The 265,693-nt window shown below is 35.8% G+C and overlaps 1 protein-coding gene and 1 long non-coding RNA gene across 4 annotated transcripts; one reads left to right on the top strand and one right to left on the bottom strand.

The window, feature by feature from the left end:
* Positions 1-29,468: 29,468 nt before the first annotated feature.
* On the bottom strand, positions 29,469-37,568 carry Slitrk5 (SLIT and NTRK like family member 5). Of its 3 annotated transcripts, none has more exons than XM_075949001.1 (2): positions 36,786-37,568; positions 29,469-33,702 (listed from the first exon to the last, which is right to left on the bottom strand). In XM_075949001.1, the coding sequence occupies exon 2, from the start codon at positions 33,692-33,694 to the stop codon at positions 30,821-30,823; it is 2,874 nt and encodes a 957-aa protein (XP_075805116.1). In that variant the 5' UTR covers positions 33,695-33,702; positions 36,786-37,568; the 3' UTR covers positions 29,469-30,820. The 3 variants fall into 3 exon arrangements, with proteins under 3 accessions (XP_075805116.1, XP_075805118.1, XP_075805117.1); XM_075949003.1 differs by having other exon boundaries at positions 36,977-37,503; XM_075949002.1 differs by lacking the exon at positions 36,786-37,568 and adding an exon at positions 36,243-36,766.
* Positions 37,569-37,744: 176 nt separating this feature from the next.
* LOC142835506 (uncharacterized) lies at positions 37,745-169,127 on the top strand. Its single transcript, XR_012907898.1, has 3 exons — positions 37,745-38,092; positions 166,839-166,988; positions 168,833-169,127. It is a non-coding gene; the product is annotated as an uncharacterized LOC142835506 (long non-coding RNA).
* Positions 169,128-265,693: the final 96,566 nt, after the last annotated feature.

The following is a 265,693-nucleotide window of genomic DNA, read 5'->3' as shown; positions in this document are numbered from 1 at the left end:
ATGACGGCAAATATCTTTGTTCCATGTAACTGAGTATTATACTTTTTGATGGTTTCTTCCTGCTCTTTTCTAAATGACATTCTCTGATAAACTGCTTTTTAAAGAAATTTCTAAGTGTTCCACTAATGAAGCTCCCATATGTGTTAGAATTTGCAGAAAGCCTGCTTTTTTTTCTTTTTAAGAAACACTGGAACAGTCTGAATAAGTTCTAGAAAGGCACAAACTATTGAATATTATGATACTTAAAAGAGTCAAAATGACCAGAGAAGCAGTTTAAATCCACAAACCAAACTGAACTGAATTGAAGATCCAGTAAGTCTGATTAGAGTAGGCTACATACAAAACAAAGGGTCCAGCATAACAGGAGTTTGGTCAAGAGTCCAAACAGTTATTGTTCAAGAGTCTAAGGTAATATTTGCTTATGGTGTTACTAATAAAAATTAACTTATATTTCTACTTAGTATTTGCATTAGTTTATTTTCTATTGTTATGATAAAAATCATGACCAAGACAACTCACAGAAGAAACAGCTTCTTTGGTTTCTAGTGGATTAGAGTCCCTGATGGTGGAATGGACTGATCATGCTGCTAGAAGAGTGACTGGAACAAGAAGCTGAAATCTCACATCTTGAACCACCCCCCACAAGATAGCGTGAGCAAACTGTGACGGATTTCAGTCTTTAAACAACTGTCATAACCCATCCCAAAGTAAGAGGGACCCTGGCATCATGGGCAAACACAGCAAATAGCTTGGGCTCTTGGAAGCTCAAGGAGACTGGATAACCAACCACAGAACTCACATGTGACTGTCATTGCCACTTGGAGGCACAAGTGTGGTAGTTGTGTGCTTGGTCTTCTTATGTGATTCTTGGCAGAGAAAGTGGGGGTTATCTCCGACGCTGTTGCCTACTCTTTGGACAGTTTCCCTCTGCTGGGTTGCCTTGTCCAGCTTTAATCCGAGAGGAGGTGCTTAGTCTTTCGTCAACTTAGTATGCCAACCTTTGATATGGGATTCTCCTCTTTATGCTGTGAATATCATTGGTTAATAAAGGAACTGCTTTGGGCCTATAGCATAGCTATAGGGGAAAAGAGGTAGGCTGGGAAACTAAACTGAATGCTGGGAGAAAGGAGGCAGAGTCAGGGCAAAACCATGGAGCCTGCTGGAGACAGGTGTTGAAACTTTGCTGATAGGCCACGACCTTGTGGTGATGCACAGGATTAATGGAGATGGGTTAAATTAAGATGTAAGGATTAGTAAGGAGCCAGAGCTAATGGGCCAAGCAGTGTTTTAAATAATAGAGTTTCTGTGTGGTTATTTCTGTTCTGAGCAGCCAGAATGAACAAACAGCCCACTCCAACAAACCCTGACTGAGAGACACGGAAGGTCTGCACTTTTCTGAGGAAACAGGAGAGAGTGTGGATTGAAAGGGGGTTGTGGGTAGGGACTGGAAGATGAGGAAGGAAGGAGGGGAAACTGCGATTTGCCTGGAAAATTTAATTAATTGATTAATTAATAAAAATAGTCAAATAAAATACTACTGCAAATATATTTTTTCTAGTAAAACCACAAACAATAATATCAGCTCCCACACATAACTATCAGCTGGAGACTAAGTGCTCAAATGTCCAAAAATGGGTGCAGTGGTGGTGGGTGACACATTTAAAATCCAACACAATGCTTATTTCATTAAAGACATTGTTAGCTATATAAAGATGAATAAAAACATAGTCTGACCTTTGAGTTAGTCACAAATATCTAGAAAAATATTTTACATTGGTGCTGCCATAGATTTTATGATCTTCCTTCAACATCTGTGCCAATCATAATTGATATAGAAAATTGGCCTCTATATAAATAAAATTTAGTTCACCTGAAATCACATGCTATATCTTTAAGAAAAAAGACATAGAAGACTTGATATAAAAAAAATATTTCTCTAATAGATTCTGGGCAGCAAAACCCAAAAAGTTTTGTTGCTGTTCTTGAAAAGAATGCTGTATTATCTAGTTTTATGTTATCTGAACACATGCTAGAATCATTCAGGGAAAAAAGAACCTTAATCAAGAAAAACGCCCCCATGAGATTGGTCTGTAGGCAAACATGTGTTGAATATTCTTAGTTAATGATTGGTGTGGCAAAACCCAGCTTTCAGCAGGAGAGACATAAACACCATGGGCAGAACACTTTGAGCTGTGTAGAAAAGCAGGCTGAACAAGCTAATAAGGAGCAAGCCAGTAAGCTGCATTCCTATGTCACCTCAGCTTCAGTTCCTGCCTCCATTCTTCTGCCTTGAGTTTCTGCACTGACTTTCTTTGATTGTGGTGTGTAGACAAAACAAAGCCTTTCTTCCCCAGTTTCCCCTTGGTCATGGTGTTTAATCACAGTCATATAAATCTTAATTAAGACAGACTAAAATAATATGGATTAATTATATCATTTAGAATCCTTTTGACAAGAAGATGGAATTGGTACAGTTTTAAGTCACATGTTCCTAAATCTAGTACACTTATATTTTTCAGGCTTGAGTTCAATAATTTTATATAACTGAAACTAAAGAACAAAGCCTAGGTGGGAACTATTTATAAGGTTATGCATTTTAATCATTTCCCTTAAAATATTTAAAGATAGATTTATATTTCTCTGATAACACAATCTAAATATAACCAGATCATTAGTTGTTAGCTTTGATTTTCTCTGAAATGTATAAAGTAATTTTTTTGTTTGATTTCGAGGACAATTTAAATAACATTATTCATAAAAACTTATAGTATTTCTATGGTGATTGTATCAAAGTCCTTAAGGAGGACTACCTTTACAAAAAAAAATACACTTCATACAGACAACATGAAACTGGAAAAGGATGGTTAAAGGAAAAATTGGGGGCAAACAGCAGAGAGTGGAGAAGTAGGTGATTCGAGTTGACACAAATGCCTGGATCATTCTAGGAGTGTAAGATGGTATTCTCAAAAGCAACTGTGAAGTCAACTTCACGCTTCACCTGAATCAGTCTGACACAAGTGTGGGAAGAGATAGGCATGTCATGACAGAATACCACAGTACTTCATGCACATTCTCGAAACCCCCAAATCTCAGAGAAAGTAGCATTGTGTGAGGAATTGTATTGCAATAAAGACTCTTTAATGCTTCAAAGTACTAAAAATGCCACCTAACAATCAGGCAGTAAATTAATAACTTGGTTATCTTTCGGCTTGATTCCAGTACAAATTTTAAGAAACAATTTGAATTTACAAAAATTCAAAATTTTGTGTCTTTAAAAGACCAAGGAAACCTTTAGTGTTCTCGTTTGCACTGCCTTGACTGTTTCATGGTCCAGCAGATCCTTGCGCAATTGTGACGTTTCCTTGTTCACAGGATCAGGGTGTTCTTCTGTTGTTTCCCACCAACTGTGTTGTCTGCTGCAGAGGAATGTTGGGAAGCACAATTCTGTGAATAATTAATTTTAAATCAAAAATTGTAAATGTAAAATGCTTTTATATACAAATAATGTTTAGTCTTAAGAGAAATGCTTAAAATGTCTTTCAAAGTGGTGCAGTATCTTTTCCAGTCCAGGTGATAGTGAGTTAGTGCTCCTGTGTCCTGACACGTGAAGCTGTCAATGTTTCCTGTTTGTTTTTGTTTTTAATTTAGCTTAATATATTTTTGAAAATTTCATACTTTTACACAGTATTTGCATCATTTCCAACACTTTCTTTCCCACTTCTAACTCCTCAAATGTCCTTCTCAATACCTCTCAAATTCATTACTTTTTCTCTAAATTTTGTTGTTATATAATAAGAATACATTCTCCAAAATGACTGCTGCAGAACTAATAAAATGTTTAAAAATTTCATCTGGCGATGGATGGAGATAGAGACAGAGACCCACACTGGAGCATTGGACTGAGCTCCCAAAGTCCCAATGAGGAACAGAAGGAGGGAGAAGATGAGCAAGGAAGTCAGGACCAAGAGGGGTGCACCCACCCACGGAGACAGTGGGGCTGATCTATTGGGAGCTCACCAAGGCCAGCTGGACTGTGACTGAAAAAGCATGGGATAAAACCGGACTCTCTGAATATGGCAGACAATGAGGGCTGATGAGAAGCCAAGGACAATGGCACTGGGTTTTGATCCTACTTTATGTTCTGGCTTTGTGGGAGCCTAGCCAGTTCGGATGTTCACCTTCCTAGACCAAGATGGAGGGGGGAGGACTTTGGACTTTCCACAGGGCAGGGAACCCTGACTGCTCTTCAGACTTGAGAGGGAGGGGGAGAGGAGTAGGGGGAGGAGGAGAGGAGTGGGAGGACGGGGAGAGGAGTGGGGGGAGGGGGGAAGGAGTGGGAGGCTGGGAGGAGGCGGAATTTTTTTTTCTCAATAAAAAAAAGAAAAAAATTATTAAATTATTTCAAGATAGTATTAATAAAAATCATTTTTTCTGGCTTGGATATCTCATGAGAACTAAAAGAACAAGAGAGAATCATATGTATGTGTGTGTGTGTATGTGTGTAAATATAAACAATTGAGTCTATTTAATGTTCCTCTGTGTATATGTGTTTAGGGATGATCATTTGGAATTGGATAACCCAACTGTTAAGGTTGTCGTTGGAAAAGCAGATATTTCTCTTTCTCAGGAGTCAATAATTATCTGTAACTTTAATACATACTAATATGAGTACAGAAATATGTGCATCTATAAAATGCATTAGTATGGGAGCTCCATATTGAGAGACCCATGTAAAATGTGAGACATTAACAGCACATGGCTGTAAATCTAAGGGTGAGGTGGTAGAAATAGAAAGAACCCTGGTGCTAGCTGGATGACGAACTGGCCGACCTGGGAAACTTCAGAACAATGAGCAAACCTGTTTCAAATGATACACGGAATGGTGCAGGAGAAATGACATCTAAGGCTTTCCTCTGAATGTTACATTGACATGCAAATATGAGTCTGCACTTGCGTGAGCGGGCACACACACAAACATACATTCAGGTACTGGGTTGTTCATCTAGAAATTTAACATAGAAGCAGTGTATACAAACAAAATGTTACTCTTTCATCATAATATCACCAAGGTGTTTGGAGATAATATCAGGAAGATGTATGTGTGTCTGAACATTTAATTTTGATTGACAGAATAGATGGATATTTTTGAGTATTCTAAAACATAAGCGTTATATTTGTATTTTAATTCAAGGGAATAATATATCTGAAGGTTTCTCTCCCAACTGCCAGTTTCCAAATAAACTCTGAGGCTTATATCAATTATTAAAGTATGGTCAATATCCTAGGATTATTACTAACTAGCTTTTACATCTTAAATTAACCCATATCTATTAATTTATGTATTGTCAAGTGGCTGTATCATTACCTTACAACTTGCTTCTCTGGTGGCTGTTGTTATCTCTCAGACTCTGCTTTCTTTTTTCCTTTAGCTTTGCTTGGATTCCTAGCCTGGCTCTATTCTGCCTGGCTATTGACCAAATTAACATCTTTAATAACCAATGGAAATAAAATATATTCACAGCACACAGAGGGGCATCCCACATCAGAATTATAATATAATCAAAATAATTCAAGTGGAAACAGACAAGGATTGTTTGAAAAAATAAAAACTACATCTTCAATGATGGTGAAAGTTTGTATAAAACTCTTATACAAATGAACCTAATGTTAATACAATTAAAGTCTTGAGTTTTATCTCCCATTGCTTTTATATTTTTAATATCAATAGAAAGAACTACTAATCAATAATTGGAGAAGATAGGCTGTTACTCGTCATACCTGTGGCATAAGTTTCCTGATTGATGATACAAGTAACAACATACATTTATACCGAATTGGATAGAAAATAGATTTTGGCACAATCATTTTGCCGGTTTATCAGTTCTAGCACCTTTGTTGACAGAAAGTGAAAGTTTTGTTTCAGAAAGGTATTAAAGTCAAAATAAATGTGTGTGCAGGCAAGACAGCGAGAACACAAAGTAATCAACAGCAGTGAGAGCTGAGCATTTGGGGAGGACACATGTAGGCTCCTTAGCTTTGCTACAGAGGTTCTTTGGGAACTGGAAGACATTCTTTAGTCTCTAAGATGTTTAATAATAAAATGATGATAATGATAGCTCTCTTTATCCCTGAGTGATTTCTTACTAATAGCTTCAAATTTATAGTACATTTAAAATGCTTTGAATGGTATTTGGCATTTGGCAAACACTCAACCATTAACTAAATTAGTATTTATACTCAGAAATGCAATAAATGTTTTCAAAGTTGGATGCATTCTTTAAAGAAAAACACAATGCTGTTTAAAAATCTGGAGTCAGTGATTTTAATAACTCAATTATTATTATAATATCACTTTTGTTGTTTAGTCTCTTTTTTAGATATAATCTTGCCATATAGATGAAGCTGGATTTGAGGTCACTGTGTAGCCTCAGATGTCTTGGGACTTGTACATCTCCTCTTGGCACTCTGAATGTTGAACTACAGATATAACCACCATGTTTGGTTCAGATCCCAATTATAGCCAGCTTTTATTCATTCATAAATTACTACAGTGTCATTAGAGAAGAAATTGTGAGTTGAATTATCATGGGTTTAGCATAAATGATACATAAGATCATATTGAGTGAAAACTTTAACCATTGTAAGATATTTATACCATGTAAAAATAAAGAAAATTAAATTTTATTCATAAATAAATTTATATCCACATGTTTTAGACCTCTGAGAAGGAAAGATAATATTGCTAATTTATTTTAAATATATTTTATAGGAAAGAATTATAAATAAAACTTCAAATTAGAAATTAAAAAAATATGCAGTTGCTAAGTGAAAGGTAGTTACTTTAAAAAATAATATGATATTTGGTTCTAAAATACTTATTTAATCCTCCTCATAATATTCACTAAAATTTTGCATTTGCAAATGAAAACCATATTATTTTAAAAAAATATTGAATATAAGACCAGGCAGTGGTGGTTCCTGCCTTTAATCACATTAATGGGGAGGCAGAAGCAGGAGATTCTGTGAGTTCAAGACCAGCCTGATCCTTTGAGAAAGTTCCAGGACAGTCAAAACTGCACAAAGAAATCCTGTCGCAAGAAACCAAATATTTATATAATATAAATCACCACCCTAAGCTGCAAAAGTTATTTTTTTATGCTTTCTCAAGGAAATGAAGGAAGCTTGAATGGCTTTTCTAGATCCATCTCTTCCACCACCTTTCCTAAGTGTTCTCTTTTTTTTAAGTTTGAGTTATTCTCTCATTTTCTGTGGGAATTCACAACAGTTTATATATATATATATATATATATATATATATATATATATATATGTAATATTATTAATTTAATACAAAGCATTCTTACATTTTACCATTTGGTTTAGTTATAGATCTCTGCGTAGAACTAGTCTAGAACTGTTGAACTTAAGTAGACTTCTAAATACTTAGATAAAAATTGTGGAACATTTATTAACAAAACAACTATATATTTATAATATATATTCATTTTAAATGCAGATATGAAGGTTCATCACAAACTTACTGGCTTAAAATTATACACATTTATTTTGATACAGTTTGAGTTGTCAAGAGTTCTGTTTGTTTCCTTTTTTTTTTTTTTTTTTTTTTTTTGGTTTTTCGAGACAGGGTTTCTCTGTGGCTTTGGAGCCTGTCCTGGAACTAGCTCTTGTAGACCAGGCTGGTCTCGAACTCACAGAGATCCACCTGCCTCTGCCTCCCGAGTGCTGGGATTAAAGGCGTGCGCCACCACCGCCCGGCTTTGTCAAGAGTTCTGAAAGAGTTTATAGGATAAAGTCAAAGCATTGCTGAGGTCACTTAATGCTGAAGTCTTCAAATCAGATACATATCTTACCTCCTTAGGCTTTTACTAAAACTCAGCATTCTTTTGCTAAGGTTCTCATTTCCGTTTCTCTCATCCAATTCCTTATTAGTCTTTGGTCTTCTTGTCTTCCTTTTATGAGGACCTTTGCTTTATATTTTATCTTCAGTCACCTAGATATAAGATAATTCTCTGTCAAACATTCTGACTTCTTTTTTTTTTTTACTATGTGAAATTGTCAATTAACCCAGGGATAAAAATCTTTTTTTTTTCAGAAATAATATATGATAAAATAAAAACAAAGTACAGTGTTAATTTTCAATTTAGAAAAAGGGCACAAACAAAAGCAACACTATCTGAAACACAGAAGGAGAAGCAAGAAGAAGGGAATTACAGAAAGAAGTGTCAGGAGGGAATGGAAAGGGAAAGAAGGAAAAGAACAGAAGGGAAGGGAGAAGGGAATGGAGGGAAGGAAAGGAAGCTGGATACTAGTCCAATTGAAGGAGAGGAAAGAAACTGAAAGGAAAGTGGAGAAAGGAAAAACTGGAATCACCAACAAGCAGAAAAGGGCTTAAAAACATATCAACTATTCTTTTCAAAATAAAATACAAACAGAAATTATTATTTATCAGAAAACGGATCAGAATGTTAGCTTTTAGAGAATGACAATCTAACAGGAATCTCTTCTAACAGCTTTTTTCCTTTCTCTTTGCTCTCAGTAAATCTGATTGTCATAGAAATGATAACAATGGAAATTGCTCACATTTACCATACTTTTTAGAAAAGCTTCCTGGGGTCTGGAAGAGCTATGTATTCCATCGCCCTAACCCTTTTTATGTTTCCTGATGCAGGAGATGTGCTAGATTATACTCACAGGCCTGAATGTAGAAGCCATCATTAAATGCACCAAATGTCTTCAACTTTTAGTAACTGAAAATATTTTCATTAAGTCAATATTATATATTGAAAATATTGACATGAGTAAGGAAATAAAATGCTAAAAAATAATACAATAATTAATGCTAGAAATAGATTTGTCCATAATTTTATACATTCACTATATTAGATAAACCTGATTTTGACAAGATATCACAAGCTGGAGTCCAAACACAAAGTTGTATAACAGTACTCCTTGACATTGCATAGGAAGTGAAAAGATGATTCATTTGCAATAACATTGCTTTGTGTGATTTTATCTTACTTATTTTACTAAACTTCTTTACCATAGAGGCTATAGCATTAATTTTTAATTTATCAGTACTTTTAAAAATGGAACCATATTTAGTGTTTAATTGAAACTTTAGCTATCCATAGTTCTTTTGCCTATGTATTAAAACTAAAAAAAGAATTGTATGAACTTAAATCAATATAGAAGTTAATATTAATATATAAATTAACAAACTCAAAACCTAAATAAATAAAAAACTAGTGTGCATTAGATTATATCTTAAAATGGGTTATTTCATATCTTACCATAAATAAAGCAACACAAAGTTTCTGTCATTATAATTATTCAGATAGAAGTAAAATTTTATAACTACCTCTAATGTATATCATTAGAATTTTGGGCTCATAGGTTATAGAGTACAAAGATCTGTGCACTACGTGTCCAACCTACATTCATAACTTGTTTATAGATCCTTGAAAGCCGAAACCTTATATTGCTGGTCTCCATTTCTTCCACTTGCTTCCATTGTTTATATACAGCAAGAAGTAAGCATTGATTAAAATAGATAAGAGAAAAGGAAGCTTGATGTGCATCTTCTTTCAGATTCTAGCAAAGGCTGAGCAGAGACATACGTCATTCTCTTCTCTTATAGGAAACATTTCCACGTGTATAGCTTGCCTGCTGCAGCTACTGATCAACTACTGCTGACAGTGCCTTTTGCTTCTTAATAAGGAGGTAGCTATGCTTCTTGAGCAAATTTTCTTCTTGGCATTTGGCCCAGAATGAAACACTATTTTGCTAGATGCTTTTGACCTATAAAGTCAGGTGACCTTCCTCAGAACTCTGATTCAGCTCCATGTATACATTTGCTTGCTTCATCAAGTTTGTTCATTCACAAGAATTCAATGATACTAAAAAGTTGTCTCCGCAATTATTCTAGGACCTTTTAAGGAGATCCAAGCATTTTTCTCAGTGACTGAATTGTACTTTCTCTCCTTTAAACTTCACGTAGTACTCTCATCTCTAAATGTATATGGTCTTCAAATTTCCGAAGAATTAAGCCACTAATTCAATACAAATTTTATATTGTGGGGGTATAATGTGAATAAAACATTTCCTTGTGCAGGGAGGGAATAATTTAGGATGGGAAAGTGGCAGGCATGTCTAATTATAAAACAATCTATCAGTCTGTCTCTAGAGCTAAGAATCAGATTTAATGATGAACAAAAAATGACCTGTTTGAGTACAGTGCTTAGAAAATGATGACTTTAAGAAGGACTTCCTGTCCAAGGTGTGGTCTAGACAAGAGAGATAGTGTTCCAAAGGAAATGACAAAATCTACAAACACATAGGGCCCAGAGTAGTTTTAATATGTAAATATTAGGAAATAGTGGGTAGTAAATTGGACAAGGATTCTAACAATTAAAGTATCTTATGTTATACTAAAGATCTTCCCTTATTTACTTGAGAAAAAAATATATGTGTTGGGTTCTGGGGGCTACCAGGAAGTTTATATACAAGGAAATGGCAAGGTCATATTCACACAAACTTATTTGACAAAACTATAAAGTAACGATGAAACTGTACAAAATTGTAACAATAAAAATATGCATAAGGATTGATATATCTCAAGGAAACACAAATTAATGAATGTAATAGCATAAAATGGAGAAACCAGTATGACACTGGATTAGGCAATGGTTCCTTTGATGTTTCACCAAAGCACAGAGAATAGAAGAAAAGGGTTCCAAGATGACTATGTAATCATTAAAAGCCTCTGCACAAAAGAATGATGTTAAGAAGTCACCTTTTTATTTAAGAAAACTAAGCAAAGTATGCTGTGGTGATATTTCATTTGTATTTTAATAAATACAGCTTGCCTGAAGATCAGAGAGTAAAACAGTCGCACTGATCAACCTTACAGACCAGGCAGTGGTGACACACACCTTTAATCCTAGGAGCCACACGAGTTTGCCGTAGAAACCAGGTGGTAGTGGTGCACACCCTTAATTCTAGCACTAAAAAGGATTATAAATTGGGAGAAGACAGGATTCAGGATGAGGCTCTTTCTGAGGATTACTGGAGGTAGGATCACCATTTTTGAACTGAAGTAGAGGTAAGAGCTAGTTGCTTTGCTTTTCTGGTCTTCAGGTTCAACTCCAATATCTGTCTTTCGGTTTTTATTCATTGTGCTACACTATGCTTATATATGTGCATATACTAAAAGGGATTTATATATAAATAAATAAAGAAATCCTGGTACTAAGGCGTAAAACCTTACACTCCAATTAAAAGTGGGGGAAGGAACAGACATTTATCTAAAGAAGAAAAACACCTGCTCAATACATGCATAACAATATGTTCAAATCATTAATAAAATAAAAACTATCACTTAAGTATCACTTCTCTTTCATTGAAATGTTTATTTAAGAACACAATGACTTTAACTATTACAGCATATTTTGACTTTAATTTTAAGTCCTAGGTAAGGAATTCGGAATTTAATCATTTCAAATATCATCATAGTTTATTGCCTTTTCTTCATTTGAGAGTCAAGAAGAAACTGGAAGATTTATGTCCAGCTTATAGTTTTACTTTCTCTTCTGGGCTAAGGACTGAGGCTCTATGGACATTCTTAGAAAGGAGGTCTTCCACATGTTGCTTTGCTCCAGGTAAAGAGAGAAAACGGGAGGTCTGGCCAGGTCGTAACTGTGAACTAAGAGTTTCTTGTAGATAATCTTTCATTATTACCAGCTCCTTTACAAACCAAGTGTTTGGTTCGTAACACACAAGTTGCAAGAGAGAGTAAGAAACCCTTCCTCCACAGTGGACACAGAGAGGAGTAACTAGCACTAGCAATTGTGAAGAAATATAGCAGCTGTGCATCAATTTCCTCTTAAGTGGGGAAGCATCTGAAGCATGGTGCCTCCATCTTAAGTTGAAGAGCATGTGGAATGAAGCATGTCTTTGTAGGTCTCATATAGAATGTCTCTTACATTGCTAGGAAAATATATGCTATTTTTAAGAATGTTCTATGTGGCAATGTCATTAAATCCTCTGTGCCAAAGAACATAAAGGGATCTTGATAACTAGTGGTTTATGTTACTGTCTTAAACACTTATGGAGATGTTCACAAGTAGGTAGTGTGAAAACTGAGAAATCGCTTCAGAATAATAAAGCTAGAGTCAGGAGATTTAAGTAATCAAATGAATTATTCTGTGTAATAAAATAGAATACATTCTCTGTAAGGATATGTATAAATGCATGCACATACAAAAGCAAGCAATGTATTCACATGCCACTATAAAAATGTGTTTTCGTGCCATTAAATGGAAAACAGTCACTCTTTAATCTATTACTTTTCATGTATAGGAAAAGGAATGCAGACTGCAACTACTTGTCTATCAGCTTGTAACACTGACAACATACCCAACAGGTATTTTAAAATTCCATTGTCATCCCAGCAAGATGGCTCAGTGGCTCATGCCATACACTGCCCTACTCTGCAATCTGAGTTTCTCCCCTAATCCCACAAGTCCAAGAGTTGACATCTACACATTAGAAGACCCTCATATCTCTCTATCATCTCTGAAACATTTTAAACACAGAGTATGTATTCTATTATTTATACTTTCAGAAGTTCTCTTCTTATTGTAATGTTATATGTTATCTCTGTCTTTCCTTATGTATAATTTTGAATACATTCTTAGGTTTGGAGATAGACAAATAAGTTGTTTATGTGTTCAGACATATTTTATGGGACAAATCTAAATACTTGTATTTTCCTTGATTCATTTTTTCACAACTAAGTAGGAATATATTATTTTTAGAAATAGGATAAATCATTCATACTGAAATCAATAAGGATTCTAGTTCAACATGCAGTCTACTACTTAAAAAAGATAACTGCAAATTTTAAGAGAATAGATAATGCTATATTATTTCATGGCTTTGGGTACAATGACTGGGTTACATTAAATATATGATACATATTTGTGGAATCTACTGTATTAGAACAAAATGCACATTTTTTAATGTATATCATGATTCCTGAACACTAGCCCTTGAAATAAAACCTGATCATTTCAGAAAAAAAGGTAATCTCACGTAAAGAATTTCTGTACTTATGAACTGAAAGTTTTGTTTTGGTTACATTTTCTTACTATAAATTCATTACATGTGGGTGCATATGTACACTAACACATTATAATACATTAGCCACGTCTTATTGTGTCACATACGGACCATACCTCTGTCCTCACCCCATGATCCTCATTGCTGGCATTCAGAATTGGTTTTAAGGAAGACGTGCAGAACTTAGTGCTATTTGTAAGTTTCTCACTAAGGGGGGGGGGGGTAATTTGTTAAGTCACTTTCTATTTGGTGTGAAACTAACCATTCTGAAGCACTTTCATTTGTCTCTAACATGCACAAAAGAAAAGGGAAGAAATATGCAGCTTGTTGAAATAACATCCGTTGACATTCACAGCCAACAAGTCAAATTATGATTTTCAAAAAGACTGTTTTCTGGAGGAGTTGTGAAAAGGAGCATATTTTTGGCAAATATCTGTACTCTGTTTACACCTACAAGGATATTGACATGTGCACAATTGCAACAAACATACTTAATTTTGAATATAAAGTACAAAATGAGCCACAGTTTAGCATGGTTTCTAGTGACTTGGAAGCTCAAAATAATAAAAATTTACTACAAATTCTGTTTTTAAAACATTAGTTTGTCACTAATACATCAAACACAATAGGGCAGGAAATTTCTATAAAAATGTTTTTAGTATATTTTGAATGATTCACCTCTCTATAAGGTCACCAATATTGTTGTATTTGTTGTGAATATGAGTTACGATTTTACATAAGGTTTATAGAACTGAGATCTGAACTATTTTTCAGATTTGAAAGCACCTGACAAATTTCTTCAATCTTCAATCTTGATAAACTTAACCAGTTATATATTTGGTTAATCAGTTTTCTTGATAAGTGTAATGTAAAATTCTTGACTCTACAATAATCATAAAGCTTATGTCAGAAATACATATCAAAATTACAGTCTGAGCAGTCCACAAAAATCTACAATACCCTTCATGTGAATAGTCTTACTGGTGTCAACTGGTAGCACCTACTTTTATTAAAGCTGATCCAGGAATCATTTAAATGGCATTCCCCCCCCCCTTTGGCAAGTAGTTGTAACTGAACTCAGCCAATTATTCAAAGTGCTTAGTTGATGAATAAAATGACAGCATAAAATAGAAGACAAGTCTTGGAATCTCACTGTTTTCTTTCACCTGTGATGAGGCTTCTTCCTGGTAAAAGTAAAAACTACGAGAGATCTAAGATGTTGCTTCTTATTTCTCCTTTCAAGATCCCTTTTGAATATCTGTCCCCTCCCATTCTTGCCGCTCTGTCAGAATATCAGGCAGAGGGCAATTTGGTTTTGGAAAATGTATTGGTTGTATTTGTAGAGGAAGGAAAGTCCAATTGCATTGTTCTGGTATCTGCTGAAGGTTTTCATGCTGTGCCATAATTTGACAGAAGAACAAGAAATTACATGTGAGACATGAGAGAAATTTGTCTGAAAGTATCTTCCATGATTAACTCCCGAAATAACGGTATTCTTTCATTTGCTCGCACAGAACCTTCATGTCCCGATTATACGTTGATATTTCACCTCTAGATCACACTATAGCAACAATTGAAATTCCTCCTAAAACTTTTTTTTTTTGGTTTTTCTTTTTTTTTTTTTTTTGGTTTTTTTCGAGACAGGGTTTCTCTGTGGCTTTGGAGCCTGTCCTGGAACTAGCTCTGTAGACCAGGCTGGTCTCGAACTCACAGAGATCCGCCTACCTCTGCCTCCCGAGTGCTGGGATTAAAGGCGTGTGCCACCATCGCCCGGCTTCCTAAAACTTTCAATGAAACCTTCAAACCCTAACAGGATTCAACTCAATACACAACTTTCCAAAATAAACTGAACTGATTTTGTCTAAAAGGAAGAAAATTAAAATGCACACAGGAGCCATAATTTCTATGAAAAGGAAAAGCTTCAGGCAAATAAATTGAAAATGTTTTCTTTAGAGATTATAAAAAAATCTATTCAGAACTAACAAACTTATAGCATGGATGAATTTTAAAGAGAAAGTATGAAAAAGTATCCAATTCTTGGAAACTCTGTAGTTTTTTTTTTGACAGAATGAGTTCAAGAAAAGATACTGTTGTTACCTGGGCTTGATGGCACATGCCCTTAATCCTACACTCAGGAGACCTAAACCAGGAGGATTTCTATGATCAAGTTCCAGGACAGCCAGAACCCCACAAAGAAACCTTATCTCAGAAAAGACAAAATAACAAACAACAAACAAAACACACACACACACACACAAATGCACATAGACAAAATCCAATATAACCCAAACCAAACCAACCAACCAAACAAAAAACTGATGTCAATGGAAAGAACCATAAAAAGTATTTAATCATTTGAAAGACATTGAGTAAAAAAGTGGGATGGGAACAGGATGATCAGACAGAGGTGGGAGGTACTGAGGGAGAGAATGATGGGAAAGAAGACTATAATGAGGGCACATTTGGAAAGTGATGTATAACCCTAGTGCAGTGGAAAGTCCCTGAAATCTCCAAGAGTGAAACTAGAGAAGAGTCCTATTCATGGTAGATAAAAAGTTTGAACTGCCGATCTTCTTTCTATAACCTGGCAAGTGGGATTAGAACATCAACCCAGCTACAAATCTTTCAACCTACTCTCTATGTGCTAGGTTAATGGAGACTCAGAACTTGTAGGTATGGCCAACCAATGACTGGTTCAACTTGAAGCTCACACCACCAGAGGGAGCCCATGCTTGACAACTGTAGGCATTGTCAGGAACGAAAGGGTAGAACAATCCAGAGACCCAGGATAGAACCAAAAGGAATAGCAAAATTTAAAAGGGGGGGGAGTAAAATGATTCTTAATGATATTCTTCTATAGCTATACTCATAGATATACTCATATATTGGTTTCTAGACCAGTTTGTTATAGAGGGGTATTATCCAGTAGTAGATATAAAGACCCATACCCAAATATTAGGCAGAGGTCAGGGAACCCTGTAATAGAGGAGGAGGAAGGAATGTAGGAACCAGAGACATGTACACCAGGAGAACACAATCCACAGAATCAACTTACTTGGACTCATAGGGACTCAGAGACTGAGGCAGCAACACAGGCCCTTTATTGCACTGAGCTAGGTTCTCTGCATATATTTTATGGCTATGTAGCTTGGTATTCTTGTGAGACTCCTAACAGTGGGTGTGGAGGTTGTCTCTGACTCTTTTCCTGTGCTTGGGACTTTTTTATTCCTACTGGGTTACCTCAGTCAGCTTTCATATGAGAATTTATACCAAGTTTCATTGAAATTCCTCAGACTGCTTTTGGTGGCTATTCCTGGGAGGCCTGCATGAAATCATGTGAAGGGAAATGGAAGAGGACTAGATCTGGAGGAGAATGGAAGTGGAGTGAGAAGAAAGTGAGATTGGGACGTATTGTATGAGAGAAAAACAAATAAATAAAAAGGGAGTATTTAGCTAAATTTCCAAATCACAGTGATAGAAAGTCTTATATCAATTATATATCAATTTGTGTGTGTGTATATATATATATGTATATATATATATATCGTCGTGAGCAAAATCTCTCTGATGCTGCTTCAAAGGTGCATCTTGCTTCAAATTACACTGAAAAATTTTCACACGTATTTCTCACTTCATGACAGAAATCATGTCATAAAATTTTTAGATATTTAATTCTAATTCACAATCAAGTTTACTTTATAAGGAGGACACCTTGCAAATTAACCAAAACAAACATATAAGAAGGCCATTTCCAAGAAAGTTAATAATTCCCTAACTACAGCAGCACAGGCCATGTGCATTTCTTTAAAACTACTGGAACAGAGGCCTAATAAATACTTTTAAAATCATAATTAAAAATATGGCATTCTTCAGTTTTATATATCTTAGTATTAACAAACATAAAAAATGACAAAACTCATTTAATGTGCAATTTCATCAAGATAAAGATGTTTGCCTGCTGAGTCAAAACTGTTCTACAGGAACAGTTGGTGCATGCAGCAGCCGGGTATGTGAGCCCTCCTCTGACAGCAGAATATTGATAGTCCTTACTTAGACCATGCACTTTTGTTCAGTCATAAATTATATTAAAAATAATCACAGACACCAGACCAGCAACAAACCCTTTGATCTCCAAAAGTGTCTTGCCTGTAAAATATGCAACGGTGACATAAAGCTTAGAGGAGTAATTAACCTATTTCTGATGAGATTTAAGGCCCACTCCAAGAGACAGAACCCATACACAATGCTGCTCAGGTGACCAAGAACCTGAGATTATATAACCCAGAAGTATATAGGGTAAGATCAAATACTAGTGTTCTAAAAACAAACAAGCAAAACTGATAAAGAAACACAACATAGCTATAAAATGACTCCTAATGATATTATATTCTACTGTGATCACAGTTAGCCTTGGTCAGCCATCAGTAGACCAACTTCCTCCTGGAGCAGATGAGAGGGAACACAAACACATAGCCTTACCTTACACAGAGAACCAGAATCCTTAAACTGTGTATTACATCATGCTCTCTCTTTGGGGATCCCTGATCCTTGATCACCGAGGAAGTGAATTTGGAATTACTACAAGAGCCAGAGAAGATGCAGGACCAAGGAAACAAGGCAGTCTAAATTACTAGGCTTGGTACACACGTGAACCCAGAATGAGACAGCATGCCCAGGATCTGGATTAATCAGTACCAGACGGTGTTCTAGAGCTAAAAGCAGCAGGCACATGCCCCCACTCTTAACACAGAAGCTATCTCCATGGACAACTATTTACAAATAAATACTTAGTTTTCTCCGAGGGAGATTCTCTGGAAAAGCAAACTACTGTTAAGAATGGGCCACACGTCCGACAGTAGATGAACACAGGAAATGAACTCAAAAGCATATCTTTATATCAGAATGTCATTTTGGCGCTTTTTTCCTTCCTTCTCTTTTCTAAATTCTATTTGTATATTTATTTTAATTTTAACAGCTTTTTTTTCCCCCTCCTCTATACCCTGCAGGTTCTTTGCTTCTCCATTCTGGCTCTAGTGTAGTGTTAGTTCCTTAGTGTGGGAATCAGTGGTCTGGACACCTTACTTGCCTCTTGTGCCTTTTCTTTGGTTAGCTCTTTCCTTCTGTTTATTATTTTTAAACAATTCCAGTGTGTCTCTCTTTATTTTTACTATATTAATTATATTATGTTATATTATATACTTGTAGATAATTGCTTTCTAAAAAACTATCCCAAACTGGGCGGTGGTGGCACACGCTTTTAATCCCAGCACTCGGGAGGCAGAGGCAGGCGGATCTCTGTGAGTTTGAGGCCAGCCTGGTCTACCATAGCTAGTTCTAGGACAGGAACCAAAAGCTATGGAGAAACCCTATCTCAAAAAATAAAAAAAAAAAACCCAAAAAAACAAAAAACTATCCCAACTGAACGGGTGGGGAGGGAAAAACTGAGGGAAATAAATTGTGTGTGGGGGGAGAAATTGTAATCAGTATATGTTTTATGAATCTAAATAAATGGTTTATTTTAAATAAGTTTATAAGTAAAATAGTTTTAATTAAAATAAAGAAGATGCGCTTATCTGTTTTGCCATCTCTCAGGTTATATAACACACACACACACACACACACACACACACACACACACACACACACACACTGGGCCAAACATTGCCTCATCCTGTAACATTAGCAAGCTGCATGCTTTTTCAAGAATGTGAGCAATGAATATTATAGCTTCCAAATCATAACATCATTTTCTGTTGATAGCTGGTGGTTATGTTTCCTCTTCTTTCAAACAATCTGCATGTTACAGCATGTGAAGCTCATACTAAGTATTCACACTAGATTACTAACTATATATTTTAAGAGATGCAATGGCTGAAAGATGAAACAATTCTTTTATATTTCATTATTTTAAGGACTCAAAATTCATTACCTAGGATCATGTGGACAAAAGGGAACAAGGATTAATTTTATATTTCTTTCATACATGAGAACAGGAAAAGTAAAATTTTCACATCAGCTTGCAATTGCAAAAATTTAAGTTCTCCTCCCATGGAAAACATTTCACATGTCTAAATATGCATAAAAATACTCATAAGATGAAGTCTTGAGAATACAAAGAATCAAAACACTTTTGTTATCTTATAACAAAAGGATTTTATACCTGTTTAAGCTGCCTTTTTTAAATTTCTATTTATATTACTAAAAGCACTTCTAATGTACATTACCATTTAAATGAAATAAATAAGCACAAAATCTATTTTATTAAAAATAATCTTAAAATATTATTACACAAGAGTTATATATTTGGTTGTATCTTATTTAAGACAGTACTAAAAGTCATATTTTAATGGAGATAATTGCTTGCTCATTTGAATATAGGTTTCAACAAACAAAATTATACCCAAAATGTGGAAATAAAACTTATGTAATAGAACATGACTTTAGGTGGATAGTATATAATCCCTAAGTATAGGTTTCCCAAGCTTAGACCAGGTAAGTTATGTGTGTGTGTGTGTGTGTGTGTGTGTGTGTGTGTGTGTGTGTGTGTGCATGTTCTGCCCACAGTGGGCAGCACTATCCTTCAGCAAACATCCTGGGTTGAACAAGAAAGCAGGCTGAGTAAGCCATGGAGCAATCCAAAAAGTAGGCTTCTTCCATGACATTCAATACAGTTCTTGCCTGATATTTCTTCATGATGAATTGGCTGTAAGCTGTGAGCAAAAATAAATCATTTCCTACATAGTTACTTTTTATCTACTTTATCACAGAAATAAAAAATAAGCAAAGACTATTTTAAGTTTACTGGTACCTAGAATAATCTAATTTAAAAATAAATTTAGCTTTATGTGAACAATGATAAATCATAAATCTAGTCTGTTCTCTATTAATCTGTGAAACAAATGAGGCAAATGCAGTTAAATTATTCCATATACTGGGCCATAATTTATACCACCTAAAATATTTGGATTTGGTTACAACATCATTTCAATTATTGTTTTTGCATAAATCCTATGTCTTTCCCATCAGTCACTTTTTTTGTTTTATTACCAAAGTTGCTAATATAATCAATGCATACTGTACACAGAGAAAAGCAATAGCAGCCTGTGTCACTGTCTTCATATTTGTGTTTATAATTCATGTTTTAAGGGGATGACAGAAGTTTCTAAACATCAAAAACATAGTTAAAAAAACCTTTTAAGTAGTTTTCAAGTATCCTTTCTTCTTTTCAAAGAAATTGAATAAATTTTGAAATATAGCAACATTAGTGTCATGCTGCAGAATGAGAAGCTGCAGCAAAGCCTGTAGTTCCAAACTCAACTCACGAATCCCCTAAGCACTTTAAACAGTGATAATAAGCAAGTATTCATTATGAAAATGCTCCTGAATCTTGAAGTTAAGAAAATTTGCATGGAGAAAATTATAAAACAATATAAAGTATTTCTTAGCATAGCTCAATGGCATCTGAAATCATACTGCTTAGAATTCATAATGAAATTTATAAAATAGTGTTCAATAAAGTGTCTTGCTTTTTATAAAGTTTATCCAAACATATAAGTTATCTGTAAATAATTCCATTTTTTACAAATAGGAAGAAGGCTGAAATGCCCACCAAAGTTATCTGAATCATGACTGATTTTTGTAAAGTACTTAGAAAAATATATCCATGTATATTGTCCAAAGTATTCTGTATTGTACAACATGGTGAGTTGTAACAAAATGCAAGTTTAAAATATTAACATCCTCCGCTGAAATATGCATGCAGTCAACCCAAGAGAAAAATGAGTCCTTGTAAAGCAACTGCCCTGAGGAATGTATTATTCCTCCTGGATTGCTTTTTCTCTGGAGGTAACATTCTCATTAAAAAGATGAACTGATTCGCTCATAGCTAGGGGTAGTGCATACTGTCCAGAAAGGATTTCTAAATAAATAGATAAATTCCTCACCGAAACACCAGGAGCATAATGTGCTGACAGTGCCAACCATGTCCGTTGTTCCACCAGCTTCTCCGCTACAGCATGTTCCTAACGTTAAGATAAAGTGATGGCAGAACGGAAATCACAGTAACGGACAAAAGGGAACAAGTGCAATTTAAGAATGGAAGAAGAATTTTATGCCTGTATGTCTTACTTTATTTCCATTTCACTTAACTGCTGGGTAGAAATGGGACAGATATAAAATATTATTCACATTACGAACTATTTTAAATTCAATATTATTATCCCCACTATTTTCTTTACAATTTTATGTCCGTTTACTGTGTGTGTGCATGTGTGCATCTGTGTGTGCTTGTGCGTGTGCGTGTGTGTGTCTGTGTGTGTGTGTGTACTGCACAGCCTATAGGGTCAATCACAGGGCTTCAGTCATGCTAGAATAGAACAAGGCTTCTATTACTCTGCTATAAACAACCTTAGTTCTCACTTAATACTATTAGTAGTTTAACCATCTCTGAAATCGGTTTTGAGATGGGTAACTCAGGAAGCATACGGTATCCACTAAATCCAACTTGATGCAGACATCTGTCAATAAACATTTGCTTATTTGTTGAATTCCAGGTAAGCATTAGGCACATGACTATGATTCTGTGATAGACGGAGCCAAAGTAAAACTCTTTCCTCCACTACTTAGTATAATATATATTAAATACTGTTCTAAGTGTAGAATTCCTATATAGTTAGATGATTCTGGATAATTTAAGCAGAATGAAAAATTATGTTCTACCTAAGAATCAATAGATTCTTATGTGAAATAAAGCCACATATTTGTATCAGATATTGCAAGGTATCCACTAATAACTTTAAATTATTTTACTGTGCTTGATTCTATTTATTAATAAACTAAATAATGGTTTAATTATTATAGCTGTAATAGATCTGTCATGGTTACTATTCAAAATTCTAATTTAATTCTGTAGAATTCTTTAGGGTTCTTGGTGTCGATTGAGAACAATCTGAAAGTGTCATAAACACTAGTAAATAACACTAGCTACAGTATTTGAAATAGTGAGAAACATTTTCTTCTCAGTAAAAACCTGGAATACAGCAATACTCATTAATAGGCATTATGTAAGAGCAATTATGAACCTTTGCATGTTAAAACAGGAAATATTGTATAACATATTTATTGTATATTTTCCACTTAGTTCTACAAAAAGCAAAAAGTTTTTATTTCTTGTATGTGCATTAGTATTTGGACTGAAATCACAATGATGGAAATCACCTGAAATACATTCTCTAAATGATGTAAATGCAAGCAAAATAAAATTATATATGAAAAACAATCACCATCTACTTTAAATGCACTCATTTTTAAAAGGAATAATGAAAATGTATCTTTAAATGATGCTTAAAGTTCAAAATGGCAGTTTAATGGGCAAGTTTTATATCCCAAACTTAAAACATTACACTGAAAAGTTTTATTTAAGTTATCATTTTAAATCATCTACAAATGACCATTTAATTGGAAATGCATTTTGAAGTAACTTTTTTGCAAACATAATACATACACACTATAGAAAATGAAAGATGACTTCATCCAAAAATATGACCATATTACATGTAGTGTTTAATTTCAAAAACAAAGATAATGAATTATTATGTCATTTAACTAGGATCACAGATGACATATACCCAGTAGAAAAAGAAACTTAAAATCTACATTTATTTTAGTTTTGAAAACTGATTTGATAATTTTCTTCTTTCAAAAAATCAAATTAAATTGTGATGTTTTTACCAAAGTTGCAAAGGACACACCATGGGGGAAAATTCCTGAATTTATCTTTTAGCCATCCATCACATTGTTTTTAAAATGACAGTCGATAATTGTAAATGTAATATTATTATTTTTGGCACAACATACATCACATTCAAGAAAGGAGATGTTATGTTATATCATCCAAGTTAATAGAAAAAAGAAATATCACATCCACAGTACATTTACATAATAAATATATTTTGCTAGAAAAATATTAAAGGTAAATATTTAAAATACTTTACTTAGTATGCTAATTTTATATTCTCAGAAAAAAACATGGATACATTAAAAGTTTGTGAGTTCTATCATGCTATTGTTATTTTGGTAGATATACAATCAATTCACAGAAAAATTAGCTACTACTGATTAAAATATGCATTTCCTATTACATTATTTTGTTCAAATGAATTAGTATAATTCTTGGCAACTCTGAATCTTATTGTGTTAATACAAATCAATTACAAAGAATCAAATTTGCCAAGTTAACTTTTACCCTCAAAGAGATTTGGGTTTTTTGCTTCTTTTTGCTGTTTATTATTGAGCTGGCTTTTAGTACACTTTTTAAGAAATCAGAACTTGAACATTTTGCAAGAAGAATACAGTATAGGATCTAACAATCATTTTCTATACAAATTAAAATAAATTCCATGTTGCTGCTGGAGCTTTTCTTAAGATAATGGGAGCATGTAATAGAGTAACAGTGCAACAAACTAACCTAAGCAGTTTACTGTTTCACCTTTGAGAGAGTCCAGAACATTCTGCATAGGTAACCTTGACACTTAAGCATGTGTTCCTAGCATAACATTAACATTTTAGCATGAAAATATCCTGATTTTTCTCATGTTTAATTTAGATATTTTCATGTTGTATATCAAATAAATCTGCCACTTCATATATTTAGTCAATTCAGTCTGGGCAAAGCATAACACAAGCCCTCAAAATCGTGACTTGGCCACACACATTTTATTATCACAGGGACTGTGGTCATATTTTGTTTGTGATCTAACAAATAAAGCTTACCTTTAGAAGAGAGTGCATAACTAAGACACTAATTAACCCTATAGGCCAGGCAGTTGTGGCACACACCTTTTCTTTGAGTTCAAACCAACCTAGGCTACACTAGATTCATCAAGTCTGAAAGATAAACAGAACCAGGCAGTGGTGGCACACACCTTTAATCCCAACACTAGGGAGGAGGAGACAGAAAGTGATATGGTTGGGTGAAAAGAAGACTATAAGATGAGAGGAGAAAGGAGCTCAAGGCGTTCAGTCTGAGAACTTGTAGAGACAGGATACTTCATTAGGTCTGAGGATTTTTGTAAAGGCAAGAACTAGTCACTGACTTCTTTGCTTCTCTGATCTTTCAGGTTTAACCATCTAAGATCTGACTCTGGGGTTTTTATTATTAAGACCAATTAGACTTGTGCTATGGGGACAGATTTTATTTAAACATGTTTAAAATGGAAACACCTTTATAGCCTAACAGATAATATAATATTATACTAACTTGATAGGTTAAAACTATAAGGAAGCTACTCCACTAGTCCAAAAGATGACCAATTCCAATTCCAATTTGTCTTGAAAGATAAATTAATTTGTTCTGACAAAATAAATCCCATATTTTTCTTGACTTAACTTGTAGTTCTCCCACTGCATTAATTGAGACTTATTAAAAGTATAATGAATATTTGTTAAGTTTCAGTGAAGGCTATACATTTAGTCTAGTGTGTCAAATCATTTAAATGTACTAAAAATTTTTTACTTGTTAAATATTCTGTGCATACAGGGTGATCATTAGTTAATGACAATTTAAAATCCACATCTCTTCTCTCACATTGTCTTGCTTACTTAGTGTTTTACCAGCATGACGGAGTATCCTTTGTTTTATTATTTAGCATGAGGAGGTTGTATTAGTATGGTTGAAATTAATTAGTCAGTTAGAGAACTACACTAACTTCAAAAATGGGGGGCAGCAGAAGATGAATCTCATTGCAAGAATTAAAAACAACTATGACATGGCCTTCGTAAGACTATCTTACAGAACAGACACTGTCTCAGTAAGACTGTCCTCCAGAGTTACACTGTCTCAGTATGACTGTCCTACAGAGCTGATACTATCTCAGTAAGACTGCCCTCTGGAGCTTAACTGTCTCAGTATGACTGTCCTACAGAGCTATACTGTCTCAGTAAGACTGTCCTCCAGAGATTAACCTGTCTCAATATGACTATGTTCCAGAGTTGATCCTGTCTCAATAAGACCGTCCTCCAGACCTACACTATCTCAGTATGACTGTCCTTCAAAGCTGACCCTGTCTCAGTAAGACAGTCCTCCAGAGCTACACTGTCTCAGTAAGATTGTCCTTCAGTGCTACAGTGTCTAAGTATGAGGGTCCTCCAGAGATGACATGGTTTCAGTTAGACTGTCTTCCAGAGATGACACTGTCTCAGTATGCCTGTCTTCCAGAGATGACATATCTTAGTATGAATGTCTTCCAGAGCTGATACTGTCTCAACATGACAGTCTTACAGAGTTTACACTGTCTCAGTATGACTATCTAATCTTGGTTGCAGAGGATGAAGAAGACAAACAGGTCAAGGGTACAATGAAACAGGATGACTGCTCATAGCTAAGAAGTTTGCTGATCAAAGCAATATGGTATCTGACAAACAACCGTGCTAAGCAATTATGTTAAGATTAATATTATCTATTACATTTATTTAAATATACAGGTAACACACTGCAAAAATACAGCAAGTGTGGTGTCAATGTCCAATATTAAGCTTTCAATGAACTATTCAAAATAGTCTTTAAAAGTATATAAGATGGGAAATTTAGAAATTGCCATCAATAGTGAAAATGATTTATAAGAAAAAGTTAAAAATATTCATTTTCTAAACCACTAATATTTATAAAGCAATGTATGGTCATAAAAGTGATATTTAATATTGAATTATTACAGTAAGATCTAAGTTGAACTGAAAAAAGTTGATATGTTAAAATTACTTCTTACAATGAAAAAATGCAAACTCCTTTTTTTCAAAGCATACTAAGTTTAGTGAGCTCTCAGCATGACATAGTTTCATCTAAGAACATTTTAAATTAAAAATATCTATCACATACTGGCTCCAAACTTTCTTATTTATAAACACACCTAAATTTTAAATAGGTACATTTTATAGTTTACACTAGAAATATACTATATTTCTTTACGTTTACTAACTATTACCCACCTAAAATCATTACATAACTTTTGATTTAACATATATTTCCATGATAATGCATCATCTAGTAAGTGGCATTCTGATACTTAATAAAACTATACCTGACATACTTTGCAATATGCAAATTATTGTTATGCTTTAATGTTGCCAACTGCAAAATTGGAGAAACTCAATTTGCTTAACATTTGTACCACATCAATTCTTTGTTAAACATCTCTATTTTGATCTTCAACAGCTTTTCATAAAAATTACTTAAATCACTCCAGATTCATAAGTTAAATGTTGCTCTTCATAGGAATGTGTATAAAAGTACTCTTTATAATTATTTTAATATAGTTACCATTAGATATATTTGATCTGTGACTTTTGAGCCAAATGGTCTGATAAAAACAAGAGAAGAAAAAAAAATAGTTAGTTGTTTCATACATACATACTACATCAAATTCTTTTCTTTCCAATCTAACATTTTAAAAACACAAAACATCAAAGTTTAATTTGAAATTCCAAAGAAACAGCTTATGAAAATTGAATTGACCCATATCCCACATGCTGTTTCATGATATACCTGATGACATACACTCATGGACATACATATGGATAATGCTATCAGGAAAGTCTTAGAAATGATTTAAAGTAATGGTAAAGTGAATGTATTAAAATTGAACATATTGGATATGCATACTAAATTATTTTAGGCACATAACTATCTACCCAGCCACTTTAGTGTTACTCTCACGTATTTGCACTTACACAATGCTGGAGACCTCTTAGACTTTCTCTAACTAAAGTTAAACAGTTAATAGGATTAACAGTGTAGTTAACACATTTATAGTATTTTTCACTTTCGAAGTCAAGTCATTAAATATGCCAGTACGTAAAGGTGTTCTTTCACTATGCCCACCTGATTTCACTATTTAGAATTCATTTTTCAAAAAATAGTTTCATCAAACAGTTTCTTTTTCACATCAGCCTTAACTTGAACTTAACTTGGACTTTCCTAAAAAGTACAAGAACGTGCTTCAAGCTGAATTCAAAGCCTACTTCTGTTCCATTTTGTTTTCAGTAATTTGCAGTCTTGTGATTTGGGGGAAAAGACACTGAATTCTGGAGACTGAATGGCTTGCTTTTCACTCTTGAAACCAAACTATTTTCATGCATTCCTGTTCTCTACTGAAAAATAAAGCAAAAAGAGGAGAATGAAGAAGAAGGAAATGTAAGGAGAATTAAATCATAACAGATTGAGGAAAAAATAATATTAATAATTTCAGTTACTTAGCAAATATACACTCATTAGTGCAATTTTAGTGAAAATAATTGAACAGTGTTTCCACATATGTGCACATTTCTGCTATATCCTCATTTATCTTCTTCTGTGTGAGGTCAAGGGAAAGTAGAGGGGGACAGGAATGGCAACCCATGTAGGAGAGCCAAAATGGTCCACTGTACATGTGTGAAATTTTGTTCCATCTATGAGATTGATGCTAATATTTAAATGAAAATATTTATAAATAATGCAATGTGTGACTTTTCTATCAGTATGTAAACTGTGGAGTAGACTTATCTGAAATAATAGTTTTTACATCATAATCAGAGAGAAATAAAAATAACATTTATATCTACCAGCAAGTATATTTACACTAGATTATGTAGCATATTTATAAAAATAATCACAAAGAGTAACCCTAGCTTGCATCCAAACTTTCCTTAGTGACAGAAACATAACACACTGGTCTCCAAAAATTCCATGGGTAGAATCTGTTGAGCTCCACAACAAATCACATCCCACTGCATACCTGGTCTGATAGCTTACTAAGACGAAGATAGTACATCAAAAACAAACTAAGAAAATGTACATCTAATCTTGTATTGTGCATAAAAATGCACTCTTAGGAAATATGTATAAAGAGAAAGATAATTTATTAGGCATTCTATGCAAAATGATTTTGAGACAATATGTTTTCAAATGTATCTAAATCAAGATTAATTTACTTTAATGTCTTTATTAGGAGATTGTAAAATATTTTAAAGTAGCTTTGCTAATAATCTATATAATTGTCAATTTTCCTGATTAAAAAATTGTATTCTTAAAAACCTCAGGTTGTATTATAGAAAGAGTACAACAAAGGGGATGTTCAGATGAGATCACACAAATTAGTGTCGATTTGGAAAAATATTAATTAAAATAAGCCATGAATTTTCTTTGGAAATTGCTAATATTGTTCAGCAATGTGCCTTGAAGTTGAGTAATTATTACTTTAAGGTATAAAGCTTCATTGTACGGAAGTATTTTTATGTCATCAGTGTCTTATAGATTATAAAACACTATCATATTTGAATGCAAAAGTACTGTGAAAAAGGAGTACTCTCAAATAAACAAACAAGAAACACAGTCTGTAAAGAAATATTAACAACAACACCAATGGGAAATAATGTTGCTTTTTGCTGACTTCCAATCCTTGGATCTGAGAAAGAGGAGGTAGACAATAATCTGGGATAGGTTTTATTTTGGTGTTAAGATGTGGCACTACTAAGCTTATTCTTTTTCTTCTTTGGGGAAAAACATACTTGGCAGAGCAAACATGAAGCGTGGATGGCTTTCTGCTCTTGGCCAAAGCGGCATTCTATCTCACTTCCTAACTCCTTTAGGAAGACTGGGTCTACCATTTCAATCTGAGTTCACGTAGTCTCTGTCAGTTTACTCACGGGTGACTGCTGCCTCTTTGTGGCAGAATGCCATGGCAATTGTTCCTTAAACAGGAAGTTTTCAAACAGTCCTTGATTTTGCCCACATTCTAGATGAGACAGAACAGAGGAACAGTAATAGCAACGAAGTGCTTGGTTTTTTAAGTTTCAAATAGAGTCAAATATTTTCTCCCATTAAATGCTCTTCTAAATTCACTGGCAAACCTTAATTAGAGGTGGAGAGCGAATATCCACAAACATCAACATCTCAAACATTTATGAAATCTGCCAACTTTAGATAAGGTTTATGTCAGAACTGATGAACAATTTCATACAAATTAAAATATGGAAGAACTCAGACTGTATAAAATAGCATGAATATGACAAAATATAAAACTGTACAAGATAAATGAAAATATAACTTATTACTTACCATGATCTGTGTACTAGAATTACATGCCAGTGAGGAAATATACAATTAAAATACCATTAGTAAACATAACTGACACATTCAGAAAAAAACATACTTTTCTGAATCAACGAAGGAAAATAAATTTATGTAAGTGTACGCATTAATGGACATACATTGAAATTTTATAATCAGGGAAACTTAGTGTTCCTAGGAAGAAAAGTGTTACTAGTTCCTAAATTCTTAATAAGGAGGTCCCACCATCTCCCGGAATCATTACTTTAATCCCTCAAAGTTGACATAGTTATCAAGTGTTTATTCAGAAACTATTTAAAAAATTACATGTGCTGGGATACATATGAGACTGTAACAATAGTAGTTCCATCTTACAGAGATCCTGTTTGTCCTCAGCATCTGCCCAGAGGGATAAAGACATTGGACAGACTTGTACAGCCCATCATTTGGTCTTCTGAGGTGCACGGGCACGCGGAACTGTACAAATGCAATTGGGTTTGGTTACACAATCGAAAATCGGCTACAATAGTAGTCAAATCAATACATCATTTTGGTTCACTAATAAAAATAATTTTCAACCTTCTCTGATACATCCAAAAACTTCCACACTTTTCTCAATCGAACTACCCAATTAATTGCTCCATCTTTCCCCTTTTCTACAGCAGGTTACAAACAGCTTCATTTTTTAGTTTACTATTTTTTGAATGGCGAGTCGCATTGGGTGGGTTTCATAGATTTTTAAAGACTTTTGCCATTTAGTGCTCCACGTCTTTAAATATTTAATAGGCCTTTCTGATATTACTCTGGTTTTGGAAATGCAGCTCGTAGTACAGTGCAACAACACCTCTGAGAAAATCATAGGCTAAATAGTGAAGGAAAGAGGAATGCTAAATGTGCATATAAAAATAGGTGCTACAATAAAATATTTGTATATTTCATCAATAAGTTATTTTGACTAATCAATTATGGATCATATAGCTCTGTAATTTTAATGATTTGTCCACATCTATAGTGAGCCTTTCTGGATCACAAGACCTTTTTTTTAAAATTCAAATGTCCAGAATGCATACAAACACATTCTTTAAAAACAAAGGAAAAGATTAGGAAGGAAGGTTGGAGGGGGAAGGAAGGGAGGGAAGTGAGAGAGAAGAAACTTCCTATTAAAGTTGGGGTGTGCTAATCTCTCAACCAATGCCAAGGCTCTAAGGACAAGAAGGACGTGAGAAGAGGAGCAAAAAGGATGAGAAGAATCTAAGCTGCTTCCACCCCCAACCCTTCTTAGCACTTCAGAGCACTGCAAAAAGGGACTGCAACCTGTTGAAGGTCACCCTGGATGCAAATCGCCCTCCCCAAAGCCCTTCTCTCTTCCCCCACAGACAAGAAGAGAAAGTGATGTGCCTAGTTTACATAAATGTTTCCCGCGTGTAAAATTAAAAGTAAATTGCACACCCTTTCAGTTAGCTTCCACCGAAGCTGAGAATCCCGTGCCAAGGCACTTCACCCTAAATGTTGAAACGACACAATTAATCAAATGTGTTCACCAAGTGTGTCTGCTAGCTTGTTTGTTTCAAACGCAAAAGCTCCAACGGAGTTTCTTTGTTTTTAGAACTGACTGAATGTGGTCTGTTTTTCCAGCACTTCGAGGTAGTCCGGCTCAACATTTAGTTTTGCTTTTAACTCCAGATACTCATTCCGGTTCGGTTCTACAAAGACAGCACCGGGAGGGCTGTAGAGCACCGGTTCCCGCAGCCTGCTGTCCCCTGCCCCCGGGTGCAAATACTGATGGGGGCGTCGCAGGTCATAGTTTGGGGAGAAAGTGTAAGCAGCCGAGCTGCATGGGAATTTGGGGTATTCCGGGAGGCTGCTGCCGGCAGGGCTAGTGGAGCAGTGTTTGTCTGGCTCTAAAATGCCCCTGTAAAAGCGATCAGCGTCCTGCACCGGCGACAGTAGGTCCTCTCGGGGCTCGATGGTGCTGACGCTGTAGGCGGGGCTCCGCAAGTGGTGGCTTTCCCGCCTCTCCTCCTCCCCAGGCTGCAGCTGCAGCTGCGGAGGGGCCTGCTGCTGGGGCTGCTGCGGCGGCGGTGGCTGCTGCTGCTGCAGGTGGTGGTTGCTGCTGTAGGTGACCTTGAGCTCGTGCAGGTCTTTGTAATCCTCCACGGAGTTGCCTTCTCGAGACCTGTAGATGGGATTTTTGCACATGTGGCCCAGTGGGTGAGGGATGTATTCATACACGTGGCCCGCGGGAGTCTTCACCTTGGGCAAAGCTGGTCCGCGGTGGTGCACGTGCGCATGAGGGTGGCTACCCCCGCTGCCGCCTCCACCCCCATACACGCTGTACTGCATGTTAAAGGAGCTCACGTCGGAGTTGTTAGTGCTGGTGTGGTCGTTCTGGTTCTTCTTCCTGCGTTTCATGACCAGCACGAAGAGGCCTGCTGCCACGAAGACTGACATGATGAAAACAAGCAGCAGGCTGAGGATCAGCACCGACAAGGGCACTGACGAAGCCCCAGCTCCAGCACCTAAGCCCGCAGGGGCCCCAGTGCTGTTCAGCCTCACAGCTGGTGTCGCTGCATTGGTCCGGGATGGTACCTGGATGGAAGAGGGCGTGGGCGTGGAAACCACCACATCAGAATAGTCTGGACACAGCAGTTCCGACTTGATGGAACGCATGTAGGTCTCTGCAAATTTCTTGGGCGCCTTACAGATCACTTCGTCCACCAGCACTCCCACTTTGAGTTGCTCAATCCACAGCTTCATGCTCACCACATCGCAGGTGCAATCCCAAGGGTTGTCATGGAGATCAATTTGGATGAGGGATGTCAGCTGATCCAAAACTCCACTAACTGGCAAGGAGGTGAAGCTGTTGCTCCTCAGGTTAAGCCTGAGAAGAGTCAGGCCAGAGAAGACACCTGAAGGCATGGTCTGCAGTTGGTTGTTATTCAAGAATAGTAACTGGAGGTTTGGGACTGGGTCAAAAGTCCCGGACTGGATTTCGCGAATGAGATTGTACTGGAGAAAGAGATACTGCAAGCTCTGCAGGCCATAGAATAACTCCGGGCTCAGCCTCTCGATCCTGTTGCCATTCAGATAGAGACGTCTCAGGTTGCTGAGATCCCCAAAGGCCCGGTCCTGGATCATGGAGATGCGGTTGTTACCCAGGTGCAGGAGGTCCAGTCCTGTGGCTTCCAGGAAGTCTGTCCTGCGCACAACAGTGATGTAGTTCTCTGTTAGGTACATTTTCTTGGGATTGTAGGGCTTGGGCTGTAGCTCCGCGATGCTCTCGATCTTGCGCTCTTGGCAGTTGACATTGAGGCCCAGATCAGAGATCTGAAGGTTGCAAGTGCAGGCGGTGGGACACTCCAAAGGCACCGGGGATTTGGTCTGGTAGGCTATGCTGGGGCCATAGTTACTGTAACCCAAGTCTTTAGAGGGCTGCCTAGAAGTGGGGCGCACTCTGGGCTTGTTGGGCTGGCGGGTCCCCTTAGGAGGCTTCAAGGGGGGCTTGTAAACAGCAGAGGAAGAAGTGGCCACAGAATTTACAGAGGCTGGGGTAGTATGCAAATACCCCGTGGTGCTTAAAGGAGTCTGTGGCCTCATCTCATAGTCAGAAATAAGTTTCCTTGGACAAAGTTCCTGCTTGGATACCTCATCCAAGTCCCTGCCGTGTAAACGGAAGGGGGTCTCACAGACCACATCACCCACAAGGGCTGAGTAGGAGATGCTGTCCAACCAATCCTTGAGAGAAATTAGCTCACAGGAGCAATTCCAGGGGTTTTCCTCCAGCTGCAATTCCACAACTTTATCCATGTGTTGCAACAGCCCCACATAGGGCAGAAGTTTCAGCCTGTTTCCCCGCAGGTCCAAGTGCGTTAAGGGCACAAAACGGAAGAGATTGTTAGGTAAACCTGACAAGAGATTGTCATTGAGGATAAGCACCTGCAACATATGCAGTTTTCCAAAAGCATTGGGTTCAATGACACTGATGTAATTGTAATCGACTTGCAGGTATTCTAAGTTCTCCAAGCCAAGGAAGGTGTCATCTCGAAGAAGTTCCAGTTTATTATTGTTTAGGTGTAGTCGCCTCAAACCCCGCAGCCCATGGAAAGCCCCTGTCTCGATGTCTTGGATAACATTGCTTCCCAGATGTAAAATTGAAGCCCCAGTGTAATTGACAAACTCATTGGGATAGAGACGGTTCAGAAGGTTCCCAGACAACAGGAGGTGATAAATTGGGAAACGGGGAGGGCTAATTTCAGAGAGACTGATGATCCCCCGGTTTTCACAGCTCACAGTTAAAATGCCGTCCTTTTCCTCACAAGGACATGCATTGTCACAGATTTCCCCATAATAATCGATGGTTTCTGCACAGGAAAGGACGAGAGATGTTACAGCAAACGCTAGAGTCTGCAGCATCCAGCTATGCATTTTTCTGTGAAGGTCCTGTTCCAAAGTTACTGGGGGGCAGCAAACGTGCATTTTACCTCCTGCAAGGGAGAGAGGAAACAAGGAAATAACAGTATCACACACACAAAAGTTAAGGGGGTTAATTAGAAAGTCCCCCTTTCTTGATAGCTTTTCTCTGAAATCCAGGAGGGGATATACACACATATAAAGCACCTCCTCCCTTGCCCGGGGGGGGGGGATCATTATATCTTTCAGACTTTACCAAAATTGGCTGTTCATTTTGATTTGAAGTCTCGTGGTATTTCCCAATGAGCATGCCACCAATTTTCTGCTCTTTAGAAGATGAAGGCAAATAAATTCTTGTGTTAGTGTTCTCTGCCCTCCTTCATCAAACTAATCCATAAATATACATAAAATGGCTGTCAGTACAGTTTCATCACTCTAATTTAAGAAAAAGAAATATAAGTTTTTCAATGGTGTTCTCCACTTCACCTATACCAGCCCCCTCCTTGCTTCCTTGCAGAATCTTCTCTGATAACACTTTACTGTTAAGGTCTCGCATTTTTACAGATATGCGTGGGGTCACAATACTTTGAGCTATTTTAAATCACCACAAGTAACGTCAGGGTGGAAACGTAAAGAATACAGAGGCAGAAAGGATGCAAGATCATGCATCAAGAGCAGCCAACAGAAGCTTTGAAGTCACCAATTGTCCTCCTGAGCACTGAGAATGTAGAGGTGTGTGTGTGTGTGTGTGTGTGTGTGTGTGTGCGCGCGCGCGTGCGTGTGTGTGTGTGTGTGTGTGTGTGTGTTGAGGGGGGGAGCGAGTTCGCTTTCATGGGGGACTTCGCCACAGCTATTAAGCATATCAGAACCCTGATTGTATGCACCAGGCCACTTAGCAGCGCTTCCTCTGGAGCACCCTGAGACCACTTCTCCTCATTGATCATGCCAGCGAGGCTACAAAACCGCATCTTTAACCACTGTAATAGTTCCGCACGATGGCTTATAGAGAACTCAGCAAAGGCATCCGCAATCTCGGAGCACTTCTGAATGCTGTGAGTCTAAAGCGGGCATTTCTACAGCTTACCCCGAAGCGGCTGAAAGTATACCACCGATCACAGGCAAATGCTCTATTACACTGGGCTCCAAGTCAGTTTGCCACGGTATGCAAAAGTAGCCTTTCTGAATTCATAAGATTTGGACCGAACTACAGCCTTGCTACCATCTCCATCTTTGAAGTTGCTTTTACGTTTAAATGTCAATGGTCTTCTCCTTTATTTCCCTTCCTGATATAAAGGGACGCTGTGATGGTTAAAAGACAAAATAGAGGCAAATGTCACAGGCCAGTGTCTTAACATCTGAATTTAATCTCCCTGTGAAACTACTTTGATCCCCCTCCCCCGTCTGTTCTCCCTTTTTGTCACTGGAAAGCTTTTGACTTACTACTTTGGGTTGGCAGCAACACTCAGAATGGACACAAGTGGTCTTAATGTAGAGTGCAGGGTTGTTTAGGGGGAATGTTGATAAAACTGTGGGGTTCTGGGGACCTATGCCTTTTCTCTGATCAACCTTGTTCCTTCCTCCATCAGAAAAAAAAATAAAACTGATGAAAATCTCAAACCAGAACTAAAGTCAGGACGTTTCTAAAGCACAACAGATTCACAGCTTGCACATGATCACCAAGTCGCACCAACCCTCCTGGTTCAGAGTGTCTGCATTCTCACGCACATGTGCAAGTGTGTCTACGAATCTTTGACATTTGGCCACCCAGACGTATCGAGAAAGATCGGAACCACAGTATAGAAGCCTCAATAGTGTATCAGACCTCCCCTCAGCACAGTAGACGGCTTGGGTTTTAAACATCCTGAGACGAAATCAAAACGTTTACCTTGAAATTTGGGTTCTCCGTTGGATCAAATGTGCACATCCATTCAGCTGGGTTGGATCCCCTCCCCCTCCCTCGCGGTGCTTCCCCGCCCCCATTCACCTCCTTCCACATCTCAGAGTCCATTGCAAATTGTGTCCAAGCAGTATTAAATTCGAACGTTTACAACTTTAATTCAGTTCTGGCTAGTCGGAGTCGAACAGCCTTTTCCAAGGCTCTTCTCCATTCACCCCCTCCCCCGCCGTCCCCAGCCATCAAAGGAGACTGAAGATTTGAGAAAATAAAGTTGAATGAGCTGGAAATGCTGACATTCAGAGAGGGAAAAGCACCACCGATGTAAACTCGCGGGTGCACCACACGTTTGTGGTTTATTAAAGCAAAAAGAAGAAAAGGATAGAGGGCGGGGACGGGGGACTGTATTTGTTCGCTCGCAAAGAATTTAGAGCCTGGATCACCGCCTGCCACATCCCTGCATTAAGCAGCATGGAGCCGCTCCGGTTGAAGCCCAAACCCAGGCCGGACCCTTGGCTCCCGGCACAGCTGCTAGAACCGGCGCTCAGGCAGAGGCAACCGGAGTTCCAGGACCCGAGACTCCCCCTCCCCCACCCCGCCCCAAAGCAAAGGAAGGGTAAAGGGAGGAAGAAGGGGAGGGGGAGAAGCAAAGAAAGCCACTTCGCCATACCACACAGACACACACAGGAACCTCTTTTGCAAAGTAAACCACAGACTTACCCCGTCTCCCATCTCAGGGGCCCACTCATCATAGCTACCATTTAGAAAAACACCTCTTCGGGGTGTGCACTGATTTTTGAAGCCTAGGCAGACACAGAAGCTGCTAGCAGTGCAGGCTGAGCTTCTGGAGGAAAGCGGCACCAGGACGCTGCTAGCACCGGGCCGCCACCCCGGTGGCGACCGCGGGTTCCCGGGCTCCCCAAAGGGCTCTCCCTGGCGCTCACCGCGGTAGCAGGAGCGGGCAGTGGGGTGGGGGAGTGGGGGAGGGGACGGCCAGGGACTCGCTGGAAAGGCAGCTCGCGGCAGGGGCTGGGAGCCTGAGCAGGCTGGGCGGGGAGGGCTCAGTGGGGAGGGGAAGTGGGGAGACCAAGGCGGGGGACGCGGAGCAGGATGCCTGGCTCGGCCGCCTAGCTAACGTACTGGTCAGCCTGGGCGAGCGCTCGCACCCGATCGCACTCACGCTCCCTCGCACCATCGCTCCCACGCGCGAAACCCAGGTCTCAGGGCTCCTTCTCCTTACCCCAGGAACCGGCGGGTACTTACTGTTCCCATCTGCACAGGGGGCAACTTTCTCCGACCCAGTGAGGGCAGCCGCCCCCTCCAGCCGCCTCGGGCTCCTGGCTCCCTCCGGCCTGGGATCGCGCGGGCTCGCCCTCCCCTCCCCCCTAGTCTCTCCGGGTCGGCGTCTTCACCACATTACCCCCCTGGTCAGTGGCGCACGCCCCGGGACGAGCCGGAGGGAGAGGGGCTCGAGGGTGTGCGTGCATCGTCCGCCTTCTTCTTGCAGCGCACACTGTACATGGTAGTGAGGGGGCGAGAGAAGGTGGTACTGGCCCCTCGGCTGCTCCGTCGGCGGTTCCTTCGCTGTGCTCCTCTCCCCCAAGCGGCACGACCACTGCAGCCGGGATGCCGTTGTCCCCAAGGCTAACCTGCAGTCGCGGCCCCTAATTAGTATTTGAAAGGCTCCCACATCCTCTTGGCCGCTGCACTGTTCCTAGTGTTTGCAGCGGATTTTCGCTATCCCTCCCCAGATGCGGCGCACCATCCTCATTATTCGCAACTCTTTATCTCCGACATCCTTTGAGGGGTCCGAGGAGGCAGGAGCAGCGTTTTTCTACGCCTGTGCCATGTCCTGGCAGCCTGGCAGTTCTTTAAAAAAAGAAAGAAAGAAAAACTCAGAAAAAGTCGTGTCTTCTCTCCCGGGAGCGGAGGAGGCGGCTACATCTGCTGGGTAGCGGGGTGCAGGGCCCCGTCCGCCGCACTTGTTTATTGTCGCGCCGCTGGTGCGAGCCAAGCTGCAGCAGACATGATGGGCCCGGGGCGAAGCGGGCACCCAGTGGCCGGTAGATGGCAGCCGAGGGCGAAGGCGTCCCTGGGCTCTGGAGGCGCAGTCAGAGCCCCCTTCGATGTCACATTCGTGGAGACAGAGGAGTCTTGGACCATGTGCGCAATTTGAGCGTAGGAGTGTGCAATCGTCTTCTTGGAAAGGGAGGACTGGAAAGAACCCTGACTGTGCTAGACTTGGTGGCGAGCAGGAATCAGATGATTCCTACCGGTTGCCGTTTGCCCAGATGCCTCTGCCCTTAGAGGAGTATCCATACTGCTGCTTCCAGTGGCTCCAGTAAAGGACCCTGGAGGGAGTGGCTCGTCCATAGCTATAGAAAGTGCGTTATTTTTATCTTTATCTTTTTAAAGACTCACTTTTTATAAGTATGTCGGAGTGGTTCTCCAGGGAGAAAGCGAATACACTAAACCAACTAGAGAGCTGGAAACAACTGAAATAGAGGCAGTGTCTGTTGAAAGCGAGTTTCTGGAAGCGTCACCTGCTGAACTCTTCTGATCACCTCTATGTAAGTATGAGCCGCTTCTTCCAGGAAACCAGACCACTTTCTCCCCTGAAAGGGGTCTGGGTGTTCATAAGATGTGTTTTACGTTTTGGAAATGTTAGGCCCTCAGTCTTCACAAGAAGCAAAGGGGAGTTGTTTAGAGTTAGTGACCCAGGGCAGGCTGCTTGCAAGCTTCACGCTGTCATAGATGGGTAGGTACTTTTGCCATGCAAATGTATTTTCCTCTCCCTATTCTGAAATTATGCTTTAAACATAAATAGATTTCTCTAAGTTTAACTTAGGGGATAGTATGTGCGGTCATCCTCTGATTAGACATGTGATTGATAGTAATAGGTTCCAGAGGCGGGTTATATGTGGATATGTCTCAACAGCTCTTCACAGCCTCCATATGTGTGGAATTTCAGGGGTTTATAGAGAAGCAGTAAATTATTTAAACCTCTTGAAATGCGCAATGCTTTCAAGTTTTCATCTAAATAAACATGCTGACTTTTAACTAAGCCATACACACTTTGAGATAGTTTTGTGTATTTCATGTAAATTGGAAACTCTACAAGGGAGAAAGAACTGACATGGTCTGTGATGTCAGACAATGAAAATATGAGAACTGTAAAATTTGCATACTTTTCATAGCTACTGGCTTCAGGTACACAGCAAAATTTACTTTTAAAACAATAGTTGGTATATTATTATTAAGTTTTTTTATCCTACAATCTGAGGTAACAATGTATGAAACTTCTTTTAAGGTGAAAAAATCAACTTTATATTTTTAAATTTTGGATATTTAAGTTTACAAGTGTATTCACCTACAGAATGAAAATACTGAGCCCCCTCAGCAACCTAATATTTAATGATTACTAACTCAGCAGAAGTTCTGATAAGTTGCAGAATGCCTTAATTATTAGACTTCTCAGGATATTGGTTTTATAGTATTAGTGTGCGATACCTCCACATTTTCACTCAGTATAAACAAGTGTTTATATGTTCTATATTGTACTATTTTATTTTTAATAGTGCCCTATTTAAAACACATTTTGTTAAGTATCAAGCACATTTTGAACCTGCTCAAACAGTGTCACATGAAACATTTATACCCACATTACAGATTTCCTTGTAGGGTTCAAATAAAAAAAAAAGCTGTCTAGCCTAATTCATGTCACAGCATTGCCATGGGAGCCCCTGCCACTTTCACCACTAGGTGTCCCTATAAACTGCTCTACTGGGAAGTGAATTTTGAGAAATTCTGGGACACAGAAACTAGAATACACTGCAGTAGGAACACCACCACAGAAATATAGCGGTGCTTCATCTTTAATGCATAGGCATCCTTTGCTTTGCCTCTTCACTATTCCCTAGGAAATAGAGAAACGGACCACATACAGAAGAAATAAGAACCAAGACTTCTATGCACATGAGCATATTTGTTTGATCTGTACTAATCAACAGACAGTCCCATGATATTTCTGCATGCTTTCACACAATACTTACATGAACACAAAGGACCATTTAGAAACGTCTGGATACTGAAAACTTACACTAGTGATCATAAAGCTATTCTCAGAATTAAGGATTAAAATTCTAAGTTCAACATTATTTATCTCAGTTGGGTGTAAAAAACTAAGGACACTTGACCAAATGTTTGTGAACATAAGAATACCGTGATAGGCTATGAAATAGCACCTGTCAGAAGGACATGCCACGTTCAGATATATGAATTGGTTAACAACACATTAAAAGTTAAATTCACATTAAAATACCAACTTGTGCTTTGAAGTGGAACACATACTTTCCTGGACTTTAAATTTATTATTCTATATTATTACATTCACTTTTTAGTGATCTATGAATGCTCTGCAATAATTTTACAGTAAATTAACTTATTTAAACATTTTATTTGTGTTACCACTGGGTTGTTTCTTCAGCATGTCAAAAGACTTAGTTAAGAATTATAGATCATTTTGAAGCAACCTAACAGGAATCATAAATGAGGAAATTCCTCAGTAATAACAGTGACATGTTATGACCATTGATCAACATCACTGAACTCTAAAGCTATTACGACTTCCCTTTATTTTGGTTAGATTAGATGATGAATCGTGAGTAGGCAGGCTAATGCTACATTTCAGACATCCCCAAAACTAGATTTACTGTTACGTTTGTGACAGTAATGAATAAGAATTCTCTACCATTCCTTCATTTAATTATTCTAAATTAAAATATATCTTTCCTAAGGCTTTGATGTCAAAGCTAAGTAAATTAAAGACTTCTAAAAAGAGTTTAAAAATAAACACTTCCTTGTATTGAGAAAACTGAGTCATCATTTTTGGTTTTTTTTTTTTTTTGCTATTACTGGTGGAATAACAACAAAGTAATTTTTTTTCTAGTCTGCTACAGTTGAAACAAAGAGGGTATCCCACATATTTGTAAAACCGCAATGGAAAGACAGTGGATTAATAGCAATGAGATTATGTATTCACCTATGGACAGTAATTTGCAATCTAAGAAAATACTTACCAAAGAATAGAAGAGATATATATCTGAAATATCAGATTTTCATTACTTCACATATACCATTGTAAGTATACTAGGCAATTTTATTTGTTTGGGGTAATTTTTTGCGTCTTTATCATATGCATCTTCTCTGAACGAACCATTCATTGTCTATCAAACTTTAAGATGTATTTAATGTTTAATCAATTACCTTTCAAAAAGTATTCTCTAAAAGTAGAAATGTACAAATGTGGAAGCAATGCAAAAATGTAAAATTTTGATAGCAAAGGGTAAACTGTGTAACAGGTGGTTTCATTGCTAAGAACAAGCTAAATACAAAGATGGTAAGCATTCATTTATGCTTTGAAATACTGTGCAACCTTAAATACTAGTGTGTACAGGAATACTGCTCTGTCATTATTTGTGTTGGATGCCAATATAGCATCACACGTTTTTCCATAAAGAAAAGAAGGGAGTAGGGAAAGGCAGAAGGAGATTTGGAGGGAGGCAGGGAAAGAGGAGAAAGATGTTTTTCTTTTCTTGAAAGAAAAACATGTACAAATATAGTAATAATTATTACCCCTCAGAAGAAGACTGGAACTCTTGAAAATAAGAAACATTACTGGTTTTGTATTTAACCTATACTCTATATAATAAAATACTAAGTTTTATTACAGAAAATTTCAATCTATATCCACTCTTATAAAATGAAATTTAGAACATCAATATAGATTTGAAAAATAGCAATATTTAGAATAAGTCTGAGACTTCTGATGAAGAGTTATGAATCAATTCTCAAAATTAGTCTTTAGCCACAAGTTCTGAAATAAATTTTATGTTGCTCATAAATTATAATATTAACACACTCTGGATAGTTTTCAAAATGAGTGACAATTAATTGGCTAAAACATTTCTCCTAGCAACTCTTATTTGTGGGTTTCATTTTTGGCTACCAATATCAACTAACAGAATGTCACATAACAGAACCTGGTTTTCCTCACAGTGAGTGTTCAGAACCATACTGTTCAGCAGAACATTGGTTTCATTTTATTGTCTTGGGTATGAAGGAAAAGATCAAAATGAGTCTGGAGAGCAGATAGGTGAACAGACTTTTCAGTGTGAGCATTCACTCTTCCCTGTTATCTTCATGAAGATGAGAACTATGCATTGGTCACATATATAACTATACAAACTCTCAGCATACACAGTTAACACAAAGGTCACTGCTATCTGGCTTCTTCTGGCTTGGAAACCTGTGCATAGCATTGGAGAGGGCTGCTTTAGATCATAGTTAGCTTGGGTCTTTAGGTCTATGTCTGCTAGAACAGCGACTATCCACAGTATTGTAGATAATACTGCTCAGTTTTCTCTTACTCTAGTTGTGTTTAGAAAACAAGTCCAATCAGACAGGTATCAGGTTTTGTCTGTTTTTTCCATGCTCCTTTTTTTCAATGAAACACAACAATTTTTTCTAAAACCCAACTGTATCATAAAAATTTCAGATTTAATTCCTATATGAGAATATATATTTGATATACTATAATCAAATGTTAATTAAGACCCTTCATTCACTAAAATATTCCCAAAGTTTTTCTTTTTTTCTTTTTTGCCTCAAAGTAAGCCGGTATTTCCAAGTGATGATACATTGACTTGTACTTCTTCTTCATCTAACAACCTATCCACTAGGCCTTTACATATAATTACAGAAAATTCACTGCAAGTAATTTTTTTCTGTGTAGAAAGTTTTACTTGTCTATGAATTTCATCACTCAACAAATGTTGAGCTCATTCACAGAATGTGAAGCCTCTCTCTTACATTTAAGATGAAAACTACTTGATTCATTTAATGAAATTCCAATGATCATAGAGATACTTCCCCTTCTGTTGAAATATATTTTATCATAAAAACATGGTATATGGTATATGATGGTAACATTGTATGAGATTATATTTTAATAATAGTTGACAAGATCACCATGGACACATTATAGCTTTGGAGCAATTAAGTTGTGGGAACACATTGTTACTTGGATTTAGCCCATTTAAATTTAAACAGCCATGTGCAGCTAATAGCTCCATATTAGACACTGCAAGGTTAGAATATAAATTCCTAAAACACCTAAACTCTGTTTCTTGTGCAATTTCTGTGGTACCTTGAAAATTCAATCAAATTTGAACATCTGTACTCATAAGTAATGTTGATGATTATGATTCCTACAATAAATAAGGACAATTACAACCCATATTTGGCAAGGGACCTGATCTGTATCCTATTGAGGGTCTTCTCAATTCATCCAAATCACCATTGCTCAAGGCTCTTAAAGAGCTCAGGGAATTTTTCTGGCATCTCAAAATTCCTCATTATAACCCCCATTTTGCTCCTGTAAGCAAGAAAAGGAAGATTGGTTTAAATCAATAAATTATCATTAGACAATAGCTTTCTTTTCATGCATGATAAAGTTCTTTACAAAGTTCTTACGTTCTTGCTGTAGGCTGGGGTATTAACAGGTTTAAAGAAATGAAAGGTTCTCAGGGGTATTATGGTTTAGTCAGTATCTAGAATTATTTCTGTGTATAAAAATATAATTATAATAGTCAGTAAGAACAGTTCTTGAACATTTCCATTTCATCTAATTTATTTCATTCCCTTTTTGAAGGACCTCATTTTCCAACTGTAGTCCTGTATGTGTGTTTGTGTGTGTGCATCTGTATGTGGTTGTGTGTTTAAATGCAATGGCTGTGGAGGATGAAGAGGATTAATAGATCCTTGGAACTGAAGTTACAGATGACAATGAGGCCTCTTCTAATTGTTGGATACCCTGTAACTACTGTGTCACCTCTGAAGTTCCTTGCTTTAATTTTGTTTGTACGTCTTTGGGTGTATGTTTATGTTTCTGTGCCTGTATGTATGAACTAGCACAACTTTTATGCCTGTGTCTGTTTTGGATGCTGTCTCCAACTGCTATCTACCTTATTTTTTTGAGACATGATAGTTCTTTTGACCTGGAAGTCATCAACTTGTATGAGGCTCCTCCAGGCCGCTGCAGAACTGCATTGCCACCTGCAGCATGGCTTTAACACAATTGGACTAATGTCCTCATGCTTGCACTGCACTCTCTTTACCTGTCAACTCCTAATACCTAGAAACAAGTTCTATTTCAGATTACAATGAGCACAGCTGCAGAGACTCAGGAGCACCCACTGCCAAGGAATCTAGTACATGTGCATGCACATGCATGTGTGCACACACATACAAGCACACACATGTAAAATATTATAACAATATCTATATTAAGATATTTTTTCCTGTGTTTGAGTTGAACAAATATTAATATATTTTGAATTCATTAAGAATCATAGCCTTATATATATATATATATTATATATATACCCCTCAAATAATAATATTCGAAAAATCAAATCTATTCTTTTATATATAACATGAAAATCTAAAGTATAATAAAACTATTACATGCATATTTTAGAACATGAAGGCATGAACCCAAAAATTTTTGTATGGGCGTGAAAGAATCACAACTTATTTCTCTGCATTTATGTCAATATTCCTCTCTGTAAATATTTTTGAATTGTGAAAATGGACATATTGTTAATCACTGAGAGCTTATAAAACATCATTACCTTATAACATTAATTTTCCTGAAGTGGCTTTGTAGCAAATTTCCATGGCCAAAAAAAGTACTTTTTCTTGCAATAAACTGACAATAACTTCTCTGGACAAATACCTGCAGATACCTGGTAGTGCTTGGATAAACTTTAGGTTTAAACTTTTATGGCGTAAACCAGAATCTGAAAAGAAATGAGAGGTCTGAGCATGCCTATGATACAGTCAAAACCTGAGGACTGCACCCATATCACATATTTTGTATCTCTATAAAGAGGAGAATAAACTGTATTCTGAAAGGTACAATACAGCTTAGGAAAGTCACATAAAATGAAGTTACATTGACAAGAAAGATTTTGAGTTTTTAATAATGTGCCACAATTTATTTGCAAATGTTTCAGGTGAAATGATTAATTTCCTGACTATGTTTACTCATATACTTTATGTTCCCACAGAGATCAAAAGATTAAAGTCATATCAGACTTTTAATTAGGTTTTGTGAAATAGCTTTGCATGCTGTTTTAATATCTGAATATTTTAAATGAGATTTTTAAAAATCTTCTTTCTGTAAGAGTTTATCCTGTTTATTCCAAAATGGGGTAATTAATTTATCCCATGGTTCAATATCTATTAAATTTTTTTGTTGTAAGTAGAGCAATGCATTAGAAATGTATGGATTGTTAATTGTTAATTTACTGAGTAGATCAATATGCTCTGAATGTTGAAATCTGATTTATAATATTTGGTGAATTACTCAGATTTATTTTATTGAGATTTTATTTTTGTGAGAGCCTAATATAAAATATATAGAGCATCTATATATTAATTTTAGTTTAAGAAAAGATAACAAAAATATAGTCACTTTAAACGGCTTTCTAAAGAAGAAGATAGAATGTCATATATTTATTTTAAAGAGATACTCATTTAATGGTATGTGTTTGCATGTTTTGCCTGCATGTAGATCTGTATACCATGTGTGTGCACTGCCCAAGAAGGCTAGAGAAATCATTTTGATCTCTGGAATTGTAGTTAGTTGATGGTTACTGGCTGATAGCTGGGTGCTGGGAACTAACTCTGGGTCTTCTGGAAGAATAGACAGTGATCCTCACGCTAACCCATCTTTTCAGCACTTAAACATTAATTTAAAGAAGCAGAAAATATAGTTGGGAAACAGAGGTTAGTGCCTGATTCCTGGAAAACTGTACCAGCCTCCCACTTTTTTGACTTCAAAATCAGTATATGAGGTTCTGAACCAATGCTTAAGTGAACTAGTAATTTACTCTGAAGATCTCAATATGGAAATGACACACTATTCTCCACAGCTCCTATGCTTTTATTGGTCAGCATTACCACAATTTTCATATGAATATCAGATACTTAATGTATTATCTTTGCAAGTTAAGCTTGAATAACTGAAGAGTTTTTTTTTTTACATAAGATGAACAACAAGTTCATAAAGAAAGCAATAAAATCTATGACCATAAACACATGTTCTCTCTGGTACAAACAATATCAATCCAAGGTTAGTTTACCATGAACAATATTTCTCTGTGATGAATGTGTCCTATATTTTGTTAATGTAAACGATAATTCTTTTATGGCATGTGTTCTTCCTGCTATTGAACTAATCTGTACTTGTCTAATGTCTATTAATACAATGCAATAAGTCTATATTTTGAATTATATTAGTAAATTTTATGCTTATTGTTTTAATGGATTTTATTACTCAGCAAGTTCACATGTATATACACAATATTATGGTTCCTCTCTGTTCCCGCCTTTTCTTTACTTGCCATCTCTATCAGCCACGCCTGCATCTCAACCAGTCGTTTTCCTGTTTCATGATTTGTGAACCATTTGGTTCAGCTAGGGTCATCTGTTTGGCCATAAAATTAGAACTATCCACTGGAGACTGATGTAGTTATCAGTTGGTGTACAATTGAAGGGTATGATTCCCCACTGTCCCGGAGTCTTCCAGTAGGCACTAGTACAGCAGTGAGAAATAGAACTATGACCCCCACGACTTCCTTCCTTCATGACTGTTGACAGATCTGTTCTTCTGCAAACCCATTGCAGCTTCCTCAGCTGCAAAGAATTCCTGATTGCAACAATTTTCCTAGCTTCCAGCTCCTCTATTCTCTTTGTCTGTTCTTCTAAATTGAACTTGGGACGATTGAGAAGTAGACCCTTGTCCAAGTGTCATTCAAGAAAATTTGTAGGAAGATCAAACAAACTTTCTAGTTAATATATATTGCCTTTTTAAAAAACCAAATCATTGTTTATGGATATTTGGTGTGTTATACTAAACAAACAAATCTTTAATTTACACTCCATAATTGTTTTCAAAATACTTAATACTATAAAACAGAAGTATAAGCCTTTTTATTGTTTTGTTATTTTTTATAATGCAGGACAACTTTTCATAATGTAATGATTAAGTAGACACATTTTTAATGAACATTTCTTTGTTTTCCAATGCTATTTTTAATCTTTTATAAATATTTAAAATGTTTATTTTAGTTAAGTAAATGGCTCTGTTTCCTAATAATATTTGCATTTTTGTTGAGAAAACTTGGAGACATTCCACATAAAGTGTTTAAAACCATCTCTAGCATAGTGCGAGAAATAAATACGTGTTAATGGTTACTATAGATAGGTTTATCGTGATATTGGTAATTGTTTTAGACATCAGCATTGTTTGATTCAATGTGATAAATAAAACCTTAGAGAAAGCAGCATAAGATCCGTAAGAATTTTTTCAAGAATAAGACAGTTTAAAGAAAAAATTTTCACTATTGATTGATCTTAATTAGTTGTGGATTTGTAACACCCAGTAATCCATCAGAAGCTAAATTAATGTTGGCTTTTATATTTTATAAACTGTTTTTGTTACTGGAATTAAAAATTGGCAGTGTTTGAAAGAAAATACTTCCAGTGATTTCCACTATAGATCCATGTATGAGGAAGCATCATCAAAATCTCTGTGAGACAGAACACACGGCAAGCTCTGCTTTGTTATTTTCTATTGATAATGTTAAATATCATGAGTAATGGTGAAATTATATGAGCTATTAAAGTGAAGTTGGAGTATAAAACATATTTTGATATGCTAAAATAAAATTGTAAAGAAGCTGTTAAAGCTGTCTGTGGGATAAGTATGTAGTTTGACTATATTAATGTGTCTGCAACATCAAAGTCAATATTTGGATAGTAAAATGATGGATAATTTTATAGAAAATGAATGAGTCATTTTAAGCTTTCAAGGATTCAAAGTTAAAACTTATTAATTTACCACAGATATTAAGCAGTATATGTGAGTGTCTCAATTCTGAATATTGCCTTGATGTATTGATTATTAATTTAGATAGGATATATGCATTAGCGTTATGTGATGGACAATGAAATAATGTGACTTGGTATGCTGCTTTAACAAGAGATATACATATATTTATAATGATTTAATTTTAGTTTTGCATTTTCTATGATTTACATAGTTTCAGAAGTTATATTTTAAGTGTACAAACTTTTTACATATTTAAAGAACTATTGAATTTATTCATTGCAATTTCAAAGATGTCAAAATTCATTCTGATTCTTATAGTCTTCCATTTTGCTCTTCCTCATTACATCTCTCCTCCTTGTTTTCTGAATTTCCCCTTTCCTTTATTTCATCATGAGGATTCCATTTTGAATTCCATCACACATTTTGAAGTTACCATAATGACTACTAATTGATTTCCAATTGCATATATAGAACATGTAAATATTTTATAACCACAGTAAAGATATATCTAAAATTTAAAGAGAAATTTTGAGAGGAAGAATATAACCTCTGTGGTAAAATACAGAAAGATAATATTTCTTTTTAAAGACAATATTTTAGCACTTGATATTTTACTTCATTATCCAGTTTTATTTTATAGGAATTTGTGGTGGAATACTTTGTATGTAAAAGATAGCTAGAGGAGAACTTATGTTCAAGCATGTGGATATGGCTTAGATTTTATCAACAGAAGCAGAAAGTGAGCAAATGGGTGTGAAAGGTCTCCGTAGCAGGGTGCCATACAGAGTGTTGAATGACCAGAGCATGGTTCAACGTACTCACTACAGATTCCATTCTGAAAACAAGAATGCTTGGACATCAGTTTCCAACCGTGATTTCATTAGCCTGTAGCTCCATTGATTTTAACAGCTGCATTCTAGTAGTAATGCTTCCCAGTAGCTAACAACTTAGTGCCTAGAACTGATATGAGAATTATGATTTTGCAGTATTTGTCCATATTTGTGGAACTTTTTTTTTACAATAAAAACTTTAATTACAGATCCTTCTTATATGCTAGTGTTTCTGACTTTGTTTTTAAGGGTTTTCTCTGTGTGTGAATGTGTGTGTCTCAGCATCTCTATGGTCTTCTCTCTCTCTCTCTCTCTCTCTCTCTCTCTCTCTCTCTCTCTCTCTCTCTCTCATTCTTTTTCCCTTCCATTTTTTGGTTTATTTTCATCTTCTGGATTGTTGGATGGTCCAGCCCATTGTGGGTGTTACTATCTTTGGACTGGTTTCTCTCCTCTTCCCCCTCTTCCCACTCCTCTCCCCCTCCCCCCACTCCATTCTCCCTCCCTCTCTAGTCTGAAGAGCAGTCCAGATTCCCTGCCCTGTGGGAAGTCCAAGGTCCTCCCCGCTCCATCCAGGAAGGTGAGCATTCAAACAGGCTAAGCTCCCACAAAGCTAGTTCATGCAGTAGGACCAAAACCCAGTGCCATTGTTCTTGACTTCTCAGCAGCCCTCATTGTCCGCCATGTTCAGAGAGTCCGGTTTTATCCCATGCTTATTCAGTCCCAGTCCAGCTGGCCCACCCACTTTGACAGTGGGGCTGATCTATTGGAAGTCTTGAGATTTTTGACTGGTTAAGAAAACAATAAAGTAGGAAAAAGTGAAGAATTTTGTTTTCATGTTTATATACATTATTAACAACCTCAATCACAATTCTTCCTTAAGACTGTCAGGAAAAATCCATGAGATTTTGCTATATTAGTCTGTTATGTCTTTCATAAATAAACATTCATTGCTTAAGAATATATTTCACAACATAGTTCCCATTAAGAAGACTCCTAAGTAAACTGGGAGCATGGGGACCTTGAAAAAGGGGTGAAGGAGAGGGGAGAGGCAGCAAGGGGAGCAGAGAAAAAATGTAGAGCTCAATAAAAAATAAAAAAGACTTGCATTAAATCATGTTATATCAATACAACAATTCTGTAATGATATTAAATAACTATTCTGAAAACTGATATATTCAAATAACTTTTATAACTTATCAGCTTTTTATCTATGGTTGTTTTTTTATTCAAAGCACTTTTATACAAGATGTGATACTGATTTTATTGCATCTAAAGTCACCAGAATAAATAATAGATTCAAGTGGCAACTTTGCTTACTTCATTATGTATTTATTGATTCAGAACAGTTTGTTTTGTTGCTTTAGATCTAAAAGTAATATAAAAGTGAAATCTGAAAAAGCCATTAAATAATGAAATTGGAGAAAATAACATTTTAGGGTAACTTTAATAAGAGTTCTGTTTTAACATGATTGGTACACAAAATGTTTTCACATTCCCATATTAAATATCATGAGTTCTGCTAGAATTTAAGTAATAAAAATGAAAACAAGTTTGCATTTCTATATACCTACATAGCTAGACCTCTTTAGTATTCTTGGACTACAAGAATGAATGTGAGTAAAAATAAGACAGACCTTTCTCATAACTAATCTTGATCTTATACTTTATATTGTAGAGTAGTTTGTGATAAAAGTTCTACAGTTACATTCTGTCATAAAACAGTCTTTGTTCTTGTTAGGAGAAGGGGAAATTAACAGTAAACATTTTAACAATGGAAAAATTATTAGGACATGTAAAAATGAATTATTGACATTTGATCAGTGAAAACAAACTGTTTGAAATTGTGATTGATTTCTAAGAGATGTAGAATAAGCCTCTACTAGAGATGATTCCCCTAATTGATTATTTGTATCAAAATGGTTATCCCTGAAATCATAAACACACATGCAACAAAATTGGAGTCACAAGATTTTATGTATATTTATGTGCATGGATGCATACGTAACAATAATATCAAAAAACATGCTGTCAGTTTGAGAGAGAGTGGGAGCAGAAGCATGGGAGGGGCAAAGAGGATATGATAGAAGTTGGAAGGAGTAGAACAAGAAAGTGATATAATTATATTTTAATTAACATTTTAAAACTAATGCTGTGGAAGCCAGTACCAGTGAATCCATCCTGCACTTAAGGCTCCAGGAAGAATGAAAGGAGCCAAAAGATCAAGGAATTTTTATGAGATTGTGTCTCCTAGTAACACCAGAAGCTATACCCATGCATTCTGACCAATGTGACTGTGTAAAGTTAGCTGAACAGGAATTCCACTAGCAAAAAGTCCACAAGATCTCACCCTCAACTCTATACAGCTAAGTAAATTTGGAGTGGGAAGTTGGAAAACACCAATTGTCCAGTGCCAAATGTTCCTCTGAAAACATACATATAAGTGATTTTATATGGAATCAACAGGTTATATTGATTCATACAGGTAAATACAATATAGAATATGTATTTACATATGAATACATACATGCATGAAATAATAGTCAATGAGAAAAGAGGTCTTGAATTTGAAGACGATCAAGGATAATTATGTATTCTTTAAAAAATGGCTTTGTGTGCATTCTCTTGACATGAGTTACTGAACAAAAAAAATCTTAACTACATTCTAAAACATAGTCTTTTCTTTATTTTTACAAATCAAATATAATTGAGTGCCAACAGTTCACACATGGCATGAAATTTTCCAGTCTGAATTTTCTCTAAATTATAACAAACTTTCAGCAACTTGGTATTTGCCCAGTTTAACATCTGTGGTAATGGATGTGTCCTACCACAGGCACACCCTGAGCTAACTGGCAGTGCACCTTCACATCAGAAGCTAAAACTCACACCATAAATTTTAGGGATTTTTATATATCTTCAAATATTTTTTCCTTTTATTGAAAATACGTTCTTTTCTCACATAATAGATGCCAATTACAGTGTCCCCTTTCTCTACTTCTCCCAGTTACTCTCTCCCTCTCTCCCATCCAGATCTACTCTGTTTCAGTCTCTCGTTAGTAAACATGATTCTAAGGAATAATAAGAAAATAAAATAAATATAACAAGATAAAATAAAGACTAACACACCAAAATTAGAGAAAACAAGCAAGCAAGAGGGAAAAAAAGCCCAAGGCCAAAGGATCAGAGTCACTCATTTACATACTCAGGAATCTCATTAAAATATGAAACTGGAAGCCATAATACATGAAGAGGACCTGGTGTAGACCAGCGCGTGCTTTGTGCATGCTGCTTAGTCTCTGTGAGTTCATGATGATTTAGATAGCTTTATTTCCTTGGTGTCCTCCAAACTCTCTGTCTATTATACTCTTCCTGTCTCCTCTTCATTAGGGTTCACTGAGTCCAAAGGATAGGAATTTGAAGGAGACATCCCATTTTGGTCTAAAAGCTAAACATATTCTACTAGAGAATAATGTAAACCTCAACCTTCATTAAAGAAGCTTTTCCTTATTGCAAATGGAGACCATTTCAGAAAACCATAATGGACACAGTACAGATATCAAGGGTCACAGTGAAATCATGATTACCTTTAACAAAAATATTATCTTTAACACAACTGCCTCACTTCATAATTAAGGAACATCTTGGAACAGGGGACAGAAATGTTATAATAACCAGAGAACCAAGAAGTCTGTTAGGTTATAAATGTCTCCCATAAATGGCTGCCTATCTAAAGACTAAACAATCACATCAAATTGACATGCTAACGAGAAAGGGGTAATCCCACGGAGTTGAAGCCTGACTTTTTTTTTTAATACTACATTTTATTAAGATTTTTAAGTTAAAATTTTTAACATCTATAAATTATGTCCTTTAATAACGTTCAAACCATTCTAACTTATGCTTTGATCATCTAAACATTTAATTGGCAATTACTTTGAAATCAATAATAAGCATGATTTTATTTATTGAGAAATAGTTCAGTCTAGACTCCAAGATACTCATTTAGTAAAATATGATTTTGTTATAAAAACTCAGTAGTAATTCTTTAATGTTACCTACTGACCAAAGGTCAAACATTGGTGATTATTTTACAGTCTTCATTGTTGTGCTATTAGCAAAGAGCTAAACAACATCTGCATGCTTCACTCCATGTGCAAATTGATGTGTTTTGAAAAATATCCTTTGCTGTGATTCCTGTCATAGATCTCTCTATAGTTACCTTTTTTTTTTTTTTTTTTTTTTTTTTTGCTTTTCCTTTCTTTCTCTCTTTTACTTGCGAAGCATCTAAGAAAACCTTTACATTGCTCTCTGCTCTTGGTTTTCTCTGGTTAACAGGTGGTCTGGTTTAGGTTACTTGGTTCCTTGCATTGTTTCTAAACTGCTAGTGAAACTGAAAGACAACTAGAGGCATTTGAAAAAGTCTCTTCTGACTGTGTTCATTATGTGACAAATAGACAAGTTCTTACTTCGCTAAACCACTATAATATATCAGAATAGTTATAGCGTTTCCCCTACATTAAGAGCAAGTTTGTAAATATGTAGTCAATAATTCCTTGTGATAATAAGTTTCTCTGGAGTGTTGGTTTAGATGGAATCCGACTGGTGCTATTCAGAACTGCCACAGCAATTAGAGTCTCCTTAAACCAGTACTTAAATCCCACATTCAAGTTTCTTTTTGTCATTACTTTTAGTAAATGTTCCTGTAATGGAGTAATGATTTGTGATGCATTATCTCACTCGTTTGATATTATCAGATTTCCTCTTTTAGATTTCCTGTGGTGAAATTATTCATTAGTTGAATAGTCATCCTAAAATTTGATTCTCCTAAATCTTCTTAATTGCATGACATTCTCATGTAGCCTTGGTAACCTGGGTTATCAGAAAGATAGAATACATATTGAATGTACTTATGACCTTTGCTTTCCCATCAAGTGAAAAAAAGTTATTAGTTAAAAATTTACTCCATCTCCTTTGCAATCATCTCTCATACTAATTTTTCAAAAACTGTATGGGGAGTGTTCTACAACATAGATTTGGCCTCTGAGGAGCTATAAAGCTAAAAGGGACTGAAGCAGAAGATAATTTACAACACAGATTCTTGCTATCTCAGAGAGACAGAAGGAGAAAAAAGACAAAGGGAGACATGTGATATGATGGCAGTGGCCTTGGTGCATGAGATTCTACAGAGTAATAACAAGTCATGTGATCCGATAGCAGTGGGTTTGGGTACATTAGAGGCTGTAGAGTGATCAAAAGTTATGTAATTTAATGGCAGTAGGTTTGGGAGAAGTGATAGATTGATTCTAAAGAGTGGTCAGTAGTCATATGGTCTTATGGCAGTGGGCGTGGTTACCTTAGCATCTGTAGAGTAGTCAAAAACAGTCAAATGATATGATGACAGTGGGCTTGGAGACATTACATTCTAAAGAGCAGTCAAAAGAGTTATATAATCTGATGGAAGAGGGCTTGTGTATATTAGATTCTATAGAGTGGTCAACAGAGTTATGTAATCTGATGTCAGTGGTCTTGGCTGCATTAGATTCTATGGAGTGGTAAACAGCTGGTCAAAAGTTCATGAAAGTGATAAAAAGGAGTGATCTTAAAGATCATTTTTTATTTTCCACAATATATTTGTCTGAATCCCAGTTTTGTCTTTCTACGTTCCTTCCAGCTAATCAGAACTGACTTCATTGACAGCTTACTATGGTTAATTACAACAGTGTTTACCTGAATGCCCCAAGATATTGATGTAGCCAACAGCCACATCATGCCTCAGAACACTAGAAATCTTGGACAAACTTGGGAGACAGCTTGTCAATATCTAAGGTATTTATTATTTCTAAGGAATACACAAAGTCTATAGACATAATGTCACAGCAGTATTTAAATAACATAATTGACTGAAGGTTTCTTCCAAAATAAAATCAGTTCCTTAAGTCAAGTACTTTAGAGATTAATATGTAGTATTTATGAGCTAATTAGAAAGTGATTTGATCTAGAATTTCTTAGAATTTTAGTATAAAATTCATTTTAATTTCAACAACTATTTGGGTATCTAAATTGTTAACTAAAACAAAGTATTCTTAGTATAGTTTGTTCATCCTTGACCCTGGCATAAGGAAAAACACAAAGTTTTAGTTCCCAGTTCTCTACCTATAAACAGTGCTATCCTGCCCTTGTTGTGTATGCTACTAAGCAAGTCTTTATTACTGGTTGTGTGCTTTTAGTTTTGTTATTTTTGTTTTATATATGTATTTCTAAACATCCTAGGAGGACTTGAACTTCTGCTTTTCTTGCCTCAACCTCCCCAAGGGCTGAGTTTACAGGTTTCTTCCATCAGTTCTGGTGAGGAGTCTTGTTTTCTTTTTCCAATTCCTAGGTACAAAAGTAGATTGTTCATCACCAGATGAGATGAAGGTTCTATGGTGATATGCAAGATATTCGTCAGTATTGCTATAGGATAGGGTCATTTCAGGTTCGCTATCCTCAGCTGCCCAAGGAACTAAGTGGGGACATCGCCTTGGGCTCCTGGGAGCCACTCTAGGTTCAAGTCTCTTGCCAACCCTAAGGTGGCTCCCTTAACTAAGAATTGTGCTTCCGTGCTCCCCTATCCAAGACTGGAGCATTGGACTGAGTTCCCAAGGTCCCAATGAGGAGCAGAAGGAGGGAGAACATGAGCAAAGAAGTCGGGACCACGAGGGGTGCACCCACCCAGTGAGACAGTGGGGCTGATCTATTGGGAGCTCACCAAGGCCAGCTGGACTGTGACTGAAAAAGCATGGGATAAAACCGGACTCTCTGAACATGGCGAACAATAGGGCTGATGAGAAGCCAAGGACAATGGCACTGGGTTTTGATTCTACATAATGTGCTGGCTTTGTGGGAGCCTAGCCAGTTTGGATGTTCACCTTCCTAGATATGGACGGAGTGGGGAGGACCTTGGACTTTCCACAGGGCAGGGAACCCTGACTGCTCTTTGGACTGGAGAGGGAGGGGGAGAGGAGTAGGGGGAGGGGGAGAAGGGTGGGAGGAGGGGAAGAAGGGTGGGAGGAGGGGGAGGGAAATGGGAGGCTCGGAGGAGGCAGAAACTTGCTTTTTTTTTTTCCTTTTCTCAATAAAAAAACAAACAAAAAAATAGTAGATTGTCCCCATATACACATTCAAACCCAACAAAGACTTCCTAGGGAGTGATACTCCTAGTGGTCTAGCAGTGGTAGGCAAATCTTGCCAGGAACTACAGCTCTCTAACTGGAATTAATTGGCTATCAAGAAGGAAACTATGGGTGATACCTGAAACATTACCAACTGTTTGGTCCTAGTGACATAATGAATCTTAGAGAAGAGCCACCACAGCCAACATGTTACCAAACTTTTATAATCTCATGTACATTCTAAATGTTTGTCTTTATACCTAGACATATTTGCAGTCCTCAGTGCTCATCAAGGACATTTCTATTTGAAATAGACATCGACCATTACATGTCAACTAAGACTATGCCTTGGTTTCCCAGCCACCCAGACCCAAATAATATTGTTACTAATCTCAATATTGTTTGGCTAATACCTTAGGTTTCTTTTTTTTAAAACTAGATCTTACATCTTAAATTAATCCATTTCTGTTAATCTTTGTATCATGAAGAGGCAGTGACTTACCAGTAAGGTTTAGGCATCTGTCTCCTTCAGCAGCTACATGGTGTCTACCTGACTCTGCCTTCTTTCTTCCTATATTCAGCTTCACAAACACAATACCTTAATCAAGAACAGAAATATACATATAACAACATTGACCTAAAATTTGTATCAATAAAGCAAGATCCATAACAATGCAAATCTCTCTAGCATATCTCCCTTAAATGTAAAGAAACATTTATAAACAATATATGATAATATGGGCGTAGTTCTGCAAACTGCTTTCTGCTGCTTATTGGGTGAAGTATTCTTTTTTTGAGCGGTTTTAGGGCACCATTTCAGGGGGTGTTGGTTCATCAAACCACATTATGCTGAAAGAAGGCCACAGGTTCTCTTCTTCTGTGGAACAAAATTAGAACCTCTTTTCCAAAGCAACAAACCCACATTTTGGAATCAAGATACCTTTAAAATATATATGCTGGTTTAGTTTAGCAACCCGTACAATGAAATGTCTCTCTGTACTTAGCTCCCTCACAGTCAAGAAATTCAAAGAAAATATAATAATATACATAATCCAGACTCTGTGTGTATATTCCATCCTTAAGTGGCTTATTTTTCTTTATTTTTATTACTTTTTCTACAAGTTTAGTATTAATTTTATTATCTTTACTCCTTTTTGTATTCTATTATATTACATTTACTATTTCTTTTCTCTTTTTTCCTCTCTCCAAAGCCTACATACATTTTTTGGACACTGTATCTTATTTAGAGGTCTTTTATTTCTGAATCTGTCCTATTGCTTATCTGTAATATTTTTCTGTCCTGGAGAGCTTTTCAAACTGTAAGTAGCAAATGGTCATAGCAGTCCTGGGTGCTGGCTCCATTTCTCTCTGCCTTTCAAAATAGCCGAGGCACCATTGCCATCAGCTCTGGGACGACTAGGTAGGAGCCACAGTCACCACTCTAACTCTGAGAAGGAGTTAAAACACAGCACAAAAATCCTTCTTATCTGAGTAATAGCTAAATATGGCATGCAGAGCACTTGAGGCCTGGAAATATCTCTGTGTATGGCAGCAGGAGTCTGCCATGCTCTTCTGCTTGTGCACTCTTAACAGACATGATCCTTCTGCCTGCTCAGGTGGGGCACGCTGAACTTCAGACATAAACTAAACTACTTTCTCCCCACCCCAAGGGGGCACAAAAAAATCCAGACCCAAAATGGGTGCCAATTTCTAGTAGGAGGCCACTTGTTCATTCCTGGCTGCCCAGACCCCCCAAAAATCACTCTGAAACTATATTATTTAAAAGACTGGTTGTACAATCACTTAAGCATATTGCTAACTAGCTTTTACATCTAGTATTAACCCTTTTCCATTATTTTACATTTTACAATGAGTCTCATGGCCTACTGGCAAGGTTCTGGCTGGCAGCTCACATCTTTCCCTTCTGGTGGCTACATGGCATCTCCTGATTCTGCCTTCTTTTTCCTAGTGTTCTGCTTATTTGTTCCTGCCTATCTCTATTCTGCCCTATCAGAGACCCCAAACTGTTTCTTTATTAACCAATGGTATTCACAGCATACAGAGAGGAATCCCACATCAGTAGGCAGACATCCATAAAGAGCCAGATTAGTTTGTGCTGCCAACATAAACCAGGAACTGTCTCTTAAAGATAGTGTACAGTTTTTGCTGCTAATTCTGAGTCAAGAAACCTTCTCCTGAAGGAGCTGTACCTCCGCTTGCCTCTAATAAACAGAGCCCAACCAAGAAAATGTTGCTATTAAGCAGCTGTGCTTAAATCTGTTCTTTTGTGCTTAGAATTTCTTCCCAGGCTCTCTCAGGTTTTATGTGGATGTAGTTGCCCCACGTTGGCACCATTTTGTAGTTGTATCAAAGAATTCCACAATAGCCCAGAATGGAGTGTAACTAAGATTTATTTATTTTGGGATGAGCTCACAGGAGGGGTAGAGAGCTGCAGTCCTATACTTACACTGGGAACTGGAACCAAATCCAGCAGAAAAAGTGGCAGCACACACTTTTTGTCTGCACTTACAGTACATGAGATCATGCCCAAAGTGGGCTGGTATCTTAAAAGCTATTGGCTGAAGGAGCTCCCACAACAATCACAGGAAGCCCAAAAAATCAAATGGAGAGCTGAAGAGTCCAGTCCCATTGAATCCATTTGCAAAACAAGTCTGTACCCAAGGCTCAGGGAACATTGGACAAGAGCAGGTGATACATTAGTCAATACCAGAGCATCAAAATACCATACTTTGAAGAATTGGGGATCAGGAAGGTTACTCTGAGCATGTGTTGGCATTTAAATGGTTGAATTTATTTTATTTATAATTTGCAAATTGTTCAAAGATTTAAAGATTGTAGTAACAAAGATCATTTAGATAAATATAACTAGATATCAGGGCTAAGAAGTTTTCCAGACCACTGAAGTATGGGATCTTAAAAAGGCAATCTTTCATGGCACCAGAAGAAATTTAAAGTGCATCCTCAAAAGCATGGAATATGAATGGATCATTTCTAGTACTATGAAAGCAGTTAAAAAGCAGGCTATATTCCTGAGGATATTTTCATTTCAAGAACTCTTTGAACACAAATGGGAACAATTTCCATTACTGACTTGAAAAAATATGACTTTGATAGTCACAGTCTGCCACAAGCCAATCAATCAATTATATAATTATGGACCCTCACTGAACAAACAAGGTAAATCCCCTTGGATGAAATGATTCTTTTACTTTCCTTCTTCACCTACCCCTTGATGGTTCCCTTCTCACACTGAAAACATGGAAACTCTCTGAACCTTTACACTGCTTCCTGATTTGTGCTATCATTCTCTGTCAAATGAACTTTTGTTAAATTTACTTTGTCTTAACATTTATTTTATCCAGCTTCTTAGAAATGCATAGATTGATTGCTTTGGAAAATCTAGCTATGAATTGCTCTACCTAAAGTTATTAGTTTATACCTAAATGCCATTTACATTTAAGGCATTTGACATCCAATAACCTCCCATTTATCATCAGGTTCCATTTGTTTACCATGGTGCTAATAATTCAATGATTAACAGAAGTAATTGAGATATTCAATGGATTATTCTAAAAGTAAATTATTTATGCTTCAGATTGCATTCAATTCAGAGGAGAATGACATACTCTCACACTGTGCTGCCTCTGAGTTATTGAGGAAATATACTACCTCTTCATCTGATGTATCTTAGCTGCATAATACCCATTTTCCAATGATTTGATGATTATCCTGGTTATCAGATTGAGTGCTTCATGTTTCAGTGCTTGTGTTCAATGAACCTTATATGGCAGCCTAACCATGTGTCACCATACCTATATCACTTTCCTTGTCATATTTCTCCATAAAAACTTGCCATATTATGTTATCATAGGAAAAGAGAAAGGTTAGTAGATATAAAAGCAAATATCTGAATGATAAATTGTTTTCTATGTTTCTATTTTAAACTTCCTTTTTACATAAGAGAAAAATATTGACATTTTTGACATGATTTTTACAGAAACAAAGTCTTGCAGAGAATTAAACAAGAAATCATGTTTTATTTATAATGTAATTTTTCTCTAAACATATAATGAAGTTCCATTCTGTATTATACATAAAATCTGTCCCATCTAAAACAGTATTTAAAAATCCCTAAAGTAACCTTTGGCACTATATTGTCAAAGACAGAAATACTGATAGATTTACTTGTACTAATAGACTTATATACTGATTATACATAAACTTTAATGTAGTGAATGATTCTAAGTAAAAGCTAAATGTTCTGGAATTTGTTTGTGGTTAGAATTTGTTTAACAGTATAAATGCATAAAATTGCCCAATATTTTAACACATGCATATACTTAAATATGCTAGAATGGGCTAGTTGGATCCGAGATGAAATTTGTCATTAGTTTTTATTCAATTTATGTAGAAAACTATAGGTTAGTATATTCTAGGTTTAAAAGGCACATTTATGCATGACTTTTCTTAGTGAGACATTTAACTTGATTTGATTGCATGAAAGTTGCACAACAAAGAATTTGTGGATCATATTATACTTTTTCCTATTTACAATTTTTATTTTCCTCCTCTTTTAGCTGTTTTCGGTTCAAATCAGTACTTTCTTTGAAAGCTGGGCTCATGTCTTATTGCATTCTTTCTATATTTTATTCTACAGAAATTCAGAACTCTTCTTGACTATACCACACCAAATGTATGAAAACATCTCAGAGCTGTAAGATGGAAGGAAGTGCATGTATGCACTGGGAAGCACCATTTCCCACTTTGTTTTCCATGTTCCTCTATAGAAATTCTTACTAACATCCTCCTGTTCCTTTAAATAATGCTGTTTTCTTTACTCTAATTTTCTTTGTCAATATTAGCTACTTGAAAACCTTTTCTGGACTGTATACATTTCCTCCTTAGTTATAGCAGTGTTCATCAATATGGCAAAGGATAAAGCCTTTGAAACTTATTGACTTAAATTCTGAAGTAAATATATTTTTTAAGGCATGAGGCTTCTTGCAAAGATTTTTTTCTATGAAATCTCTGAAATACATGATCATGCATTCATTAAAATACTAGTATAGAGTTATTATTTACAAGGTTGTATTTTAATTCAAATGAAAAACAATATTTCATTGCTCTTTTTTTCTGTCATATCTATTATTCCTTTTTAATTTCCAAGCAAATCCAGACATTATAGTAGACACTACCACAGAATTCAAAGCAACATACTGAGTTAAAAATCTCATTGTCTTCTACCATTTTTTATAAATTCCCAACACCTGAACTTAATTTGTAAGTTTTTCTGAAGGCATTCTTTACTGACGTCATTTTGAGAGCTCACTCATTGTACATATATACAAGGAGCATCCTTTGAACAATGATATGATGTGTATTCCCATTCATTTTTCTTAATGATACAGTGTTTGACTTTAATTGACATCTCCTCTAGGGACCATGTTATTTCATACTCATTTTCTTTGTCTTTATAGTTATCTGACTGATATCCCTCCAAATTGTTTTAATCTATTCCTTTATCACTTCTGACAGATTTTTATGCCTTCAAGTTTTATTCCTGAATTTAAGCCTTTCATTAATCTCTTAGTAACCCATCATCTTATTGTTTCATTACTTCCTGTGTGCTGATACTTCTAAATCTTTCAATCTCACACCATATGTGTGTATAAAATCAAGTCTATATTTCACTCTACCAAAGCTTTTTGAATTATAATTTCCCTATTATTATTAACCTGATCTCTCAATTATTCAACATAGTATTAACATACGGGAAGTATTGCAGTGGGGGCTGAATGTCATCTGAAGGAAGAGCACAAAGAGAAACATTTTCCTGTTTTCCATAGCAACCATTTGCACACTATTTATAAACCAAAAATGATAATACAAAATCACAAGCATTTTTTCATACTTTTTATATAATCTGAGAACTGAGAATTAGCAGAAAACACATTTCTATAGTATTTAGGCTGCTCATAGATAACTGATGGATAACATGAAGATCTCACATTTGCTGCCAACCCTCACCTCCGCACACCCCAGAGTATTGTCATGGATACATCTAGCTATTCTTTCTATTTCTATTTCCAATTGTTCAGGAAGCTCACTCAATTTATTTCACACAATGGCTCAAATCTGTCCTCTCCTTTCTATTACACTGCCACAAAACAGTCTCAAGGGTCCTATGACCTTCCATCCAGAGAATTAAGGAAACGTTCATGTGATTTATTTGCCTCTAAAACTTTTCTTACATTATATATCTAATGCATTGCTTTCTGATGTTTTCTCTAAACCAGAATTTTGATTATGCATGTTTTGAAGGAAGAATTCCCATTACTTTGAATTTCCCAATGGATAAAATGTAAATTATTTTCTGAAATTGAATATTGTTTATAATAATGTGGTATTATTTGCAATGATGTTCGAATATCTATGTACCCCAAAGCAGTTTAAATTTGTCTGTTTTGTATATTATTGCTTTCTCACCTCTCCTGGTGACTGTTGACCATCTCTGCTTCCTATTAACTTAATATTTTTAATTTTCCTGATGTCAGTCAGAAATTCTTCCCTGCCTCTGTATTAGCATGAGGGGAGCCTTACAGTTTGGACTTTGCATACTTGCTTTGCTTACACAAACAACTTATCTAAGTACACTTCAGACGACCTCCTAGTGGTAGGTACAGGCTCATTAAATGGTGTCAGCATTGCCTCTGCTGTCCAGATTCTGTAGTTATTGAAGCACATCTTGGGTGGGAATTTTTACATTTCTAAATAATAATTTTCCATTGTTCTCCAAAGTATTGCAAAAGGAAAGACTCATAATAAATTAAACTGTGATAATCTTTATGAAAAAACTAAGGAAAATTAATATATAGTAAGGAGTTTCAAATATCTTTTCTTTGTTAAAAACAGATACACTATAATATGTAGCTCCACTTGGATAATGCTTAGAAAATGTTAAATATATCAAAACCAAAACCTAGACTTGTGATTTCAATTTCTCCATTGGTTATATGAAAAGTCTGGATTCATGCTTACTCTGAATTTTAAAGAATTCTTTACTAGTATAAAGGGCTGACATAAAATGGTAACCCCAGGGCCTGAATGGGTCTTTACCAAGTCCTCTGCTTATATGTTATGTACATAAGCTGTTTGCTGGGTGTTGTTTAACTACTAATAGTCGCACCGGGTATATCTCTGACGTTTTGTCTGCTCTTGGGACTCTTTTACTACTATTGGGTTGATGTGTCCAGCTTTGGTATGAGGGTTTTTGCCATGTCTACTTGTATCTTCATTTTCATCTTTGGCTGTTGGTTCTTGCAGCCCTGCTCTATTCTGAGGAAGAAATGAAGGGGAGTGCCTCTGTGAAGGGGAAAGGTGGGGGCTACTGGGAGGTAGAGGGAGGAGAAACAGTGTTTGGAATATATTGTATTAGAGAAGAAACTATTTTCAATTAAGAAAAACCTAATATCTACCTTTAGAAAGCTAATATGTGCAACAAAATTAAGTTCTGTATGCTTTGAAAGAGCAGTGAAAAATTATAACTAGTTGATTAAAACAGATTTGATATTACAGAGAATATTGTGGCATATTAGGAATAGATCAAATACCAAGGAGATACAAAATGAAATTATCTCATGGTATGTAAAAATGATTCCTACAAATAACAACAGGGGCCTCACCAAGTATGGTTGGGAAATTCTTTGAATTGAATTAGAATGCTATCATTAAGGTTTAAAAAAATCTCCCCATTCTCCACTTAGGTCTCATAAAGAGGATCTACCAGATTACTGCTACTAAAAAGTTAACTCATTTCTTATTAATTACAAGGAAATGGTAATATTGACATGTATTGATTGAAATAAGCTCATTTTTGCATATTTTAATTTATGGTGGTTATATGTTATAGTGCATGCAAATGGAGATATCCTGAAACAAAAAACACTTAAATAAAAATGATGTTTAGGATTCAAACATATCTTGAATGTATAAAGATAAAGCTTAGTCACTCTGAATCAGTCACATTTAAATTTTTATCTTGTTAGTTTTACATTAGTTAATGTTAGCCTATTTTTTTAGAGGAAGGTAATTTCATTGATATAATTTAAGATATATGTAATATTTGGACTGTACATTGTCAATGGATGTTAACTAAAGTAAACAATAAAATGTGATATCTCCACTAACATATCATCTGGGGTGAAATTTTGTTCTAAATAAATTGTTCTGGAACCATATGGCCTTAAGAATTGTGCAGCAGCTTGTAAGGAGGAGATAGAAAAATTATCATAAATTGAGCTGCCTGGCAGAAGGACAAAGTTCCAAGATTGTCTGATGGAGTCAGAAGATGAGAGATAGCAATAAAGAAGAAGGGGATGAATATCCACAGTGTATCCAAAGTCATGCACCATGGATTTTACCCACATTTTTAACAAATATAATGAGCTGTAAATATACCTGTCATGCACCCATGAGTCATGGAATCAGCAGAGTCATTGAAAACTAAAGAATTCTTCTCTCAATTATGTTTTCTTGACTTATATATCCATCTATGTTGATACCCAGGTATGTTGATTAGTTATCTTTTAGTGATTCTTGTTTTAATTTATTTTTTAAAATATTTAATAAACTTGATTGTTAAATTGATACTGCATTGAGCCACATAGTAAGTAAAAAGTTAAAATTCTCCAGTTTTTCTATTGTCCTGTTAAGTAAGAGTAATAAATCAATTTCACCACATGATCAGAAAAGATATCAAATAAAAGTTATGTCTACCATTCAATCAGGATTAATTTTATATATTTTTTAATAAATAATGTGTATTATTCCTTGGATATACATGCAAATAATTTCTCTGACATTGAAATCTAGTAGTATAGTGCTATAGTAGTCACAGATAAATGTAGTCAACTTCAGAGATAATTTCACTGTAAATGAATGGAATTGTGTACTATAAAAATGTATGTGTGCAAGGGAAGCAGAGTTAGGATGACGATTGAATTCTAGACATCAATGTCAGAAATGTTCTGCTTGGGAGAAAATTGTATTCATTTGGAAGGTAAAGGAACCTCATCAATCTTCAGAATAGTTTAAAATAATAGTTGAGAAAGGCAATGAATTGGGGAATATGATCAGAGGTTAAGTAAAGAGGGTTGGATTCAGTTCTGCTAATAAATGTAGGTCTGTGTTTGTTTCCTAAATCACGGAGAATTCTGTGAAGGATTTTAAGCAAGGAAAGAATGTATAAGTAAAGTTCTAGTTATCTGACAGACTACTTCAAGATTTCTGCCATAAAACAGCAATAGTTGCTTTTGAATTCTCAGAGGCAATCTTTGTCTAAGAAGCCTTGTCTTTGCTATATAACTTTCTGGACTCAGACCTGGCAATGGGAAGACCCTTCTTATAAGGAAACACAAATAGCAGAAGTGATTGGATATTAATCAGAACTTAGGAGCCCCTTTATTCCTGTATGTGCTAATTCACTAAAAGACTACATCACCAGCTCACGTATGTATTTCACTGTATGGTAGCTGACTGTAAAGCAAGGACCCCCAATAATCAAATGGGGAAACAAAAAATGCCTTTAGATTAGTTGTGAATACTGATACATCGCTCCTATCTCATTCTATCGACTTTAGAGCTTATCTTCACTCTCAAATTGAAGAGTATCAGAAATTAAATATTTTGGTTCCATGATTTTTCCCCTGTTTTCTGATTACTTCCCTTGCACTCTACAGTTGCCTGCACTATGAATTCTCATAACTTTTATCCCTTCATGCTATCAGGAACCAATATCTCATCATCTTGATTACATAATATGTATAATGCCCCTTAGGTGTTGTTTTAATTATTTCTGATTAAGTATAGCTCCTGAAATAATGCCTAAGGAATGGAGGAGGCACGTTATTGCCCCCAATCCACCCAGAATTTATTGGTTGAATGGGGAGGGGATAATTACAATAACCACTGAAGGGGTGGATGGCTCAGAATCACAATGCAGTTACTCGTCCAGAGCAGTTTTAATTCTGCTAGAATTTTTTTTGCTAGCTTATTGGATTCTTCTAAGTAGTGCTACCTGAAACCCAGAATGAATCTTTACTGCCCCTTGCTTTTCCCTTTATGCTCTTTATCTTCCGAAGTATCCATTACTTTCCATGAAGTATAGCTCATGTTTGCTTGGATTACTTTTTTCAGTCATATTTCTTAATATTCCAGACAATCTTAAATTTTTTACTGTCTTTGTTCCCATTGATCTAATATGGTGGGGTACTACAAAAATAATTTATGGTCATTTTGTGAAATTTATAATTTGTTATTCTGTGGGGTAGAAGACTATGATAAATATCACGGAGAGCTTTTTCTATAACTTGAAATCTTTTGTTAGTTGTTAAGGAGAAGTTACAGCTGGTTCAGTTTGAGTTTGCTGTACGTGGGAACACAGATGTGCCTGAAGCTTGTTAATCCTGTAGGCTGCTGCCAACTTTATCTCTCTGTCATTACATTCTCGATGGCTCCAAAATATGATCTTTCCACTTGGGTTAATTTAATCTTTGTTGCATGAATTATGATAGCTAGATTCTGAGGACTAGTAGCATAATACAACCCAACGAAGTGTGATAGCCCAGTGCTAGGAATCTGTATTATTGTTTGCTTTAGAGATGATAGGCTTAAGAATCAAAGAAAAGATAGCAGAGCATTACACCTCTTTTTAAAAATGCCACATTGTAGAAAAGAAGAGTGTGGAATAGGACATTGTAGTGAAATTTCATTTGTATTTTAATAAATAAAATCAACCTGAAGGTCGGAAAAGCAAAACAGCCAGCCACTGGCTCTTCTACCTCAGTCTGAAATGACGATCCTGCCTCCAGAAATCTCAGGATGAGACTGTTATGAGAGCTGTCTTCTCCTGTCTTATATTCCTCTCTAGTGCTGGGATTAAAGGCATGCACCACTACCGCCCGGTTTCTATGGCAAACTAGTGTGGCTAACTGGGATTAAAGGTGTGTGTCACCACTGCCTGTCTATAAGGCTGATCAGTGCAGCTGTTTCGCTCTCTGAACTTCAGACAAGCTTTATTTATTAAAAAACAAATAAAATATTACTACAGGACATAGAATTGGAGTCTGCAGAATTTAAGTAAAATCACTAAGAATTCAAACATGCAATGGCCTTAATTTCTCATATTTTTGTGGATTTTAATTATAACAGCCCAGGATGAATTGCTTGGTCTAATATAAGTAAAGATGAATTCTAATCTGGTAGCTTGTGACTCTGGGCTATTTTAAAGTCATTAAACACCTGTATGGGAGTGACAGACAAGCAGCTATATGTATACCAAATTCTTTCTAAGTGACACATACATCTTCAATTATCCTTCAATTGGATAACATTTACATGTCATACAAATATGCAAGGATAGATGAGAAAACTTGTCTCTTCCTAAACATCTTGATTCTGTTATCAGTGAAAGTACACATGCATAGTGTTAGAAAACATCCTGTTTGGCAGCAGGCAGCATAATCTGATTATTATTATTTTTCAAATTTCAAGGTTTTATACTGCACAAAGAATAGATGGGAAAAATATAAGTAAGTAGAAATAGTAAGTAACTTAACATAGATGCTAGGAAGCAATCATCTCAGCTTGCAAAGCATGCTATATTGATTCTGCCGAGTTGGTAATGAGAGTGCATGGACATGGAATTTTGGATTGAGCAGCTAGCTTTATAATGGTATTATTGCTAAAAATTCCATTGATTGATTGTGTGTGTGATTGAAATGACGTCTAGATTTCTCCCTTTACCAAGTGATAGTATTCTATTGATTATTTGAGGAGAAGCAAAGTTGACAGAATTGATACAATTCTGCCAGAGTTATAATTTAAAGTCAGAAAAATATTTTCAAGTGAAATACATATGACTATAAGATTGCATTGAGGAAGTTAGAAAATCAGGAAAGCTCTCTGAGGAAGGATGTGAGGAAAGGAATGAGGCAGGAGGTGTGCAGTCTGGGCAAAGCCATTCTCAGAGGCAGGATGCTAAAACCACCTGAACTTAAAGACACCAAGGAAGTCTAATGACTTGAACCCTTTTCCTTATTTTCCTAGGGATTTGGTTGTTCTCTTTAGCATCGGTATTCAAGGATAGTGTTTAAGATAGAGAAGTGTTCTGGACTAAATTGTTCTTATTTTGCTTCCAAATTTTTTGCTTTGTGATATTTAAATACTCTTCTTTGGGGAAATATTAAATCTTTCATCATTCTCTGAGAATAAAACGACCATCTTATCCTACAAAAATCTATTTTCTTTTACTGCAATTTCTGTCATTTGAATAATTAATGGAAAGTTTCTTCTCATCAAAAAATGTTATTCTAGACTAGAAGCCTTTTGTAATTAGTATAAAATTGACATAGACTGGAATTCTGGTTAATTGTCACTTCATATAGTTGTCAGAGTTTCTTCTTGTGCACTTCTCTGTGGGCACACCCTTGGCTATAAATGGAGAGCAAGAAAGGCACACTGACACAGGAAAGTGAGGGCACGTGAATCAATCTGAGACTCTTGTGTTCCACTGAAATATTGATTTTTCCTGTAGTCATTTTGAGCTTTTGTGGAGCCAGCTATCTTTGTTATGCCTTCAACGTGAGATTTGTAGTATTGGAAGAATTGTGGATACTGCAAAGGACAGTGGGAAGGGTTCCAAGAGTTCAATTAGTGCAGCTCTTAGAGATGTTAAGCTTGCCAATGTTGCAGACAGAGGAAGTTCTTAAAGCTTTATATAGACTAACCACACTCAAGAATCTATTGGGACTCGGATGACAAGACATATATTTATAAAATTTGTTCATTACTTATTAGGAACTGAGATTTCATTGCATGACTCGAAAATGCAGGATTTATGATTTGGGCACTTTATGTAGAAACAAAGCAGAGATCCACTGCTGGAGATAACATCAAAATGTAAGGGTTGTAATAAACATAAAATAAGGATTCCTATCCACAACTTTTATATTCCTTGACAAATTTTTACAGAATTCAAATGAAATGTGAGAGAACAAACTATTAAGTTTAATAGAAGGACTCTGGATTCCAGATCTATTGGACCTCAAACTGTTTCTGTTAGATGATGATATTACTTAAGAGAGCGTCTTACTCTCTTTAACTTAAAGTTTTCAGCTGTGCTCAGTTTGCAAACAAGAAGTGTGCTCTGACAAACTGGAGCCTTGGAAAACACATAGTTGCAATAGATGGAGCTTTGATACGAGTAGGAGAGAAAGATGGATGATCAGAGTGCTGGAGGTCTCAGAGGGCAAATTCATACTTACAGGATCAAGTGAGTTACAGTTTATAACTCTGCGACACCGCAGACAAATAATATACTAAAACAGAGTAAGCAATGCCATCAATTGTTCTATCATTCTCTGTCTTTCATGTTTTCATTTGTTTGATTATATTCATGCAAAACCTTTGCATTTTAAACTATTGTTAAATAAAATGGAATACAATAGTTTCACTCACTTAAGTTAGTTAAAATAAAACCCATTTTCTGTGTAGAACGCAATCAGTGCCTCCAACCAATGTTCTGTTAAAGCTTTTGGGGAAAATTCCTGAATCTCTTTCTCACAAATAAAGGGACATGCATATAGATCATTGTGAAAATAAAGTGATTATATCTCTTAGGCACAAGTTTTTTGTTGTTGTTTGCCATTTTTTATCATTTTCTGACTTTCTCAGGATTTATGAGTTTCTCTCCTGAAGTGAACTCTATATCTCTCTTCACAAATCAAGTGTATGAAGAACAGAATTCACTGCAAGTTATCTAAAGTGCAATAAAACCAACCAGAAGGAAACCAAAGTTCACTTTTGCAAATATGAATAATGTAACGAAAGAGAATAGCATCCATCTTAGCTCTCCTCCTGCAAATGCCCGTTTAGAATTTATGCTTCCAGTGAATGGCTAGTCTAGTGGGATGTGGTTTTCTAGGCTACAGTGTAAATATCCTAAAATATGTTTGTTACTGCTTGACTGAACTTCGAATATTTTCAAATTATGGGACAACAAATCAGAGATACTGTGTTGCAAAAAATGGCATAGAAATAATATTAAACTAAGTGAATGATGATATTTTTATCTGATAGATTTCATGCCATCTTAGAATATATGAGAGTGTGTTAACTAAATATATATTCATACCACCATTGACATTAAAATGAGAATAATATTTCTTTGTGCTAGTCCACATTTAGCCAAGTTTTCAGGAAAAGATTTTATTGCTGTACAGAAGAGAGTTATCTATTTTTGTCACAGAGATAAAACCCAATAAAAGAGTGAGATATGACAGCTAAATATATTCCCAAAAGTGTTTAGAAATAAATACTTAAAATGTATACAAACAGATGCATTAATCACTTACGAAACAAGTTATGGTTAAAAGATCAGTTAATTTAGACTGAGTTATCTCTGTCCTCACCAAGTAATCTTTTCTTCATATTTCATTTTGACAAGAACCTCATACATTAATTTTCTTATTATTCCTATTTAAATATTTATTAGGTGACCAAATGGTATTATACTGGACCCTTGATTGAATATTCTATTTTCTTCCACTTAGAAATATAGTAGAGACATTATCAAAGCAATCTTATTAGTTTTCAGCATAAAGCCTTGTTGAAATATATAGTATTATTTTAATTTAAGAAGAAATTGTATTGTTAATTTTTAGTCTACAATGGGATTAGGCATTTTTAGCCCAATAGTCAAACAGGTAATTAGTAATATCAATTATACAAATACCATGAGTTCATAACAACCAAGCACATGTCCAATAGGAAGATGTTTAAGACAGGAAATACTTATGAAAGAAAAAATATTAAGTAGCTGATAAAATCAACAGCTTTCACAACAATGGAATATGATGTTACACAATCACAGTAACCTTTAAATAATTATTGTTAGACATGTACATTCTTGTAAGGTATCATAGCTATGTTGATGAAAAGAACAGGATAAAGAATTTGTATAATCCCGAATTTCCTGAGAAACCAAAACACTGATTTTCAAAGTGGTTGCACAAGATTGCATTCCCACCAGGAATGGATGAGGGTACCCCTTCCTCCACAGCCTCTCCAGCAAAGGCTATCATTGGAGTTTTTTATTTTAGCCATTCTGACAGGTGTAAGATGATATCTCAAAGTTGTTTTGATTTGCATTTCCCTGATTGCTAAGGAGGTTGAGCATGACCTTAAGTGTCTTTTGGCCATTTGAACTTCCTCTGCTGAGAATTCTCTGTTCAGTTCCATGCCCCATTTTTTAATTGGGTTAATTAGCATTTTAAAGTCTAGTTTCCTGAGTTCTCTATATATTTTGCAGATCAGACCTTTGTCTGTTGCGGGGTTGGTGAAGATCTTCTCCCAGTCAGTAGGTTGCCTTTTTGTCTTGGTGACAGTGTCCTTTGCTTTACAGAAGATTCTCAGTTTTAGGAGGTCCCATTTATTAAATGTTGCCCTTAATGTCTGTGCTGTTGGGGTTACACATACGAAGTGATCTCCTGTGCCCATCTGATGTAGGGTACTTCCCACTTTCTCTTCTATCAGGTTCAATGTGTTAGCAATACCACTCCTGGGAATATACCCAAGAGATGCCCTATCATATGACAAGAGCATTTGTTTAACTATGTTCATAGCAGTATTATTTGTAATAGCCAGAACCTGGAAACAACCTAGATGCCCTTCAATGGAAGAATGGATGAAGAAAGTGTGCAATATCTACACATTAGAGTACTACGCTGCGGTAAAAAACAATGACTTCTCGAATTTTGCATGCAAATGGATGGAAATAGAAAACACTATCCTGAGTGAGGTAACCCAGACCCAAAAAGATGAATATGGGATGTACTCACTCATAATTGGTTTCTAGCCATAAATAAGGGACACGGAGTCTACAATTGGTGATCCTGAAGAAGCTAAATAAGAAGGTGAACCAAAGGAAAAACATATAGTTATCCTCTTGGCTATGGGAAGTAGACAAAATTGCCGGGGAGAAAATTGGGATCTTGGGGGTGGGGTGGGATGGGGGTAAGGGGAGATGGGGAGAGAAAAGGGAGAAGGGGAGGATGGGGGGAACTTGGGGAAACAGGATTATTGGGATAAAGGAAGGTTGGATGGGGAGCAGGGAAGCACAATTCTTAGTTAAGGGAGCCACCTTAGGGTTGGCAAGAGACTTGAACCTAGGGTGGCTCCCAGGAGCCCAAGGCGATGTCCCCAGTTAGTTCCTTGGACAGCTGAGGATAGGGAACCTGAAATGACCCTAGCCTATAGCAATACTGACAAATATCTTGCATATAATCACAGAACCTTCATCTGGTGATGGATGGAGATAGAGACAGAGACCCACACTGGAGCACTGAACTGAGCTCCCAAGGTCCCAATGAGGAGCAGGAGGGAGAACATGAGCAAAGAAGTCGGGACCACGAGGGGTGCACCCACCCACTGAGACAGTGGAGCTGATCTATTGGGAGCTCACCAAGGCCAGCTGGACTGTGACTGAAAAAGCATGGGATAAAACTGGACTCTCTGAACATGTCGAACAATGAGGGCTGATGAGACGCCAAGGACAATGGCACGGGGTTTTGATCCTATGTAATGTGCTGGCTTTGTGGAAGCCTAGCCAGTTTGGATGTTCACCTTCCTAGATATGGACGGAGGGGGGAAGACCTAGGACTTACCACAGGGCAGGGAACCCTGACTGCTCTTTGGACTGGAGAGGGAGGGGGAAAGGAGTGGGGGAAGGAGGAGAAAGGTGGGAGGAGGGGGAGAAGGGTGGGAGAAGGGGGAGGGAAATGGAGGCTGGGAGGAGGTGGAAACTTGCTTTTTTTTCTCCTTTTCTCAATAAAAAGAACGAATTTGCATAATATCCTTTACTCTACAATGAAACAGGTTGCTACAACCATTTAAGCTTCATTTTCATAAGCAAATTAGAATAATAACTAGTTAATGAAAGTACTGTTTTGAATGAAAAAGTCTTGCATGTAATATTGTTTAATATCCATATATTTCAAGTTACATAAGAAGTAGCCACTGTGTTTATGATAGCTTATGATGCTTTTATAATTGTGTCTATATTTTCAAGAAAGAACTTTGGTAATCTCAGTTATTGACATTTAGAACATATATTCCTTATTATAACAATATTATTGGTTTGGATTTATATTTTGGTACAAATAAAATTTAAACTTTATCATTATTAGCTTATATATCTTGTCTGTACCAATGGATTGTAATATGAAATTTTCATAATGCACATAACAATTCAGTCATATTTGTCCTTCTTGCAAACTCTTGATTGCTTTCTTCTTACTATCACCCCTTTGTTTCATGCTGACTTTGCTTAGACTATTTCACCTAGCTTCCACATATATAACCCGAGTCCAGCTAACTTTTGATGTGCGACGTTCTTCTGTATATGTGTTTCTTTTACTGGTTAGTGAATAAGGCTGTTTTGGCCAATCGCTTAGCAGAGTAAAACAATCACAGTACCCTTTAAATAATTATTGTTAGAGATGTACATTCTTGTAAGGTACCATAGCTATATATATATATATATATATATATATATATATATATATATAGAGAGAGAGAGAGAGAGAGAGAGAGAGAGAGAGAGTAGATGGAATTAAGGAGATCCAATGTAGCTGCTGCTGAAGAAGAAAGACACCAGCCAGAACCTTACCTGATAAGCCACAGCCTCATGGTGATACACAGATTAATAGAAATGGATTAAGTTAAGATATAAGAGCTAGCTAGGAAAATGTCTGAACTATTACACAAACAGTGTTGTCATTAATATAGTTTCTATGTGACTATTTGAGTCAGTGCAGATAGGACATGATTGAGCAGTCTCTGCCTACAAACTTTACATAATATAACGATCTCCAGTTGCACTCATTCTCATAAGGCTTAATCCTAGGAAAAGAAAATGTCTTTCTGTAACATCAAGTTGCATTTAAAAAAGTGAATTTATTAAAATGTTGACTGAATACAAACAGAAAATAATAATAGAAGGCCTAGTGAGTAGTCAGTAAAACTAAATTTGCTATTTTTTCCATGGCTTGAAAATACCTTAGTATAAATTTTAGAAAAAAAAAATAGAGTGGTTTTCCTTGGAGCAGTGGTCTTGGTTCCTAACTGCCTGAGCATCCTAAAGCACTTTTATTTCATTAAAATTTGCCTATCTCACCCCAAAATTATCATGCATGTATCTCTCTAAGATGATTTAAATCCTTAAGAAGAATTTGAGAATTTCTTTTTCTTTCATAAAAGTCTTAAATACATAGTAACTTTTCAATTTTTCTCTTATTTTTTTCTTTACTCTTTCTTTTTTAAGTAGTAATTTAAGCATTATTAAACTTTCAAAAAAGTATCAAATAACACAATAAACATATGTATGTGTAAAATCCGCATTTGAAAGTTATCATTTTTCTATAGTTGCTTCTTGGCCAATATGTTTTCATACTTTTTAATATAAACAGATACAGCCATACTTCTTTGCTAAACATACCAAATATGTATTTCCAAAAATAAAACTAAAATACCCCAATATTTTCATATTTCCTTTATCATAACTAGAAAATTTTATTAAATTACAGTCTATTTTAAATATCAGTATCATTTCAGCTTTTCTAACAGCAATATTTATATTCACCATTGGCTTAAGACCTGAAGTCTATCAGGGGTCATATATTATATTTCACTGATTTCATACATTTTTAACATATGTGACATGTATGTATATATGTGTGTGTGTATGTTACAAATATAGATAAATATTTAGTAACAGAGAAACCCTATCACCCAGAGTTTTCATTTTAAATGTATAACCTAGGAACTAATTCTTACCTCTCTGAAGCATGTTATATCTTACTAGAATCTTCCTCAGTTTATCCACTATAAGAATCAGCATCAACATTCAGGTTTTAAAATCTCTAAATATTTTTTTCAGTTAAAAATGCTAAGATATATATATATATATATATATATATATATATATATATATATATATCCACCTGGAAACTGGAAACAGACAAGATCACCTGACAAAATTGGGAGCAGGGGGGCGGGAGGTAGAAGGAAGAGGAGAAGAGGAAGGTTGAAGGGAACTTGAGGGAATGGTATAGTTGAGATAATTTCTACCTCTACTTCCCCACTTTACAACTATTTCATACTATTGTCTAATCTTGTTGTTTTGTGACCCAGTTAACTAGTGCCTTGTGTGTCATCGTGGATTTGCATCTCCTTTAGTATCTAGTGGGCTGTGCAGTAGATGCAAAGTTATTTTCCTTTTCTAAATGATAATTTGCAAATGGGAATTAAACATAGAATTCTAAAACAAACACACAGTTACTGTTTCTTAATTTTATAAGGCATTGAAGGTGAATTTAGAAAGCCTGTGTCTCCATCTTGTCATGGTTAAACAAAGGAGGTATCTGCTACTCATGTCTAAACTGTAAGAAGAAAAATGTTTTTTTCTAGTGAGTAATTTTCTGGGTCACAAATCTGAAAAAATCCTTAACCTTTACATTTTTTTTTATAAACAAAAGTCAGTAAAATCCAACTTTGTCATCAATGACTGCGAGAAGAAAAATTTTATATGCCTCAGTTAGAGTAGCATTGTCTGGAATTCTCAAGGCTGCGCTCTGGGTTTGATTCACTACATTGGAAAATAATTAGAATACATACATATATTCATATATGTATAACTACTAGACAGAATTTATTACATATGATTTTATAGATAAAATACTTATATAAGAACATATATTATCAGCATATATAATTATATATTGTTAGTTTTGGTAAGATTTCAATCTTATTGAAAGTAATAAATGTTTTTAGAAGCATCAGTGACATTTTTATAGGATTATAATTTTGTCTGTAAAGTGCAATTCTTTGCAAAAAAAAGCAAACAGGGATCAGAAGCTACAAGACTAATAAAAAGAGAAGTGGATAATGGTATTTTCTTGAATTTATATATATGCTCATGAGAAAGTTTTACCAGTTAAGAGCAAAATCAAATATAAGTTTGTGAATTTACAGATGTTTTTATAAAGCTACAAAATAAAGAGCCAGTAAAATTGATTATGGAGCCTGTAAGAGGGCACAGTGGATAATGGCACCTGCTACCAGGCCTGATGACTTGAATCTGGACCTATATAAGAGAAGGAAAGGATGACTGCTCCAGTTTCATGGATTTACAAAAATGAACTTTAAACCTTTTCACCACCTACTTTCCTCTCTCATCACTATTTTCTCCAATTGCCTGAAATCCATCATCTTGTCATTAGAAGTGCCTCTCCTTCCTTTATTTCTCTTCTGTTCTCTTTCTCTCCTCCTTTCCTCCCTCTCACCTCCATCCCTCTCTGTCTTCTCTCTGTTCTCTCTGTTCTCTCTCTCTCTCTCTCTCTCTCTCTCTCTCTCTCTCTCTCTCTCTCTCTCTCTCTCTCACACACACACACACACACACACACACACACACACACACACACACCTCTTCATCCTTAAGATGAATATAAGGAATGTAAAGCAAACTTCTGAGTATGGCATAACCAAATACATTCTGAAATGAGGCTATAGCAATTATAATGAATGAAGCTATAAACACGTGTAAGACTTCACAGTCACTTAACCCAAAGTATTTCTAAGATACTCTCGTATAAAATTGTTCAGAATATATGAGATTTGGGATTCTATGTGAACTCCAAAGGAAACCTAACAAGAACAAAACTATAAGGAAAAAGGCGCCCACTTCAACTCCTTCATTTCCTTGATTTTGCATGTAAGTTGCAGGCTATATTATTCTAAATATTCCTGTTTGGTAAGAATTCTCCATTTCTACAAGACAATCTATTCTTCCTGAGTGGAAACCATGATCATGAAATATTATTACAGTACAAGTTTTATTCTTGCAATGTAATATTTCGAAGAATGTCATTTTCAAAGTATTTTTTTTGCTATTTTCAATCCTAATATATAAATTACCAAATAATCTTCCAAGTTGAAATTTACAACTGAGTTGATGTATGAATGACCTGTCATAGCTCTATAGAGATCCTATATCCTAATGAGAGCAGTCTTCTGCATACAATAGTTTTCTCTTGACCAAGTAATGGATGCAGCAGAGGCTCAGCATCCTACTCCTTGTGTTAGAACTGGGTCTCTAATATTATTCTCAATAAGCAATTTTGTGGTGAATGCATTCTAGGAATGTGATTGTATTTACATTTATATATACACACATATACTGCATATCTGTGTTTCACAGTTTTGATCATCTAGCTAGAAACTAGTTTTAGTTGTAGATATGTTACTTCACTACACACACTTACTGAAGGTATTTTTTCCTGTCTTTATCTTTTGTAAACTTTGATTGTAATTTACTCATGCATACCTACCACATGTATACAAGATATCATTCCTAGGACATGTTATTATAAGACTCACTGAACAGCTATTATTTTCTTTCTTTTCCATATTTTTATATGTGGTCTTTCTATGTAGTGTAGGCTGACCTCACATTCATTCTTTTCCCTCTGCCTCCCATGACAGGGGATGACAGGCATCTACTACCACAGGCACAATTTCTCCTGTGACATTTAAGAAAAGTTTTCTTTAATTTAAACACATTATGTAGTTGAAACCATACACCAACACCGCCTCATTTGCAGACTTAGCACTATGTGAAATGTTAAAGCAGTTTTCTCTTTACTGTGAGATTTAAATTTCTAAAACAAAAAAAGAAACATTATTTTTAAATTTGACAGAACATGTTATTCATATCAATAAGAAGGCAAGTTTCATTTCAACATGCAAATTCAGTGCCTACTTTTGAGTTGCAATCAGTTTGCGGGGTAAATACGTAAGTGGAATTGCAATGGTGACAAACTCTTATTTGTAGGTGTCTAATTCTTCAAAACATCTAAAGATCAAAGTAAATAAAAGGGTAATATTAAAATCTTTTTAAGTTTAAAACATTTGTGGTAAAGCATTATTATTTTTATTAATATCATTATTAAAGACAGGGTTTCTTTATATAATAGCCCTGGTTGTCCTGGAACACACTTTGTAGTCCAAGCTAGCCTTAAACTCACAGAAATTTGCCTATCTCTACCTCCCAAGGGCTGGAATTAAAGCCATGTGCCTTAACCTAAATCTTGGGAATCACATTAGGGAATAGGAATTGGAATAGCTAAAACAAATAAGAAAAGAGTATATTTTTAAAAAGTAAAAAGAAGACATTGTCTAAATGTGAAACACTTGGGAAATTATGTGGTTTTCCATAAATTACACTGAGCAACCATGGTCTCTGTCAGCTAAAAGTTCCATGTGACATGGAAAGCACTATAATTATTTTTTGGTTTCTTTTTTTTCCCCCAGTTTTCCAAGACAGGGTTTCTATATAGCTTGGCAGCCTGTCTAGGAACTAGCTCCTGAAGACCAGGCTGGCTGCAAGCTTATAGAGAACTGACATAGGAGGTCCTTTTGTATTTATGTTGTTTTCATTGGTTATTAAAGAAATTGCCTTGGCTTAGTTGATAGGGTGGAACTCAGGTAGGCAGGGAAGACAGAACAGAATTTCTGGGAAGAAAGGCAGTGTGGCAGATACCATGATTCTCCTGCCTGAGACAGACGCTGGTTAGAATCTTTCCCAGTAAGCCACAACCTCGTGGTGATATACAGATTATTAGAAGTGTGTTAAATCAAGATGTGAGAGTTATCCAGTAAGAGGCTAGAACGTATGGGCCAAAGAGTAATTTAATTAATACAATTTCAGGGGTTAAGCTAGCCAGGCGGCGGGATGCAGCCCTTTCCTCCTGCTACAGAGAACCAACTGCCTCTGCCTTCTAAGTGCTGGGACTAAAGGGCTGTGCCACAACTGCCTGGCAAATACTGTAACTATTGTAAAATCCCAGACAAACTTCTAGGTTTGAATGATAAATGTTATATATAGGTTGCTATTTGCTCCTGATCACTAAAACTTAAGGAGGCATTAATTTTCATTTTCATCATTTTGAAAATGAAAATGGCATAGCTTTAATAAGTTCTAGGAAAATTCCCATCCTGCAAAAAAATAGCACATAGAAAATAACTAACATGATCAAAATCATGTAATTAGTAGTTGACTTGGATGAAAACCCAAGATTGGGAAGGTCTGTCTGTTTTTTCTGACCTGGAATTCTTTGGAAATGATTTAAACATAAAGCAATAGGAACAACTTCTTATTTTAGTGCCATTTGGATTTGAGCTAGATCTTATAGATCTCTAACTCTTGCATGTCATAACAGCAGAAACAATGTATATCTAGTCTCCTTCCCATAATATTGGGTAAATTTTTACATCCTCTTAAAAGGTTTTATATTGATTATTAATATAAGGTATTATATTGATATAATGTTGGAATTATATCACCACACCAATGGGTGTCAGAAACAATGTTTAAAGAGTCTGCCAGACATTCTGCAGGACACAGAAGAAAATGACTGAAAACTACCAATATAGGTAGAACTGTCTTTGAAATTTCCTGCTTCATAAAATATTCTGCTGGATACAATGGGCCTGTAGGCTGAAGATGGATGTCCCAACTGTACGGAAGAACTTTGGGTGACTGTCCAGGCAGGGAGATGTCTCTGTAAATTTTAGAATTTTGAAAGTTGCTTACAATATACTTTCTGTTTACTTATGTAATATTATATCCTCCTGGAGTCTTTGATAAAGCTGAAAATAGATTGAAAGTAGATATGAATATTGTAAGTGTAATTCTTGCTTGATAACTGTTTTGTTATATGTAATTTTACTATGTTAAAGATAAAGCCTTTTTTTAATTAAACAGAAAAGGGAAAATGATGTGGAATTTCCCTCTGTATGCTTGAATACCATTAATGAATAAAGAAAGTGTTTTGGACTTATAGCAGAGCAGAGCTTAGTTAGATGAAGACAGAACTAAATGCTGGGAGAAAGAAGGGCGCAGTCAGGGAGATGCCATGGAACCACAACCAGAGTCAGACATGTCAAAACTTGGCTGTTAGGCCATGACCTTGTGGTGGTGCACAAAATAAAGGATATGGGTTGAATTATGATGTAAGAGTTTAGCCAATAAGAAGCTAGAGCTAATGGGCCAAGCAGTGATTTAATTAATACAAGTTCGGTGTGGTTATTTTGGGTCTAAGATAGCTTGGTGGCCCGGATGAACAAGTAGCTTCCTCCAACATACCTACTATTCTAGAAACTCTTCTTGTGATTTCAAATACACATCTACAGATCGTTGGATCAATTTCATTCAATTTAATGAGGACAAACTTAAAAACAAAGTGAAACTCAGCAGCTCCTCATTAAGTTTCGCATTAATGGATCCCATCCAGCTTACATCCAGATCCCCCCACCCTCTGTTTCTCTCCCCCCTCCCTTCCCTGGTGGCAGAGAGCCTCCCTGCTCTGCCTGCTTGGGCGCTGGGTCCTAACCCCAAGCGTAGGGTAAAGGGGAGCTCGGGGGCTTCTTTGTCCCCATAGCCCGCCTGCAACAAGCAGGGTGGGCCCTTTGTCTGCGAGCGAACCAAGCAGCACGGAGTTTCGATCAGGGCACCTAGTGAGACATCATTGTGCCCGCCTGCAGCAAGCAGGGTAGGCCCTTTGTCTGCGAGCGAACCAAGCAGCACGGAGTTTCGATCAGGGCACCTAGTGAGACATCATTGTGGTGAGTGAGTGCTGCGGCACCCGGGAACAGCCCGCCTACACTTCCTGATCAACCTACAGGGCTACACTGCCCGGTACCTCCTCTCTCTTCCTATCCCATCCAGCTTACATCCAGATCCCCCTACCCCCTGTCTCCCACCATCCCTCCCTTCTTGGAGCAGAGTGCCTCCCTGTTCAGCCTGCCTGGGCGCTGGGACTGAACCCGAAGGTGAGTGCAAAGGGGAAGGTGGTAGCTCCTTTGTCTCCATAACCTGCCTGCAGCAAGCAGGGTGGGCCTTTGTTTGCAAGCTAACCAAGCAGCAAGGAGATCGGAACTGGACTCCAGGAGAAACATCACGGGGGAGTGACATCACTTGGAAGGTACATCAGTTGGCAAGAAGACCTGATCCTGTAAAAGAAGATCCATAGGAGAATATTGGAAGGAAGAGATGGGGAGACACCAATGCAAGAATTCACCCAACAATCTGAAGAACAACACGAAACCACCAGAAGCCAGCGACCTCACAACAGGAGGACATGAACACCTTAATCATGAAGAAGGAGAAAAAACTGACTTCATGACAGTGATTGACACCCTTAAACAGCATATAAAAAATGCCCTTATAGAAATGGATGAGAAGTATAACAGAAAGTTCGAGGAATTGAGTAAATCAGTGAATGATACCCTAGGAAAGCAAGGAAAAACAATCAAGCAGATAATGGAAACAGTTCATGATTTGAAAAATGAAATGGAGGCAAAGAAGAAAACACAAACAGAGGGCCGGCTGGAAATGGAAAATCTAGGTAAACGAATAGAGACTACAGAAACAAGCATAACCAGCAGAATACAAGAGATAGAAGAAAGAATCTCAGAGTCTGAGGATAACATAGAGAAAATAAACGCACTGATCAAAGAAAACAGCAAGTCCAACAAACTCTCATCACAAAACATTCAGGAAATATGGGACACAATAAAAAGACCAAACCTAAGAATAATTGGAGTAGAAGAAGGAGAAGAAGTGCAGCTCAACGGTCCAGAAAATATACTTAACAAAATTATAGAAGAAAACTTTCCCAACCTGAAGAAGGATGTACCTATGAAGGTTCAAGAGGCATACAGAACCCCAAATAGGCTGGATCAAAAAAAAAATCCCCTCGCCATATAATAATCAAAACACAAAATATACAGAATAAAGAAAGAATATTAAGAGCCGCAAAGGAAAAAGGCCAACTTACTTATAAAGGTAAACCTATCAGACTTACACCTGACTTCTCTATGGAAACCATGAAAGCCAGAAGGTCCTGGATAGATGTACTGCAAAAACTAAGAGACCATGGATGCAAGCCCAGACTACTATATCCAGCCAAGCTTTCGTTCACCATAAATGGAGAAAACAAAATTTTCCAGGAAGTTTCGCATTAATGGCATTCATAAAAAAATATACAGCAATACTACTCATAAATTAATTTTGCTCTGTTGATATATTTATCATAATATGATACTTCTGTTGACACTTACACTAATTGTATTAATTGGTATGATTAGAAAATCAGTAAAATTTGTAAATATTTTGATTATTAGTGTTTTACTTTCTAATGTAATATCTATAGATAAAACTAACATTATAAACAGCTTTTCAAATAATGCAATTTTTTCACTTTTCTTCTTTTTTTATGGAGCTCTATATTTTTCTCTGTTTCCACTCCCTGCCTCTCCCCTTCCCTTTAACCCTCTCCCAAAGTCTCCATGTGTAGTGGCGTAAACGAATGCAGACTGTTTGTAAAAATATATATATATAGTTTTAATGTACAAATAGACTTACAGAACCACCGTTCCCGCGGAGACCAGGAAAGTAGAAGAGAGAGCTCGGAGCACGCTCGCCAAATTTATAGGCAGACATTAGCCCGAGGCGAACACGCCCCCTAAGGGGCGGGACTTATCCCTACATCTCCCCTTTTTGTCTAAATAAGACAGAACTAAACCAAATACAACTACATACAATAACAACAAATAATAAATATAACAAACAATATTGAGAACAAAAGCTTTGCTAAACATTCTATCTCAAGAAGTCCAAATAATGTAAAGAGTAACTACAATTATATAATCTTCAACTCAGTCAAAGATCTGAGAAGGGAATAAACACTACTCAACAAACGAGATATATCCAAAATGTGCAACAATTGACAGAGACAACTGACTACCTGGGCAATCACCCAAAGTCTCGTTTGCAATGTTGAGTCAACCAATTTTGGCTAAGGCCTAACAAAACTGACATACCATTATTAAAGGCAAGGAACTTTTCAAAACTATCTTACCCTGTCTTGGCAGGATATGACAGTCCTGTTTTATCCATTGATGCACGCTCTGTATCTGTGTCAGTGGTTGAGGTATAGGCATTTCTTTGCCCAAAGGCCAGTTCTGCCAAATAGAAAGGCTCCAGGTGGAGTGTCTTTGGTGCTCAACATTCTCTCGGGAATGGAGTGGTGTTGCCAGGAGCAATTGTGTCTCACTATCACGAAACTCTGAGTTAGATTAAAGGCCATTTTCTACAGCTCTTTGAAGAGGTTGAAGATTATCTATCTATACTGAGTATAATCTCTATATATCTAAAGAACCTGATTAGTCTGATTATAAATGACAAACTTAGATGACTATCTATATAATTCTCAATATCTATCTAACTTAAAGACTAAGACAATAAACAACTGTGTAACAAATGAGGATAATGACCTCCAAATGTAAACACTGTACAAATATACATTGCAAGATGGTAAATATATATCAATGCACAAACATTATATAAGTATCTTAATCAGAGGTAGAAATGTACATTGCAATATGGTAAATGTATACAATATATATATCAATACAATATATGTCAATACATAAAATGTTTTAAACAGACATAGAAACATGCATGCATACAATAGTCAATATAATTTAACTTTGTTTCAATATACAAGAATTGATACCAATATATTTGTCTAAAAGCAGTAACTCACAATTATAAATCTATAATCCCATCATTCCCTCTTTTTTTTTTTTTTTCAAAATGATCCCTGAGCTTATAAAATTCCTCCCCCAACCTCCCAACCCCTAAATGATGTCCCTAAACCCAGGGGTAAACTTTACTGGGAGAGGGGACGTCGTCCTCTAGAATTACTTCCAGCTGTCATGGGGGCGACGTTCTTTCTGGGGGATCCTGTGAAAGTAAAATGATGGTTAAATTTCAAGATCAATGTCTTTTAAAATTGCAAATAGTCTCTGAGTATTTTGTGGAGGTCTGGCCAGAATGTTGTACAAGATGTGCACCATTTCAGCTAACCAAGTTGGGATCGTCTTGTGCAGCTGGTATCCAAAACAGGTCTTGTAGTAGCGCTATCAGTATCATGACGTCATCTCAACCAGGTAGAGTTGTTGTTGTGGGGCCCCATCTTCTTCCTGGAAACTTCAAATGTCACTTCGGGAAAAACTCATTGTTCATTGTGAAAAACTTAAACATTAATCATATAGACATATATATACATACATATATATATTCAATAAAAGGCATGATATATATATTCAATGAAAAGTATGATAGATATGAAGAAAAGCAAGGATGTTTTCTAAACTCATATTTCTTTCTGTCCCATATCATGGCTCTTGACATGAGACAGAAACTCCAGAAACTCTGGGTTTTTCTCTTACTAACAGGCTTGGAATTGGAGAAGGACTGAGCCAGAGTCCAACTTCAAAACCAGCTCTATATATTTATAAAGAAATGTTTAATAAGATATATAAATAAAAATTAATACTTACAAAATGTGTCCATCCATCAGTAATTAAATATTCAGGGTTCCTTAATTTCTTTGAAGATGAGTGTTTTCCTGTGGAGATAAGAAAAGAACCCCGCCTCCAAACCTATCTGTATTTCTTACCATCAGTATGTTCGCCATCCTTATGAAAGAATTGTTATTTATCTTTTCCAAGTGGCTTCTCTTCTTCAAACCGAACCTTTATTAATTTTGATGGTATCCACAATTTTTCCTCACCTGTGGAGATAAGAGCAAAACCCCTTCCCCAACGTAGCACATATCCTGGCTTCCATTGTGAGGTCAGCACATCCTTGAAATAAACTGGTTGATTTAGTTCAGTAGACTTTTCCATTATCCAATGTCTTTCTGCAGCCGTTGTTCCCTTCTCATTAGCGTTGAGAAAATTCAAGGTTAACAAAGCATTATGTAGCCTATTTCTGGGGGTGTTTTCCACCCCTTTCTGTTTGTTCAACATATCTTTTATAGTTCGATTTGATCTTTCTATGACTGCTTGACCTGTAGGATTGTATGGTATACCTGTAACATGCTTGATATTGTAATAATCAAAAAACCGTTTCATTTTCCTAGAAACATAAGCAGGACCATTGTCCGTTTTTATTTGTGTAGGTATACCCATGATAGCCATGACTTCTAATAAATGAGTGATTACTGAATCAGCTTTTTCTGAACTTAAAGCAGTTGCCCACTGAAAGCCTGAATAAGTGTCAATGGTGTGATGAACATATTTTAATTTGCCAAATTCTGCAAAGTGGAACACATCCATCTGCCAGATTTCATTCCTTTGGGTGCCCTTTGGATTAGCCCCTGCAGGCAGTGGCGTTTGGTTATAGAAAGAGCAAGTAGGGCATTTCTTTACAATCTCCTTAGCTTGTTGCCATGTAATTGAAAACTCTTTCTTCAAACCTTTGCTATTAACATGATGTTTTTTATGAAATTCAGAGGCTTGTAGCACACTACCAATCAGTAATTGATCAATTTCTGCATTACCTTGTGCTAGAGGACCTGGCAGACCCGTATGGGATCGGATGTGTGTTATGTACATAGGGCAAAGCCTGTTCCTGATCAAATCTTGAACCTGGAGAAACAATGAGGTTAGTTCAGTATCATCAGGTATAAATTCAGCAGTTTCAATATGTAAAATAACTCTTTCTGCGTATTGTGAATCTGTAACTATATTAATAGGTTCTTTAAAATCCCTTAGCACCATAAGAATGGCATATAATTCTGCCTTCTGGACAGAATTATACGGACTTTGTTCCACCTTATCCAAGTCTTCTGATTTGTAACCTGCCTTCCCTGATTTATTGGCATCAGTATAGAATGTACGGGCTCCAGTTATTGGAGCATCACGGACGATTCGAGGAAGAATCCAAGAAGTTCTCTTTATGAAGTTAAGCCGCTTGCTTTTTGGATAGTTGTTATTAATGTCTCCCAAAAAATTAGCACAAGCTCTTTGCCATGGTTCATTATCTTCCCATAATTTCTTTAGTTCATCAGCAGTGAAGGGCACTATAATTTCTGCTGGGTCTATGCCTGCTAGTTGACGAAGTCTCAGCTTGCCTTTTATAATTAACTCAGAGACTTTTTCCACATAAGTTTTAAGTTTCTTACTTGGTTTATGTGGTAAAAAGATCCATTCCAAAATAATATCATCTCTCTGCATTAAAATTCCTGTAGGAGAAATTTTTGATGGTAGTATGACAAGAATACAATCGAGCTCTGGATTCACCCTGTCCACATGTGCCTGTTGTAATTTTTCCTCAATCATTGTCAGTTCCTTTTCTGCTTCAGCTGTTAATTCTCTGGGACTGTTTAAATCTTTATCACCATCCAAGGTTTTGTTCAAATGAATTATTAGATCAGGTGTTATTCCAATAGCTGGTCGTAGACTGGAAATGTCTCCTAACAGTCTTTGAAAGTCATTAAGAGTCCGTAGGCGATCTCTCCTAATTTGTGCTTTTTGTGTCTTAATTTTTTGCAAACCTATTTTATAACCTAAATAATTAACAGAATCTCCCTTCTGAATCTTTTCAGGAGCGATTTGCAATCCCCATTTAGGTAAAAGTATCTTTATTTCTTCAAACAGTCTGTTCAAGGTATCCATGTTTGAATCGGATAACAAGATGTCATCCATGTAATGGTATACTATAGATTTGGGAAATTTCTTGCGTATTATTTGCAATGGTTGGTTCACAAAATATTGGCACAGGGAGGGGCTATTTAACATACCCTGGGGGAGAACGGTCCAGTGGTACCTCCTCGAAGGTTGAGAATTGTTATAAGTAGGCACTGTGAAGGCAAATTTTTCTCTATCTTCTTTTTGCAAAGGTATAGTGAAAAAACAATCCTTTAAATCAATAACTATGAGAGGCCATCCTTTTGGTAATAAAGAGGGCAAAGGAATTCCAGATTGCAGAGGGCCCATAGGTCGAATAACCTTGTTGATGGCCCTGAGATCTGTCACCATTCTCCATTTACCTGATTTTTTCTTAACCACAAATACAGGAGAATTCCAAGGGCTGGTAGATTCTTCTATATGTCCAGCATCTAATTGTTCTTGTACCAGCTGTTCTAAAGCCTGTAACTTTTCCTCAGCTAAAGGCCATTGCTTTGTCCATATTGGTTTCTCAGTCAACCATTTTAGAGGCAAGGCTGTTGGTATCTCTGAAGGGACATCAATTGCTTGTTCTTGTACAGCCCGAATGGCTGGTTTTCTCCATTTGTAATATCTTTTAATATTATTCTCAGAACTATAGGCTCTAGAAGTAGCAGGAATGTTAATTTCGGTATTCCATTGTTGTAATAGGTCACGACCCCATAAATTCATTGCGATATTGGCTACATATGGCTTTAATTTTCCTATTTGTCCCTCTGGCCCTATACATTCAACCCATCTCGTGCTCTGCCTTACTCGAGATAGGGTTCCAATTCCCAGGAGCTGAACATTTACATTCTGAAGAGGCCAATACGGATGCCAAGATTCTGGGGTAATGATACTTACATCAGCACCTGTGTCCAGCAGGCCAGTAATAAAAATGCCATTTACACACACTCTCAGTTTAGGTCTTTGATCATTTATAGAAGTTTGCCAAAACACACGTAACTTATCTTTCTGATCATTATTGCTTGTAACAGTAGGCATGGGGCTTCCTAATTGTCCTGATGAGGCACGTTCTCTGCAGAAACTGGATATGACTGAACCATGTTTGCCATGGGGGCCTGTGAGGCCCCCCCCTCTCACGTTTCCCGACTGTATCAGGTTGCCTTGTCTATCTCTTGTAGACCTGCATTCATTCGTCCAATGTCTGCCTTTTCCACATCTTCTACATAAACCCGAAGGCTGAGTCCTCCTATTTCTGTTATTTCTAGAAGATGCATTATTATTATTATTTCTGAAAGATGCATTATTATTATTATTATTTCTGAAAATTCGTTGTCTACAATTCCTTTTCATATGACCCATTTTGCCACAATTAAAACATTTGGTATTCTGGTGTCTCCTTTTACCATTGGAAATTGCTTCTTCTACCCATGCTTCAGTGCCATAATCAAATGTATCAACATTGAGTGTATGCAAGACCCATTCTTCCAAAGGCGCTGATCTGAGCTTTAAAGGCCCCAAAATCCTTTTGCATTCCACATTTGCATTTTCATAAGCCAAAGACTCAATCATTATACGTCTTGCTTCTGGGTCAGATATCCCTATTTGTACAGCCTTAGTTAATCTTTGTAAAAAGTCACTAAAGGGTTCTCTCTGACCCTGTTTAACTCTGACAAATGATTCTATTCTCTGTCCTGGGTCTTGTACCCTGTCCCAAGCCCTTAAGGCTGCTGTAGTACACATGGAGAGTGTGTTTTCATCCAAATTAGCTTGTTCCTGAGGGTCGGAAAAGAGCCCTTCACCTAGAAATTTATCTAGGGAAATGTCAATTCCCTTTGCTTTTTCCTGCTGTTCTAAGAGTCTAGCCTCTTGCCTGAATAAGCATTGCCATTTCAATTGCGGTCCACTCTCAAGTACTGCAGAGCTCAGCTGGAGCCAGTCCAAGGGGGTTGCTCTGTTTGTCGTGGCCCAAGATCTTAGCATCTCTTTAACAAAAGAGGCTTGCATCCCAAAAGTCATGACAGCCTGTTTAATTTCCTTGAGGTCATTCATACGGACAGGCTCCCATGTATCCTCCTTGATGACCCTAGGGTTTCTGGAACCAACCACCTTCTCTGTTGTTATTACTGGAAAGGCAGGTAGAGCTGTCGGTAGAGCTTTGTGGAAATTGTCCCGGAGAGATTTACCCACAGATGTAGTTAAAATTTGCCCTTCTACCCTTTGCTCTTCTTCATCAGAATTCAGAAATTCCTCAATCTTTTCAATTCTATTCACTATTGCCTTCTGCAATGTCTGAATCTCCTGTCCAGAATTATGTTCCAAAGCCTTCATTGAGGATTCTAAAGTATGAAGTTTGTCCGTTAGAGATAACATCTTATCTTTGGACATAATTTTTATGGCATAAACTGTGCCTTCTTGTATTGACACTCTTTCCATCAATTTGTCATAAGCTTTAGACAAAATCCGATTGTCACATTCAGCAGTTTTGATTCTCTCAGTTAATGTTTCATTTCCTACAGAAAGGGACTGAATCTTATTGTCCAAATCAGCTGTTCCCTCTTCCATAGTAATGAATTTCTCCTTAATATCAGCCACTAATGTTTCAGTTCCTACAGAGAGGGACTGAACCTTACGATCCAAATCAGCTGTTCCCTCTTCCATAGTAATGAATTTCTCCTTAATATCAGCCTGGAGAGCCTCAAACTGATTCTTGAGAAGATTGTTATCAGCCTGGAGAACTTCAAACCGATTCTCGAGAAGATTGTTATCAGTCTGGAGAACTCCAAACTGATTCTTGAGAAGATTGTTATCAGTCTGGAGAACTTCAAACTGATTCTTGAGAAGATTGTTATCAGTCTGGAGAACTTCAAACTGATTCTTGAGAAGATTGTTATCAGTCTGGAGAACTTCAAACTGATTCTTGAGAAGATTGTTATCATTCTCAATTGTTTTTAAGCGTTCTATCTCTGCCTTAAGAATCCTGGATTCGTCTCGTAAAGACTTTATCATATTTCTATTATCAAACCATTTGGTGCCAATGAAAACTACGAATCCCAGAAGGATCCATAGAGGTGGCGTGATAGACACCTCTTGTAAAATCTCCCACATGGTACAATTAAAAAAACTGTTAAATTCTTGAACAGTAATGTGTTCAGACATTTTATTTATAAAAGAAGAAATTTTTTACCTGCAATGATCGGTTCCTGCTAGTTGTTGGTCTCTGTGTTTTTGGAGCCTGTCCTAGAACTAGCTCTTGTAGACCAGGCTGGCCTCGAAATCACAGAGATCCGCCTGTCTCTGCCTTCCAAGTGCTGGGATTAAAGGCGTGCACTACCACGCCTGGCAGGCCTCAAACTCACAGAGATCCGTCTGCCTCTGCTTCCCAAGTGCTGGGATTAAAGGCGTGTGCTACCACTGCCTGGCAGGCCTCAAACTCACAGAGATCCGTCTGCCTCTGCTTCCCAAGTGCTGGGATTAAAGGCGTGTGCTACCACGGCCTGGCAGGCCTCAAACTCACAGAGATCCCTCTGCCTCTGCTTCCCAAGTGCTGGGATTAAAGGCGTGTGCTACCACTGCCTGGCAGGCCTCAAACTCACAGAGATCCGCCTGCCCTTGCCTCCCAAGTGCTGGTATCAAAAGCGTGCGCCACCACTGCCCTGCCAAGTCACTTTGTGTCAGACCAAATCTGCCGCTGTGGCAGCTTTTGTTGCAAAACCGCAGGTACTTGAGCTTCCGCTAATTCAGGCAGTGGGGTTCCGCTGTAAAACTTAGCCACGGCAGGCAGAATGGGCCTGTGTGGCCGAGTATGTCTCGGACTCGGCACTGGGGCCGGAGTCACGAACTGAAAAACAGCACCCAGGAGGGTGCTGTGTTAGCTAGCGGGCTACCCGCTTGAGTCGAGGGCAAAATAGCCCGACGTTGGACGCCAAAATGTAGTGGCGTAAACGAATGCAGACAGTTTGTAAAAATATATATATATAGTTTTAATGTACAAATAGACTTACAGAACCACCGTTCCCGCGGAGACCAGGAAAGTAGAAGAGAGAGCTCGGAGCAGGCTCGCCAAATTTATAGGCAGACATTAGCCCGAGGCGAACACGCCCCCTAAGGGGCGGGACTTATCCCTACATCCATGCTACCAATTCACTCAGAAGATCTTGTTTTTTCTACTACCCATGTAGATTAGATCTATGTAAGTCTTTGTTTGGGTCCTCATTGTCTTCTAGGTTCTCTTTGTGATTTGTGAACTCTTTATTTGCTTTATGTTTAAAAACCACTTATGAGTGAATACATGTGATAACTGTTTTTCTGTGTCGTGGTTACCTCACTCAAAATAAAGTTTTCTAGCTCCACTCATTTGCCTGCAAAATTCAACATATATTTATTTTTTTTCTGATGTTTAGTACTCCATTTTGTAAATGTACCACATTTTCCTTATCCATTCTCCAGTCAAGAGGCATTTAGGTTGTTTCCAGGTTCTGGCTATGACAAACAATGCTGCTATGAACATAGTTGAGCACATGTCCTTGAGGCACAATTGTGCATCCTTTGGATATATACCCAAAAGTGGTATTAGTGGGTCTTGAGTTAGGTTTTTTTTTTTTCTTAATTTTCTGAGAAATTGTCACACTGACATCCAAAATGGATATACCAGCTTGCATTCCCACCAGAAATGCAGGAGTGTTTCCTTTACTGCACATCCTCTCCAGCATAAGTTTTCACCAGTGTTTTTGATCTTGGCCATTCTACAGGTATAAGATGGAATCTCAGAGTTGTTTTGATTTGCATTTCTCTGATGGCTAAGGATATTGAGGATTTCCTTATTTGTCTTCAGCCTTTTTAGATTCCTCTGTTGAGAGTTCTCTGTTTGGGCATGTACTCCATTTTTTTTCTTTTTATTTATTTTTTTTTTTTTGTTTTTTTAAATTTATTTATTTATTAAGGATTTCTGTCTCCTCCCCGCAACCGCCTCCCATTTCCCTCCCCCTCCCCCGATCAAGTCACCCTCCCTCATCTGCTTGAAGAGCAATCAGGGTTCCCTGACCTGTGGGAAGCCCAAGGACCGCCCACCTCTATCCAGGTCTCCTAAGGTGAGCATCCAAACTGCCTAGGCTCCCCCAAAGCCAGTACGTGCAGTAGGATCAAAAACCCACTGCGATTGTTCTTGAGTTCTCAGTATTCCTCATTGTCCTCTATGTTCAGCTAGTCCGGATTTATCCCATGCTTTTCCAGACCCAGGCCAGCTGGCCTTGGTGAGTTCCCGATAGAACATCCCCATTGTCTCAGTGTGTGGGTGCACCCCTCGTGGTCCTGAGTTCCTTGCTCGTGCTCCGTTTTTTATTGGATTATTTCTTCTTTTTATGATCAATTTCTTGGTTTCTGAGTATATTTTGGAGATCAGACCTCTGTCTGATGTGGGGATAGTGAAGATCTTTTCCCATTCTCTAGGCTGGTTGTTTTGTTTTGCTGACTGTGTCCTTTGTATTACAGAAACTTCTCAGTTTAAGGAGGTCGCATTAATTATTTTTTGCTTTTAGTGTCTGTGCTACTGAGGTTATATTTAGGAAGTGGTCTTCTGTGCCAATGTGTTCAATTCTACTTCCCACTTTCTCTTCTATAAGGTTCAGTGTGGCTGGCTTTGAGGTCTTTGATCCATTTGGACTTGAGTTTTGTGCATGGTGATAGATATGGGTCTATTTTCATTTTTCTTCAGGTTGATATCCAGTTATGCCAGCACCATTTGTTAAGTATGCTTTCTTTTTTTACATTTGATATCTTTTGCTTCTTTGTCAAAAATCAAGTGCTCCCAGGTGTGTGGATTAATATCCGGGTCTTTGATTTGATTCCATTGATCCTTCTGTCTGTTCTTACACCAATACCAGACTGTTTTCAGTACTGTAGTTCTGTAATAGAGTTTAAAGTCAAGGATTGTAATGCTTCCAGAAGTTCTTTTATTGTACAGGATTGTTTTGGCTATTCTGGTTTTTTTTTTTTTGATTTTCCATATGAAGTTGAGTACTGCTCTTCCCTTTCCTTTCTTATCTTTTCTTTTCTTTTTTCTTTTCAAGACAGTATTTCTATGTATCTTTGGAGCCCGTCCTGGAACTAGCTATTGCAGACCAGGCTGGTCTCAAACTCACAGAGATCCACCTGCCTCTGCTTCCCAAGTGCTGAGATTAAAGGCGGGCACCACCACCTCCCAGCTGAATACCACTTTTTCTAAGTCTGTGAAGAATCTTTCTGAAATTTTGATGCGCATTGCATCTAATCTGTAGATGGCTTTTGGTAAGATTGCCATTTTTACTGTGTTAATTTTACTACCCAAGAGCATAGGAGATCTTTCCATTTTCTGGTGGCTTCTTCAATAGTTTTAAGAATATAAGAGATTCTATTAAAAACTTTCTGAGGTTCATAGGCATCATGAATACTTTTAGCCCTGTTCAGTTTGATAATTTCATACTTTCACATTTTGTGTTTTCTTTAAACTCACTGTACATTTCTCTCATGCATAATCTTTTCCTCTTTTCCCCAGCATTCTTCCCTCTCCACTTCCTGACTGCTTTCCAGAATCCACTGTGAACACTTAGTGCTGTGAAAACATAAATGGGTTTAGAATCATCTCCTGGAGGATGAACAAGCCCTCACATTTTGCATGCTCTGCCCTCATCAGTTGTGTCTGGAACCTCACCTGTGGTATGACTTTGTGATAAACTCCATTCTCCATGTGAGGATCTATTTTTGATGTTTATTTTATTAACCATTTTTGCATTTGTTCTTTTTGCTTATACAGTTTGTATCAGGTATAAACTGCTTGTGAAAAACACTATTTCATTCATCAGTGTATGCAATGTCATTTATAGATTGTGGATTTTATTGATATGATGATTATTTGCTGACACTGATAGCTAATTTTAAATCATTTTTTTGCAAAAAAATCCTAGCAAAACCTAGAACTATTTCTAACATTATTTTCATTTTTCAGTTATTTTTTGTTCTTACTTCCATTAAGACCACATACTTTACATGCATATACATTGCATAATGTACTTTGTTTATATTTTTCACTACTATTCTTTTTTATCTACTTCCTTCATTCACCGATCCCTTTTCTCAACAAGTTCTTTTCATAGTTTACAGCCGTTTGTTCGTTTATGGCATAGTGCATTTAGTTATTCTTGCTTGTGTAAGCATGTATAGAAGATTATTTATTTGACTATGGAAAACTATCTAATTTTCCCACTGAGGAAGTAGAGTCTTTCTAGTCCAACAAGTATTAACTTGAGCATTTTGTCCCCAAGAATACAATATTGCTGGGTTCTGCCCTGTGCATGTAGGCACAGTGGTTTTTATTTCACAGAATAACAACCACGTAGTCTTCAGAAGGTAGATTTTAGAGCACTCTTTTCCATCCTGAATCCTGAGTCTTAACTATTATTGTTCATGTAGGAGATTGTTTGTCATTGTTATGGTATTTCAGTTTCCTTCTGACTTAGAAGTGTATAACTCAGTCTCCACTTGAATCTCTTTTTTTTTCTTTGTATGAATATACTCTAATCTCTTTTCTGAACATGGTTACCTTATAGCAACTTTGAGGACCATGAAAGCCTTTTCCCTATGAGTTTCAGAAATTGTATACCTATCTAAGTTCATAGCTTAATTCTACATCTCTAACTCATTTGGCACTCACTGTCTGCATTCCAAACACCTTAGGGAGAAATCCAGTTGACACTGAAAACTCATCATCCAATCTTCATAGAAGTCTCTGAAGGAAGTTTGATGGTGTATTCATGTTGAGAAAATGAGTGCTGTTTCACAATGAATCTAAACTGTAGACTCTTTATATAGAGAATAGGAAGATCTATTCGAAATATTTGTGTATTCAGCCCTTAACATAATAGAGTCATATAAGATATATTACTCATATAAGATAAGAAAGCTCCTATTTTTTATTAAATATTAAATATCTATCCTAATATTACGTATTTTTCTTTGGATGCCTTAAGATATGTTATATTGGTATTTCTGGAACTTTGGATCAAGAATTATAAATGCTTTTTATAAACCTGTTAGTGAGTCTTATATAATACAACTGTAGCTTCTTTTCTTTGAAAAATAATGCTACTGTTATTCCACATAAACAACTTATTTGTTTAAGTTTGAGAATTTGTTAAGGTTTAAGAATGAGAAAAATGAGCCAATATTTGAATACAATATTTATACATAGAGTATCTGTATTTACTTTTTAAAATCACAATGTATTTAAAAAATAAGGTAATATAAATTTCTAATTTTATATAACATATAATAGGTAATACAAGTATAGAATTCCTAAGAAAGTTATTAATAGCCTCCTGTGATTTTTTTTAATAAAAAAGAAATTATGTGGAAAACACAAGGAGTTGGATGATACATGCCAATCTGGAAAATGTGCGTTTTGTTTTCCTTTAAGTACTGTGTTCAGCTTTTGCACAATGGCTAAGAGGAACCTAAGTGAATGCCTTAAAATAAATGATCCTAAAAAGGTTGTAATCAAAATATTTTCTAGGAAGTCATAGGTGCATCTCGCTGTAATAAAGAATCTGCTAACATAATTTTTTCAACAAATAAATGTTGCAATAAGAAGTTAGCCTTATAAATAATATAGTTTATATTATTTGTAATGTAAGGCAAAATACACATTTCTTTAATATAACTAATTCTTTAATATGAAGATGGGATTAAAATATAGCACATTGATTTTGTTCACTATCAAAGTTAAGACATGGGTAAGTGAACCTTACGGGAAAAGCAATAGAGAAACCTTGAGTGTATGGTAATTGCTGCACTTACATTGTGTGGTTCTTATTATGTATTGTTATGACAAGTATTGACTACTGTTTGGTATAAGTTTTATATTAAAAGGAAACAATGGGAATATGTAAGTGTATCTGTTTCCCTTTATGGGAAAGGCTGGGAGGCTGAGAACAATTAAGGTACTATGAATATTAAGGCTAGTCTGGAAAGTTGAGATAATCTATCATCTTCCACAATATCCTTGAATATTTAAGGTTGTATTTATCACTTGGTAGAAAAACTTAAGGAAAAGAGTAAAAACAGGTACTTCCTTTAAAAGATGAACATTTACTAATAAAAATTGATTTAATGTGTTCGAAGAAAAATAAAAATACTTTCAAAAATGTCCAAAGTATAGTTAGTAAGACATAAGAATAACAAAAATTCCAAAATCTGTGCACTGTGTGACAGAGACTAAGGGTCAAGATGAAAGAAAAGATTTTAGTTAATGGCATCCCATGCTAGTTTCTTAAATAAAGACAAGGTATGTGTGTGTGTTTTCCAAGCATTTGCGCTAAACTCTGAAAACTAGATGCTTCATTTTCCAAAAAATGGTTCAGATAAGACTGCATGCTAAAATTGCTCACTGTGGGTTTAAATCAGCTAGCGGCATTTCCTCTTGTTGGACTCTCATGTACAAAGTGAACTCTTTTCAGTATTTTCAGCTTTGAATATAACTACTTTGTTAGTGAAAATCATGGATTATGTTTTGTTACAAAGAACCAGAAAACTGCAATGGGTCTTATTTATGAAATATATCATTGATCTCTTTCCTGTTTATTTCCAGTGTCTGATGAATCACAAATGTATATGGATTACTGGCTCTTTCTAACATATTCGTTTGGGTTCCTGGACCTATTTTTTTGTCGGCTCATTGAATGTGATATTATGACCAAATTACTTACCACTTCGTATCTGGTCGCAAATGCTGTAAATGATTACCCTCCTCCAAAAACAACAACAACAACAAAAAACCAAACTGACATGATATTTATAATAAAATTTGATACATATCAGAGAACACAGTATTAATAATAAACAACTCAAATGTGAAACTTCCTTTCCTTTATACAAAATGTAAATATTTGGGCCTGGAAATGCTAGTCAGCTTTGGTGTATAAGGAGACATTACAATCTGAAAAGATATTTAGGAAAGTGGTCTCAAAATAAAAAAAAGATAAGTAATTTCCATGAACTAAAAGAAACCTATCCTCTATGGATAGGAAACACACACACACACACACACACAAAAAAAAAAAAAACCCACAAGATATTTGATGCTGAGTCAAGAAGAACAAAACAATTGTTTTTCTCTTAAAGTTATACTAATATAAAAGTGCATAGCAGAGAAAATGATGCTGAAAGAAAACCTAGAGGTAAATATAAAAATGAATGAGAAAAGTGAAGGTGATTTTTACCTACTTTTCTTTGTTATTTATTATTTTTGGCAGCGTTGCCATTTATCAACAAGATGCAGACTGCTGGTGGAGCAGGTTTTGACCCATTGTGCCTGAATAGCAGAGTGTTCACTTAAGTAGAGAATTGCACTGAGCTGTTTTGGTCTGTAGACTTGATATACAAAGTTCTGAGGCTATAAGACTGTATTAGATATAAGTTTAGAAAACTTAAAACTTACTATTTAATTATTAGCATGGCATGACACTGCTAAGGACTGACTGTAGGTAGGAGACATGTTTCAGAATGATGAGAGAAAACATGCCAAACTTGTCATGACTCATCTCTCATCAAAGAGATAATTTTTAAGATACTGACTTTTAAAAAGTCAACCTGTTTATCCCCTTATGCAAATATATGGACTATGTGCACATCTACACAAATGCATGGCCATGGAGGTCACACAAGGACATCTATCTCTTACCCTCTTCCGTCAGTGTATACTTTAATCCTTTAAGACAGTTTCTTACTGAACCTCATTCACGCTGTGCATCATGAAGCCCTAGCTGTCCCACTCTTTCCGCTCCTCCAGTGCTAAGGTTATCAGACCAGCGTGTCATGCACAAATATCTAAATGAGTTCAGGGTTGAACTCAGGTCCTCATGCTTCCATAATACCCCCTAGAACCTTCTAAGCAGCTCCAGAACCCTTTCTTTGCTTTTGATTTGAAACTTTGAAATTTGTGTTTATATACAAGGGATTATACTGCTGAATTTTGACTGAAATTTATTTCAGTTCCTGTGTGATATAATGGTAACAATATATCAGAGTCTATAATTCTGCAAGGCTATTTCTAGCTTCATATTAATAAATTAAACTTTAACCATACATTATACAGCTAATTTGGGAGGTTTAATATTTAGAAATATATGACCGGATATATATGAATAGTGTTCATGGTATTGAAGGTATCCAGCATACTATGAGAGAAGAACAGTAACCATCAACCCAGAGACATACACTGCTATATACAATGGTGACCTACTTGCATGATAAGCTAGTGCAAAAGTGGTACAATCGTAGTGGGGGAGTAATCAGATCACTATCTGATTGCATGTCAGGTGCAATCCATGAGACGGAACTCATAGTTGACACTGGTCAGGAAGACAGCCAAGAATATGAGACCATGCAGGACACGGGCTTAATGGAAAATCAAATTATTATTGTACTGAAGAAACATAGCAATAAAATGACTCATAATGACATTTTTGCTATACCCATAGGCCAGTGTCACATAGCCTGCATCAGAGAAGCTTCTTCCTGCATAGATCTGAACTAATAATCATATCAACAGCTGGAGAATGTGTAGAGACTGAGAAACTTTTGAAGACTCAGCCCTAAAAAGGGCATCTTCATCAAACTAATTCCCTCAAAGCTCAGAACTAGCTAGACGAAGAGCCAGAAAGATTTTAAAAGTCAGAGAAGAGAGAGGACACCAAGGAAATAGTGTGTTCCAGACAAAACAGGTCTGATGCATGTTTGAACTTACACAGACCGGGATGGCATGAACAAAATCTGCATAACTCCAATTCCAATGGGGTACCAGGACTGAGAGAAGGAAGGAGACACAATCTTCCATCCACAACCAAGAAGGTATCTATATTTGACAACCATTAGCAAAGGAAAAGTTAATTTTATCCAATGGAGTCTCACTGAGTACATAAATACACTAATACACTTAAGGGTAGATTCATACCCAGCTGTAGATTGTCAACACAAAACTAACTCAATGTTGTTTTGTAGAAACTGCTTCCTTTTTGTGGCTTAATTTTAATCTTACTAGTCTTTTCCTGTATTTTGGAGTTTCTATTTTGTTGTTTTGCTGGGTTTGTTTGTGTGTCTTGTATTTTTTTTTAAATTATAGTTTGTTGTTTCTTTTATTTGTTTGGTTGCTTTCTGAAGGGAGAGAGTGAAGGAAAGATTTGGATGGTTTGGAACTGAGTAGTATCTGAAAGGAGATAACGAAGGTGAAACCATAATTAGAAATTATTTTATGATGCAAATTTAAATACACACACACACACATATATATATAATATCTGTGTAAGTGCAAAGATTGTTAAATAATGAATAAATACGTAGATGTTCTATGAAGATTTCCCATGTTCTACTTACCATACATTATACTGTTGTTACAGACTGATTATCATATCTCCCTATGTCTCACTTTCTACTACTACTGTTGAAAAATGAGATGCATTCTATTGTCTAGACATGACTGTGTTTTAATAATTCAAGACTTCTAAAGAGAATGACTTCATTGGTCTCACTGACCAGTGAGATATACATACTACCTATTTCAAGCTATGGAGCAGTAATATGGTATCTTGGGAACTGAGGGATGCTATATGAGCCTTTAAGCTAAAGATTTTGTGAGATATTTCCACAGCAATGAATACATAGTTCAAATTTATTTTGTGGGATACTCTATCACAACTGTCTATGCAAAATCCCTCATTTATGAAGATAATGCCTGTCATAATAGACTTTGATGGTAAATGCTGAATCTCTTACGGTATACAAGAAACTCCGTGGGTTGTAAATTTTTAACATGGTCTTTATTCTTGAGATAACAATCTAAATACATCATATTCCCCTTCCCTAGCCTCATTTTAATTCTTTCCATGTTCTTGCCTTGAAGTCTCTCAAATGTATGTCATCTATTTATTTCAATTGTGTGTTTGTGTGTATGAGATCTATGTATGATGTACATGACATACACACAGATATATTATGTATGTATTCCTAATATATGTACTAACAATCTGGGGGTGTATTTTTAAGTAGAAATGCAGTTTTACATTATTATTAACATTAACATTATCATAAGGAAACTGGAAAACATTTACTTCTTCCATCATTTTAAAGCATTTAAAGTCCTTCATATTAATTACAAGGACATCATAAATCCTTAAATTTTCTGCCACAGTCATAACTAGTGTTTTGTTTTCTTTGCTATGCTTGATGCTGCTAGTGAATATATATTTTTGTATTATTTGTGTTTTTAATGTTCATGCTCCTTTATCTTTAATTTTTAAAGATCCTAAGCCAAATATGTGATCCTGCTCCATTTCCAATATCTAAAAATTTCCATATGCCCCTTCTTGCTCTCTTTTAAATTGATGAACCCTTTCTTTATAATGTTATCAAATACTTAAGGAAGAGCTGCGTTTGTGTGTGTGTGTGTAGTCTAATTGTGTTTCTAAGTTCATAAATACAACATACTCAGTCTGTATGATACTACTTGTATGTATGTTTTCAGGGATGATCATTTGTCATTGGAAAAACAATTAGTGTGCTCTCTCCTAAAAAATACTACTTCACCCACTCTCAGCATCTTTTAGCTTGTGTTAGCTCTTTGTGTAGGGTTCAAGACTCTAAGATTCCATCTCCATTCATGTTGGCATGTCTATTATTGATGTCTGTTTATATCCTGTTCAGTCAGTCATGTTTTAACACTTTATGACATCCTTTAGAAACACAATCTTAAAGTAAATTCCTCCCTTTGGCTTGTACAATGATTCTTCTCTCTCTACTTCAAAATAGCTGAATCTTCAGTGTATGGGATGTGTTGTCGATGTATCAGTTGGGGTTAGGCACTGCAGCTTGGCATTTGATGGGTTGTGTTTTTCTATAATGATTCCTATCTGCTGCAAAGGGTGGTTTCCTTGATGGGAGCTGAGGACTACACTTCTCTGCATGTTAAAGAATTGATATTTGGAATGGGAATGTAGTTAGGCATTATATAGGTAAAGTAGTAGACATGCTTGAGCTTCTTTGATATTTAAGTCATTTTGACTTTGGTTCTAGTGCTGTGCAGTTTCATTTTTCATAAAATCAATATTAATTATGTCTTATATGCTAAATAAATTTTGATTATGCTTATTTTATTTATGAATTAATTTGCTTATTGTGTGTACTGTAGTCAATCCCATCTATTGCTTTATTTCAATTCTGTCATGCTGAAAGCACAGATATGAGTTTGGAAGGTTCCCAGTATTCTTATGAACCCGATACCTTAAAATACATACTTATCCAGTGTTGATATGTATGTGACAGCACTGTTGACACAGTGTGCTTGGATGGGACTCACATGTCCTTGTTGCTTAGCCAACTTCATCACAGGGGCTTAACTAGGTCTTAGGTTATCATTGAGATTTGTTTTGGTTTGGCTTTCGACTTGTGCATTGTTGACAATTTGCTCAATCTTGGAGTCCTTTTCATATATTTTTTTTTTTACTTTTTTTTTAACCTCTCAATCACAAAGAAATATTGACTCCTGCAAACAAAATCTTCAATGGCTGTAAAGTACTTTCTTGTCCCCAGTGACATTTCATGATTTCTGCTTTTTACACTGAGTCTGCTTCTCACAGCTTTGAAATTAAACTGTGTGGACTTTCACTGCTTTCACCATTTCCTGTACAGATAAACAATGAGGAGATGTATGTCAAGTAAAAACAGAGTGGAAAAGAAAATTTATCATTGAGGTAAATTTTCAATTATGAGTTATAATTCTCTTATTTTTCTACTTCAGAAATTAGATAATATTGCTCCATTAACCTTATTCTTTTTTATATTATGGACATGCAGGTTTATTTGAAAAGATGGTGACATTTTCAATCTTATTAATTTATTGTGACATGAATTATGTGTACTTACAATTAAATGATAGTTCTTTAACCATAAACATGTTCAAAAATTTTCTCCTATTATTATAATTTAATTACATACATAAAAGACTAAAGTGCGAAGCTGGGCGGTGGTGGCCAACATTTTTAATCCCAGCATTTGGGAGGCTGAGGCACGTGGATCTTTGAGAGTTCAAGGCCAGCCTGGTCTACAGAGAAATCCTGTCTTGAAAAACAAAACAAAACAAAATGTATTTGCATTATTCTATATTTTTTAAATGAACCATATTCTACATACAAAGAAATGTTAGGATAGCATGTATGTGAAATGCCTTACTACAATGAACACCTACATGACTGCCACATGTCAAAATTAAACAGAGCTTTCTTGTTCCTTTTTCCGAGCTGCCACAGCCTGCAAACTTCTGCCCCAAATATTTCCTTATTTTGGTTCTAGCTTTGCTGCAAAGTTTTACTTTCAAGTTTAAATAAATAGAATTACATATTTTATTATTCTTTCTTATTTTTTACAGTCAGCATTTTGATTTACCCTAGAATTATTCAATATTAATTTTCTTTAAAGTGTGAAAACTTTCCTCTCTACAAAAATAACATCATATGTTCATATTGGAAAATAGGAGATATATAGATATTTATGTAAAATTGAGTTTTTGTTGAAATGAGTATCCTTTGAAATAAACAGATGATAAATATTCATATATCACAGATCTAAGAATACCTCAATGCAGATTTTAGTGTTCCCAGAGAAGGTTATATTTTAACATAAACTTTATTTCAATTGTTTCATCAGAAGCTGGTGGGGATGGATATAGTTTCACTATTTTCTAAGAAATACTAGACTTACTAATATCCTCATATATATGTACAAACAATGTTATTGTGTTTTCGGGATATTAATTTGTACCTACACAACTCCAGTTCTTTATGTGATTCTTACATATATGAAGATCATTTAATTTACTGGTCTTTAAACTGGAAATAATAATTATAAAAAATTATGTGATACATGTGCGTATATTTTGTTATCACCCAAATTTGCACAGTATGGAAGTCATTGGTATGTCTTGTTTCTAAAACGTCCAATGGACAAATTTGTATTACAAGGTATGAATCTATTGGATTACCACTTTTAATTTCTATAAGTATTATTAAATTTTCCTTCTAATTTTTAATAAGTTCATATGCAAGTTGTTGTGATGTGCCCATTTTGGCAACCTGCCAAGCTTCCTGAATTAGGAGCTTAACTGTGTAATTCCACTCCTGCCTCATATCTCATATCAGTCCTCAAGCCTATCTTGTCACCTGCTGTGCTCCCAGTGAACATGCTGTCTAATCTTGAGAAAAAACTGTGAGAGCCATTGACACCTCCTCCCTCCCCCAGCTTCCTCAAGTCCCACAGATAAGCTGCTGCAGGTTTAGAGACCAATGTTCTCTCTCGGATCTGCAGAAAGGTGTTTATGACTGCATGGCTGCCCAGGTTGAAGAAACTTTCTGCTAAAAAAGTGTATCATGCGAGCAGCCTCATCTTATCTTAGTAGACACAAATCACTCTTAGAAGCAATAAGTCAGGAAACCAAACATCTTTTCATTGACACTTATGGCAAAATAAATGAATGTACCCCCACTATATAATGCCTTTTGCTAAGTCCAGTTTGTACCCTTAGCCCCTAACAAATAAGCTTTCTAAGCAGACAACAAACTAAAGTGATAGCATTTTTCTTAACAAACAAACAAACAAAAATTGCTCATGTGGAGCTGTTGGAGGTTGGCCTCATATTTCAGGATTTTGACAATGTTCATAATTTTAAAAAGTAGAGCCCCAACCTTCATGAGTTCAGAGAATTACCTAATCTTCTCTGGAGAGAGTTATGGTATTTATTAGCCTTGTCTTTACTTTTCATATCATAATTAATTTGGAAAGCACTTCCATCTATATTTTCTTTCATAATTCTTACTTTCTCACAAAATTCCAATGAAAACATTACTTCTTTCTGGAAATTGTAGCTCATTTTCATAGCTTCATCCACTAACCTAATATCAGACTCATGTACAAATTTTGATGACAACAGCTCTATCAATATTTATACATTTCCTCAAGGGTCCTTTGGTTGTTATGCCTTCACTTGTAATATGGATATAGAAGCTTCATGCTCAATTTAGTAGACTTTTGATATCAATATATCATTATAACTCTAATATAGTTCCATGTTGATGTGGTATTTTATCAACTGTGTTTTATGCCTTTTACCTTAATCTATTCTCCTGAAAGTAAGATTTTTAAAAAAAATTTAGATGATTCTCTCAATAATAGATAATATAATATAACAATAAACCTTTCTATAATAAAATACACTTTATGACAATGATTGATATAGACATATTTAGAAAGATTCCAAGTTCAGACTATTATACAACTTATGAATCTTGAAATATAGACAGTTTAAAACCGATACCTTTTTTTCAAGAAAAAAATCAATTTTATTCAATTTACATTGAACTTACTTGGGTGGCTAAACACCTATCTTTCCACTGCATTCTCAAAGTCTATACCTGTAATTAATTAGTCGACAGTTACTATTCACCCTGTTGTTAAAATGCTTCAGTTAGCCACTACTATATATATACTATATATATATATATATATATATATATGTATATATATTGCTTATTACCTAGAAAAAATTCCAGTGTTAGTATTAAATGTATAAGTTAGTTATATTTTTAGTAAGTACAATTACAACTATCTATCTAACTATCTGTCCGTCTGTCACAGATACATTGTGATTAAATGTTTTATTATCCAGCAGGAGTAGGAAGTGTAAAATGATCTGAGTGTTATGTATATACAACATTTTCAAAATATGTAACCAAGGATTGCTGCATTATTTTGGAAAATTGCAACATGTTAAACTTCTCTGGTTTTAAAATTTTTGCTCATTCTTCAAATAATTTCTCTTTTTACTATAGAATAAGAATGTGTTAATTTGAAATAAATAAATAAATATTGATTTAATGATTAGTTCACAAAAATTGAATATAAAATATTTTTATTAAATTTGTTCATTTATACCAACTATAGTTCCCATACCAACTATAGTTTCCGCTGCCTCCTCTCCTCCTGTTCCCTTCGACCACCTCGCTTCTACCCCTCTTCCCTATTCACTCCCTCCCCTGTCTCCCTTGAGAAAGGGCAGATCTCCCCCCTGGAAGTCAACAGAACTTGGTATATCAAGTTGAAGTAGGACCAAGATCCTTCCTCTACATCAAGGATGGGTAAGGCAACCCAGCTTGGATATTGCGTTTCCAAAAGTCAGTTCAAGTGCCAGGAACACATCCTCATCTCACTACTAGGAGTCCTACAAACAGAACAAGCTACACAGCTGTCACAAACACATGGGACCTAGGTTGGTCCCATGCAGGATCCCTAACTGTTGGTCCAGAATCAATGAGCTCCCACAATCTCTAGTCATCTGTTTCTCCGGGTTTTCCTGTCATGAACTTGATGTCCCTGCTTCATACAATCCTTCCTCTCTTTAACAGGAGTCCCGGAGCTCTGCCCAGCACTTGGCTGTAGATCTCTGTATCTCCTTCCATCAGCTACTGGACAAAGGCTCTCTGATGAATCTTAGGATAGTCACCAATCTGATTACAGAAGAAGGCAAGTTAGAGCACTCTCTTCACTACTCCTAAGAATCTTAGCTAGGGTCAAACTTGTGGATTCCTGGGAGATTTCCTGGCAACAGGTTTTTCTCTAACCCCAAATTGCACCCCCCATCAAGATATCTCTTTCACTAATATCCCAGTCTGCCAAGTCCCCATATTGCTGAACATAATCTATCACATTCCCATACTTTCCATGTCTTAAATCGCCCTCCCCCAACCGTTCCAGCCCTCTTCAGCAACCCCAGCAGACTACAGAGGCACAGACACAACTCACACCAGCTGGAAGAACAAGTGAGTAACTGACCTCCCAACTCCACTGCCCCAAGGAGCATAAAACATTTAGGAACTTTTTATTTAATGTGTTAGAATTGCACTATTGTTATTTTTACTTTCTCCTAAATTACAATTTAAGTCTTCGCACAATAACATGTAACATAGCAATTTGGAGCATAGAATAAGAAATAAACTTAAACCATGCCAAAGCAAATTAACAACAAAAAGACAAGAATCAATACTAGCATAGTTTACAAAGTAAGCTAAAGCAATCAGTAGTACTGGTTTATACCATACAATCGCAGCTGAGTACAGGAAAATCTGCGTGTGTTATTTGGGAATACTAAAAGAGGTTTAGCAAATACCACAAATTGGCTTTACACGTTGTGTAGATGAAATTCTATACACCAGTAGGAAAATTTAAAATGATAGACAAATGAGTAGAAGAACTTTAAAACTATCTGAAATATTTTAGGAAAATTTTTGGAAATATGTTTGCTCTCAAGTCATAAAAGAAGGAAAAATGGTTACAAAACATATATTCACAGAATTAAAGTAGGGATTACTTACTTAGTAATTTTTCTTTTGTTTCCTAAGGAATGAATATTACTTACTCCAGTGATTTATTAGTGCTGTGCAGCATTACTACAAATTAGTGCCTTCGATCATAGCTATTATATTGTGTCTTTCCCTGTATTTCTTGAGCTAATTGATTTCGTTTGGGTGATTTCTACTCGATGTTTTATTGATGTTATCAGACAGTTAGTATGTGGGGATAGAATTATTTCAGAGATGTTATTTCTCGTATGTCCAAATGTTATTGGGTCATGTTCCTTGTAAGTTGTTTGAGTGGGGAGTAATAACCATTTTTAGAAAACTTACATGAGGTGTAGAACTCTGCTTGTTTGCTTACTCTTGAGATTGGATTTTAATTACAATATTTCTCCTTCCAAATACTCCCATACACCCCTCCCTGATCTTCAAATTCACCCTTTCAACATCGACTGTTATTGTGTGTATATATGTATTTGTATACACATATGTGTATTTCCAAATATAACTTGTTGAGAGCATATGTTTCTTATCTGTATGTTTCCAGGTCTGACAATTTGTCACTTGGTGCACTTCTCTCTGGGGAAAACCAAGGCTCCTACTCTCAGTTTTACTCACTTGTCAATAGTTCCTTGTGTAGGGGTGAGATCATGTGGACCTTATTGCATAGAGTTTGACATTTTTGTCGATATCTTCCTATTTTAACGGGGCCGTCATGCTGATGAGATTCATGGGTGTAGCTGAGTTGTTATTAGGAGACACAGTCTGATAAAAAAATATCAGGTCTTCGGACTTTGCACCTTCATCTGCTATGATTGAGCCTAAGGGGTGAGAACATTTTGCAGTTGTATTCATTGGGACTGCTCTTTACAAGTCTGCATATTGATCAGTTGTGTTTTTCTATAACGTTCTTGGTCTGTTACAAAGAGAAGTTTCATTAGTGATTGGTAAAGACTGTATGTACAGACTATGCTCTGGTGGAGGACATTAGATGCCTGTGTTTTTAGTGGGGTTGTGTAGAGTAAGGGTTGTAGCTGAGTACGACCCTTTCTATCTCTTCCTATTTTGATGTCTTCCCACTGATTGCCTCACCTAAACCTAATTTCCTCCCAAATTTCCATCCTCAAATGAAATTACACTTACATTTAGGGTTTCCAAAAATATGTAAATTTGTGGAGAGGATTCAATGGAATTCCTTGAAAATAGGTATACTATTCTCATAATGAGTTCTCAGCTCATGTATCACTTGTACATGGCATTTCTTAGCACATGATCCTTTTTATATTTGGATTATTCTTCATCAAATTATATTATTTCTTTTGTTGCTTGATATTATATTAAATTAAAATGTCAACAAAGGTAGTTATTGAGCTCATTTAGAGCAATTCTAGCAACAAAGACATCATCAGATAATGATCTACACATGAAATAATAAATAAGTTACCAAACTGATTCTGACAGTTTTATCTTTGGGGAATTCACCTTCTCCAGTGTTTGTGGGTCATGCAACCTGAAGTTTTTATGCTGCCATCTCGATTCTGTTATCTCAAAGCACACAGAAAATAAGGTCTTCCATATGACAGGTGGTACTTCAAATATTTGAAAGTAGCTATCTTGTCTCATTTATACTTTAAAAGCTGCAAATTATGCTTGCAAACACAATTAATATGATAGATTTCTAATCCTCTTGTTATAATTGACCTTTATTTGAAAGTTTTCTATTTTCAAATGGCCCTTTGAACACGTAGAGTCCAGGTAGATTCTACATGATTCTCTGTAGAACATAATTCTCTGGATAATGTCTCAGTAAACGGGGTGTTATAACATACCACTTCTTTAGCAAGTCTGCATTCTCATTTGTAAAGAGTAAAACATTTTTCCTTTTCTGAAAAACTTTGTTCACAAATACTGGAATATGTCCTTTTATTTTTAATTGGACAGTTGTTGCCAAAATAAAAGGACAGTGTTTTGGCAAATGACAAATACCAAGGATTCAAGGTCCTTCTAAAATTGACTTTAGGAATGGAGAAAATGGAAGTTATTTTAAATAGGTTAAGATTCCAAAATAAATCCTGAAGATTGACAAAAAATGAGATCATGCTGTTTTCACATCCGAGATCAAAAGAAGCTTCCAAATAATTCATAAGACTTCTGATTTAATGCCATATGGTTGGCATATTTGCAATAACCAGCTTGAACTTCCTATTTAAAAATTTTTTAGACCATCAGAAAAAGAAGATGAAAACAACAAAAACTAAAATTAACAACTGATGGTTAGAAATGATTAAATATTCAACAGCCATTCCATTTTGTGACTTGGTTAATGTTCATTTTCTCATGCCTTATATATATATTTGGACTGTAAGTTTCAGAATCTCTGGAAGTTTATCAAAAGCATCGGCATAGAAATCAGATTTACTAAGTTCAAATCACAAGTTTGGCATCCGTATTAGTCCTGGTTCTGAGGAAAGACGCTTGTGCCATTTGTGCCTTTGTTTCTTCGCAAATCAAGAACGATGTCAGAAGCAATTTAAACACGAATGTGAACTCTGAAAAATGTTTTGTGTTTAAAAATGGATTACTGTTAGGTTTTTGTGAAAATAAAACTGAAATTTCTGTGTGCATAAATATATTGTAAGAGGACTTTCATGTTTCTGAGAATAATCTGCTGTCTGGCTGCTGTGGAGAATTTGAGTCTTAGAAGCATCTGAAGGATCGTCTTTACCATCAGCAACACCACTATTCTTGTATCTCAACCTCCTGAGCTCCTCAATATAACCTGAAGGTTCATCTGGTTTCTGCAGACTGTCAGCCTCAGTTTCACTGGAACAAGTCATAAATTCAAAACCTTGGGAGACATCCAAGATTACTAACTCTGATAGAAATTTCAGCAAGTTTCAGTTTATTGAAATACATTTGGTTATAAAGGAAATACACCTTCATGTGTGCCCAGAAGTGGGATCTCTCTGCTTAGAATAACCCAAATAATTCCATTTGAAAGTTACGAATACTACACTTTCTATTTAAATTGTACAGTCTTCTAACAAATTCGAATATCCAGCTATATTAAGAGTATAAGCAGTGCATCCTCAGCAGAAGGTGTGTAAAATGCTTAGAATATTGTAGTCAAATACCAGACTGAAACCACTGTGCCAGAGACAGGGAACAATGAATACATTTTGACAAGTGTGACTCATAGATTTTTAATTTGTAGATGATCTAAGAGTTACACTTTCATAATAACATATTGCATTGCTTTTCTCAAAGAGTCAAGGAAACCCACGCCAGCATTTTCTCTTATACCCAATGGGTACTGTCCCTTAGTATATCCATGAATTTTGTTATAGTATGGCCTAGAACACCTGAGGTCATTCAGTGTTACCAGAAAAGGGGATGACTTTTTCCTTGTACTGCAAATTGCACTTCTGCCATATAAAGTAGCAGTAAAAGGCACAAAGAAACTTATAGTTATGTATAATAATCCTTAACTGCAGAGATTCTGAAAAATGAAACAACTGTAGATCAGAGTTTTTCATACAATAAGATTTGCTGGTCTTTTTTTATTTGTTTGTTTTATATTTTCCTCTTGTGATGGAGAAAATCTCTTTTTCATTTTAAAATTTTTATTTTAATAACATTTTTATGTGTTTTAAATACCAACCACAGATTCCCCTCCCTCTTCACCTCTCAGCCATCCCCCACTCCCCAATCTCCCCTAAGTATTAACTGTTAAAGATACAAAAAAATAAAATGATTCCTATTGACATATTGGCATACTCATAGATTAGTACATCATAGATTAGTCTCCATCAAAAACGTTTTCCTTGGAGTAAATGGTGAGTAATACAGAGACTAACAATTGAAACATGTGCAGACACTGAGAACTTTGGAGTACTCAGTTCTAAACACGTTATAGAGGAGACACTTCAAGTCTCAGGTGTCTATGAATAAGAGGAGGCAGAAAGGTAGAACCAGAGAGCATGGCTGCAAGGAAACAGTGTCTTCTAGGCACATTAGAACTGATAAGCATATTATCTCACAGAGACTGTGACAACACAACAAGTCATGAACAAATTAAAGGCACACAAAAATCCAAAGTGTAAGCCAGGAAAGTATACAAAAAAATTCTACCAATAATCCTGAAGCTATCTGCGGTTGATACTTATTGAGAAATGGAAAGTATTCGATGGAGTTTCACTGGATTTACCATTTACACTCTATGGTAGGCTTAGTGCCCATGAGTAGTAAACCAACACACACAATGGGCTCTATGATTAGGGGGAAATTCTTTGACTTATTAATTTTTCTCTATTGATTTTGAACTTTGTTCTTTGTTTTATAAGATAACAGAGAAAAATTAATAAGTCAAAGTTTCCACAAAATCATGAAGCCCATTGTGTTTGTTGGGAGGAGTTTGAGAAGAGGAAATAATATAATCAAAATATATTTCATTTTTAAAACACTAAGTAAAAAGTACAAAGGGTTTTATATATGTATATTTTATATATCTTTGCATATGTACCTACATATATATAATTGTGAATAATTTTAATAAGCCAAACACAAATATATTAAGGACTACAATCATTCCTATTTCAGACACAAGAAAGAAAAAGAATAGGGATATTAATTTTCACAAATCTGTGTATAAATTAGGAACCTATTATGTGGTAAGTCAAAATTGGTATGTTTTCAACCACACAAAAAAGTGCAATAACACATTAAACCTTAAACTGTGAGCTTATTTTTATCACAATAATTTGGACCACTCTTAGTACTACACATCAATGAAGAGATATTATCAATAGAAATGAGGTTTTTAATAACTTTTAATTTCAGGTAAGTTTAACTTTAGTTCACCAGAGGAAGAAAAAGCTTCAGTGTGATAAACGTGGTGGCCTTAAGTGATCTTGTAGATGTGTAAAGGGAGTAAAAGGATTTTATTAAGGAAACAGCCAGAAGACATAGAAAAAAAAAGTGTTGACCTGGTTCACCTTGTATTTGATTCTCACTAGAAAAGTATTGCTTGATAGCTGTGCCAATCTTAATCTCAGTCTGCCACAAATTAAATACCTCTGAAATCAACCTTGTCTCCTATGCGATGTACAAAAATTCTTTTGTGGCATGTTTCATCACTGCAATAGGATTTTACTTGTCATTGTGTTATTGCTTCCCTTACCACTATTTGATTTTCTTCTGCAGTGTTTTCCCCTATTTGAGGAATGCTGTTGACTAAAACATTCACTTTGGAGAAGGAGTTTAAGAGTATCATTAAAATCACAATCCATTTTATCAAGTATTTCTACCCAACTTTCCTTTTGTGAAATGTTTCCATTGGAAATACTTTCTTTTTTTTTATTTTTTTTTAATTTATTTATTTATTAAGGATTTTTGCCTCCTCCCCACAACCGCCTCCCATTTCCCTCCACCTCCCCCGATCAAGTCACCCTCCCTCATCTGCTCGAAGAGCAATCAGGGTTCCCTGACCTGTGGGAAGCCCAAGGACCGCCCACCTCTATCCAGGTCTCCTAAGGTGAGCATCCAAACTGCCTAGGCTCCCCCAAAGCCAGTACGTGCAGTAGGATCAAAAACCCTCTGCGATTGTTCTTGAGTTCTCAGTATTCCTCATTGTCCTCTATGTTCAGAGAGTCCGGATTTATCCCATGCTTTTTCAGACCCAGGCCAGCTGGCCTTGGTGAGTACTTTCATTGTAATATTTTATGGACTGCTTTAGTGCTTTACTGTTCCACCAGTGTAATAGAAAAACTGAAACGATTTGTAACAAGGGATCCTCTATACATGAGATATGGGTATATGTGTGCAGGTGCATATGCTTGCGAAAGTCACCTATCTCCCTTGCTTTTGTTCTGCAGGAACTATTGACATTGCTTTCTGAGACAAGGACTTTTACTGAAACTGTTGTTCTCCTGCTGGGCTGTTATCCCCCCAAATCTGTCTGTCTATGCCTCTCCAACATGGGGATTATTGACACATGGCTTGACACTTGGTCCTCAATTTTGCACAGCAAATACTTTACCACTGAGCTGTCTTCTTAACCCCTGCATGTGGCATTACATATTTGTCAGAGAGTTACTTAAGTCATATTATTATACATGTTTCTCTTCTATTCCACAAAACTCTGCTTGTTCAAGTATACATAGCATGGCTTATGCTTATCAGTAGTGATTATCTCAGTGTATCTTTTAATTCCATGACATGAATCCAAATTTCTCCATTCTATTTCCTTTATAATCAACGTTGAGTAGCTTCACATCTTGTATGCATGATTTTAAAATCTTATCTCATGATTTAATTTTAAACTCTAAACTATGTATTCATTATTCCATTTTATTTACTATTCTGATGTTTCTATTAACATTTAGGTTTGGTATTCCTATTACCATATTTCAAATTCTCAGAACACCTTTAATTCTTGCAATATGACTCTAATAAAGTGGATATATATATATATATATATATATATATATATATATATTACTAAAAATGTTTAATCTCTGTGAAAGTTTTGTTCCAACTCTTAGTTTATTTATGTTAGTTTCTTGTTTGCTTCTTTGAAGTAATTAAATTTTTGGAGACATAGGTTCTCACTATGCATATTTGACTGCTATATACATTAAGATGTCATTGAACTATTTGTCTGTCTGAGCCTTCCTCATTCTAGGATTAAAGGCATAATGTGGGATTCTCCTCTGTATGCAGTGAATACCATTGGTTAATAAAGAAACTGTCTTGGGCCTGTGCAGGGAATAGAGGTAGGCAGGGAAACCTAAACTGAATGCTGAGAGAAAGGAGGCAGAGTCAGGAGAAGCCATGTAGCCCCACCAGAGACAGAGGCTGGGAACATTACTCGGTAAGCCACAGCCATGTGGCAATACACAGATTACTAGAAATGGGTTCAATTAAGATGTAAGTGTTAGCCAATAAGAAGCTAGAGCTGATGTGCCGAGCAGCGTTTTAAATAATATAGTTTCTGTGTGATTATTTCAGGTATGAATCACCAAATAGCCAGGAACCAAGAAGGAGTCCCATTAAAACAGAGGCATAAGCCATATGTGGCTAGTTACTTTTATTTTGCTCTTTTTATTTCAGTTTGGAGGCTTACGTATGATACTGTACACTTCTGTATTATCAATTTGCCCTGTCATAAAGGCTATACATAAATGGAGTACAATGACTTTGGAATTCAATGTAGCCTAAACTGAGTTAGACATTTAGGGGGTCAACTCTCATATTCTCATAATCAGCTCATATGGATCTTTGTTTTTGAAAAGTAATAAATGGAATAGTAGTGTTTTCTTAATTTTTTAAATGCTTAAATCTAGTGCCACGCTTAAATTTATTCTGTCACTGTAATGAAAGAATAGGAAGATAGAATGAACATGAGGTTTACCCACTCAGCACTGATTTTTTCCATTCAGATTAACATCTCATATTTAGCTATTGCATAAGTTTTTTTTTTCAGATTCAAAACTGTCTGCATAATTGTGAAAACTCACTCAATAGGCAGATATGTGGATACTTCTCACACTTTTCTTCTCCATTATTTTTGTGTTACTCATCTTCCCTATCAGATGAGATGAGGCTGCTTTGTTAATGAAACCAACCCACATCAGAATACTAAACATATTGTTACTAATATTTATGAATAGAAGACCTTTAAGCTTACACTTGATAGGATATATATATATATATATATATATATATATATATATATATATATGTGTGTGTGTGTGTGTGTGTGTGTGTGTGTGTGTGTGTGTGTGTTCAATTGATAAGTGTGCATTTAAAATAAAATTTTGATACTTGTGCTGTTTATGTGTTTCATACTTTAGAACTCTATTAAATTTGAAGATAATTATTAACATAATTACACAAAGAGCAATGTATTTTAAAATCTAAAATAATAAGCAATACTACTTTGGTGATACATTGGTTCCCTTGTGAATAAATGCATGAAAGTTGTAAAGGATACTAAGGGAAAGATCACATAAATAATATTCACCTAACTGTGAGAACAATGTATGTTTTCTGTGTCCTCAAGGTTTGAATTAGGCTCAGATTCCATGTAACCTCTGGAGTATGAAATACAGAAAGATTTAGTTAAAATATAAGTAAAATGAGAAACAAGGACGTTTTAAAACTGGGTGACTTATACCCCACGGGGAGCTTTCAGTGTTGGAGTAAACTATTAAATACGTGCACAGAGTAGAGAGTTTCAGGAAACACAACAATAAATTGCTTTATACTGTTTTAAAGGACACAGAATCTTGATCAAATAGAGGACACAAAACAGTCATTGGTGGCATCAGAAAATATCACAAATGTTTTCTGGAGCATTGATCACATGAACAAATAAATAGCACGGGAAAGAAATGAGCTTAAAGATCTGCATGTTTCCGAGTGATGGGAAATTTTAACTAAATGATGAAACGAATGTGGAGATAAAAGGTATCTGAAGTTAAGAAGAAAGCACATGTGAGAAGTATGGCAATGTGAAGCTATAAACATTTGTGTACTTTGGAAAATGAAAAGTTCAGGTCTTCCTGTTAGATTAGGATGAGCGGCGGGGCTGCGTCCCCGGCACCCGGCCGCCCACATGGCTAGCTTTACCCGAAATAATTACACGGAAACTGTATTCTTTTAAACACTGCTTGGCCCATTTCTATCTAGCTTCTTCTCGGCTAGCTCTTGCACCTGGACTAGCCCATTTCTAATAATCTGCTGTAGCCCACGAGCTGTCTTACCAGGAATGATCTTAACCTGCGTCTGCCTGGAATGGGAGAATCATGGCGACTCCTGACTCAGATTCTTTCTTCCAGCATTCTGTTCTGTTTACTCCTCCCACCTATGTTTTAACCTATGAGGACCAAGCAGTTTCTTTATTTTTTTAACCAATGACCTTCCTCCATCATCTGCCCATGCTACACCAGAGCAAACAAAACTGTGAATTTAAGTTATCCAAGTTACAAGAGAAAAACATACATTTCATAGCACAGGGAGGGATAGAGACTAATGGGCTAAAAGGTGAAATATTAGGTGACATGATCTGACTTTTCTAAGTTAAGTTTATCAGGCAAAAATTATGGATTATTGATGAAATATAAATGAATACAACAATTGGAGCTTAGCCACCAGTAGTGACACATATCTCCCAGTAGTAAAGAGGGAAAAGTGAAAAGATCTCTGAATCTTCATATATTCATATATGAGGTCAGCTTCATATATTGAGTAAGTTACAAGTCAGCCAGGACTATACAGAGAAACCCTATCTCACAGGGGTAAGGAGATAGGAATAGAAATTTCATTAGGAAAGTTTGATTTTGAAATATGTGAGTAGCTGTTAAAAATAATAAGTGATATAATGTTTGGTAATACAGAATAGAGTATCTTGTTATAATCAGTTAAGACACCTCAGCAAAATAAGTATCAGAGGCACATTAAGACTCATAGTCAGAGTCTTTAGAGAAAAACCATAGAAATGAGACAATAAAACTTTCTAGAACTCCACAGTGACTGTTGGTATTTTGAAATATTATGGAAAATCTGAATTAACTTATTATGTAAAATAATTAATTCAAAAAGTGGTCTGAACGTGGTTGAGTTTGAAAATAGCAAATTTATACCTAGATATCAAGAATACTTTGTATCTCTCTGCAGCTTCTCTTATTTGTTCCTTAACCTTCTTCTGTATTTTGTCTCCCTTTATTGTGCCAGGGTCTCTTCATATGCTGGCAGCAGACATCCCTTTTCATCAAGCTGTGTCTTTATAGATCTTGATCAAGAATGTCCAAAGGAAAAGGACAAAGGAATGTAACAAGCGCCATGATTGTTATTTTAGGAAAATTGACTCACTTATTTCTTCATATGATTCAGTTCTCTTTATAACTTCACCACTGCAGAATGGAAGAAGCAGTTGGTGGCAAAAATATCCACTATCAATTCCAGAAACACATGCGCTATTTAGTGAAATCCATCAGTGAAATAGAACTTCTGCAAGCACATGAGCAAAAATATGTCTGTTCTAATGGAGCTAAGATTTTAATTAAGAGGATAAGAATATAAATAATAAGCACCAAAATAAGTTCATCATACATCCTTTATAGGGGGATACATCTTGGTTTATAAAAAAAGACTATCAATAGAAGATAATAAAATTTCTTTGAGTAGAGGGGAGATTACTAATTTCTTTCTTTCACCTAGGAAAGAATATACAGGAACGAAAATCCTTACTTAAAGTTTTACATGGACTTGCATCAGCTATGGCATACTTAGGCTGCAGGGATTTGATATGATCGTCCTTGACATATTAGAGGTGTAGAAGGAATTCCAGTGAATTTAAAATTGGAGATTAAGAACATGAGGTTAAAAAGTGTGGATAAGTTTAGTTCAAAATTTATTTGAAGGAAATACAGGATATTTAGAGTTTTTAAATGGGAAAAAGCATAAGCCAAACTATAATTTGAAAGTAATACATAGATTACATGTTGAAGAACAACTTACAGATGAGTCAAAAAGCAGAGCAATTAGAAGGAGGTGATTCATTTAGGAGATCTGATGATCTGCTGAAAAGAGACAATCATTGAACCTTTGGTTTGTTGGTGAGATGATGAACAGGAAAAGACTACTGGTCTATGGAGAATTGAATTTTATTTCTGGGTTGGATTTTTTTGGGGGGATGGGTTTTCAAGACATGGTTTCTCTATATAGTTTTGGTGCCCGTCCTGGAATTAGCTCTTGTGGACCAGGCTGACCTCAAAATCACAGGTATCCACCTGCCTCTGCCTCCTAAGTGCGGGGATTAAGGGCATGCACCACCACCGACTGGCTCTGGGTTGTACTTTTAATGAGGAGCCCAGGATATAACTGACATCTACTGGTAGGCTAAAATTCTCGTTTTCTTTTCTTTGTCAATTCACCTGAGTCAAGTTTTCTAGTGAATATTACAAAACATCAATCTACCTCACCTTATGTGAGATTACCTCACAAGCAAACTGTACCTGACATATTACTCATAGGCTGTCATAATAAACCACTGCAAACTGGAACCTTTCAGAAGACAAGAACTTACTGCATTTCCCCTTGTCTGTATGATAAAACCTAAAATCAAGGAGTCATTAAGGTCATTAAGACCCTCGAACTCTCTAAGGAAGAATTCTAGCTTCTTCTGTCCTCTGTCTTTTTTTTTTTTCAGCCTAAAAGGCATTAATCCACTCTCTGGCTCATCTTTACATGTTATCCCTCTCTATGTGCTTCTGAATGTTTTACAAGGATCTGTGCTTTGGTATAATGCTCTTATACATCACAAATATTTGTGGCTTGTTAAAATATTAACTGGCTAGCAGCCATACAGGAAGTCTAGGTGAAGCAACCAGACTAGAAGAATTCTGGGAAGAGGAAAGGCAATGTGTCAGTCACCATCTAGACCCAGAAGATGAAAGATGAGAATGCCATAGTGAGAATATGTACCAAGTAACATGGTTAAACATAGATAAGAACTATGGGTTAATTTAAGTTGTAAGAGCTAGTTGGTAATAAGCATGAGTAATAGGCCAAACAGTTTATAATTAATATACTCTTCTCTGTGTTTATTTGGGAATGAGTGGCTGTGGGATTGGGTAGTACAGAAACCTGTGTCCACATATCTATGGACTGAAGATATATAATTTAGTAGACATGTTGCTTGTTGTACAAGCATTAATTAACATTTGGAAACTGAGATCATACATAAAAGTGAGGCAGAGCAGCAAATGTTCACTATCCTAACCCTGTAGATATGAATACAGGAGTATCCTAGAAGTTTGCTTGCCAGTCTCTCTAGTCGAATTTGGATAATATAGATTCTCTAAGAGAGCCAGCATTAAAAGGTAGGTGGAATGCATGTGAGAAAGACTTCAACAACTACTTTTGGCCTTTTTTTGCATATATACACGTGTGTACCCATACCTTCACACACTCATAAACATATATACAAACACAGACATGGAAAATGTATCTGGCTTTAGTAGCTGCTCAAATCTATGATCAATCATTTTTAGACCTTTAACTAATCATTCTTAAGATATGTGTGGGAATAACAGCAATTCATGTGGGTAGTGTGAATGTGTGGTTAGGGAAGATACTGTTTAGGTCACTGTACTAGAATAGGATAATCAAAGAACTAATGGACAACGAGTTGTCTACTGAAATATTATGGTCTACTACATCTATGATATTTCTCCAGTAATATCATAGATGTAAAACAACTTTGCAAGTCAATCAAAGGCTACTTGCTTTGAGTCATAAATTAAATTTATTAACTTACAAAAGATAAAGTATAAAGCATTGAAACAATTTGTTTTTAATTTTTCTTTAAGTTTTTATTTACTTCTGAGGGAAATTTGGATAAAAACAATCATTGAATGTGCTTTATTCAGATATAAATTTTGTTCCTTTATATTATTATCATTAAGTAGATTCAATAGTTAGCATAATTACCTATAATCCCAATCTTATATATAAATGTAATTTTTACTATGTGAATAAAACTTTTCTGTTTGCACACTGGAAATTACTAAAGCAGATTCTGGAATTAAAATTTTAGGACTCTTTGGTACTGTTACATACACTACTTATACTGGAAAGCAGTTTTTATTAACTGTTAAGAATTTTATTACATGTAGTTAGAGAGACAGTTTAGCAGTTAAGATCACTGCCTGTTTTTCAAGAGGACTCAGTTTTGATTTTCATTACACACATGGTGCCTCACAACTATCAAAAAATCTATTTTGGACACACAGATAATATGCAAACACCCAGGCATACAAAATAAAACTAAATCAATTTAATCAAATTTGACATATGATATGCTTTCTAAAGATAATATATAAAATTACAATTGGTCATACATTAAACCTTACTGTCTTGTTGGATATATTCTTGAATTTGTAATGAAATTCAGAAGCAGTATCATTTTACTGGGCATCATTCTATGTGTGTGTATGTTAAAAACACACACTGTAAGAGTTTTTGAAAAACTACATTTTTATGGTAATAGGGGCAACAAAAAATCTATCATCTCAACAATTAATTGATAAAACTAATATCAGTCTTTGTGTAAAGCTCCGACATAGAAGACTCTCACCATGAACAGAGGGAGAAATTTGGGGAACTCAGAAACCTTTCCTTTTTTCCAACTGTCGTTCCTTTTCCTCTGTAGACCCTAGGCATCTAGCATAGATCCAGTCTCATTCACAAAACAGAAGAGGCACAACATTTTGGATCAGAAAATAAACAACCCTTGTCTTAATCTCAAAGAGACAGTGCAAAGATGACTTGTTTTGCTTCGTTTAAATGTTTTATGTTAAACTTAGAGAAGGGTTTGTGGTAAATGCTGGTCTAATCACCATCTCTACCCCTACACCTCATTTCTGAATCCATCACCCAGCTTGTTTACACTGCATATATCAGTTCTGATTTGGGAGTTCTGCCAGGTGTTTGGGGGCATCTTGACCCACGAGTTAACTGTCCTTCCCAAAGGAGGAACTAAGAGTGCAGAGTTTGCCTCAACATATATTCTGTTGCATGTGGTGTTCTGAAGGCTCCCCCAGGCTCTTAATCCCTCTTGGGAGTCATGAATTGCAGCTCAGAAGATATATTTTAGGGACTAAACTACACAGATAAATTGGCATTGCATTCAGGGATCCATTTGTTCCCTCCCCAGAGAGAATTTGGGAGGAGAGAGGAGTCTTTCTGAATATATGAAGCTGTGTGTCAGGAGCGGGACAGAGTGCAGAGTGTTCCGAATCTCCCTGTAGATGATTCTGTTTCTCATTCAACTGGAGTGCGCAGGCTTCAAATTAGTTTGGAATTTTGTGAGGGAAGACTCAGGGCTTAGTGTAATACTTGTTGTTAATGTCACACTCTGTTTGGAACCACTTAAGTGTAGAAAATGCTGAGATTTCAGTATAAAATATATTATGTAGTTTTTTGCCTGAAAATTAAAGTATTTTTTCATAATATAAGTTATCATAAAAATGCTGGTAAAACAAAACAGGCACATATGTCATGTGTAATATTTTGGTAAGAACATTAATATGATTCTGATCACCATGCACATTTAATTCTCATTCCTCAGTCTCCCTATCTCTTGGATCAATGGCAAGTACCAGCTTTTCTGAAAATACACAGTGAAATAAAATGGAAATATCTTTCACACTCTATGCTATTGTGTGAATACCAATGTCTTTCCAGAATTAATTTGCTCCTATCTAATCTCCAATCTAGTGATGCTTGGATATAGGACATGGACAGATAATCGGACCAGTGCTGCTCTATAGAGGGCAAAGGCAGAACAGTTTGTCCTGAAATGATTGTTCGGGCCGACCTAACAGCAGGGCTCATGTTTCACAAGCAAACTCAAGTATCATTATATACTGGACTATAGATTTACAGCCTCCTTAATTGTGAGCTTACTTTTGCTTTCACAAATTCTCTAACATATCATATCCTGTTATATCACTCAAAAAACACATGGAGTGTGTTTCTACTGTCATTTTCACTATTAATAAGAGCAAATAGTTGATACTATAATGTATTCATAAAGAATAAATAGCAAAAATTACAAACAACTATGTATTAAATGCTTATTTTCTAATATATATATACACACTCATGCACAGAAGTGCATGACATTATAATTAAATTTCAATCATTAAAAACATTGCATTTATAAATTATACATTAAGGATTTTAGTATGTAAATTAACTGCAAAATAAAAATAGATCTGGGTCTGGAGATATAGTTCAATGGTTACGAGTGCTTTTGTTTTAGAGGACTTGATTTTATTTCCAAATACCTATTTATGTATCCACACTCAAATGGTAGACACTCACACAGACACACATGAACATAAACAATAAACCTTTTAAAAACAAAAAGTGCCATGTTAACCCAAATCAATTATATTACATTTTCTGTTTGATGTTACCCCAAGAAAAGTGGAAGAATGGATGAGTAGCAAAGCAAATGAAATGAGCTTGATCAGAATTAGATATGAATGGGAAAATTTTCCTTCTAGATTTTCAGCTTCATGCTCGCATTAACTTTATAAGCACTATTTAATTTAAATAACTAAAAGAATTCAATGTTGTCAGTACAAAAAGTTGTAACTCCATGCATGATATTGTAAACAATTCAATAAATAAGACAAAGTAACATAAACTTTGATAACTCACCCTGAAGTGTAATTATCCAAAACATGAATAGTTTAAGGATCAACCTCTGAAGAAAAGTAGTATATGATCCCTGGATAAAGGAGGCAGCTGCACCAGAGTGAGAAATAAAAACCACAAACAAGAATATATGTTGTGATAAAATTAAACATTAGAATCAAAGGGCCAAAGGTATTTTTCTTTATCAACTTCAAATCAATATGACTTCACAAATGCTGTTTAATAACACAGAAGAAACAATTACTTGAAGATGACAGTAAATTTACTGAGTCTAGTTGCTTCCTGTCTTCCTCATCTCCCTGTTTATCCAGATCTATTTTCACAATCAAGTGTCACTCTCGGCAGGATGGAAGGAGCATATTGTTGAGTTACTTGATATCTTTCACTCTATCCTACTTGTACATTGTATATCGTTCTTTGGGATTTTTAATTTGAGTTTCTTTTATTATTCTATTTATTTATTCCTAGTAAGATAATCACCTAGTTCTCTTTCTTATCACCCCTATCTTATTACTTTTTTCTAGAACTAGCTATATCCTGATAGCCTTATGAAAGAGAAAATACCTACAATCCTACTAAAGTAGTCCAGAAGGACAAACATCATGTAAGGTGACTAAATAAAGATTACAGACTATCTGGTAGTGGTTAAAAAAATTTCATAGCTGCTATACTACACATAAGTCCATTCCTATACTGATTCAGTTCTCAAAATCAAATATTATCCTCACATGGAATTGTATTTAGCCGAAGACGGTGATATCTGTAAATTCTAAAAGAAAGACATGTACAACAAACTGTAGATACATTCTATTTAAGCTGTACCATAGTAAAGTGATTTGCACCTCCTTCCATTGGAGAAAAGTCAAAACACCAAGTGAATTTGTTGGAGGAGGGGCCACTTGTTGGTTCCCAACTGCCAGGCTACTTTAGACCCGAAATAATCACAAAGAAACTCTATTAATTAAATTACTGCTTGGTCCATTAGCTCTAGCCTCTTATTAGCTAACTCTTATATTACTTTAATCCATTTTTATTAATCTGTATATTGTCACACAGTTTTTAGTGTCTGTCTCTGGCGGTGGCTCCATGGCTTTTCTCTCACTCTGCCCTTCTTTTTCCCCGGCATTCAGTTCTGTCTTTCCTGCCTACCTAAGTTCTGCCCTGCTATAGGAACAAAGCAGTTTTTGATTTTTATTCATTAATGGTGATCATTACATACAGAGGGAAATCCTACATCAAGAGTTAGTTACTTCTTGTTGTTGTGATAAAGCACCATAACCCAAAATGACTTAATAAACTCTTCATTTTGGTTTACATTTCCGGAGACCATCATCATGTGGGAGGCATGGCAGAGATAAAGAAACATGGCATATCATCAATCAAAGGTACACAAAGCAGAGAGAGAGAGAGAGAGAGAGAGAGAGAGAGAGAGAGAGAGAGAGAGAGAGAATTGGAAATGTGGGGAGACTATGATCAAAGTCTGCCCCAATGTGGAATTTTCTCCAGCAAGTTTCCATTATTTAAGATTGCCTTAACTTCCGGAAACGGCACCACCCATATGGAGCCAAGTGTTCGCACACATAAGCCTCTGGGGAAATATTTTTTCTTCAAACCATCCCACCAGACTAAGCAGAAATATTCCATCTTTGATAATTTTGGAATAGTGATGAAAAGAGAAGAGACTGAAACTCCAGAGATGGGAGAACATCAGAGCTAGGGTGTGATATTGCATGCAATCTCATGAAGGCTCTCTTTGTGAATTTGTACCATAAGCAGGTTTTTAGTAGGAGACTGGAAATAACGGTGGTGGGACCTTAACTCCAAGCATATAGGGAATAAGCTACTCTGAAGGTACATGCAGCAGCGTATGAAATTATCAGTACACTCTCATTTTCCCAAAGATATTTGAGATTCAGGGACCAGTTGAGTGAGAGGATGTATTCAATGTTTAAAACATAAATAATTGTGAAGAAAGTAAATGCAGGCTATTTTCTAAAATTTTCAAACCATACAGACCGACCGTATTTTCCACTTGGATTTATATAATCAGCCTCACCTCTCTCCATTTTAAAGGAGAGAGCATGTTGTCTTACACAGTGAGACTGTTTTGTACCCATTTTAAAATGACATCTATCATTAAAATAAAGTTACTAATTATACACAAACAATGTTGATAAAATAACGAGAAAAATATAGAGGCTGAGGAGGTAGTGGTCAGTCAGTAGAATTATTGTCCTGCAAGCCTGAGGAATATGGTTTAATCTTCAGACTACTAATGAAAAACAGTTTGTGGTAGTGGATGCTTTTAACTCTAGCAACTGGGAGGTAGGCACAGGAGTTTACAATTTATTCACGAGCCAGACTAGCCTGTATAGAGAATCTCAGAACTCACTGAATATCAGTTGCCAGAAAAGAGATATTTAGCTGGTGTTTGGGGAATGATAGTAAAAATTCCCATCAGCATTCATGTACAACTGCACAGAGGCATAGTACAGTTATACATACATACACACACACACACACACACACATAGAGACAGAGAGAGAAAGAGACAGAGAGACAGAGAGACAGACAGAGACAGAGAGAGACAGAGGGAGACAGAGAGAGAGAGACAGAGAGAGAGAGAGACAGAGACAGAGACAGAGAGAAGAATGGGGAGGAGAGAAAGAAATAAGTACTAAAGACAGATCCAGTCCACAGTTGGAATTATCTGTCAAGAATCTGAAAGGTTTTCAAAATCTGAATAGGAAGATCAAAAGAAAATACTGACACCTATGAAAAATAATTAACTATGGAGAAGCATATAAGCTAAACATAAAATAGACAAAATGGAATAGAAATATTTTCCAAGGGGGCTCTATTTTTAAATTTTCGTGTTTTCATTTTATTTTCCCTTTTTTTAAGTGTAGATTATTAATTTATTTCCCTTTTATTAAATGTAGATTTTTTTGTCATACAATATATCCTGATTATAGTTTTCCCTCCCTCCTCTCAGTTGCCTGCCACCTCCTCTCCCATCACCATTCACTCCCTTTCTGTCTATTATTAGGAAAAAATGAGTTTCTAAGCAATAACAATGAAGCATAATAAAATATAATAATATAAAACATAAACTATCACATTGAGGTTGAACAAGGCAAATCTATAGAAGAAAAAGAGCCCCAAAACAAGACTCACGACTCAGAGACCCACTCATTCAAAAACCCAGGCGTTCCATAAAACTACTAAGCTAAAATCTATAATACACACAGAGGACATGATGCGGACCGGTGTAAGTCCTGTGCTTGTTTTCTCCATCTCAGTGAGCTCAGATGAGCTCTACTTAGTTGGTTTGGAGGGCCTTGTTCTACCGATGTCCTCCATCCCAGCTGTCTCTGGCACTTGTTCTGCCTTCTCTTTCATCATCTTTCTCTGAACTCCGAGGGAAGGGACTTGATGAAGACACCACACTTAGAACTGTGTGTCCCAAGGATTTTCTTTCTGCATTCTATCTAGCTCTGAGTCTCTTTGTATTATTTCCCATCTGCTGCAGGGGGAAAATATGTCATGATAGCTGAATAAGAAACTGATCTATGAGTACAGTAGATTATCACTAGAAATTATTTTATTGTTACTTTTTTTATACCGGTAGTCTTTGGTTTTAATATAGGTCTCAGGGATACCTAGTCTTAGGTTCTTGATCACACAGGCAGTGTCAGGCATGGGTTGGGTCTTGTGGCATGGACCTTATGTCACATCAGACATTGGTTGGTAACTCTCTCAAGCTTTGTGCCACCATTGCCCTAGCTTAATTTAAAGGCAGGGGAGAATTTAGATCACAGATTTTGTGGCTGGGTTGAGTCAAACAGGGATTTTAAATTGTCAATAAACAGGAGAGAAGCTTTCAGGGTTGTTTCTCATCAAGGAAACACAATTAGATCCACACTGCTACAATACTGAAAGTAAGAAAACAGCGTGTATTTTACTTACTAAGTAGCTGTTTATGAGTCAGCACAAATGTAGTATTGAAGGCTATGTAACAGTATTTTTAAGTCCAAAATATGAACACCCACTTAGTTCTAAAAATTCCACATTTTTTGTTATATACTCAATACAAAATATTCAAAATGTCCTCCTCATCATTTTCAGCAAACCGAACCACAAAATGTTCATTCATTGTGGAATTGGTTTATTTCAAAACAATGGCTTATCAAGCTATATAAATATGCTCATAAAAACTATACAATTTGAAATGCAACAATTATCTCCCAATAACTATGAGCACAGAATGCCAGAGTCAACAATTTCATCTACATTAGGTTAAAATAAAAGCAAAGTTGCTGAATACTTTCTCAGTTCTGTATGGAAGTTTAGGAGTTGCAGATAAAACAAAGAAAATGAGGGACTATTAAAAATTGTCTATGTAAATTTTGAGTGTTATGTACTTGTGCTAACTTTTTGGAAGTTAATCAATTGTGTCCTTACAATTTACAGTCTTTTTTATATTTTAGAAAGAGTTATCTTAAATAAAAAATTATTTTCTTAACAGATAAAATAATAACTGACCAAAATAAGGTTGATATAAAATAGTCACATCTGTAGTTATACCTTATAAATTCCTTTTATTGAGACAGCATTATAAATTTATTATATGTTTTTGTAAATGACTCAAAATTAATTTGTACATGGGCAGTTTTTTTAATGTGTGTGTGTTTGTGTATCTGTGTGTTTAGTCTGTATTTTTTACAGTGAGTGCTATAGTGACACAATTTTATAAAAATAAATTTATCTCTTGCCCCTCACTAAAAAGACAGAACTTATGTTGTACCTCACAGCTAAGTTCATAATTCACTCAGATAATTTTAGAATATGTAATTTACCTGCTGTTTTATTACATACTCAGTCTACATTTGAACTGCCATGAAGGGAAGGGTATGACAATTGATGTTACCTGTGTTGGATTTTCCATACATTCAGCAGCTTATAGGTCCTAAACTAATGCATAGCTTTAATCTTAAATTATGTTCTCTTCTATGCACTATGCATAGTAATATCTATGTGCTGTAGTAAACACATGTTGAAAACAGTCAATATGTTGAAAGCAAATTTATACAAATACCCCCCACAAATGTTCAACAGACCCGTGGCTGTGGCCTGACTATGGTTTACTATTCTGAGTTAGGTGGAAGCTGTGTTATAATCACTTCCCTCATAAATTCTGTTAGATTTCCGTAACATCTCTCTCATCCCCTCTCTTGTAATGATTTTATGCTAATCAGTAAGTATGAAGCAAATTACCCTGTTTGTAAAGCCATAAAGACATAGAGACAATCAAACATAGACAGTTTTGAAGGCCTGAATACATCCATCAGATAGAACATAGTTAGGACAGTGATCCTAGATGAAAGATATTATGAGAGTGGCGGAGAGTCAAATTTGGGTTCGTTCTGGATTAAGACACTCTAAGAGGAGTTTGTGTCTGCATTTCTCAATAGAACATAGATATGCTTGATCACTCTCCAAGATTATCTTTAATGTGTTAACAGATGCTTTTGTCTGCTCATATGCACATACGCATTTGGGAACTAGAGACTGAATTCAAGTGTTATTCCTCAATTGCTTTCTGTCTTAAAATCAATCTTTCATTGAAACTCATTGACTTAACTAACTTGTTTAGCTAATGAATTTCTGGGGTCTCTTTATCTATTTCTGCCCCCCCCTCAATGGTTGGAGTAAGAGGCGTGTGTTATCACATCAACTTTTGTTTACAAGGATGAGGGAGATTAGAACTCAAGTTCATATGCTTGTCTTCTAGATGCTCTGCTGACCTATCTATCCTCTTAGGTCCTGAAGAAGTGTTTTATTTAAAGTTTCTTCATAGTAGTAGTAGTAGTAGTAGAAGTAATAATTATGTTCTTCAGGGTATCCTGCAATTCACAGAGGTTCACCTGTCTGTGCCTCCTGAGTGACTGGATGCACCATCACCCTGATCAAATAACTCAAAAGCAGGTTTTATACTATTAAATAATCTCTTTCATCAATGTCAAATATACTAAAGGAAAAATATAAAAGCTGAACAGATATCCTAGTGGGTACATGTCTTTACCATGAGTCCTCATGACCTGAACTCTATTAAGGAACTAAGGAAGAAAGAAAAAGGATAGATGATGGAAGGAGAGATCTGTTTTCCTCCCAGAGTTGTTGTCTGACCTCAATACATACCATAGAACTGCACACACACACACACACACACACACACACACACACACACACAGAGAGAGAGAGAGAGAGAGAGAGAGAGAGAGAGAGAGAGAGAGAGAGAGAGAGAGAATACAGTGTTACTTAAAAGGGCCCAAATAAGCAAAAAAAAAACAAACAAAAAACAAAACAAAAAAATCCAAAATAAAAGAAACAAACTTATGCTAAAACAATCCGCCCAGTGATAAAAGATTGTTTTCCACTTATAGAAGTGTTTAAATTACTTTGAAACAACTGGCTTGCTTTTGGATAGTGTGGAAATCTCTATAAATCTAAAACAAAAGCAACATAGATTATGTTGACATTTTCAAGGAAAATGAAGATAACATTCATGATCTCAAACTGGGGCTGTTTGTCTTGCAACCTTGTAATGGCAACACTGTTCATAAAAGGTATAATTCAGTCAGTAAGACTTTATTTACAATATCTGGCTTACACTTATATGACCAAACTGGTGTCATAAACACACTTTAAGAAGCTTTATTTTATAAAATAACTCAATCTGCCATTTAAAGCTGAGCATAGGGACACAACACACAGGGAGAAGGCCCATGTTCTATATCTTCTTATCTGTTGAAAGTTATGTCTGGAAGGGAGCACATGCCTTAAGATGTCCACAGCAGCATGTTTATATTCAGAGTGAAGGGTGGATTCCTTATACCTCTGTTAAACCTTTTGTTGCATAATATGTATGTAACAAAATTTCTATCCATTTGTTATATCATTGTTCTTGTAATGTCTATCCTGTCTGTCTGTTCTTCCTTTCACTTGCCATTTATTTGACTTGAAAACAAAAATGGATGCTTCTCATTTAATTGTTATGATTTTTGATTATCTGTCAGGTTGCTTGACCTTCAATGTTAGGTTAGTTGGAGTTGGATGGATTTCTATCATAGCCTAGTGATGAGGAGTGGGTTGTGTGTAGGTTTGTTTGTTGTTTTCTTTCCCAAAGCATTTGCTCTTTGTGGATCTGCTGACCTGGGATTACTGCCCAGTTTTAGGCTTTGGGAGGAACCTGTTTATAGTGTACTGTTTGGTATTTCTTGCCAGCCTGTCACTGCAGCAGGAATTGTGCTTCTTCCAACCTGACCAACTGGACAACTGTTGAGCCACATTAACAAGGGAGAAACTAACTTACTGACTCTATTTTTCTTTTGTTTTCAACATTCATTGTACAATTTTAATGTAGTATGGGCATTTGAACATTGGATCCACTCTGTATATCACAAAATCCTGTGCTGATTTTCTTATTATTTATGAAAGGATTACGATTTCAATTCTGTGTATGCTTGCATTTCTATGTGGTGCTTTCCACACATGATTACAGATATGCACAGAGAATGGGAGGCGTTACGTCACTGGATCCTGAGTTATCCCAGATGAGTTCTGGGTACAAAACTCACTCCACACACTTCATTGACTGGGCCATTGTCTCACCACTGATTTCCGAGACAAGTCTGTTTTGAGGACTTCCTTTTAGTTTGGTGGCCTCTGATGAAATCAGCACAGCTTGATCATGATGTGTACTTTTGTGTTTCTTTGCTGCTGATCCAGTGTTTTAGTATTTAATTATTAATTAAATTTATTCATTTATTTTACATGCAGATCTCATTTTCCTCTCTCTACTCTCCTCTCCTCTTCTCTCCTCTCATTCCCTCTGCCCCACCTCCTCCGCTGGAATTTTCCATTTATGCCCATTGTGTTTATTAACTATAGTTTTCTTTGTCTTTCCTTCATTTTGTTTTCTCACAATTTGATTTGAGGCTAGTTTCATAGAATCATTTAGAAAAGTGCTCTGAAATTGATTGACAAGAATCTGACTTAAATGTTCTTAAAAAAAAAAAACAGCCAATCCAGATACTGGTAACACACACCTTTATTCTGAGCACTTGGAAGGCAGAGGTAGGCAGATCTCCTACTTCCAGGCCAGCCTGGTGTACAAAGCAAGTTCCAGGACAGTCAGGGTCATTCAAAGAAAGCCTATCTCAACACCCCCCCCCAAAAAAAAACAAAAAACAAACAAAACAAAATCAAAAAATCAAATAAAAACAAACAAAAAGCAGTCACCCTGCCTGGTCCTTTGTCATATGGATTTTCTCTGTTGACTCAGTTCCATCACATTTGCTAATCTATGGAGATTTTATAGTATTATGCTACAACTGTGTTAGGCTATGTATATAGGAATCTACATTTTGGTTTTTCTGTGTGTGGGTCGCTATAATTGCTAACCTTCCTTTGTGCCTCTGAGAGATCAGCGCCCATCTCCCCATTCATATCCCTAATTTTATTTGTATCTTAGCTTGTCTAAAATTGTCATCCTCTATATTTGTCTTTTGAAAACTCTTCTTCCTTTCATTGGTCTCTTTTTTAAAAAATTCTTCTCTCATACATTACATCCCAGCAACAGTTTTATCTCCCTCAACTGCTCCGTACCTCATCTTCTCCCCAGATACACATCTTCATTTTCCTCAGAAAAGCAGGCCTCTCAAGGACATCAATGGACACAGCATAAAAAGTTACATTAAACTAGGCACAAACACTCATAGCATGGCTGGACTAGGCAATCCAGTATGAAGAAAAGGGTTCCAGAAATAAACAAAAAAAAAAGAGTCTAGATATACCCCCCCACGTCCACTGTTAAGTATCCCACAAGAATACTAAGCTAAAGAGCCGTAATATATATTCAGAGGACCTTGACCCATATGACTCCAGGACTGTCACTTTAATCTCAGTAAGCACCAATAAGACCTGATAAACTGATTCTGTGGATTGCACACTTATGCTATCCTTGCTCCTGCAATCATTTCTCTCATTTTTCCCCTTCTGCTGTGTTCCTGAACTTCTGCTTAGTGTTTGGCTGTGTGTCTCTGCATCTACTCACATCAATTGTGGAATGATGCCTCTCTGATGATTATTGCTCAAGGCACTGATCAATCAGTTTAACAGATGATCATCAGGAAGCATTTTATTTACTATTTATTTTTACAAGTTATGTTTGTTTCTATCTTGGTCTCTGGAATGTATAGCCTTTGGGTCCTGGCCTTTCAAGAAGTGTCAGCCATAGCCTGATTCTCTTGTCATGGGTCTCATTGATAATTATTTTCACATTTAGTTTCTTTATTCACTTATTTTCTCTGATTCCTGTTATTCCTTTAGTTCTCCCAATGTTTTTATTGGTTTATTCATGCATTTAAACTCTTTTTGTGGCAATGTGAAGCTGTTCAAATCTGGTTTTCTTTTTCTGGCTATAGGTAAATTTTGTTGCAAACTTCTTAATATTTATTTTCAATTTCCCATTGTTTTGGAGAATTTTGCTTTCTTTTCTATTGCGTCAAAGTGTTGATTTTTAATATTTCTCTTAAGATTTCTTCATTAACCCCATGACAAATCAAAAGTATTTGTATGATTTCCAATGTCCTTTTTGTTAATTAACCTTTTCAATTGTGTGTGTATGTTTGTATTTACCTATGGAACTTTGTAGTAGGAGCTGCGGTGGGCTGTGACCTGCCACCCGGCTCCCGCATGGCTAGCTTTACCCGAAATAATTACACGGAAACTGTATTCTTTTAAACATTGCTTGGCCCATTAGTTTTAGCCTCCTACTGGCTAACTCTCACATCTATAGATTTTGCAGGAAGAGTCCTTACCTGAAACATCTCACCTCTATATGTTCATTGAATTCTAGTTTTATTCCTAAAGATATTTAATTTTTACTCTTTTGAGAGTTGTATTTAACCTTACATGTGTGATGTGGGATTCCCCTTTGTATTCTGTGAAAATGATTGGTTAATAAAGAAAGCTGGCTTGAGTCTATAAATGAGCAGAACAATGGTAGATGGAGAAAATTAAACAGAATGCTAGCAGAAAGAGGACAGAGTCAGAGAGAAGCTATGTAGTCTCATCAGAGACAAATGCAGGGTGAAACTTTACTTGGTAAGCCGCAGCTATGTGTCGATACACAGATTAATAGAAAAGGGTTAAATTAATATGTAAGAGCTAGCTGATAAGAAGTTAGAACTAATAGGCCAAGCAGTGATTTAATTGATACAGTTTCTGTGTGGCTATTTTGGGGCTGAGCAGCCAGGAACAAACAAGCAGTCTCATACAACATACATGGTCTATTTCTGAGAACACTTCTTTCTGCAAATGTTGGATGAAATGTTTTATGAATGACAATGAGTTCCATGCAATCTCTACTGAATTAAATGTTAAAAATTAATATTTGTTGCTAATGTTTCTAGTCAGGAGGATCTGCCTTGTCTTAGATCACGCTGTATTATATTGCTCTGTGTGATTTAACTTTAGCAGCATGTATGTGTTCGATATTTTTTTAAGAAAGAGTTCAGTGTCCATTTTTTTTCTGTTTAATTTTAGTTCTTTTAACATTTTTTGACTTGAAGATCATTTTCTTTGAGATTAGTAAAACTTTTACCACTTGCTTTTTCCCCTTTATTTTGAATATCCTTTTCCTGCTCTTCATTGGTGACCTATATATATCTCTTTATTAGTGCAACGATTTCATACATGGAGGATAGGATTAGAGATATTCTTTTCAAACGTATTTATCCATGAGATAGAAATTGATTGAATAATTTATTCTGTTATCATTCAAAGTTATTACTAATAAGTAATATTTAATTCTCTTCAAATTGTTTTTATACATATATGTTCTTTATTATAACTTTCTCCACCTTTTTTTTGTTTTCTCCTGTGCTGTAGTTTGAATATTCTTTTATCAGTCTAAATAAACAAGTGAGTTTCATTCTTTCACATGATTTAGCTGTGATAGTTATTTCCTCCAGTTTCAAGGTTAGGACTCATGAAAATATTTCTTGTGAGGGCAATGTTACAACTGCTAATTCTCTCAGCTTTTTTTTAAAAAAATTATTAGATTTAAAAAAAAAATACCAATCCAAATTCCCACTCCCTTCCTTTCTTCCATTCCCTCTGGTATGGGAGGTCCTTCTGTCTATGTTAATTGGTTAATGAATAAAGAAACTGTCTTGGCCTGTTGATAGGGCAGAACTTAGGTGTGGAAAACTTAATGGCATGCTGGGAGAAAGGAAGCAGAGTCAGAGAGGAATGCCATGGAGCCACCAGAGACAGATGGAATTTTACCTAGTAAGCCACGTGGCAATACACAGATTATTAGAAATTGGTTAAATTAATATAAGAATTAGCCAATAAGAAGCTAAAGCTAATGGGCCAAGCAGTGTTTTAATGAATATGACCTCTTTATGATTATTTCGGGGCTATGCTAGCCAGCTGGCTGGGTCAAACAAGTGGGGCCCTCCTCCTACATCCCTCTACACACCCTCCCACCACACCCCCCTCTAATCCTAAAACAAGGTGAGGCACATTGCTTTGTGGAAGGGCCAAGGCCCTCCTCACTTTATCTAGGTTGAGCAAGGTATCCAACCAAAGACAATAGCATCCCAAAAAGCTAGTGCATGCGGTAAAGATAAATCCCAGTGCCCCTCAGTCTGCTCTAGCCATACAACTGTCAACCACGCTCAGAGGTTTGGTCCTATGCTTGTTCCTTCCCAGTCCAGCTGGAGTTGATGAACTCCCATTCGCTCAGTTTTTAACAGTATTTCATTTCTTAATTTCTGTAAGACCTATCTGTTGTGTATTTTATTTTTGGTTGTTTATATTTTCGTTAACATGTTTTCCAAATGTTAATTTGTAAGTTTGTTGTTGACAAAGGAATTGTTATTTTAATTAGGTTTTTGCGTGTTTTGAGTAAATTGAGTCATTCTACAATCTGATTTTTTTTTTTTTTTTAGAAAAAATGGTACTAAAGGTTTTACTTGGGGTATCATTTAAAAAAGCTATCTAGTGTTTGGTTCTTGAAGGCTAGAGTTGAAGTCTCTATATTTTCTTCAGTTCCAATAAATGGCTTTAATGCAGAACTGGTTCATTCAGTCTGTCTGTCTTTGAAGAGGATTAGTCTAGCATCTCAATTAGATGTGACACTCAATAAAATTTGAATAGGTGAGCCTATACTAAGTGGGTCAGTATAATATTCCTGCATCTAGAAACACTGGTTTTCCAGCAATGGAGTCTACTGAGCTCACCCTTTCTCCACTGTAATGAATGTCCTGATGTCCGGATGGAGGAGGTACAATTGTTGATGGGATTTCTTTGGCTGACTATACTGTTATTCCAGCTCGAGTAATTTACAGGTTTCAGCTCTCTCTGTCAGTCATTCATTCACAAATACCATTCACTATCCTGTTGCTTTCACTATTTATGGAGAAGAAGAAGGTAAATTATATGCCAATCTAATTCACCACTGTGGCATATTCAAGGTTATATGTTTTATTATTATTATTGCAAATATTATTGTTGCTTTTTAAAATATGAAGCTTGCAGACAAGAACTTCAAAGGAAAATTCTTAATTTTGTTGAAAGTCACATTATTCTATATTGTATACCATAACATGTTAGTCTTAAAAAGTAAAACAGTTTAAGAAGACTAAACTTTTGATTCAGTGGCTGAAATTTGAATTTAAGGACTATTCATTTATTAACCATTTACTACTATATATCAAGTAATTTTAAAGATCTGGGCCATCATATTACTGTACTATAAATGCAGAAAAGCAAAGAGATAGCTTGTTACTTTCAGTGAAGAACAAAAAGGAGCTGCAGCTACTGTACAGAGTGCCACTGACTGAGATTCATCAAAGTTTTCTTTTTCTATTGACCATCATAGTCACTAATATATCAGTTTATATATTTAATGAACTTCATACTTTTTCACATGTGTGTTTAGCTAGAACCTCAGTTTTAGGACTGGAATATACAAAAGTGGCGTAAATATGAGATCTGACCTTAAAAATTATATTATTTTTAATTTCAATCTCATATATTATACATAATATTAAACAAATAACACCTCTAAGTATTCTCAGAGCATATACAAAAACATATTACAAAAGTTTATAAAGTAATATATTCTAATAATGTTGTAATTAATATATGTTGTTTATATTGTCAGAGAAAATTGCCTCAGAATTAACACATGGCAACATTCTTCAGATTCTTGCAACAAAGATTACATTGGAATGAAAGGAGGGGATGGATGACTTGAAGATGGAGTGAGAAAATGATGAAGAAAATTGCATTAAATGCTCCCCAATTAGCTCTTTCAAAGGATGAGAGGTATAGATGCCATCAACTTTGATGGTCCAAAGAAAACCTCCTGAACCCATATGAAAAATTTGAGTGTAAAACTATCAATACACTTTGAGAAAACTTGTATCTCAAAAGAGTGGAGAAAAACTTCACAGTTAAAAAACCTAGGAAAAAGTAAATTTTTGATTGACCCATAGTCAGGAGTACTTAATAATTTTCCAAGTTTGTGGATCATTAATACTTTCTTAATCAGTCTTTTTTAAAAATGTATATTTATACTTAGTTTAGATAGTCTAGCATATTATCAGAAACAAAGACTAGGAAATTAAAAAAAAAACAAAAAGAATGAGACATTCCCAATAACTCTGTTGCCAAAGATGTTAGAAGAATATTCCAATATGTGATCGTGATGCTAATTTACCCTTGTATTTTAGTGTTTAGCAAGTCTCGCAAGTAGTGATAACGGAATTTCACAAAAGACCAGATAGTTATGCATCTACCACAGATTTGTGTCTCCTAGTTACAATTAAAACTGCACACACATCAGTTTTGAACATCTTGAACTTGAACCTATTGCTATGTTAATGGAAAACATAATGATTCAAAGGTTGCTTCTATTTGCCAGAATATATTTCATTCAATATGAACAGATGGTGTCTCATTTAGACAAATTGTACTTCCAAACAAAAGAACCAATTCCCTGTTTTATAGAAGATTCATATTATGCCAACTATGTTTTTTTTCAAGTGAACATAATATTAAATGAGTAAAAAAACCTGATTATTATCATGAAATTAACTATCAGCACAGGTGATGTCCATTGGAATACATCTTTTTGAATTCTTTGTGTCACAATATATTTTGAGGTTTATTCAATAGATAAAGCATATCATTATTGACAGTGACATTGACATAATTTTTAAATGTTGCTGAATCAAAGAGCTTGCAATTAAACTATAAAATGGAAACAGGGAACTATATAAAGACTGTTCTCATTAACTTCCTAAATAGTATTTTAAAATAAACTCTTTAATTTTCAACAACATCTGGCAATTATTTAGTGGCAAGGGAGAAAAATATGACACAACTCTCTCAAGATAAAAAAATGAGATTTGATATGAGTTATGTACTGCTTTTTAAGAATGTAAGCAAGAAAATGTACAGTCTTGACACATGAACAATTTCATAGTCTTAGATATCATTCCCCATGTCCATCACTCTCATAATCTTTATCACTATAAAGAGTTTTTAATGTCTGTTCCTTTATCCACTAGCCCTTGCTAAAATCGAGCAGAGAAACTACTGTTAAAAGGATGAAATAAATGCTTCCATACTTAAACATCCTTAATGTTCCTGACTCCATAAATGGTGTTAGGATCTAATAAGCCATTTAGTCATTCAAATAAAAAATCCTAAGTTTAGGCCTACTTCTTTATTCCCCATTACTCTATAAATACCAATAGCAGAATTATTGATGTGTCTATGCCCCTGAATTCTTGCTGCCACTTACTTTGCATTTCAGTCTGTATGATTATTTTGCACATGTCACTTTATATTAGCTTATCACCCTTATTCTCATGCCTCTTTTCATTGCATTCTCCAGAAGATAAATTATATTCCTACAGAAAACAATCTACCTCAGGACCAAGCAATGCTGCTTTTGGGTATATACCCAAAGGAATCTCATTCATACCAGAAAGACTTGTGCTCAACTATGTTCATAGCAGCATTATTTGTAATAGCCAGAACCTGGAAACGACCTAGATGCCCCTTGACTGAAGAATGGATAAAGAAAATGTAGTACATTAAGCAATGGAGTCTTACTCAGTGGTAAAAAAATAACATCTTGAAATTTGCAGGTCAATGGATGGATCTAGAAAAAAATCATATTAAGTGATGTAACCCAGACCTAGAAAGACAAATATAATATGTACTCACTCATAAATGGCTTTTAAACATAAAGCAAAGAAAAACAAGCCTAGAATTTACAAACCCAGAGGATTTAGCAAACAAAGATGACCCTAAGAGACACATACATAGATCTAACTAGGAAAAAGAACAGGACAAGATCTTCTGAGTAAATTGGGAGTATGGGAGTCATGGGAAAGGGTAGAAGGGGAGAGGAGAGGAAGGGAGAGGAGCAGAGAAAAATGTGTAGTCTAATAAAAATAAGAAATCTCTCTCAAAATATACATTAAATAAGTCCTACTAAAAGAGGGGTCTTTCCACTATATAGCAGTTTTCCAATATAATTTTATTGAAATTAAAACTCAATTAAGTGGCCCATTTTTCTATTGTTTAATCTTTAATCTACACTTATAGTGTTTTGGTCTATGTAGACGTGGCTTCCGTGGGTATCATTTGTTTTCCTAAACTTTAGTTTTATCTCCAGCTCCTGAGTCTGAATATATGAAGATGCTCATTTCTTTTAAGTTCTGGTGGTTTGAGTGAGAATCACCTCCATAGGTTCATATATTAGAATGCTTGATTCCTAGTAGGTGGAATTAATTTTTAGGAGGTATAGCCTTGTTGAAGGAGGTATGTCATTAGGTGTGAACATTCAGGTTTCAAAAGCTGGAACCACTTCCAGTTATTACTCCACTCCATTTCTTTGTATGAGCATCATGGTATAAAATCTTACCTAGGGCCCCAGCTCCATCATATCTCCCTGTCTGCCACCATATTCCCTGCCATGATGGTCTTAGACTAATGCTCCAGAACTGTAAACAAAACCCCTGTTAAATGTCTTCCTTTGTAAGTTCCATTTCTCATTGGTTCTCTTTGTATTAATCAAAAAGTAACTAAGACTTTAGTTATTTTCATATTCTTTAATACCTTAAATAGAGATATTCTAATTCTTCTCACAGTCATATTTTATCCTTGGGAAAATTACTTGCTCCTTTCAGATTTTCTCTATTGCTTTAACATAATGATTTTGCTTATATTCCATATTTCTATTTATAAAAGAATACTTGTTTGTTTACTCCATGGTTGTAAACATATATGATTTATTTAATCAACTTTTTTTGTTTCCTCTCAAATATGTGTTCTTTATAGTCAGAACTGAAAAGGAAAAGAAAAACAAACTTTCAATTAAGAGTTAAGATTTCTTTTTTTCCCTTTACTTAATAAATTTATTTATTTGTTTATTTTAGAGTGAGGTCACAATTTCCAGTTCCTCCCCCACCTCTTCTCTGCCTCTCCCATCCACTCATCCTTCATATCTATTTAGAAAAAGACAGATCTCCCATTGATATCAACAAAACATGGCATATCATATTTCAGAAAGACTAAACACCTCTCCATGTATCAAGACTGAGTAAGGCTGCCTAGTATGAAGACTAGGGTCCTGAAAACCTGTAAAAGAGTTGGAGACAGCCCCTGTTCCCATGGTTAGGAGTTCCACAAGAAGACCAAGCTACACAATTCTGACTTATGTGCAGAGTTCCTATGACAGTCCCAATGCAGTAAGAAAAAAAGAAAATAATTAAATTCTTAATTACTTCTTTGTTTCATGTTAAACTAAAGATTTACAAAAGATACTCTATGGCTAAAAAGCCTTCATCTTATGATTTTTGTGTTTTGGCAGAACAGGAAAGGACCATGTATGTTCTAATTGCTACATTATACTTAGTGTTTATATAATTTGAAAGTAATCCCTGAGTTGTATGTAAATATATCTTGAATCAGTTAATGAATAATGATGTAAGATGATGCCTTATACTTTCTTCATGAAAAATTGTGCTAATTTCCATGATGATCTTAGATTTATCAAGAAAATTATAGATTTCATTTCATTACTCTAAAGGGTGCATAATATTTTAAACATAGATTTCTGATTCATCATATCACATGTACTTTGGTAGAAATCCAAATATAGAAACCCATATAGATCTCTATTTACTATTCCCACAGCTTTGTGCTATCCCTGCACTAGCATATCTTTGCTGTGGGAAGTAGTTCTGTATATGTATTGTTTTTATTGGTTAATGAATAAAGAAATTGCCTTAGCCTGTGACTGGGTATAGTAGAGCTAGGAGGGAAAAACTTAACTGAATGCTGGGAGAAAGGAGGAGTCTTGAGATGCCATGTAGCCACCAGAGGGGAGAGACCCAAGCTGTCAGCTAAAAACTTGCTCGTGGGAAAATATAAAATAATGGAAATGGGTTAATTCTAAATGTAAGAGCTAGCTGGCAATACACTTAAGTGATTGGCCAAAGAGTATCGCAAATAATATGCTTTCTGAGTGGTTATTTTATGGTCTGAGCTGCTAGGAACAAATAAGAAGCCTTCCTACAACAGATCTTGCAAGTAGAACACTGTTTTACATGACAGGGTTTATAGGTCAATTCATGTTTATATTTCTCCTTAGGCAGCCTGTAGAGCCAACTTCTTTTTATTTATTTTTTTTTTCATTTGACTTACTAGTCCCAGTTCCCCTCTTTCCTCTCTCCCCCCTGCATCCCTCATCCCACCTTTCATCCACTCCTCAGAGCAGGTAAGGCCTCCCTTGGGGAGTCAACAAAGTCTGGCATAACAAGTTGGGCAAGTTTGAGGCCCTTCCACCTGTATCAAGGCTGAGAAATGTATCCATCAGAGGGAATGGGCTAAAAAAAAAAGCTCCTAGGATAAGTACTGGTCTCATTGCCAGTACCCCTCCAACACAGACACACACACAGACACACACACACACACACACACACACAGAGAGAGAGAGAGAGAGAGAGAGAGAGAGAGAAAGACAGAGAGAGACAGAGAGACAGAGAGAGAGATAGTGAGACAGAGAGACAGAGAGACAGAGAGAGAGAGAGAGAGAGAGAGAGAGAGAGAGAGAGAGAGAGAGAGAGAGAGAGAGATCAAGTCACATAACTGTTACCCACATTCAGAGGGCTTATCTCTGGCCCGTGCTGGTTTTCCAGCTGTCAGTACAGAGTCCATGAGTGCCCACTAGCTCAGGTCATCTATCCCTGTGGTTTTCACAATCTTAAACTTAACTCCCTTGCGCATAAGATCCCTCCTCCCTTTCTTCAACTGAACTCCAGGAGCTCAGTTTTCTGTTTGGCTGTGGATCACAGTATCTGCTTCCATCTGTTACTGGATGTAGCTCAGAGAACCTACTTTTACAAAGAACACCTGACAGTAGTTGTGAGGCTCTATGTAGATACCATCTCATCTTCTCCATGTTCGATGAAATGTGTAGGATTGCCTTCAGCAATGAGGTCTTGCTGTCAGTTGGTGGAGAGCAACCTATAGTCTTTTCAACAAACTGGATTGTTGGGGATTCCCTTAGGATCTCTTGGCCAACTACTTGATTATCCCTTCCTAAGGAAAACTGTCCCTCCCCATTAGCCCATTACTCTATACCTAACCTTTGTGGTTTATGGGTTGTAAGTAGCTTGTTTTGGGCTGAACATCTAATGTTCACATATAATCAAGTACACATCTTGTCTATTTGGGGTCTGAATTATATCCCTCAATGTGACTTTTTCCTCTAGTTCTATAAGTTTACATGTAAATATATTGATTTCATTTTTTAAACTGTAGAGTAAGATCACATGGGGCAAATGTAGCATACTTGCTTTAGTCATTAATCCATTAGCAAACATCAAGGTTGTCTCCAGTTTCTGGTTATTATTTGTAGAGCAGCAAAGATCATGGTTGAGCAAGTGTCTCTTTAGTAGTATGAGGTATCCTTTAGATATATAACCAACAGTGGCAAAAACAGATCTTGTGGTAGGTCTCTTCCCATCTTCCCAAGGAACTGTCACATTGATTTGATTTTCACAATGGCCTTAAATGTTTACACCCCCACTGGCAATGGATAAGTGTACCCCTTGTTCCACATTCTGTCAGCATAAACTATCATTTGTTTTATTGATCTTAGCCATTCTGACTGGTAAAAGATGAAGTCACAAAGTAGTTTTGATTTTCATTTCCATAATGCTTTGAGATTATTGTGTTTTATTTTCTAGATATTATTTTTTCAGTTCTTTATATTATTTGGATAATAACCATTTCTCAGATGGGTACTTGGTAAAATCTTTCTGCATTCTGTAGTCTGCCATTTTGCCATAATGATGAAGCCCTTTGCTGTGCAGAAACTTCTCAGTATTACTTTATTAAGTGCTATCTTAGTGCCTGTGTGAAAGGTTTCTTGTTCTTGGAAGTCTTTTCTGGTACCAATGAGTTCAAGGCTATTATGCAATGATTTTTATATCAGGTTCAGTGTATCTGGTATGTATTGAGACCTTTGATTCAATTAGAATTGAGTGTGGTGCAGAGTGATAAATGTGGATCTGTTTTGATTATTCTACATGCAGACATCCAGCATTAATTGGTGAAGATACTGTCGTTTTTCCAGTATATATTACTGGCTTTTTTATAAAAACAATTAGATGTTTGTATGTGTGTATGTATATATCTATGTCTGGGCCTTCAATAATATTACATAGAACAACAAGTCTGTTTTCGTGCCAATGCCATTCTGCATTCATTACTACAACTCTGTAGTACAATTTGAGTTCAGGGATGAAAATACCTGCAAGAGTTCGCTTATTATTCAGGATATTTTTATCTATTCGGATGTTTTGTGTGTCTGTGTTCTCATATAAAGTTGAAAATTGATCTCTTCAGATTTGTGGAGAATTTGGCAGAATACTGACATGATGTCATTAAATCTGTAGATTGCTAGGATAGGATGATCATTTTTACTTCATCATTCCTACCTGTTAATAAGCATGGGGTATCTTTCCATATTCTGATATCATTTTTCAATTTCTTCACTTAATGTCTTAATTTTTTAGAAGTCTCCCACTTGGTTGGTTAATTTTTCCTGGATATCTTTCTCAGACTGTTTGTAAATAGGAGGTTTGTTAATGTTTTCTGAATTAGCGTTTTACCCTGCTATTTTAATTAATGCATTTATCAGCTGTAGGAGTTTCCACATGGAATTTTTAAGGTCACTTATATATACTACCTTATCACCTGCACATAGAGATAATTTGACTTCTTCCTTTCCAAATTGCATTCCTTGACCTACTTAATTTTTTTTATTTATTTGTTTTTAGAGCTAATCCAAAGTTTCTGCTCCCTCTGCTCCTCCCAATCCCCTCTCTATCTCCTCTCTGCTTCCTCGCCATCTACTCATTCTCTTCTGTTTCTTTGCAAAAAGGATGGGCCTCAAATGAATATCACCCAGGTATGGTATATGAAGTTTCTGTGAGACCAGCTACTCCTTTTCTATTAGTACTGGATAATTCATTCAGATAGGCAACAGAGTCAGAGACGGCAACTTCTTTCACTATTAAGAGTCTTACAAGAAAATCAAGTTACACAACTGTAACGTATATGCAGAGGGCCTATGTCTGTCCCATTTAGTCTCCCTGGCTGTAAGTTCAGTCTCTGTAAGCCCGTATGAACCCAAGTTAGTTGATTCTGTAGGTTTTCTTGTGGTGCCATTGATCTCATAGCTCCTACAATCATTCCTCCCCCTCTTCTTCACAACGCCTGAGCTCTGCCTATCAGTAATGTGTGAAGCCTCTTTGATGATAGTTGGGGCTAGGCACCAACAGTAGAAAATCTTTAGAAATCATTTCATTTCAGTTGTGTTTGGTTCTATCATAAGTCTCTGTGTTATTCCATCTCTGGGTTCTGTCCCTTAGGGTTGAGAGATAGGTTCGGCAGTGAAGAGCATTGTATTAGTGGAAGAGTAATCACTCTTCCACAGGACTTGGACTCCATTCTCAAGATCCATATGGAAGCTACAACTGTCTGTAACTACAGTCACGGGGGAAATGATATCCATGGAAAAATATCAGTCGACATAAAAGGAAAATAAAGTTTTTTTTTTAAAAAAAGCTTTTCTTCATCTGACTTATTGATTTGGCTAAGATTTTTAACTACTGTATTGACTAGGTATAGAAAGAGGAGACAAGATCTGCTTATGCCTGATTTTGGTAAAATTGCTTTGAGTTTTTCTGGGATAAAATTGATGGGCTTCATGCAAACTCCCTGTATTATTTTGAAATATGAACATTTAATCACTAATCTTCTGAGGTGTTTTATGATAAAGTGTTAGATTTTGTCAAAAACTTTTCTCTTTGTATTGAGATGATCATTTTGTTTTTGTCTTTTAGTTTGATTATATAACCGAATACTGATGTGGGATTTCTCCATTGATAAATAAAGGAACTTCTTTGGGCCTATAGCAGAGCTATAGGCTAACAGAGCTAGGCAGGAAAAACTAAGCTAAATGCTGGGAGAAAGAAGGGCAGAGTTAGAGAGAAGGCATGTGGCCACACTGGAGCCGGATGGAAATTTGCCAGTAAGCCAGTTCCGCGTGGCAATACACAGATTAATGGAAATGGGTTAAACTAATATGTAAGAGTTAGCCAATAAGAAGCCAAAGCTAATGGGCCAAGCAGTGTCTTAATTAATATGGTTTCTGTGTGATTATTTTGGTTCTGGGTGGCCAGAATAAACAAGTGGCCTCCTACTACAGATTACATTTATTGATTCATCTATGTTGAACAATCCCTGCATCTCTCCCATGAAACCTGCTTGATCAGTTAGATATGTTTTTGGTTTTGGTTTATAGAATTTTTATTGAGAAATTTTGATCTAATATCATAATGAAATTGGTTTGTAATTCTATTTCATTTTTCATTGTTGTATCTTTACATGCTGGAAAACTGTGGAGTAAAATTGAATTAGGCAATATTTGCTCGATTCAATTATATGTAATAGTTTTTGGTATCTTGGCATTAAATTTTCTTTGAAAGTCTGGTAGAATTATGTACTAAAATCATCTGGTGCTGGTCTCTGGTTGTTTTTGGCAGACTTTTAATGACTGCTTCTATTTTATAGGAGTTATAGGTCTATTTATATTGTTTGCCTTATCAATATCTAACTTTGGTATGTGGCAAATATAAAGAAAATTATATATTCTATTAGACTCTCCAATTTCATGTCATACAGGTTTTAAAATATGTCTTATAATCCTTTGGATTGTATAATCCATGTTGATAATATTTCTATTTTGTCACTTCTATTTTAATTAATATTAATCTCTCTCTGATTTTTATTAATTAATTTGACTACAGGTTTGTCAAACTTACTTATTTTCTCAAAGAAACAACTATTTGACTAGCTAGAGAAGGGGACAGAGAGGAGAAGGAGGCTGCAGGATGTGGTCAGGCACAGAGCAGAGTAAAAATGGGGGATTACATTTGGAAAAATAAAAAATATACAGTATTCCTACCTGCTTTTCTGGCCTATGTGTCCTGGTTTCAGGAAATGGCATTTGGGATGAGAGGGTAAATTGGGGGAAGGAAGTTTGAAGGAGAAGATCTATGTGTTTTCCCTATAGAGTTGAGCAGAGAGCTTCACTCCCAGTTTTATGTCCCTGCTTTCTTTTTTAAATCACACCAGATTCTTATTAAAGCTACTCATATGCACTTTGGGCAGCCTACCATTGGGTCAATACTAAAGAAAAGTGAATGTACCTCAACCAGCAACTATCAATTGCCTATTGTTCCTGAGATAAGAGTGGTCCCTCTGGAGCACCCCTCCTCCCCATCTTTACTTTTTACAAGCTTTTGTATTTTGAAATTAGAATCTTATTGCAACATTTATCTCCTCCCTCTTTTTCCTCAAGCCCTTACCGTATACTTCCTGAAAGTTTCTCCCTTCCTTCTCAGGTATGTTCATTGGCATGCACCTTGTCCAGGTCTCGTGGATACAGCCTTTCTGGCATTTCTAGAGAAAGACTCTCAAAACAACCTCCTTGTTCCCTGTCTCTTTAAATCTTTCTACTACATCTTCTGCCAGGATTACTGAGCTTTAGGTACAGGAATTGTTGCCTTGTCCAGAGTTTAATATTTCACTGCAGTGCTCCCCATCTTCTGATTTTACATTCTTACTTTAAAAAGGCATCTTTATATTCTGGCATCCCTGAGTGGGTTATAATCACTAAACTCTCGACAAACCAAGAATGCCACCAGTGATGCATCAGAGTGTTGAGAGTCTAAATGTGATGCCTCTATAGAATCCCTCCCCTAAGAGCTAGAGGAATCCCAAAGAAGAGGGGGTATAAAGAGTGTAAGTGTCGAAAAGGATGAAGGACGCCAGGGGAACGAAGTGCTCTGAGTCAAGTGTGTAAGGCACATAAGAGCTCACAGAGACTGAAGGAGCAAATCGGTGTTCTACGTAGGTCTGTAATATAGTTTTCAACTTAGTCATTTTATGGGGCTCCTGACTATGAAGACAAGCAGGTCTCTGACATTTCTGCCTATTCCTGGGACTCCTGTCTTCCTGTTGGGTTGACATGTCCAAATTCCATATTACAGATTTTGCTTCATCGTATCATATTTACATTTTCATGTTTGATTTTTATCTCTTAGAAGCCTGTTCTTTTCTAGTGAGAAATCTGCAGTGGAAGTGGGGTGAAGAAGAACTGGAAAAAAAAGAGGGAGGGAAACAATAATCAAGATACCCTCATGGTGATCCACAACCACTTGTCAGCCAGTTCTTAGTGGATCTGAATCCCTTTTTATGGCTTTTGCAGGTACTACTTGCAGCAGATGCTAAACAGATATAAAATAAAATAATGTATGTTTATTATTTTTTGGGTACTTTCTGCAGTGTGTTCTGGCCATATTAGTCCATGGCCCAGGGCTTTTGAGACTCACTTTCCTTCATAACAACCCCAACTTATGTCTTTTTTTTCTTCTTTTTCTTCTTCTTCTTCTTCTTCTTCTTCTTCTTCTTCTTCTTCTTCTTCTTCTTCTTCTTCTTCTTCTTCTTCTTCTTCTCTTCTTCTTCTCTCTTCCTTTCTTCTTTTGTTCCTTCCTTTCTTTTCTTTCTATTGCTTTGTTTTGTCTTTTGTTTTATTTTGTTATTGTTTAAACACAACTAAGTTCAATTTGTGCTGCTGCCCTTGTATTTATTTTTAACTTTTTTGGTGTTTTCATTATTATTATTAATTAATTTATCAATTATGTAAATAATGTTCTGCCTGCAGATTAGGGGATTGAATTTAGTACCTCTGGAGGAACCGCCAGTGCTCTTAATCACTGAGTCATCTCTCCAGTCCCTGCAATTTTATTCTTGATTGTGTGGTCTTACATTATACTGAGTATGGTTGACTCACCAGAAGATATATTTTTAAAAATGGCATTCTTCCATTCTCAGAAACAATTATGATAAATTCTTAGTGGGACATTATACACCCTTCTTCTGTCCATATTGGAATTTATCTGGCTTGAGTGTCCACAGGTCTTTTGAGTACACTCAGAGCTAAGATGAATTCATCTGTACAGTTACAATTGTGTGTCCAGAAAATGTGTTTTCTTTCTAGACATCCACCACTTTTACACTCTTCCGCGTGAACACTGGCAGTGAGACCAGGATTTATCCTTAGTGCTTGAACTGGTGTACAGGAGCGTGCTGTCTTTGGAAGGATACTTTGTTCAACCTGTATATAGGCGCGAGGGGCTTGGTCTTGCCTGGAAATGAAGGGTCAGACTTTGTTTACTCCCCACAGAAAGCCTTACCCTTTCTGAGGAGTCAATGGGGAAAGGGTGGGAGAGGAGGAGGGGAAGGAGTGAAAATGGGGTAGCTATGAAAAATGATAAAAGATTGTATTAAAAAATTCTTAATAGAAAAAGGACAATAAAATTTTAAAAAAATGTGAATGGAAGATATCTCTCTAGTGATACATACAAATATTTTTAGAAAACAGTTTGACAAAATAATCTTTTAACAACATATCAGTAATATTTCACTTGCCCTCTATGACTTTCTAATGAACAATGTATCGGGCATGGCATTTGTGCTATGAAATAAACTTTCACTGTACTTGGAGGTGCTATTAAGGCTGCTGAGTTAGGTGGATGGCATCAATGATCGTAACAAGAACTGGAACCTGCAAGCTACATTATTAAACTACTAGGAAAGGTGTACCCGCTGTTTCAATAGTGGCAAAGCATTTTTTGTTTGTTTGTTTTATATTTTCTTAGCATAAAAATGCAATGTTAAAGTTCCAAGCTATTTCCTAGAATTCATGCATAATGAATTGTTTTGTAGATTAAAAAGAATTATTGTTGCAAATTGCTGAATATCATTGGTCAGGTGTAAAAAAATTTCTTTGAGAATTAAAATAAAAAGAGGACTCTAAAAAAGAGTTTTGCTCTGGGAGTCTTCATACACAAGAATATTGTCTCCTGCACTCTACTTGGATACAGCTGGAAGCCTTAATGAATTAGAATATTGAGTTCTCCTTCAAGCAAGGTTAATTTAGAGCCTTTCGGGCTTCAGAAGCATCCATAAATTAATTTCTACAACATATAACATTTTCATTAGCTGTTTCAGGAGAAAATTTGAATGCAATGTGCATAAACATCTTACAGTTTGCCATTGCCTACTCAAGAACAAAAGTACCACAGAGAATTGTTTCTGTTTTATCTAATATCTATCAATGACTAGTGCTACTTAAATATGTGAGCTTGTGAGTGTGTCAAATAATGATTTGTGCGCAAGCTAAAAAATTCTTTTTCTGATGTTTTCGCTTTTCAAAATATACGCCAGTGTTCCCTTTAAAGGTGTTTACTTTCTTGTAGAATTTGTTGTAATTTATTGTGATTTACTTTGTCTAAAACTTGTTTTCTGGTGAATAATTACATATTTTTATGAAGAATTGAATGCATTTTCTAAGTTAACTAGGCTTCTTAAACAATGTAGTGGTTTTATACTAAAATGAATTGCTTACTAAACATTATTTAAGAATCTTCAATTTGTTTAATTACTATTAAAATAAGAGTAGTATTTAAAAATCTGATTAACAATACACTGCTATTTAGCAAAAATGGTGTTTCTTTAATGTTACTAGTTTGCAATATACTTCAAGATCTTTAACGTTTTAAATGACTTATCATGTTGAATCCTGAATGTATATATAAGCCAGAATATGACATAAATTTTAAAAATTAATTACCACTTACATCACTCAAATTATTCTAATAGGAGCTCATGCAAATTTTTTATCTCATGGATTTATTTTAATATGCTCTGGCATTTAACATGTGTGTGAATACCTATTGTATTGTTGGGAGCAGTGAGACCCCAGATCCTGAATTTCTTGTAATCCCCTCATCTGAGTGCCTACAGGTGCTCTGAGCACGAGACCTTCAGGAATTCCTGATGGCAGGAGAGTGGTTTCTTGTGGGTTTGGCTGGGGCGTGGCTATCTCTATATAATCTGCCCCTAAACACAATAAGGGGGCATTATTTGGGAATTCAAGGATGACCCGTGTCGCTGTCTCTCTGTCTGTGTGTGTCTGTGTATTTTAACCTCCAGCCTCCTTGCCCTAAGCTCGGGACCGGGGTGCCAGCGCACAGAGTGCAGACACGGGGGCGCGGTACGCAGCATTGTATGTGCTCATATCCATTTTATTAAAATTTTTCAATATGCCTTTCTTTGTAAGTGAATAATACATGTATCAATAGCTTATCAATTTTATACCACAGATATTGAAACTTAGAACTGAATTAAAATAACATATCAAAAATATGTTTATAGCTTTCTTTTATAAAGGACCAACACTTCCCTTCCCCCTTGCAGATTCAAAGCATTTACACATCTTTATACAAAAAACTAGGACTTCCAGCATGAATGTTAAATATTCTATGAAGAAAATCAGTGTGTTAGAATGTCCGTGATTATGGGAAGTCAGACAGCTGCAGATGTAGAGCTAACTTTTCTTAGATTATCTTTAGTCCTTTATGCCATACATTATCCAGGTAAATACGTTCAGTCTAACATCCTTGTATTTGTTAGGAAAATTTTAGACAGGGTTAGCAAGTCTTCAGCTTACTTACACAAGCTGAAAATCAGAGAATGTTATCACTCTCTATAACTTTAAACTGATCCCCATATTTTAAAAGTTTTTGATTTACATATGTTTCTTATTCTACAATTATATAATCCTCAAGAGGTTTTTCTATAATTTAAATGTTGTATTTGGAACAGCGTTAAATCATACTTCTGAGTCATGGCCACTTACATTTGTCTTAAGAATAACTTGTTTCAAGTAAGAATTAATTTATTTTTTGTATTGATATTATTAAACATTCAATAGTTCTTCATTGCTACAATTCATCCTTAAGGAATATATGTTATTTTTTAATTTTTATAATTCCATACTTCATATGTATGGAATTGGACTCTGTGCATCCTTCTATATGTATCCTCTATATGTTCAATATTATAAAGCTGAGAATCATTCAACTTAAACCTAAGTCCATAAAACTCTTTCTTTATTTGATGCATAACCACAATTGCATAACTAGGAAACAATATGACCACTGTGTCATTACAAGGTGTAAATTGCAGAAAAGGTCTTGGGCACATAGTTTAGAGAAGCCAGGAAAGTTACTCAAAATGCTTAAGGCTTCAAAGATATGAAAATAGGGTATTTAAATATAGTGAATATACAAAATAAGATACATTTATTGTAGGCAAATTTCAATAAGAAAAAATTACAGTCTCTTAAGAATTTATTAATGAAAATTATAAAAATAGTATTATTGAGCCTAATAATATTAGGGTAAATGGCTAAAAGATGTTTGTTGAACATGATTTAAAAGCAACGGTATAGTATATAAAAAGTGAAAAATAACACATATTAGACTGAAATAAATGTGACTTTAAACATTGGGCAAAATATAGATATTTATACTCACAAGATGATGATAGTCCAGTATAATGGTGAAAAAATAGTGAGAGCTTAATAAATAACCATATATGAGTTCATGATTATAATGCAATTAAAAGTTCATAAATATAAGAGAACATAATCAGATTGAAATATAGTAGAATAGCTTTTCTGATTTCAGAGTCTCTAAGACATACAAAATTTAGCCACTTGGGGGGTTAAAGTATGCTATGATGTCTATCTAATGGGATTTTGGAGTTTAAAGTGAGGTTTTAGAAGTTTGAGAATAAAATTAGCGAGTAAAATCAGTGCATATACAATGCAGCCCCAGAGACTTAAGAATACATAATGGAATAAGATCATAATTGCCTTTCCTTGAATATTTTATACTTTTATGTCTCTTGCAAGTGTCCTATTAGAATCACACAATTTCATTTTCATGTTATTGGGTTAGTTCTATTCAGTAGTATGCATAAACTCAATTTTTATTAGTTTGAGCAAAACGGGTAAGTAGGCTATTTTCAATAATGTACGGATTCGTTTTCATTATGTTTGAGGAAATATATTTTATCATTTATTTTTTAAATAGTAGCAATTCTTTACCAAGTTTGAAGAGTAACATTGTGAATCTTTCATTCAGATTTCCAACCTGCATCCACCATATTTCACCTGATTTTAGGACTACAAGGCTAAAGTATATCAATATTATGTAATAAATAGCTCATTTAAAATCTTGGTCCCACTGTTGGCAAATGCCTCCCATCTGCTGCTAGCTGGGATTAAGTACTTAGCATTTAGCTTCCACACCTAGAATGAAAATGGACAGCTAAATACATTTATGGATGTAAAAGTTGCCAAAGTAAATGCAAAAGTCTAAAATGATACACATGTGGTTCTGATCAAAAGACTTATTGCCAAAACAAATTATTTCCTATTTTGTTATTCACATTAATAAGTAATGAGATATCTGAATATGTTAAATTTTATGTCTTTATGATAAATCACTAATTGATCACACAGATTATAAAAAGATACATTAAAGATACACAATAAGCATTAAAACTAACTAAAACCAAGTAAGTAAAATTATTAATAAAGCATTCCTTTATATCAATTAATAAACAGTGTTAATTGAAAGATTTTTTTTATAATATTATGTACATTTAGCTGTGTAAGCATCCAAAAATTTTGAAGCGATGTGATATGTGTCTCTAAGGACAATTACATTTGAGAGTAGATTTATTCCATTCCATAAATTCCTTGGTTATTTCAATTAATAATTCATTAATAGTATAGATGTTTTCAATTCAAAACTATTCTCTAGAAGAATTGTTTTGAGATTAAGTTTTTGTATATGCATATTATATAGTTTTTTATAAAAAGCTACATATAAGGGCCACTGAGTTGGGCCACTGATTTCAATATCCGGAGTCCACAGCTGGAAGGAAAGAAGCATCACTTGGAAGTGGTTCTTTAATAGTCTATGAAGGTCATGGCATGCATGTACACTGATATGTTCTCATCTCAACTACAAACAAAATAAATACATGATAAACACTATGAATAAATTTAAGGATAATTAAATTTACTATGAAAATTAATTTTCAAAGTGATTTGGACAAATTTTTATTAATTATAAGTCTATTCCAGTTCCTGTAACAATTTCATAATTTCTGTCAGTTATGATCACAATCAAATTATTTATTAATTCCTGTTAAATAGTTCCCTCTAACATCCATTTTCTCTTTCCTATATATCTCTTTCCCTTGAAAGTATTCTCTTTTGAAACAGAATTTGATTACAAGAGAATTGTGGTTTTTGAGTATCACATGAGGTTAGATAATTGACTTTGGCCAGAGTTATGTGTGTAGTATAATAGTTCTACCAAGGACACTTGCAGTTGCTGTAAGTACGATTAAAGTAAACAGTTAACAAATACTACCATTAATTTTTGATTTTTCAAACTTTTCCGATTTATTAACACCAAGATTAACCCATATTACCAAGAACGAAACAGACAGTATCATTTTCAGGGCCTTTGAGATGTAGTTCTTTGACTAAGAGTCCTAAAAGACGTCTGTTTATATCGTGCTTACCAGTCTAAACATCCTTGCTACAGCTTGTAACTTAAGGCCAAGAATATCTGACACCCTATTCTGGCTTCTGCATGCATGAAAATGCACGTACACAAATCACACACATACACACACACTCACACACATATACACACACACACTGAATGGTAAAGCGGGAAGCGGACCCCACACTTCAGGGGCTTCATCCAGGATACCACATTAGGCACAAAACACACCCAAACACCTATTTTCACTGAGAAATTCTTTATTAAGCTGGAAAACACAGCAAGTTTTGACTCAGGTAGAAAACGTCAGCTAATCATCTTGGAAATGTAAACTTTAAGGGGAAAAGAAAGGAAGGTCTGTGTTAGAATGGGCTAGGATACAGCAGTGGTAAATGAGATAGGGGACAAGGAACTGGGGAAATGGAGTTCCAGAGAAACAAATGATACCTTTGGATAGAGACAAACAGACTTGGCACATAAGGAAATAGGATTTGTGAAGGTAAAGGGGGAAATCCTGTGTTAGGATAAGGTGTTTAACTTTAATTGGGCTTGTTAATCAGGTGAACCAAAGGGGGCTTTTGATTGCTGGACTTCAGTGATTCTATACTTGGATGTTGGAGTCAACCTCAGGAGTAGAAAGTGGAGAAAAAAAGGAAATAGATTTTGAGGGCTAGCTTTAGGAGTGTGACCTAAAAGTTTTTGGCCAGGCAGAGGAAATGGGAGAAGAGAAAGCCTGCCAGAGCCATATGCTCAAGAGGGATACTGTCCATTCAAACACACACATGCACACACACACACAAATACAAACTCAAGGCCTGTTAAAATTCACATATTGGCAAACGTAGTGTAGATTCATTCCCTGTTATATAATTTAATGTTGACTACTTTATGGCTATGCTTCTCAACCTGTAGTTCACGATCCCTTTGTGAGCTGAAAAACCCTTTCACAGTGGTCATCTAAGGCCATCAGAAATTATGGATATCTATACTATGATTCATAACAGTAACAATATTAAATATGAAATAAAAATAAAAATGGGTTTTTTGTTTGGGGTCACTACAGCATGAGGAACTGTACTAAAGAGCCACTGCATTATGAAGGTGGAGAATCACTACTTTGTAGACTTCTTTATTCTGCTCCATTTTCTGTTTATTCTCCAGTTTTATTGTTTTACACTGCATCAAGTTGTTGTCATTTAAATAAACGTCTGGAAGAAAACCCCCAAAGTACTGATGCTGCTTTGATCAGTACAGTTTACGTCAAAGGAAATAATTACAAGACATTTCTGTCTCCAACATATTTAATAGGTGGCAGAACACAGTCATCAGGTAGTGTATTTTATTCTTTTATTTTAAAAAACGGCTTAGAAGCTTTTACTGTCATTATTTTCTAATCTCGATGTAAATCTACTTCTTGGCAAATAATTTAAAAATGACTATTGCATTAGAAATGACAACAATGCTAGTGCTTAATATAGTTCATAAAATATATCTTTAAAAAGAATTATTCGCATATGGGGTGCAGTCTAATTGTAGTATCAATTATAGAAGATAACGTAACAATTTGAAGGATACATTTATAAAGATGTTGAAATCCTCTCAGCTCACACTTTACTAGTTTAATATTTTTAAGAAATGGGTTTTTGACTCTCACAATGATATTTCTGGCATTTCCATGAAAAAACAGTAAAATAATATGTGTTTGCCATGAAGCCCTCCTTCCTACTTCTCTGCTTCTATCATGAAAGGTAATTTCATTACATCCAAACTGTATCATAAACAATGATTAGTGTCTCAAGGGAGGTGGAAGAGGCTCCTTTTTCAATGAGAATCATTTAATAAATTCAGTTGAGGTTCTGGTATCTTAAAAACATTAAAATTCTATTTTTTTTTAGACAGAGTGAGGGTCTCATGTAAGATAGGGAGGCTTCAAGCTCATCATATTTTCCTGAGGATGACCTTGAAGTGCTGATCTTCTTCTTGACTTCTGGGATTACCTGAATGCACCACACAGAGAACTGGTTTTTTTATGCAGTGCTAGAATTAAAACCCTGGGCTTTTACTGCAAAAGCCCTCTTCGAAGTGAGCTGCATTGCTAGCCTCATTTTACATTTGTTTCATGATCTTAATATTGGCATTGAAATAAACGAGGCAAGAATGTATGTTTAAATAGCTTTATTGGAGAGCTAATGGTCTCTCCAGTCACTGGTTTTTATTAGAAAAAAGATACTAATACAGTACATACTTTTAGAAAGTACAAAGATAACTTATAATATATAATTTATATATTAATATGTGTTGTGCCACACTGTTCCTGAGGATACATGAATAAGCAGCTACCCAACACAGATACAGAACCAGTGATAAACCAAAGTACAGATCCCATTGTACTTTGTACAGGAGTGCATTGCACAAAAGTCCAACTTCATGAATCAATGAGCTAAACTGGAGTTATTTAGAGAAATATGGTTGAGGGTTTACGTACAGGAACAGAGATAACTCATAGGCAATTGAATTACCAAAAGCCTACCCCAGCATGAAATCTGGAACACTGGAGCTGACTGCATGACATATGTGTAGGTCATCAGACGGGGGAGTGTAGCATTCAGGAAACTTAACTGGTCTGAGACTCAGACAGTTCAGTTAATATTTGATCCTCATAAGCTGTTACAACTTACATAAACTTTTAGAAGAAGGGACTCATGTATCTAGTAAATTTCAGGGATTTCCAGAGATAGTTTAGTTGTTTACTTCTTGGGTTTTGATAAGTCTCTTTGTTGAATTTTCCTAATCTTAAAACATCTTGCTTTAGACAGCTTCTTGAGTATCCATGAGCCTAAGAGGAAATTGCTACATAATGCTGGAATAAAAGCAAGCATATTTATAAGTTAGTTTTCTAATGAAGTGATATTTTCAGTGGAGACCCATGTAATGCAAAAAGGACATGCATAGGCCATAGTTAGGGTGAAAAGGATGTTTATATTATAAGTTTTAATTATCTTCACATTAATCAAGCAGTTTGGTGGTTTGAAAGAAAATGGTCCCCAAGTATAGTGACACTATTGAGAAGTGTGGCCTTGTTGGCATAGGTATAGCCTTGGAGGAGGAAGTATGTCACTGTGGAGGCAGGATTTTGGGTCTCTTATATGCTGAAAACACTGTCTAATGTCTTAGTTCACTTCCTGTTGCTCACAAGATATAAGACTCTCAGCTACTTTTCCAGCACCATGTCTGTCTTCATAATGCCATGTGCCACTATAATGCCACCACCTCAATTAAATGTTTTTCTTTGTAAGAATTGCCACTGTAATGGTGTCACGTCTCAATAGTAAAAGCTCTAACAAAGACAGTTTGTACCTGTAACTGGGTGTTGTTACAATCGGCCTGGCCATGCTTTTTGTTGGAAGAATTTGGGCTTTGGGAGCTTAGGTTTGGAAAGCAGTAACAGAAATCACATTGAAAAGTGAACAAATACAAAATTAGAAAGCAAAACAAAACTCAACAATTTTCCTATTTCAATCATGAACACATTGAAAAAGAAATAAGGAAAAACAATTCTTCAAAAATTGCCTCAAAGGCTGACTGAGAAGCCAAGGACAATGGCACTGAGTTTTGATTCTACTGCATGTACTGGCTTTTTGGGAGCCTAGCCTGTTTGGATGCTCACCTTCCTAGACCTGGATGGAGGGGAGAGGACCTTGGACTTCCCACAGGGCAGGGAACCCTGACTGCTCTTTGGACTGGAGAGGGAAGGGAGGAGGAGTGAGGGGAGGGGGAGGGAAATGGGAGGAGAGGAGGAGGTGGAAATTTTTAATTAAAAAAAAAACGAAGAGTTATGTTCATCAAATATAATTTTATAAAAATAGAATATGATGAAAATGTGGCTTAGGTATCTTACATTTATGTATGATCAGTGAGGATAATAGAGGATAGCCTTTAAAAATTGCTTTATAAACCTTACCAGGTACTTAGATATATTCAAATTTTTATTTGATCAAATTAGCATCTGGTTTTAATGATACATACTAATAATATGTTAAAGACTAAAACGGAGAAAAGGAATACTCATGAAATACTCTATTCATGCTTGTTCATCTGGGGGAGCATTAAATACTTTACTTACAAACAAGTCCAGCCGGATCAACATACTGTGGTTCAGACCATCCAAGCTACATAATGAAACCTTGTCTCAAAACCCCCCAAAAAGGTAGCCTCTTAAAACCTACTCAGGTCTGTTGCCTAAAGAGTCCCGAGGTAACCTGAGAGAGATGACATGATTGTAAAATACATCCAGGGCTTGAAACTCAAAGCAAGAATGACTAGCATAGTGCTGTCTGAAAAGGGTCCTTTTAAAAGGCATTGGATGAAGAGATCAGGATCAATTATCAGTATCCTTTTAAAGGGCTTAATTCTTAGAAGAATAGTTAGCAGAGGCTGAGAAGAACACAAGCAAGGAGGAGACAGAAAAAGGCTTGATGCTGAGTAATGAATGTGCAATTAGAGAAGATGGATGTGCTTAGGCTTTGGACAGCACATTATGGTGATTGTCATTGGCAATAGGTCATTCCACATCTCCAAAACATAATTTTGAATGTTAGTAACACACATACTAAATGTTGGACATAATGAATGCACTGTTTTTCTTTGTCTGATCACCTTTTATGTATCACTTATTATGTATCCAACTGAAAAAACAGAGTGTATTATCTAAATATGTCAATGAACACTTTTGAAGCATAACATAAAAGAACATCCTTTTTTTTCTTTATTTTTTTGAGCACAATGAATTTCACTCTAGTACATTGAAAAAAAATTGCTTCAAAGGAGGAAAAAAGTAAAAAAAAGAGTATTTATGACTATTAAATATCATTAATATTGTATGATCTATAATTACTCATAACAACAGAAGCTTTTCCACATACCTGCTAGAAATTTGTTGGAGGAGGGGCTGCTTGTCCCTCCCAGCTGCCGGCTAGCTTAGACCCAAAATAATCATACAGAAACTATATTAATCAAAACACTGCTTGGTCTGTTAGCTCTAACTACTTATTGATTAACTCTTACATCTTAATTCAACCCATTTCTAGTATCTGTGCATCACCATGAGGTCGTGGCCTACTAGGAAAGTTTCGGCATGTCTATCTCTAGCAGAGGCTCCATGGTGTCTTCCTCTCTACGCTTTCCTTCTCCCAGGATTCAGTCCAGTTTTCCCCACCTACCTAAGTTCTGCCCTATCAACACACCAACGCAGCTTCTTTATTCATTAACGCATAAAAACAACACATAGACAGAAGGACCTCCCACACCAGAAATTATTTAGGATTAATTCATTTTTGACCATACTTGTGATTAACAATCTAGATTTGATAACTAGGATAAAAGGTTTCACCCAATGTGGCAGTACTTTTTATGGCCTAGAGTCCTGGATGGAATGTAAAGTAAAACATGGGCAGAAAGAGAAGGGGAACACATGTTCTCTAAGTCTTGATTTTTGATGCACTTACTTCAAGAGCTGCTACATATTGCAAGCACCATGACTTATTTACCATGAGGGCTTTAAGCTGAAACAGCAAATCTGAAAGAAATGTTTCATTTCTTCCATCCCTGAGGTAGGTAAGAAATGCATACTGAAACAAACTGAACAAATGATGTGAAAGATGACTGAAATGAAAGATTTAGAAGACTACATTAAGAAATTGGAGAAGACATTAGATGGCAGGGTCTCCCATGACCGTGGGTTGACATGGCTAATATTGTGAAAATGCCACACCACCAAAACCAAATCTACATAGGTAAAGCACACTATCATCAAAATTCTAACTTCATTTACCAAAATATTTTTTAAAATTCTTAAAGTTCATTTAGAATCATAGAACTCCACATAGTCTCAGTAATGTGGAATAGAAAGAAGTACTAGGTGAAATATTATGCCTAATTTCAACTTATGCTGCAGAGCTATAGTTATGAAAACATCATAATACTGAAAAATTAACTACATAAATTAATAGAATAGATGAAAGCCTATGAAGCTAAAGCCATCTTTAAAAAAAAAAAGAACCACTGTTTTACTTGTCCATTGAAAATCCTCCTTACCTATTGTGTCCAGGCACAAATGAATGAGTGCACACCGTGAATATGGATTACTTTATTCAACCTGCATTAAAGGTTGTACTTCCCATAGCCCTTAAGATTCAGCTCTTGATCTACTCTTTGACACCAGTCCCTTTCTTCAATGCACCTTTGCCCCTTGTTATTGGTGAGTTTACCATTCTGGTAGATGACACACACAATTACGTAGCTTCGCAGGTGAGTCTCACTAACCAACTCTCCAACAGTGAAGCTGGTCTCCATCCTGTTCCAAGCGTTTTCTTTATAATCAGGTGTCAGTCAAGGACTACTAAGCTTCCAAGCTAATTGTAGCTCGAATTCTAATTGGTCTTAATAATAAAAACCCAGTATAAGATATCAGAGTAAATGCTGAAAGATCAGAGAAATAAACCAGCCACTAGAAAGAAATTTTACCTCTACTGAATCCTCAGACAAAAGGAGCTAAGATCCTGTCTTGATGAACCCTCAAACTGAATGGGATAGGTTGTCTCTATAAGCCCTCAGACCGAATATCCTCAGCTCCTCTCTCCACCCAGCCATATCCTTTTTTTGTCTCCACTTTCCTACTGTTGTAATTAAAGGCATGTACTCCCAAGTACTGGGATTAAAGGTGTGAGCCACCAAAACTTTGCTCCGTTTGTCTTTGAGACTGGATCAACCTCAGTATCCCAGGGTGGCCTTGAACTCACAGAGATCCATCTGACTCTGCCCCCAAGTGTTGGTGTTAATGGTGTTATAATATGTGCCACTACTGCCTGACCTCTATGGATGACTAGTGGCTAGCTCCTCACTCTGATCGTCAAGCAAGCTTTATTTGTTTGATCACAAACAAAATATCACCATACCAATTTAGTCCTTTTATATTATTTTAATATTCTGTTTCCAAAATAAGTCTGAAACAGCAGGAATCTTGACTAAAATGTTGCCTCTATATTTGTTCTTGCTCTCAATTTCTGGTGAATATGCAATTGTTCTGTAGTTTATTGTGTCCCCTAATCACCCATTAATTTACATGTCTTTGCTTGATTATTCAGATTATACCTTCTTTTCCCTAGTCTCCTGACACAGGAACAGCTCAGATCTTGCCTCCTTCAGAACATTGACCGAATCACGATTAATAAAAGCTCAGGGTCAGAAATTTGGGGTGAACCTGAAGATCTGAAAAGCAAAACAGCCAGCCACTGGCTCTTACCTTGACCTCAGTCTAAAAAGGTGATCCTGCCTCTTGGAATTTCAGAGTAGACTGCAAATTTGAGAGCTGTTTCCTCCCATTCTGTAATCCTCTATAGGTACAGAATTAAAGGCATGCACCACTGTTATTAAAGGAATGCCCTGCCCAGTTTCTATGGCAATTAGTGTGGCTTCTGAGATTAAATGTGTGATTGGATTTCAGGAAAGGAAGGATGGTTTCTTGATGATAGCCATATTTGAGATGACATTGGAAAACAAAATACCCCAAGATTCATGCTTTCTTTAGATTTCCATACCTGTTGCGTATTTTATTCCCGAGAGTGCGGAACATTGTTAGCTATGGTGTAGATAGTGACTTTTGGCAGAAGCAAAAACCATACATTAGAGACAACAATACTTCCTCCTCATCAGATGGTGCTAGAAACTGAATACCTAGAGTATAAAGGGAAGAAATTAGAGCCTTACCCACTGAGTTCCAAATGGATCAAAGTCCTTAGGATAGATCCAGAATTCTGAGACTGATGGGTAAACACACACACAAAGCAAAGGTAAATAATTTCTGAATAAGATTCCATTCTGCATACTATTTCAGTACTAAACAAATGGGGTTTATAAATCAAACAGCTTCTGTGCAATAAGAGAGAAAATGGAGAAAAAAACCTAAAGAATTGTGGACAATCACCAATATAAATAAATAAATAAATAAATAAATAAATAAATAAATAAGAATATAAATTTATTTTAAACGAACTATAAAATAATTCCACAAAAGTGTAAGTCAGTAAAGGCCTTCTTCAAAAATCACCAAGATCTACCAATAATTATGGACATGACTCTGTTGTATTTACAGAAATAATTCCAATACAACATATCACAGATATTATGGCTTATCTATGTTTGCGCTGCACTATCTACAAAAACTGAGCTATGGACCCAATCAAGGTATGTAACAGCAAAGGAAGAAGTAACAAAAGTTCATGTGTACATTTTTTCTTCAGTGAAGAACTGAACTAGGCCATTTGCAGCAATTATGAGAAGCTTCATCGTAGAAAGGCATATTAGAGAGGTAAACATTGTGTTTCTTCTAATTTTCAACTTTTAGACTATACCTAGATATATCATGTTGTATATATATATACATAAAAAAGAAGAAAAGGGATAAAAAGGAAGATAGTAAACCTTATGTAAAAAGTTACACTGAAAACATAACATAAATATGAGCTTTTAAAATTATTATGTACATGTTTAAGTCTATGGAGTATTAATAATTTTATTAATTGTTTGTTCCTTTCCCTCTTTCTACTTTTTCCTAACCACTGTCACTACTTAAAAGCTTCTATCTCCAAGACTGCTTCAATTTTTTAGCGTTTATATCTGTTATGCCCTTCCTCTTTAAATCCTGAGTATGTACATGTGTTCTTATGGGCTATTTGTAGTTTTCTGGCCTTATGTGTTCTCATTCCCACATAGATACATATAGAAAAGATTAGAGGCACTGGGAAGGCATCTCAGAAGTTAAGAGATCTCTCTACTCTTTACAAGGAACTGGAATTTGTTTCCCAGAAATCATGTTAGGCAGGTCAATACTGCCTGTAACCCTTGACCCAGGGATTTGACACTATCTTATAGTCCCTGGTATTTTTGTATGTTTTTGTGTGTGCATGCACACACAGACACATACAACACCACACACAGACACACACGTCACATCACACACATACACAGATATATAACCGTATCACACCCAAGCATACACACAGACACACATCACACACATACAGAGATGTATATATACACAGACACACACACCACACTATGCACACAGACACACACACAGACACATACACAGAAGCATACACACCATACACAAACATAAACATAAATATAGAAGTAAAACTAAGAAAAATATGAGAAGTTAAGGTGAGGATAAGGCAGAGAACATTCTTTATTTGCCTTACATATAATTTTAAAAATCATCCTTATATATACAAAGTACTGTGTACAGAATATATACAAGAGATCTTTTTTGTTCTTTATAAAATATTTTTTTAAAAAATTGAGATATTGTGAAAGACCAGTAAGGATTGTTGTTTTCTTAGAATTTTTGAAAATGAAGAAGGTAATTCGAATAGAAGAGAATCAAATAGTCTCTGTTCTAGATAATAAGAAACATCCATCTAGGTAAGAATGCTAATTTGCAATTCAGTCTACAAGAAGAATTACTGAAATTTTACTAAAGTCTACAACCTGAAATAGTTGAATTTATATCAGAAATGAACTTAATAAGTAAAACAGTAAAATGTGCAATGGAAATGATATATAAGATAACATTTTATATTAGTATAGAGTACTATTCCCATCTCTCTGCTGCATCATAGTCTTCTATCTGTCTTTCTAGAACAGAAGGCATAGAGGCTCTATTCCCTAAAGAAGTCCTTGCCAATATGTGAATGGTAGTGAACCATCAACACTGATCCCATGTGCTTAATTTCAAAGCGTCAGTTACATGCACAGTGAATTTAAGCAAGTTTTATAAAATATGCTTCAGTTTCCTTCTCCTTAAATCGAGCAATAAGCATTTCTTCGTGCACTGTGTGTATTAGGGAACTTGGATTATGCTACAGCAGCTTGTTATACATTTCAATTGGCTGTCATGTTATCGTGTTTATCAAGCTTTTGCAATAGCTTGCCATTTCCGAATCAAATTTAAAGACAATCTCATTGACGTACAGCTTTATTGCAGAGGGTATAGCTTCTCAAACCAGTGACAACTGCTGTTCACAGAAGTCCCAAATAGATGAGATTGTCATTTGCTTTTCTGCCTCACAAGCACTGTACAGAGCTATGAACAATAGTCAGTAGGGATGGTGTTTTGCTCTGAACATAAGCTTGCCTTTGTCATGTTCTACAACACAAATATGTGAGCTCTTCAGAATTGTGATCTTATTATGGAGTTTTGAGTGTAACCCAAGAGTAATGACAGTAGCTTCCATTATTTTGGTGAGGTATATGGGACCCTATTGACCAACAAACAAAAATAAGTAACCCATATCCTGCACTTGGCTTTTTTACTTGATTGCCTATAGTATCTGTGGGGAGGTGATGTTCTCCCTTATTAGAAACTGGGGAAAAAAAAACTTCTGAAAATCAGAAACAACTTGTTATACATGCTTTTGTCTATTTATTGGGTGTGTTTTACAGTAGGTTTTCATGTGGCATTTTCAAATGTCTTTAGTGAGAGTCTTCAAATACTCTCTCCTATAACTCCTTAGCATCTTCCATCATACTAAATCTTTCTTTGCCCATTATTTGCCTATGTACCTGTATTTTATCAACCTTCTCTTGAAAATCCCGGAACCCCTTAGTAGCTTCTGGGTGTATGCAATTATATATTATTTATTGGACATATTCACCTGCCAATACCTCCTTCTAATTATTCTTAGTTCTCCCAAATTATCTCTCTTCCAACTTTATGTTTTATTACGTCTTCATTATTGGAGTTTTCCCTATTGATTTTCACTATGAAAACTCATGCTTTGTGTTATTAGATACTTTCCCACCTGTTTTACAATAAACAGAGATATCTCAGGATAAGCTAAAACAGTAAATATATTTTATCTTCTATATTACAAATAGATGAGAGAGATTCATTAGATAAAGTCCAAGAATTACATTCAAATTGCAGTGCCAGTGCACAAAACAACTGAAGATTATTATCAAATAAATTTTGATTAATCACAATTAAACAGTAGTAGCTTAAATAGCTTATGCTGGAGTTTATTATTGATTATTAATGGATGTTTGGTCTTCAGTAATATTGTTCACAGTTGTAAAAGGGGGTTAACTCCTTCTCTATTAGATGTCTCTATTAGGTGATGAGTTCTCATCACCACCCACCACAACAGAATGTACTCAAGAGCAGGGGGTTTGTCCCTGCTTTGCTTTCTCAGATACGCCAAGCACTTTTGAGTAATCATGATGTTCAGTACATATTTGTGAAACAGATTATTCCTGGCCTTTATGTTTTCTTTTCTATGAATTTTCTGCATTGTTGCGATTATGTTTTTAACTGTTTCTTGCTATTTTATAGATTTGTGAGTAGTTTTGTTCACTTAGGGACTCAATTCTTGTTTATATGTTCAGCAAACATTCTTAACAGTTTGTATTCTTTTTTTTTTTTTACATTTTAGTGATAGTTTTTCTAATCTGGTCGGTTTGGTGCTGTGTTTTATATAATTCTGTGATATGAAATTACAAGTTTTATGTAGTCAATTTTGTCATTGATTCTGTGTATCCTTCATGTGTTAATCTATTTTAGAAAAGACACTGCCTGTTTTGTGATAATAAAGAAAAAATATCACTTTTAAATTATCCTCTTGAATTTATTGTTCATCTACTGTTTTAATAAGCATTTGTTTTAGTTAAAATAATAAATGGGAGGTATTGGGATTAGATAATTATGTCTCTCAACCATACCTTATTCAACATACATAATTAACATTGAAATGGAAAATAATTTCAATATATAATTTCTTATATATAAGTTATAATTTTTAACTTAAGAAAACTTCTTTCAAGGAAAATATTTCATTTAGAGAAATAAAATTTGAAATCAAAATTATGAAAATTGTCTACACAAATAGAATTAAAAACATTAAAATAATTTCTGTTTGAATATTTCTACTTATGAATTAAATTATAGTAAACCTGAATACATTGTTGAAGAAAAGTTATGTAAAACAGGTTGTTTCAGGATGCACACAGCTAATTGGAGTTGTTTTTTTTCTTTTTGTCTTTTTAATAATTAAACTTATTTTATTTAACATCTAGACCACAGATTCCCCTCCCTCCTTATCCCCATCCCATCACCCTACCTGCCCTCTGCACCCTCATTTACTCCTCTTACTTTTCTTCAGAAAGGAGCAGGCCTCCAAGGATATCAACAAAACACGGCGTACCAAGTTGCATTAGGACTAAACACCTCCCCTTGTATTAATACTGGACAAAGCAACCTAGAATGTGGAAAATGTTCCCAAAAGCCAATCACAGCCTTATGGACAGTTCCTGCTCCCACTGTTAGGAGTCAGACAAGTAGACCAAGCTTCTCAACTGTCACATATATGTAGAGGGCCTTTGTTGGTCCCATGCAGACCTCCCTGGTTGTCAGTTTAGATGCTGTGAGATCCTGGGAGCTCAGGTTAAGTTGGTTTTGTGGGTTTTCTTGTGGTGTGCTTGATACTTCTGGCTCCTAGAATCCTTCCTCCCCCTATTCATCAGGATTCCAGGAGCTTAAGCGAATGTTTGACTGTGGGTCACTGCATTTCCATCAGTTACTGCATGAACCCTCTCTGATGACAATTGGGCTAGGTACCAATCTGAGTATAGCAGAATATTGTGAGGCATCACAATCATATTGATTTTTTTTCTCCTATCATATTGGGTTTTATTCTTTTGTGGTCTTTTCAAGACTGAGTTTCTCTAGATATCCCTGATTGTAATGTAGCTCACTTTGTAGTCTGGGCTGGCCCCAAAACAGAGACCCTCTACCTTTTGAGTACTAGGATTAAAGGCATGCACCATCACCACTGACCTCAACATATTATTTTTTAAGTATGTATTGCTTCATACTAAGGATGCTCTAGAAGTGCAGACCTGAGACAAATGGTCTACATTTCCTTTTATATCCACATCCCAGCTTCCTTTAGACTTTATATGTGTAGAGTCACCTCTAACTCCCAGCTCTGCCCTCTTATTTTCATCCTCCATTCTTATACTCCTAAAAAAATTCTGTTAAGCCAGTTATGTAGTTTCATTAACTTTATTTTTCTTCCTTCAGCAGCTGCTGTCACCTTCAGTTACTCCTGTAGAACATTCTTGTACACACCTATTTCGCATCCAGTTCTCATCTACAAATATATATTCTATTAGTTGAGATATATATTCCTCCAAATGAAGTCTTAAGAAATTGTTTCTTTGAAAGACGATTAATTCTTTTTCTTCATGACAACATAATCTTGACATCTTATCTACACAAGAATATTTATTCCCCCCCCCCCATAGTATGTGGCAACTATACTATTCAATTCTTCCTATACCCACTGTAAGCTTGGGTTCTACCAAAATGTAACACTATGAACTATATCTGTTTCTGTGCCTCTGAGTCTCAAATATTTGCAATAATTAGATGTTTCAGAATTGCTGTTATGTTTCCTCATATTTCTCTTTGTGAATACTAAGAAGGGAAAACTATTAGGGAATTCTGGCATTTACTTTTAATCCAAGCACTCAGGAGACAGAACAGTTTGACCTCTAATTTTGAGGTCAGGCTGGTCTCCAGAGTAAATTGCAGGCCAACCATGTCTACTTAATGAGAACTTGTCTCTAAAAATGGGTTTAGGGAGAACAAGTTCAAATTTTATGAAGTCTTTATAATATAGAAACATACTTTAATTTTGGCCATAAACCAGATCAGCAAATGACAATATTTTAGAAATATGCTATTCTCACTACATATGGCATTTAGAAATATTAGTGATTCGTATTTCCAAAACAGTGATATGGACATGAATGGTCAGAGTCAAAGTCTTCCAGAGCCTTCTATTGTGCTCATACTCCTGTACAATTAAGCTGCAGATGATTTAGTGCTTTTAAAAGTTCATTTCCTCCTAAGTTCCTCAAAGTAAGAAGTCCTAATTCTGGCTCTACTTCATTTTACACTACAAGAGAAGAATTTTTGACTATGTAAATGATGTCGTGCATAAAGGATTTGCCACACAAGTGTGGGAGGTTCTGAGTTTGCACCACACAACACATCCAAAACTAGATGTGGTAGCAGGGGTTCTTAATCCTATTGCCCCAAGAGTGAGATGGGAAGTGGAAGAGAAAAATTCTCCAAAGCTTGTGGAGCAGCTACTTAGTCATAGTCAGTAGGGAACAAAGAGATACTTTGGCAAAAACAAGGTAGAAGACAAGGACAGATTCCTGAAATTGTTTTCTGACTACTGTATGCACTCTTAAAAGCATATTATATTCAGACTTGCACATATACATACACACAAACACACACAAACACACATGAGAGAGAGAGAGAGAGAGAGAGAGAGAGAGTTTATTATTTTAAATAAGTAATATAAGTGCAGTCACTGTGAAATTTTGATAGCTTATAAGTGGAAACAGTTCCCTGATTAGATTTCTTGCATAAATTCCAGTCTTTGTTTTTAGGATAAATATAGAGAATATACCTTTTCTAGGCAACTTCAGTCCATTGGCTACCAGTACAAAATCAGTAGTACATGCTTCTTGCTTTCAAATCTAAGATTGTCATATTTCTTCTTAAGGAAAATGAGGATGCTTTCTTTTAGATGAATGTCTCAACATGTGAATTTTTATGTCTGATTTCTAAATTCCATATTTTCAAGACACTTTCTCTTTGAAAATTTTACCCCTGTATACACTGTATCAGACATGGCTTCATTTCTGTGCAATAGGTCTGAAATCCAATAAAGAGGGTGGTTATTTATTCTCGTAAACAGTACTGTCACTATTGTGTTAGTGTGCACATTGCCACTGGGTTGGTATTATGACATGCTGGGTTAGTGTTGAATGAGAATATTGATGTCCTTTCTCAATAGCCAGCATAGCACCTTCTAGCACTATGGAATATAGACAGTTGGGAGAATTAATTGGCCAGTTTAAGAGTGATTTCTTTGTGCCTTTCTACCAAAATGTGTGGCATGGTCAGCATTACTTCATTTTATCTACTTCTGGTCAGCAACAAGGAGCAGCAGTAATACCTAGCTTGACTTTGGATGCCTCTGAGGCCTTTCTGGCCAGCCACTCTTAAGAAGGTAGCTTGTGCCTGCCTATGAGATTTCTGTCTAGAAAACAAGGCATCTGAGTGCAGCATTATTCACATATGTGGGAAACCCAGCTCAAAATCCCTCTTCAAAATGTTGTCCTTTTAACTAGCTTGCAAAATATTGGAGGCTATTAAAGGTATTTCACAATCTGTACTTTGGGTATTAAAATGTCATTAACACACTTTGAGATAGTGCCCCTTCTCTTCTCCTCTCCAGTCCTTTTTCCTCTCTGTCTCTCATCGTGACTACAGATACTTTTGGTTTAAAATATTCTGATGCATCATTTGCCTACTGGAAATGCCTGAATCCTCTTTCCCAGTCTTTGATTTTACCTCTGTCCTAATGGCTTGTTTTATGACACCTTCTTGGTTTGATCTTTCTCTAGATGCTGCTTTCTACTGGTAACAACTTTCATTTGGTTGAGAACAAATTTTAACCTTATCTTTCTTCTCATTTTCCCATTTATGTTTATGAACTCCTCAGCTCCTTTTAGAGCCCATTTTGTCATCTTGTCATGACTTTCCAAATGAAGCTCTCATTACCAACATTTTGCCAGACAATTTTCTGATGAAAATAAAGCCAGCTTCTATTAGATGCATTGGCGACAGCTTCCTAGAGAAATGATAAATTTATCCAAAGTTTCATATGTATATTTTATATGCAGTTTTTCAGCTTTCTGGAAGGACTTTCTAATCACATTGAACTTTCACACCATTTTATCTGTTGCATCTTTCAGATTTTGTCAAAACATCACTATGAAACATGTCATTCAGTAAAGGGTGATTACTCACCCCAGTAATCCCCATACTCGAGATATGGAAGCAGAGCGCTAGTAGCCAATGCCAACTGTGGCTACATCCTGATCTTGTGGAAGCCTGATTTACAAGTAAGCCTGATTCAAAACAATTAATAAATATCTCACTGAACACCTTAAATAATGAATATTTATTATTCCATTCAATAATGCAATGTACCTGTTGTATTATTGAACTGTGCTAGAATTGGTTTAGCTTGTGTCAGAAGCCCTGAGTTACAATTTAGCTGAAATGGGTTAGTGTATGCTCATTCTGTTCCCACTCTCCATCCAAAGACTGAGAGTTTTCTGTCAGTGACGAAAATCAAACTTTTTTACATCCTGGCACCATTACTTGTGAAACTCATGGCTCTAAACGAGTTACACACAAAGCAATAGCGATAACTAGAGAATGTTTTCCACTTTGGATTCCTTCTCTCAATAGTGTACTGCTTCATATTTTTTGTCTTAGTAATGACATGTAATTTGAGGTACTTCAGGTTTAGAATAGTCACAAACATATCCATTTTTCCCTGAATAACTTATGAAGTAGAAATAATTGTAATATATGATTTTTAAAAATCTGGTTTTATTCATTGCTTAAAGGTATGCTTTCTTGAAAAAAACATACATTAGTTTGCTTAGGAGGACTTGTAACTAGCTAATCTTTAAGTTCCTCAGGCAATATCAATGGTACATTGGTTATTAATATTTGAATATATTTTTATTAAATTGTTTGAAATATTGCCATAAATAACAAGTACAAGTACATACCATATTTCTTAGATTTCTAATTACAAAATAATTTTTATAAACACATTTCTATTTTTAATTGAAAAATACTTTTTCTCACATATCTCAGTATCCTTATTACAATTTTGAATTCCCCTTCTTCTACTCCTCCCAGTTCCTTTACGCCTCTCCTCACATGCAGAACCACTTCCTTTCTTTTCTATTTGTTTATTTTTTTAAAAACTATCTTTTCTCTTTCTCTCATTTTACATACCAATCCCAATTCCTATTCCCACCCCTCCTCCATTCCCTCTAACTTTCCCCTCTACCCCAGGCCCAGTCCAATTCTCAGAGAAGGTAAGGCTTCCCATGGGGAGTCAACAAAGTCTAGCACATTGATTTGAGGGGGGATGGTGGAGAACGTGAAGGAATGGATTAGTCGAGATGGAGGAAGGGCAGAGATGAGAGCAAGGAAAGAGATATTTTGATTGAGGAAGCCATTATGGGGCTAACAAAAAACCTGGCACTGGAGAAATACCAAGATTCCACAAGGATGATCCCAGGTAAGACCCTAAGCAATAGTGGAGAGGTACCTGAACTGGGCTTGCCCTGCATTCAGATTGATGCCTATCTTAAATGTCATGATACAACCTTCATCCAGCAACTGATGGAAGCAGAGGCAGAGATCCACAGCTGAGCACTTGAGCTGAGCTCCCAAAGTCTATTTGAAGAGTGGGAGGAGTGAGAATAGGAGCAAAGAATCTCTTCCTTTCTGTCTCTTTAGAAGGCAGTTTACTTCCACTTCCTAGGGTGAGAGGGAGCCATGTGTTCCTCTAATCTCCTGGCCTCACCATCCCTGAGGAGGGATCTGGAGGGGGACTGAGAGAGGGGAGAATGTAAAGGTGAGCTGGAGGAAGGAAGGGAGAGGGAGCTGGAATTGGTATGTAAAATAAGGTTGTTTTAAAATGAAAAAGAAAGAAAGAAAACAGCCACACTACAGACAAAGAAGCAGGTAGTTTAGCAGCAGGTAGACCTTCACTGCTCCTGCCCTTCTAAATATAATCCCTCAGTCTCATCTCCAACTCTGCAACAGAAGACCTACTAAACTGTCCATTCCCCTTTTACCAACATCTCTGGAGGATACTGCCCTCCTGTTCCTATCTCCCCTGCTAGCATTGATTTGTCCTGGCTTCCATCTCTTGCAGGCACTCTGTGAGGACACAGAAAACTCTCCTGTCAGAGAAGCAGGTAGGCTGAGGGCAGATTCTCACTCTCTCTATTTCTCCAAGTCCACTCTTCTAGTCTCATCGGCATGAACAATAGCAAAATAAAAATATAAAGATGAAACTGTATATAATGACTAACTATGGGTCTCTGTATTTGCTTCCTTCTCCTTCAGGAGGAACCTTCTTTGATGTTAGTTGACCTAGGCACTGATTATACTTGTCTTATTTTATTAGTAATAAAAGTTTATAATTACTGTACTTTAAAATTTTAGCCCATAATCATAGGAAATGTGTTTACAAAGTATAAAATAGACATGAAGTCAAATTAAATACATGTGATACTACACAGTATATTAAAAATAATGATTAATTTTAAAGTATTTATAAATTTGAAGAAAAAATATTATACTTTACCGAGTTTTCTTTATCTCTATACAGAAAAATACTGAAATATTGCCAAAATAGCCTTGATTTATTTTTCTGAAATACTGAAATATATATTAATTGTTCAAAAAATATAAGATCTGCAAAATAAGGTTTTAATATTTATTCATGTGTGTAATGATTCCTATGGTAAAAATGCATAAATAGTCTAAATTTAGAATTATTAGAATAACATAATGTATGATAACATACTTTCCTTTATATTTTGTTTGCATTTCTTATAGTATTGACTATAAATTTAAGTTTCTGTTTTAATATCACTAATGCTATTAGGACTAATAGTAATAATAATTTTTATTAAGATTACTCTTAATTGAAACTCAAACAAATAGATCAATTATCATAAGTTACTGTGGGTTATTATCTAATTGCCTCTGGAATGTTCAAAAACGATTGACCAATTACTAATATTGATTGATATTTGTGTAGAAAGTGATTAATAATAATTATAATAGAACTGAATAATCAAACTGGATCTACCCCACTTTCTTGAATGAATGTTAGTTTATACTCTCACAACAAATCCTTGGTTCTCTCATGAAATAAAATAAATTCTCTCTTTCTCTCTCTGTCTTTTTGTCACATACACACACACATACACACACACACACACACTTATGATATCTATTCATTCTACAAATTGCAGGGAACAGACTTTTAAAGAACCCCAAAGCATGAATATATATTAAAATACTTTTTGTTAATAATGGTACATGTCATATCTTAATATATGTAAGGATTCACTTCTGTGTAATAATTTCATTGATTTTAAGGAAATCCAAGGCAAAAGCTACTCAAAATTTGAAAAATGTGTGTCACAGCCAACTCACTGAAGACATACAAATAGTCATGACCTTAGGATACTACTTCTGGTTTTGCATAATAATAGCTATTACATTCCATCTTTATACACATCATTTCTTATATGTTATAAAGCATGGAGTGATATGGGATGTCCTTCTGTATAGGTGTTGCTTTTATTGGCTAATGAATAAAGCTGATTCGGACAATGACTCAACAGAGTTAAGCCACATGGGATATCCTATCAGAAATATATATAGAGAGTAGGCAGGGTCAGAAAAATGTCATGCAGCTGTGAAAGGAGAAAGATGCCTGCCATAACCTTACTGGTAAGCCACAGTATCATGGTGATACACAGATTAATAGAAATGGGTCAATTTAAAATGCAAGAGTTAATTAATAAGAATCCTGAGCAAATAGGCCAAACAGTGCTGTAATTAATACAATTTCTTTATGATTTTTGGGTTTGGGAGGCTGGGAACAAACAAGCAGTCTCTGGTTACAATGGAGCATATCTTAATCTTGATACTTTTTGTGTTAACACCATAAGATAAATAGAAAATGAGATCTTGAGGTTTTCAGAAAAGAAAATGTCTTCAGTCATTCTTGCTAGAAGCAAAATTATTGAGTAAAAATAAGACAATCAAAAGACATTTCAGAAACTATCTTTGATGGAAAGCAAATTGTTCTAGAATCAATAAAAATATTAAGAAAGAATCTAAAACTTAATTAAGAAAGTAATGAAATCTTGAACATCCAACATTCTGATGCAGGTTGAAATTTGAAACAAATAGGCATCTGCTCAATTGTTAAATTCTCATATATCTTTTACAATAAATGGGTTGCCAAATAAATAAATAAACTCAACTATAAAGTTATACAGGGACATGGAGCAAGGAGGAACCACTTGTTCATTCCGGCCGCCAAGGCAGTTTCTTTATTCATTAACGAATGAAAACAACACACAGACAGAAGAACCTTCTATACCAAAGATATATGCCTAAATATTAATGAAGGAATTGTTATTGTTAGGCAATACTTCAAATGACTGAACCATGTTTTTTTAAATATACTTGATTTTAAATTATGTTCAAAAATTGCAAACCATAAATTGCTAAATGCTAATGAACCCTCATTCAATGTTTAAATATAAAGATACTTTGTATAATGCTTAATAAAGATCAGATGTACATAGACAACATTAATATGTCTATATATATAATGTATTGAGATATGTAAGTATTTCCTTCTGGATTTTAAAATGTGCAACCTCGTATTATTGTCCATGACCATGGTACTATATAGTAATAGGACACTTGCTATTGTTTACTTGTTTCTTTGTATTCATTCATCAAACACTTGCCCACACCACCCTGCTCTTCCTTCCTTCTCACCATTTCCAATAATCACTTGGAGAAGTCTAAAATCCCCCTTTTCATGATACAGATGAATAAGAATATCAGGAATTTGCTTTTTTGAATTTTGTTTATTTCATTTCATATGAAAATCTTCAATTTTTCTCTGACATCTTAAAATAATTTAATTCTTGTATATGGCTAAAAAGATATGTCACATTTTTTAATTCTTCCATCACTTAAGGGAAAATTAACATGCTCTTACCCTGTCCCCTTGAGTACTGTAAATTATTCATCTCTCCATTTGAATTAGAATTGCAGAAAGTGAGACAAAACTAAATATCTTAGTGTGAAACAAATAAAAGTCACTTCAGTGTATTGAAATGAATTCTTCTATGCCAAATTCATGATGAAAATATTTATTATTGACATAGTTCTTAAAGAAAGCAAGAAACTTGACAGTCAATTTGGATTTTCTCTAATTTACATATATGAAAATACAAGTGATTTTTCCATTCTATTATCTCAATGAAAAGAGAACGTTCCAATTTGCAAAGTACTTGGAAAATTTGAAACTTAGTCTGAAAATGTTCATAACAAGCTGAGTTTTATATTTTGGAAATGTCAAAAATTTCTGAAATATTTATTAGGATGTCAAACACAAAAAATAAATTATGTTGAAAAATTCAAGACATTAAATTATAACACAATACATAATTCATAAATATATAAAATACATTGGAATGGAGTGCAGTGTATTTCAGGGTAAATAGCTTTAAAATGTCAGAAACTGTTTTACAATTTTCTGCACTGTAGAACATTAGAATGTTTTGCTTTTTATTTAACTGTGGGTGGATTCCAACTGTTCAGGGTACTGCTCTCCAGTCTTCCCTATCCAAAGCTCTAATATGCATTAATATAGTTCTAATCTACCCTTAATAATGTCCACAGAAGAAAGAATTTTAATGTTTGTATTTCTGTGACCGTCATTTTTTACTCTTCAAGATATCATCTAGTTCCACCTTCTAAAAGAATAACATGGTGACATTGTTTCAAAGAGTGAATTATTATTTAGTTCCCTTGCCACATCTCTCTCACTCATATATATATATATATATATATATATATATATATATATATATGTGTGTGTGTGTGTGTGTGTGTGTGTGTGTGTGTGTGTGTGTGTATACATATGGTTACAGAATATAAAGTAGTTTGATTTGCTAACTAAGCTCTTAGTGTTGCAACAGGCATGATAATATGATAGTTCAGGAATCTCTGGTGTAAAAATATTACATGTTTAAATATAATCTCAAGATTAAGATAATTGAGACTCTTTTCAGTCTCTCAAAAAAACCACATTACTGCTCCTCAGACTGGCTGTGCTAATTTATATTACTACCCTTATGTAAGGATCCTTTCTTCACAACTTACAAGCATTTTTAAATGTTTTTTCCTAATGTTCATTTTTAACTGATGTCTGATATTATCTCCAAGTGGTTAGTAGATTAAAGAATGAAATACCTAAGAGGCTGATCACAGTTATAATTGCATTGTAATAGCAAGTTAAACTTGTGCCTACATAAAAATGCAATGTGATGTGAAAATATGTGTGACTGCTGTTTTCAGGTAGTTCTCAGCCCCCTACGGTTGTTTTCTCTGCAGTCATATATGAAAAGAACAAACTCTTACATTCAATGTTAAAAAATAGTCGGGTGTTTTGAATCATACCTTTATCCTGGGTTTGGTGAGGCCAAGAAAATAGGATTATAATTCTAAAGACTGTGTGGGCTACATAGTGAGTTCAAGACAATAGTGGGAGACATACTAACTAGAATATCTCTCGATCAAACAGAAAAGCTACTAAGATTTTCTTGAGTGTCTTGTGAGAAGGCCACAAATGCCTTTGTGGGAGCTGTCATAGTCATTTTGACATGTGGCAAATGTGTACCCTGTGCGGCAGCTCCTTTGCACTAAGAATTGATCCAAACAAATACATTCCTCTAACATTGCCAACCCTACATGTTAATTTAACCTGGACAGAAACACAAATCATTATTTGATCTGAAGGTAGGCTAAATCCCGCTTTCCCTCTTAACTTCTGACATGAATAAAAAGGCGCGCTGGTGCTTAACTCTTCGGGGGAAAACCACTTCCCAGATTTCTTGATGAGCTTCAATGTACAATTCTTTTCATTTTATGTAATTTACCACACTTCCTCTTGAGTATGCAGGAATTTCTGGCTAACAAACCAAACAAGCATAGTCTCTGGTAGGTCCCTAGCATGAAAATTTATTCTTGATACCAGTTTCCCAAATGTTATTCAATACCATGTAGCACATCATAGAATTTGCATATTTTGTATTATTTGTCTTCCCTACTCAGTTTGGAAGCTTCAAAAGAGAAAGTTCTTTTTTTTTTTTGCTTTCTTACTTTATGCATTTCTCAATCCCTAATATTTTGAATAATGTTTGGCGGATAGTCTTCATTTGTTTGAAAAGCAGTTGAACGACTAAATAGATGATGATATTGTATGTCTGCAGAGATGACAGACTGTCCATTTACCTTAGCATTGCAAATTCGACATTTATAATGAAACTGATGCTTTAACATGTACTAACCATGCTTTCAGAGACTATACACTGTGGCATAATAAACCAAGATAGCATCAGATGATCCTTGACTCTTCTTATCCATTATTACATTCTCCTTTTACATGGGATAGCAAATACTCTAAGATGATTGTGGAAATGATACTGTAAGAGGATTCACAATTCCTGATGCTGCTCCCTCTACCCTTCCTTACTCCATTCAGGATTTAGAAACACTCATAGAAGCACGTTCATTCCTTCTTCACTTAATGTGTGCTTTTTTTTTAAAAAAAAAAACTGATTTCTAGATTGGAGTACAATCTGTATTTTCATATAATGCATTTTAACAAACATCTGAGCTTGACACATGATTAATAACTCAGAGAGGGAAATTGAGGTCAAACTGAAGACCCGAAAAGCTAAACAGGCAATCATTGGCTCTTTTTCAAACTCAGTGTGAAATGGTGGTTCTGACTCCAGGAATCTCCGAAAGAAACTGTGTCTGGGAGCTGTTTTCTCCATCTTTTCTCAGTCTGGGATTAAAGGTGTGCACCACTGGGAGTAAAGGCATGCATCACCTGTTTTCTATGGCTTCTAGTGTCTACTGAGATTAAAGGTGCATGCCACCATAGCCTGATCTGTAACACTGACCAGTGGGTCTGTTTTACTCTCAGATCTTCAGGCAAACTTTATTTAGTAAAATAAAATTGAAATGCTATTACATGAGCTGACACATTCACTATTAATTTAATACAATTGAGTGCCTGTGGTAGTATAAAGGATTAACATTTTCAATACTGCTTCAGCATTTCCTGTGAATTTCTATTTACTCAGATGGTAATGTTTTTTTCTATATATGGAATTCCTTCAAGTGCTAAAATAACATATACAGTTAAGTAAGTGAAAGCTTTGAAAGCAATGCCAAGAGTAGCCTTTTCTTCTGTCCACAATAGTTGTGTGATCTATTTTATGCTCTCTTGCATAGAAGAGAAGGAATCTTAAGATTTACATCTCAGTTACCCCAATGCACTCATTATGTCAAGTGATTTGCGCTGGCCAACCTTCTCCTGATCTCTGTCTCTGTCTCTCTCTGTCTCTCTCTGTCTCTGTCTCTCTCTCCCCCTCTCTTTCTGTTTATTTAATAGTTCATTTTTCAACCACTTTACCTTGGCATCACTGACAAACATTACTCATTTTTTTTTCTCCCACATCCAGGCTGTTCATGCAACACATCTCAAAGTTCTGCTATTTCTTCCTGTTCCTGTTCTTAAAAGCTGTCACTTCCTCTCTGTTCTTGAAGCCAAAACTCTCTGCCTAATATCTTTATCTACAGCAACATGTTCTCTTCTCACATTCATTCTGTTGGTAACATACATGAATCAGCAAACTGGGTTTTCTACGCAAAACAATTGTATATTGGACATTAAATTATTTCTGACTCCACTGAAGTTGAATTCATACTGACTTCCCTAGGTAGTTCCTTGAAAATAATGCAAACTGGATTTCTTTCTATTTATTTCATATTTCGTAAATTCTTTACAATAACAAAAAGAATTTTGTTATGGTTGTTGGCATCCATATCTATGAGATAAACAGCCTCATAGTTTTTAATTTACATCAAAATACATTGGGATATACTATGTATAAAACTCCAGGGTTAAAGCATCAAATGGTAAATTTCACCTGGGTCCAATCTTAGGCTAACTTCTTAAGCAGTCTACCTATAACACAATTATAAAAAAACCAATGCTAACAGAGTAAGGTCTGCTTACCACAGTGTGATTTTATGGAAGAGGCTAAAGAAATCATGTGTCCAACTTTAAAATGATAAACCAGTTATGCTCATAAATTGTGAAGCTAAGCTGTCTGAAAAAAAACTCAGCTTTTATGAGTCTGAATTCATACTTTCTGAAGGTTCACAGAAAGGAAAAACACCAACCATTTAGACAACATGAATGCAATTTTCCACTCTCACCATGCCTAGGACTGCCACTAAAACTTCCCTAATAATTTTGATGAAGAAAACTCTAATATATCTGTAAACCTGGGAAGCAAAACTTGTCTCCATTCCTCTAAAATCATGCCATCAACTTGTTTGTTACAAGACAGTAGTGGGATGCATCTGACTATGGAGTATGACAAATTATGTCTTGGACATATGAGTCATAGAATACAAATATAAATTAGGACAGGTGGCTACTGGTTTTCTGTCCAATTTAATATATTTGAGTCTTTGTCATTTAGTTTTTATTTGAATGTAATCAGCAGTGAAGCGCTGTTTGAAAGTTTAAGTCGATGAAAAGACTCAGTAAGTTACTGCAGTAGGCAGGATGCCATGTGGAAGAAAATGTTGACTAAGTTCAGAAGCCCAAACTGAAATAAAAAGCTGAAAACTCACTTAAGATGCTTATTCTTTAAATGAATTAGAATACAACCGAAGTAAAATGCTAAGGCTGGCAAGATGGCTCAGGGGCTAAACATGAATAACACCTGAATCCAGATCCCAATGTCCTAGTTTAAAACAAAGTTTGTAAATGTACTAAGAGCAGAACAAGGGTATATAAGGAGAGATTTCTGGAGCATACTGACCAGGGTCTCTCCAAATATATTACAAACAGATTCAATACAAGTTCCTATCACAGAGACTAAGATTATGAGGCAGAGACAACAGACCTAGTCATTAACCTTTAGTATCCAAGCACACTCCACACACATTCATATACACACAGCAACACATATAAGAATACTCACCCACAGTATATTTTCATTGGTTATCTTATTTTGTGTAATTCTGTTGCTTGGGAATAAAAAAATGAGCCATTGGTGTTTTTGACCATTGGTTTGAAGACTAAGACGCTACACCTTGATCTAAAGACACTTTTGGTTTATACTGTGTATATTTATTAATATGCTACCTTTTACAATGTCAAAATAATAAAAACATGTCTATATGACTCACACTTGTAAAAAAAAAAAAAGAATCAAAACCACACAACGTGACATAACATAATACACTTTTTTTCTTTAAATGAATTTGCTGGCCTGAAAAGATAACTTTGGTAAAGACAAATTATTGCCTTGTCATGAATTCAAGGGTTTAGATATTCCCAACCAAAAAAGCCAGCCATCCCATAATGGCCTTTACCTCCAACTCTAAGGGACCTGTTGCCCTTTTCTGACTTCTGCCTACTTAAAGGCATGAGTTACATGCAAAACACACACACACACACACACTCTCTCTCTCTCTCACTCACACACGCACACACTCACACACAAACAAAATATTTTAAGAAATTATTTTCCTCATTTTAACTAAACATAATTACATGTGTGTTTATTACTCTTCTTATCTAAAATTTTCAATAAAGATAATTATTTAAATAAATCAAAAGTAGTTTTAAATTTAGAGTTTAAATAACTTCAGTTAGCTTTAATATATTCCTAAGCTGGTAAATTTTAATAATTCAGTTTCTTGGCTGATATTAAATAATATCACTTGATGAGAAAATAAATGCCATAGATGAACTTAGAAATTCCAACTAACTCAAGAAAGGTTCTCAGAGTTGAAGCTATTCAATATTTGCTTAGTCTGTCTATTTCTGCCTTTCCCTGTCTCTGTCTCTCACTCTTATGTTTGCATGTGTGTGAGAGCATGCGTAATCATGTCTGCTCACTAGTTTGCGGGCTTTTGGAGGCCATGTGTCAGCACTGGTTACGTTTAGTCTATCTCTATTTCTCCCACTAAGCCTTCAGCTCACTACAAGCCGGAAAGCTCTTGGGATCTTGTTGTCCTATATCCTAGTCCTGGATTTATTGGTAGATAAATCTGTGCCTGGTTTTAACATGGAATCTGAACTCAGATTTCCATTTTCTTACAGCAAGTATTTTACCACAGTCCTATCTTCACAGAGATGGTTTTCTACATTTCTGTTAGAAACTTTACTGCATCATTTATTAACCACCTTGATTCTAAATCTGTACTATTAGTCATCATGGTATATGACTAAGACATTGATTTTGTTATGATAAGTCTATTTTTATTTAGAAATCTCTTTATAGATGATGATATGAGTGTATCCTACTTAAACTTGAATCTTCTCAAAGTTTTTTAAACTGTGGAAAATAAAAGCAGATTTAGGTCATTGTTTACAGGCAATAACAGCAAACATGTACAGATTGTTATGTTTTTTTATTTGCCATTTCTGTTTTCAATATAATTATCCAAAATATCTGAATTATTTGCAATAGAAAATTATACATTATTTAATTATCTGACAAATTCATTGCTCTTTTGTTTATTCAATAAATTGATAATTAGCCAGGCATGGTTGTATATACCTGTCATTCCTGCATATTAGAGGCTGTGACTGGAGGATAATGAGTTTAAGGCCACCCAATTTTGTAATAGGTCAGAACTGTTTCTAAGGAAAAACTGTCATTTTATCTGTATTTTGCACTATAGGCAATCATATTAATTCTTATGTTGCCAAAATTTATAGTAAAATTAGAACATATAGTGCAAATATCCTATATATATACCTATATATTTCTATATATAATATATATGTTAATATAAAATAAAAATGACAAGATGGTCTGATCTGAAGGTAAATTTCAATGTGTTCATGATACGCAATGTCATAAGCACATTGCCTATTGTCATATTGCCATGATCAATTTAGCTTGCTAAATACAATTGCTAAATACAAGCTAAATTTTCCATGCCTGGGGAAATGGCCCATCAATAGAGCATGTGCTGTTCTTGAAGGAGACCCTTGTTACTTTCCCAGTACCCACTCCAGAAGACTTTAAATCTTTTGGAGTACCAGCTCCTGGAGGAACTGGTTTTTCTGGTCTCTGTGAGCACCTGAAATTGTGGTTTCCCACGCACAATGACACATATGTATAATTAAAATATAATAAATCATGAAATATACCTTGATTTTATATTTCCTGTCATATTTTAGTAAAATTGCCTTATTCCTCATAAGAATTATAACGAATGATTAACCAAAATGTGTTGTTTAATACCTTTTGTTGATATGTCATACTTGAAAAAAATGTATGTATGTGCTTGTTCGTGTTTTAGAGATTAATGTTAAATTCAAATCCCTATGCACTCTGGGTGAGCTACACACCCACCCCTGAGCACTGAAATTTTGTTTTCTCAAGCCCTATACTGTCCTCTTATAAATGACAATCAGAATCAACAAGGTTTCCTAACAAAGAAGGGAAATGCAAAAGACCCATGGGTGTTTTACGGTTTCATGTGTTGAGATGGAATCATTTAGATATAATTTATTTTCAATTTGAGGCTTCAGTTTGATATATTGTAAGAAGGCAATGAGGTGCTTTTGATATTGGGCTTCAGACTCTTGGAGCTGTCATTTGGATCACCAGAGACAATTTCTGTTCATCTTTGCTAACGTTCAACAATAAATAGGATTGCAATGACATTGTTTTTCATCCAGCGGAGTAGAAGCCACTTTCTCTTCTCATTCAGCTTGATAATCATAGTGTTGCCAAGTAATGCCTGAGGTAGAAAATGCACCGAACTAGATAGAACTTTACAATTTAAGGCAAAACATTGTCCTTGTTCTGTAAGATAGAGATGATGAAAACTTAAGACATGAAGAAGTAAAATAAATTGAATTCTCTAGAATAATGTTGTAAAGTGCCCAAAGAGTTAGTTTAATTTTCTTCCTCTTTCTGAGAGAGAAGATGTAGTTGTAACTTGCATTAAAAGAAAAGTCTTGAAAATATCTAACACAGAAATGAACTAGAATTTGGTCTACAGAAATTGGAGGTATAATTCAAAGAGTTACTTTGTCCTGCTTTGAGAAAAATATTAAGTACTCCTTTCAAAATAAATAAAATATATATCATTTTCATGACACTTGAAATCACATATTAAAATAATTAAATTGCATTACTATTTTATAATGGAAAAAGTGATGTTTATTTTACTAGTCAGAGAATATTACTATTTTATAATGTAAAAAGTGATGTTTATTTTAGTAGTCAAAGAATATTTTTATATGGTAAGTTTTCTGAAATCTGTAATATTATTTTAAAATTATATATATATTCAAGTCAAATTTTGATTCATTTCATGTATATAGCAGAGAAATCAAGGAAAGTGCAATCAAATGAAGAGAAGTAGTTGATCAAACAGATTGTCTGTATAAAAATTACCCCTTCATTTACACTGCCTTTCTTCTCTGGTCTTCTGGACTCCAGGAAAACACTCTCTGCTGTGGGCATCTCTGATTTTCTCAAGTAAACTGTAGTTTCAGGGTATTGTGGTCTGGGCTCCACTAAATAAGGCTGCAGTTGGCTTACAATTCAATTTAAACATACTTACAGCTTCACTTTCTTTTAAGAATCCCTTTGCTCAGAATGTTCTTGGCTTTCCTGGCCTGCCTTGAAATAGATCCTGGATTTGAAACTGACAACTGTGAACTAGCATGAAAAATGGCCCTGCAAGGGTTCTCGTGTTGGAAGAAAATTCAAACGCAATTCTGTGTGTGCAGGTTAGGGTTCATGACTTAGTCGCAAACAAACACAGATTTTTAGCATTGGAGATCTTTAGGCTACTGAGATTTAGAAATGCAATATTTATTTTAGTGCAAATAATATATAAAAATAAAATATAAAACCACACATATATATGTTATTTGCAACAACATGTATTCTGATAAACATACCACACGTTATAAGATATCTGAATAGGTTTGGAGACACTATTACATAATCAAAGATGTTCTGTACCCAAAATGTATAATGGCCGTATTAAAAGAACTTTGTAGCAATTAAAGACTTTGTTGAGGCAATTTTAGTTCTGTTTCCAAAATGAATCAAATATTTCCAATGCTTATTATATTTTGCTATTGGAGATAAGATAAGATTTTATTTGCTAAATATCTGTTATAAGACCAGTGAAAGCGTTTTCAAAAGCATTAAAAAACACAACTGAGAAAATTTTAACGTTAGGGAAACAACTCTCCTGTATTTTAATGTGTACCCATTTCCACGTGACAAAATGTCCTGAGAGAAACACAAACATTAGGAGTAAGCAGAATTGAGAATTGAGAAACTAATGTGCCAATAGATTTAATGAAAGGTGGCTTGAGAGAGGAAGGCCATTGTCACATTACAAGTAAAATACGCAGACTAGTTAATAGCTTTTCCTGAAATCGTCTTTGGCCCCCTTACTTCCATTTCTACATCTAATATGCTACAGACCAATCTGAGCTTTAAAAGCAGGTTATAAGTGTTTCTACTTTGTTGGTTTATTACTGTTGGAGAGAAAATGGAAGGGGTTTGTGCTCTGAGTTGTACTGTAGACAACACACGAGAGGTATGATAGCCATTGCGTTACTCAGACAGAGAAGGATGAAGACTTCTGCTTAGAAATTAGGTGAACTTTTATCCCTCAACACTACTTATTTCCACTTTATCTTTCATTTTTCCTTTTTTGTTATCAATTTGTAGCCACTAATTAATTTTGGCATTAGACTGCCTTTCCGTGGCTTGAAATTTCCATTTTCCTTAAGCAGGCTTTTAGACCTCAAGTGACTTGAATTTGAAATTCTCTGTGGAGCTAACTGCAATAACTTTTCATCATGAAAAATTGATAAATTTCTTTGTCTTTTTCATGGTTACTTGATTTAGAAACCTAGTACATTTATTTAAGTTTTATATTTCAGAAGTGGTAGTGAATATCTGATTTTTCATGTTCTCTGTTCTCTCTTCTACTGAGTAGCTATAAATTACAAGATCTTTATGAGATTAGAATCCAAACATCTAGCAGATGTTCACTGTAAGAGAAAGGACAGAATCAGGCAAAATATGAAGTCTGACTACTTTTAGAATTAGTGATAAGGATTACTAATTTTAGTTTATAAATGTTCAATTTATTTAAATTAAAATAAAATTTCCCTTGTAGTGGAATTATCACTGGGGGTAAAGAGGCCTGACATGTACAAAGTTTAGATTATGGAAGAATGACTTAGTCTCAGCCTAGTGAATTCTATGTAAGTAACATTATCTTAATTTCAAATGAATATGAGAATTCACAACTGTATTTCTAACCGCTTAGAAATCCTAACAGGATTGATATCCCCTTAGTTCTCCTGTCTTCTTCACTTGCTTTTTCCTCCCTGTACAAGGCATTTAAGTTAATTATAAGTCATATGATACATAAATAATACCATTCACATATTTCATAATTTTCCTTTAATAATATTATTCTCCAAAATTCAAACAAATAAATTAAAAGCTGATATGTCAAAGTAGTCTGCACAAACATAATATCTTGGTAATGGAGAAAAATTAACAGGCTGCAAATTACCTGTATTTCCAAGAGATATTTGGTGTTTAAAAGTGTGGCATAACTAGGCCATCTCAGACCTTGGAGAAGGGTCCTAAAGAAGTCTTTCACCTAGAACAGATCTTTCAAGATTGTATATTCTGTGAGAAGTTGTAGTTAGGCACAGTAAATTCTGGAAGATTAGCTGGGAGGAGAACAATGAGTCACTTGGGGTTGTGAATGTGGAAGAAATAGCTGTACTGTCTTTTGGGGCTTCATGGGAAAGATCAGAGAGAAGTTGAGGGAGCATTTTATGCCATTGGGCTAAACTAAGAAAATGGACATCACTGTCGAAATTTAACTCCACCTATGGACTCTCTCCCAATTGGTGGAGCTTCTTAACTTCCAGAGAGGAAAATATGTTCTCCAGTTCACGAAAGAAAAGTCACTGCACATACCCCAGGATTGTACATAGAAATGCTTATCAATTTGTGAGTCAGAATATATGAAACTAAATGACATTAGTTTTTCCACACTCTAGATATTAGAAAAAGAGGGATTCAGATTATATAAAATGTTAAATATGGTAAACGCTAGGATGATCCCAAGAGAAATCAAGTCAGGCAGAGCCTGGGCCATAGGCTCGTGTAATGAAAGAAATGGAACAGAATAAAAAAAAATAAAAGGGAACAACAATAATAAAAATATGGAAACATGAATTATCCTCAAAATTTATTTTATTGAATATTAAAATAAAGACAATAAGATAAAATGAAAGTTTAAATCCTACTTTTAAAATGCTGTAACAGAGAATGCTTACATGGTAAGATATTTCATAGGAAGAAGACATGAGGACTGTCAGGTTGGGCATTCAGGTGTATCAAGTTAAAATATATTTGTTTTGGCGATATTGGCTAATGGACATTGTGGTGCAGGCTGTTTTGAGGAAGTTTGTCTCTTGGGGTGGGCTTTCAGATTATATAACCTCAAAGTTCTTCCATTTTGTTCTCTTTGTTTCATGATTCTGTTAGATGGTTCCTTTCACGTGCCTGCTACGACCACCGTGCCTCCTACTAGCTACTATGTCTCCTAGCAACGATGGTCTCTTATCTTTTGGAGCTGTTAGTTCAAATAAGTTTCTGCCTTATGTTGGTTTTACATTGTATTTTTATCACATTAATAGAAAAGTAACTAATGCAGAATTTGGCAAGAGAACGTGCACAGTTACTATGAGAAACTTGGCTGTATTGGATTTTGGAGGAATGTGGACTACTTTGCTATTTTGGACTAGGAAATCAGTTGAATTCTGTAAACAGATTAAAGAGCCTACTTTAGATGAGCTTAGAAGGTCATGGTGCTAAAAATCAATGTGTACTGTAGAGGTTGTAATCATAAGAGCTAAAGGGGAAACAAGAAATTTAGAAGCAACTTGGCTAAAGGGCATTCATGAGGTCCTTTGGCAAAAAAATATAGCTTCCTATGCCCACTTCCAGAAAATTTCCTGAGGCTAAATAAAACAATAATAAAGTAATTTATTTGGATAAAAAATTTTAAGTCAGCACTATATTAACTCTGTAGCATAAGTATTACTGAATTCAATATGCAGGTCTACATTACGAAAGGGAAAGTGGGGGAGAAAGAAATATAAAATGTATAGTTGGGGAGAAAAAGGGAACCAGGAAATTTATTATTGTGGCCAAGGCTTGGGGTGAAAGAGATAAGGAGATTAGTTTTAATATGAAGTGGCATCCGGCTCTGCATCGAGACAAACATACATAATAGTAAGCTGAGTCCTAATGGCTTATTGTTACACACACAAGTTAATTCATCTCTTAGCCCTCATCAAAAGGGCTTCTGTTTATTTGTAGTATAGATCGTTAAACATAGAACCTCAACCGGTCAGGTCACATATAATAAAACACTGCAGAATGTTCATCCTTAAATGAGATATGTAAATATCTCCCAGTGTACCCGGATCATTGCAGAGGAGGGTGTGGAAAGAGTGTAAGCCAGGGATGGTGGATGACTTCAATAAAGCTATGAATTCTTGACAGAACAAGGCAGTTACCAGTTGACATGACAAAGTTTTGACAACATACACAAGTTACCATTGGAAGAAACTCAACTATGGAACATAGATATGAGTGTAAAGTCCTACCTCTAACAGAGGGATTAATGATAACTGGTTGATACTAGGAGACAGAGTTGGTTTTCTTTAAGGGTATTTTCTTTGGTAAGATGACCATGTCCAGTGCAAGACACAAGGCCAGGAATAATGGGAAGCAATATTAGACTTGATAGTTCTGGGAGTAATTAGCAAAAGTCCTAAACATGACTAAAATATAGTTCATAAAAGCTCCAAAAAGTTAATTAAAACACCAAAATATGAAGATGGTAGGTAAATTTACCCATAGAATCAAGATAATTTTTATGCATCATTCAAATTCATGCTTAATGAAGAAACAATGTAAATTATGTTTAACGTATGGTAACATAGTGCCATGACATTTGTGAAGTAATGAGAATGTTCTGGTTTCTAAGAAAAGGTATCTCAGTCAAAACAAAGATTTATTATAATCGTAGGAAAGGTCACTCTTTGTTCTATGTTATCCTCTTTTTTTTCTTTTAGAGTTTTCTGAAATTTTATTAATAAACACACAAGGATAATTATACTTCGAAGTAATGTGAGGGACACTCTATAGCAAAGTTACTGGGCAGGGCTCTCAGAGTTACCATAGCCATATGCCACATTTCAGGGACTTGGGTTATCAATTATGATTATACTTTTGAATACCATACTCTCATTTCAACAGGCTGAGCAGGGCTTTACTTCTTTGAATTTCTCTAGCTGTGAAACTGCACCTGTCTTGTCCAGTTTATCAAAATCAGCTAGGAATACTGGGACTACGGCATCATAAATTTAACTTTTGTCTTCACACGTCTCTTTTGTTTTTATATCTCTACTTCTTCATCTGACAGTTTATGATCTCTCTTAAACTTTTCTCTTTCTTTTTCAAAACAAATATGTCATTAGATTGAAGTTTGGACACTATGACTTCAGTAAGCTTTTCTCTTGAACATTTGATCAATTTAGACTTTAATTTTATTCATGGTGATAAGTATGGGACTAATTTCTTTCTTCTGTTTCAGACATTTACTTATTCCAAAAAATATGGTGGTTGATTCTGCAGCCCATATATGCAGTATGTTTGTCAAATATCGGAGGACTGTAGTTATATGTACTCATGCTTGGGTCTTGTTTGTTTGTTTGTTCTACATGTCTCTTTTTGTAGTAGTGCCTTGTTTTCTTTTATTACTGTAGTTCAGTGATAAAGGGTGAAATCTGGTATGAAATCCCGCCAGCATTGTTTTCTTGTACTCATAATTGCTGTCTAGGGTTTTAGACGGTTCCATATGGAGTTTAGCCTTCTTTTTTTCTATTTATTTGAAGAATGTTGTGTGTATTTAGCTTGCTGATACATTCGTTCCATAAATCATTTTGGTATGATGGCCAGCTTCATAATATTATTTTTAAAACTTGATGAACATGGGAGGTCTTTTATATAGTGTCTTCTACTTTTTTCCTTAGAGGTTAATTTTTTGATTATTTCTTATTTTTCTAGAGGTCATAATCAAATTGCATCATTTCTTTCTACCCTTTCCTCCCTCCAATATTTTTTATACACTCTTCCTTGTTCTTGTTCAAAGTCACAGGCTCTGTTTTCATTAATTCTAGTATTTGTGTACTTATACATACATATATAGTATAAAATATATGTATTACAATTATATATATATATACATATACATATACTTTTTATTCTCTAGAAGTATCTTGGACCAATTCTGTATGTTCTATTCTATTTTTTTTAATAATTTAAGAAATATTCGTTGTAGTTTGCCCTTGAAAATAAATTAGACTTCTGTGAATTCACCTAGGCTTGGAATTTTTAAATTAGTGGAAAATTTTCAGTCTCTTATTGGTAAAGAATATGTTTAATTTTTAGATCTCTTTTTGCTTTAACTTTTGTGGGGTCAATGAATCTAGAAAATAGTTCAATTTTCTTTTTAGATTTCTTAACTTTCTAGATAAAGTTTGTGTGGTATTTTCTCACAATACTCTGGATTTCATTAGTATCCAGTTTACCTGATTATCTCTGGTACTGGTAACTTTGGATCATCATTTTCTTCCTTTTAGTTAATATCCAAAGTCTGACAACCTGTTTATCTTCTTGTAGAGCCATGACTTAGGTTTGTTTGCTCTTTATATTGTTGTCTTTGCTTATGTTTTATTAATTTATTTTTTATTATACAGTAGTATCTACTAGATTTTGTTTTATAATTGTTTATCTAATTTCTTGACTTTCATCATTAAGTCATTTTGGTGATTCTTTTTAATCTATGGATTTTGTAATATAAATTATTTTTAATATGTCCCAGAGCTTATTTTATAATGTTTTCATTTTTATTTAATTCTAAGAATTGTATTGCTTCTTTACTTCTTCTTTTACCAATTTATCATTCAGTATGTGCCATGAACTTAGGTAATTATGGGCATTTGCTTGCTGTTGTATTTAAGTGTTATTATTGCATTGCAATCAGATAGGATACATGGCATTATTTCAATTTTTCTCCAGTTCTGAATATTTGTTTTCTGTCTCAGTATGTGGACTGTTTTAGTAAAGCTTCTGTGAGCTGCCATGAAGAAAGTATAACGTTTGGTGTTTGGGTAGAATATACAGTAGAAATCTGTTGGGTGCATTTTATTTATGGTGTTGTTTAATTGTAAAGTCTTCTGTTTATTTTTTTACAGATGACCTGTCTATTAGATCAAATTGAATACTGAAATTCCTGATACAATTGACATAATTTGTTCCACATCAGATATAGGCAATAAAAAATTACCACCCCCAGAAAAAAATACTAAACTCATATAAAATTTTACATTATGATTTATGAGTATTGCAAAAAGAGATTAAGATGACACAGATGCCTCGCATAGTGACTCTGATCCCTGACAATCACAGTTTAGAAACAAAAGTCTGTTCAAGAGCTCTGATTCTTAAGGAATATTGTAAAGACTAATTAATATAACTAATGTCATGTGTGCCAACTTTACTCACAGCAAAATTATCACTATAATTAATTATATTATACATTGAATGGAAATTGAACCCCTATAGAGAAAAGAAGTGTGGAAGTACACAAAGCCCTTTGATTTAGAATTTACTGCAAATCAGAGCAGCCCCTGCACCACCATGTGTTAGACATGAGCTTTGCGACCGCTTTCCATTTCCTTCTGCTTTTCCGTTTCTATTTTCTCATATGGATTTTCTCATACTCTGGGCTTTCTTACTCTCTCGTAGGCCTCCATGCTGTCTAAACTAAAATGAAATGGCTTTTCTCCATCTCTCTTACATTTATTTTCCTATCTCGGTAGCTGCTCTGACTTATCACTTGCTTTTCCTGGAGGTTTTTGTTTCAATGATAATAAAAGTGTCCCTGTACTTGAAAAGAAAAAAATATGTTGGAAACTATGATGTAACAGAAGCAAAATTAGAAATTCTCTAAATACAGTATCAGCTTGTTGACACCGCACATTTGGAGAAGATGTGTGTGTATGTGTGTATGTGTTTGTGCATGCATGTGTGTATATTTGTGTGTGCGTTTGTGTGTTTTCTTGTGGGTGTGTAAACTAGACAAGTCTAAAATGATTATTATCATACTTTTCTCTTTTTCCATATGGAAGTTTAAGTGTTTGATTACAAGAAGATTTATGAATAGAGAATATGTGTAATCCTTTCTCCTTAGTTCTAATTATTGCATTAGTTCAAAATCTGAATATGTGATGGCAAGATGTCACCTAAAGGAATCTCAGTTTTCTTTAGGAATTGGCCTAAATTCTTGCTTACCGCCCTATTTTTCAGGATAATTTTCTGAACCACCTGATAGTACTTGATTTTAAGTATTAAATATATATGTTTTTAAAAAGAACTATTGAACATAAAATATAATGTTGATTTAATTTATAGAATACCGATGTTCAAAATCACCAACATATTAAGGAAAAAGCTATTCTTATTATGACTTCATTTTTCCATAACTTATTCATAATTCGAAGTTTATTTTACTGTGACTTGATACAATATAGTTATGTACTATACAACATAGTGAGGTAAATTGCGACAATTCCTGAAAGATGAGTCAATGCACCATTTTACGCTACAAGTGTCCTTACTTTAAATTTGTAGAACATATAAGAAATAATGAATTCACCCATGCATCTGATGCTGTCCCTATACCTGAGATAGTAATTGATGGAGGTTTGTAATTAATATGAGCAGCTTTGGTTATTGAAAAAAACAGTCTTTTGGAACACAGCAAAATAATATAACTTTCTGTGTTAGAAAGTATCTTGAACCTATATTTTAAAAAAAATTAGAAAAGTTTGTTTTGTTTTTAATATTATTTTAACATTTTCACTCACTCTGAGCATTTGGCAGAATGTGCTCTTATTTTATAACTGTTATTGAGATAGAATTTCCAAGCACGTCATTAACTGTGTTGCTCCTTACATTTCACACTGTACCCTTCCAGGCATTTGACTTTCTAGAAAATAGCAACAACAGAACTTCCTTTTATTTTCCTCCCACATGCATATTTTTCTGGGGAACTGAGTTTCAATTATCATTCTGTGGAACGCTGGGATTTAATTATTTTCTTGAGAACTGACAATTTCAACTTCCCAAACTGTAGCTTACCATATAATGCTAGATTATGTATCATACTTTGTTGTGTGTATCTGGATGATACCCATGTGCAAGCTTATCGCTTCAAGCAGATCACTGAAGTATCATTCGGTACATTGCTGTTTTAGTACATAAAGTGCTAATTCAATATCCAAAAATACTTTTAAAAATGTCATAAATTATGTGGTTTACACTCTTGAAAAATTTTGTTAATATCAAAGTTTTATAATTAGCTAGGCAACTGCAAATTTTTTATCACTTTTCCTCATCCTAAATTATGCACACATACATGCATGTGCATGCATTTATACATACACATGCACATATCTGTAAATGCGTATTTATACATACACATGCACATATATGTAAATGCATATATTTTGTAAATGGAGCTTTTACTGATAATAAAAGGTTTCCTCTAGTAAGTATTGTTGGCTGCTAAGTAGATGGTTAATAAATATTTTATAGAACTGTGACAATAAGTCTGTCTCCCATATCATAATCTTCTCCAGTTCTGTGCATCCAACACAATCTATATCTAAGAAAAATAATGTGTGTTGATTAAAAACTTAATTAGTAGCTTTTTACATGCATCATTGTTAATGTCAAACAGAAATGTGTCAATGCTTTAGGTTCATATATTTAGATAAGCTAGAGACTTAAAGAAAATGAACCTCATTTGCTCCAGCAGGATATAAACGATACTTGTCTTTGTCTGGTACTCCTGAAGAAATCATACGGTTGGTTTTCAGGACAAGTATTTTGCTAGCACTCCAGCAGACGCTTTCTTCCTAGTGACATGCACGAGTGGGTGGTGAGTGTCTCAGATCAGAACATTGGGTTCTTGTGAACAAAGGACATATAATAGATGTAGTTTTTCCTCTTTCTTTTCTTTCAGCTTGGTCATTGCACAGGCTTTTGAAATTAAATGCTTATAACTCTTTTACAAATAATATATTAAAGCTATACTAAATAAACAGCAGATACAGATAATCTTTTTAAAGATCTTTCTTCTTCATTTTTTGTTTCTTTTAGGAGAACTCCCAAATGCTCAATGAAGCCAATATTCAATTATACTTTCTCCTTTCTGAGTCTAAAACGAAACTGCAGCTCACTTATCTCTTAACTTATTTGTCAAGATCTGAGAAGAGATTCCTTTCCTCGGATTCTATTTAGAGGGAACTGCATGAGCTGGAAAGGGAACTGTTGAAAACAATTTCAGTGGATAAAGAAAGAAATATATGTTTTATATTTTACTCTGTTTAAGACACACCCTTCAAAATACATCAGAGTTCTTGCCATATTTCAAGTTTATTGAATACTGATAATGCAAGTTTTCTGTCAGAAGCAAAAACCATTAGGTTGGATTATTGACATACTACATAAATACATGTACATACATATTTTCATGCTTTCTGTGAATAAGCTTGTCTACTGAAAGGTGAGTAAGTAAATTGCAATTTTAGAATTATCATGATAAAATTAGATGTAAATTTGGGCAACTTCAGATGATTTCAGAGAGTCCCTTAATGGAAGGGTGAAATGTAAAATGGTACGTGGGAAGACTTATTAATAAAATGGAAAAGAGCTGAGAAAATACAAATGGGAACTTTTGCTAAAAGCCATCCAAAACTAGGGATAACATGTTTACCATTTCTCATTTTTAGATTATAAGGCAAAATTTAGATATTCAAGAAATTTGAGAGAGATAGACAGAGATGTTATGGACTTGAAAACACTTGGAAGAATCCTCTGCATGTAATCACTCCTTTCTTTCTCCATGTGGTTAGGAAATATTATTTTAACGTTTGATTAGTGAACTTCAAGAGGTTTAAGGAAATGGGTTGTAGGTATATAATAAACAGGATTGACAGTTCCTCTCAAATCAGACATCTCCTTTTCTGACAAATCTTGGCAAGCTTTGTTTTGTTATTATAAATACATGTGGGAATGGATTGCATGAGCAGGTGTTCTGACACTCTGGAGAGTTCATCAAGACAAACACAGAAGATGCTAACTATTTTACTTCCTGGGGCCCTCCAATTATGTCCCCTTTAGGGTTCCTCTTTTTACATAACTTCCCTCAGATTGTAGGTTGTAGATTGGTCATCCTTTGCTTACATCTGTTATCCACATATGATTGAACATATACCTTGTTTGTTTTTCTGGGTCTGGGTTACCTCACTCAGTAAGATTTTTTTTCTAGTTCTATCTATTTGCCTGCAAATTTCAAGATGTCATTGATTTTTATCAGTGAGTAATAATCCATTGTGTGAATGTACCTCATATTCTTTATCCTTTCTTTGGTTGATGGCCGTCTACAGGTTGTGGCTATTACAAACAATGTTACTTTGAACATAATTGAGTAAATGTCCTTGTTACAAAGATTTGGCATCCTTTTAGGTATATGTCTAAGAGTGGTATTGCTGGGTCTTGAGGTACATTGATATCCGATTTTCTGAGACACTGCCATACGGATTGTGGCTGTACAAGTTTATAGCCCCACCAGCAATGGAGGTGTATTCCGCTTACTCCACATCCTATCCAGCATAAGCAGTCATCAGTATTTTGATCTTAGCCATTCTTACAGGTTTAAGATGGCATCTTAGAGTAATTTTGATTTGCATTTCCCTGATGGCTAAGGAAACTGAGCAATTCCTTAAACATCTTTCAGCCATTTGAATTCCTTCTGTTGAGAATTCTCTGTTTATATCAGTAACCCATTTTTTTTTTAATTTGGAATATTTGGTATTTTCGTGTCTAGTTTCTTGAGTTATTTATATGTATTGGAGTTTCAGCCTTTTGTCAAATGTGGAGTTGGTGAGATCTTTTCCCATTCCATAGATTGCTGTTTTGTCTTATTAACTGTGTCCTTTGCCTTACAGACAATTCTCAGCTTCAGGAGGTCCCATTTATTGATTGATGCTTTTAGTGTTTGGCTATTGATATTATATTTAGAAAGTGGCCTCTTTTGTCCATGTATTCATGGGTGCTTCTGAGGTTCTCTTCTATCGGGTTCAGTGTAACTAGATGTATGTTGAGGTCATTGATCCGCTTGGACTTGAGTTTTGTGTGTAGGGATAGATACAGACCTATTTGCATTCTTCTACATGTCGGCATCCAGTTAGCCAGTACCATTCAGTGAAGATGCTTTCTTTTTTCCATCGTACACTTTTGATTTCTTGGTAAAAAAAAAAAAAAAAACTGGTGTTCATAGGTATATGGATTAGTATCATAGTCTTCAGTTCAATTCCATTGATCCACATGCTTATATTTTTACCAACACCAAGATTTTTTTTTAAATTGTAACTCTATAGTAGAGCTTGAAGTCAGGGATGGTGATATCTCCACAAGTTCCTTTAATGTACAGGATTGTATTGCCTAGTCTGAGTTTTAGTTTTTCTGCATGAAGTTAGGAATTTTTCTTTCAAGGTCTGTGAAGAATTGCATTGGAATTTTTGAAGGGGATTGGATTGAATATGTTGATTGCTTTAGGTAAACTGCCATTTTGACTATATTAATCCTACCTACCCAAGAGCATGGGACATCCTTTCCTTTTCTGATATCTTTTTTAATCTAGTAGGAGGTAGAAGGGAAAGGATGGGGGATGCCAACATGAGGGATCATGAAGACAAATTTGGGTGAAAGATGTAGGGGAATAACAATGAAAGAGATAGAGGGAGCCATTATGGAGTTTAGGAGAAACCTGGTGTTAGAGAAATTGTCAGAAATCCACAAGGATGACCCCAGTTAAGATTCCTAGCAATAGAGAAGAGGGTATGGGAAATGGCCTTCCTTTAAAATCAGATTAGTGACTACCCTAATTTTCATCATAGATCCTACATCCAGTAACTGATGGAAGCTAAGACAGTGACCCACAGACAAGCATTGGGCTGAGCTCTAGAGTTCAGTTAAAGAGAAGCTGGAGGGATCATATGAATGAACAAGGTTAGTCAAGAACATGATGGGGGAAAACCACAGAGAAAGTTGACTCAAGCTAGTGGGAGCTCACGGACTATGTTCTGACAGTGAGGATCCTATATGAGACCAAACCTGAGATTGGCTTGATTTGTTGGGGTTGCTCCTGGCAGTGCTACTATGAACTGAATTTTTGGTACCCATTTCCTGTGATAGGATACCTTGTTCAGCTTTGATACAGGTGGGAGGGTCTTGGTCTTTTCTCAGGTTGTTATGTCATACCTTGTTTACTACCCAAGGAAGACCTTACTCTTCTAAGGAGTAGATGGGAGATGAAAAGGGGAAAATGCTAGGGCAGAAGAAGGGGAGGGAAAAAAAACTTGTGTTGGTATGTAAAATAAAAAATATTTTTTAATAATAAAAATTACAAACACAGTGACATAGCTCTTCTTTGAGTCTCGTGGTGCTACACAGGTTCAGCTGCATCCAGCATCAGTTGCTGTTGTCTTTCTGTGCCTCTGGAGAAAACAGCAAAGCTCTCTTCTGGGGGAAACATTAAAGGCATTGCTTTTGAAAGAAACAGCAATTGACGTAGACTTTGTGGCAGAAAAAGCAAGCTAATTTCCCAACCTTCAATTCATCACATGAATAAAATTAAGCATTGTCTAACTTATTTATTTGTTCTCAATTCACTAATATTAGAGCTTAAACCGCTAATCAGATGGTATTAGCAATACTGTTTCCTAATATAGTAATTTTACTATGATACAGTGGGGCAGACTAAGTACAACCTGATATGATAAAGCAGCCAGCAAGGCCTTTTTCTACTTACCTGTCAAAATTTTAACTCAGACTCAAGTCAGTCAGGAACAGATTTTAACATTCAAAATTGCTTTTAATGTATATACTTAATTAAGGTCAACTTTTGTAATATTTGATATTTTAATATGTGGAAATAAAAGTCTTGTTATTTCCAAGTATACTATTGAGTGGTGAGAAGACATGTTCTAGCAAAGATTACTTAAAGAGAAAAGTCAGAAATTATTGTTATTTATACAGTGAACATTGTTGACTTCATCTTTGAAAGACCAAACAAGAGACATACTTATCAATTGATCCTAAACCACTTACTAAAAAATTGTTTTTGATGCCAACCAATGGATATGAAATGAATTCCAAGCATTTTAAATACTTGCAACAGTTTTCTTGGTTCATTTTCCCTATCCCATTTTTTCTTATACTTTACTTATTCTTCTCAGGCAGAAAAAGTTATATTTTTGAAATACATTTAAGATCATATTTAACTCTTTTCCTTGAACATTTCAATGGTTTCTATTAAATTTGCCTTAAAATCCATGCATAACTCCTTGACCATGGTATTTTCTACTTTTCTTTTTCTCATTGACCTGATTTGTCCTTCACTGTGCCACATACTCTCCAGTCCATAACTGTATTCTTGACGCTGGTTTCTATAGACTGTTCCTCCATTTCTACCGTCATGTCCTTATCATTTTGAGTTTATTGTTATAACTTTCCTGCTGATTCTGTTTCTCTTCAATTAAGATAGACTGGACAACAGAAGACCAGAGTTCTGATTCCAGCCACATATCACTTAGTGAATTAATGAAGTTATTTGGATTATTATGGGTTACTGGGTCAGCTGCCTCAAATAGCCCACTCCCTCAAAGGGATGAATCACCATATTTCCCTCAGTATATTACTGATGCTACCTGTGTTCGCTCTTCCCTCTATGGTTTTTCACAGCTTAACTTTATCATGGAGAAGGACTGCTTGAGGCTAATGTTTTCTTAGTTTCTTAATCCTATAAGTGTTATGAGCTCCCTTAGTCTCATATACTACCTTCTGGTACAATATGCCATTCCAAAAAAAAAAATGCAATTGCCCATCAATGTGCATTCTTCAAAGACTTTATTCTCTATTTAGAGAATTTCCAATCCACTCTCAGCAGCAAATTATTTTCTGTTGAAAAGTAGTTATTTATATGACATTTCATTATTTACCAAATGATCTTTTCTTTTCGTTTGAAAGGCCATGCCTCTACATAATAAACATATGTATGTATAAATAGATAGATAGTAGATAGATAGATAGATAGATAGATAGATAGATAGATAGATAGATATGATGATCAAATATATGTGGGATTAATCTTATGTTATTAATTACCTCATCATTTTAAGGATGCTACTCAGCAGTAAAAAAACAAGGACTTTGAATTTTGCGTGCAAATGGATGGAAATAGAAAACACTATCCTGAGTGAGGTAAGCCAGACCCAAAAAGAGAAACATGGGATGTACTCACTCATATTTGGTTTCTAGCCATAAACAAAGGACATTGAGCCTATAATTAGTGATCCCAGAGAAGCTAAATAAGGAGAACCCAAAGAAAAACATATAGGCATCCTCCTGAATATTAACCTTCATCAGGCGATGAAAGGAGACAGAGACCCACATTGGAGCACTGGACAGAAATCTCAAGGTCCAAATCAGGAGCAGAAGGAGAGAGAGCACGAGCATGGAACTCAGGACCTCGAGGGGAGCACCCACACACTGAGAGAATGGGGATGTTGTATCGGGAACTCACCAAGGCCAGCTGGCCTGGGTCTGAAAAAGCCTGGGATAAAACCGGACTCGCTGAACATAGCGGACAATGAGGACTACTGAGACCTCAGGATCAATGGCAATGGGTTTTTGATCCCACTGCACATACTGGCTTTGTGGGAGCCTAGGCAGTTTGGATGCTCACCTTAGCAGACCTGGAAGGAGGTGGGTGGTCCTTGGACTTCCCACAGGGCAGGGAACCCTGATTGCTCTTTGGGCTGATGAGGGAGGGCAACTTGATCGGGGGAGGGGGAGGGAAATGGGAAGTGGTGCCAGGAAAGAGACAGAAATCTGAAAGAAAGAAAGAAAGAAAGAAAGAAAGAAAGAAAGAAAGAAAGAAAGAAAGAAAGAAAGAAAGAAAGGAAGGATGTTTTAAAGAGGGTTGTGAAAAGAAAAATATACAAGAAACTTAGTTTGGTTAATACGTTTTATCAGAATGCAGTTGGAAAGTTTTGTTCAATAAGGCCTAGTTTTGAAATTAGGATATCTATCTGCAAATGTAGACATAAGTAACCAAAATGTTGAAATTTTTGAAACTTTTAAAATAATATATTTCCCTTCATAGATAATTATTCTTTCCTCTTTCTTGTTCTAGTTTTTAATCAGTCAATGTCTCTTACTTTCTGATGGGGATTAAACACATAGCCTCAGGCATGCCCAGTAAAAGGCTCAGCTCCATAGTCTAGGTAGGCATTCACAATTTTCATTTGTTAAAATTGATTTAAAAAAATAATCTAGATAGACTTTGATATATTTAATATTATATCATAATTTAATGGCATAAGATTTTTAGGCTTTCGGATAATGTATAATATTTAACTTCTTTTTCAAATGTCCAAAAAAGTTATGAATCTAAATGTCATTGCATTACATTTAAGTATAATACAAATTTATGACTAAATGCATATCTCTGTTTTCCAGAATTAAAAAAAAAATGCTAAAGTTGGAGTATATGTGGCAAAGTCAAGGAACTTTTGACATCATCTGTAGTTTCTCTGTTGTTAAGGATTGAGGTGATAGTTAGCAGAGAGATGACACCAAAGCGTAAGTGTAGACAAAAATGAATAATTTTCACATATTCCATTTCTCAATTTGAATTTCAAATGCACATCCAAACCCATTTATAGAAGTCAAATTAAAATATGGTTATTAATAAAAATATTAAAATAAGTTCATTTTTGGTAAAAAGCAGATTAGAGCATGCATAGTTTCATGCGTACAATACCCTTAGGTAAGAAGAATCTAATCATTTAAAATATATGGAGGAAATCTGTTAAAATATGCAATCTGAATGAATAATCTCAGAATATCACTTAGAATTATTTACTTTTTACCAGTTCTCTAGTGATATTAATGGTGGTGACAGGATGTATACACTTGACATAACAAAACTTTATGAATAGACAACATTAAGACTTTATGTAAGACTACATTAAGTCATAGATTAAAAATGATATAATTAATATCATTAATTATATTATTAACTATAAGTTTAAAATTGTAAAATAATTGAAATGACGTATTTATTCTCTGAATCCAAAAGGTACTATAACTGTCACAACAGCTGAGAACCATATTGTAACAAAGGATCTTTGAGGAACTCTCCAAAATCCAACAATTATTTATTTCTCTGTCTATGCATCTATCTACCTATCTATCATTCATCTAATTGTTTCCCCATGGAGTCTAAATATATTTACTTAAATGTTATTTGGAGTTTCTCTATGAAGATGTTTCTAAGAGAGTTTAACACTGCAATTAGTATATTAAAATGAAAACCTATTTGCACAGCATGATTTAGTGAACCTCATCCAAGATTTTCCAGGTTTAGATAATATTCTTGCTCATCTGAATGTAAGAAAATTCACTTTTTCAGGGGGATTGTCTCCCATATGGGACATTATTCTTCTGTTTTCATAGTTGGAGGTATACCTAATATACATGATTTATTATTATGGTTCTTGCACTAAGAACAGTGTTGAAACAGCAATTATCAGATTTTCAAGTAAGCATTAGCACTTGCCCTGGAACTGTATCATTGGCTATTCTGCATGCCTAAATTTTGACTATTGATAATGAGTTTTCTCAGCCTCCATAGCCAAATCCAAATGACTATTAGAAAGTTGTTTAAATATTCTTCCAATAAAGAAAAAAATTAATTTTTAATGGAATAAGAAAACATTTTATACCATGCTGAGTGTGAATTGTCATCTGCCAAGAAACTGTATTCAAGCTTCTTGGAATGACATTGTCTACTGTAGAAGAGGTTGTATTATCTTTTATAGACAGATAATATGATGAAAATAAGAAATCATTTTATTTATTTTTCTGTCATTGTGACCAGATACTTGACAAAAAAAAATCAAAGAAACAAAAAAATTGAAAAATGACTTATTTTGTTCCACTGGTCAATTGAATACTGTCCATCTTGGTGGGAAGGCATACAACCAAGGGACAACCAAGAGTTGTTAGACAATAGTGCTGTAGAGAAAAGAAAGAAAGTGGTAGGTTAATGGTTTTCATTCTTTCTCCTTTACCCATTCTTATTCAATCTAAAATATCAGCACAGTGTGTACTACTTCCAATACTTCAAAGAGGTTCTACAATATTTACTAAATTTCTCAGGAACTTCTCAAATACATTCCACAAATTTTGTTTCATCCATGTAGTAGGCCATATTCCAATCAAATAGACAATACATATAAAACAAATGATGGAGGAGGGTCATCTTTCTATCTGTTGATTTCATTGGTTAAGCAATAAAGAAATTGCTTTGGCCCTCATAGGTTAAAACATAGGTGGGAGAAGTAAACAGAACAGAATGCTGGGAGAAAGAAGCTGAGTCAGGGAGTCGCCATGATTCTCCCACTCCAGAAGGACGCAGGTTAAGATCATTCCTGGTGTAGCCGGGCGGTGGTGGCGCACGCCTTTAATCCCAGCACTCGGGAGGCAGAGGCAAGCGGATCTCTGTGAGTTCGAGACCAGCCTGGTCTACAGAGCTAGTTCCAGGACAGGCTCCAAAGCCACAGAGAAACCCTGTTTCGAAAAACAAAACAAAACAAAACAAAAAAAAAAAAGATCATTCCTGGTAAGCCAGCTCGTGGGCTATAGCAGATTATTAGAAATGGGCTAGTCCAGGTATGAGAGTTAGCTGAGAAAAGGCTGGAACTAATGGGCCAAGCGGTGTTTAAAAGAATACATTTTTCGTGTAATTATTTCGGGTAAAGCTAGCCATATGGGCAGCAGGGTGCTGGGAACGTAGCCCCACCGCTCCTAACACAACATACAAAAACTGGTCAAGTTGTATTTAATGTATTTAGATTGGTACTTATGTAAGTACATGTGCATTTATATGCCCATATATGCATATAAATATACATGTTTACATGGTAATACATGTGTATGCACATAAGCATAGTTATATACATATGAATATTTATAAATTTATATATTCAGCAATTAAAAAAGAAACTATGAATTTGAAAAATAACAAGGGGAACTATGTTGTACAATTTGTAGGTAGAAAAGAAATGGAGTGAAATGATGTAATTTATCCTAGTGTCAACAAGTAAAATAAATAATTTTAAAGCCCTAGCATGAGACTCTTAATCTCAGGGTCATGGGTTCAGGCCCCACGTTGGGCGCCAAAATGTATCGGTGTAATTGAATGCAGACAGATTGTAATAATATATACAGCTTTAATGGGGAAATAGACTTACAGAACCACCTGTTCCCGCAGAGAACAGAAAAACAGAAGGGGTGGTGGGCTCATGCTCGCCAAATTTATATGTAAACATTATCCCAAGGCAAACATGCCGCCTAATGGGCTGGGCTTATCCCTACACACATTTGTTGAATGAACCTGTACACTAGAGTTAATAACAATGGATATATTTTCAGCTATTAAACTGTTTTATGGAAAAATTGTGATTGGTTCAGACATTAGTGTAAGAAATATGGACAGATTAACTGAAACAGTGCAATTGGTAGGAGGGAAAATAAAATGATTCATTCATGGTACCTACACCTAAACACACAGACTAGAAACATAGTTAACAAAGAAAATAACAAATGTGATATTTCCCTAGTAATAGTATTACAGTAAAATAGCTCAGTATGAGGTGTAAAATTTATGATTTGATGACATTATATTCTGACCATTGCTTATGATTTTAATCAAGGAGAAAAGATTCATCACTTTGGAAAACTGTAACACAATAACACATCACTTCAGTAATCTTTTATTTTATTTCTTTCTTTGATTGAAAATAATTATGGACACTCATCAATCCTATAAAATGACCATGCTAAATTCTTGGTAAGAGTAGGAGAGTTGTTAGATTCTTACATGAAATTGTTGTTGAAGAAAAACTATCTCTTAAAATAGATGTAGTTCAATTGTTTGGTACAAACGATGAGAGAATGGTTCTTTTAAGTTGCTTATGAGTTTATAATTAAATTTCTGAAAGAAAAAAATATAACTGACCACAATATAAAATAGCAAAGGTGGGTAGTCAAACATTGAGAGCAGAAAAAAAAAACAGTAAAAGGAGGAAAACAAAAATTAAAGAACCAGTTTTGAATGAATTAGAAGAAATTCAAGAGTTAGAAGCAATTGTCAATTCTGACAACCTGTTTTTCTTTTTTCCCATTTAATTATTTACACTTCCTTCCCTCCTCTCAATCCCCTACTGTTCTCACACATCCACTCCTCCCTCTCCCACCCTGCTTGAGAGAGGTCAGGGAACCCTGCCCTGTGGTAAATCTAAGGCCCTTCCCACTACATCTAGGCCTAGGGAGCTGTGCATCCATATAGTCTAGGGTCCCAAAAAGTCAAAACATGCCGTAAAAACAAGTCCCAATGCCTTTCTCAATGGCTTCTCAGTCAACCCCCATTGTCAGCCACAATCAGAGAGTCTGGTTTGATCACATGCTCATTCAGACCCTGTCCAGCTAGATTTGGTGAGCTCCCATTACAATAGGTACACTGCCTCAGTTGGTGGACCAGCCCCTCGTGGTCCCGACTTCTTGGCTCTTCTTCTCCCTCCTTCTGCCTTTCAACTGGACCTTGGGAGCTCAGTCCATTCTTCTGATGAGGGTCTCTGTCTCTATCTCCAAGCGTTGCCGGTGAGAGATTCTATGGTGATATTCGAGATAATCATCAGCGTGATAATTGGGCAAGGACAGTTCAGGCACCCTCTCCTCTGCTGTCCAAAACCTAGCTGGGGACATCCCTGTGGCCACCTGGGATCCCCTCTAGAGCCAATTCTCTTGCCAACCCTAAAATGGATCCCTTAATGTAGGTATCTTTTTCCCTACTTCTATATCCGCCCTTCCTCCATCTCCACCCTCCCACTCCCCAAAGCTGTTGCTAGTCCTTCCCTTCTCCCTTCCCTCTCCCCCTCTTCCCTTTCCCCCAACCTCACCCCCACCCCTGCCCCCATCCCCATGCTCACACCTGCAAACTTGTTTGCTTCCAATTTCCAGGAGGATCTATAAATGTTTTTCACAAGCCCAGAGAAGCCAAATAACAAACTGACAACCTGTTTTAAAGAAGAATGAGTCAGAAAATGATTTACAGCTATGTATAAAAAGAATGCTATTGAATTTTATTATTAAATGTCCATTGTTGACCTTAAATAGAACATTTTTAGAGTGATATGGCCATGAAGCCTTTTAGAATTAAATTTTCTTTCAATTACCCATGCCAAAATAAAATTCCCCAGTCTTTCTGAGCATAAAACAACACTTAGTTATCTTCTGACCAAAGCAGAAAACAGAGCACACACCCTGATGCTTTGGAAAAAAGTGCAAATCTTCAGGCTAGGAATGCTGATTGGACATCAGAAAGCCTGGGAAAGTCTTAACAATTACTTTTACAAATAATTAATAGCTCACGTCTGACAATTTGTGAAGGATAATAAAGCACTGTAGATTCTATTAGAATGATTGTTGCATTTTGCTCTCTATTGAAACTATTACTAGATTACGATATCTCTGGATTAATTTACTTTCCAAACAATATAGATGGGGAAAGACAAAAACATGAGACTTTACAGATGTGAACAACCTGCTATTTTTTCATATTTCATTTATCTAAAACAACAGAGGAAAAAAATCTAAAAACTTTGATCAAAGGTTCTACAAAGATTTCTTACCCAAGGGGGTGGAGAGTGATCAGTGACTAAGATTCTATGTTGTGCTTACTTTGAAATAGAGCTCAGCACCCCCCCCCCCCCCGCACACACACATGTACAATTAGAGACTAACAATGCCTGGGCCTCAGTCTTGAATATACCTAGTACTTTTCTGAACTTTTTGATGTTTCTTATATTTAGTTTGCAAGTACTTCACTGAAGCTTTTTGCATGTCTGATTATGAGAGATACTGGCCTACATTTATTGCATGTTTATGATTTTGGTATTAAAGTAGTATTAGATTTGTAAAAGGAGCTTAAAATGTTCTTGATTTTTAAAAAAAAAACATAGCATAAGAAGTATTGCTTATAGCTCTTTGAATGTCTTGTAGAATTCTGGTATAAATATGTCTGTAACTTAGTATTTTGTTTACTTCCTTTGTCCTTTTATCAGAATGCTTTTTATTACAGTTTCGAGTTCCTGAAATTTCATGTCTGTTTATTTTTTATTTTGTTTAACTTTGATGGTTCTGATGCATCTAGAGATTCCTCTATTTCTTCTCGTCTAACCAAATTGAGCATTGATTTTTATAGAATTTCATAACAATATTGTAAATTTCTTAGATATATGTTGCTATATTTCCCTATAATATCATCTATATTTCTGTTATTTTGGGTCACCACTTTCTTTCTTTGATTAAATTGACCATGAATTTCCCAATATTATTTATCTTCTCAAAGAACTGCCTCTTAGATTCATTAAGAAATTATGACATAAATAAAAGGCTGATTGATAAAAAAATATGTGTACTCCTGGCCCTCCTACAAGAACAGTATCAATTATGCTCTTGTAGGAAGCATTCATGAGTATGATGAAAGAGGATAAAGTTGGAAATATTTCTAGAAAAAAAGTCTGGTGTTAAGCTTCGTTACTAAGATTTTTTGGATATTTAAATTATTCACTCTGTGTCATATAAACCTAGTCTTTTATAACATATTATCATTTGTTTTCATCAGGTTACTCTTTTATTCTAATAAATTTTGGAGGGAATACGGTATAGCTTACATATTTCTTTTGGTAAAATGAGTAATTACGATAAAGGAAACCTACTTATTTCTATCTAATTAGAGATTACGAAATATAAATTATACAGAAATAATTCATTTGCCATTTTTTACATAACTCTTCACATGCTTAGGAAGATACAAACTCTGAAAGTAGGTATTCAGTATCATACATCATTCATGTATTTTCAATTGCAATATAAACAGAAAAAAATATTTTATCATATGCTATATAAACATCATGTATCATTGGTACAGAATACCACTAAGGTAATAGTTCTCACAGATTTCTCAAGTTGAGCATTACTTAAATTATTTAAAAAGTTTAATTGTTATGATTCAGATAATGAAAATTATGACTCTTTAGGTGTTCTAAAGTTAGGTAGAAAATAGTAATTTATAGGAAAATATCTAGAAACACATCATTAACTCTCTGAATGTGTAAATGAGTTTGACATTTGCTAAGAGCTAATGAGATGCTTACTTCTTGCCCAATTTGTCACGCACCCCTTTCTGGAAGGCTTAAGCACAGACAGCTTCCAAAATGTGAGTCATTAGGACAGATTGAATCAAAATATTCCACAATATACCTCTCTTCTGACAGCATTTCATGCAGAAAGACATGATGTCTAATACTGGATGGATATTATAAATCTTGATTCCAGAAGTTATTAGTTTTCAGTAAATGCACTTTGTTAAGACTGTGTTCATGGTAAAAATGTTAGAATAAAAATTGATTTAGCTAGAGACTGTAATTTTCTGCCTGCATGTGCCCTTTATTTTGTACTTCTCTCCCGTTTGTTTTATAATAACTATCTTAAACTTCAAAATTCACATTTTTAGCTGTTGGTATTTTCATAAACCAGTTAGTCTTTAATACTACAGGTTGTATCAGTAACTATTTGAGCTATAGCTATGAGGTTTGAAACTTGATTCATGACATGTCTCAATGACAATGAATTTTGCTGTCTATGAGAACTTATTAGTTTGCCTACAAACACTAACTGAACAACAGCTTTCCCGGCCTACCTAAGTTCTGCGTTGCTATAGGTCTAAAGCAGTTTCTTTATTCATTAATGGTAATCACAGCACACAGAGGGGACTCCCACATCATATTGTGATCATTTAACAGAAGAATAGTACTTAAATAGTATTGAATCGTCCCCTATGTCCCCGGCCAATCTCTCCTTAAGTTCTTGGCTACCTTGGCACTTGACATTTGGCAGTGTCAATATGGCTTCCATCTTATGTAGTGGACTTTCAATCAGAGAATGGTTAGTAACTCCCACAACTTATGTGGTATTATTGCACCAGCATATTTTACAGGCAGTTCTCCTCTGGAAATCACACAATTATAGCTGGGGTGGTCATTACCTTTCAACTCTGGAAGCATACAAAATGCCTTCCAGTTCCACGAAGACCAGTCAATAGGGGTAAGAGCACTGTTTAGGCATCTGTTCAACTTTCCCCCCGCTCAATGAGATATGTAAGTGTTATCTGTAAAAGTCGGCCCATTCCATCAGTCTTGGAAAGCAAATGATACCTTGGCAACAGTGCACGTTTCAGATTGGTGAAAGGTAAGTGTCCCCCTTTTCCCTTATCTTCTCCAACATGAACTGTTATGTGTTATATTGGTCATGGCCATTCTGACTGGCATAATAAGAAATCACAAAGAAGTATTGATTTGATTTTTCTAATTACTAGGATGTTGAAAATTTTAACAGTGTTTCTTAGACATTTGTGTTTCTTATTCTGGGAACACACAGTTTATTTCTGTTCCTCATTTATTAAATTGTATTATTTGTTTTCTTGATATATAGCTTTTTGAGTTCTTTGTATACTTTAGATAATAATTTTCAAGTATAAAATTGGTAAGGGTGTTTTCCCAATATACCCAAAGGATGATGTTTTTTCCATATAGAAACATTTCAGTGTAATAAAGTCTCATAACTGTTGGTCTTGGTGTCTCTGCTATCGCTACCCTGTTCAAAAAGATATTTCCTGTCTAAGGAGTTTAATAATATTTCCCAATTTCTCTACTACCAGACTCAGATTATCTGACACTACCTTGGTGTCTTTGATGCGTCTGGGGAAGAATTTGAGCAAAATGATTGGTACAAATCTATTTGCATTTTTCTAGAGCAGTGGTTTTCAAATTTCCTAATGCTGTGACCCTTTATTATCGATCCTCTTGCTGTGGTGGCACCAAAAATAAAATTATTTTTCTTGCTATTTCTTAACTACAGTTTAGTTACTGATAAAAATCATAATGCAAATACTTGTGTTTTCTGAAGGTCTTAGGTGTCCCCTATGAAAGGTTATTCTGTGCCCAATGGGGTCACCATCTATAGGTGGAGAACCATTGTACCACAGTTTGACCACCACCATTTGAAGATGACTCTTTTGTTACTATGTATTTCTGACTTCTTTATAAAAAATCGAATGCCCATAGGTGGGTGGACTTATGTCTGAATCATCAGTCACAACTTAATGATTAATGTGGTTGTGTTTTTGTTAATATTATGCTATTTCATTATTATAGCTCCTTAGTATATCTTGAAATCTTGGATGATGATAACTTCACAATATTTCTCTCCTATAATTCAGAATTATTTTCACTACTATGAAGTTGTCTTTGTGTTTGTATTTACATATGAAGTTGGAAATTCTTTTCATCAATTCATGTGAAGAAGTGTGTTGGAATTTTGATGAGTATTGTATTGAATCAAGAGATTGCTTTTTATAGGATGGCCATTTTCTTTATATTCATCCCAATGATCCATGAACATAGAAACACTTTCTACCTTTTGATATCTTGTCTGTTTTCATTCCTCAATGTTTTAAAATATTTGTTATACTCGATGTTTATTTGCTTGGTTGAGTTAGTCCCAGATGTTTTATAATGCTCATGTGAAAGGTATCATTTCATTGATTTCTTTCTTGATTTGTTTATAGTATGTTCCAAAGAGTCTACTCTATTTTTGTGTTCTGTTTGTATTCTGATATTTTGGTGAAAGATTTTAACCAGTTGTAGAGTTTTTAATTAACAACTCTGTTTGCCAGAGCCCACAGATGTGAGGTCTTCTGCCTTGACCAAAGGTCAGAGAATTTGAGCTTATGGTGCTCTCAAAATTGTTCACACCAGGTGTGGCTACAAACAAGAGATCCTGACCTAGGGTGTGGTTAATTAGTATTTTGAGTACAGAAGTGAATCCATTCCACTTTTACCAAAGGTCAGAAAATTGAAGCTTATTCCTTATATCATGTTAATGAAGTCTGTTGCCTCCCTCCTCCCCTTTTGGAGTGAAGTATATAAACTGTGGAACATAAACACAGGCGTTTTGAGTATTCACTGAATTTCCCTCCCAGTGCTATTCTGTGTCTCTTTCTTTTATTTCTCTCACATCTCTGTTCCTTTTGTTTAATAATTCTAATCTTCATGTTCCTACCCTGGAACGCGTGAGCACCATTGAGGCTGTACCCTGACAGATGACGCCCAGACGTGTGTCTACAACAGATGGCACCCGGACTTGGGACCCTGACAGACGTCCCTCAAATTAGGATACACAACAGATAACATACAGACATGCTGCCAGGGTACAGGAGAAACAAACGCTGAGGACACCACAGATGAAAAAGACACCACAGGAAAAAGACACCACGGGAGTAAGAAAGAAGTGCACACAAGGATAAAATATAAAGCTGAAGTGTGGTGAATATGGGGAGTAAAATTGCATATAACTGTAGTCCCGTGACAGAGAAAGAATAGACAACTGTCTGTACCTTTACTTGGTTATATTTTGATAGCCAGAGGAGCTGGGATAGAGCAGAAATAAATTTAGAGATTGCAGACAGTGTAAATATTCTGCTCCCTCCCCCACACTGAGGCCATAACCGCTGCTGCCACCTCTGGACTCTCTGGGACTCAGAGAGGTCAACTGTGGCCCTGTCCACACTCCAGTCGAGCTGACCTGTGTATGCTGTGGCCATGCAGCTCCAGCTGCCACTGCTGAGTGGATGGAAGTGTGAAGGGAACACAGGACACACGGCCTGATAAGGGCTGCAGACTGTTGCCCCCAGGACTGTGGTGGTTCATGTGCACTTGCTGCAGCTGGCTGAGTCTGACATTTGCCCTGACGTGGAGCCAGGAAAAGCTGGAGAGAGTAAAGTTTGCACGACTGGTACTCCCGTGGCCTGCACTTGGAGACGGTAGGTAGGGAATGGCTAGAGGCTGCTTGGCCTACAGGGCCCACAAGCCTCTAGAGGTACAAGGCCAAGCTGCAGAGAGCACAAATGCACCCCACCCTACTCCAATTTTCTGCTAAGTGCCTAGATACCAGCTTCCCAGCCTGACAGCCAAGCTGTGGAAAAGTAGCCTCAAGCAGTCAAGTGTCTATTGAAATGCAAATAGACCAGAAGCCTGGCGTCTGTGAAAACCTGTCAGCTAGTGTGACTTGCAGTTCCGATTAAAAGGATAGTTTACAAACTTAAAAAAAGATATCCAAAGGCTATCGTCCTATTTACTGTTGCTTCCAGGTGATCTGGACCCCCTTGGTAAGATGATTAAGGGAAATCATGATTCTAATTCCCGCATGCAGTTCACAGAGGCTGCCAAACAAATTACTGACTCTAAAAAACGCAACCTTCAAAGAAAAATAACAGACTAGTTATACCCTTAATCTATGTTGGAAAGGGGACCGACCCTGTTTTAATATGGGGTCAAGGGCATGTTTGTGGTTTTTTTCACGGGAAGAAAATAAAGTTTGAAGGCTACTTGAAAAAATAGAAGGGTACCAGCCAGCCCAGACGACATCATAGCTGCTGGTGCCCCCACAGAGGAGTCAGAGTGAGAACCTGTGTTCCTAACTTCCTTATGCCATCATGCTGCAGTCTGAGGAAGGAGGGATGATGACAGGGATGATTGGTGCTTCCTAGTTTCTCCGTGATACTACTGCACATATTTCCAGACCTTAGTGAGTCCTGTTTACTGGCAGGCAGCACGGGAAAGCTGACTGCATATTTGGCAGTTGATCCATACTATATCTTAGGACAGAGAACTCATTTTACCAGCATGGTATTCAATCTGCTGTTGAAGTAAAGGACCTGAGGACTGAGACCTCAATTTTTACTTTTGGGAAAAAGAGACTCATTATGGAGACAAAGGGTGACTGAAGCTTATCTTCAGAAGTGAGGAGCAAGCGCCTAAAAGTTTTTGCTGCTGCTCAGAGCCTGGGAGTTGAAACTTAGATGAAACAATGCAGATGGACTATAGGAGAGAAAAAAGACTCATTTCTCACCAACCACAGAAACCTTTCTTCTTGTCTTTTGATTAGAAAGGATTTAAGAGATTTGTGAGTTGTCAAATTGTGTGTTCATTGTTAATTTCTAGGCTAGAATTATGGAATTGACCTGTTAATGTTTGTAACTGATTTAGTTTATTATAAAGATGTTGTTGGTTAAAAAAGATTAGAGCTTTTCTGAGAGAATTTTGAAAGTGCCAATGAATCCTTAGATTTTTATATGCTTAAAAGGAGTATTTGGATTTTGATTGTAGCTGAAAACTTTTAAAGGCATTGTATTCCAATTGAAAAAGGCAGTCCCACCTCTAGTCATCCTCCACTCAGTTATTAGGAGATATTGTAATGAAAATATGTATCACAAAGCATGATCTGCTTGTATTTCATTATCTAGTTGTTGGTGAACTGTCTTGACAGAAATTTGACTCAGAGGTACACAGCACCCAGAGATGCACTTTCCCTTAACCTTTTATTTTCAGAGGTTAGTAGTCAATGATGGGAAAAAGATCCCCCCACCCCCATCCCAGGCAATCTAAGGAAGGGTATACATGAAAGAATGTGTGTGCTGATAACAGGTAAATCTGGAAAGGGGAGAAAGACACCCAAGTCAGGCATAGTCATCTGTCCTGTAGCAAAAGCTCAGGCTTTATTAAATAAATAAGGAGGGAATTTCCAGGGCCCACAGATGTGAATCTATTCCACCTTGTGTTTGAATTTATTCTTGCTCTCTCAAGTTGTTGACAACAGGTGTGGCTACCAATAAGAGATACTGACTTAAAGTGTGGTTAATTAGCATTTTGAGTATAGAGATGAATCTGCTCCACCTTGACCAAAGGTCAAAGAATTCAGGTCTATTCTTTATAACGTATTAATGAAGTCTGTTACCTCCCTCCTCACCCTTTTGGATGAAGTATATAAGCATGCGGAAAGTTAACACTGGTAATTTCAACATTCGGTGAATTTCCCTCCCAGCTCTCTTCTGTGTTTCTGTCTTTTATTTCTCTCATATCTCTGTTCCTTTTGCTTAGTAATTCCAATCTTCGTGTTCCTACCCTGGAACAGGTGAACACCATTGAGACTCTGCCCAGAAAACTATTTTATTCCAAAAATTGTGCTTTTGTAGATTGGATTAAGAAATATATTCCTATCCTTTTTAAGGTCATTGAAAAAAATATAATTAGCGTTTTTAAGAAACCATCTTGTCATTCAGTTATATTAGATTTATATACTATATACATCTGATTCTACACTACTAAGTTTACTGGGTTCTGATGTGAAGACCTGCTGACTTAATTTTAATGTTTTTGTCTTTTCACTGGTGTCTAGAAATCTGGAGTTGGATTGAAGTAAGTGTAATGGTTGACATCTCTTTTTCTCTTTTTTTTGAAAATTCATTTCTCGTACAATATATTCTGATTTCATTTTTCCTTTCTTATATACCTCTCAGCAATACGCCAACTTTCCTCCCATCTAAATCCACTCTTTTATTTGAAAAGAACAGGAAGTCATTACAAAATAAGGTATAATAATATAAAACAAAATCCATTTCACCAAATTTGGACAAGGCAAACCAACAGAAGGAAAAGATTCTAAGACAATGTAGAAGAATCGGAAGGTCACTTACTCACACACTTATAGTCCCATAAAAGAACTCAACTGAAAGCTAATATAATATATATATATATATATATATATATATATATATATATATATTCTGATACTGACCTCTGTAGGCCCTGTGCTTGCTGCTTCCATTTTCATGAGTTCATATGAGCTTTGCTCAGTTGACTTAAGAAAACTGGTTCTCCTTGTCCTCTCTTCCACCTGGCATTTCTCTCTCTCTCTCTGTGCTTCTTCTTCTGTGGCATCACTCGAGCTGTGAAAGATAAGGATTTGACTTAGAAATCTAACACAGAGATGCATGCTTCAAGCTATCTATCTATCTATCTATCTATCTATCTATCTATCTATCTATCTATCTATCTCCATATTGCCTCTCAGTGAGTCTCTGTATTTCTTTCCATCAGCCTCAGAGGAAAGTTTCTCTGATGATGACTAAATCAGGCACTGATCTATGAGTGTATGAGTATATCAGAAAATCATTAGAAGTCATTTTATAATTAATTTTTTTGACCAGTAGGTTTTGGTTTTGCCTAGAGGTCTCTGTGGTATCTAGTCTCTAGTTCTGAACAACTCAGGCAGTGTTGAATATGGGCTCAATTTCATGGCATGGAGTGGTCCTTAAGTCAATTCAGACATCGGTTGATTACTCTCAGAAGATTTGTTCCATCATTACCGTAGCATATTTTGCCAGAAGGAGAGCACTGAGAATCTAAGGGTTTTTGGCTATGTTGGTGTTTACATTTCTCTTTTGTTAAACTTCAGAGTACCCATACTGAACACCCAAGAATGATGTGGAATTCTACTCTGTATGCTGTGATTACCATTAATGAATAAAGAAACTACTTTGGACCTATAGCAGGACAGAACTTAGGTAGGTTGGGAAAACTAAACTGAATGTTGGGAGAAAGGAGGCAGAGTTGGAAAGAAACCAAGAAGCCACGCTGGAGACAGAGGGACGAAACTTTACCTGGTAAACCACAGCCTCATGGTGATGCACAGATTACTAGAAATGGGTTAAATTAAGATGTAGGAGTTAGCCAATAAGAAGTTAGAGCTAATGAGCCAAGCAATGATTTAAATAATATGGTTTCTGTGTGATTATTTTGGGGCTGAGCAGCCGGGAAGCAACAAGCAGCCTCCTTCAACACTAGGACATAAAGGGTAAGATTCTAAATTTGCTACATCTTGACCTCTCCATGTTTAATGAGTTATTGTCTTCAACAACACAGTTGATTTAAGTTTGTAGAGAGCATAATTGAACTAAAAAGCTTCTATAAGGAAAAGGACAGTGCCATTCAGATTAAGTGGTTGCCTACAGAGTGGGAAAATATTTTTGCTAACTACACATTTGATAGTGGACTAATCAAAAATATGCAATGAGCTCAAAAAACTAGTTATCAAAAGTCAGATAAGCCAATTTAAAATGGGCACAGAATAGAGATCCTCAAATGGATGAGAAGCACTTAAAGAAATGTTCAATATACTTTGCCATCAGAAGAATTGAAAATGCATGCTGGTGAAGATCTGGAATAAAAATAACTCTCCTCCTTTGCTGGTGGGAGTGGAAATTTGTACAGAAACTATGAAAATCAAAATGATAGTGCCTCAGAGAGATGAGAATTAATCTACTTTATCATCTAGCTATACCACTCTATGGCATATACCCGAAGGACACTTCACTCCACCTCAAGGATACTTGCTCAACTATGTGCACTTCTGCTTTGTTAATTCAAAGCCTGAAATCAGAAACAACTTTGATGTTCCTCAACATTATACTAGATAAGGAGAATGTGGTAAATTTATACAATGTAATATCCAGGTATTTCAAAAGGTGACATCATGATATTTGTAGACTAATGGACAGAGCTAGAAAAAAATGTCCTAAGTCATATAACCAGACCCAGAAAGACAAATATGTCATGTATCTACTTATAAGTGGATATCAACTATTAAGTAAATAATAACTAACATATAATTTAGATCCAGATAGGCTAGGTATAGAAGAAGAAACTGGGGTGGAACAGTACTACGTGGATTTCCTGGGAGAGGAAAAAACAGAACTTATGGGTACACACTGGGGGTGAGGAAGGCAGGAAGAGCAGAGGGGAAGATGAGTTGGGGTTGGGAGGGGAAATGTAGGGACAGATAATTACAAGTGGGTTTTAAGGTGTGAAACCTAATGCAGTAGAAACTTTCTAAAATTAGGAAGGTGTTGCTAATGAAGTATCTAAAGAATTTGGGAAACAGAGTCCCAGCTGTTCATCTCTTGCCACCAAATGAAGTTTCTACTACCAGGATTGGGTTACATCAATTTGAGGTTTTGGCCATAAAAAACACCCAATCACCCTTTCTGTTGCCAAGCCAAAAGGTTGCTCTTCACAGAATGTAGTTGTCATACTTTATCTTTTAGGGTTCTTGTACTATTCCAAGGTTTCTTATGCCTTCTCTTCCTCTTAGGAATATTTGGTACTTGGGGGTTGCCTTTTTAATGTGTGCTTCTGTAAGTCATGTCCATGTGTGGCAATTTAAAATAAGGATTTACTAGAAAAGAAGGATGATATGGGCTCCAGAAAAGAGTCAATGGGATTGTCTCCATACCAAGAGTCATAGTATCAAGGGTGTTAAAGTGAGGTGGCAAGAGGAGATTGTGGAAAGAAAGTGGAACATAGTTATGGAATAAACTTGAACAAAGATTATTTTAAAGTGTTCTCACAAAGAGAAGTCTAAGGCATCCCTTCAAACTTATGAACATTTTTTTTTCTAAACTTCAACTAGGTCCTGATTTTCCTAACTAGATAACATCGAGTTGTACTATAATATTATAGTAATATAATAATAATCACATCTTATTGACATAAAAACAGACAGGTTAATTTATCAGTGGAATGGAATTAAAGATCCTGACATAAATCTATATACCTGTGGACACCTATTTTTGCTAAATAGCCAGAAATATACATTTGGAAAAAAGAACGCATGTTCAGCAAATAGTGCTGACACAATTGGATATTGGCATGCGGAAAAATAAAAATAGGTCCATATTTATCACACTTCACAAAACTCAAGTCCAAGAGGATGAAATACTTCAACATATATCTAGAAGCACTGAACTTCATAGAAAGGAAAAGGGGGAACAGACTTGAACACATTGGCACAGGAGACAACTTCCTGAACAGAACTTCATGAAACCAAAAATCTTCTGTAAAGCAAAAGATACCATCATTAGGACAAAATGGTAAACTACAGAATGGGAAAAGGCTTTAAGTAACCCAATATCTGACAGAGGGCTAACATCCAAAATATTTCAGAAACTCAAGAAACTATTCATTAGTGAACCAAATAATGCAATTAGAAAACAGGATACAAATCTAAACAGAGACTTCTCAACTTATTACCATCAAATGGTAGAACAACACTTAAAAAATGTTTAACATGCAAATCAAAATGACTATGAGATTCCATCTTAAACCTACCGGAATAGCTAAGACCAAAAAGACAAGTGACTACTCATGCTGAAGAAGATATAGAGCAAGGGGAACATTCCTCCATTGATTGTGGGAATGCAAATTTATATAGTTGCTTTGGAAATAAAAATGGAGATTCCATAGAAAATAAGGAATCAACCTACCTCAAGACCCTGCGATACCATACCACTTCTGGACATTAATCCAAATGATCCTTCATCCTACCACAAAGACACTTGCTCTACTTTGGTCATAGAAGCTTTATTAGTATAAACCAAAAAATGGAAATGTCCTGGATGTTCCTCAACTGAAGAATGAATAAAGAAAACATTGTACTTTTACCCAATAGAGTAAATTTAAGCTGTTGAAATAAAAAAACAATCATGAAATTTGCAGGCAACTTGATAGAACTAGAACAAAATCATCCCGATTGAGGTAACCCAGATGCAAAGATACAAAGTAGTACTCACTTAAAAGTGGATACTAGCTGTCAAGTAAAGGATAACCATGCTACCATCCACAAAATCAAAAAGGCAAATTTACAAGAAAGGCCTAAATGGAAACACATGATTCTCTCTGGGAAGGGCAAATAAAAAAGATTTCATGGATATACTGGGCACAAGTGGGGTTGAAAACAGGATTGATTAGGTAAGAGGTTGGGGGAGGAGAGCACTGGGAGAGACAACTGGGATTTGGGGACTTTTCAGAGGCAAGGTACAAACCTAGTACTATAGACACTCCAAGGTCTCCACGGAGGAGTGTGATCCTGGGGAAGATTCCTAGTAATGGGGGATATGGAACCTCAACTGGTCATCTTCTGTAAACAGTCAAGACTTTCCACTGAGGGATTGGGGCAACAAGGCAGCCACAAATATTTGTCGGATAATGATTTATGCCTAGAAGTTGTGCTGGGTAAAGGTGTCACAGACCTTTTGGGAGCAGCCCATCAATAACTGGTCCAAATAAAGACCCATGCCAGGAGAGTTTGCCCAGGTCAGACACTACCTGGGGACAGGAACCAGAGTCTGGATAGTCCAGAGACAAAGGATAGAACAAAACATAATCAGAAAAAAAGTTGAATGAAATTATTCCAAATGATACTTTGATATTCTCTTATATTAGAGCATACCATAACTGTCATCAAAGAGACTTCGTTGATCAACTGATTGGAGCAGATGTAGAGATCTACAACCAAACATCAGGTGAAAGTCAGAGAATCCTGCAGAGGAGGGCAGAGAATATGGTCTTCTGCTGAGATGATCTGTGTAAGCATACTGGAAAAGCCTTGGCATTTACCTTTCTGCTTATTAATATGTCTTTGTTGCCTTAGGTATTTTGTTTTTGGTTTTGGAACAAACCTTATAAAATTTCTCTGTTCATATTGAGTCTCTTTTAAGGCCTATATGTAAGCTTTATAATTTTTATTGAAGTTTTTCTCTAAACTCTCTCAAGTTATTTCAGTCTTATTAGTCAGAATAAAAATTTGTGTTTTGAAAATTATGTTGAAGGGAATGGAAGAATTCCATCTAAGTGGTGTCCTGGTGCTAGGTCGGCATTAATGATTCCATGGGAACATTCATAGATTGTCCTAGTTAGCATTACTATTGCTGGTATGAAACAACAGGACCCAAGCAACTGGGGTAAGAAGGATTTATTTGGAAAACATTTTCATATTGTTGCTCATCATCAAAACTCAAAAGAGGAACTCAAACAGGGCCTGTAACTGGAGGCAGGATCTGATGCAGGGGCCGTGGAGGAATACTGAGCACTTGCTTATTTCTTATGCCTGATTTCTTACAGAACCCATGATGATCAGCCCAAGAATGCACTGTCTACGTTGGGCGGTATCTCCTCTATCAATTATTAATTAAGAAAACAATCTTCAAACAGATATTATGGAGACATTTTCTAAATTGTGGTTCCCTCCTTTCAGATATCTCTAGCTTGTGTCAAGTTACCATAAAACCAGAAAGCACATAGATAAACAGGAATCCTCTTATTGGAGAAAGAGAGCTTTTTCCTTCCACAATGATAATATTGGCTTCAATTAATTTTCTCAGTTCTCTTCCAAATGTCATCCCTGCTTCAATGTTTTGCAAATTATATCTTTACAACTTAATCTACCATTTCACTAAATTTTATTGATGCTAAAGATAATGATTGCTATCTTTGCACCAATGTTAGTTGCCCAGTACATGGCTTTTTGTTGAATTAATTATGAGTACATTCCAGGGGACTGAAATGTGATAACTTAAATATAAATTATTTGTTTACATTTTATTTTAACTTTGTTATTTTTCTCTCTGTCTCAATTATACAGCTATGCCTTAGTTGTACGGCATCACTCTATTGGTCAGGTTTGCCTGGGAATCTCTCAGTAGTTGATGGTGAATTATCGGCAATACTCATACCTCAGTCTGCATATTGAGTGGAGTATAGACATGTGCTGCTGTTTCCATCTGTAGTGCATTTTGAAATACACATTGGTTTACATATAGATTTAGTACAGCCAGTCCTTAGAAAGAAACGTAGATGACAGATTTCTGTTTGTGGAAGTATGTATGAGATGAATGAACAAATTCTAAAATATCAGAGTCCCAACAGTTTAGGAAAATGCAAATAATGCTGCTCTGGGGTAGCCAAGTTCAGTGCCCTCCAGAAGCTGATGTCATAAGTGGGAGAGCAGACTGGGCGGCAGAGCGGTGTGCACTGAAGGGCAACATAGGCTCAGTCACTGGGCTTTTGAAGAGGGAGAATACACATGGAAGGCTCTCCATGTGAGCAAAAACTGCAGGCAATCTCATTTTTTATAGCCTGATCACTTCTGTGGTAGCTGATTGTTATAACTGATAAGGCAGGCTCTGTACTGCTATTGTATAGTATCTCTATTTTTACTCTATTTTACTTGTTTCATGAAGTGAAAATATATTTTTGTGAAGACTATATATTTTCTACTTGATCATTGATTGTGTGATAACTTTTATGGCAAATGAAAAAAGAATTCCCAGTCTTGTTATTCTTTGATCAAGAAACTGGAAGTGTTGTATCACTGAGAGATATTTAAATCTTTCATTTTTTTTCAATTTCCTTAGGTTTGAAGAAAGTAATTAGAATAATTTTACTCTAAGGCTCCATCTCAGTATAAGGCTTAAGGTTATTGAGAAAAACAGGTTTTTGTTAGAAAATGGAAAAAAAATTCCTCTATTGAATATAAAGTGTGGCTCAATAATCAGGACAGTGAAGGTGTCTGGAGAGAGGGAGTGAGCAGGCAATGTGAAACACGGAGAAGGGAAAGGACATTAAAGGAAGAGCGGAGACCCTGGCTGGCAGTTTTCTTCAATGTGAAATTGTGCTGGTCCTTAAGTCAGTGTCCAGGGAAAGATAGAAAAACCTTCTAAAGTGTGCTGTAAGGCTCATATTCCAGGAATAGCATAGATGGAGAGACTGTAGAGACTTTATGACTCCTCTCTTGCATTACCGAAAACTGGGGACACGTGCCTTCCCTTTTCTGTTCCCACTCGTGCATCTGGCTTCTCCCCTTCTCTTAACTCTTCCTTGTTGCATTTCCTCTCATTCAACCATCAAAGCAGACTTCTGTAGAAGCTATTTTGTCCATGAATTTATTAGTAATATGTACACTTTATACATGTAAACTCTTCTAAATCATGATTTCCAATGGAATGAAGAAAATGGAGTGTGATATTTCATCTTCAGGGTTAATCTGCCAGATCTGGGAAAAAGAAACTTCCACTGATGAGGTGAACAAGAACTTGCATTCAACGGTAATTGAATACCGCATGATACCTAGACCACATTCTGACAAAATTCAATTCTTAAATACACAAAATCAAGAAACTAATCAATCACGAAAATGTCTTCAAAATATTTTTCTGGATATCTGTATCTTGAAAATGTTATACTGTTTTAGATAATTCACTAGGATTCAAATGGAAATGTTTCTAACAACAGAAAATACAACTGTTTTAATATGCTTCCATTTTTCAGTATGATAAACACAATTGTAGTCATAGAATATAAAGTTTACTTTAGAATGTTTGGCATAGAGAAAATGTTTTTCTCTATATTGAATATTATTCATACCTTGAATGCTGTTAAATACCTTCAATCGCAGTTTTGGGGAGTCTTCGACAGAAAGCTTCCTTTGAGTTCAGGGACAGGCTGGCTACACAGTGAGACACTGTCTTTTAAAAGATGTTTTAGTTATTCACTTACAACAAGAACTCCATTTTAAAGTAGATTGTAATAAAAAGAATTTCCAGATTACTAACTTATGAGCCAGCTCTGTAAGAGAAATTATTATAGACTTTCAAATAACAAATAAGATAAATGGCCGGTATTTTTCTTTTATATGCTGTTAATCTAGGGATATTATAATGTGTAATATAAAAATGAAAATGGAAGGAAAAAGGAATCAAGAATAAATTGGGTTTGGTAGAGGAAAAGTATTAAATCACTGATGTGAAAAATGGATGGAGTTGTGGCTCTCTGGATATCTGATAAAACTACTCAGAAAGTACAGTAAAACTGCATTTCTTGAGATTAGGAATCATCATCTCTTGGATTATGTTGATCAATTGTTTAGTTTCTAATTTATGGCAGCTTTAAACTTCTCATGTTGTTTCACCTGATGAAATGCAATCAACACAAATATAAATAGGTAGCAGTAAAAAAAAATTACAGGAAAAATATGTTTCTGATTATGTTTTCTTAACAATTGCTGATTTGTTATTCTACTCTGGAGGTACATAATAAAGTGAAGGTATTTTAATAGTAAAATATGAAATAGATAAATATGAAGATTTTGCACTCAAGTGAATGTAAATTAATAATGGATTCTTATATAATACATCCATTTGAAATATTTAGGAAATACTTATTTCCTAACTCATCATATTTTGAAAGATTAATAAAGTTAAGTAAATATGGGTACCCTGCATGAAACATAGGCAGTGAGGACTGGACAAAAGTCAGATGAAGAGAATTCATTTTCCCTCTAAGCTGTCTCATACTTAATCAAAAGAAATAAATGAAGGGTGTAGAGTAACATAAAGTTAAGAGCATCTATTTTGTTTGATTACAAAACGACTTTAATCAGTATGCTTATGAATATAATACTGACTTTTTAAAAACACTTTTTAAAGATTATATTATAAAAACATCATTTTCCCTTCACTTTTTACACCCTAACCCCTCCCATGAGCCTCTTGTTTTTCAAATTAATATACCCTTTCTTTAATTGTTGTTACATGTATAAAATATAAAGTATATACATATGTATGTATATAAATATATAAAGTTTCTAAACATAAATGCAATCTGCACTGTTAATATAATATTATTTGTATGGATATGTTTTTTTAGGGCTGAAAATTTGATATTAAATGAAAAACTTGTATTCTCTTCCCAGAGTAGAGCTATTCTCCTGCTCTCAGGTTTTATTATTTCTTACTTAACTCTAGTACGTTGTCCAGATTTGAGGACTAATGAGCTTTGCCTCTTCCACATTGTCATGTCTATTGTTGCTTCCTTGCTCAGGTCATATTATGAAGTCTTGTCACTTCAATGATATTTCTAAAAGACACACTGCCACAGCTAAATTCCAATTTTGGCTCTTGCCATCTTTCTGCCCCTTCTTCTGCAATAATCCCTGCCTGAGTCTTAAGTGTGGGACTTGTGTTGTAAGTGTGTCAATTGGGATTGTGTCTACACCATTGTTTTTTTTTTGTTTTTTGTTTTTTGTTTTTTTTTTTTTTGATCAGTTGTGCTTTTCTGTAATAGCTTCCATCCGTTGCAAACAAAAACTTTCTCTTGTGAGGAGAAAACTACACTTTCTGGTGGACACAAGAATAGATTCTAAAGAATGTAGATATGAATTAGGGTAATTTAACAAATTAGTAGTCGTAGATTCCCCTTCTAAGATCAATAGTTTCAGTATTGCCGAATATTTCACAAGGTTTTCAATACCAGGCATGATTTTCTTGCTCTTGAGTGGCCTGGAGGCACCCCCAGAGAGTGATGACTTCCATGATGGTATGCATCCCACTATCTTTTTCTTAGGCCTACTGTGGCACACTGGGCATTGTTGTGGTTCATTAATATCATAGCTGTGTAGAACTGTTGATGGTTGTCCACTTTTAGAAGCTTGTTTGGCACCTTCTGGCCTTCTTGTCCAGGGAAGTCACTTTCAGATTTATGTTGGCTTCTCTGTGCCCTGTGTTCAAAATTAATTGTATGCTCAGGGTTAGAAACTTACCTTCTACTTCTGGAGGTCCATTACGGGAAACAGTTGTACCTTCTATTGTTTTATGAATCTCTGGGAAACCTGACCAATAAAATTCAAAGGAGGGCTGATCTTGCCTAGTCTTGTCTTTGTTTTGTTTTTGATAACCTATCTCTCTTGGGGGAGGCATTGCTGGTCTGAGTAACCAATTTACTTTTAATACTTAGAATTTTAAAATTCTAACTGACAGATTTTGAACCTAATTTAAGAAAGCATGTATATATGTATATGTGTGTGTGTACAACACATGTATATAATTCTTTTAAAATATGTATATATATAAATTAAATAATGCAGAAATAGTGCTATATTTCTAATTTAAAAGTAGGATCACAAAATTCAAGAATGAGGCTTTGAGGAGGAAATGTGGTCCTGTTCAGGACTATGACACACACGGGCCTAGGACAGTCTGGCCTGGGATCCAAAGAGAAAACACAGGCCAGCTTGTGGTGTTAGGCAGACAGGCACTATTATACTATTATGGTGTACAGATATTTAGTGTAATATTAGAGAGAGAGAGAAAGAGAGAGAGAGAGAGAGAGAGAGAGAGAGAGAGAGAGAGAGAGAAAGAGAATGATTCATGTCTTGTAGAGGAATATCTGAAGAGGTGAGAGAAGTGAGGAGCACAGTGACATGGATGTCTTGATTGACACCCAGGGTTATGGTGATGTCTGAGTTTGAACTGCATCTGATTCCCATATGTGGGTTCATATCCCTGGTGTAGCCACAATCTGTGTTGATGTTCATGGCTTCTGACACCTCCTGAGGTCAGGAGGATAAGGCTGTACAGAATTGGCTCTGCCCCCTCACTGACTGCAACACCAGGGAGAACTGGTCCTCCTCCCTGACTGAAGCACTCATGGGAGAGACTCCTAACCACCTGGCAAGCACAATAGAGCTAACCCTGTTCCCAGGGGCATGGACAAGCTGGCTTTGTGGGCGTGAGAATGGGAAAGCAGGTCACACCCGCCTTGTGGTGAGGGAAAGATACCTCCACTCATGATCTTCAGCAGGTGGGGAACCTGACCCAACCCCTCACTAGCTGGAGCACTTGGGAGAATGGGCCCTCAGCTGACCTGGACACCACAGCAGAGTTGACCCTGCAGACAGAAGCAGAGGTGATCTAGCTCAGAGGGCGTGAGAAGGGCATAATTGGTGCGGCCTGGCAGCACAGTAGAGCGGTCCCTCATGGTGTAGGTGTGGGAGAGTTGACCCCGAGGGCTTGGAAGCAGAAGAACTGGTACAGCCACTTGCCCATGGCTGCCAGGAGTGAACTCCCCATCACAATGCTGGAAAGCTCACACCAGTGATCAGGACATGGGAGAGCTGACTGGCTGATCAACTCTTGTCGCTACCCATGTCCAGAAACAGGGTTATGAACTGGCAAACGTTAACATGCACCCTATCTATGATCTGCTGTAGCACATGAAGTGGGTGGTGCTGAAGACCCAAAGCTCCAGGATCTCCATGATGCAGGACAATAATAAAATATCCGAAAGGAGTTTCAGTGAGGGCCCAGTAACCATAGTATAACCCAAACCAGAGTTCTCAAACCAGACCAAGGACTCTTTTAAATGAACATTTGCAAGTAAAGATACATGAATAGAAGGGTTTACTGCATGACTCACTGTTTCCCACTACAGTTTCCATGATGAGATTGATTATTTTTCTCTTAAATTTTATTTTATATTGGGGGGTTGAAAGAGCAGAGAGAATATAAGAAAAGAATGGGGGAATGAATGGAATCAAGATGCATGAAATGAGGCACAAAATAATAAATAAAAAGAAAATTTAAAATGATATTGTAGGATGATGTGGTAGACAATAAATTATACTTTGTACATGGTCCAAAAATATTAGATATTACATTTTTAAATAAATTGTACTTATAGATGTTGAGATCATAAGAAGAATGATGTAAACAAAGATTAAAACACAGAGTTTCTGGGATTGTTATTTGGTTCATAGAGTGTATTCTTAGCTTTCATGCAGACCTGGATCAATCTTCAATTTAAAGTAAATTGGACCTAGTGGTGTAATTCTTTATTCTGAACACTCAGAAGGTGGAGCCAGGGAAAACACATGTTCAGAATCACACTGTCAAGATGGTTCAAGATATGCTGAATGATTTTCTGTGCAAGTGTGAAGAAAGGAACTCGTATTACCTGAGCCCACATCAAAAAGGAGAGGGACTATTCTGGTCACCTAAAATTACAAAGTTTGGAAGGCAGAAACAGGACGTCCCTGAGGCAAGTTGGCCACTGGTCCACATAGGATTGCCTGGCTTCACATTAAGGGAAAGGCTGTATCTCAATAAATAAAGTAGAGAATAACCAAAGAGATTCCTCAACTTCAACCCTACCTGTCTTTACATGCATGCTCACGTGCATATATGCTTGTTCACATGTACACCACATAAGTATATTAGAAATAATACAAATGAAAGAAAAAAGGCATTCAGTTTCATTCTCAGAAACTAAGTGAGTCAGAGACATGCCTAGGTTACATTAAATACTGTTCCTCATGCTCTACTCTTCCCCACTTTTAAAAGCTATTTAAGGATTTTGGTCATCTTCTGTGGAATCACTAAAGTGTGCATGAATGATTTTCCGCTGCTCGCAAGAGCATCAACAATGCTGAAAAAAAAAAAAAGAGAGACAAGCACAATGTCCTTATTGAACTTTGCTACAAAGCCATGATCCTGTTATAAGTGTGATTATAATTTGTGAATTTGACATCACTGATGATCACAGTTGCAGTAGGATTGTTGTGAACATCACAGATAGATTGATCAAGGCCAGTGTGATCAGCCTCAGTTTTGACATGCAGTCAAAGAACTAGAAAAATGGCAGAGAAATCTACTCTCATCCTCTCTGTTGGGTTTCTTTTTACTGTCAGCTTCAGCTGGTATGCTGGACCATGAACAAAGACTTAAGAATCAAACAACAGAAAAAATCCTGGCATTAGTTTTTAGAGATTTAAAACACAGGGATAAATAAAATGTCTCAGTGGACTCTTTGTCCTACCACACACAAAGAAACTAATTAGTAGCTACAGAACATGTTTGTCTTATACTTCATTAAAGAAAAAAACATCAAGAAGACAGATACTATCTCTGTGGAATAATATTAGATCTAAGCCCCAGGATAGTCTTAACATAGTGATATTGAATGACTTCAATACCACACTCTCACTAATAGACAAGCTATCTGGAAAACAAACAAACAAATCACTACCAAAATAAAATCCCCTACTGAACAGACACTGACATTGTGAAGTCAAATGATATAATACATGAAATGGACCTAACAGACTTAGACAGATCATCCCACCCACTGAAGAATACACATTCATCTCAGGAGCACATGGAACTTTATTGTTGACTGTATACTAGGACACAGGGCAGGTCTGAAGAGGAAATATAGAAATAACTCATTTTTTTAGCGTTTTAATACATGTGGATTCTTATAAGACAGCACTGGGGATTGAGTAATTTATATAGAACATTTTCCCCAAATGTCTGGAAACTGGGAAGAACCTGATAAATCTTCTGGAAGATTCTGAATATGAGGAGAACCAGCCTCTTCAGTGACTGTGGAATTTCTTCTCTGCAGAGGATCTCTCATGGAGAGGGTACAAGGGTTATCAGTTTTACTGGTGGGTGCACCTACTTATGAGTTAATGATAGCCACAATTTCCCATTTTCATACTATCACACTCTGGGTTTGGCATCAGTGTACATAACTGGAGGGAAAACATTCAAGTTCAGGGTTGTTTTACTCTACTGTTGTTAACAAAAATGATCCAGTACATTATCAATAATTATGATAGCATCACTTTGCAGTTTTATTAATGATAAGGTGTGTGTGTGTGTGTCACACACACACACACACACACACACACACAGAGAGAGAGAGAGAGAGAGAGAGAGAGAGAGAGAGAGAGAGAGAGAGAGAGAGATTTATAAATATTTTCCCATTAAATTTTTTACAAATATACTAAGAACTATCCTGGTCATTGAAATTCAAAGAAAATGATTCTTATTTGTAAACCACGAAATCATATATCCCATGTAAACTCAAGGCTAACAGTGAATAGAAATTATTCCAGACCATAAACTTTGTACCACACATTTTGAGAAAAGAGAGCATAAGAAACAGTTCAAGTAGTGGAGGAAATAATTCCTCAAAAGTAGTGGAAAGCAAATTTTAGTATAAGAAGCAAAAACCCTTTAAATTTCAAGTTCAGCTCTACCTGAGAATGTTGACATGAAAAAATATATACAACAACAAATTCAAAGATTTTCATAATAGTATAGAAAATAAAATCAAAATCTATGGAGCCTAAAAGTTTTACATGACATGAGTAGTAACAATTAGAGTATTCACCCTCTCTGAAATTCAGGACATCGTAAGACTAACATTTAACAACACACACTTTTGCACAATCAGTGAGATATGTTTTTATTTCATGTCCCAAAATTGTGTGCCTACTCAGTTCCTCTGAGTCAAATACATATGGCTCTAGAGAATTTTCCACCTCATTGCATATCCTCTGTCACTGCCAGAGTGACATCCATTGAAATGTTACACTCTGTTCAGAAAACTCATATCTCATATGCCAAGTTAATCTGCAGGATCCATTTTCAGTTTATTCATGATTATGGGACCACCTTCTGTTTTGACAATTCCCAGGGCTGGTACCGCAGAAGCATCACTGGAAAAGAAATGTATATCTCATTCAGATAAACTCATTTATGAATCTTTTGTTGGCATATAGGTCTCACATCCTCCAGGGACAGACACAAATCTCTATAATGCCCCCACATGTAAAATTTTGTATTTGATGTTAAAATTTAGCCAAAAAGCATATAAAATCACAAATAATTGAACAATTCCCTGCTGACTTCACAGCTGTACTGTAAGAGCTAAAAACTGTGAATTACTGCAGCAACTGTCAGCATGAACTACACAGGATCACCCACATCCCTGAGTAAGACTCTCGTTTGTAAATATGAGCTTGTGTTTATGCATGCAAAATAACTTCTATTCCTTAAAACATTCTTCTTAAGGTGTAATATGTCATTCAGGAAGCAGTCGTAAAATCTGCAGAGGCTGTGTTCTCTTATAAAATTGAACTAACGGCATCAAATTAGCATAAGTACAGTTTTCTCTTTGCTGAAGGATCATGTATTCACAACTGCTTGTGCTTCTCTCTAGGATACTAGTCTCATATTAATTCCAATATCAAAGAGTTAGATATTATTGGGAGAATTTTGATAGAAGCTAATTTTATATATGCTTTAATAGCTCCGTTTAATTGACATATAAATTTTTTTTGACATATAAATTTATTCTCCACTAATGCTAATGCTATACTACCATGGGAATTTTCAAAACAGAAGCACTTCCCATAATAATGACGGAACTGAAAATAAATCATATCAAATAATTTGGCATCTTATGTATGGAATTGGACCTAGGTAGTCAGAAGGCTGAGAAATTAAAGGCACTAACTACCAAGCCTGGTGATTTGCTTTAAATTCCTGGGACACACATAATGGCAGAGAGAACTGACTATGACATTTTGTTTCCTTTCCTTTTTCCAATCCTCACAGGATGTATAGGTGTGTGTGTGTGTGTGTGTGTGTGTGTGTGTGTGTGTGCGCGCACACACACACCTTGGCTATCCTTTCCTCTCTACGAGCACCCCTTGGCAAACATACACACGTGTGCATACACACAAATACTTGTATAGCACACACAGTTTTGTAATGAAATTATTTAATATTCAATTTATTTGATGACATTTAGACATTACTTAACTCTATGTTAATGAAGAAGGACTCTTAAGAGAAATCCAACACTAGCTCAGAATTGAGTATAATAGAGGGTTATGTATTTATGGGAAGACTCACAGATCACAATCCTCTGCTGAAACGAGGAACAGCAACCGAATCCCGCAGCCAGGAAAGAGGCCGGATGTGCTTTATATCAGCACATATAGAGTCAGAGGCCACACCCAATTGGGTGAGTAACTTAAAGTCTCCTGCCGGTAGGAACTCCTATAGCATCTTCCCCTTTTGTATAAATAAAAAAGTTCTAAGCCTAATACAAAGTTATATACAATAAGAACAAATATCAGGTATAAAAATTAGAATTGTGACTAGCATAAACAATATCAAGCAAGAAACATATAATAAATATTTCAATAATTATCCCAATGAGCTTAAGCATTGTATAATCAATAACTTGGCTAAGTCATGAGAGGAAAGTAACTGCAGCTATCTAGTATTCAACCATATCAAAGACCCAAGAAAGGAAATAATATTACTTGAGTAAGCAGGAAGTGCAATCAAGCAACTTCCAAAATGTGAAAATTGACAGAGACAACTGGCTACCTGAGCAATCAGCCTAAGTCTCATTAACAACGTTGGAGCAATAAACTTTGACTAAGGCCTAGGGTAACTGACAAACCATTCTCAGAGGCAGTAATTTTTTTCAAAACTTTCTACCCTGTCTTGGCAAAGTTTAACTGTCATTTTTCTTGTATCCTGCTTGTCCTGTCCAGACATTGTGCATTTTGTCAGTGGTCGATGCGTGGACAATTCCTTGTCCAAAGGCCAATTTTGCCAAGAAAACAAGCTCCAAGCAGAGTTTCTTTGCTTGGTAATAGATCAGTGCTGCCAGGAGCAATCATATCTCACTTCAACAAAATCCTTTTATTTAAATGCTCTTTGAAGTGGTTGAAGATTAACTATCTATGCAGAATACAATCTCTATGTATCTAAAGAACCTGATTAGTCTAACTATAAATATGACAAACATGGATTACTATTGACCTATGAATCTTAATACCTATATAACATAAAAACTAGGATTTTATATTAGAATATTAAACAATCTTTAAACAACGTTGCGACAAATAAGGAAAATGATCTCAAAATGTGTAAGTATGTTAATTAGAGGTAAAAATGTATATTGCAAATATATCCTAAAATTGTATCAATATATAAAATGTCATAAGCAGAGGTAGAAGCATGCCTGCATGCAATCTGAAAAATAATTTGCCTAGATATGCAAATATTTTAGGTGAAAATAAGAACATATTCAATATAATTTAAGCTTGTATCAATATACAAGAATCTATACCAATGTAAATTGCCTATAAATAATAGTTTGCAAGAATTTACTCTATTACTCATTATTACTGTTCCATACTAGATGGCTCTTGACATGAGACATAAAATCTGAATTTTTCATTTAACAACATGCTTGGACTTAGAGAAGGAAAGAGCCATTGTCCAACTCCAAAGCCAGCTCTATATATTTATATGTGTGTGTATATAAATGTATATGTTTTGATCACCTCTCTTTACAAGTCATATTTATTCTTCTTCAAGATCCTTATTGGATAGTTATTTTTCCTTCTGTCAGCATCCAAACATCCAGGATCTTTTGAATTTTTGAAGATGTGTATTTTCCTGTAAAGACAAGAGCAGAACCCTGCCCCAACCCTGTATGATTTTCCTTACCACCTGGAATTGTTGTCACTGTTGTTGATGAGCTGTCATTTTTTCTCAAGAGAGTTCTCTTTTTCAAAGCGAATCTTTACTAATTTAATTAATTTTTTAATGGTATCCATAGTTTTTCTTCTCCCGTGGAAATAAGAGCAAAACCCATTCCCCAATGTAGTGCATCTCCTGGCTTCCATTGTAAGGTCAACATATCCTTGAAATACAGCAGCTGATTTAATTCAGAAGACTTTTCTATTATCCAATGTCTCTCTGCTGCTCTTGTCCCTTTCTCATTAGGGTTAAGAACATTCAAGGTCAATAAAGGATTATGTATTCTATTTCTGGGGCTATTTCCCATACCTTTCTATTTGGTTAATATATCCTTCATAGTTTGATTTGAACTTTCTACAACTGCCTTACCTGTAGGATTGTGTGGTATACCTGTAATATGCTTTACATTATAATAAGCAAAAAACCTGTTTCATTTTCTTAGAGACATATGCTAGACCATTATCTGTCTTTATTTGTGCAGGTATACCCATAACTTCTAATAAATGTGTGATTACTTAATCAGACTTTTCTGAGCTTAAAGCAGTTGCCCACTGAAGACCTAAATAAGTGTCAGTGTGACATATATATATATATACATATACATATACATATGTATATGTATATATATATATTATTTCCCAAATTCTGCAAAGTGGAACACAACTATCTGCCAGGTTTCATTTCTCTTGAAGAGGTCAATTTGGACGCCAAGAATCTGGAGTAATTTTACTCACATCCTCATCTATATCTATCAAACCTGCGATTACAGTGCCATTTATATGCACTCTTATCTTTGGTCTTTGATCATTTATAGAAGTCTGTCAGAATATACATTTCCTATTGGAACTTTTTATTTATCGTACATCTAGAATAGTATGAATTTTCACAGAAGGCTCTAGATTTTTTTTTAAATTTTCCTGGTGAGATATGTCCTCCACAGTGATTGGGAGTGACTGGACCACTTTTGGCTTGGGAGTCTATGATAGCCCCCCCCAAAAAAGATTCCTGATGATATCGGGATGCTTGTCTCTCTTTTGTTGATCTCCATTCATTTTTACTACTGTCTTTTGTAAAACCTGAACCTCCTGGCCTGTATATATGTCTAGTGATTTTATTGAGGCAATTAGCCTCTGGCCCTTATTCTGTACATGTGATTCTTAGGTCTGAAGTTTTTCCTTTAAAGATAACATCTCATTCTTGGACATTATTTGGATAGCATGCAGATTGCCATCCTGGAGACTTACTCTATCTGCTGACCTATCATAACTTTCTAACAAATTTTGATTGTCAAACTCAACAATATTAATTCTTTCAGATAATTTTTCAGTATACATTGATTTAGATTTAATTTTGTCTGTCAAATTAATGTTACTCTTTTCAATAATATTAATTTTTTTCAGCTAACTTTTGATTTTCAATGGTATTAATCCTGGCAGCTAGCTGTTCATTGTTAGTCTGTGAAGACTGTATCATTTCTAAAAGTGCCTCATTCTTGGCTCTGTTATCAAACCATTTTCTTAGGGATATATTATGGAGAAAAAAAAGTAATTCCCATTATCCAGTAAATGGATATATCACCATAACCATATAAGCCTTGTAGAATACAATCCATTGTATTAGCAAAAAAAAAGTTACTAAAATTTCAATGGTTATTTTGTCTGTCATTATACAACTTCCAAATTATTGATTTTTTATTTTATTTTTTTAATTTATGTATTTATTCAAGATTTCTGTCTCTTCCCCGCCACCGCCTCCCATTTCCCTCCCCCTCCCCCAATTAAGTCCTCCCAACCCCAGCCCGAAAAGCAATCAGGGTTCCCTGTCCTGTGGGAAGTCCAAGGAACCCACACCTCCATCCAGGTCTAGTAAGTTGAGCATCCAAACTGCCTAGGTTCCCACAAAGCAAGTGCGTGCAGTAGGATCAGAAACCCATTGCCATTGTTCTTGAGTTCTCAGTAGTCCTCATTGTCCGCTATGTTCAGAGAGACCGGTTTTATCCCAGGCTTTTCCAGACCCAGGCCAGCTGGCCTTGGTGAGTTCCCAATAGAACATCCCCATTGTCTCAGTGTGTGGGTGCACCCCTCGCAGTCCTGAGTTCCTTGCTCGTGCTCTCTCTCCTTCTGCTCCTGATTTGGACCTTGAGATTTCAGTCCTGTGCTCCAATGTGGGTCTCTGTCTCTGTCTCCTTTCATCGCTTGCTGAAGGTTAATATTCAGGAGGATGCCTATATGTTTTTCTTTGGGTTCTCCTTATTTAGCTTCTCTAGGATCACTAATTATAGGCTCAATGTCCTTGGTTTATGGCTAGAAACCAAATATGAGTGAGTACATCCCATGTTCCTCTTTTTGGGTCTGGCTTACCTCATTCAGGATAGTGTTTTCTATTTCCATCCATTTGCATGCAAAATTCAAGAAGTCCTTGTTTTTTATTGCTGAGTAGTACTCTAATATGTATAAATTCCATACTTTCTTCATCCATTCTTCCATTGAAGGGCATCTAGGTTGTTTCCAGGTTCTGGCTATCACAAACAATGCTGCTATGAACATCGTAGAGCATATATTTTGTTGTATGATAAGGCCTCTCTTGGGTATATTCCCAAGAGTGCTTGAAGTTCTAGCAATAGCAATAAGACAACATAAAGGGATCAAAGGGATTCGTATCGGAAAAGAAGAAGTTAAGCTCTCGTTATTTGCAGATGATATGATAGTATACATAAGCAACCCCAAAAACTCTACCAAAGAACTCCTACAGCTGATAAACACCTTTAGTAATATGGCAGGATACAAGATCAACTCCAAAAAATCAGTGGCCTTCCTATACACTAAGGATAAGGAAACAGAGAGGGAAATTAGAGAAGCATCACCTTTCATGATAGCCACAAACAGCATAAAATATCTTGGGGTAAATCTAACCAAGGAAGTGAAAGATCTATTTGATAAGAACTTTAAGGCATTGAAGAAAGAAATTGAGGAGGATACCAAAAAATGGATGGACATCCCTTGCTCTTGGATTGGGAGGATCAACATAGTAAAAATGGCAATTCTACCAAAAGCAATCTATAGATTCAATGCAATCCCCATCAAAATCCCATCAAAATTCTTCACAGATCTGGAGAAGACAATAATCAACTTTATATGCAAAAACAAAAAACCCAGGATAGCCAAAACAATCTTATACAACAAAGGAGCGTCTGGAGGCATTACCATCCCTGACTTCAAACTCTACTATAGAGTTACAGTATTGAAAACAGCTTGGTATTGGCATAAAAACAGAGAAGTCGACCAATGGAATCGAATAGAAGACCCTGACATTAACCCACAAACCTATGAACACCTGATTTTCGATAAAGGAGCTAAAAGTATACAATGGAAAAAAGAGAGCATCTTCAACAAATTGTGCTGGCAAAACTGGATGTCAACCTGTAGAAGAATGAAAATAGATCCATATCTATCACCATGCACAAAACTCAAGTCCAAATGGATTACAGACCTCAATATCAGTCTGAACACACTGAACCTGATAGAAGAGAAAGTGGGAAGTACTCTACAACACATGGGCACAGGAGACCACTTCTTACGTATAACCCCAGCAGCACAGACATTAAGGACCTCATTGAATAAATGGGACCTCCTGAGACTGAGAAGCTTCTGTAAAGCAAAGGACACTGTCGCTAAGACAAAGGCAACCCACTAACTGAGAGAAGATCTTCACCAACCCCGCAACTGACAAAGGTCTGATCTTCAAAATATATAAAGAACTCAAGAAACTAGACCGTAAAAGGCTAATCAACCCAATTATAAAATGGGGCATTGAGCTGAACAGAGAATTCTCAACAGAAGAACTTCAAATGGCCAAAAGACACTTAAGGTCATGCTCAACTTCCTTAGCGATCAGGGAAATGCAAATCAAGACAACTTTAAGATACCATCTTACACCTGTCAGAATGGCTAAAATCAAAAACACCAATGATAGCCTTTGTTGGAGAGCTTGTGGAGAAAGGGATACACTCAACCATTGCTGGTGGGAATGCAAACTTGTGCGACCACTTTGGGAAGCAGTATGGCGGTTTCTCAGGAAATTCAGGATCAACTTACCTCTGGACCCAGCAAATTATTGATTTATTAATTATCTGTTATGAAATCTGGAAAATTGTTTTAGGTGTAATAATCTATATTGTCCAGCAGGTGTCATGGTTGCAGAGTCACGGCCAGCGGTGCAACCTAGTGCCACCAACAGTTCTGAGTGGCATTGGTTCCCCACCCCTTTTTGCTGATTAAATATTGAGAAATATGCTTTGCTTGACAAGTTGAACGAAATGAAATCAATTCCGTACACGTGGCAAGAAGCCCAGAACTCAGGAACCAGGAGTACAAACCCAAAGTTGTGCAAGTTGCCGTGTGGCCAGGTACCTGGCAGTGGATGCAGCAGTAAAGGCAGGGGGCTTGTGAGCACTTGGGAAATTTCCAAGTCGTCAAACGCAGTAAGCTCCACTGCAGTGAGGTTTAAAAAAAAAATGCTTAGTATTTAAAAAGCAAGTCAAGTTGGTGGGGGTGGGAGACTTTCTGACCTGTGGACCATTTAGGCCTTAAAGCTGATCCACCCAGTAAGTGTAAAATACAGATCCACATGGGGCGCCAGAGGAAGGACAAGTAAAAGAAATCCCACACTAGCTCAGAATTAAGTATAATAGAGGGTTATTTATTTAGGGGTAGACTCACAGATCATAATCTTCTACTGGAACAGGGAAGAACAACCGAATCTCGCAGCCAGAAAAGAGGCCTGAAGCATGCTTTACATTGGCACTTATAGTGTAAGAGGCCACGCCTAAGTGGGCGGGCAACTTAAAGGCTACTAGTGGTAGGAATTCCTACAGCATTTTAAGGGCCAAATAGCTAACTAATGGCTTAAAGACCTGGCTGCTTTTACAAAGGAAGGCTTTGGTACTCAGTGTCCCTTTTGTAACTCCAGTTCCAGGAAGTTCACCAATTTCTTCTAGCCAATAAAATCATCAAAAATGCATAGACATACATTCACAAAAAAAAAAAACCACCCATGAACATGATAAATGACCTGTGTGTCTGGGTTTGAAGCTATCCACAGATGATTTGTAGGTTGATTACAAAGTACAGAACTAAAGACTATTGACTGCTCCTTAGCCAGTATCTATCAACAGACAAATGTAGGCATACATGGCAGAAAATAATAAAAAGTAAACTATGTATCTATGTTAATATGATATCCTCTGAGGAAATGAGTATAACGAACTATTGGTTTAAAAAAAAGTAGAAAAAGTAGACAATGTTTGAAAATGTATTTAATCCCACATTTTCATGTTGATGCCCTGAACTTTCAGTGGTGGAATAACCCCATCTATTGGTATAAAGTTAAATTTCTTGGAAAAGTCAAATGTACATGGAAAAAAATAAATATCTCAAAAATGCTTAGTTGAAAAACAAATTAAAATAATTGCTAAATAGATTGAGCAAATTAGAAGACATTAAATCTTTTTCCATAAGTTTTGATCCATAATTTCTTGGTGCCCGTGTTATGGAAATTGTAACATTGGGACAGAAGAATGGAATAACATAGTTATTTCCATTATTGATGATTACTAGTGTTTGAAAGAGAATAGAAAATGTATGCTGTATATAAGAAATAGGGTGCCGGGCGGTGGTGGCGCACGCCTTTAATCCCAGCACTTGGGAAGCAGAGGCAGGCGGATCTCTGTGAGTTCGAGACCAGCCTGGTCTACAAGAGCTAGTGCCAGGACAGGCTCCAAAGCCACAGAGAAACCCTGTCTCGAAAAACCAAAAAAAAAATAGGGTGTTTTTTAATTAATCTATTTTACATCCTGGGTACAGTTCCTCTCCCTGCACTGTCCTCTTCTCCCAGACCCATTCCTTCACACCCCTCTGTTCCCACCCTCTAATACCCTCCACTTCCTTTTCGCTCAGGAAAGGGCAGTTCTCTCATGAAAATCAATAAAACATGGCATATTAATTAAACATCTCCCTTTGTATTAAAGCTTGGCAAGGTGACCAAGTACAAGGAATAGGATCCCTGACTGTTTCCTTTGACAAGATGGGTACCGGACCGAGGTATCGTCAGAAAAGCAGCATCCAGAAAATGATGGAGGTAGATGCAGAGAACCACAGGCAAACATTAGAGTTCATGAATTCTGGTGTGAAGGAAAAAGGGATGCGAAAGTCAGAGCAGACAAGGATATTATAGGAACGCTCACACAATCAGTTAACTGGGGCTCATAGGGCCTCACAGAGTCTGAACCGACAACCAGGGAGCCTGTAGGGGACCGACTTAGGCATTCTGCAAATCTGTTACAGGTATGAAGCTTGGTGTCTCTGGGAATCCTAACAGTAGGAAAAGGGGCTGTTTCCAATTCTTAAAAAAGAAATAGAATTTTATAAAATAATATTGTTTGTAGCTTTCTCTCAAAAATTAATTAGCAAAATTAATGTAAATCAAGAATATATAAATTATGTAATTAATCAGTTATTCATTGTTTGTTTTCAATACTAAAATTATAAACCATATGTATGTATGTTCCTCACTTAGAGTCTGACTCAATTGTCTAATTAATAAATAGAGGAAACAAAAAAACAAACACACACAAAAAATGTGAGCAGTAAATGTTCTGTTTCTGGATAGGAGTGGGGTGGAAAACTCAACCAATTAACAGATTTTTAATTTGATACTTTGCTTACTGTTTGGTGGTGCATAAGTGATCTCTAACATGTTCATTTCTTAAACTTTTAGTAAATACATTTTTGGCTATTTTATACATATGTGAAGTACATTCTGATTCCTGAAAATCCTAATTGTTTTAATCTTCTTCTATCCTTTTCCCCACCTACTACTACTATTACTTCTCCTTATTCAGATCAACTGATTTAAGCAGGATTGGCAGCATGTCTGTGAGCTTGGAACTATCCCCGAGAGACTGCGGGCCTTTCAGGGTTGATGCAGTTGAAAATCATTATTCCCTCCTCCCCAGGAACTCATGGTAGACAACAGTTCATCAGCGAAGGATAGGGCTCTCTGTGGGTATGTGGCTGACTCATAACTCTTCCATTTAAGGATAACCTTCATGGGTTGTTCGCAGCTAGTGACTCTGGTCATCAGTGAGCAAACTACTTAAAACCAATTATCTTGCCTTAAATACTGAAGCATAGATAAACTGGTAAATTATTTTTGTCAACTTAGTATACTCACACTGTTCCTTCCAATCCTGCCTTCATCTGTAGTCTGCTTTCTATTACTACTCAGATAATGGTAGAAGAGGAAAGGAAGGATGAATTGAGCCCACCTCTTTCATATGTTAGCATCAATCTGCCCAAATTCGTGGCTAGAAAACTTATTGTTGTATTCCATTCTAAGATGTACAAAAGATCTGAGAAAGAATTTATGTGTCACAAATTCCATCTGACATGGATTCTTCAGACCCATGGACATTATTTGGTGACGATAGAATGTGATCAGGGTGAGCAGTGTCATCAACAGCAACTTCATGTGGAATTTGAATGACATCCAGAAGCTAAGAATGAAGTCCACTTCTTCAGGCATGGAAGTCTGCATACCATTCATAGCTATATTTGTCAAGTACACTTGGATATCATAGTAAAATTTTCAAAGTAGAACAGAATTCTTATGCTTCAATGTTTTCTCCATTATCAACTATTTAGTTGCATTATATAATTGTCATAAAAATCTCATCTTGCTTAAATATTTAAAAATAAGAACCTATTATATTCATGTTTGATGTGCCTAATATTTTTCTTTATTCAAATCATGCAGAATATCAAATAACACTGCATTGCCATCATGTTACTGATGGCTATTTCTGTTTACCCCAGTTACTCAATCTCTTCTTGTTTAGCATCACTGGAAAGTTTATTTCATTTTAATATATAATTTATATTTTCTTTAAATTTATGCTACATGATTTCGGATACCTGAGTAGACCAAAATATGATGCAGCAGCCCTGGAGCTGGAGTTACAAGCAGTTGCAAGGCATTCAATTGATGTCCTGGGAAACAGACTTCAGTTCTCTGACTGATCAGCAAATGCTTTTAACCACGGAGTCATCTGCCTTCCACTGAATAGCTTACAGTAATCACAGGCAGGTATCTTCTAGCAAGGCTTCTATTTGGGTATTGGATGTTCACAACTTGGGCAAGGTGGGGCCATGCTTTTGGAAAGGATGCACACAAAGAAATGTGACAAACTAGTTACAGCTTCCACAGATTGTCTACTAACAGCATCCGAAATTAAGCTGATGCTAGCCTTAGAAAACAATCTAAGACAATACTAGTCATATTTCTTGACTTACAATTATTGTTTTTCCTCCTTTTTAGGTCACAGTAACCTTTGAAATGAAGATACTCAATAAAACTGGCAGGTAACTCTGGGAGAATCATAGGGGCATATTATCTACAAAATTATTTATGATTTTATTTTTAGTACGTAAAATTAAAACAAAAATTTGAAGATTAATACATGGAACTGAATTGAATGCATTTCTTCCTGATATAACACTTTTTGATAATGGACATAATATCAACAACTGATGTTTCCCTTTCTATACACCTTAAATATCTTAACAGTTATATTTCGGGAAATGTACATTGAAGAGCTAGCTCTTTTGAAGGGAATCTTAATTATAATTTAATGATAAATCCTCCCAATTTACTACTTTGGTTTCAACTGAGATAGCAAGAGTCACAATTCATAGAGTTCAAAATAATTTACCAAGGTCCACCTGCACTGCACCTGTGAAACCAGCTGGGGTTTGTTTGTTCTCTAGATTTATGGCCAGACTTCCAAGTTAATGCACCATTAATTTCAAATTTTATAGTGTCATTCTCTTAGGTTCTCCACCCCATTGCTTTGGACTTATGGAAAATAATAGCGTAAAATTAAAATTATAGTATCAGTACTATCCAAGGGATGTTGAAAAACAGGAAAGATCCTTCTATGTAACACATAAGCAGAAAAAAAATGAATCTAGAAATCTTGCTGAAATAGAAAGGCAGAGAAATGATTGATATTTTCTTCATAAATGAGAATGTTTGTTGACTTCTTAATAACTCATATCAGAGAAATATTTATTGAAGAAAGCATATTAACCTTGTTATCAAACCTCCAGTAAAACTAGCAAAATTCCTGTCTTACATTAGATGCTATAAAAACTCATAAATCATAATAAAATATATCATTTTAGATAAATAAATAAAAACTAGGTTATGAAATGTATCTATTCTTTGATGTGTGTATGCGTGTGTGTATGTGTGTGTGTATGTGTGCGTATGCTCATGCCAAGCTGTACATGTAGAGGTGACAGGACAACTTTTAGGCATGCTCTCTTTCCACTGTGTGGGTTGCTAATCTGGGACACGGTTCTTCAGCCCTACAATCCTTGCCTTTATCTATCACTTGAGTCTTCTTTCCAGCCTCATGTCCTTTTCTGTTGCAGGTGTAGTTGTTTATGTACGATTACTGCCAATGTTTTCTTCCTATGCAAATACCTTAAACCTCCTTAGTATTTTTTTTAATAGTAACTATTCACTATGGTCTATTTATTTGATTCATCTGGGTAGAATTTTATCTTTTCGTTCCTGTTTGCACAGAGAATACTGCCAATGCAGTGCTGAAACTTTGCGGTTGCTGGAGGTATTTTGGTACCTGTTCTTTCTTCAAAATACCTATTGGTTTCTAAATTCTGTAGCATTTAAAATCACAATTATTGCTATGAACATAGGAAAAATAGTCTTCTCATATTTTTTACTCTTAGCACAATACATTTTGTATAACAAATATCGTGTTTTTTTCTTTGTTTGTTTGATTTTCATGAACGCTTAAAGTTTTTCATTCACATTGCAACATCTTTGATAAAGGCCCACCATTTCACAACTCTTACTAGGTTCAAAAACTGATACGAATGCCTGTAGCCCTTCCTTATTCAGAGAGGCTTTATTTGTGTTTAAATAGGCAAGCACAGTTATTTTTGAAGCTAATTCTAAGTGAGGCTGGACTGAGTCCCCATTAGTTTTATGGGCTACCTTCTACAAGAGTGCTACGGAATTGAGAAGTAAATGAGTCAACAGTGAGGGAAATCTGTCTTAATACTCATCTTTTATCCATAATCAACAAGTAATGACAAAATACTAATGCATCCCCAGACTATTTTATTAATTTTTATTCTTCTCTCATACAATGTATCACAACCACAGTTTCCCCTCCTTCCTTACTCACAGTCCACAACTCCACTTCACCTCTGCCTCAAGTGTTCCTCCATTTCTCTTAAGAAAAGAGCAGGCCTCCCAGGGATATCAACCATACACCCAATAGCAAGTTACAATAAGTCCAGGCACAAACGCCCATCATGTCATGGCTTGGTGAGGCAACCCAGTAGAAGGAAATGGGTCCCAAAGCAGGCAAAAACGTCAAACAATACCCCCACTGTTAGGAGTCTCACAAAACATCAAGCTAACAGCCATAACATATGTAGCATACTCACATGAGCTCCATGTTTGTTACACAAACCTATGTAGGCTCCGTGATTATCACTTAAGTCTCTCCGAGCCACTATGAGCTCTGCTTGGTTGTCATTGTGGGTAATGTTCTCCTCCTCGTGCCTTCAACACCTCTAGGGGCTATAAATCTTTCTTCTCCTATTCTGTAGAATTTTCCAAGCTCCAATGGGAAGGACCCAGTAGAAACCTCCAGTTTGTGCTCTCTCTCTGCCTAATGTTTGGCAGTGGGTCTCTGTATCTCCTATCATCGACTGGAGGACGAGTCTCTGATGACAACTGAAGAAGTCACTGAATTCTGAGCATAGGAGAATATCATTAGGAATCATTTTATTGTTTTTTTTTTCAGTTTTATGCGATGGGTAATCTTTGTCAGCAAATTATCTTTAAGAAGTGGGACCAAGTTAGGGTGTGGCTTTCTGGGACCTGGATAAAAATGGCACACAGCCCTGGTGCACTCTCTCTGAGTGGTTCTTGAGCTACACAGCTGAGCTTAGACTTCTTGTTCCAGCATTTCATCAAAGGCTACAATGTCTACAAAGGAGGTTTATAAACCTTTCAAAAATAATGTTTGTCTGAGATAGACCAGAGTCATCAATATGCTGAACAAAATCAAGTGAAGCACATAAAATTGCTACGCAACAAAAATTCCTTCATAATTTTAAGATGAAAGAAATGTTAAATCAAATGAAGTAATTTAAAAAAAAATTAAAAAAATTACTTAAAGGTAAACATAAGGAGGCATGTCTAGGACATGAAAAAGATATTCTAAAATGAAATACAAACAAGAAAAATGAGCAAAAGAGGCAGAAAATCATGAAGGAAAGGATAGAGTATGTCACAAATGGGGGCCTAAGAAACTATCATATTTCTGTAATAAATAGTATCGCAAAATAACCTCTGAAGGAGAAACTGGAAAATAAAATGTACCAATATTTGTCATTAGGAAGAAAATTAAAACATTCATAGTTTTAGCTTAATTGTATTTTATTTAGTATTATTTTAAATTGGTAAAACTTATTATATTTTGAACTAATTTTTTATGTAGAAAACAAATTACAAAAATTGGATTTAATTGCAAAATATTAACAGATACACTAAAAATAAAGGAATATGTTTTCCAACTGACACTGACTCATAGAACTTTACAAAATTACCATAATAAATGATGAATAGATTAAAGAAGAAAACAAGGAAAATAAAAACACAACACGACAAAGTTTCTGGGATACATTAAAAACAGTCAAGCAGGGAAATTGATAGCTCTAAACACTTCCACTAGGGGAAAAAAAGAGAAGAAAGAAAGAAAGAAAAATAATTGCTCAAGTAAATTACTTACTTGTACAAATATGGTTCTATTGAATATTTCCCAATTTATTTCTGCCTCCTCGCGTTATTCTTTCTCTTTGTTTGTTCTTGTTTTTTTTCAATTCTTAATTTGATCATATAACTCTATAATTATGAGAGAACATTTCAAAATATTATTAATGGGAAAATCAATTTCAAAATTAAATCTTTAGTGTCTATGATGAATGTGATCTTCATTTATACTTAATATTTTAGAATGTTAATTTTTAAAACCACACATTGATATGGTACTTCAAAGAAATACATAATTAGTTAAATACATTCCAAAGTTTATGTTACATGGTCTGTTTGAATTTCTGGTACTTTTAACTTTCATTTTGATTTAGGAATTAATTTTTATATTGTGTATAATATTTTGATAATAATTGGATTAACTAATAAAGATGACTGGCTAATTTACTTCAAATATCCCTCATAATCCTTCATTATTACAGCGACAATGAAATGATGATGAAAACATGTGTTAAGAGAGCAGCCAGACAGCTGAAGGAAAAGAACATCTGAACATCTCATTACATTTGTGTGTTAGGATGCTTGCTTTGGGGCTCATTGGATACACACATGGCCTCTACTCTCCCTTTATTATAGCCATAAAGAGCTGCTAAAACTCATAAAAAGTAGCTGGTGGATTTGTAAAAGATATGACAGCTTGTTCAAACAGGTTTCTACAGAGCATTCTAAGAAAAATTTTCACTCTGAAGCATAGCTAGGAGGCATTTATGTTATAAATGTCTACTTTGTCACTGTAAATTGAATATTCTACCTGTCAACAGACTATCAAAAGAGCCCTGCTCCTTTTCACTTCTCACACAATATAACTTAGCACTGTCAACAGGAAGAATAAGATTTTGATACTCATAAACAACAGCATCTCTTTCTGGTGTGAAAATGTAAACACACACACAAATATATGTGCATACATGTATATATACATACACACATACACACATGCATAAATACATAAACACACAAGTAGATGCAGACAACATTGCATATTTGTTTGTTTGAAGGTTTTGAAGCTAATCAGTACTTGAACATAATGTTGACGTGGCCAACACCTTTATGAACAAAATTGAGTGGTGTATAACATTCTTGCAATAATCTAAGTAAAATGAAATATTCACACTCTATAAATGAACAGAAGGTTCACTTAGATCTTGTGATAATTTCTAGGGACTAACATACATATTTATACTATAACGTGTGGCAGAAAATTCACTAAAATTAGATTATTAGTTTTCAAGACAAAAATCCATTCTTTCTGTGGAATAGAAAGCAACAAGAATTTGGGTGCTGTTTTAAAACATTCTAGTTCAAATTCAGAACCTTGAGCAGGATACATTAAGAAAATATTTGAGGGAATGGAGATAATTTAGTTATGTGTCGATGATAGATAGTTCTGGAATGAAGAACAGAAAGCGTCAGATTCAGAGAGATGAAAGGAAAATGACAAAGACAGAAAGACTGGCATGATTTCTAAGACAGTGAAGTGAAGAAAATACAGTATATGTATTGTCATCCTACAGAAGCAAGTGATGGAGTCAATGTCTCCCTGTCTCTGCTCCATCACCTCTTTGTCTTGAATTCCAAAGGCATTCACATTTAGATGTGGCTATTAGTGTAATAATGCATTAGAGCCTTTTGGGACATGAAAAAATGTAAGAGTTGATCATCTATAGAACATAAACCAAGTTTTAATGACAAAAGAAGGGCAGAAAGTCTCATAAATATAAGGCACTTCATTCATCCCATTTAGCAAGAAGTATCTATGTAACCATGAGTACATGTGTAGAGAAGCAGAAAAAGACTTGTTCTGCATTTGTAATAAAGTTGAACTTCATTAAAGATAAGAATATTCTTTAATTATCAGTTCTTCTGGTTATTATGTTAATTAAGTTACTTCAAAATATACACTATTTATTGTATTTCAGTTTGATTCCATCTTAATAAAATCATAACTTGATATGCTTAGATGTAATTTCTGTTTAATGGACCAAATTTTCTCTTATGAAAAAAGTTCAAATGCTAAGTTAATGATTCTCTAATGTTAAATATGTTTTTTATGAACAAAAGATGTTTCATGAATAAATAAGTACCAGTTAACTCATTATTAGTACTTATATGATTAAAATCAGTTTCCAAAGGCTCACTTTTACTTCTGTTAAAAAATTTCTCACAATTGATTTAAAAAAAAACAATTAAACAATGTTTACACAAAGGTGTAAAACTAAAACTTTGAACTTCCCAAGTGAAAGGCATATTAGAAAGCAATGGCTATGTTTCATTTCAAAATGCCTTGTAATTAGCAACCCAGATTGTTATTCATATAAGTCAATTAAATCCTGATATCAACCTCAGAACAAACAAGGAAAGACTGCCCAAAATACACTGGAATTTGGTAGCCACATTAGAATTGCTCATAGGTGAATTCCATCAAAATTAGACAAGTATGCTGAGAAAGATTGCATATTCTTTGTTAGTCACTTAATAGAATTTCCATAAATTATGAATTCAATGTAAATATCTGGTCAATTTGGAATTTATACACAGGAAGATAATCAAAGTAAAGATGTAGGCGTCATTTTGAAAGTAAAGTTGGACTCTGGTAATGCATTCTGTACTGAGTTAAAATAACTAATTTCATAAATATTTTTAGAAGGCAGTATTAGGAGCTTACTATGACAAGAGTTTGTATTCAAGTCTAACCACATAATGATAAAGAACAAAGTACTCTGTATTCTTCAGAGGGTAGGGAGCGTCTTGATAGATTCTTATATAGTTTCACTATTATTACTGGTGCTCAGTAGCCTCGTTAGTTTAGAAGGTTGTGGCTGCCAAAATCAGTATTTAAAAATTTCTATTAAATACATGGAATTAGAGGTACCTTCACATTTTGTAGTGTGTGTGTCTGTGTGTATGTGTGAGAGAGATTGAAATTATTCAGTATGGTTGTTTGAAAGCCTTAGGCTGTTCCTCTCTAACCTTATAATATCATGCTGAAACTGGTTCTCCTTTAAATTCCTGTGTCTGGATTTGAATATCTTTATAATCTGTTTTCATACGATTTTCTATGGACTGTATCTTGGCACCCTTGTCAAACAAGTTCTTGAGAGATAAACCAATAATTACCAAGATGATAACTAACATTGTGTCAATACCAACTAAGTGGATTATCCATTCGTTTAATTGTTGCATTTTTAAACCATGTATTGACCAACCATGCAGAGACCTAACTCTCTACATTGTAATTTGTTTTCCATTTTTTAATGTAGGAAAAAGCCTGTCTTTTTTAATTAATTCCGCCCTTTAAGAATCCCCATTTTGATGTGGATTCCCCTCTGTATTGTATGAATATGTTTTATTGTCATTGGTTAATAAAGAAGATGTTTTTAGTCAATGGTTTAAGAATATATATATATATATATATATATATATATATATATATATATATATATATATAGAGAGAGAGAGAGAGAGAGAGAGAGAGAGAGAAAGAAAGAGAGAGAGGGAGAAAGAGAGAGAGTGTGTAGGCAGGGTCCGAAAGAAGCCATGTAGCTGCTGCAGGAGACAGACTCCTCGACCAGAGCCTGTTGTAACTTTCCCTGTAGGCCACGACCTTGTGGTTATGCACAAATTAATGGAGATGGGCTAGTTTAGGGTATAAGAATTACCTAGAAAATACGCTAAATACGCTTAAGCTATTGGTCAGATGGCATTGCAAATAATATAGTTTCCGTGTGGTTATTTCAGGCTTCCACTGACACCAATTATCTCACCAAATCTGCTGACAATGACCATGAAGATGTGAGGTTAACTGCTGGTGTGTAGAACAGCAGAAGTCTGAGCAGGTTTCAAGGCAGTTACCTCTTTTACCAGCAACTTGAGAAGGGATTCCAGCAAAGGCCCACTAGGAGAGAAAAAAGTAAAACCTAGCTCGGAGTTACACCACCTGTGTGTAGTTCCTGCCTATGATGGTGGCTACAAAGCCACAGGCAAGTTACTTTTCTGCGAATTCATAACTCAAATGTTGGGTGCCAGATGTAGTGTGGATTCTAGGTGATCTTAGTAATAAAAACCCTGGCCAGGCGCTGGTGGTTCATTGCTTTAATCCCAGCACTCAGGAGTCAGAAGCAGGCAGACCTCTGTGTTTTTGAGGCCGGCATGCTCTACAAAATCTAGTTCCAGGACTGGCTCCAAAGCTACAGAGAAGCCCTGAAGCCCTGTCTGAAAAAAATAAAATAAAAAGAAACTACTACTACTACTACTACTACTACACTCCAAGTCAGATATCAAGGTAACTCCTGAAATCAGAAAAGCAGAGAAGCCAGCCATTAGTTCTTATCTCTACAAAATCCTCAGACTGAATGGGTGATCTTGTCTCTATTAAACCCCGGACTAAATGCCCTGAGCTCCTGTCTCTACCCGCCTTATATTCCTCTCTGCCCAGACATACACTCCTGTCTCCTCCTCCTTAATGCCAGGATTAAAGGCGTGTGCTACCACTGACTGGCTTCTATGTTTAACTAGTGGCTAGCTTCACATGCTGATCTCCAACAAGCTTTATTCACTAGATCCTAGATCACAAGAAAAATACCACTATATAGAGAGAAGCTTTTGTTTTGTTTTGTTTTGATGGAAAGTCATATTATCTTTTTTATATTTTGTAGTCATTTCTTCAAAACTTAGGAAATGAAACTAGCAGTATAAGAGAATAAAGTAATACAGACATATGTAAGAAAACAAAGAAATAAAAGCTAACATAAAAACCCCGTCCTTGTTTGTCTTAAAATTAATTGCAATACATTTTTGGTACTTTATTTTTTAACTTGAGCTTCAGGTATGACTCAGCAGTTAAGAGCAATGACTGATCTACAATCAATCTACAAGGTTGATTTCCAGCATCATCATGGCAGCTCCTAACAATCTATATCCCCAATTCCAGGGTCTGATGCTCTGCTATGTCCTCCCTGGGTACTATACTCACATAACGCACAGATATACATGCAAGCAAAACATCCATACACATAAAATGAAAATACGTATTTATTTTAAAGAACAGAATTCTAAAATTTTGAAATTATTAAGTAAATATTTTATTATTATGACTTTTGTCAGTGGTTGTGTTCAGTATAAAAGATGTGTTTGTAGTAATATGAACGGCGGGGCTGTGTCCCCAAACACCCCAGCCGCCTGCCCTGCCCGGCTAGTTTTACCCGAAATAATTACACAGACACTGTATTCTTTTCATCACTGCTTGGCCCTTAGCTCTGGCCCTTACTGGCTAATTCTGATATCCCAATCAACCCATCTCTAATAATCTGTGAGCACCGGTCTTACCGGGAAAGATTCAGCATGTCTGACCTGGCGGCTTGCTTCATTGCGTGCGCCTGCCTGGGAGAGCGGAGCATGGCCTCTCTTCTGCTCCCGAGAGGAGAGCTGTCGAGTCTGACCTCACTTCCTCTTCCTCCCGGCATTCTGTTCTGTTTACTCCACCCACCTAAGGGTGGGCCTATCCAATGGGCCTAGCAGTTTCTTTATTGCTCAGCTAATGAAATCAACAGATTGATATATGACACTCCCACATCAGTGAACCACATTTCTTCAACAAATAAATTTGAAGAAATAATATAGAAATATTGAAGCAGATCCCAATTATCAGCTGTATCATTAATAAATTTTAAGTTCATAATCACCTGGATTGAGGAGAAAGTTTTCTCACTGGGGGCAGCTTTGAATATTTCAAGTAACAACAGAAAATATGTCAACATTACAAAACCATTTAACAATATTATTCCTCCTAGGTATGTAGAAAACTACTGATAAAACGAAAATATCATGGATGGAGCTTTGACAAAGTATTTGAGGCCGGTTAAGAAATATGAACCCTGTTATTCATTTTCTTTTTTTTTTTTCAGCCAAAACCAACCAGGAGTATTTAATACAACCGTGAGCAAGTTACCAAGATCTGAGCAGGCAGTCATCCCCTATAGGCGAGACCTTCTGCCTGCTGACATCCGATTTGGCTTTGAAGGCACAGTGACCCCCTGGCCCTGCGAGGAAACGTACTGTGTTATTCATTTTCTAGGTAACTCCTGATAACATGCTCCAGAAGTACAAATGCTATTCCCCAATTTCATTGACAGTTAAACATATTTTCATGAAACTTGATTATTTCAATTAAAACCAATTTTTCAAATATTAATATCTTATAACATTCTATTATTTTTGTTTTGTTAGGAAACAGAATATTTTTTATAAATAACAAATTGACCAGCTGACAATTTACAAAGTTAATGTACTTCAGGGGAGTTCTGCATTACATTTGCTAATCCTTTCCTGATTTTTTTTCCCCATGAGCTGCACAGCTCAGATCATTTGTTACCTTAAAGTAGAAAGCTCCAGAGACAACTTCTTATGAGTACTTCTGGAAAGATCTTTGAGGTCAACAAAGTGATTTAACCTCAAAGATCAGCCAAAATTCTGGAGAGTAGAAGAGAAGAAAAATATAATTTAATTTTTAGGACATGCAGCAGCTAGGGATTTTAACAGCTATAGGCCAACACATGATTTGTGTTGTAATAACCAGTCATGGCAGCCACATATTTTATAAACTACTTTTAAAGTACTTCATACAAAATCTTTAAATATGCTCTTAGATTCTTATGTTGTAATTTTTGTGTATGAACACACTTATTCCCAAGAATAGTGGCTCAAAAACTGATGAAGAACTGACACAGATATGTGTTCCTCATCATTTAATTAAGCGTTGATAGAAAATTTCGAAAAAAAGTTATGGTTACACAACTTGTTAAAGATTGCATTCCTTATATTTTATGTTATATATTTTATTATCATAAAATATATCTTATATTGTTCATTATGTGTGTGTGTTTATGTATGTGTGAAATGTTTAATTTGTATTAGTGGATGCCTAATCTCTTACCATAAAGCAGGCTGTAGACTCTCATTTGCTGAAAAATACCAACTACTTACTTATTCTAGACCCTAACGAAAAGCCAAATGAAACACTGAATTTATGGCACTATTTTCTATAGGTACCCTTTACTGGACAACAGACTTGTGGCTAGTTCTACATAGGAATATCAAATTCTTAACTGTCCATTTAAAAAAAAATCAGTGCTATAATGTTAGTTACTCTTTAGTTGAATTCTATTTCAAGTCTGAAGGAACAAAGAGTAACTATGTGATTCTGCTGCAGCTTTAAAGAGTACATATTACAGATGTCACAAAATGTACCCGAAGTTCTTCAGTGATTGCTTCATTCCTGAAGTCACTTTACATTCAGTTCTTATTTTCATTCAAAGTCAGATCCTGTTGGGACCAATTGGAGTCCTGGCCTTCAGCTGCTCTTCCTCCTAGAGCATTCTGATTGGAGTTACTAAAAGCTGTGCCTTGCCTAGAGGATCAGAGGATGAGAGTTTCACCTGTTGGCCACTGACTGCTTGGTATTTAAGCCTCCATGGTGCTATTAAATATTTATTTATTTATTTATTATGTATACAATGGTCTGCCTGCATGAATCCCTGCAGACAGAAGTTGGCACCAGATCTTATTACCGGTGGTTGTGAGCCACATATGGTTGCTGGGAATTGAACTCAGGACCTCTGGAAGAGCAGTCAATGCTCCTAACCACTGAGCCATCTCTCCAGCCCTCCATGGTGCTATTAAAGAGAGGGCTTTGTACCAGTGATTAGATGTCCTTGTGTCTGTCTGTCTCTGTGTGTGTTTGTGTGTTTCAACCTCCAGCCCCTTGCCCGAAGCTTGCGAACTGTATTGTAGCGCATAGAGCGCAGACGGGGCGCAGTGCACTGCAAGATCCAAGAAAGCATTTTTTTTTTCATTTTTTTTTTTTATTGAGAAAAGGAAAAAGAAAAACAAGTTTCCGCCTCCTCCCAGCCTCCCATTTCCCTCCCCCTCCTTCCACCCTTCTCCCCCTCCTCCCACCCTTCTCCCCTTCCCCCCACTCCTCTCCCTCTCCCTCTCCAGTCCAAAGAGCAGTCAGGGTTCCCTGCCCTGTGGTAAGTCCTAGGTCCTTCCCCCTCCGTGCATATCTAGGAAGGTGAACATCCAAACTGGCTAGGCTCCCACAAAGCCAGCACATTAAGTAGGATCAAAACCCTGTGCCATTGTCCTTGGCTTCTCATCAGCCCTCATTGTTCACCATGTTCAGAGAGTCCGGTTTTATCCCCTGCTTTTTCAGTCACAGTCCAGCTGGCCTTGGTGAGCTCCCAATAGATCAGCTCCACTGTCTCAGTGGGTGGGTGCACCCCTCGCGGTCCCGACTTCTTTGCTCATGTTCTCCCTCCTTCTGCTCCTCATTGGGACCTTGGGAGCTCAGTCCAGTGCTCCAGTGTGGGTCTCTGTCTCTATCTCCATCCATCACCAGATGAAGCTTCTATGGTGATATGCAAGATATTCGTCAGTATTGCTATAGGGTAGGGTCATTTCAGGTTCCCTATCCTCAGCTGCCCAAGGAACTACCTGGGGACATCGCCTTGGGCTCCTGGTAGCCACTCTAGATTCAAGTCTCTTGCCAGCCCTAAGGTGGCTCCCTTAACTAAGAATTGTGCTTCCATGCTCCCCTATCCAACCTTCCTTTATCCCAATCATCCTTTTCCCCCAAGTTCCCCCCCTCCTGCCCTTCTCCCTTTTCTCTCCCCATCTCCCCTTACCCCCATCCCACCCCACACCCAAGATCCCAATTTTCTCCCCGGCAATTTTGTCTACTTCCCATAGCCAAGAGGATAACTATATGTTTTTCCTTGGGTACACCTTCTTACTTAGCTTCTTTAGGATCACCAATTGTAGACTCTGTGACCCTTATTTATGGCTCTAAACCAATTATGAGTGAGTACATCCCATGTTCATCTTTTTGGGTCTGGGTTACCTCACTCAGTATAGTGTCAAGAAAGCATATTTTATATTGTTCATTGGATTTGCCAATGAACAAGAAAGCATATTTTATATTGTTCATTGGATTTGCCATTTTGAGTAACTTAACCAGTTTCATAATAAAAAAATTGAAAGGCTTACATGGCGGTTGTTTTCCATGAATGAGAACACCGCTATATAAATAAATGTATGTGTATGTCATTTTTATTTGAGACAGGGTATTACTGTGCAGGTCTTATTGATCCAGAATTCATTATATAGGCCCTGCTGGTCTAGAACTCAGAGATTGGCCTATCTCTGTCTCAAGAAGTGTTGAAGATATATGGAACTGTGGCTGTATTTCTTTGCTAAGTTACTATTTATTGGCCACATAGGATGACATGGACCTTCTAACTCCTTCCTATGAGGGTAACAGGGATATACCACCACACCCATCTATAAGTACATATTTAATGTTAGTATAGAGAATTATGAATACAAATGATGTCATCAGATTACAAGTATTTCAGTAATATTCTCAAATAAATGATCTCATTATGAACTACTTTCATGCTATCAATCTAAGAATATATTCATAGATGCGGGTATTTTTGCTCTTAAGGTTAAGGTAGTTTTATTTATAGGGATTAAAAAAGTGTCACTTTAAAATGATAAAATGTCATAAGCATTGCACAAAATCATGATTCATTATGAGATTAAATCTGCAAATTCTTAGAAATGTCAGGTATATGCCTTTGTTAGTTCATATAAGACAAAAGTTCATGGGTATAAATGATCTCTACATTTGATGGATGAAAGATGTAGAAGTCTTGACAGAGAAGAGAAAGTTAAAATGGCCTGTAATATGTGCTTCAGGAAAAGGAACATAATTAACAAATATTCTACTTCCTGGAGTTGCAAATATCTAATAAGAATTAGCTATATTCAAAAGAAATTTTCTAATCACTCAGAAGTACTTACACTTTGTGAAATGTATTTATTTTCTTTTAGTTTAAAGGTATGATTAAACTTTGCAGTTTTTCCTTTAAACCAAATTATTTATTTATTTTATACCTCTACTGCAGTTTCCTCTCTCTCCTTTTCTCTAATTCCCTTCCCCCTCTACCCAACCTCCACCAATCTACTCCTCCTCTCTTTCTGTTCAGAAAGGGGCAGGCCTCTCATGAGTATAAACAAATTATGGCATATCAAGTTACATTAAGAATAAGTACTTCCACCTGAATTAAGGCTGGGTAAGGCAATGCAATATGAGGAATTCCAGGGGCCAGTCAAAGTGTTAGGGACAACCCTTACTCCCACTGTTATAAGTCACACAATTAGACAAAGATACACAACTGTAACATACATGCAGAATACAGAGTTCAGTCCCATACAGGCTTCCTAGTTGTTGGTTTAGTCTCTGAGAGTTCCTATGAGGCAGGTTGAGGGCCTAAGGGAAATGCATGGATTTTTTTGAAAAAGAGGAATAGAAGAAGTCTCCAGAGTGGACTGGGTCACGTGGGTATGGGAAATTGAGGGATTGGGCTAGGTGGGGGTTGAATGGAGAGACAGAATACTGAAAGAGATGACAGGAATGGGGGTATTTTTTTGGATTAAGGTAGAACCCTGAGTTAAAGGAATCTCCCATTAACTACAAGGATGACCCCAGCTTAAAAACACAAACAAACAAACAAACAAACAAAAAACAACAACAACAAAAAAAAAAAACCAAACTATGAAGCTGGTCATCTCCTGTGATCAGAGTGCTGACTAAAGCAAATGTCATCAGAAAGCCTTCTTCCCATAACTGATGGAAACTGATGCAGAGAACCCCAGCCAAACATTAGGTCAAACTCAGGAAATCCTGCTGAAGGGAGGGATGATGGATTGTAAGAACCAGAGTGGTCAAGGACATCACAAGAAAACCCACAGAAACAAGTTTCTCTTCAACCAACAATCTATCTTACCTGCAAGATGTGCTGGGGCAATGGAGATGCAAAATTTGTGTAAATGGCCAGAAAAATGACTGGGGTAATTTGGGGCCCATGCCACCAGAGAGAGCAATGTTGTACACTGCCTGGATAACCAGGAATTGGAGGCTGGATAGCCCAGAGACCTAGGATAGAAAAAAAAAAGCAAAATCACTTTGTTGTACTCTTGTTCAGTCAAATCGTCCTCAGAGTGGAGGCTTCTGGCAACTGATTGGAGCAGATGCAGAGACTCACAGCCAGACATTAGGAGGAGGGAGGGTCCAAATTAAATATCTCCTTTGGGTCCTCCCTTTGAAGCTCAGGAAACCCCAAGGAAGAACTTTAGGTAGAATCGTAAGAGTAAGAGGGGTCAAGACTAAGAGGTCACAGACCACAATATCAAATAGATAAGGTTTGTAGGGACTCACAGGGACCAAAGTATCAATCCCAAAGCCTGCATAGGCCTGTGCTAGATTTTCTATATATGGTTCTATGTATGTATCTATGTATGGTTATGGAGCTTAGTGATCTTGTGGGATTTCTAACAGTAGGAATGGTCCGCGCATCTCACTCTTTCACCTATTCTTTTGGACCCCTTTCTTCCTACTGGGTAGCCTTTCTCAGCTTTGGTATGAGGGTTTGTGCCTAGTCTTATTGTAACTTGTCATCTCATGTTTGGTTGATATCTCTGATTGCCTGCTCTTTTCTGAAGAGAAACGGTAGGATGAATTGGGGGAGATGGGAGATGGGCGCACTGCGGTTGCAATGCAGTGTATGAGAGAAAAATACATTTAAAAAGTAAAATAAAACATTTAGTTTTCAAGAGATTGCACTGAAGAGTGTTAGCATTTTGACAAATGTATATTCTGAGTCAATAAGTTAGAATTAACATCTGGAAAGTATTATTCCTCTGTTTTGATTGAGCTTGAGGTCACAGCTGTTTGATCAACACTTTACACTGCCTGCATATAAAGTCACACAATCAAATTTTATTTTATATTTTAAAATAACTTTCTTTGTAATTCAGTCTGTATATACAAAAACCTTTAAAGAATCAAAGTGGCACTTGGCTGTTTTGCATCCTTTCCCTGTGGAGAAGGAGCACACATGTCTATCCACTTGAGAAAGGGAATCCATACTCACATTATATCAATGAAGTTCCAAGTTTTAAACCAATTAGCTTTGGGGGGAAGGAGGATTACTAAGAGGAGTTCTGGAGAGAGTTTACTCACAAGGAAAGGATGTATGAAAAGCAGCTCCATCACTTCAAAGCCCACTCTATCCTACTTCCCTGTTCCCACATCCACCCCTCCTCGATCCCAACCATCCCATTTCCTCAAGCTCTCCCCATCCTCCCCTTCTCCCTTCTCTCTCCCCATCTCCCCTTATCCTCACCCCATGCCAACATCCTGCTATGCTGTATTCACCCACCTTACTACTTTGTGTTTTTTTTTTCTTGGTCTCATTGATTGAAAATGATGAATACATTTTCATCCTGTCTCAAACTTTCAAATCATCCAGGTAATCCTTCACAGGCCAAAGAGTGAACAAGACTGGATAAACCATGTTAAAAGTTTCCAAAACAATACATAGACTTTATTCAGGAAATTTCTTTGGCTGGCCAAATCCCATGCAAGGCGCATGCATTCTTACTTAAGCTAATGCCTGTCACCTTCATGTTCATATATTTAAACACTGGCTGATATCCAGAAATCTGTAGACAAGCATCTTTATGAGAAATAGAACTTAGACAATGACTAGAACAAGGGGACTGGAGGCAGATATAGTCCTCTTCCTTTTTTTCATTTTATTTTTCTACAAGTTTTGCCATAGCAATGTCATCTTAAATATGACAATAGTTATCTAGACACAGGTGTTTTTGATTTTACAAAACTGTCCTTACCCTCTACTTCACATAACCTATTTAGAAGCATCATCTTATTCTGACATTTCTGGATCCTACAAAGGGCTTCAAATAGCCTTGGGTACTTTATCCTCAGGTATCTGGGTTAAAGTTCATTAGACAGTTGTTCTGTGACCTTGGGAGCCTCTGAAATGATTATACAAGGAGTTTTGGGATAAATATGCTTGTGAGTACAATTGTAAGTATTTTTTATGTTTTTTTATTGATAAAAGGAGAATAAAGAAAAGAAAGAAAAAAAAAAAACAAATTTCCACCTCCTCCCAGCCTCCCATTTCCCTCCCCCTCCTCCCATTCTTCTCCCCCTCTTCCCACCCCTCTCCTCTTCCCCCCACTTTTCTCCCCCTCCCTCTCCAGTCCAAAGAGCAGTCAGGGTTCCCTGCCCTGTGGTAAGTCCTAGGTCCTCCCCCCTCCGTCCATATCTAGGAAGGTGAACATCCAAACTGGCTAGGCTCCCACCAAGCCAGCACATTGCGTTGGATCAAAACCGCGTGCCATTGTCCTTGGCGTCTCATCAGCCCTCATTGTTCGTCATGTTCAGAGAGTCCAGTTTTATCCCATGCTTTTTTTGGTAACAGTCCAGCTGGCCTTGGTGAGCTCCCAGTAGATCAGCTCCACTGTCTCAGTGGGTGGGTGCACCCCTCGTGGTCCCGACTTCTTTGCTCATGTTCTCCCTCCTTCTGCTCCTCATTGGGATCTTGGGAGCTCTATCCAGTGTTCCAGTGTGGGTCTCTGTCTCTATCTCCATCCATCGCCAGATGAAAGTTCTAGGATGATATGCATGATATTCGTCAGTATTGCTCTAGGATAGGGTCATTTCAGGTTCCCCATCCTCAGCTGCCCAAGGAACTAACTGGGGGCCTCAGCTTGGGCACCTGGGATCCCCTCTAGGGTCAAGTCTCCTGCCCATCCTAAAGTGGGTCCTTTAACTAAGAAAGGGGGTTCCGTGTTCCCCTATCCAACCTTCCTTTATCCCGATCCTCCTGTTTCCCCAAGTCCCCCCTCCTTTCCTTCTACCTTTTCTCTCCCCATCTCCCCTTACCCCCATCCCACCCCACCCCCAACATCCCACTTTTCTCCCCGGCAATTTTGTATACTTCCCTTATCCAAGAGGATAACTATATGTTTTTCCTTGGGTTCACCTTCTTACTTAGCTTCTTTAGATTCGCCTATTGTAGACTCCGTGAACCCTATTTATGGCTAGAAACCAATTATGAGTGAGTACATCCCATGTTCATCTTTTTGGGTCTGGGATACCTCACTCAGGATAGTGTTTTCTATTTCCATCCATTTGCATGCAAAATTCGAGAAGTCATTGTTTTTTACCGCAGCGTAGTACTCTAATGTGTATATATTCCATACTTTCTTCATCCAATCTTCCATTGAAGGGCATCTAGGTTGTTTCCAGGTTCTGGCTATTACAAATAATACTGCTATGAACATAGTTGAACAAATGCTTTTGACATATGATAGAGCATCTCTTGGGTAAATTCCCAAGAGTGGTATTGCTGGGTCGAGGGGTAGGTTGATCCCGAATTTCCTGAGAAACCGAAACACTAACTTCCACAGTGGTTGCACAAGATTGCATTCCCACCAGCAATGGATGAGTGTACCCCTTCCTCCACAGCCTCTCCAGCAAAGGCTATCCTTGGTGTTTTTGACTTTAGCCATTCTGACAGGTGTAAGATGATATCTCAAAGTTGTTTTGATTTGCATTTCCCTGATCGCTAAGGAGGTTGAACATGACCTTAAGTGTCTTTTGGCCATTTGAACTTCTTCTGTTGAGAATTCTCTGTTCAGTTCAGTGCCCCATTTTTTAATTGGGTTAATTAGCCTTTTAAAGTCTAGTTTCTTGAGTTCTCTATATATTTTGGAGATCAGACCTTTGTCTGTTGTGGGGTTGGTGAAGATCTTCTCCCAGTCAGTAGGTTGCCTTTGTGTCTTAGTGACAGTGTCCTTTGCTTTACAGAAGCTTCTCAGTTTTAGTAGGTCCCATTTATTCAATGTTGCACTTAATGTCTGTGCTTCTGGGGTTATACCTAAGAAGCGATCACCTGTGCCCATCTGTTGTAGGGTATTTCCCACTTTCTCTTCTATCAGGTTCAGTGTTATCGGGCTGATATTGAGGTCTTTAATCCATTTGGACTTGAGTTTTGTGCACGGTGATAGATATGGGTCTATTTTCATTCTTCTACAGGTTGACATCCAGTTGTGCCAGCACCATTTGTTGAAGATGCTTTCTTTCTTCCATTGTATACTTTTAGCTCCTTTATCGAAAATGAGGTGTTCATAGGTTTGTGGGATTAAATCCGGGTCTTCTATACGATTCCATTGGTCGACTTCTCTGTTTTTATGCCAGTACCACCCTGTTTTCATTACTGTAGCTCTGTAATAGAGTTTGAAGTCAGGGATGGTAATGCCTCCAGACAATCCTTTATTGTATAGGATTGTTTTGGCTATCCTGGGTTTTTTGTTTTTCCATATAAAGTTGATTATTGTCCTCTCCAGATCTGTGAAGAATTTTGATGGGATCTTGATGGGGATTGCATTGAATCTATAAATTGCCTTTGGTAGAATTGCCATTTTTACTATGTTGATCCTCCCAATCCAAGAGCAAGGGATGTCCATCCATTTTTTGGTATCCTCCTCAATTTCTTTCTTCAATGCCTTAAAGTTCTTATCAAATAGATCTTTCACTTCCTTGGTTAGATTTACCCCAAGATATTTTATGCTGTTTGTGGCTATCGTGAATGGAGAAGCTTCTCTGATTTCCCTCTCTGCTTCCATATCCTTTGTGTATAAGAGGGCGACTGATTTTTTGGAGTTGATCTTGTATCCTGCCACATTACTAAAGCTGTTTATCAGCTGTAAAAGTTCTTTGGTGGAGTTTTGGGGGTCGCTTATGTACACTATCTTATCATCTGCGAATAACGAAAGTTTAACTTCTTCCTTTCCAATTCGAATCCCCTTGATCCCATTATGTTGTCTTATTGCTATTGCTAGAACTTCCAGCACTATATTGAAGAGGTATGGTGAAAGTGGACAGCCTTGTCGTGTTCCTGAGTTAAGCGGGATGGCTTTGAGTTTCTCTCCGTTTAATTTGATGTTAGCTGTCGGTTTGCTGTATATAGCTTTTATTATGTTTAGGTATGACCCTTGTATCCCTAATCTCTCCAAGACTTTTAACATAAATGGATGTTGAATTTTGTCAAATGCTTTTTCAGCATCTAATGAAATGATCATATGGTTTTTTTCTTTCAGTTTGTTTATATGCTGGATTACATTGATAGATTTTCGTATGTTGAACCAGCCCTGCATCTCAGGAATGAAGCCTACTTGATCATAATGTATAATTTTTCGGATGTGTTCTTGGATTCGGTTTGCCAGTATTTTGTTGAGGATTTTTGCGTCGATATTCATGAGTGAGATCGGCCTGTAATTCTCTTTCCTGGTTGAGTCTTTGTGTGGTTTTGGTATCAGAGTAACTGTAACTTCATAAAAGGAATTTGGTAGTGACCCTTCTGTTTCTATATTGTGGAATACATTGAGGAGAATAGGAATTAGGTCTTCTTGGAAGTTCTGGTAGAATTCCGCATTGAACCCATCTGGCCCTGGGCTTTTTTTGGTAGGGAGGTTTTTGATAACAGCTTCTAATTCTTCGCGACTTACAGGTCTGTTTAGCTTGTTCACCTGGTCCTGGTTTAGTTTTGGTAACTGGTATTTATCTAAAAAAGTGTCCATTTCTTTTACATTTTCCAGTTTAGTGGCATACAGGCTTTTGTAGTAAGATCTAATGACTCTCTGAATTTCCTCTGTGTTTGTGGTTATGTCCCCCTTTTCATTCCTGATCTTATTAATTTGCGTGTTCTCTCTCTGCCGTTTGATTAGTTTGGATAGGGGTTTATCAATCTTGTTGATTTTCTCCAGGAACCAGCTTTTTGTTTCATTGATTCTTTGGACTGTTTTCTGTGTTTCTATTTTGTTGATTTCAGCCCTCAGTTTGATTATTTCCAATCTTCTACTCCTCCTAGGTGAGTCTGCTTCTTTTTTTTCTAGAGCTTTCAGGTGGGCTGTTAAGTCTTCAATATGTGCTTTCTCTGTTTTCTTTAAGTGGGCACTTAGTGCGATGAACTTTCCTCTTAGCACTGCTTTCATAGTGTCCCATAAGTTTGAGTATGTTGTTTCTTTATTTTCATTGAATTCAAGGAAGACTTTAATTTCTTTCTTTCTTTCTTCCTTAATCCAGGTATGGTTCAGTAGTTGACTGTTCAGTTTCCATGAGTTTGTAGGCTTTCTGGGGGTAGCATTGTTGTTGAATTCTAACTTTAATCCATGGTGATCTGATAAGACGCAGGTGGTTACTAATATTTTTTTGTAACTGTGTAAGTTAGCTTTGCTACCGAGTATGTGGTCAATTTTCGAGAAGGTTCCATGAGCTGCAGAGAAGAAGGTATATTCTTTCCTGTTCGGGTGGAATAATCTATAGATGTCTGTTAAGTCCATTTGCTTCATTACCTCCATTAATTCTCTAATTTCTCTGTTAGGTTTCTGTTTGATTGACCTGTCCATTGGTGAGAGAGGAGTGTTGAAGTCTCCTACTATTAGTGTGTGTGGTTTGATGGCTGCCTTGAGTTTTAGTAATGTTTCTTTTACATATGTGGGTGCTTTTATATTAGGGGCGTAGATATTCAGAATTGAGACTTCATCCTGATGAATTGTTCCTGTTATGAGTATAAAATGTCCCTCTCCATCTCTTCTGATTGATTTAAGTTTGAAGTCAACTTTGTTAGAAATTAGTATGGCCACACCTGCTTGTTTCTTAGGTCCATTTGCTTGATAGGCCTTTTCCCAGCCCTTTACTCTGAGTAGGTGCCTGTCTTTGTGGTTGAGGTGTGTTTCTTGTAGACAGCAGAATGTTGGATCCTGTTTTCGAATCCAATCCCTTAGTCTGTGCCTTTTTATAGGTGAGTTGAGCCCATTGACATTAAGTGATATTAATGACCAGTGGTTGTTAACTCCGGTCACTTTTTTAGTAGTAGGGTTTGTGTGTTTCCCTTCTTTGAGATGCGCTGGTGAAAGTCTCTAGATGACTGAGTTATTGTGGGCATTGTTGGACTCCTTGGTTAGTGATTTTCCTTCTATAATTTTCTGTAAGGCTGGATTTGTGGCTACGTATTGTTTAAATTTGTTTTTATCCTGGAAAATTTTGTTTTCTCCATTTATAGTGAACGAAAGCTTGGCTGGATATAGTAGTCTGGGCTTGCATCCATGATCTCTTAGTTTTTGCAGTACATCTATCCAGGACCTTCTGGCTTTCATGGTTTCCATAGAGAAGTCAGGTGTAAGTCTGATAGGTTTACCTTTATAAGTAACTTGGCCTTTTTCCTTTGCGGCTCTTAATATTCTTTCTTTATTCTGTATATTTTGTGTTTTGATTATTATATGGCGAGGGGATGTTTTCTTTTGATCCAGCCTATTTGGTGTTCTGTATGCTTCTTGAACCTTCATAGGTACCTCTTTCTTCAGGTTGGGAAAGTTTTCTTCTATAATTTTATTAAGTATATTTTCTGTACCGTTGAGCTGCACTTCTTCTCCTTCTTCTACTCCAATTATTCTTAGGTTTGGTCTTTTTATTGTGTCCCAAATTTCCTGAATGTTTTGTGATGAGAATTTGTTGGTTTTGCTGTTTTCTTTGATCAGTGTGTTTATTTTCTCTATGGTATCTTCAGTGTCTGATATTCTCTCTTCTATCTCTTGTAATCTGTTGTTAGTACCTGTCTCTGTCATTCCTGTTCGTTTACCCAGATTTTCCATCTCCATTCTTCCCTCGGTTTGTGCTTTCTTCATTGCTTCCATTTCATTCTTCATGTCTTGAACCGCTTCCCTAACCTGTTTGATTGCTTTTTCTTGTTTCTCTTGGTTTTCTTGCGTGTCTTTGAGCGATTTATTCGTTTCCTCTATTTTTTTGTTTGTAATCTCTAATTGTTTATGGCAGTTTTTCACCTCCTGTTTAAGGTCCTCTATTATTTTCATATAGTTAACTTTTGAGTCGATTTCTTCTATTTCTTCAGGAGTAGGGTGTACAATTCTTCTTATTTCGGGATCCCTGGTTTCTGGTGGTGTCATGTTGCCTTTCAGGTTGTTGGAAGAATTCTTGTATTGGCGCCTTCCCATCTCTTCCTTCAAATGGAGCCAGGAGAGGCCTGGTCTCTTGGTCCAGTCTTTGCTGTGATTGACTCTCTGGGTATATCTCTTCAGTGTAGAAGTAGGAACCGTTCCCGCCCCTGGATAGCACACACTCACCTGTCCAATTGTAAGTATTGAATATGTGTTTATTTGGAAAGGCATTCTCTTTTTAAAACCATCTATAGAATGCAGGCTTAATCATTCAGCTGTGTTTAAGTATAATGCGTATTTCCCACAATAAAGTTTAATTATGCCATACTTACAGAAAATAAACTAATTCAACATACTTAGCATTCACATTACAAGCAAGCCAGTCATCAGGAATGCTCTAAATAATTTCTTATATTTTATATGAGAATCAAGAGCACAGATTAAACCTGCTTTTTTTACAAGTAAATACATTTAAATCAAATCTGATGCTAGATTTGGATAAAACGATAGTTTGAAACATTTCAATTGTAAGAAATATTTATGCACAATGCACATATATCTATTGTTCTTTTCAAAGTTATGTTTCTGCCTTATAATTGATTATAAATCTCATTAAAGTATTGTTTCTAACATAGAAATGAGGGCCACCATACTCTGCTTTCATACTAAACAAGAAAGGAAAACAACTTTCTCTTCCTTCCTTCCTTCCTTCCTTCCTTCCTTCTTTCCTTCCTTTCTTTATTCCTTCCTTTCTTCCATTCTTTCTTCTTTCGTTTTCTTTTCTTTTCATCTTTCCTGAACTTCCTCCAGTTTGCCTGTATTACACTTTATGAGATGTCACAGTCTGAGTGGACTAGAGGCCCCGAAGAAATGTCTTCCAGAAACGAAATCACAGAGGCTCATTTGTCTTTTGCAAAGACTCCCATTTACTCTAGATACAGGAGGAACTTATATTCACACAAAATCTCAATTAAACACACTACATGAAAACCAGTGATACCTTGGTTTCTTTCCTTATTTTTAATGATGGGATTTTACTCTTGTTTTCTGTTTGTAGCTGTGTATCCTTATAACATCAGTGCCATAACTGGAGTAATTGAGTAGAATAGATACACAACTGGACAGCTATAGTATTTCCTATTCATGAGTATTCAGGAAAGGAACTGTGACTTCAATAGTTATCAGATGGCTGTCTAATACAAAAAAAGAAACAGAAAAAAACAGATTTTTTTTTGCCTTCTTCAGTATAGTATTTAAAGTCTCATTTTCAAGTAGCTCACCTTGGAGAAATGACAACAAAGACCATAAAAAGTTCAGAAAACATTCTTAAACCACAGTATCTAACACTCCCTCTTGGGAGTTGCAAATATCACAGAATCCAACTTCAAAATCCGAATGGTCAGAGCATAATATCTTAAAATGACAAATTATTTATTTGTAGCTTTATGCTTCTTGAAATGATCTGTTCAGGGAAACTGATTTATGTATTATTAAATTTTAGAGCTCTAAAAAAGAGAAATAACTTCAAACTTTTCATCTTTCAACTAGGCCTTAGGGGTAACTTGAACAATAAAATAGAAGCACTTAATTTGTTTGAAGTGGTTTTAAGAACCATTTCAAGCAGACTTGATTTTTAATGAAGCAGAAGGCTGAAATGATAAAGAAAGGGGAGAATTTTAAGAAGTACTTGTAACCTGCATGGGAAAATGTGAATAAAAGTCAAGGTATAAAAACAGTCCAAAGGAACCCTTTGATGAAGTCTCTCCTCCACTCACGAATAACTTGCCACACACAGGACATTTTTCTGTACCTAAGATGTACCTAGCCCATATTGTCCTTAGAACCCCTGCACATTTTGTTCCCTGCTTTTGGACCCATCTAACTAATTTGAGTTTTGCTGAAATGTAAATGTTGGCTCCTTATTAAGGTCATCACTGCTCTGAAAATTTGCCCTTCCACTGATCCATAACCATTGCTTGCCTTGTATTAAAATCAGAGGACCTGCTATGACTTGCCATCATTCTGTTTTAAAAATTATGCTCTGCTTTCCAATTATCATGAAATTTGCTGAACATTAGTAATTTATGAAATTTTTTTAGGCAGTGAGTCTGGTACTTACTGCATAAACAGGATATGGGAATTTTCAAAGGGTAAATAGGCTTCTCAGTCCTGATGAGAAGAGGCAGAATTTGAAGTATGCTACAAAGTCTTTAAAATGATTTTTTCTTATTAAATGTAGAAGCTTGGCATACAAAACATTTTCCAACATTTATCTCTTGATTCTAAATTTAATTATGTTCTCATGAACAATCTGATGGTGGTTGGTAGGCTTCCAGTAGAACAAACCATTTGTTATAGTAAGTGTAAGCTTATGTGATAATTGATCAACCTCACATATTATAAAAGACTGACTTAGATGTAAAATTGATGTTGACTTCATTATTCTATTCAAACTACAAATTGTATGTCCCTGTGGCAATCTGATCAGCTGTCTATAACTAGACTTGATAGTATGCATCTGTGTATACCTTTAAAAAACACTGGATTATTGTTTGCCATATCTCTGATTTTGTTGTAAATATTTGGTAATTTTATATTTGCTACAACATTTAGCATACTGTCAAGACATAATAACTATTGAGTAGGTAGGGCTGAAATAATGGGTGGGCAAACAGCTTTATATTGAGTAATAAAATAAAATTTCAAGTTTGAAATGAGAAACCAACTAATGGGATGGCAAGTTAAATAGAAAATTGATTAGTTCCACTGTGATTAAAGTGGTAGTGAGAAAGGGATGGCTTATCTAAACCTGTAGGTTTCATTCCAGTAAGTTATGCTGTATTAAGCTATCATGTGATACATTTTTCAAGAATTATTCTGTATATAAATTTCTAGAGTCAAAAATAACTTCTACAATCAGGAGATAGAATGTTAATTAAATGTTAATTAAATTTTTATTGCTTTTGAAAATACATGCGCAATTTATAGAACTTTCAACCAGCAAAATGTACTTTAATACATAACATTTTTCTGCTTTGTATTTTTAGATTATTAACGGTGTTTCTTTGCAATGATTTATATGAAAAGAATGTTCCTTCATACTCATTCCCTCAAAATGTTCTTGGCAAAATTCAAATGAGTTGTAATATTTATTAATATTTCTTTAGGTTATAATAACAATGAAAACAACTGTTTTTTTTGCTCATCTTCTGTAACTGTGAAATAGTAATAATGAGAACACTGTTATAGGATATTCTGCTAAAGATTTTGAATTACCCAGGAGATATCTTTTATATTTCCTTCTTAGGGGAATCCACACATCCCTCTTTGGGCCATCTTTGTTACTTACCCTCTCTGGGGATATGGATTGTAAGCTGATGATCCTGTACTTTACACTTAATATCCACCTATGAATGAGCACCTCAACTTGATGTGCCATGCTTTGTTCGAAGTCATGGGAGGAGATAGAGGAGTGCTTGACAGGCATATATGGAAGCTTTTGCGGGGGAAAAAGTGGGAGGAGAGGAGGGAGAAGAAACTGTGGTCAGTATGAAAAATAAATGAAAAAAATGTTAATTAAATAAACTAAAATTTAAAAAGATTTTGAATCACTATTTAATAAGCTTAATAGATAACTCTTTATATTAAGGTACTTTATTTTTCATGGTTTCTGTCATTCTTTGAACAGCTTATTTGAAGCAAGAAAGATGTATGGTATTAAAGATGAGCTTTCGATTTGGTGACCAATAACAGTGACATTAATGAGTTATTCTGAAATTATTGTTTAGAATAAATTCTAACTTTGGCAGTGATAGATCATGTGACATGGATTTGACTATTTAACAGACAAAGAATATCAATTTTGGGTATTCTTCTGTTTAAATATATTTAATTCATTAAATGTCAACATGAGATTTATAATTGACACCTTCTTGAAATTATTCTTCCTGTAAAATATTTATTAATGAAAATAGAATAAAATATCAACTGCATATTAAACATTTAGGTTTCTGCATTCATCCTTTTAAATTCCTTGTACATCAATTAGATCTGTAAACAGCCCATGGCAGCATTTATCATTCCATTTGTTCAATAAGTAACTGAAACACAGTGAATGTCCAAAGCACCCAGTCAAAGTCCTGTTCAATTATTTACTTACAACAAGAGATCAACCTCTAAAGAGGTCTTTTGTTGGAATTTGTCTGATTCTAAAACTCTATCTTTGCCTTTAATCATTTTGTCATGCCTTCCTAATAATTAAAGAATAATGTCTCTGAAATCAGTTATAGTATGTTACCATATCCTTCTGTTTAGTGCTTAAAGTAAAGATTAATTAGACATAATTTCAAGAAACCTCAAGACTTGGGATGATGGTTATTTAGGCAAGAGTTGGATTCTTCTGTTTCAAATTATTGTAGAGGTGAAGACAGTTAGTTGGCTTTATAATCAAAACCTGAGAAAAGCCTCATGTTCTCTGACATTGCAGGCTTTGAAAAAAATTTAAGCAGAAACAGAATTGCCTAAAAAAGATTAAACTGATAGATGTGGAGAAGACAATAATAGTGCCAAGCTAATCTTTAATGCATAGCTACATTGATAATTTAAATGAGGTTCATATACACACTGGAATTTTATTCAGGCACAAAAAAAGATAAAATTCTTCAATTTTAACCAGACTATGATAAAGAAGAAGTATTTTATTAACTTAGTCTCACATAAATACACATATAGATCAGTTAAAAGCTAAGATCGGCACGTAAGACAAGGTGCAGTATTTGTCAATGAACCCATAGTTACTAAGTTTGTGTAGAGTTTAGAAAATTATCTGTGATGTGGAGAAAATGGGATAACTAGAAAAAATTCTTTTGTAGACTGCTTCCAGGTGGATAAGTATGAATTGTGTATACTAGTAAATAAGTAGAGAATTGTGCATACTAGTAAAATATGAAAAGATAAAATACTTATTTAAAAATAAGTGAAGCACAAATTAAAAACATATTTCTACATATAATATTTTTCATTTGAAAATGTGGGTTAAATATTATTATTATTTATCTTTGAGATCAAGTGTCCTATCTTTGACACTGTATTTGTTCTTCCATTCTGCCTTCATTAAAAAACAAAACTTTCTGCAGTAGACAATGATTGCTGAAGCGAATTATAACTTGCTTAGAATACAGAGTAAGAGACTGTAGACTACTGAGTTCTAAATGGAAGATTCAATCACATGTTCCTAAATAAAGATTCAGATCATCTAGGAAGAGGGAACAGGATTATAAGAGCCAGGCATAGTATAGAACTATTACCTGATTTAAAAAGAAAAAAAAAGCATTGATTTCTAAACATGACAGTCATTGCTCACAATTCATGGGATAAACAAATGTATGCAAGATGAAGCCAGCCAAAATTCTAGCATGGATAGGGAATGGATGAATGGATTCAACATTTGATTGATCACCATACATTGTATGCATGTATGATTTTTATCAAATAAAACTTTTCAAAACATAGGAACTTGCTATTTTCATTATTGTCTTTTATATTTCTAACTTTATTAATATCTTTTATGCAATTTTCCTACTTTTCTTTTTTTTTCTTCTACTGAAAATAGATTCTTTTCTCATGCAATACTTCCTAACCGCAGTTTCCTCTCCCTCTACTCCTCCCAGCTCTCCTGCACCTTCATTCTCTCTCTGATCCATTCCACCACCATTTTCCATCAAAAAGAGCAGGTTTCCAAGAAACAACAACTAAACACTAATAAGCAAGATATGAAATGACTAAACAAAAGCCCTTATATAAGTTTTTCTACTTTTTAAAAGAATATTTTTAATATATTTAAAAAATTATAGAATAGTGAGACATTTTCTTTAAAATTTATATTAATAAGCACTTTATTGTGATTAAGGCTTTGCATATAAGAAAAGTCTTTACAAAAATACTAGTCAGTCCCAAAATATTTATTTTGTATGACAAAATATATGTAACTGAATTTCTGCATGAAAATATTTAAGGCAGTTTGTATTCCACTTTATGTTTGTTAACACTTTACTACTTACTTTCTTAGCACAAGTCACCCATTAAGTATGTAAAATAAACGAAAATAGCAATTATATATATTTATTATAATATATAATGTAGTTGATAGACAGATAGATCTATCTATCATCTATCTATCTATCTATCTATCTATCTATCTATCTATCTATCTATCTATCTATCTATCTATCTATAACTGCTTTTAACTCCAATGTGATTGTCACCTGTTTAGACGTAGATAAATAGGTACTTCACTTCACAAACCAATGCCTTCATAGCTACATATCTCCCCCCTCTTATTAACTCACTTGCTGAAACATGTGATAAAGTTAGTGGCTCAAAATTTCAAAATGTAGTGATGCTTTAAAAATTATGTGAGAATATTTCTGAAAATCAATATTCTATGAATTTGAGATTATAAATTGGCCCACCATAAAATTGAGCACCACCTCTGCTGAAGAAAAGTTATGCATGTTCTATTAAACAAGAGACGGTTTCCATGGCCAGAATAGAGGATGAGTCAAAGCTTCTGTCAGCCCTAAGAGAGAGACCAAATGGCAAGACAGGCATCCTCCCAAAAAGGATTTGGGTCAAGGCCAGTCTGTCAACATTGTTTTGCACCAGTGCAGCACTGTGGGCCTTGGTCTAAGCAAAGGCTGAATAGTAGCAGACTGTGACCTGAAGGCATGGTTGGCAGAGTCTGTAGCACACAGTCTTAGACTGTATGGCACAAATGAAAAGTGCTGTGAACCAACGTTAGCCAACTGACCAGGGTGGGAATGACAGGCAGGAACAGGTGGCTAAATTTCCACAGGAAGGGTATGTGACTATTATGGCTTGAGACCTGGCTGCCGTACCATTTCGAAATATGGGCCTACAATGAAGTACAGTTTTTATCTATTAAAAGAAATTTATTCCTAGGAATTTTTTGCATTGATATTCATATTTAAATGATTGAAAATATTTGTATACAATCATGTATTACTTGATTCTGGGATTATATTTTAGAAAATTTGTTGCTTATTTATCTTATTAAATACCATAATACATAGCTACTCAAACCTAAGTAGTGATGCTATGCAAGTATATATGCAAACAATCAATCAAAAAATCATTATATAATCCATAGCAACATTCTTTCATCCTATAATGCACACCAGTATTTTCTAAACTTTGAATATGCTAATGATTTCCTATACATATATGGATTCATTGCAAGATATCTTACATACCTTGTGTGTTTGAAGATATATCTTTTGGAATTATATTTATGTAGGCAATTTCTTTTTAATAATAATAGTAATAAATAAAGCTTTCTGATGTTAAATTTTCCCTTTCTCTATGAATAATTGTATCATTTTTATCTTATATCTATGGCATGATCTCTGTTGTTCCAAATATACATTATGTTAATTGTTGGAAAACAACTTTTGCTAAGAGTCCTATATATAATTAATTTTCAATAGTGAGTTACCCAGTGATTAATTCTTAAAAAAGTCATTTCAAACCCCATTTTAATATAACTCTGCCTGTCATTACATTTTTCTTTACTGTTTCTGCTTTCTTTACCAATTCAGTACTACTCCTTTATACGTATATCATGGGTTTTTGTTAGTTTTTCTAGTAGTTCCTAACATATGTACAAAAATTACTGTAGAATGCTGTTGTGCGGCTACTTTACCCTTTAACTAACTGGTGTGGGACCATTCTTAGAATAAACTATGATTGGATATTTCGTGCA

Source organism: Microtus pennsylvanicus, chromosome 15 (genome assembly GCF_037038515.1).
Source record: "Microtus pennsylvanicus isolate mMicPen1 chromosome 15, mMicPen1.hap1, whole genome shotgun sequence".
NCBI classification, from domain to species: Eukaryota; Metazoa; Chordata; class Mammalia; order Rodentia; family Cricetidae; genus Microtus; species Microtus pennsylvanicus.
The sequence above is the reverse complement of the archived record's forward strand: the minus strand, read 5'-3'. Positions and strand labels throughout refer to the sequence as shown.

Coding starts and splice junctions, on each gene's coding strand:
- Slitrk5 (XM_075949003.1), bottom strand. CDS start 37,043: ATGTACAGTGTGCGCTGCAAGAAGAAGGCGGACGATGCACGCACACCC. Junction 33,703..36,976: donor CTCGAGCCCCTCTCCCTCCG/GCTCGTCCCGGG, acceptor TCTCCCTTGCAG/GAGGTAAAATGCACGTTTGC.